General features: G+C 44.9%; 2 protein-coding genes across 4 annotated transcripts; one reads left to right on the forward strand and one right to left on the reverse strand.

The window, feature by feature from the left end:
* The first annotated feature begins 4,360 nt into the window (after nucleotides 1–4,360).
* On the forward strand, nucleotides 4,361–67,684 carry manba (mannosidase, beta A, lysosomal). 2 transcript variants are annotated; one of them, XM_073042323.1, is made up of 17 exons: nucleotides 4,361–4,642; nucleotides 7,956–8,050; nucleotides 11,091–11,196; nucleotides 11,714–11,884; nucleotides 20,748–20,871; nucleotides 23,103–23,281; nucleotides 24,573–24,683; nucleotides 26,855–27,006; nucleotides 35,346–35,463; nucleotides 37,498–37,584; nucleotides 42,492–42,659; nucleotides 53,479–53,697; nucleotides 56,894–57,058; nucleotides 59,278–59,422; nucleotides 64,305–64,447; nucleotides 65,638–65,892; nucleotides 66,827–67,684. In XM_073042323.1, the coding sequence occupies exons 1-17, from the start codon at nucleotides 4,448–4,450 to the stop codon at nucleotides 67,049–67,051; spliced, it is 2,658 nt and encodes an 885-aa protein (XP_072898424.1). In that variant the 5' UTR covers nucleotides 4,361–4,447; the 3' UTR covers nucleotides 67,052–67,684. The 2 variants fall into 2 exon arrangements, with proteins under 2 accessions (XP_072898424.1, XP_072898425.1); XM_073042324.1 differs by lacking the exons at nucleotides 24,573–24,683; nucleotides 26,855–27,006; nucleotides 35,346–35,463.
* Nucleotides 67,685–70,567: 2,883 nt separating this feature from the next.
* Nucleotides 70,568–195,817, reverse strand: LOC140726230 (nuclear factor NF-kappa-B p105 subunit-like). Of its 2 annotated transcripts, none has more exons than XM_073042321.1 (24): nucleotides 195,693–195,817; nucleotides 173,719–173,758; nucleotides 163,981–164,071; nucleotides 157,562–157,602; nucleotides 151,256–151,354; nucleotides 142,755–142,906; nucleotides 138,271–138,434; nucleotides 138,011–138,169; nucleotides 123,085–123,189; nucleotides 118,980–119,071; nucleotides 114,262–114,400; nucleotides 113,358–113,474; nucleotides 112,533–112,628; nucleotides 111,638–111,808; nucleotides 110,050–110,191; nucleotides 105,560–105,674; nucleotides 104,250–104,457; nucleotides 90,817–90,986; nucleotides 89,162–89,264; nucleotides 86,373–86,497; nucleotides 85,361–85,427; nucleotides 77,348–77,520; nucleotides 76,927–77,077; nucleotides 70,568–71,651 (listed from the first exon to the last, which is right to left on the reverse strand). In XM_073042321.1, the coding sequence occupies exons 2-24, from the start codon at nucleotides 173,749–173,751 to the stop codon at nucleotides 71,524–71,526; spliced, it is 2,841 nt and encodes a 946-aa protein (XP_072898422.1). In that variant the 5' UTR covers nucleotides 173,752–173,758; nucleotides 195,693–195,817; the 3' UTR covers nucleotides 70,568–71,523. The 2 variants fall into 2 exon arrangements, with proteins under 2 accessions (XP_072898422.1, XP_072898423.1); XM_073042322.1 differs by lacking the exon at nucleotides 195,693–195,817 and adding an exon at nucleotides 195,314–195,491.
* Nucleotides 195,818–229,791: the final 33,974 nt, after the last annotated feature.

A 229,791-nucleotide genomic window follows, 5' to 3' on the forward strand; every position in this document is an offset into this window, starting at 1 on the left:
AATGATTATTTTTAGTTGAAATTTTAAATTAAAATATAGTTCCAGAAATTAATCAGCTATAGGCTTAGTTTGAATTTGAGTATAGGTTGAATGATGTGTAACATGCAGACATCTGCAGCTATAAATTATTTTATATACTTAAAGCTATCTTGTGGGATTGTTGCTAATGTTTACAGTCAGTTTTGTTGAGAGACTAGCTGTTTGTTAAATAATTTTAAATATTGGAAGCCAGAAACTGTAAATTGAAATGAATATGTCCCCATCTTAAACATAGTTTCTCATTTTTTTGACATTTGTTTACAATCTTAAGACTTTTGTGATTTCACTATTTTAAGAGAAAGGAAGTTAATTATGAAAATCAATGTGCTTCAATTTTCAAACTTTTCAGTGTGTAGATGTAATTCGTAAGAATTTAGAATGATTTTTATATAAACTGTAAATCTCAAGGCAGTAATTAATGTTACCACAATAAAGTTACAGCAAGGGTTTAAAACTAGAAGGAATTCTGGACTACAGGAAAATTGGATTTCACTTTCAAACTTTTTAAATGATTAGCCTTAATTTTCTAGAGTTTTAACTTGCATTTCTGATTTTATTCTGTTCTAGCAGTTGAGTCTATTGTTTGATGTAAACTTAGCTCTTGTTTCAGACATTTAATCTTGCTGGAATATTTGTTGATTTTTAAATTTATGAACAACTCTGAAGGGGAGGTGGACTGTGAAAAGGTGACATGGTAGTTTACAGTAGCAATTGACAATTTCTCCCATGTGGTAAGTATCCCCAGTGCAAATCCGGAGAGCGCTCTACACATATAGTAAATTGTACTTTAGTATTCTACAATTCTATACAACATCAAGTACAATGAAATATTTTGGTGGCATCTTGGGCTTAAATTACTTGATTTGTTCTAATCAGGCTAAACTTGTCAAATGTATGGTATTTTAATTCCTTGCAGTCTGTGATTCTTGCAAGACTCAGCATCCTCTTTTCATTGTTTTACATGATGCCAACAATTTGCTTTGGGCTGAATTAATTTCCTCCCTACCCACCTCCACCCTCCTAAACTGACGATTGTCTATAACCCTATTTCATATCTACCTTATTCTGGTACCAAACCACCAGTGATGCAAGGCTGGCTTCTGATAATTTGAAAGCTGAATGATAGAGATTAGTGGCTCTGCTAATTTCAGGATGATGATTTGACCGATCAGTTGTTTGTTTTTCTATTTCACTTGACCACTTGCACTCACTTTTGGAAATCCAATTTTCCATCTTGTGTGGAGAAAAGGTTTTCAGATATACCCTCAATCAGAGAATTTGGTACTTAAAATTGTGTGTTTGCATGTGCGCACACAGGTGTTGTCCATAAAACAGTACAACACAGGAACAGGCCCCTTGGCCCACAATGTAGTGCCAAACCAGCTAAAAAGCAAATCAAAAATGCCCAATCCCTTGTACCTAAACAATGTCCATATTCCTCCATCTTCCTTGCATCTATGTGCCTATCCAAATGTATCTTTCTTTCCACATTTCCATCAGAACTAGTATGTTACAGACACCATAGTTGGATTGCGCGCTTGGAATGAGGTGGTGAAGTGAAAAGGGTTCTACACATTACTGAAGTTATGAACTGAAATACACAATTGGACTTGATGTATAAACAAAGAGAAGCTGAGCCATTTAAAGTTGAACTGTGTTAGGCATACTTTAAAATAAAACCTGTGTGTGAGTGAGTACTTTTGTTATTTGTAGAATAAAGTGGAAAATGTTGCTGAAGACCAGCAGGGGTTATCTTGTGGCAGAGTGTCCAGATTGAATCCAAGTATTCAAATCAGTTATTAAATGTTATTGTAACTCAGACCTGTGAAGAAATCGTATTATCAAGGTAGTCCAAAAACGAGCTCTCAGCTATCCATAACTCTATTAACCTAAGGTATAGAAAAACTAAATACTTGTGCGTGTACTTGTAATTTTTTCATAAACTATTTTCAAATTATTTGTTACTCTTGAATTTCTGGTATAAATCAGTTAAATCTATTTTAAGTCATGTGCCTTGAGTTTTAAATCTGCATCATTCAGGTGACCAAGAGTTTTAATTTTTAGGATTAGGAAGTGCTGGGATGGTCAGCATCTGTGCACATAAATGTAGTTATCATTTGAGGTGAAGGTCTCAGATCTGAAGCAGTCACTTTTCAGTGCCTCCAGTTCATTTTTAAATGTTTTGATGTGGGTTATTTTAACAGAATTTCAATGGAACATTATTCTGAAATGTTAACATAAATGCTATCCCTGTTTAATCTCACAGTTCCAGTATCTGCAGCATGTTTCCCTAATTTATTAGATTTGATACAGTAGACTGAAAGAGGAATACTCGATCCTGCTGGATTTTAATAAATACCTTGTATTTCAAGCTTTGTAACATGCTGGGATTTCTTGAACCATGGAAACTTTGGTTTTCAGTCCTTTCCTCTCCACCATTTGCTTTTGTCATATTGCCTATCTAATTTCAAGTAATCAACTTTTTCTTTAATCAAGGGATAGAAACAATCATCTTTCTTGCTTGCCATGTAATCTCCCAGCTCTAATCCAGGGATTACACCAGATTGTAATCGTTTGACCATAAAAAGTAAAATATGGCTGATGTTAGAAATTTGAAATAATTATGGAGGTGCATGCCAGTAGTAGTTAGATAAAACAGCATATATGGAAAGATTTCTCATCAATCTGAAACAGACACACCTGAAATGCTAACTGACCATTTGCTGTTTTGATTCTTACTTCACACACCCTTAATCCTATCTTTACAGCCATTAGTTGCTGAAATATACCTTCTATATTCCAATAATTCTTCTGGCTGCTAAATTTGTACTTATCCCAAACATTGAAGTTGACACTTTGCACCAGCCCCATTTGCCTATCTCCCTAAGTTTGCACTGTGTACCTGCTAGTCCACGTGATTAAAATTCTTGTCCGAATTTTCAGATCTCTACACCATCACACACTCTGGACCTAATGGTTCTCTTGCTCATTTCTTCCAGGCCTTGACTAACAACCATGCTTTCACCTGTATGAATCCTAAACATGAATAACATCATCATCTCTCCCCTCCAAAAAAAACTTCCCCTCTATAAATTCTGTTCATGTGAATATTGAATTGTTCAGTGATGTACTTTTTCCAGGCAATTTTAATAGGTAATGAATTGGACTGAACCCATTCAACAAAAACTGGTGTTAAAGCTGCATTAAATATGTGCTAATAAAAGATTAATGTGCAAATTATTCAAGTAGAACCATGATCACAAACTAAATTGTTTTGTGCTACTTGCTTCTGTTTTTGTGCCATTCATCCCTCATTTCCCATATGAAAGTAAAAATATTAAATCATGATGCTGAAAATCTATGATCCTTTCACTCTAAATTTTAAAACAGGCCTGCCCTTGATCTCTTTAAAGATTATGGAATTTTCTAGTAAAGGTGGTTATTGAATCCATTGACGCTGTGCTGTGTCTGAAAAGGAGCTATTGCATTTGACTGTTCCCTGTACTTGGTGTTTACTTATAGAAAATACCTATTTGGGAATTAATCTTTTCATGAGATCATAGCTTTCAACAGTATACTCATGTTGCTTGATTTTCTTTAAATATGACTCCACCATGGATATCCAATCTGAATTCCATGGAGCAAAGTCATATTTGAAAAGTATTGTAGTATTGATCTGTCAATATTTAAATAGTTTTAAATTTAATTTTAAAAGATGTGGGACAACTTTATGCAAGTAATACACCTACATGGGATCTGCTAACTCAGTTTTCAATGTATTTGGACTGGAGAATAGTAAACGATTATTAAACTTCATAAATTTAAGAAAGCAGGAGGGTATCTCATGTATGCTGAGTGATGTGTATTTGTTTTAAAGAAGTCAATACAGAAACTAATTTTGTAAATTTTTTTGCAAAGTTATTTTGTATCATAATAAAAACATGACAACCTGATTCATATCCATGTAGATTTCTATTCCATGTAGTTTATAACGGCTATTGTTTAATTTCAGTGAGTGATGCAGGAAACGTTCATTAAAGAGCTAAGATCATGGTTTGTGTCTATAGTTCATTGTATACAAAAAATACATCTGCAGGCACAGCTATCTCCTTTTGGTTCCTTACCTCGCGATCACGTACCATAGCATGATCACTAACAGACGGGTGAAGCTGCAATTGTGTTTTAGCGTTAAAGGAGTTAATGGCGTTCTCTCCCAGTGTTCACTCGCAAATCTACGCCGGTACCCCGATCGTCACGAGTTACAAGCGAATGTCCAAGGTCGGGGCAAGGCCTATTCCAGAATGATGGGCCGAGGGAGTGCCGCACGGTGGGAGGGCCGAGGGAGCGACCTCACGTCTGACGTTTCATTAGCCGCTCGGCCTTGGCACCAGGCCGAACGCTTACGGTGATGCCGGCACCGTGCCCAAGGGTGATCACTCTGCTGCTTGCTGCCGCTGCCGCCACCGCCACCGCCGTACACGCCCAGCTCTACAGCCTGAGTGGAAGCTTCTGGGAGGTCCGCAATGGTAACGGAAGCGTGCGCACGCCCGCCACGGTTCCCGGGAACGTCCACAGCGCGCTGCTTCATGGCGGCGTTATTCGGGTGAGGTCCCATCGTCTGATCCCGGTGTGGGGAGGATGGGAAGGTTTTTGGCATGTGTTCCCACTGGAGGGAACACAGTGGTGGAGGGCGACGGGGCAGGTCGGTGCAGGGAATGGCCGGTATTGAGGATGCGGGCAGTTGGGGGGGAGTTTCCAGTGTAGGTTGTTAAGGTGAGGTGGGGAGTGACCAGTGCTAGGGGTTAGAGCAGTTTCGGGAATGACCGGTGTTGAGGGTTAGAGTGATGCTTGTGTTAGTGTGGGAGTGTGAGGTGTCCAGTGCCGGTGGTTAGGATGGTAGTGGGGAGTGACCTATGCTCGGGAACAAATTTCATGTCACATGCCGATGATAATAAACCTGACTCTGATAGCAGTGTTGGGAGTGACCAGTGCTGAGGGTGAGGACGGTGGGGGGGGGGGGGGGGGAATGGTCACTGGTGCTGAGGGTAGGGTGGGGTGGGGAAGAGCATATGGGGTGGGGTATGTGCTTAGAAGGGGAACAAATCTCCACCAGGATTGAGTCAACTCTGGTTGGGCAGAGTAACAATAAGTGGTATCTGAGGTGCAGCCCTGTGGATAGCACTCATTTTTGAGTCACAAGTCTGCAAGTGGTTGCACAATCTGCAGAATGTGATTTAGCAAATGTTACTGTTCTGTGGGCCATATCGGTGGATTTCAGATCAAACTGCAAAAGCAAGCCTCATCTGAGTTTTTAAATATACTCCTGGTGCTCAGCCTCTGAGCAGGTTCAGACTCCATTCCTTATACCTCCCTAAAGCTATTCAGGCACAACTTTACAGAATATTCTCCTCTTACTGGGTGACTTTAGCTTTTGGTACTCTCAAGGAGGCGTGGGATCCAAGGGCACATTGCTTTGTGGATCCAGAACTGGCTTGCCCACAGAAGACAAAGAGTGGTTGTATTCTGCATGGAGATCTGTCACCAGTGGTGTGCCTCAGGGATCTGTTCTGGGACCCTTATGTTCGTGATTTTTATAAATGACCCAGATGAGGAAGTGGAGAGGTGGGTTAGTAAGTTTGCTGATGACGCAAAGTTTGGAGGTGTTGTGGATAGTGTGGAGGGCTGTCAGAGGTTATAGCGAGACATTGATAGGATGCAAAACTGGGCTGAGTAGTGGCAGATGGAGTTCAACCCAGATAAGTATGAAGTGGTTCATTTTGGTAGGTCAAATATGATGACAGAATATAGTATTAATGGTAAGACTCTTGGTAATGTGGAGGATCAGAGGGATCTTGGGGTCCGAGTCCATGGGACACTCAAAGCAGTTGCGCAGGTTGACTCTGTGGTTAAGAAGGCATACGGTGTATTGGCCTTCATCAATCATGAAATTGAATTTAGGAGCCGAGGGAATAAAGCTTAGCAGTTTAAGAAAGCAGCTCTGTTGCTTCTTCAGGGCAGTTAAAGATGGTGATAGATACTGACCTCAACTGTTAAAAACATAATGTGTCTCAGAGGGTAGCACTTTCACCATTGAGCTGGCACTTTTAAGGATATAGAAAACACAAGATACTATCTCGTTTTGTACTGTTGGGAGTGCTTAATTACCAACAACTGTATCTAACAGATTTTTGGGTGTACTCACTCCTCATCTTCCTGTAGAAGATCAAGAAAACATCTGACACCCACCTTCTCCGGGACATTTAGTGATGGGCAATTAAATTTGGGCTTGGACTGTAAAGTCCACATCCTATAATTAAAAGAAAAATTATTAAAGCCCTTGGCTTGCTCAAGGTAATTGCATTAAGCCAGGGGTTCCCAACCTGGGGTCCATGGACCCCTTAGTTAATGGTAAGAGTCCGTGGCATTAAAAAGGTTGGGAACCCCTGCATTAAGATCTTGTGACACTTTTTAGAAAATTTTTATCAATATGTCAGTAAGCTCTAAAGTACTTCACATTGAATCAAGCATTTCTGAAGTCTTGTCACAATCACAACTTGGTAGCTGATTTCAGGCAGTATGTAAGAGAATTAGAAGAAGGACAGCATGAAGTTGTTTTGATCATAAACAGGGAGTTAAACTTTTAGTAATGAAAATGGAACCGATTAAGTCTTGCACAATATTTGTCCTCCTTCTCTTCCTCCCTCCCCAACTCCAAAACAGAGACCATAAGATATAGGTTCCCATCCTTTTATTATGCCATGAACCTCCACCATTAACCGAGGGATGGGCGGACCCCAGACTGGGGCCCCTGCCATAAGACATAGGAGCAGAATAGTGTCTACTCCACAATTGCATCATGGCTGATTTATTAACCCCCTCAATCCCATTCTCCTGCCTTCTCTCTGTAATATTTGACACCCTTATTAATCAAGAACCTATCATCCTCCACTTTAGATATACTTCCACAACTGTTGGCAATAAATTCCACAGATTCACCACTCTCTGGCTAAAGAAATTCCTCATCACTTTCCTAAAGAGATGTCCTTGTATTCTGGTTCTCAAACAAACAATCTCTCCACACCCACTTTATCTTGGCCTTTCAATGGGGTTCAGTGTGATTCCCCCCTCATTCAGAGAATGTCAGTATTCTATTGTGTGTGTCAGGAAAAGTTTCAGGCCATAGCCCAATACATATAGAGTAACACATCACAGAAACAAGCCAATTTTGCCCATCTGCACTAATCCCATTTGCTCATTTTTAGGACTGATTTCTTCAATGCCTTGCCTATTTTAGTGCTTGTCTCTCACTCCCACAGAGAGTCAGTAATCAACTTGGGAATAGGTGGATTTAAGGGAAGGTTGGATAGGTGGCGGGAAATAAAGGGATGAAACCATTTGCTGAAATGAGTGAGATAAAGAAAACAGGAGTGGGGAGAGTTGCCTGGATTATGACCATTATCACAAACTTGTGTAGGCACTGTGGATTCTTTAAGTATTTAATTACCTTTCCTAAACAAGCAGTGTGCTAGAAGAACTCATCAGGTCAAGCAGCATGTGTGGAAGGAATAGAATTATTGACTTCTTGGGTCAAAACCATCAGGACTGAAATGATTTTCCCAGGAAGAAGGGACATAGGCAAACCTGACATTTATTAACCATTTTGAACTGAACTCAAGACGGTGGCTACCTTAAATTGCTGCCATCTTGATGACAGTGCTGCTGCAGTATTGCAGGGCAGGGAGATCTCAGCACCTGTACCCATTAAACTGCATGCTGTAGGCTCAGGAGATGATGTCCTGCATTTAGAGATAATCTTAAATACAACTGGCTTCAGTTCATTTTTGAAGAATAATCATTAGGTGCTATAAAAGAAAAGCTTTTTATGTATATAAATCTTACTCTTTTTTGAATTATAGGATCCCTACTATAGGTTTAATGATGTGGCCTACAGATGGATTGCTTTGGACAACTGGACCTACAGCCGGACTTTCACATTGCCTCCTGACGTGAGGTTGGTTGGTTTAGTGGGGTGAAAAATGCATTTCCGCAAAACTGAGTACCTTCTGAGAGTGGGTGATAAGATGTCCTAGAATCTGATATATAATGGCAAATACTGCAACTGAGATGTTGTAATACTTAACGAAAACCAGAAAATACTGGGAATACTGAACATTTCTAAATAGGGAAATACATTCAAAGCACTGAGCTATATACGTTAACTTCAAACAAGTGCAATTAAATCTAGAAATCAAGATGGTGGAAATTTGAGATAAAAGCTGAACTCTGAAAATGCTCAGCAGGTCAGGCCACATCTACGGAAGGGGATCTGTTAAGACCATAAGTCATAGGAGTAGAATTAGGCCATTTGGCCCTTCACGTCTGCTCCGCCATTCAATCATGGTTGATCCTTTATTTCCCCTCCTTAGCCTCACTCCCTGTAACCTTTGATGCCATGGTCAATCAAGAACCTATTAATCAAAATACACCCAACGACCTGGCCTCCAAAGCTGCCTGTGGTAAAAATTCCATGAATTCATCACCCTCTGGCTAAAGAAATTTTTCCACATCTCTGTTTTAAATGGATGCCCCTGAGGCTGTGCCCTCTTGTCCTAGACACGTCTCACCATGTTTAACATCTTTTCCACATCTACTCTGTTGAGGCCTTTCAACATTCGAAAGGTTTCAATGAGATCCCTCCTTGCCCATCTAAATTCCAGTGAGTAAAGGCCTGGAGCTATCACATGTTCCTCATATGATAACCCTTTCATTCCCGGAAACATCCTTGTGAACCTCCTCTGAACCTCTTTCCAGCACATCTTTTCTTAGATAAGGAACCCAAAACTGTTCACAATACTCAAGGTGAGTCCTCACCATTGCCTTATTAAGACTCAACATCACATTCCTGCTCGTATATTCTTGATCTCTTGAAATGAACGCTAACATTGCATTTGTGTTCCTCACCACTGACTCAACCTGCAAGTTAACCTTTAGACTTTTCTGCACAGGGACTTCCAAGCCCTCTTGCATCTTAGAATTTTGTATTTTCTCCCCATTTAGAAAATAGTCTGCACATTTATTTCTTCTCCAAAGTGCATGAATCTGCATTTTCCAACATTGTATTTCATTTGCTACTTTCTTGCCCATTTTACTAATCGGTTATCATCACTGGCGCACCTCAGGGGTGTATGCTTAGCCCGCTGCTCTACTCTCTATATACACACGACTGTGTGGCTAGGCATAACTCAAAGACCATTTATAAATTTGCTGATGATACAACCATTGTTGGTAGAATCTCAGGTGGTGACAAGAGGGCATACAAGAGTGAAATATGCCAACTAGTGGAGTGGTGCCGCAGCAACAAACTGGCACTCAACGTCATTAAGACAAAAGAGCTGATTGTGGACTTCAGGAAGGGTAAGACAAAGGAACAAATACCAATCCTCATAGAGGGAGCAGAAGTGCAGAGAGTGAGTAGTTTCAAGTTCCTGGGTGTCAAGATATGTAAGGATCTAACCGGGTCCCAACATATCGATGTAGTTATAAGGAAGACATGACAGTGGCTATACTTTATTAGGAGTTAAAAGAGATTTGGCATGTCAACAAATACACTCAAAAACTTCTATAGTTGTACTGTGGAGAGCATTCTGACAGGCTGCGTCACTGTCTGGTGTGGAGGGTGGGGGCTACTGCACAGCACCGAAAGAAGCTGCAGAGGGTTATAAATCTAGTCAGCTCCATCTTGGACACTAGCCTACAAAGTACCCAGGATATCTTCAGGGAGCAATGTCTCAGAAAGGCAGCATTAATTATTAAGGACCTCCTTAATGAAAAGGCATGCCCTTTTCTCACTGTTACCATCAGTTAGGAGGAACAGAATCCTGAAGGCACACACTCAGCGATTCAGGAACAGCTTCTTCCCCTCTGCCATCCGATTCCTAAATTGACAATGAACCCTTGGACACTACCTCACTTAATTTTTTTAATATACAGCATTTCTGTTTATTTTTGCATGTTTTTAAACCTATTCAATGTACGTATACTGTCATTGATTTACTTTTTTTTCAAACTTTTTTTTTCTCTACTATATTATGTATTGCATTGAACTGCTGCTGCTAAATTAACAGATTTCATGTCACATGCCGGTGATAATAAACCTGATTCTGATAACAAAGCTATCCATTTCATCATCTAAATCATTGACATACAGCATAAAAAGCAGCAGTCCCAACACCGACTGCAGCCAATAGTCACTGGCAGCCAACCAAAAGAGGATTATTTTATTCCCTCTTGCTGACTCCTACCTATAACCCAATGCTGTAACCATACTAGTAACTTTCTTGTAATACCATGGGCTCTTAACTTGGTCAGCAGCCTCATGTGTGGCACGTTGTCAAAGGCCTTCTGAAAATCCAAATATACAACATCCACTGCATCCCCTTTATCTATCCTAATTGTAATCTCCTCAAAGAGTTCCAAATGATTTGTCAGGCAAGATTTCCCCTTAAGGAAACCACGCTGACTTTGTCCTATCTTGTCTTGTGTCACCAAGTAAATGACTCCAACATCTTCCTAACCACGGAGGTCAGGCTAACTGGTCTATAATTTCCTTTCTGCTGCCTCTCTCCTTTCTGAAAGAGTGGAGTGACATTTACAATTTTCTAGTCCTCCGGAATCACGCCAGAGTCCAATGATTCTTGAAAGATCTTTACTAATGCCTTCACAATCTCTTATGGTCTTATCAGCCAACAAACAAAAATTGTCCTAGAAAATGTTCTGATTTTTGCTAAGCCATGATTCTTAAAAAAATTACACTTCCCTATTCTTAGACTCATCTCAGGTGTAGTTTTAACAGCAAGAATCCCATGACAGGAGATAGAAAGGAGGTCCCTTCAGTGCTTGGGGCTGATTCAAACACTCATCTCCCCCCCACATTGCTTATCCACCAGCCTCTCCTCACCGATTCTCATCTTCATTCTTCTTCCTCAGCCCACTCCCCACCCTCAGAACATTTAAGGTCTGTATAATGTCTTATCATTTCTTTGTTTTAACAGGAAGTGGAAGAGAATAAACCTAGTCTGTGATGGTCTTGACACTGCTGCTACAATCCTTATCAATAATGTTACAATTGGAACATCTAGTAACATGTTTCACAGATACGTGAGTGAACCCACACAAAACTTATTTAGCATCAACAGGCCATATTGAGAATTCTTAACTAGTAATAAAAATATTTTCTTTTGAGTTACACACACAAAATGCTGGAGGAATTCAGCAGGCCAGGCAGCATCTATGGATAAAAGTACAGTTGTTAATTCAGGCTGAAACCCTTCAGCAGGACTTTTGAGTTACAATTGTTTTGTTAATTAGTAAAATATTCAGGCAAATGCTTTATTCAAATCATGCCAGATTTTATTATTTTTATTTTATTATTATTTGAATTTGAATCGAGATGATGTCCTGCATTTATTTCCAGGATAAATGCTTACTATTTCCAACAAGCCATCAAGAAAAGAACTTAGTTTCTTTCTTCAAGTTTATTTGGCATCAGTAATTTGAAGGGAATTTTGTGTACAGTATTGTTAAAAGTACTCCAAAGACTGAACCGTTTGTAAATATTAAACCTTAATATTCATGCATTTTAACATCTTTGATTTTGGTTTATTCATCATTTTAGACTTTCGATTCTACTAACGTGATTAAGGAACAAAACTACATTGAGGTGCGCTTTTTATCAGCAATTTCTTATGCAGCACAGCAGAATGCTCAGCACAAGGCATACTCAGTGCCTCCTGACTGCCCTCCACCTCAGCAAAATGGAGAATGTCATGTCAACTTTGTGAGAAAGGTGATCATGAGGCTCTGAGAATTGGCAAAATTTTGTCTTTTGTTTTAGGATTCAAGCTTTTGATCTTTATAATGTGTTATCTGGAGAGTAAATATTTTCAGTCCATCTTTGTGTGATGAAATCTGTTTTCTAAGTCCGGAATCAGAATCACTGACTCATATGACTTGAAAGTTATTGTTTATCAGGAACGGTACAGTGCAAAGACATAAAATCACTATAAATTACAAAAATAAATAAATAATCCAAAAAAGGTAGAATGGAGAATCTGTGGAGGGAAGAAGCTGTTTTCAAACCATTGAGTGTGGTCTTCAGGCTCAAAGAAATAAATAGACGTATGTAGATTAACAAATTTCTTGTTTATGCAAATTAAACAATGAGGAAACATGAAGTTAAATTTAAGTTGAAAATGTGCAGATTATGTGTAAGGACAAAGGAAGCAGATGCTGCAGTTATCTCTCAGTGCTCACCTGCTCTGCATTGAATCTACTTTAAAATCCTACGCCTTTGTGTAGATTTTGTTAGTGAGATCAATATAATTCAGTCAAAAGGAAAAGTTGAGAATGCAAGAAATAAATTAGAAATACTGATAAAACTGTGACTGGTGAGTTAACTAAGCAAGGACAGACACAAGAGTCTGCAGATGCTGGTACTTGAAGCAGCCAACAGTCTACTGGAGGAGCAACACAATTTGTTGGAGGAACATCAACAATCAATATGAATGCATAAAGAGAGACTGAGAATAAGATTGGTTCCAGAGATGTGTTGCTCTTTGAGAAGAGATTGAGTAGAGTGGAACTGTATTTCCTTCTGTTTACACGAAAGAGAGTAGATCTCACTGATGTTTACAAAATTCTGATTGGCATGACAGGCTTCATGCAGGAAGGATGTTTGAGGAGTGCAGAACCAGGGGTCATAGTCTCACAGTAAGGGTGAGCCATTTGTATCCAAGGTGAGGAGAAATTTCTTCGCTTGAAAGGCAGTGAGACTTCTAAGTGTTCTGTGGAAGATCAGTTGTTGAGTTCATTCGAAACGATGATTATTTCTAGATGTTAGGGGATCATAGAGTATGGGCAACACACACAAAATACTGGAGAAACTCAGCAGGCCAGGCAGCATCTATGGAAAAAGTACAGTCGACATTTTGGGCTGAGACCCTTTGGCAGGACTGGAGAAAAAAAGATGAGTAAATTTAAAAGGTGGGAGAGAGAAGCACAAGGTGATCAGTGAAACTGTGAGGGGGAGGGGTGAAGTAAAGAGCTGGGAAGTTGATTGGTGAAAGAGATACAGGGCTGGAGAAGGGGGAGTCTGATAGGAGAAGACAGAAGCCCATGGAAGAAAGAAAAGGGAGGGAGGAGCACCAGAGAGAGGCGATGGGCAGGCAAGGAGATAAGGTGAGAGAGGGAAAAGGAGATGGGGTGGGGGTGGCAGCATTACCAGAAGTTCAAGAAGTTGATGCTCATATCATTGGGCTGGAGGCTACCCAGACGGAATATAAGATGTTGTTCCTCTAACTTGAGTGTGGCCTCATCTTGACAGTAGAGAAGTCCATGGATTCACATATTGGAATGGGAATAGGATGTGGAATTAAAATGAATGGTCACTGGGAGATCCCGCTTCTGGCGGACAGAGCGTAGGTACTTGGCAAAGCGGTCTCTCTATCTATGTGGGGTCTCACCGATATACAGGAGGCTACTGGTACCGGGAGCACCAGACACGGTATATGACCCCAACAGACTCACAGGTGAAGTGTCGCCTCACCTGGAAGGACTATTTGGGACTCTGAATGGTAGTGAGGGAGTAAGTGTAGGGGCAAGTGTAGTACTTATTCTGCTTGCAAGGATAAGTTCCAGGAGGGAGATCAGTGGCAGGGGATGAATGGACAAGGGAGTCACATAGGGAGCGATCCCTGTGGAAAGCAGAAAGGTAGGGGAGGGAAAGATGTGCTTGGTGGTGGGATCCCATTGGAGATGGCAGAAGTTCCGGAGAATTGTGTGCTGGACATGGAGGCTTGAGGGATTCTAGGTGAGGACAAGAGGAACCCTAACCCTGGTAGGGTGGCAGAAAGATAGGGTGAGAGCAGACGTGCATGAAGTGGAAGAAATGCGGTTGAGGGTAGCGTTGGTGGTGGAGGAAGGGAAGCCCCTTTCTTTGAAAAAGGAGGACATCTCCTTTGTTCTAGAATGAAAAGCCTCATCCTGAGAGCAGATACAGCGGAGATGGAGGAATTGAGAGAGGGGCATGGCGTTTTTACAAGTTGGAAGAGGTTTCATCCAGGTAGCTGTGAGAGCCTGTGGGTTTATAATAGACATCAGTAGATAAGCTGTCTCCAGAGATAGAGACAGTGAGATCAAGAAAGGGGAGGGAGGTGTCAGAAATAGACCAGGTAAAATTGAGGGCAGAGTGGAAGATGGAGGCAGAGTTGATACAGTCAACGAGCTCCACGTGGGTGCAGTAAGCAGCATCAATGCAGTCATCGATATAGCATAAGAAAAGTATGGGATGGACGCCTGTGTAGGCTTGAAACATAGACTGTTCCACGTAGCCGACAAAATGGCAGGGAAACTTGGGACCCATGCAAGTGTCCATGGCTACACCTTTTGTTTGAAGGAAGTGAGAGGAGCCAAAGGAGAAATTATTAAGAGTGAGGACAAGTTTCGCTAGATGGAGGAGAGTGGCTACGTGGAACAGTCTTTCTTTCAAGCCTACACTGGCTACTGTCCCCAATTTTCCTAATTCATCAGAACTTCTGCCATCTCCAATGGGATACCAGCACCAAGTACGTCTTTCTGGCCCCCCCCCCCCCCCCCCCCCCACTATCTGCTTTCCGCAGGGATCGCCTCCTACGTGACTCCCCTGTCCATTCGTCCTTCCCCACTGATCTCCCTTCTGGTACTTATCTTTGCAAGCGGAACAAGTGCTACACCTGCCCCTACGCTTCCTCCCTCAATACCATCCAGTGCTCCGGTGTGGCCCCCTGTAAATTGGTGATACCCGACGTTTCGCCAAGCATCTATGCTCTGTAAACCAGAAAAAGCAGGATCTCACAGTGGCCACCCATTTTAATTCCACTTCCTATTCCTATTCTGATATGTCAATCCATGGCTTCCTCTACTGTCGAAGTGAGTCCACACTCAGGTTGGAGCGACAACACCTTATGTTTTGTCTCGGTAGCCTCCAACCTGATGGTAGGAACACTGATTTCTCAAACTTATGGTAATTCCTCCCCACCACCCCTCTCCTTCACCATTCCCCATCCCCTTTTTCTCTCTCACCTTATCTCCTTCCCTACCCATCACCTTCCTCTGGTGCTCCTTCTCCCCCCCCCCCCCCCTCTTCCAGGGTCTTCTGTCTTCTCCTATTAGATACCTCCTTCTCCAGTCCAGTATCTCTTTCACCAATGAACTTCCCAGTTCTTTTACTTTATCCCTCCCCTCCCTGGTTTCACCTATCACCTTGTGTTTCTCCCTCTCCTCCCCCACCTTTTAAAATCTATTCCTCATTTTTTTCCCCAGTCCTGCTGAAGGGTTTTGGCCCAAAATGTTAACTGCACTTTTATCCATAGATACTGCCTGGCCTGCTTTTTCTGCAGCATTTTGTGCATGTTGCTTGGATTTCCAGCATCTGCATAAACAAGAGAAAATGGGTATAGTGCTGGAGAAACTCAGCTGCGATCTTGTTGAATGATGGACCAGCTGAAGGGCTGAAGTGGCTACTGCTCCTATGTTCTTATGGCTATCTCTTATGTTCTTACTGTAGGTAACTGAAATCTTTGTTCATAACATTAGTTGACTTCTATCTGCCTTTCATTTTTTACTGGGGCTTGGCTAAAATGAAATGGTAACAGTTTTAATAACCTAGAAATTATAGCCTATTCAAACACAGAATCAAAATTTCTACAGCAAGATTTCCACTCTTCAATGTTGGCTCAGGTATTTACATGTGGCACCTCAATACATCTTAAATATTTGCCATGTACCCTTCATTGTGCCTTAAGCAACAGAGCGTCCAAATTGTTACTCCACATTCTGGCGTCTGCATTCTCTTTTACTGTGCTGAAACTCCTTGGATGTGGAAGCTGACGATGGGGCTTGTCATTTTTCGCTAACATTTTGTAGATGTTTTGACAAACGAAAGAATACTTTTTAATAGGTATTGATGTGCTTGCCGTGAATCACGCTTATGCCGACCTGAAATTGTAAAGATATAAATTAAATGATTTTAAAGGGAAATAGCAAAGCAAGGGATTGGAACTGAGAAGATATCATGAAAGACAGCTGTCTAATTCTAAAGTTAGATCATCTATTTTAAACTATTTACAAAGGCTGTTTACTGTGCTGGAGATCTGCTGCCAAAATATTGTTTTAATCATTCGTGCAATGGAAGGTTTGCATTTAAGTGTCTGTGCAAAGACTGTGTAGGATATTAAAGTATTATAACATAGAATGTAGACATATAGAGCACATTACAGGTCCTTCATCCCACAATGTTGTGCTGACAATGTAACCTACCCTAGAATCTGCCTAGAATCTCTCTACCATATAGCCCTCTAAGAGGCTCTTAAAAGACCCTATTGTATCTGTCTCCACCACTGTTGCCAGCAGTGCATTCCACGTATCCACCACTCTGTGTGAAAAACTTACCCGTGACATCACCTCTGTACCTACTTCCAAGCACCTTAAAGCTATGCCCCCTCGTGTTAGCCATTTCAGCCCTGGAAAAAGCCTCTGGCTATCCACATGATCAATGCCTCTCATCATCTTATACACCTCTATCAAGGCACATCTCATCTTCCGTTATTCCGAGGAGAAAAGGCCAAGTTCACTCAACCTATTTTCATAAGGCATGCTCTCCAATCCAGGTAACATCCTTGTAAATCTCCTCTGCCCTCTTTCTATAATATCCACATCCTTCCTGTAGTGAGGTGACCAGAACGGAACACAGTATCCAAGTGGGGTCGAACCAACTTGTAGATAACTGTAACATTGCCTCACAACTCTTGAACTTTATCCCACAGTTGATGAATGCCAACACACCATATGCCTTCTTAACGACACAGTCATCCTGTGCAGCAGCTTTGAGTGTCCTGTGGAAACAGACCCCAAGATCTCTCTGATCCTCCACATTGCCAAGAGTCTTACCATTAATATTATATTCTGCCTTCAAATTTTTTCCTTCCAAAATGAACCACTTCACACTTATCAGGGTTGAACTACATCTGCCACTTCTCCGCCCAGTTCCGCATCCCAACGATGTCCTGCTGTAACCTCTGACAACCCTCCAGGCTATCCACAACACCCCTCAACCTTTCTGTCATCAGCAAACTTACTAAACCACCCTTGTACTTCTTCATCCAAGTCATTTATAAAAATCATAAAGAGGAGGGGTCCCAGAACAGATCTCTGCAGGACAGCACTGGTGGGCGATCTCCAGGCAGAATAAGATCAATCACCTTTTGCCTTCTGTGGGCAAGCAATTCTGCATCCACAAAGCCAGGTCTCCTTACATTCCTAACTTTCTTGATGAGCCTTGCATGGGGAACCTTATCAGGTGTCTTACTGAAATCTATATTCACTACATCCACTGCTCTACCTTCAGGAAAGTGTTTTTATAAATCCTCAAAGAATTCAATCAGGCTCCTAAGGCACAACCTGCCCTTGACAAAGCTATGCTGACTATATTGGCAGGGATTGATATTTACTGCTGAATTGATACTACTGAGTGGCTTCATGACAGTGTTAAGGGCCAATAGTCTTTAACTGCAGTATTGTGCAAAAGTCTTAGACATATATACTGTTGAAAGCTAGGGTGCTAGGCTTTTGAACAGTATTATCTTCGTCAATGTGGAGCAGAGAGCAAGTTTGTAAATTTGGCAGGAGTAAAAGATGTTGGGAATGGCAAGGGTGGAGTGCCTTGGAAGGGGTGTGGGATAGGTGGCAGAGAAGGAGTGTCAAGGTCGGTGGGTGGTGTGGGTACAGACACACCCAATTCTGAGACACCAGGCAAGGTAATTTGATTCCAAACAATTGGTTTATTTATCATTACAGAATGTCTCTCTGGTGCTTACTGTTCCCTCTCCCTTCCCCTTTTCCCAACCATGATTCCCCTCTCCCTGTTCCCTTTCCACTCTCAGCCCACAATAGAGACCCATATCAGAATCAGGTTTATCATTACTCACCTAGCTCATGATATTTTTTTTTAGTGGCTACGGTACTGTGCAAAAGTCGTTATTTATGATTTTGTTAAAATAAGTGAGGAATAGGCCCTTCCAGTCCTTTGAACTGCACTCCCCCAGCAATCTCCCGACTTAATCCTATGCTAATCACGGGACATTTTACAGTGAACAATTAACCTACCAGCAGGTACATCTTTGGACTGTGGGCGGAAACTGGAGCACCCAGAAGAAATTTGCATGGTCATGGGGAGAATGTACAGGCAGCAGAGGGAATTGAACCCGGGTCACCTGTATTGTAAAGTGTTTTGCTAACCACTACGCAACCAGGCCGCCACATATATATGTGCCCAAGACTTTTGCACAGTACTGTATGTTAAAGAAATCCAGTGAACTTCTCAATATAAGGTGCAGCATAAGCTAATGTGAGGAGCATTTTATTTGTGCCAGACAGTGGATTGGACCATTCGGAGCACTCCGAATGCTGCAGGCTCCTTGTGAACTGAGCTCTGAAATCAACAGAGTTTGCTTTACAACCTGAGCAATTCTTTCCCACTGTGGAGGTTTACTGGTCGGTGGTTCCTGAAGGCAGTAGTACTAATGATAGGCTTATTTATAGAGGCAGAGCTTGAAGTTCTTGTAGGGGGATGGGAAATTCTTTCTCAGCTACATATAAAAGCCCTTCTAGTTTCCTGGAAAATATCAGAAGTATTTCTGTGACAGGCAATATGATCTTGAATATATGGTCTGAGGTTATGTTTAGAATGATTCCGTGTCACTGGTTTAAAGTAGCTGTTAGAGCCACTCGGTGTGTCAAATACTTTCTATTTATATTGCACAAGAAATTCTGCAGATGCTAGAAATCTTGAGCAACACTCAAAATGCTCGAGGAACTCAGCTGGACAGGCTGGTCAGGAGTATAATACACAGGACCCAACGAAGAGTCTCCGCCCAAGATGTTGACTATTTATTCCACTCCATAGATGCTGCCTGAGTTGCTGAGTTCCTCCAGCATTTTGTGTGTGTTGCTATTTATATGGTGTCTTGTCACTTCCCTCAGAAGCATCCCAAAAAAATTCACACTTTGTTAGTTTCTGAAACATGGCCACTGTTATATCTTTGAAATCCAACTTTTTAACATTAATACAGCTCTTTTACTGTTTAGAAAATTTTTGAGGGTTGAGAAACATTTGACCAGACCACCTTTCAAATAGTACTTTAGGATCTTCATGTGAACATGGTTTCAAAGCAGCATCACTGAACTGAACTATCCACCTGAGTTATATATTCAGAACCAGTGGGGATAACTTCACTTGCCCCATCACTGAACTGTTCCCACAGCCTATGGACTCACTTTCAAGGACTTTTCATCTCATGTTCTCAATATTTAGTTTTTATTATTTTTTTTCCTTTTGTATTTGCACAGTTTTGCACATTGATTGTTTGTCCATCCTGGTAGGTCCAGTCTTTCATTGATTATAATATGTTTCTTGGATTTACTGAATATGTTTGCAAGAAAACGAATCTTAGGGTTGTATGTGGTGACATATATGTACTTCGATAATAAATTTACTTTGAATTTGTGCAGGTTTCCCTAAAGGTTAACTTGTAGGTTGACATTGGTAAGGAAGACAAATGCAATGTTAGCATTAATTTCAAGAGGACTAGATTATAAAAAGAAAGAATGTAATGCTGATTGGTCAGACAGTGTTTGGAGTATTGTGAACAGTTTTGGGCCTGTTATCTAAGAAAGGACTTAGTGGCATTGGAATGGGTCCAGAAGAGGTTCACAAGAATGATCCTGGGAATGAAAGGGTTAAAGTATGAGGAGCGTTTCATGGCTCTGGGCCTGTACTTGCTGGAGTTTAGAAGAATGAGGGGTATCCCATTGAAACCTATGGAATATTGACAGGCTTAGATAGAGTGGACGTGGAAAGGATGTTTCCTGTAGTTGGGGAGTGTAGGACCAAAGAGCACAGCCTCAGAATAGAGAGGTATCCATTTAGGACAGATGAGGAGGAACTTCTTTAGCTAGAGCTGAGGAATCTGTGGAATTCACAGCCACAGATGACTGTGGAGCCCAAGATATTGGGTGTATTTAAAGCCAGGTTGAAAGGTTCTTGATTAGTGAGGGCATCAAAGGTTACAGGGAGAATGGGATTGAGAGGAATAATAAATCAGCCATGATGTAATTGCTGAGCAGATTCGATGGATTCTGCTCCTCTGTCTTATGGTCGTATGCCAATAGTGTGCCTGCCGGTCAGCAGCCTGAGCTTGGACAATGTTTGGTATTGGAGTGACGGATTCAGTGTATTTACTGAGTCTTTGAAACAGGCCCAGACGAAGTCAGTACCACATCCTGTGAACTGTGATAATGTAGTGCTGCCCAGGAAAAATTGCTGAGCAGCTCAGAATACACTACAGCATTTTAACCACACAATCTGGTTTACGTATAAAGTAACTCATAAATATGTAAACACTTTCCTCCATTCTCTAACAAGTGACTAAAACATAGTCTGGTTTTTCCTTCTCATTTTAACCAACAAATGCGTAAGAAGTTTAAAGTTTGAATGGCCTGAGCCCGTGCTGTTGGCTGTGTAATGGATGTACACTGGATGAATATGAATGGAGCAAAAGGAAATGCAGTGAGTGAATGCTGATGATTTATGTTGCATCTTTCTGCATCATCCTCAGGAACAGTGCTCTTTCAGCTGGGACTGGGGCCCGTCCTTCCCTACACAAGGCATTTGGAAAGATATACGGATTGAGGCTTACGACATCTGCCACTTGACGTATCTCACGGCAACCTCTGTTTATGGTATGGGTATTGCCAGTTTCTCAATGAGGTTTGAAGCCAGTTTTTCTGTTTGAGTTTATTTAAGCTATTTAGTTGTTCCAAATTACTGAATAGCAAAAAATAATTAAGCCCGAGAGCCACCAAGGCCTTTGACTTACTATGGCAAAGATGGCATGCCCAGCTGGCCTTACAGAATCTAACCCATGAACATCTGGTGACTGGCATCTAAATTGGGAGAGCTGTTTGAGATCCTGGCCAACTAATGCCCTGATGTGTTGTTGGTAACCATGTTTTTTAGATTCATCTGCCTGTGTTCAACACTGTATTTTCTTCCTCTTTGCTGCTTAATTTTTCATCGCTATTCGCAACTGGATAGTGTAACCACTGTAGTTTGTCCTTTCCTCTTTTATTCTCCTTGTCTCACCAACTCCATCACTCTATCTCTATGCCCTCTCCCCCGCCTTCTCCCTCTCTTTACCACCCACACATTCCTACCACTGGTTCTCCTCTCCACCTTCCTCCCCTATCAGTTTCATCTTCTTCAGCTGCTTGCTATTTCCATCTATCCTCTCCCAGCATCTTATATCATTCCCACTATACCCCACCTGCCTATCACCACCCCCACCCCATGGATCCACCTGTCAGCTCTCGCCCCTCTTTGTTTTCAACCCTGATGAAGGTTCTTGACCAGTATACGAAACCCCTGCTGTCCATTTCCCTCCATAGATGCTGCCTGACCTGCTGTGTTCCTCTAGCACTTTGTCTGTTGCTCACAACTGAATGTGAAAGGTATGCAGATCTTTGAATCAATTCATTTGATAGTGTAATCTGTAACATGCTGCATGTGCTTAGCACAGATTGTAGAACTATGTTGTGTAGGCTAGCACTTATTGTGAGGTGTCAGGTCTGATACTGTAAGATCCTGAGGGGGCGTGACATGGATGGAGAGTCGATGGTTCTTATTATGACAGGTCTTAGAACAAAGGTTTATGGTTAAATGCCCATTTGTAGCTGGGCAAAATTATTTCCTTCACAAGTCTTTGAAACTCTTCCTTGTGGTAGTGGAAGCAGAAACTTTGACAGTCAAAGTCAAAGCTTATTGTCACGTGAATTCACAGACAGATAAGGAAGCATAATGTGACCAGTCAGCTCATGGAGTCTGCTCCACCATTCCATCATGGCTGATTTATTCTCCCTCTCAACCCCATTCTCCTGCCTTTTCCCCATGACCTTTGATGCCCTTACTAATCAAGAACCTATCAGCCTCTACTTTAAATATACTCAAGCGGCCTCCACAGCTATCTGTGGCAATGAATTCCACAATGCAGCACCACCTGGTTAAAGAAACTTTTCCTTATATTTGCTCTAAAGGGATGTCTTAGTATTTGTTGATATGCCCTCTGGTCCTAGACTCCCCCACTATAGGAAACATCCTCTCCACACCTATTCTATCTAGGTCAGGGGTGTCAAACTCATTTTAGGTCATGGGCCGGATTGAGCAAAATGCAGCTTCATGCGGGCCGGATCAGTCGGACGCGTGCGAACGCAGCTTTTGTTGCCTCCGTTTTTTCAGCCTGCTCTCATGTGTCTCAGTCTCTGCTATAACTACAAAGTGTTTCACTTTACAAATTCCGTTTCTTATGAAGAAGACTGCTGAGCAAGACTGCCGAATAAACACTAAAAACCCTGAAAACCTGGTACCTGGATAAACTCAGCATTAGCCATATCATACGCCATAGGCGCTTTGATTACTGAGGCCAGCTTTAATAGTAATTAGATATTATCTCGCGGGCCAAAGATAATTCCACCGCGGGCCGGATTTGGCCCGCGGGCCTTGAGTTTGACATATATGATCTAGGTCTTTTAATACAGTATTCAAGATTACAACATAGTTGCAATGAAAAATTTCCTTGCAGCAGCATCACCTAGCATGAGAAACACAGCATTCACAATAGAAATAAAAACTATATACAATTTTTGCAAGAAAGAAGAGAATTGGAACAAAAAATAAACTCCATTGTAGTGCAAAGTGGTGATATTGTTGCTATATTGACGTAGTGATTAGGGTTGTACAGATTGGTTCAAGAACTGGAAGTGCTCACTCCTGATTTTACCGGGTTTGGGCCTAGGTTCCAGTACAATGGAAAATGACTAATCACAAAATGAGCTTTTTCATGAATAAATATTGTTGAATTGTTACCAAAGTAGCCAAATTTGCCAGTATAAAGAAATGTATTTGTTTGCATCTACAGATAAGACAAAACAGAAGTGGTCTGTGGAAATAGAGAGCTTTTTTGATATTGTTTCCTCAATGCCGGTTGAAGGTGAATTGACTGCCAACATTCCCTCTCTACACACACATCAAATTTACAAAATACTGCTTGGGAAGGGAAAAGAGAGCAGCAGTAAAGTCAGACTGTACATTAATCAGGTAAGATGTTTATTATTGGATGCATGATTTGGGAAAATGAACCTTATTAGATCACAATATTAGCCTGTGAAGATTAGCAATAGTGAAATGGCAGTGGTATGCCGTCGGCTTCAACATTTCAGAATTTGCAACTGGTGCCCATCGTGGGAATCCATGTTCACTGTTCACTGGGGATCCTTTATTTAGAACTGAGGCTGGTGACTATCATATTGATCAGCTGCAGCACCTAGATGGCTTTAGGGTAGTAATGATTCTTTCTCTTTGTTCCTCTGTATCAGAATCAGATTTAATACCACTGACTCATACAATGTGAAATCTGTTGTTTTGCGGCAGCAGTACAGCTCAAAGCCATAAAAATTAATATAAATTATGTACAAAACAAACAGTGCAAAAATAAAGCAAGGTACTGTTTATGGATGCATGGGACAATCAGGAATATGATGGTTGAGGAGAAGAAACAGTCCCCTAACTGTTGAGTGTGTGTTTTCAAGCTTCTCTACTAGAAGAAGGGGCCATTTCCTGGGTGCTGAGGTTCCTTCATGATGGATGCTATCTTTTTGAGCCACCACCTCTTGAAAATGAATCTATGGCTACTTCTTGAGCTACAGGCTGATTTTCTGTCACAGTGCTGACTGTTTCAGTGATGATTGTATCTCATGTTTTCAAGTGCCAAGGCAATAGCTGTCATCCAGATTGTTGGAGGGGTGAAGTGTGTATATAGTCTATAGCATTGTTTGTAATGTCTGTACATCAGAATAACCAAAAGGTTCACGTTATGTTTTTACTGAATAAGGAAGAGAGACTTGCCAACATCACCAGCAGATCCTGTTCTACTGTGAATTACTTGTATGTCAACAATTCCTTATTTTCTTTCATAATGCTTACATTATCACACTGGCTGTAGCACTGTGGTCTCAGGCATGAAGCTGTTGGTAGGATCAATATGGCAAGAACCCGTCACTAGAAAGCTGGATAAACCATTGAGAGGGAAAGGGGACACTAGCAAGGGTAGAAAGAGGCATGTGTGGGGGCACAGAGGCTAGTTTGAGCAGATGGACTGAATACTGAGTTTCTTTGTCCTGATGAATTGAGCACAAACAAACACCCAGCATGAAATACCAGCTCATGGAACTTTGTGTCAGGAGTGGTCAAAGCAAACACAGACACTATTCCTTCTTGCTGAAGTCTGGTCACAATGTCAGATTTATTACTGTGGTTGGGCGCATCATTCTTGATTAGAACGCGTAGATGCATAAAGTTATAATCTCGCCACATTCACCTTTTTTTCCAGAATGCACCTATTCATCCTTGGTGGCCCCATGGATATGGCAATCAGACTGGTTACAACATGACTATAGCTGTCACTGTCGAAGGAGAGTATCACATTGAAAAGTCCATCATGGTCAGCTAATGTTATTTGAATATTTAAAAAAATTTTCATAGTCTGTTGGGTGAGGTTTTGTGAAAGCTTTTGATGAATATAATCTTTCTCTGAGTGAACACATTTTAAAGTACAATACTTTGGTCATCAATCAGTAAATCAGTTTTGACATTTTAATTTCATTTTCTGATATAGGAAAAGAAGTAATTCCCAAATCAAACTCTCGATTGTAACACTCTCAACAGTTAAAGTCTAGGACATAACCAAGGCAGAATCAGAATCAGGTTTAATATCACTGAGATATGTTGTGAACTTTGTTGTTTTGGGGCAGCATTACATTGCAATACAGTGGATTCCATTTAATTGTTTCACATCAGGACCAGTATATTTTTGCCCAGTTAAGCAGCTGCCCCAATTTGTTGAAGTTTCATGGAAATAGTTCAAAGGTATAAAAATCATAAACTACTGTTCAACTGAGTACAGTACAAATTTATGTATTTAAATGAAATACAAAGCAAGTTAGAACACTACTAATTCCTCTACAGTACCATAAAACTGTGTATTAGTTCCTAATAGTTTTTGATGCAGGAATTCATCTGCCATGTTCTTGTGATTGACTGTAAATGAATAAAATCAGCTCAGATACCTAGTGCAAATAATGGACTGCCTTCATACAGTTCTTTTGACAATTAGATCCTCCAAATCTTCATTTTCATTGCAACATTCAAGGTTATAGTTGATACCTTGAAATTCTTCATAATTCCTAACTTGTTGAAGTAGTGAAATTGTTTTGTTTTTATTTTCACTCCTGGCTGTTTCTGGCCTGAATGCTTGAAACTGTGGTGAATAAAACAGTTCCAAGTTGTCTGACTGCTTATTTCTCGCCAACTATCAGTGACAAAAAATCACTTCTTTTTGACACAACTGACGCTATTTTTAAAAAAACTGATTGCTCTAAGCACAGTGTATTGTCTAGGCAAGTACAACACAACTGGCGCTAATTAGAAACTGTACGGCAACAGTCTCCTGTCCCAGTTAAGTGGCATAGTGCCCTAAATAAACAAAGGGACCCGGGCTATTTTCTTGATGTAGATTTTGTTCTTTAAGAGTTGTCCCAAATATATTGGCTGCCCCAATTAACCAATGGTCCAATTACCTGGAATCCACTGTACATAATAAAAAACTATAAATTATAGTAAGAAATATGTACATCGATTAGGATCAGTGTACGTTCCCTAAACTTACCCTTCCTGAAGTCCACAATCAATTCCTTGGTCTTACTGACGTTGTGTATGAGGTTGTTATTGTGACACCACTCAACCAGCTGATGTATCTCGCTCCTGTACTCCTTGTCACCATCTGAAAATCTGCCAACAATAGTTCTGTCATCAGCAAATGTGTAGATGGCGCTTGGGCTGTGCCTAGCCATACCGTTGTGGGTGTAGAGGGAGTAGAGCTGTGGGCTAAGCAAACACCCTTGAGGTGTGCCAGTGTTGATGATCAGTGTCAATAATCATGTTTTATGTTTTGGACAAGTGAGTTTTGGTGACACAATTAGGAGTACCAAGTGTAGAAAGTGTGTACACCAATTAAATACTCAGCAATTTAGGTTTGTGCTTGGTAGTCCCAACTATAAGTCACCATAACTCACCAGTCCAAAACATAAATGAAGATTATTGACTATTGACACTACAGAACTAAAACAGGCCCTTCAGCTCATCTACTCCATGGCAAACTGTATTGCCATCTTGTCCCATTGATCCTCACCTGGATTCATTGTCCAACAGATCACAGCTCTTCAAGTTCTCCCAGGTAGCTTTGAAGTATAACGTGGGCTTTTACAGCACCATTTCAAGCTGTCAGTTCCACTGTTCTTTGATTGTAATATATTTTGCATTCTTCCTTCTCACTCTTCCACATCTTATTTCAAATTTGCTAATTGATCTTTCAACCAAATAATACATTAACCTGCCTGCTTTTAACATCTTTGTGTGAATCAGTAGAAGATAATCCTGTTGCAGCGACATGGTTGAGATTTGAACTTTAACTTGGCTGTGGGGGATTCATGAATCAGTCTTCTAAATCTTGTAAGGAACTAGTTTGAAATTATGTTATGTTCTATAACAGTTATCAAATTGATAATTGTATTCCATTTTTGAACCAGTTGAGACTTTTCAAATTGTTTTCTCCAGGTCTATTTTAGGACTGTAGAGCTGATTCAAGAACCTGTACCAGGATCTCCTGGTTTAAGCTTTTATTTTAAAATCAATGGGCTCCCTATATTCATCAAAGGTTCGAACTGGATTCCTCCAGATGCATTTTTGGACAGAGTGACATTTGATGTGTAAGTTTTAAAACAATTTCAAGGTGAATATTAACTGTAACATTGCTAATTTAAATAAATGTAGCAAGGTCAGCAGGTTGGGCAATGTGTGTGGAAAGAGAAACAATTAACATTTTAGGTTGAAGGCCCTTCATCAGAACTGGAATAGAGAAAATTAGTATCAAGCTGCATCAATGTACAGATGGGACAACAGGGGTATCTGATGGGTTTAGACCAGGGTTGTTCTGGGAATAAACTATAAATATGGCCATCTGGTTGATGGGTTAATGGAAGTAATTAAAGAAAGAAACCATGTCCTATGGTCATAAAAGCTGTAAAATTATGTTGATCCCTGAGGATGCAGCACGCACAGACTGAGGTAGGGTTCTGTTGGGTATGGCTCAGATAACTAGGCTCTGTGCGATTTAAAAATCAGGCCATGGGTCAAATAACCAGGCTCAATGCATTGTAAACATTAGGGCTTTGGCATTTCAGCAAAGGGATAGATTTCTAGAGGAGCCAATGATTTTAGTTTTTTAGTTGGATCAAATACATTTTTAAGTATTTGATTTTCAATATGTTCTACTCTACTTATTACTGCCAAAAGTTCAAAGTAAAATTTATTATCAGAGTACATGCATATCACCAGATACAACCCTGAGATTCTTTTTCCTGCAGGCATACTCAGCAAATCTATAGAACAGTAACTGTAAACATGATCAATGGACAATGAACTATACAAATGTGGATATAAATGAATAGCAATAAATAATGAGCATGAAATAAGATAAAAGAATCCTTACACAAGTGTAGTTATTTCCTTTTGTTCAAGAGCGTGATGGTTGAGGGGTGGTAATTGTTCTTGAACCAGATGGTTTGAGTCCTGAGAACCCTGTATGTAGAAACATAGAAAATCTACAGCACCATACAGGCCCTTTGGCCCGCAAAGTTGTGCCGAACACGTCCCTACCTTAGAAATTACTAGGCTTACCTATAGCCTTCTGTTTTTCTATGCTGCATTACCTATCCAAAAGTCTATTAAAAGACCCTCACATCATGCAGGATTAACTGCTCTCCCACCCCTGCTTAGTCTCTACGTGGGTTTGGTTTGTTTGAGTAGCAGCTACACTGCTCATAATCCTCCAAGTGTGATCTGACCAATACTTTATAAAGCCTCATTATCATTGAGATACTTGACATGAAGTTTGTTGTTTTGCAGCTGCACTACAGTACAAAAACAAAAATTACTGTGAATTATAAACTAAAATAGTGCAAATTAAAAGGAATAACAAAGTAGTGGTCAAGGGTTTATCAGTGGCTTAGAAATCTGATGCTTGAAGATTGTTCCTGAACTGTTGGGTGTGGATCTTCAGGCTCCTGCACCCCCTCTCCCTAATGATAGCAATGGAAAGAGTGCATGTCTGGGACAGTGAGGGATAGAAGAGTTGAATTCCAGCAGGCTTCACCCCTGTCATGGACGGCTCTGTAAGACATCTTGCTTCCTTTGAACCTGATGTCAACAAGCAGCTTGAGTAATTGTTCTGTAAAATCTCTGCCTTTGTCAATCATTGAGGATAAATCCAACTCTCTTATATTTTCTGTGACCTCTATTTTGTTGCATCAATTGTTGTATTTGCCTTCCTTGTTTCCACTCCAGACTTGTGAGTTCTGAGTGAGCTCATGAGAGCAGCTTGGGATCTGCAGACCGTACCACAGATGGGTCAGGAGGTGCTTGATAGGTGGATACCATGTAAGATGGTGCACTCCTTCCATAAATTAGATTGCAAAGAAAATTTATGAGTATGCTGTCAGGACTTGAGGGCTTGGATTATCAGGGGAAGTTGGGCAGGCTATGACATTATTCCCTGCAACGTAAGAGACTGAGAAAAGACCTTATAGATTTGTTTTAATTATGGGGTGTAGATCAGGTAAATGCACGCAGTATTTAAAATTTGAAGACATAGGTTTAACCTATGTTATAGGTTAAACCTAAAGACATAGGAACCTGAGGGGAAATTTCTTAATGCAAAGGGTGGTGAGTATTTTGAATAAGTGCCAGAGAAAGCAGTTGAGATGAGTTCAATATCAGCAATTACATGATATTTGAATAAGTAAGTGTATAAGAAAGGTTTAGAGGAATATGGGCTAAATTAGGCAGATGCAATTAGCTTGGGTAAATGGGGCAATTGGACTGAAGGGACTGTTCGTATGTTGTGTGTCTACAACTGGGAAACAACTGTTTTGGACCTCTCAGCAAAGGAGGACTAAAAGATTGATTAAGAAAGACAAGATAATACAAGGGGGTGACTGGCAAGAAACACAAAAAGGGACTTTAAGAGCTTCTTCGAAAGTGTAAAAAGAAGACTGGTAGGGGCAGATAGGGGTCCTAATGGGGACTAAATAAATGGCAGAGGAATAAAGCGACAACTTCATCTCTGTCTTTAAAGAATTAGATGCAACAAACTTGCCAGGAATATTAGAGAACCAGAGGTTTAACAGGGAATGAGGAAGGAAGTGTTCATGAAATTACACCAGAGAAGTTAGTGAGCTTAAAGACAGAAAAATCCAAAGGCTCTGTAACTCTACATCTCAGAGAAGGCTTTAGCAAACACTGGTTATCATCTTACAAAATTCTTTAGATTAAATACATCTTGGAAAAATATGAAATTATCATCTTTGCACAAGATAGAAAAGCAGTGTTTTTTTAATAGTGAGAGACTGGGTCCTATTAATGTTCAAAGGGATCTGATTGTACTGGTATTGAGAAGGCCAACATACAGGTGCAACATGTGATTAGAAGTCAATTTCCACAAGGAAGGAAGGAAGTCTCATTGCCATTACGTGGGATAATGATGAAATTGCATTGGAGTATTGTGGAAAGGATGAGAAATGTGTCTAGGAAAATTTCATGAGAGTCCTGCTCAGGAGGGCACAATACCAGACCTTCTCTTAGGGAATGGGGCAGGGCAGGTAACTAAAGAGGCAGTCAGGGAGCACTTTGGCTCAAGTGACCATAACTGTATTAGATTAAGAGTAATGGAAAAGGATAGGACAGGTCCACGGATTAGGATACTAAACTGGAACAGGGCTAATTTTGGGAGAACTAGGCAGGATCTAACACAGGTCAGTTTCTGTTTAGAGAGAAAGGAATAAATAGCAAGTGGTTGGCTTTTAAGAGTGTATTATCAAGAGTCCAGGAGCAGCGTGTTCTTGTTAAGAAGAAGGGTAAACCTGGTATATTAGGGAACTTTGGCTGACAAGATATTGAGACTCTGGTCAAGAAAAAGAAAGACGCGTACATTGAGTTTAGGAGGTTGGGGAGGATGAATTGCTTGACTGTGAAAAGATTAAGAACACTATTAAAAGAGAAACCAAAAGAGTAAAATGGGTATCTGATGGATCCAGCAGGGAAGATCAAAGAAAACCCCAAGAGCTACATGAAGAGTAAAAGGGTTGCAGGGAAGAGAATAGGTCCCCTTGGAGATCAGCAGGGCATTGAGGGCAGCCTATGTCTTGAGCTGTTGAATATGGATATGAGTGGGATTTTTAATGAATAGTTCTCCTTGGTGTATACTGAAGAGAAAATAGTGGTTGCTCAAGAAATAATGGAAACAAGTGGTGATGTTTCAGAGGACATTTATATTACCAGGGAGGATGTATTTGCAGCTATACAGCACATTAGGTGGATAAATCCCCAGGATATGAATAAATTTATCTTGCTTAACAAGATAAAATCCCATGGCATTACAGGAATGAGACTGGCATGAATAGAGAAATGGCTGACAGGCAGGAGGCAGTGAGTGGGAATAAAGGAGGCCTATTCATTTTGGTAAAAGGAACAAAAGTGAAGACTATTATCTAAATAGGGTGAACATTCAAACATCAAAGTGCAAAGAGACTTAAGGGGCCTTGTGCAAGACACCCAGAAGGTTAATTTACTGGTTGACTCTGTGGTAAAGAAGGAAATTATCTCAGAAAGAATGTGTTGTCATTGGAGAGAGTCCAGAGGAGCTTCACAAGAATGATTCCGGGAATGAAGGGGATGACATATGAGGAGCCTTTGACAGTTTTGGGCCTGTACTCACTGGAATTTAGAAGAATGTGTGGAGGAGGGGGTGGAATCTCATTGAAACCTACTGAATGTTGTAAGGACTAGATAAGGTAGATGTGGATAGAATGTTTCCTATGTAGGGGGTGTCCAGAATTAGCGGACACAGCCTGAAAATTGAAGGGTGACCCTTTAGAACAGAAGTAGGAGGATTTTTTTGGCCAGAGAGTTAGTGAATCTGTGGAATGATCTGCCATAGACAGCTGTGGAGGACAAGGCCGTGGGTATATTTAAAGTGAAAATTGATAGTTTCCTGATTGTTCAGGGCATCAAAGGATATGGTGAAAAGGCAGGTGTATGGGGTTGAGTGGGATCTGGGATCAGCCATGATGGAATGGTGGAGCAGACTCAGTGGGCTGAATGGCCTAATTCTGCTCTTATGTCTTGTATTATGGAGTGCATCCTCGCACTTTGCGAGTGACTAGAGGAGAAATTGCAGAGGCCTTTGCAGTGATATTTGCTTCATTGTTAGCCACTGTGAAATTCTCAAGGACTGGAAGGTAGTTAATGTTCCATTCTTTAAGAAGGTTAGCAAGGACAAGTTAAGGAATTGTAGGCCAGTCTGTCTCAATCATTAGTGTGGAAGTTACGGAAGAAATTCTGAAAGGACAGGATCTACTAACACCTTAATATCCGGAGTCTGATTGATAGATAGATAGATAGATAGATAGATACTTTATTCATCCCCAAGGGGAAATTATTGTGAGGAATCAGCTGGTTTTGTGAATGGATGCTGCCAGGACTAAAGGGCCTGAGTTATAGGGAAAGGTTGGCCAGGCTCTGTTTTTACTTCTTGAAGCATGGGAGAATGAGAGCTGACTTTATAGATGTTTATAAAATCATGAGGAGTATACATGAGGTGGATGGGAGCAGTCTTTATGCCAAGGTAGAGGCATTCAGAACTAGACGGCATAGGGTAAGAGGTGGAAGACTTGAGGAGAATGTTTCTCCTTGCAGAGGGTGGTAGGTATATAGAATGAGTTACCAGAGGAACTGGTTGAAGCAGATGCAGTTGTATTATTTAAGAAGCACAAGATAAGCACATGCAGGGGCGGAGCTTAGAGGGCTCTGGGCCAAATATAGGAAATTGGGATTAGATGGGTGGACATTTTGGTTGGCATGGACTCGTTAGGCTGAAGGGCCTATATCTGTGTTGTATTGATCTATGACTCTTCTTATAATTCAGGTCCTCCAATCCTTGCAACGTCCTTATGAATATTTTCTGCACCTTTCTAGCCTAATTGCATCCTTCCTGTCCTATGGTGGCCAGAACTCTTCACAATATAAGATTAATATTTAGGAAGCATAAATGTGAGTAACAGAATCATTATCATTTGCTTATAATACTGAAATGCAGGGAGGAACTCAGGAAACAATCACTGAGCACTTTGTTAGAATGTGGGCTGATAAGTCTAGAACTGAGTGGTCTAGTAAAACCTGAAATGTACATTGGTGAATCAGTACTCTTAATTTTTTGCAGCTTGATTATACTATTGACAACAGCTTGCATCATTTTGCTGATGATTAAGATAGGCTAATTGGATGATAATTGACTGGATTGAATTTACATACAGTACTTGTTGGATAGATTGACATGTTGTAACCGCACTGGAACTATTGAATAGAGGAGCAACTAGTTCTAGTGTGCTGGTCTTCTGTACCACAGCTGGGATGTTATCAAGTCCTTTAGCCTTCCTGCATCCAGTGCACTCAGCCATTTTATTGAAGTCATCTGGAATTGCCTGAAACTGGGCTTATGCATCCCTTGCTGCTGGGAGAATCAGTTCTTTTCCACTTGTATGGGACTTTACAGATTTAGCAATGAGCAATGAGATGCAGTGTGAAGCATGCAGATCATCAGTGTTTTGTTGTGAAGTGCTGGCAAACATGTTTTGAAGTGTTTTGTGTTTTTGTAAGTTTTCACAAAGTGATTGAAAATAAATCCAGTTCCTGTTTGCTTTTCCGACACCTCCCTACCCTTTCTTGATCTTTCTGTCTCCATCTCTGGAGATGGCTTATCTACTGATCTGTACTATAAGCCCACCAATTCTCACAATTGGTGTACCCGGAGTATTCCTCTTCCCACCCTGTCTCTTGCAAAAATGCCATCCCCTTCCCACAATTCCTCTGTCTCCACTGCATCTGCTCTCAGGATGAAGCTTTTTATTCCAGGACGAAGGAGATGTCTTCCTTTTTTAAACAAAGGGACTTTCCTTCTTCCACCATCAACTCTGTTCTCAAACGCATCTCTCCCATTTCCCACACATCTGCCCTCACCCCACTCGGGATAGGGTTACCCTTGTCTTCACCTACCACCCCATCAGCCTCCAGGTCCAACATATAATTCTCCATAACTTCCGCCACTTCCAATGGGATCCCACTACCAAGCACATCTTTCCCTCCCCCTCCCTGCTTTCTGCAAGGATCATTCAGGGCCCCAGACAGTCCTTCCAGGTGAGGCGACACTTCACCTGTGAGTCGGCTGGTGTGGTATACTGCGTCCGGTGCTCCTGGTGCGGCCTTTTATATATTGGTGAGACCCAACACAGACTGAGAGGCCGTTTCGCTGAACTCCTACACTCTGTCCACCAGAGAAAGCAGGATCTCCCAATGGCCACACATTTTAATTCCATGTCCCATTCCCATTCTGATATGTCTATCCATGGCCTCCTCTACGGTCAAGATGAAGCCACACTCGGGTTGGAGGAACAATGCCTTATATTCCGTCTGGGTAGCCTCCAACCTGAACATTGACTTCTCTAACTTCCTTTAATGCCCCTCCTCCCATTCTTACCTTAGCTCTGATTTATTTATTTTCCCCCCCTCCCCTTTTTGTTCTCTCTCTGTCCATCACTCTGCCTGTTCTCCATCTCCCTCTGGTGCTCCCCTCCCCCTTTCTTTCTCCCTAGGCCTCCCGTCCCATGATCCTTTTCCTTCTCCAGCTCTGTATCCCTTTTGCCAAACACCTTTCCAGTTCTTAGTTTCACCCCAACCCCTCCGGTCTTCTCCTATCATTTCACATTTCCCCCTCCTACTTTCAAATCTCTTACTATCTTTTCTTTCAGTTAGTCCTGACGAAGGGTCTCGGCCTGAAACGTCGACAGTGCTTCTTCCTATAGATGCTGCCTGGTCTGCTGTGTTCCACCAGCATTTTGTGTGTGTTTCCTGTTTGCTTTATCAAAGTATTCTCTTCAAATGTTCAAGGAGCTTGGATGGTTTTGTTGCCTTATTTGGTTGCTTGGTGCTAGTATCAATCCATATTTCAGATACTCCACACTATATTGTTTACACTTGATTTTCATTTGGTCTGTTTCTGCCGTTTTTGTTACGGAGTAATGACCACAGTCATTTGCTTATTGTTTAAGTCCTACTTCAAGCTCTGCAATCAATAAAGGGGAAACTTATGATGTCATCATAGCTTAGGCAAGTCAGATACGAGAGAAAATCTGCAGATGCTAAAAATCCAAGCAACACACACAAAATGCTGGAAGAACTCAGCAGGCCAGACAGCATCTATGGAAAAGAGTAAATTGTTGACATTTCAAACTGAAATCCGGATGAAGAGTCTTTGCTTGAAACATCGATTATTTACTCTTCCATAAATGCTGCCTGGCACGCTAAGTTCCTCCAACATTTTATGTGTGTTGCCTGCCTCAAGCAAGACCTGAATCTTTGCCTGAAAGTACATAAAGTAGGGCAGCAATATCTTGGTTGGGCCGTGGGCTAGAGAAATGTGGTGAAAACCATTCGAAAGGGCCAATTCTGAAATTTAACCATTGAATGCCATACCCTAATTCACAGGAATTGCATCATTGCGTTATTAGAGTATGGGAATGGTGCCAGCTAAGTAGTGAATAGCAATAATGTGTGGGCTAGGCCCTGGAATAACACTATTTCTTCAGTCCAGATTTCTCATGAATGTATATTACCAAAACGTTACATTGCTTTTCAATAAATATAATGCACTTCAAGCAAAGTCTAAGAGAACAAGGGATGAGGTGATCATACTGAAGATCAAATGCTTATAATAAGTAATTTATTTCTTAAGTTAGACCTGTAATCCTTCAAATGTCCCCCTTGCTACCAAGTTTTCCCCCCCCCCACTGCTACCCCCAGGGAGTGGGAGACAATATCGCCCATTTTGGGAGCGCCTGATTTAGAGTCTAATGTATTTTTGCAGATGTGCATCAGCGATCTATTTATGCTGAGTTATTAAATGTGTCCTAATACTTCCTTGTTGTGAAATTAACAGATTACAGAACTTGTTACAGTCTACAGTTGATGCCAATATGAACACTCTAAGGGTATGGGGAGGAGGCATTTATGAACAAGATGAATTTTATGAGCTGTGTGATAAATTGGGGATCATGGTAAGAAAATTACTGTTTTTCTTTATTTGAGTACCTGACCAAGGTGCTCAGAATCCTAGAATCAGATAAGATTAGCTTTAATGATCACATTTACATCAAAACACACAGTGAAATGCATTGTTTGCGTCAATGACTAACACAGTCCACACCACGCTCACAGCTTCCTAACCCTAACCTGTAAAGCTCTGGAGTATGGGAGAAAACCTGAGGACCTGGAGGAAACCCATGCAGTCACGGAGAGAACGTACAGAGAGCAATGGAAATTGAATCCCGAATGGTGAATACTGGCACTGTAAAGTGTTGTGCTAACCGCTACACCACCACTGCCAAGCAGCACACAGGGACAATGTCTGGCCATGCCTGTGCGAGCTCCTTGAGGGTAGCCTTCCTCCCACCTCTTCCTCAAGCTCTGTAGTTTCTCCCACTGAGAATCTGTTAATTTCCTTTTTTTGAATGACTGAATCTGCTTCAGCTCCCTTCCAGTGTAAATCACAGGTCATCTCTTTCACTGGTTCTTTTGCCAGTTCCTGTAAACATGTGTCTCAATCTTTCCAGCTGTGGAAATTCATTTTGTCCAAACCCTTAGTGATTTTTATCAAATCTGCTCTCAGTCTGTCGGCTGCAGGGCCAGCTTCTCCAATATATTACATCACTGGGCGCACTCTTCTACCCCCTAGGACTTTCTCATGTGCTGACCAGAAGTAGCTGCAGTACCCTGATTACAATCTCACTCATACTATGTGGAGGTTCAACAAAATTTCCTTCTTTTTGTACACTATCTTTATTATTAAGCTCTGAATTCTTTCTGACTTTTTGGAACATAGGATAGTACAGCACAGGAACAGACCCTTCGGTTTATAATATCTGTGCCAACCATTATGCCAATATAAACTAATTCCATTTGCCCGCACAGGGTTTCTATCCCTTCATTTCTCTCACTGTTTCATGTTTTGTCTAATGCTGCTTGAACACTGAAATTGTATCTGCTTCCACCACTTCTGGCTGCATGTTCCAGGCACCTACCACTCTCTATGTGAAGAAAAAAGCTTGTTTCATAAATCTATAAATCTGTTTCATAAATTCCCCCTTTTCAGCTTAAAACCATGCCCTCTAGTATTTGAATTTTCAATCCACTCTACTATCTACAAAACCTGGTGCACACCTGGATCTCTGTTCCACCATCCACTTTAGAAATGCCTCCCTTAGATACAGTTATCTTTATTGTTCTTCCAACCATAATGTATCACTGTGTGCGTTCTGCCCATTACATCAAGTTGTCCATGTCTGCCTGAAGTGTGTACTTGTCATTGTGCAATATGCTTACTGTGTTCTCGTAATCCGCAAATTTCGAAATGGTAATTGGTCTTGGTGTATTGTTGTCACGTGTGCTAAGACACAGTGAAAAACCTTTGTTTGCATGCCATCCAGACAGATCGTTCCACACATAATGGTGCTCTGTGCCCTCAATTACTCATTATTTATAAAAATCAAGAACCACACTGGTGCTTGTCCAGGTCCTTGGACATCAGTGAATAACTTAGTCCATCTGGAAACTGACTGTCCTCCAATAATTCTGCTGCTTCCAATGTAGGTTTCCTATCCCTGCTGTCACTACCTCACTGTATTCAAGTTTACTGACAAGTTTCCTTCGTGGCACATCCCAAAGCAGGCTTTCAGGTCAGATTGGGAATCAAATTCTATTTTCAAGTTTTGGGACATTGAAAGATGAGCAAATGTGGAAGGTTATTACTTGTTTTGACGAGAATGTTGTTGTTCTTGAATTAATGCTTATCATCTAACCTTGAGCAAGAGTCACTGAACTCTAGAAATTGTCTTTGTTCAGAGTGCTTTGAACCGAAATTGAAGATTGCAGCTCCTTATCAGCGAATAGCCTTTCACCCTTGTCCATTCTGTAATCATGGCCAGATATGCTTGAAGATCTGATTCTGAAATTTGTTACCGGAGCTGACCACAGGGGCTAATGAAAGTGAGCTTTAACCAGTACTCTGCCTTTTTCCTCCATGTCTTTTTTAGATCTGGCAGGATTTCATGTTTGCTTGTGCACTTTATCCAACCAACAAAAAGTTTGTTGATTCAGTCAGGGGAGAAATTGTTCACCAGGTAAGGGGAAGAAATTATTTACTGCTTCAATTTAAATATTCTTTTAAAATGTGATGTTATTTGTATTATTTACTGCTAACTATAATGTCTGAAGAGGAGTCAAGCCATTGCTTCTCTAATTTTGATAATACAACAAGCCCCTTACCATTTGCCTGGATGTAGTGATTACATTATTGCTGTTGCAGAGCTATTGATACCCAGTATCAGCAGGACACTGGAGCAACAAACAGTTAGATGGAGGAACACAGTGGGTTGAGCAGTATTTGTGGAAGGAAAGGAAACGTTGACACTTCGGGTCCAGTCCTAATGCAAGATTTTGACATGAAACACGATTCCTTTCCTCCCACAGATGCTGCTCGACCTGCTGATTTCCTCCAGCAGATTGTTTGTTGCTCCCCACCATCTGCAGTACCTTGTGGCTTCATCAGCAGAACAGTACTGGCCCATTGAAGTTGTACCAATTCTTTACAGAGCAGTTTCCATTCCAAATCAGGTTAAGCTCTATTCCACAGTTGTATGAAGAAGCTTGGGTTTGTGCTTCCGGTAGTAGCAAGAGGTACAAAAGTATTCCATAGACCATAAGATATATGAGCAGAATTAGGCCCTTTTGCCCATCAACTCTGCTCCGCTATTTCATCATGGCTGATCCATTTTTCCTCTCAGGCCCAATTTCCGGCCTTCTCCCGGTATCCTTCATGCCCTGACCAATCAAGAATCCATCAACCTCTGCCTTAAATATACATTAAGACTTGGCCTCCACAGCTGCCTGTGGCAAAGAATTCCACAGATTCACCACTCTCTGGCTAAAGAAATTTCTCCTGATCTCCATTCTAAAAGGATGATTCTCTATTCTGAGGCTATGTCCACTGGTCTTGGACACTCCCACCAGAGGAAACATCCTCTCCACATCTACTCTATCAAGGCCTTACGCCATTCAATAGAACTCAGTCAGGTAACACGTCTTTCTTCTGAATCGCAGAGCTATCAAGTGCTCTTCATATAACAACCCATTCAATGCTGGTATCATTTTTGTGAGCATCCTTCGAACCCTCTTCAGTTTCAGAACATCCGTTTCTAAGATCCGGTACCCAAAATTGCTCACCATACTCCAAGTGAGGCCTCACCAGTGCTTTATAAAGCCTCAACATTACATCCTTGCTTTTATATTCTAGTCCTCTTGAAATGAATGCTAATGTTGCATTTGCCTTCTTCACCACAGACTCGACCTGCAAATTAACTTTTAGGGAATCATGCACAAGAACTCCCAAATCCCTTTGTGGCTCAGAATTTTGTATTTTCTCTCCATTTAGAAAATAGTCAGCCCTTTCATTTCTTCTACCAAAGTGCATGACCATACACTTCCTGACACTGTATTCCATCCACCACTTCTTTGCCCATCCTCCCAATTTGTCTAAGTCCTTCTGTAGCCTCTCTGCTTCCTCAAAACTACCTACCCCTCCACCTATCTTCAGATATTGTCTTGGATTGGTTGTTGAACAAAAGTCCTACCTCTTCTGGTGGTTGTGAAATATCAGAAGTCATTATTTGTCGAAGAAGAGGAAATTCTGTTTAGCTTCCCTGCTTAGGAGTCCCCCAGAGACCCGTTCTTTTGGTCTTGAGCCTCTATATTTTGCCCGTTGGTGAGACCACCATCTTTTGCACATGAGCAAGCACACGAATGCACAATGATACTAATACACACGTGCACACAGTTGTGTAGACATGGACTCACATGCATACACACACACGGATTATCTCTGGAGGGGCAGTGACGGACTCTGGGTGAGCTACAGCAGCTTTCAAAGACAAGATCTACTGCTTCCATTTCACTGCCTCCTTCACTCTTTTTCACCTTCAGTTATTTGTTGCTCTTTTAATCATCTTCCTTTTCCTGCACCACCTTGCCTTCACCTCATTCTTTATCCCTTTAACCCTCCTTCCCACTGTTGTAAATTTAAAACTGTCATTATTGTTCTTAATCTCTATAATCCCATATAACCTTATAACAATTACAGCACGGAAACAGGCCATTTCGGCCCTTCTAGTCCGTGCCGACGTTTACACTCACCTAGTCCCACTGACCAGCACTCAGCCCATAACCCTCCATTCCTTTCCTGTCCATATACCTATCCAATTTTACTTTAAATGACAATATCGAACCTGCTTCTACCACTTCTACTGTAAGCTCATTCCACACTGCTACCACTCTCTGAGTAAAGAAATTCCCCCTCGTGCTACCCTTAAATTTTGCCCCCTAATTCTCAAATCATGTCCTCTTGTTTGAATCTCCCCTACTCTCAATGGAAAAAGCCTATCCACGTCAACTCAATCTATCCCCCTCATTATTTTAAATACCTCTATCAAGTCCTCCTTCAACCTTCTATGCTCCAAAGAATAAAGGCCTAACTTGTTCAGCCTTTCCCCGTAACTTAGGTGCTGAAACCCAGGTAACATTCTAGTAAATCTCCTCTGTACTCTCTCTATTTTGTTGACATCTTTCCTATAATTTGGTGACCAGAACTGTACGCAATACTCCAAATTCGGCCTTACCAATGCCTTGTACAATTTTGACATTACATCTGTTACGTTCCCCAGTAACCGGGTGACTTATCAGCAAAGATAGGTAGGTCCGCTGAAGCCTGATGCTACTATTTTCAAACGTTTTTATTTATAAAGGGGCACAAACGTATGGTTAATACAAAACATTCAGATCATATACGTCGTCACAACTCAATCTAAAGCACAGGTATAGTAATAATCAATCAGAAATAAGCTCTATCGTTGTCTAGGGGTAATGTAGATATATATTGTTTACTGGATATCTAAAAGTCTTTTGCGGTCACTGCAGTTCCACCAGCTGCCGTCGTTGTGGTGTCGCGTTGGTGCACTTTTGTTAGAAAGAGAGAGAGAGATGGGATGAAACAGTTACCCGACCGGTTTTCCAACCTGGAGGAGTTCGGTTTGTCGGAGCCTCGTTGGGGGAACGAACGCTCATCTGTGGCCTCCCCTGTAGCTAAGCCGTTCTTCCGTTGTGGGGTCGCCAATCCCAGGCAAGAAAAAGACGCACACGAACCCCACCACTGGCTGTCGCTATCAAAACGCTATCGCAGGATTTCTAGCGTGTCTTCTGGTGCGTCTGAAGGGGTCGTCCCCCCCAGACCCTCTTTTATACGTCCTCACGGGATCGCAGGTGTCAATCTCTCTTTCAACCAGCCCACGTTGCCCGAGGGCTTTACACGTGGTCTTCATGAGACAATAGTCAGAGTCACTTTATTCTGCTTCCCGGGGGAACGTGGTCTTCCGCACGTCTCCCTCTCTCTTAGGTCATTTGACCCCCCCTTGACTAGGGCTCTTGCGAATCTCACAAAGGAGGGGGCTGGGGTCATAACACATCCAACTCCTATACTCAATGCTCTGATTTATAAAGGCCAGCATACCAAAAGCTTTCTTCACCACCCCATCCACCTGAGATTCTACTTTCAGGGAACTATGCACCATTATTCCTAGATCACTCTGTTCTACTGCATTCTTCAATGCCCTACCATTTACGATGTATGTCCTATTTTGATTATTCCTACCAAAATGTAGCACCTCACATTTATCAGCATTAAACTCCATCTGCCATCGTTCAGCCCACTCTTCTAACTGGCCAAAATCTCTCTGCAAGCTTTGAAAATCTACTTCATTATCCACAACGCCACCTACCTTAGTATCATCTGCATACTTACTAATCCAATTTACCACCCCATCATCCAGATCATTAATGTATATGACAAACAACATTGGACCCAATACAGATCCCTGAGGCACACCACTAGTCACCGGCCTCCAACCTGACAAACAGTTATCCACCATTACTCTCTGGCATCTCCCATCCAGCCACTGTTGAATCCATTTTACTACTTCTGCTCCCCACCCCACATTCTTTGTTCCTCTGACTCTACGCTCTTATCCTTATTCCCAGTAATCCTGGCTACAGTCTGGGAATACTTCCCTTTGCCTTCCTGCCTGCTCTCCAAGCAGGGTTTGGGCTCATTCCTGACGCTGACTGAATTGAGATAGTAGCCAGTAATTCTCTGTTGCCTCAATGAAGTGCTGCTGTACTCTCCAAATGGAAGTTGTTTACTGAGCTTTATACGTGTGCTAGGGGAGTTCTAAAGGACCCAGTGTACTCTGTCAGCTGATGAGTAAAAATAAACCTGGCTCTGCTTCCCTGAGCAGATCCTATCCTTGAGGGTCACAGTTCTGGAAGTCACGGAGTGAGAGACTTTAAGTTCACCCCAATGATTATCCAGATTGAGAGGAGCTTCAACAGGAACAGGAATAATGGAAGTAGCACATTATAAAAGTGGCAGACAAATCCTAACCTGAAACAGCATACGGTATTGCAATACGGAATGATAATCATGTTGACTACTGACCACTTAAAGTTTGTGTTACTTTTTTGCACCCACAGTGTAGGACCAATGCTCGCATATTATAGAGCTTTACTTCAACATGAAGCTCCCTTTCTTTTCCCACTCTGCCTCCATCTGCCTTCCAGCCAAACATCTAAATGTACCAAGGGAAAGTCACCTGTTGGTTCAATATTGTTTTTTTTCCACTTTCACATATTCCTATCCACTACAGTTGCAGTCTTTAACTCTTTTTTCAGTTTCTAATTCTGTCTTTGACTACATTAAAATTTAAAACAAAAAGAAAATGTTGCAGCAGGTTAGGCAGCATTTGTAAAGAGAGAATAATGGAAGTATTGTCTCAAGTTGATGATCTATCATTAACTTCATAGACCTCAGTGTTAAAACTCTATTAATTCTTTTGTCACAGATACTGCTATTCTATTTTGTTTCAGATTTCCTACATTTCCACTTTTCTCTTTTGCATTTAAGATTGTTTGTTTTTGTCTTTAGATCCGGAGATTAAAATCCCATCCATCCATCATAATCTGGAGTGGAAACAATGAGAATGAGGCTGCACTTGCAGTTAACTGGTTCCATGTTTCACCATCAAACATGACATTGTACTTGGATGACTATGTACAACTCTATGTCAATACGATTAGAGAAATAGTACTTCAGGTAAGAAATATATTTAGACAGCTACTCGTTTACTTACTGGACACTGCCTGGCATCTAAGAACTGTTATCAAAAATTTAAATCTGTAAAAACATGTTTTAGGCTGCATAACCTGTTATGAATTTCTGAAAACATGAGGGACTAGTTTATCAGCATTTGTGTGTTTTCTAATTAAGGGACACTTTACTTCCTGGTTTATAGAATCTAAAGGCATGGGTATGAAGATAGATATATTGAATTGTAAATGAAAGCAGGAGGCGCAGTCAGTGTTTGGAAGAACAGGTACAAGAGGTTCTCCTCCAAACATCTTCCACCAATTGAGAACATACTGTAATCTATCCTCTAGTGTCTTTTTCCCCCAAACTTTGCAGTTTTCTATTTGATTCCTGGGCAACGTAAACTGTTGTAATGTAGAATATTGTAACTCCTCGGTGTCCTGTAGTCCCCTGGTTCCTCGGTGCTCTATTCAGTCACAAGGTGATCTACACCTGCTTCCCATTTCATTCACTGTTTTATCTGTATTCAACTATTAAATATAAGTTTTGAAATTTGATATTGTTCAAGTCTTTAAACATGCAAAAGTTGACAATGATTGTCGTAGGAGTAGGCTGTTAGAAAGAAGTTTACTTTCCTGATTATGTATTTTAAATCTCCAATATAACTTCCTGAATCAGTGTATGAAGCCAGGAAAGAGAGACTGAAAGCAGATACAAAGCAGCCTTGAAACTCAACGTCGACACAACCCTCCTCCTGAGTCCCCATTCTCCTCTCATCTGCTCAACTTCTCTTCCACTTGTCCTATTCTTCACTTTCCTTTCTTATCAGATTCCATAGTGAGACCAGCTTGGATGGCATGGACCAGCTGGGCCAAGGGGTATGCATGCATAATGTAGAATTATAAACTTACAAATTCACAAGTGAGCTTAGTAAATGCAGAAAAGTAGTAGTTTTTACAGATAGGTTTTAAACAGTTTGGGCTCAGTTCTTTGATTTTCCAATGTATGCAATTTTATTCAGCATTAAAAAGATTTTACCAGAATATGTTTCACCGCTCTTGTAGAACATAGAACATAGAATAGTACAGCACATTACAGGCCCTTCTGCCCACAATGTTGTGCCGACCCTCAAACCCTGCCTCCCATATAACACCCCACCTTAAATTCCTCCATATACCAGTCTAGTAGTCTCTTAAACTTCACTAGTGTATCTGCCTCCACCACTGACTCAGGCAGTGCATTTCTCGCACCAACCACTCTCTGAGTGAAAAACCTTCCTCTCATATCCCCCTTGAACTTCCCTCCCCTTACCTTAAAGGCATGCCCTCTTGTACTGAGCAGTGGTGCCCTGGGGAAAAGGCGCTGGCTATCCACTCTTATCTATTCCTCTTAATATCTTGTACACCTCTATCATGTCTCCTCTCATCCTCCTCCTCTCCAAAGAGTAAAGCCCTAGCTCCCTTAATGTCTGATCATAATCCATACTCTCTAAACCAGGCAGCATCCTGGTAAATCTCCTCCGTACCCTTTCCAATGCTTCCACATCCTTCCTATAGTGAGGCGACCAGAACTGGACACAGTACTCCAAGTGTAGTCTAACCAGAGTTTTATAGAGCTGCATCATTACATTGAGACTCTTAAACTCCGTCCCTCGACTTACGAAAGCTAACACCCCGTAGGCTTTCTTAACTACCCTATCTACCTGTGAGGCAACTTCCAGGGATCTGTGGACATGTACCTCCAGATCCCTCTGCTCCTCCACACTACCAAGTATCCTGCCATTTACTTTGTACTTGTGTAACAGTTTACAATTTATTACAACACCTACATCAGGATGCTGTTCATCAAATGCTGCTCAGCATTTAATACCATCATTCTCACAATCCTAATTGAGGAGTTGCAGAACCTGGGCCTTTGTACCCTCTGTAACTGGATCCTCGACTTCCTAACCAGAAGACCACAGTCTGTGCGGATTGGTGATAACTTATCCTTCTCGCTGATGATCAACACTGGCACACCCTAGGGGTTTGTGCTTAGCCCACTGCTCTACTCTCTATATACACATGACTGTGTGTCTAGGCATAACTCAACAACCATCTATAAATTTGCTGATGATACAACCATTGTTGGTGGAATCTCAGGTGGTGATGAGAGGGGGTACAGGAGTGAGATATGCCAACTAGTGGAGTGGTGCCACAGCAACAACCTGATACTCAATGTCTATAAGACAAAAGAGCTGATTGTGGACTTCAGGAAGGGTAAGATGAAGGAACACATACCAATCCTCATAGAGGGATCAGAAGTGGAGAGAGTGAGCAGCTTCAAATTCCTGGGTGTCAAGATCTCTGAGGATCTAACTGGGTCCCAACATATCAATGCAGTTATAAAGAAGGCAAGACAGTAGCTATACTTTATTAAGAGTTTGAAGAGATTTGGCATGTCAACAAATACACTCAAAAACTTCTATAGTTGTACCGTGGAGAGCATTCTGACAGGCTGCATCATTCTCTGGTATGGAAGGGCTACTGCACAGGACCAAAAGAAGCTGCAGATGGTTGTAAATCTAGTCAGCTCCATCTTGGGTACTAGCCTACAAAGTACCCAGGACACCTTTAGGGACACTCTCAGAAAGGCAGTGTCCATTATTAAGGACCTCCAGACCTAGGACATGCCCTTTTCTCAGGTAGGAGATACAGAAGTCTGAAGGTACACACTCAGCAATTCAGGAACAGCTCCTTCCCCTTTGCCATCCGATTCCTAAATGGACATTGAAGCTTTGGACACTACCTCACTTTTTAAAAAATATACATTATTTCTGTTTTTTGCACATTTAAAAAAATCTATTCAATATACATAATTGATTTACCTGTTTATTATGTTTTATTTTATTTATTATTATTTTCTCTCTCTCTCTGCTTGATTATGTATTGCATTGAACTGCTGCTGCTAAGTTAACAAATTTCACGTCACATAACCCTGATTATTAACCCATAACCCAAATTTCACGATAATAACCCTGATTCTGAAATGTAATTCTGACTGACTTTATTTATATTATGAATTTTACAGGGACTGGTTGTGTGCATCTGCAGTTTATTTAGCTCCTTTTATAAGACTCCACATCATTACTTTGCTGGGCATTTAAATCATAGGTAAATTAATTCCTGAGGGAAAATAAAGTTAAAGAACAGCATAAGCTGAATGGTAGAAATAAACACCAGCGGAGATTCAGTGCTCAGAGTCTTAGAGTTCTACAGCACAGAAATGTGCATGCCTGCCTTTTTGCCCATCTAGACTCATCACATTGACCTGTGTGAAGACCATGTTGTCAATAACTTGCCTATTTAAGTGTCTGTCTTAATGCTTCATAATCATAGTAATTGCATCTGATTTTATTATAATCTTGGACAGCACTTTCTAGGTACTAACTACTCTATCAACTACTTTCCCCTTAGTTTCTCTTTCAAAACTCCTTTCCCTCACTTTAGACCATAAGATATAGGAGCAGAATTAGGCCATGTAGCCCATCAAGACTACTGTGCTATTCAATCATGGCTAATCCTTTCCCCCCGTCCTCAGCCCCATTCCCCGGCCTTCACCCCATAACCTTTGATGCAGTGTCCAATCAAGGCCCTATCAAGCTCTGCCTTAAATACACCCAATGACCTGGTATTTAAGCGAAGTACACCCAACAAATCAACGACTTTAAATCTGGGTCCTCTTGTTTTTCCTACCACAGAAAAAAGATTCTGATTACGTACTTCTCTACCTTATATACTGTATGTTTCATTGCACTTCATTGCCAGGTCACCGACTGCCCCAAACGCTTAGCTTCCTATTGTCCAGGGAAAGCAAACCTAATCTCTTCCCATAGCTAAAACCTTCAAGTCCAGGCAACTTCCTGGTGAATGTCTTCTGCACTCTGTCCAGCAACTTAATCATATGCTTCCTTTTGCATGGAGTCTAGAAAATGCAGCTTAACCATGTTTTTGTAAAGTTGTAATGACACTTATCTTCTACGCTCCAACCTATGAAGGCAGTCATGTGCCCTCTTGACCACTCGTGTCTACCTGTGTGACCACTTTCAGGAAATTATGGAGTTAGACTTCCATTCATAAATATTCCTTAGCACCTTGCCGTTCCTTAGTGTCCTACCCTTATTTAGTTTCTCAAAATGTATCACCTCTCATTTGTTGTGATTAAATTCCATTTGCCAACTTTCCACCTGATCCATATGCTGCTGTGGCCTTAGACAACCTTTTTCGTATTCCACACCAATGTTCATGTCATTCCTAAACTTGGTGATCGCACATTCACATCTAGGTCATTAATATGGATCACAAACAGCAGGGGTTCGGTATTAAACCTGGTGATACACTGTTAGTCACACAGCAGTCCCGTCAGAAATGACCCCTGCTTCCTAACACCAAGCCAATTTTGGAGTGAACTAGCCAAGTCACCTTGGATCCCAAGTTCTATCAGTCCTAACAATAAGTAAAACAAGCTGCACAATTAGTTTGCAGAGACACAATGACAGGTGGAATTGTGGACTATGTAGAAGGTTATCAAAGGATACAGTGTGATTAGATAAGTTACGAATATGGGTAGAGAAATGGCAGATGAAGCTAAATCTGAGCAAGTGTGAGGTGTTGCACTTTGCTGTAAAATATCAGGGGAGAGTATACTATTAATGACAGGACTTTTAACAGCATTGATGTACAGAGAGAGCTCGTAGTTGAAGTCCAGCTATATAAAACTTTTGTTAGGACACACCTGGAATATTGTGTGCAATTCTGATCACCCCATTACAGACAGGCTGTGGAGGCTTTGGGAAGTGGACGGAAGGGTTTTAGTACAATGTTAACACATACAAACAAGCTGGAGGAACTCAGCAGGTCGGGCAGCATCCGTTGAAACGAGCAGTCAGCGGATGCTGCCCAACCTGCTGAGTTCATCCAGCTTGTTTGTATGTGTTGATTTGACCACAGCATCTGCAGTGTACTTTGTGTTTAGTACGATGGTGCCTGGTTTAGAAAGCATGGGCTGAAGGAGAGGTTGGACATACTGGGGTTGTTTTCTCTGGAGCGTCAAAGACTTGAGGGGAAAGAAGTATATAAAATAATACAAAGTATAGACAGAGTAAACATTCAGAATGTTTTTCTTCGAAATGCCTACTACTAAAGGGTATAGTTTTAAGGTGAGAGGAGAGAAAGATCAAAGGAGATGGGCAGGACAGGATTTTACAGAGAGATCGGTGGGTGCCTGGAACAGACTGCCATCGGTAGTGGTATAACTGGCTATGATATTGGTATTTAAGTGGCTCTTAGATGCATGAATATGCAGGATATGGATCATGTGCAGGCAGAAGAAATTTAGTTTAACTTGGTGCAGACATTGTGAGCAAAAAGATTTGTTCCTGCGCTTTACTGATATATGTTCAATTACCTTAATATACTTTGGTTACTTAGTAACAGTCTTTGGGAAGCAGTGAGTGATTCTATATATAAACTCATGTAATAAAGAATGTGAACATCTCTCACGCTAGTTTGATAGGTGGAAAACATCATATTAAATTGGAACGTGTACTGGGCTTGGGGCCAAAGCAACAAAATCAGGGTTCTTAATGAGGGAAATATCAGTAATTCAGTAACCTAATAGAATGCATAGAATACAGGCAAGCATATTTAAATTCCCTTGAGTGAGCTGCATGTCTCAGATAATATTCAGCTATATCAGCATGGAAGAAGGTTGCTTGATCTGAGCAATGTATACCTTGTGTTGTTTTCCAGTCATGAAAATTAGGTAATGTTCCAAAAATAGACGGTGTTTGCAACAGGCACAAACCTAAAACAAAACATGGTGTAATGTTTGGTGCTTTGTGTCATTGGTGAGTTGACTGCATGGATTTATAAATAGATTTATGGGAAGAAGTTAAATAGGAACTACATTTCAACGTACCTGTAACCTTTCTGAGAACTGAACAGTGTTCAAGTATTTGTAAATATCTTCCTTGTAGCCCTCGTGTCTGTAAAATCTTCATTCCATAGCTGATTAAGCCAGTGGCAGTAAAGACAGTTTAATCCACCATGCATAACTGGTTGCTCTCAGTCAGATTTCAAGTCATTATTGTTGCTTTTAAGCAATATGACTTACTATTTTTATTGTTAATTTAATCCCATGCTGGCTAATTATGAAGTGAGCATTGATCATTGTGTAAGGGTATAGTTTGGGTTCTGAGTCTGTCTGAGGCCTGTCAGTCAAGAGTTGACCATGGATATTGCATCCTAGCTGTCTAGATATGCACGCCTGGGCAGTACGACATGGAGAACAAGCTGTTGCCCCTGTAGCAAGCTCCCCCTCTCCACGCATCTGATGAACCCAAAGGAGTGGCAGAGACTGATACAGTTTGGTACCAGCAGCATCGCAGGGGTTGCCAGTCAGCACTGAACTCAATGTCGGATTGCCTTAGGGACTCCAGCTCTGGATTTTTCCCTTGGGGTTTACTCCTGAAGGCTTCTCCAAGCGCGTGTAGCTGCAAGGCAGGGGTGGTTTGAGATCAGAGTTTTCCTTCTCCTAGATGAGCTGCCAACAACAGCTGATGAGCCCCATCTGCCTGAATCTACTGGTTTTAAGGCACCAGTAACCTGCCTTTGTACCTTTTCCTGTCAGTAGAAGCAGTTCCACTGGGCTTAGTAGCTAAATCACACGTGAAGGCCAGGAGCTAGACTTAGTTGTCAGAGGCTATTTGAGGCACATGCCATTGTGAGCATTTAATAGGTAGTGGAAGCTTGTTCCCATTACCATCCCCAGCTATAACAACCTTAAGTTTGAGTTAGTATTAAGCTTAAACGAGTTTTTATAAATGGCAGATTACAGTCGGCCCTCCTTATCTACATGTTCTGTATGCGCGAATTCAACCAACTGCGAATCGAGAAAACCCGGAAGTGCTATTCCAGCATTCGTTGCTCGAGCATTGTTCGCCTCGCATCTCGTTCGTTCGCTACTTTGTTCCTGTGAAAAAATGGCTCCTAAAAAGCAATTACATGGTCAAAGCAAATCCTCAAAGGCTAAGAGGGAGCATAAAGTTTAAGGCTAGTAAGGGATGGCTGGCTGGCTATGTAAAGCACTACAGCCTCAAGAATGTAAAGATCACGGGAGAATCGGCATCTCATTCGTTCACTGCTTGTGTTGTGAGCGAGAGGAACGTGTACAGTTTTTTGTCTTGGCAATATTCCCTAAACATTACAGTATAACAACTATTTACATAGCATTTACGTTGTATTCGGTGTTATAAGTAATCTAGAGATGATTTAAAGTATGCTGGAGGATGTGTGTAGGTTACATGCAAATACTACGCCATTTTATATAAGGGCCTTGAGCATCCGCGTTTTTTGGGAGGTCCAGGAACCAATCCCTCGCGGATAAGGAGGGCCGACTGTATAAAGGTACACACTAGGCATAATCTTATTTTATTGAAAAATGGTGTAATCAATTCTCCTTTCAACCTCCACTACTGCTCTTGCAACCTTCCGTATGTCATTTTATGTGATCCCAAGGCTCAGGCCTGCTGTCCCTGTGGTGCCTGGCACCACATAGATATAAAAAGACTGCTGACTGGTTAATTGATGACCAGTCCTACTGGTCTTGGAAACACTGAGGTGAAGAAAATTCAGACAGTATGTAATTGGCCCTTGATTGGATCCAGTACATTGATGCCTGTGGTAATGGTGGATCGGACTGCCTACTAATGAAGTTGTGTCCAAAGATGAAATTCCCTCCTCTCATTCCAGACAGTAGATGTCTGGCAATTGGCAGCTACTTCATTGAAGGGCTGATGAAGCTTCCTGCTCCCCTCCACCACTCGTTGTATTAGCAAGCCTTGTAATGGAAGGCTGTGTGCTCACTACTTCTACAATAGTTCCTCTTTCAATGATATTTATTTCAACAACATAACGTCCATCAACCTGAGGTAAAGAGTGGTGTGGTAAGTCTATACACGGAAGTCTTTTGTACTGCGGCTCATAACATTCCTGAGCCATCTCACAGACTTCCAGAGAAACATGGTCCTCTGTTGAGGCTATGGATACAAACAGGGTTCTGCCAGTGTACGATTTACACATCTGCAAGAGATTTAAACACATGTAAAAACATGTAATAATGATATAGAAACATATAAAATTATGACAAAGATAAATAAGATAGTAGGAAAGTTGTTTCCACTGGTAGGTGAGACTAGAACTGGGGGACATGGCCTCAAGATTTGAGGGTGTAGATTTAGGATGGAGATGAGGAGGAACTGCTTTTCCCAGTGAGTGGTGAATCTGTGGAATTCTCTGCCCATTGAAGCAGTGGAGGCTACCTCAGTAAACATATTTAAGACAAGGTTGGATTGATTTTTGTATAGCGAGGGAATTAAGGGTTACAGGGAAAAGGCAGGTAGATGGAGATGAGCCCATGGCCAGATCAGCCATGATCTTATTGAATGGCGGAGCAGGCTCAGTTGGCCAGATGATCGACTCCTGCTCCTTTTTCTTGTGCTCTTATGTTAGGTACCTTTGGCAGCATGTGATGGTGAGACAGTATTTGCTGCTCTATTTCATTCAGATATTTTAATGTGATTTTTCCAGTTGAGTTGGAATGGGCTCAACAGGATAAACAAACCTCTGGGAGCAGGAGGAAGCCATTCAGCACTTTAAGCCACAAGGCTGTGTGCTTAGCCACTGCTCTACACTCATGACTGTGTGGCCAGACATAGCTCAAATGCCATCTATAAATTTGCTGATGATACAAGCATTGTTAGCAGAATTTCAGATGATGACAAAAGGGCGTTTAGGAACAAGATATAAAAGTTAGATGAGTGATGCCGCAGCAACAATCTTGCACTCAACATCAATGAGACTAAAGAGCTGATTGTGGACTTCAGAAAGGGTAAAACGAGGGAACACAAACCAATCCTCAAAGAGGGATCAGAAGTGGAGAGAGTCAGCAATTTTAAGCTCTGGATGTTAATATCTCTGATGAACCTAACTTGGACCCAACATATTGATGCACCTATAAAGCAGCTATATCTCATTAGGAGTTTGAGGAGATTTGGTTTGTCGACTAAAATACTTGAAAACTTCTTCAAGTGTATTGTGGAGAGTACTCTGACTGGCTGCATCACCGTCCGGTATGGTTGGGGGGGGGTGGGGGAGGTGGTGGTGGTGTTGCATAGCTACTGTGAAGATCAAAGTAAGTTGCAGAAACTTGTAACATTGGTCCGTTCTATCATGGGTACCAGCCTCCATAGTATCCAAGACATCTTCAAGGAGCGATAACTTAGGAAGGCAGCATCTGTCATTAAGGATCCCCACCACTCAGGACATGCTCTTTTCACACTGTTGCCATCACAAGGGAGCTATAGAAGCCTGAAAACACACATTCAGTGATTCAGGAACAGATTCTTCCCCTCCACCACCCGATTTCTAAATGGACATTGAATCTATGAACGCTATCTCACTACTTTTCTATTTCTATATTTTGCACTACTTTAAAAGACATATGTATACTTAATGTAACTCAGTTTCTTGTCTATATTTATGTCATTGTACTACTGCCGTAATGTAAACAAATTTCATGACATATGCCAGTGATATTAAACCTGATTTTGATTCTGATCACTGAAGTGGTATCCTCAGTTTATTTTCTTCCAAGCCCTTATCAGCCTTGCCTAACAAAACTCCAGAGTCTTGTTGTGATGTTTTCACTTGCCTGGCGGTCAAGGTCCTCACACTCTGTGTGACAAAGAGCTTCCTAATCTCCACTTCAATGTCCTGGCTCTAATTTAAAGGTTCAGCTTCTTCCTAGGCTCCCTGTATCTAGGCAAATTGTTTGTTTTCTCACTATGTCGGTTCCTTTGATCATCTTAAATATCTTCTGTAAATCATCTCACAACATTCTAACAGTCACTATATTCACTACACAATATGTTTGCTCTTTTAGGAAATTTTTAAACATTTTTCTCTGGCATCCAAATTTTATTTATGGTCGGATAATTTCAGCCCCACAGCTTTGTTGAAAGAGAAGAAGCAGCAAGGTTGACTGGGTGATCAAATCAGTCTCAGTGCTAGTTTGTGTGGGTTTCATTCAGATATACATGATGCATCTGGCTGTTTTGAGAAGGTTGAGCTAATACCTCACGTTAGCTAATACTAACGTGGTTGTCCTTGAAATGTGGTGCATCATGAGGTAGTACCCAGCATGTCAGGCAGCATCTGTGGGGGCCAAGGGATGCTAGACGTTTCAGGTATAGATCATACATCGGGACCGAGAGTGCAGAGTGGAGAGAGCCACCATAAAGAGTTCAGAGGGAAAGGTGAGGCAGGGGCTAGCAGGTTAGAGGTAGAATCAGGCGAGGAAGGAGATGATGGGCAGCTGGAATCAGGGAGAGGAGAGTGGAGGTGGAGCCAGGCTGGAAGATGAAACTCCACAAATTAACAGCATCTTCAGTCTCTTGTAGCTCAATTTCACATCAGGGCTTGTTTCTTGAAGAATCAAGGAATGATTTGCCATTTGAAGTTGTAGTAGGCCAATATAGTATTTTTAGAAAAGAAAAATATACTTGATGTGAAAATAAAACAGAAAATACAGGAAAACACAACAAATCAGGAAGCATTTGTCTGCGAATTTCAGACAAATGGCCATTTATTAGAACCACCAACTTTGATTTTCTCTGCACTGATGTCCCCAATCTCTGAATATCACCAATTTTCCTTTTGGTACCTTTATGATTGATAAGCACTTACTTAGAGTTATTGTTTGACTAACACTTGAAATCTGTTCTCAGGAGGATAGAAATCGCCCATATATTACCTCAAGTCCCACCAATGGAGAGGAATCGGTTCAGGAGCACTGGGTTGCCAATAACCCATATGATGACCACTATGGTGATGTTCATTATTATAATTACTGCAAAGATTGCTTGGACTGGACGTATTTTCCAAAGCCAAGATTTGCATCTGAATATGGCTTCCAGTCTTGGCCTTCCTTCTCAACACTGGAAAGGGTTTGTGATCTCACCTTTGTTGTTGCATGAATGAAGTCACTGGAGAGCTTGCTGTTTGCTATTGTTGTTAAAAGAACTTGCTGTTTAAAACAATTTTTAAGTCCCCAGGATGTATTGAAATCACTTCACTTATAAAACCTTTTCTTCAGAAATCTAAAATACCCTTTGAAGGCCAATGCCAGCAATTTAGTGGTATATCTATAGCTGCCTTTCTTCTGTTTCATACAAAAGTAGTTATTAATTTTAAACTAACATCAGTTTTTCTGTGCAGAAACAATGAATCCTGTTGCTATGTAATGAGAATCTTGTGAAACAGCTGGGTGATTCATTCATTTAGTATCACACATGGTGCAATTTATGATCAGAGTGATAGGGTCATACAGCACAGGAACAGACATAGAAACATAGAAAATAGGTGCAGGAGTAGGCCGTTCGGCCCTTCGAGCCTGCGCTGCCATTCAGTATGATCATGGCTGATCATCCAAAAACCAGAAACCTGTACCTGCTTTCTCTCCATACCCCCTGATCCCTTTAGCCACAAGGGCCATATCTAACTTCCTCTTAAATATAGCCAATGAACTGGCCTCAACTGTTTCCTGTGGCAGAGAATTCCACAGATTCACCACTCTCTGTGTGAAGAAGTTTTCCCTCATCTCGGTCCTAAAAGGTTTCCCCTTTATCCTTAAACTGTGACCCCTCGTTCTGGACTTCCTCAACATCGGAAACAATCTTCCTGCATCTAGCCTGTCCAATCCCTTTAGAATTTTATACGTTTCAATAAGATCCCCCCTCAATCTTCTAAATTCCACTGAGTATAAGCCTAGACGATCCAGTCTTTCTTCATATGAAAGTCCTGCCATCCCAGGAATCAATCTGGTGAACCTTCTCTGTACTCCCTCTATGGCAAGAATGTCTTTCCTCAGATTAGGGGACCAAAACTGCACACAATATTCTAGGTGCGGTCTCACCAAGGCCTTGTACAACTGCAGCAGAACCTCCCTGCTCCTGTACTCAAATCCTTTTGCTATGAATGCCAACGTACCATTTGCCTTTTTCACCGCCTGCTGTACCTGCATGCCCACCTTCAATGACTGGTGTACAATGACACCCAGGTCTCGTTGCATCTCCCCTTTTCCTAATCGGCCACCGTTCAGATAATAATCTGTTTTCCGGTTCTTGCAACCAAAGTGGATAACCTCACATTTATCCACATTAAATTGCATCTGCCATGAATTTGCCCACTCACCTAACCTATCCAAGTCACCCTGCATCCTCTTAACATCCTCCTCACAGCTAACACCGCCGCCCAGCTTCGTGTCATCCGCAAACTTGGAGATGCTGCATTTAATTCCCTCATCTAAATCATTAATATATATTGTAAACAACTGGGGTCCCAGCACTGAGCCTTGCGATACCCCACTAGTCACTGCCTGCCATTCTGAAAGGGTCCCGTTTACTCCCACTCTTTGCTTACTGTCTGCCAATCAATTCTCTATCCACATCAATACCGTGTGCTTTAAGTTTTCACACTAATCTCCTGTGTGGGACCTTGTCAAAAGCCTTTTGAAAATCTAAATATACCACATCCACTGGCTCTCCCCATCCACTCTACTAGTTACATCTTCAAAAAATTCTATAAGATCTGTCAGACATGATTTTCCTTTCACAAATCCATGCTGACTTTGTCCGATGATTTCACCTCTTTCCAAATGTGCTGTTATCACATCTTTGATAACCGACTCTAGCATTTTTTCCACCACCGATGTCAGACTAACCGGTCTATAATTCCCTGGTTTCTCTCTCCCTTTTTTAAAAAGTGGGGTTACATTAGCCACCCTCCAATCCTCAGGAACTAATCCAGAATCTAAGGAGTTTTGAAAAATTATCACTAATGCATCCACTATTTCTTGGGCTACTTCCTTAAGCACTCTGGGATGCAGACCATCTGGCCCTGGGGATTTATCTGCCTTTAATCCCTTCAATTTACCTAACACCACTTCCCTACTAACATGTATTTCCCTCAGTTCCTCCATCTCACTAGACCCTCGGTCCCTTACTATTTCCGGAAGATTATTTATGTCCTCCTTAGTGAAGACAGAACCAAAGTAGTTATTCAATTGGTCTGTCATGTCTTTGTTCCCTATGATCAATTCACCTATTTCTGACTGTAAAGGACCTACATTTGTCTTGACTCAGATGATCAATTTTCTATACTGATTGTAAGAGCCGGTGCTTTCTAATGTTTTAGCTGCTCTGACTCTGCTCAGACATGAAAATTAGAAATCTGTAGATAATGGAAATTTGAAAGGAAAACAGAAGATAAGAAAAGCATTTATCAGGTCAGGCAGCATCTGTAGAAAGTGAAAGAGTGTTAAAGTTTCAAGTCAAGATCTTCATCAGTATCTATAGTTGATGCTTCAGGTATGTAAATGCTAGTTAGTAACCAGATTTAGTAGTACATCTTTTTTCATGGGTTTGTAATAATTGGAATCATGGAAGTGGATGCTCATATTCACACAATGATCTGTTGTCTTGCTAAACATTTCTCCACCTCCTCTGTTGACAGCTGTGTCACCACTGCTCCTGATGTTAATCTGTACAAATGCTCACACACTTAAATATTCAGGCTCTCACATTCATACAATCTTGTGCATGTATACACAAGGTTAGAACATCTCCCATATTTATGCTAACGTATTTGCTTACACACAAAATGCTTGCACATGCACATTTTCCAAAACTTCAACATGCGCTCTTGGCTAATATATTCATCTGAATTATTGGGTGATAATAAAATAAATTGATAAGACATTATGTGTCATTAGTTGTACCACTAGGTTAGCTAAATCAGTGCAGGTTGAAGTCTGGAGGTGTGAATTTCTCACTGGTTCAAAGTTATGTTCATTAGTTGACCTCCTTTGGTGACTTAATCTTCAAAGTATGTGAAAAAACCAGGCCAATTCAGGTTTGTGCTGTTCCCAATGCATTTTTTAAAAAGCTAACTAGTTGGAAAACTACTGGAAATCTTCCCCATGTCCTTTTATTTAAAAGAGTTCTCATATTAAAGGAAAACAACAGTGTTGCCACAGATTACAATCCAAGATCTCCATGTTAACTTCATTGTTAGAGGAGCAGCTGTATGTTGCATCATTGAGGAAAAGCGAGTGTTCTTAAAATATCTTTTCTTGTTGACCAGGTTTCTTCAGCTGAAGACTGGAATTTCAACAGTTCTTTTGTTAATCACCGACAGCACCAAACTGCTGGCAATGCATTGTTACTGAAGCAAATCCAACTCCACTTTAAACTTCCTCAGGCAAAAGATCCCCTGCAAAACTTCAAAAATACGCTCTACCTTTCTCAGGTTAGACCAATCACTCCAGTGTATCAGGATAATAGTGTTTGGAATATTGCAATTACAAAAATAGATTTCATTTTTGTTAAATGTGATTCTGGAAATCTTGTGCAACACACACAAAATGCTGGACAGTCAATGTTATGGGCTGAGACCCTTCATCAGGACTGGAAGAGAAGGGGGGGAGGGAAGGCATACAAGCTGGCAAGTGAGACCAGGCAAGGTGGTGAGTGGGTGGGGGGAATGAAGGAAAAAGCAAGGTGATATGTGGAAGAGGTAAAGGGCTGAAGGAGGAATTTGATAGGAGAGACAGTGGACCTTAAAAGAAAGGGAGAGGGGCATCAGGGAGGTGATGGGCAGGTGAGGAGAAGAGAAGGGGTGGAAGGGGAACTAGAATGAGGAATGGAAAAGGAGGGGGGGGGGAGAAATTACTGCAAGTTAGAAAAATCTATCAGGTTGGAGACTACAGAGACGGAACAGGAGGTGTTGCTCTTCCAACCTGAGTACTGCCTCTTCACAGCAATAGGGGAGGTGACAGACTGATTTGTCAGAACGGGAAAGGGAAATCAAATTGAAATGGGGGCCACCGGGAAATCGCACGTTTTGTGCCGGATGGAGCAAAGGTGCTTGATGAAGCAGTCCCTTACTCTACATTGGGTCTTACTGATGTAGAGGAGTCTGCACTGTGAGCACAGGATACAGTAGATGACCCCAGTAGACTCACAGTTGAAGTGTTGCCTCACCCAGAAGGACTGTGAGGAAAGAAATATAGGGGTAGGTATAGCTCTTGTCCTGCTTACAGGGATAAATTAATGGGGACGGATAACTGATGAAGGGAGTCATGTCGAGAGAGATCTCTTAAGAAAAGCAGCGATTGGGCATATGGGAAAGATGTGCTTGGTGGTAGGATCCTGTTGGAGATGGCGTAAGTTACGAAGAATGATGTGTTGGATATGGAGGCTCATGGGATGGTAGGTAAGGACAAGGGGAACCCTATTCCTGTTGTGATGGCAGAAGGATGGAGTGAGGCCAGATGTGTGGGAAATGGAGGAGATGTGAGTGAGGGCAACATTGATGGTGGTGGAAGGGAAACCCTTTTCTTTGAAAGAAGAAAACATCTCAGTTGTTCTGAAATGGAAAGCCACATCCTGAGAACAGATGCAGTAGAGATGGAAGGACTGAGAAAAGGAATAGCATTTTTATAAGAGACAGGATGGGAAGGGATTTAGTCATGATAGCTGTGAGAGTTGGTGAGTTTGTAAACAAAAATCAGTAGATTGTCTGTCTCCAGAGGTGAAGATGAAAATTGAGAAAGGGGAGAGAGGTGTCAAGAGATGAACCAAGTAAATTTGAGGGCAGTGTGGAAGTTGATGAAATTGATGAGTTCATTTTGGGTGCAGGAAACAGCATCAATGCAGTTGTCAGTTTTATTATTTCTGTTATCAGGATTGTAAATTTATGATTGTAAGTTTATAATTGTAACTGCATAATACTGAAACTGGAATAGAAATGCAAGTTAAAGTGAAGAAGCAAAAGAAGGGTTATTGATGTTCAGTACAGCCACTGAGAACTCAGACACGGAGTTCAAGATCACATATTTGCATTTAATGGTTTGAGGAGCTAATCACATTAAGAAAGTAAATAGTAAAGCTGAGAATACCAGGAGTTACTGGCGCATTTCTGTGGTAGTTCTGTAAGAATTAGAATGGTCATTGCAACTTCTTTTCTAATTTGACCTCCTAAAGGAGGTCATAGTCTCAGCTTCTGGATGTCACTCATTCTTGGTAGGGCTTGATGCATAATACCAGGCCATAAGAGGAGTGCATAAGCACAGTCTTGGAAAGCTGATACAGTTCCTTGCACAGCTGCAAGTGCATGCCGATTAGCAAGTTATGAAATAGGACTGCCCGCGGTATGAAGGAGCACGGCAGTCAACTGAACACATACTGTGGACGGGCTTTGTAAGAATGTGAATTGTTTCCCTTTGATGGATTAAGCAGAACTAATAGTCAGAGGAAACTTAAATTTTAGTCGGTGTTGCTTTTCCGTGGGTTTCAATGGAAGTGATGTCTCTTGTTTTAATCCTTCAAAATCTGAAAAGCTTGGACTGAAGGGAGGAATTTGGGAGTTGAGATTAGGATAATTCGAACTAGTGACTAAGTCTTTTTTGATTTGATAACATTGATGTGATGTTTGCAGATTCTAAATCTGGCCTCATTTGCAAACAGGTGATGCAAGCACAGTGTATAAAAACACAGACCGAATTTTATCGGCGAAGTCAGAGTGAAGTCATTGATGGGAAAGGTTTTACAATGGGCGCATTGTACTGGCAGCTCAATGATATCTGGCAAGCCCCCTCCTGGGCCTCCATTGGTATGAACCCTCCAATAACAAATGTCATCTTTTCAGCCACTGTGAGCTGTTTTCATACAAAGAAATAAGAATGTTGAAATGTCAGCTTTGTACAGGTGGTCTGAAACATTAAATTGAGTGGATATCCCAAAGTTGGATTAGTGAATCCATTTTCACAGCACTTTTCATTGTCTTACACATCCAAACATGCTGTTCAGAGAGTGAGGTACATTTTAAAGTAGAGCTATATCGGCCACACACAGTAATGTGATAATGACCAGATAGATATTCCATTTCAGTGGTGTTACCTAGAGGTAAAGGACTGACATTGCAGCAGGGAGATCTCACAGTAGAGAAATGTGCAAGATCTTTATTCCCTATCTGTGATTAATAAGCCTCAGATTAACATTATATAAAAAATCTGCACTCTGCATTCAGGGTACTGTTTGTATTGCCAGTGTAGATTTTTAAGGAAAGCTTTCAAGTCTCTGGAGTAGGTTTGGAGTCACAGCTGTCCCTGGACTACTGGGAATGCCATCTAAAAATGCACAGGTATTTTGTTTTTCTCTTGTTCATGGGCTACTCTCTGAGATTCCTTCTTGCTAGCTAGTCTAGTTTAGGCTACTCTAAATATTCCTGAACAGAAACTACTGGAACTACACATTTATGGTGATGGAAACTTGTTAAAGATTAACAGGAACTGCATGTGATATATTATTTGCTTAAATGAATAAACTATAAGGTACAGTCTAAAATTAAACTTTGTACCACATGAATTTATGACACTTTAAAATATACATGCTATCTTAGAGCAAGTCTAAGTTTGAGAAGTGATTTCCCCTTTGGTTTCAGATTTGGAATTTAATTCTTGTAAGCTAATTGTCACTTCCTAATAAGGGAAATAATCCCATGCAATGAAATAGATATCTTTACTGTTTGAATATTTGAAATCAGTTCCTTGCTTTGGAATGTTGAGGTACCAGTTGTAAAAGGGCCTGTTGCACTACTTTCATCTTAACTCAGCTCATTAGTATGTGCCACTGGTGTCTGAGAGCAGCAAGGTACCAGGAAATTTCCCCTCCATCTGAGCCTAGAAAATTCTTAGCCTCAAAGTGACCTTTATGATCCAAGATAAAGAATCACTGAGCAGAGACAGACAGAAGTGTTGGGTGAAATGTGGTCTGATTGATCATGAGCAACCATTCCCATAGTCCTCAGTGAATTGATGTCTTGGCTTCCAAGTTCAAACCTCCCTGGAAGTAGTAATGCATATAAATGGAGGGCCGATGGTGAGTGGCGTACTAACCTTCGTCACCAGGGGCAGAGTGCAAGAATGAGGAAGTTATGTTGCAGCTGAGGCCACACTTAGACAATTGTGTGCAGTCCTGGTCACAACTCTGTTGGAAGGATGTAGAGACTTTGGAAAGGGTGCAGAAAAGCTTCATCAGCATGATGTCTGGATTAGAAGGTACGAGCTTTAAGAAGAGGTTGGATAAACTTGTGTTGTTGTTCCTCCCCTGGCCATTCATTGGCATCAGCTGGTCTGGGGCATTTTGGACCCCTCTCCCAAGTTATCTTTCCAAATACACAAAATTTAAAGTTTTACCTTTGACAGAATTTGACCACCATTAAAAACATAACTCATTCTGAAGGAACCCAGAGTGATGCTGGACAGTTCTGGGAATGTTGTACGTTGGAGCTGTTGTCTTTCCAATGGGACTTCATACCAAAGCCTGTCATATGTATGTAAAAGGTGTCATGTTACTCTGTTGAATTACTCCCAGTGTTATGGCGTGTCCATCACAGACCCATTCCCAGTGAGTCCACCACTGACCCAGACCCGAGGAGGGGAAGAAGATAAAATAGCAATAATTAAAGCCTTTAGACAGACACATGAAGAGTCAGGCAATGCAGGGATATAGACCCTGGGGGTAGATGGGATTAGTTTGAGTGGCATCATGGTCAGCACAGACAAGGTGCATCGAAGGGCTTGTTTGAGCACTGTACCTTTCTACATTCTTAATTGAGATGTGCAGTTATGAAAAGCTGGATAGACCATAAGACATAGGAGTAGAATTAGGCCATTTAGGCCATCGAGTCTGCTCCGCCATTTAATCGCGGCTGATCCTTTTTTACCTGTTCATCCCCATTCCCTGACCTTCTCCCTGTAACCTTTAATGCTGTGTCCAATCAAGAATCTATCAAGCTCTGCCTTAGATACACCCAACAACCTGGCTGTCACAGCTGCCTGTGGTAATTAATTCCACAAATTCACCACCCTCTGGCTGAACAAACTTCTCTGCATCTCTGTTTTAAATGGGTGCCCCTCTGTCCTGAGGCTGTACCCTCTTGCTGTAGACTCTCCCACCATGGGAAGCATCCTTTCCACATCTACTCTGCCTAGGCCTTTCAACATTCGAAAAGTTTCAATGAGATTCCCCCCCCCCCCCCCATCCTTCTAAATTCCAGCGAGTACAGGCGCAGAGCTATCAAATGTTCCTTGTATGATAACCCTTTCATTCCCAGAATCATCCTTGTGAACCTCCTCTGAACCCTCTCCTCTGCCAGCACATCCTTTCTTAGATGAGGAGCCCAGAACTGTTCACAATACTCAAGGTCAGGCCTCACCAGTGCCTTATAAAGCTTCAGCATCACATCCCTGCTCTTGTATTCTAAACCTCTTGAAATGAATGCTAACAGTGCATTTGCTTTCCTCATCACCAACTCTACCTGCAAGTTAACCTTTAGGGTGTTCTGCACAAAGACCCCTGAGTCCCTCTGATTCTCAGATTTTTGGATATTTTCCCCAGTTAGAAAATAATCTGCACATTTATTTCTTCTACCAAAGTGCATGACCTTGCATTTTCCAATGTTGTATTTCATTTGCCACTTTCTTGCCCATTCTCCTAATCTGTCTAAGTCCTTCTGCATCCTACCTGTTTCCTCAACGCTACCTGCTCCTCCACCAATCTTCGTATCATCTGCAAACTTGGCAACAAAGCCATCTATTCCATCATCTAAATCATTGACATACAGCATAAAAAGAAGCGGTCCCAACACCGACCCATGCAGAACACCAGTGGTCACTTTCAGTCAACCTGAAAAGGATTCTTTTATTCCCATTCACTACCTCCTACCAATCAGCCAATGTTCTAACAATGCTAGTAACTTTCCTGTAATGCCATGGGCTCTTAATTTAGTTTGCAGCCTTGTGTGGCACCTTGTCAATGGCCCTCTGAAAGTCCAAATATACAACATCCACTGCAACCCTTTTAACTCTCCTATGTGTAATCTCCTCAAAGAATTCCAACAGGTTCATCAGGCAAGATTTTCCCTTAAGGAAACTATGTTGACTATGTCCTATCTTGTCCTGTGTCACCAATTACTCCATCCTTAACAATTGACTCCAACATCTTCCCAACCACTGAGGTCAGTCAAACTGGTCTATAAATTCCTTTCTGCTGCCTTCCTCCTTTCTTAAAGAGTGGTGTGACATTTTCAATTTTACAGTCCTCTGGCACCACTGCCAGAATTTAATGATCTTGAATTCTGGCATGGTGCAGTTCATCTGGTGTGGGTGACTTATGCACCCTTATGTCTTTCAGCTTTTGAGCACCTTCTCCCTTGTAATAGTAACTGCACTCACTTCTCTTCCCTCACATCTTTCAACATCTGGTACACTGCTAGTGTCTTCCACGGTGAAAACTGATGAAAAATATTCATTTAGTTAATCTACCCCGTTATTATTTCTCTGGCCTCATTTTCTAGTGGCCCTATAACAACTCTCATTTCTCTTTTATTTTTTACATACTTGAAAAAGCTTTTACTATCTACTTTGATATTGTTTGCTAGCTTGCTTTCACATTCGTCAGTACTGACGAAGGGTCTCGGCCCGAAACGTTGACATTACTTCTTCCTATAGATGCTGCCTGGTCTGCTGTGTTTCACCAGCATTCTGTGTGTGGTGCTTGCTTTCATATTTAATCTTTTCCTTCCTAATAATTCTTTTAGTTGCTCTCTGTAGGGTTTTAAAAGCTTCCCAATTCTCTGTCTTCCCATTAATTTTTGCTTTGTTGGATGCTCTCTCTTTGACTTCCCTTGTCTGGCACTGTTGTAGGCATTCAACAAACCCACTCTCTTGTTGAAGTCTGCTATGACTACCATAACGTTGCCCTTTTGATATGTCTTTTCTACTTCCTGTAGTAATCTGTGATCCACATCCCAGCTACTGTTGGGAGGCCTGTATATAACTGCCAACAGGGTTCTTTCACCCTTGCAGTTTCTTAACTCAACCCACGAGGTTTCAACATCTTTCAATCCTGTTTCACATCGTTCTACTGATTTGATGCCATTCTTTCCTAGCAGAGCCATGCCAACCCCTCTGCCGACCTTCCTATTCCTTCGATAACAACGTGTAACCTTGGACATTCAGCTTCCAACTTCAACCATCCTTCAGCCATGATTCAGTGATGGCAACAATATCATACCTGACTTGAGCAGAGGGGTCAGTAATTTGGAGGAAATGTTTAAGTTCATAGGACTGGAGGTGTTGAGGAAAATCTTTTTCTCTCAGCTTATGATGGGAGTCTAATGAAAGGGTGTAAGACAGAAACCCTCAAGCCAGCTAAAGCAAGTCATGTGAAAAGAATTTGAAGAGCTGTGAGTGAGAGTAAGCCTTAACGGCTCCATTTTTAAACAACGTGGACACAGTGGACTGAATGGCCCTGTGCTTCATAAATCTCCTTAATCTCACTATTATATTGGTAAAAATTGTTTTAATGGCAATTTAAAAAATCTTTGTTCTTTCAAATCATGATTTCAAAGCAAACTAATGTATATCAAGTTCCAGTTATAGATAATCATTAGACTGATTTGTGGGAATGTTTGTTCTTTTCCTTCCCAGAGTACGGTGGTAAATGGAAGATGCTTCATTACTTTGCACAGAATTTCTTTGCTCCTGTTCTCCCAGTAGCTTTTGAAGACCAAGGTACACTGATAATCTATGGAATTTCTGATCTATCCAGAGACCTCCAACTTGTTCTTCAGGTATGTTTAGACTAGAAAGCTATTGGTTCAGGTTAAGCTACTACTGGCCACCACTTTGTACATTAATCCCAGTAGAGATTTCTGACTACTTTGGTTTCTGGTTTCCTGATGTAAGATTGCTTTTCTGACTGGAAATCTATGACCAGAGTGTACTGCAGGGATAGATGGTGGATTGTTGTTTGTCATAGATAAAAAGAAAACTTGGATGAAATGGATTCTGATTTTGATCAGGAAGTCTGTTGATGTCACAAAGTTTTTGGAGTTGTAGATAACAAAGATAGCTGTCTAAGAATATAGAGGTCAACTGGAAAATTGGACAGTGTGATGTGAAATAGAATTTAATCCAAACAAATCTAAGGTAATGCACTTCGGGAGGTTAGATGTCAGGATGGCACAGAGTAAATTTCAGGGATTTCAGGAGTGTTAAACTTTATGCTAGAAGAACTCAGCTGGTTATGCAACATCTGTGGGAGGAAAGAAATTGTCAACTTTTATGTAGAGAGAGACCTTGCTTGCTGAAAGTGGTGACATAGGTGGAGCACCGAATTTAAAAGTTGGGTCATGACAGTTGTACAGAATATTGGGTAGACCACTCGTAAGAGTATTGTATACAGTTCTGGTCACATACTACAGACAGGATGTGGTAACAAGAGAGAGCAAAGGAGGTTAATCAGGACTGTAGTTTTAAGCAGGGATTGGATAAACTAGGTTTATGCTGAGTATCCCCCCACTGGGGATAACTGTGTCTTGCCCCCCACACTTTGGTAACTGTCTCTCTTCCTCACACATGAGGACCTGCCAGTGCTCCTATTACTGATGGGTAGTATGCTGTTAATGCAGCTCCTGTGTGCTGAGGTCCTTTGGTGTTGTTTCACATCTCTGTAATCGGAAATTGACAGGAAGCATTCTAGTCCTGTTACAGCCTCAGGTGGAATCACTTTGCTTATTCAGTCTCAACCGTAACAACGTGCACTGCCTTGGAATTGAATAAGTGGAATTCATAGACAGAAGTAAGCTATTGACTCAGCCAGTGGGTGATTCTTAGCAAAGTATACTTTTCTTCATGAAGGTCACTTGAGAGATTGCCTACTGCGTCTCTGAGATGAGGAGACTTGCCAATATAATGCTCCTAAAACAGAATACGTTGCAGTGATGGTTTTGTTTAATTCTGAACATGTTTTGTTGTGTAGGTTCGGCTTTACCAGTGGAGTCTCATGGAACCAGCATGTGTTTTCCACACCGAACCCTTCACATTAAAGGCAAGCAGTGCAGCCCCTGTGTACAAGGAACTGACGGATGATTTGCTGAAGCGTTGTAGCTGCAGCCGATCTCACTGTGTTGTCACCTTTTACCTTGAGGCTAACAGCCAGCAGCTGGGACCAGCTAATTATTACCTGCTGACATCTTTCAAGGATGCTCAGACACTGAGAAAGCCACAAATTAATGTAAGTAACTACAACGTACCTCATCACTCACTCGTACCTCACAGACAGGTAAATTATCCATTTTGTTGATGAATTACATTCAGTGGCCATTTTATTTGGTACCACCTGTGCCTAATAAATTGGCCACTGAGTGAATGTTTGTAGTCTTCTGCAGATGCAGCCCATCCACTTCAAGGTTCATTCAGAGATGTTATTCACACCAGTATTGTGATGCATGGTTATCTGGTTACTATTGCCTTCCTGTCGCATTCCCATCAGCTTGAACCAGTCTGGCCATTCTCCTTTGACCTTTCTCATTAACAAGGCATTTTCGCATTCTGTCTCATTTCTTCCCCATTCTGATGTTTAGTCTGACAACAACTAAACCTCTTGACCATGTCTTTGTGCTTTTATGCATTGAGTTGCTGCTGCTATGTGATTGGCTGATTAGATATTTGCATGTGTACATTTGTACGTAATAAAGTGGACACTAGGTATATGAGTGTGGGGGACATCTCAGTCAAGACTTGTCTCTATGGATTAGGACAACACTATATACTAGCAAGGATTTAGAAAGTTTATCACTCGTTAAGTCCTTCCCTGGTCTAAAAACACAACAGATCACACTCATCTGAATTAAATTCCAGTTGCCTTTCCTTGGCCCACTTTCTGCCTGCTTGTAGCTGCACCCTGGCACTGTACTATAGCTGGGAGTAGTGGGGTATATTGGAGGGTTGTACAGGGTTTACAGGATTATGGGAATGGGGCAGTGGGTTACATGGGGAATTGTGGAGTTATAGCCAGATGTGGTAAGGCATATGTGGGTGGTGAAGTATACATGGGGCATTTTGTGCAAACACAGATCAGAGTTTCCCATAAATACACTAAGAGATTATTATATCAGTGTATTTGTCCCATGAGCAAGTTTTACATCTTGAGTTCCATTGTTTCCTAGGTCACCATCAGCCAGCAAGGGGACATATACATGATTAATCTACAGACCAACAGTATCGCTCCTTACCTCTGGTTGGACGTAGGGAACATCTCAGGGAGGTTCAGTGACAATGGCTTCCTGATGTGGGAGAAGAACAAGCAGCTATCCTTCATCCCGTGGAGTTCCACCAGCATGTCCAAACTGAGGAAGTCTCTGACCATCCACACCCTCCAAGATGTATACTAACCGTTCACATCTTCAGGTTGTTCTCCCAATAACTGAATGAACATCTGTCTGTGTGAGTAATGGTCACCACACTCAGGACACTGTTGTTAATGTCAGTTGAAATCAATGAATATTGGACTGTGATGTACATTCATTATGGTGGGCCATTCATCTAGTTTCATTCAAGAAAGGGTGCATTTAAACCAAAGACAAATCAGGAAGTCAGGATTGAAACTTTCAACTCAGGATCTTTTGATAACTTTTAATAATTTGGATTTGACTTCTGCCAGAATAACAAACATTGCTGTGGTCTCTCTGGTTTTGACAATATTGCAACATTCCTTTATCGATACAACTTCTATGCTGCAGAATTTGTGCTCACTTCTGTATTACAAGCCCATCTCAGAAATATTATTATACTTTTTATAAATCTGTGCTTCAATTTTGTTCATATGTGGCCTCTCTGAATGGGTGAACTAAGGCAACATCATCGCCAGAATTCATGAATTTTCGGATCAAACTAATTGTTTAAAAAGACAATATTTAATTTGAAAATATTGAAGAAGAATTTGTTTTCTCATGTTAACAGTTCTGCAAATCTGATTTCATTTCAAGGATGCAATGATTAAATTTATATGTACATATTCATATTGAGCATCATGGTGTATAGAAATCTTCCTTATTAAAATATACCTAATGAATTGGAGGGTTTGAGGAGAGAGTGGATAGTCTGGGACTGCTTTCACTGGAGTGAAGGAGGCTGAGGGATGACCTTATAGAAGTTTATAAAATCATGAGGTGGATTATCAGTCATTAGTCTGAAATGTGTGTCAGGGCCCAGAGTATAGCAAGGGTAAGGGGCCAGGATCTGGAACAGCACCTGGAATTTGATGCCTTAAAACAGGCATCTAGAATATGCCAGGGTGGGTGGGGTGGGGGGGGGGGTGATGCATGTGGTGACAACCAGAGTTGGGATCCTGAGATCATAGATTCCTGCCCCCTTTAAACTCACCAAGTTCACTGGAAAATTTATTAATGAAATGTAAAGAACATGAAATAAACTGTGTATTAATAGAATAAGGTCAATTTGTCTGGAAATCTACCGGCAATCCCAGGCATTCTGAATTATTTTAATTTTTATCCCCTGTAGTAGTTTCCTCTAGTGTAGTGTTAACTTCATTCATCACAATGCCAAGTCAGGACTTTACTACCTGGTATGATTCTGAATACTTCACTCCCAAAAGAACACAGTTTATTTGAATTATAGGTTATACAGCATGGAAACAGTTCCTTTGGCCCAACCTGTTTATTCCAACCAAGATTCCATTCTAAACTAATCCCATTTGCCTGCGTTTGACCTATGGCTTTCTAAACCGTTCCAGTACGTTATGAAAGTTGTTAATGTATTTATCTCAACCACTTCCTCTAACATCTCATTCCAAATACTCAGTGAAAATGTTGCCTCTCAAATTAATTTTAAATCTTTCCTCTCTCACCTTAAATATTTCCATTTTTTGTTCCCATATCTTGGGAAAAAGATTGTGTGCATTCATCCCATCAATGCCCCTCATGATTTTATACACCTTTATAAGGTCACCCCTCAGTTTCCTATGCTCCAGTGAAAGAAGTTCTAACCTGCTCAGCTGCCCTTTATAACTTAGTCCGTCTAGACCCGGCAACATCCTCATGGAGCCCCTCTGTATTCTTTCCAGCTGAACACAGTATTGAAATGCAGCCTCACCAATGTCTTGTGCAGCTGCAACATAACATCCCAACTTCTATACTCAGACTGATGAAGGCCAACGTGCCAAAAGTTTTCCTTCATCATGTGACACCACATTCAGAGAACCAGGTACTTTTAACTGCCTGGTCTCTTTGTTCTTCAACCTTCCCCAAGGCTTGACTGTTCTTTGCGAAAGTCCAACATTGATACAGGCATTCCCCGGGTTACGAACGAGTTCCGTTCCTGAGTCCGTCTTTAAGTTGGATTTGTATGTAAGTCGGAACAGGTACATCCGGTATTATTTAGCATCAGTTAGTCAAACGTTTGTCTTAGTATATAGTATATATTTGACCTTTCTATGCATATAAAACACTTAAGAAACATATGTATTTCAATAATTAAACCACTGCATTGCTAGTAATAATTGTAGCTTTCATCAGGGCAGGGCCTTTCACATGCTGTATTATTCACTTTATCCTTTACCTGTATCCTTTAACGTTGTTCTGATCGTTGACCGACTGTAGCCTAACGCGTTTCCAATGACTGATGGCATTTCACCTCTTTCCAATCGCTTTATTATTTCCAGTTCATTTTCAATCATGATCGTTTTCCGTCAACGGAACAGTAAAATGCAGATTCAGCAGCAGCCACAGATCCTCTGCTGCCCCGGGTCCTAAAGTCCACCCACACTGAGACAGGTTAAATGGGACAAGTGGGGGCAGTGCTGACTGGAAAAGGGGGGTGTCAGGGTGAATCTTGCTAAGAAATATTTAAGCCAAATGCAAAGTTATCTCTCAACACAGTGTTAACGGCAACGACTTAAAATGGCGGACGGCGTCGTGATCCGACTTAAAACGGTGGACAGCGTTCTCCTCCCTATGTTCGTAAGTACGAGTTGTTTATAAATCAGACGTTTGTAACTCGGGGACTGCCTGTATGTCATTCCAAAATGCAACATGTCATACTTTGCTGAATGAAACCCCATTTAACATTCCTCAGCTCACTTGCCCAGCTAATCAGGATCCCACTGTAAATCCTGATGCCAAACATTTGTCTGTTCTGCTTAAAATATATGAAATAGTAGGAATAGCCAAATCAGTAGCTTGTGTCTGCTCCACCATTCAAAAATACCATGATCGCCATTTTCCTGAACTAACTATATTTTTTGATTCCATTAATATGTATAATCTGCTTTGGATACACTCAATGCCTATGCCTCCATGGCTCTCTCAGCTTGAGAATTCCATGATTCACCACCATCAGGTAAAGAAATTTGTTCCTATCTTAGTCCTGAATCTTGAATGGCTGACCACGTCTTTCTGAGACAGTGACCCTGTTTCTAGACTCCCCACCAAAGCAACGACAGCACCAGCTCCAAACCCTGTAAGAAATTAATACGTTTCAATAAAATCATCTTTTACTCTTCTTAAACTCATAGCGCCTGGTTCCAATCTGTTAAATTGTCCTCACAATACCAGGAGCCAATTTGATGACCTTTACTGCACACACGTCTGCTATGCTTTAGAGGAGACCAGTCTTGTCAAGCCAGAGCAGTGTACCTGCAGCAAAGGCCAACACAGCAATTACTTTACTGCTGGTTAACTGTCAATGATCAATCTACAAGGATGTTAATCACTGAGAGGGGTTCTGAAGTGGCTTGGACCTTAAACATTAACTCGATTTCTCTCCACAGGTGCTGCTTGAACTGCTGGACATTTCCAGCATTTTATTTTGCTTTAAAGATTTAAACAATCCTGAGACTTGTGCAGATCCTCAAACCCAAGTTCAGAAATGAAGATTGCTATAGTCATTGATTGGTTTTAATTGTTTATTTAAAAAAAGCTTATAATTTCAAAGTACCTATTTCAAGCAAAAATATAAATTTTGGAACTCCTGCTGCTGGCAGTATTTACAGGATCAGTTTGGAATGTGTAAACGATTAATGGTGAGCTGCTCCTGTATGAAAACTCCAGTTCTTTATAAAGACAATCTGCAGTTTGGCTCATCAAGAATCCAGAACCCTCAATACACACTAGTTCTTAGCAGAAATAAACAGCTCCAAGGAAGGTGAGGGAGGAGAGACCCAAAGGCGAGACTTTGTTTAGCAGATCTGTGTACAGTGCTCTCACAAAATCAGAACAGTGTAAGTAAGCTCCAGAGCAGAGGTTCCCAACCCAGGGTCCACGGACCCCTCAGTTAATGGTAGGGGCCTATGGCAAAAAAAGAGAGGTTGCCAACCCCGGCTCTAGAGCCAATGACTTTTCTGAAACAGACACTGTTGTAATACAGGAACTACTGTGGTCAAAGCATGCACAGCAAGATCCCAGAAACAGTGCTGTGATAGCAACCACATTATCTGTTTTAGATCTCGGCAGGAGACTGAGAAAGTCTCCTCTGATCTCTGCAACAGTACCCCAGAAACTTGTGCATCTGCCAACACGTTGGTAAACCCTCAGTACTGCACTGGGAATGACAGACTGCCTTCTGCACCCAGGTTGTAGGATGGAAATATTGGCAGCCTCAGTAATATGTTGGCCTGAACATATTTTAAAATAAAAATAATAATAAAGCTGAGTGTGCCGGGTATATTCCATAGGTTTGAGAACTTAATTAATTTGAAGCACTGACTTTCAGATATTTAAAATAATTATGCCTTATGGCAATTATCAAACTGAAACCACAGTGACAGGCTGGGTTTGAATAGAATTTCTCTCATTCCAATAAGTTCAGGTAATCGGTGGAGATTAGCTTGTTGGCCACTTGTCAGGGCTCACATTTTCAAAGAAGTTTCGTTGTTGAAAGACTCCGATGTCAGATGGCTGAGTTTCCTAAATGAGGTTTCCACACCGCTGTCGTACACGCTGTCACAGTCCTGGGACTTGGCGTCAACCTGTAGAGCTGGGTGAGAGCAGTGAGAGGTTTCAATTCTTTACTTGAAAGCCTGTGCAAAAACTCAACACCTTTAATTGTTCTGCTTTAGTAGAATACGATTAACATTTCGACTCATCTTGAATCAGAAACCAGTGATTATTTTAAACACGCTGTTCTCAATTTGATGCAGAATCAGAATCAGGTTTATTATCACTGTTGTGACATGCGTTGTTTGTGGCAGCAGAACAGGGCAATATATAAATATGCTTTAAAATATAAGAAAAAATATACACATTAAATAAGTAGTACAAAAAGAGAACAAAAACGGTGAGGTAGTGTTCATGGGTTCATTGTCTGTTAAATTTGATAATGAAGGGGAAGAAGCTGTTCCTAAAATGTTGAGTGTGTGCATTCTTCTTTTAGGATGCAAGTATTCCTACTAATGATGATCTGAGACAAGTGTTAGGGATGATAAACTATTCACTGTTAAGAGTGGTCAGCACTTGATGGAATGCTGCACACAAGATTTATACAGCCTGTGATTAAAACCTGATCACTGAAGATCCCTTCCTTTCCTGTGATATCAGCTGTCCAAGGCACAGAAAAATCAGTATTAACCCTGCTGCAGGAAAGTTTTAGTTCTTTTCACAAACTTACTTAAAGTCAAAGTAAATTTATTATCAAAGCATGTATATGACTATACTACTCTGAGATTCATTTACTTGCAGGAATTCACATGAGCAAAGACTGAGAAGCAACCGATGTGCAAAAGACAAACTGCAAATACACACACAATAAATAAATAAATACTGAGAACATGAGTTGATAAAATCACAGACAGGAATTTGTATACTTTGGAAAGAAAACAACAGATCTTGCTTTTTCCTAAAAAACATAGCGTTGGGGAAGGAGTAGTGCTTGATAATTGTTCCTTTACTGCCAGGAACTGGGTTTGTATCGATTACAACCTGAGAGAATAAAATGCCCTCTTCCTGGATCCAACCCCAGCCAGGAGATCTCTTACCAGGAGAACTGATAAGAGAAGTTCAGCAGAATGACTGTAATGAGAGGGATTGCCATTGACAAAGGCGTGGTTGCAGCACAGGAAAGGAAGATTTATTTTGTATCAAAGCCAGTGATTATACATCACTGATTTGATAAACATTTCAATGAATCAGCTGTGGAGGTTTCACTGTTCGTCCCTGAACATGTTATGATTGAACTGTAAAAATGGAGGGAGTGAAGGGGATAGGGTAGTTAACAGGAGGAATTCAGAGTGATTCAGGTTAAACAAGTGAATTTTTGGAAAAGCAGAAATGTTTAATGAATTGTAGGAAAACACTTCAGCCCAGCAGTCTCTATTCTTCAGCAGGGATAATTCCCAGTAGATTTCTGTAATAATTTACCAAGTGTTTGGTGGGGTGGGGTTGGTCAGACAGCTTAAAATACAGTAGCCAATTAAACCCTAGTATTGTCAGCAAACCCGCTGAGAAAGCAAAAACCTACAGATACTAAAGTTCTGAGATAAAACAGAATCCACTGGAAATGCTCAGCAGAGAGAAGGGCAGTGTTGATGCTTCAGGTCAGTGCCTTTGGTGTTTGGTGGACTATAACCCCCACCTGAATTTCCCCTTAAAGATATGTGGCCTCCGGTCTCCAGGTCCCTCAACTCCACACAGTCCTCCCCAAGAACCACAGGCAGGACTATACCAGGAAACTGTTGTTTTCACCTGAACCTGTCATACACAGCAGCTTTCTTCTCTCCCTAATGCCATAAATTCTCAACCAGCCCCATCCCACTTCTGTTGGATGCCTCTGATACTCTCCCCGCCCTTTGACAGCCCAACCATGTTACCTCCATCATGGAGACCCACCATCACCTGCACTTCCATCCCACATCAGGAGGCTGTGATAGCCTCCATTTCTTCCTTGAACAGAGTTCTGGCTACTACCCCCAGCTCCCTCAAAAAAAACACGCTTAGCTGACATCAGTGAATGATTCCTATGTCTCTAGATCAAGGTGTTGATGGGAGAAATTGTATGGGCTCAAGCCAAAGCCATCTCTTAGCAACATGCACAAAATGAGCTCAGTCCCTACCCTCACCTATCAGAAACACAGAAAACCTATAGCACAATACAGGCCCTTTGGCCCACAAAGCTGTGCCAAACATGTCCTTACCTTAAAACTACCTATGCTTACCCATAGCCCTCTATTTTTCTAAGCTCCAAGTAGCCATCCAGGAGTCTCTTAAAAGACCCTATGTTTCCTCCTCCACCACCGCTGCTGGCAGCCCATTCCACGTACTCACCACTCTCTGCGTAAAAAAAACTTACCCCTGACATCTCCTCTGTACCTACTTGCAAGCACCTTAAAACTATACCCTCTCGTGCTAGCCATTTCAGCCCTGGGAAAAAGCCTCTGACTATCCACATGATCAATGCCTCTCATTATCTTGTACACCTCTATCAGGTCACCTCTCATCCTCCGTTGTTCCAAGGAGAAAAGGCCGAGTTCACTCAACCTATTCTCATAAGGTGTGCTCCCCAATCCAGGCAACATCCTTGTAAATCTCCTCTGCACCTTTTCTATGGTTTCCACATCCTTCCTGTAGTGAGGTGACCAGAACTGAGCACAGTACTCCAAGTGGGGTCTGACCAGGGTCCTATATAGCTGCAACATTACCTCTCGGCTCTTGCACCATATGCCTTCTTAACCACAGAGTCAACCTGAACAGCAGCTTCGAGTGTCTTATGGACTCGGACACCAAGATCCCTCTGATCCTCCACACTGCTAAGAGTCCTGCCATTAATGCTATATTCTGCCATCATACTTGACCTACCAAAATGAACCCCCTCACACTTATCTGGGTTGAACTCCATCTGCCACTTCTCAGCCCAGTTTTGCATCCCACCAATGTCCCGCTGTAACCTCTGACAGCCCTCCACACTATCCACAACACCCCCACCCTTTGTGTCATCAGCAAACTTGCTCACCTCCTCATCCAGGTCATTTATAAAAATCACAGAGAGTAGGCATCCCAGAACAGATCCCTGAGGCAAACCATTGGTCCTGGCCTCCATGCAGAATATGACCTGTTTACAACCACCTTCCGTGGGCAAGCCAGTTCTGGATCCACACAGCAGTGTCCCCTTGGATTCCATGCCTCCTTACTTTCTCAATAAGCCTTGCATGGGATATCTTATCAAATGCCTTGCTGAAATCCATATACACTACATCTACAGCTCTACCTTCATCAATGTGTTTAGGCACATCCTCAAAAAATTCAATCAGGCTCGTAAGGCATGACCTGCCTTTGACAAAGCCATGCTGACTATTCCTAATTATATTATGCCTCTCCAAATGTTCATAATTCCTGCTCTCAGGATCTTCTCTATCAACTTACCAACCACTGAAGTAAGACTCAATGGACGATAATTTCCTGGGCTATCCCCACTCCCTTTCTTGAATAAGAGAACAACATCCGCAACCCTCCAATCTTCCAGAACTTCTCCTGTCCTCATTGATGATGCAAAGATCATCGCCAGAGGCTCAGCAATCTCCTTCCTTGCTTCCCACAGTAGCCTGGGGTACATCTTGTCTGGTCCCGGTGACCTATCCAACTTGATGCTTTCCAAAAGCTCCAGCACATCCTCTTCTTTAATATCTATATGCTAAAGCTTTTCAGTCCGCTGCAAGTCATCCCTACAATCACTAAGGTCCTTTTCCATAGTGAATACTGAAGCAAAGTATTCATTAAGTACCTCTGCCTTCTCCTCCGGTTCCATACACACTTTTCCATTGTCACACTTGATTGATCCTATTCTCTCACATCTTATCATCTTGCTCTTCGCATACTTTTAAAATGCCTTGGGGTTTTCCTTAATCCTGTCCACCAAGGGCTTCTCATGACCCCTTCTGGCTCTCTTAATTTCATTCTTAAGCTCCTTCCTGTTAGTTTTATAATTTTCTAGATCTCTATCATTACCTAGTTTTTTTGAACCTTTCCTTCTTGATTAGATTTACAACAGCCTTTGTACACCACGGTTCCTGTATCCTACCATCCTTTCCCTGTCTCATTGGAATGTACCTATGCAGAACACCACGCAAATATCCCCTGAACATTTGCCACATTTCTTCTGTACATTTCCCTGAGAAAATGTTTCCAATTTATGCTTCCAAGTTCCTGCCTGATAGCCTCATATTTCCCCTTACTCCGGTTAAACCTTTCCCTAACTTGTCTGTTCCTATCCTTCTCCAATGCTATGGTTAAGGAGATATTCTTGATACAGCAGTGACTGCATCGGTATGGCTTCCTGCACTTATACGGAACTTCAAAATTATATCACTTTGTAGCCAATTTCCACCCTGCTTTCCCCATTGTACAGGCTATCTCCCTGTCTCCCCTTGCCTTATCTTTTTCCTACTCCCCTCTTCCACCTTCACATACTACTTTCCCAGAGGTCCCACACCTGTCCTTTCACCTCTTTTCTTCCACTAAAACATTAACTCTGTCTTTATCTCCACAGATGCTGCCTGACCTGCTGTGTGTTTCCAGCATTTACTGTTTTTATTTCAGATATCCAGAAGTTTTCTAGATTTTTAAATCACATTAGAGGCTACTGTTAAAACACATCCATAAGGATGCCAGGCATAACAAAGATGCAGTTAATAATGGGTTGCACTGAACAGTTGAGCTGTTTCTGTTGAGCCAATAAAATCTTCCATCAAGCTACATTAAAGGAATCTGGGCAGGGAGGCAGTCCCGATCACAGAGCTGGGTTTAGAGGAGGAAAGAGAGGTGGTTTCTGGAGGGAGTCCAAGCAGCTCAAAACACAGTATCAATGGAAACAGAACGTTGGGGATGATGACTGAAGGATAGATGAAGAATGAGGAAATGAAGAGATGGAATCTCTGAGCAGAGGGGTTCAACTGGATTACAGAATTAGGATAGGGGTGTGATTTCTGATCCCCCTTTCCCCACTGAAGTTAACTTTGGAAATATTCAGTGGTCTTTTCAATCATAAACCAGTTTAATAGAACATAAAGCATTAAGCACAGTACAGGCCCTTCAAGCCCATGATGCTATGCCAACCTTTTAACCTACTCCAAAATCAATGTAACCCTTCCCTCACACATGCCCCCCCCTCTATTTTTCTTTCATTCATGTGCCTAAGGGTCTCTTAAGCAGTGTTAGTGCTTAAAGGAGGTGAGGGGCTGAAGGGGAAAGGTTTGATCTGGTGTTCAGTAATTAAAGGGGATCATTCAGAATACTCAATACACAAGTGAAGGTGGTTTGCTTACTGTTCTGCTCAGCAAGGGATGATGAATTCAACTCTTCATTCACTTTTGTGGTTGCTGATTTGGCCATTGCTTTAGCAAGTACTGCCACTGCTTCTCTGTAACCCATGGTCTTCAGTGATTCCAGAATCTCCATCTGTGTACCACCAGATACCTGCATTGTGCAAGGAGATTAACAAGGGTTAACACCATTTGCAAGGCAGTAACTTCAATAACAGTGGGAAGTGAGGAGTGGGAACACAGACAACTGGGAATCTTCTTGCTGCTGAGAAGTGTGACCAGTGAACAGCATGTGTCAGGATGGTAATACAACTTTATTCTAATGTTGCCCAGCCCAACAACCCATCAATCATATCGTGCCAGTCCTAAGAGTTCTCCACAACACTGCAGATATCAGTGTTTGTGGAGGGCAGATTCAGCTCACCTCGTAGTTATCCAGCAGGGATTTTGCAGGAGAATGGCTGAGTTTAAAGACATTAATCAAGATACCAAGACCCAGTTTCTGTGCTAGAGTCATCCAGTTCAGGCCTGGTTCAGTCACTTCCAGTAGTTTGCACAACTCCAGCCTCGTTTCTATGTCCAGTTGTCCTAGGTCACCTGTTAGACAGAAACATGCCAGAAGTCAGTGCAATGTCAGCATCACGTCACCCTGCAGAATGTTCCAAAGGATGCATTAGAGATACAAACACTTCGACCTTTTTCTCCTCACTGGAGCACTGATGAAAGAAATTTCATGGGTGTCCCTGCCCAAAATGTTCCAAAATGTTCCCCTCCTCCAGCACCAGTGTGGTGAGTGGGAGTGAATGGTGTGACTGGATCAGCTTTTGGAGACAAACTCTACTCTTCCAGTGTGCAGATGGTCAAAGTAAGTCAAGTTAAGTTTATTGTCATATGCACAGGTATAATGAAATACCTACTTGCAGCTAGATCACAGATAACATCAGATATGCATTCAAAAGAAAAAATACAAATTATGCATGAGTTTTACAAGAAGGAACTCAAAACAAAAATGTTCATTTCAGTACAAAGTGATCAAGATAGTCGTAACATGGCTAGACTAGTGATTCTAATTCTGCCGCTGATTCAAGAACAGAACGGTTGAAGGATAGTAACTGTTCTCAAACGTGTGGAAATAAGATCAGATCTTGAGAATTGCAACATTTTGATTTTCCTTCACCAGAGATATATGAGCATGAACTGAGAGAAGCACAGAAATCAGGAATGAGTGATTGGCTGACCAAGATGGCAGAGACTTACATAAGGGAGAAAAAATAATTGTTACTCCAGATCCAGTGCAGCAGAAAAAATAAAACTCAATAAGATAGAGAATGCAATAATAATAAAATTTGAAATTTGATAGGGAGGAAGTAAAGTCTGACCTAGCAGTATTTCAGTGGAGTAAAGGAAATTGCAGTGGTAAGAGAGAGGAGTTGGCCAAAGTAAACTGGAAGGAGATGCTGGCAGGGATGACAGCAGAGCAGCAATGACGTGAGTTTCTGGGAAAAATGAGGAAGATTCAGGATAGATGTAAACAAAGTAATACTCAAATTGCAAAAGAGGAAAACTGGCTGACAAGTGAAGTCAAAGCTAATGTAAAAGCAAAAAGGAGGGCATACAACAGAAAAAAAATTGGACTCTGGCATGGTGTGTCAGAGTACTGGAAAACTGCAAATGTCACTCCACTCTTTAAAAAAGAAGGAAGGCAGCAGAAAGGGAATTATAGACCAGTTAGCCTGACCTCAGTGGTTGGGAAGATGTTGGACGACAAAGTCAGCATGGTTCCCCTAAGGGAAAATCCTGCATGACGAATGTGTTGGAATTCTTTGAGGAGATTACATGTAGAACAGATAAAGGGGATGCAGTGGATATTGTATATTTGGATTTTCAGAAGGCTTTTGACTAGGTGCCACACATGAGGCTGCTTAACAAGAGCCCATGGCATGATAGGAAAGTTACTGGCATGATTAGAGCATTGTCCTATTCGCAGGAGGCAGCGAGTGGGAATAAAAGGATCCATTTCTGGTTGGTTGAATGTGACTGGTGGTATTCTGCAGGGGTCGATGTTGGGATCACTTCCGTTCATGCTGTATATCAATGATTTAGATGATAGGTGGCTTTGTTGGAATAGGTGGCTTTGTTGCCAAATTTGCAGATGATATGAAGATTAGTGGACGGGCAGGTAGTGTTGAGGAAACAGGTAGGATGTAGGAGGTCTTAGGAGAATGGGCAAGAAAGTGGCAAATGAAATACAATTTTGGAAAATGCATGGTCTTGCACTTTGGTAGAAGAAAAAAATGTACAGACTATTTTCTGAACGGGGAGAAATTCCAAAAATCTGAGTTTCAAAGGGAGTCCTTGTGTAAAACACCCTAAAGGTTAACTTGCATGTAGAGTTGGTGGTGAGGAAGGCAAATGCAATGTTAGCATTCATTTCGAAAGGGATGTGATACTGAGGATTTACAAGTCACTGGTGAGGCCCCACCTTGATTACTGTGAACAGTTCTGGGCTCCTCATCTTAGAAAAGATGTACTAGCATTGGAGAGGGTCCAGCAGAGCTTCACAAGGATAATTCTGGGAAAGAAAAGGTATTCATACGAGAATGTTTGATAGTTCTGGGTCTGTACTCACTAGAATTTAGAAGGATGAGGGGGGATATCATTGAAACCTTTTGAATGTTAAAAGGCCTAGACAGAGTAGATGTGGAAAGGATGGTGAGGGAGTCAGGGGGTCTTGGACAAGAGGGCACAGCCCCAGAATTGAGGGGTGTCCATTTAAAACAGAGATGCAGAGAAACCAATTTAGCCAGAGGGTGGTGAATTTCTGGAACTTATTACCACAGGCAGCTGTGGAAACCAGGTTGCTGGATGTATTTAAGGCAGACCTTGATAGGTTCTTGATTGCACACGGCATCAAAGGTTGCAGGGAGAAGACGGGAGTGGGGCTGAGGAGGGGTAAAAAAGATCAGCTATGATTGAATGGTGGAGCAAATTCAATGGGCCAGATGCCCTAATTCTGCTCCTATGTCTTACGGTCTAAAAACACAATAAATATAAATTCATAGATAGATTATATACATACGGTAAATTGATTGTACTGTATGTACATAAAGTGACACTCAGCACAGGGGTGTCTGTACATAAACTGACCGACAGGAAATGATAAACAATGGTGGTTTGGGATGAGGCGAGATGGGCGATTGGGTGGAGGTGTTGATTAGCCTTATTACTTTGGGAAAGTAACTTTTTGAGACTGGTGGTACTGGCATGGATGTTATAGCCTCCTCACTCATGGGAGTGGGACAAACAGGCCATGAACAGGGTGGGTGGGATCCTTCATGATATTATTGGCCCTCTTCCAGCACCTTTTGGTATACATGTGTCCTTGATAGCGGGTAAGCTGATGCTGGTGATGCACTGGGCAGCTGTAGACCCTTTGTGTCTGCCAGAGTGCAGCTTCCATACCTCTATCACCTCTCAGAAAGAGGTGACGGGGTCAGAGAATGTTGAATCTTTGTGGGTGGAGTTAAGAAACTGCAAGGGTAAAAATAATATTATGGGAATCAGATATAGGCCTCCAAATAGTAGCCAAGATGTGGGGTTGAGATTGCAAAGGGAGCTGGAAAAGGCATGTAATAAGGATAATGAGATAATTGTAATGGGGGACTTCAACAGGCAAGGGGATTGGGAAAATCAGGTTGGTATCGGATCGCAAGAGAGGGAATTTGTTGAATGCCTACGAGATGGCTTTTAAGAACAGTTTGTGCTTGAGCCTACTTGGGGAAAGGTTATCTTAGATTGGGTGTTGTGCAATAACCCTGCTCTTATTAGGGAGCTTAATGTAAAGGAACTCTTAGGAGACAGTGATCATAATATGATTGAATTTATCCTGCAATTTGAGAGGGAGAAGCACAAGTCCCATATATCGGTATCACAATTGAATAAAGGGAATTACAGAGGTATGAGAGAGGAGCTTGCCCAGGTGGACTGGAGGAGGATACTGGTGGGGATGACGGCAGGACAAAGATGGCTAAAGTTTCTGGGAATAGTTCACAAGGTGTGGGATAGCTATGTCCCATAGAAGAAGTTGTTTTCAAATGGCAGAGATAGGCCACTGTGGCTGACAAGGGATATTAAGGACTGCATAAAAGCCAGGGAAAGGACATACAATGTAGCAAAAGTAACTGGGAAGTTAGATGATTGGGAAGCTTTTAAAATCCAGCAAAAGCTATAAGAAAGGAAAAGATGAAATATGAGGGCAATCTAGGCAATAATATAAAGCAGGATACCAAAAGTGTTTTCAGATATATAAAGAGTAAAAAGGAGGTGAGATTTGATTTTGGAGCACTGGAAAATGATGCTGGTGAGATAGTAATAGGGGACAAAGAAACGGCAGATAAAAATTAATGGGTACTTTGCAACTGTCTTCACCGTGGAGGATACTAACAGTGTGCCAGAGGTCTGTGAGTGTCGGGGAGCAGGAGTGAGTGCCATTGCTATCACAAAGGAAAAGGTGTGGGGCAAACTCAAAAGCTCTTAAGGTGGATAAGCCACTTGGACCAGATGGACTACATCCCAGAATCCTGAGAGAGGTTGCTGGAGAGATAACTGATGCATTGGTGATGATCTTTCAAGAATCACTCGATTCTGGCATGGTCCCGGAGAACTGGAAGATTGCAAATGTCACTCCACTCTTTAAAAAGGGAGGAAGGCAAAGGAAAGGAAATTATAAGTCAGTTAGCCTAACCTCAGTGGTTTGGAAAGCATGGAGTCTATTATTAAGGATGAGGTTTTTGGGTACTTGAAGACTAATGATAAAGTCAGTTGAAGTCAGCATGACTTCTGTAAAGGGAAATCTTTTCACATTGTTTGTCAATGATTTAATTAATGGAATTGATGGCTTTGTGGCAAAGTTTGCAGATAATATGAAGATAGGTGGAGGGGTAGGTAATGCTGAGAAACCAAATGGATTGTAGCAGGACTTAGACAAATTGGAAGAACGGGCAAAAAAGTGGCAGATGGAATTCAGTGTTGAGAAATGTATGATAATGCATTTTCGTAAAAGGAACAATAGTGCGGACTATTATCTAAATGGGGAGAAGGTTCAAACATCAGAGGTGCAGAGGGACTTAGGAGTCCTCGTGCAAGACTCCCAGAAATTAATTTACAAGTTGAGTCTTGTGGTAAAGAAGGCAAATGAAATGTTGGCATTTATTTCAGGGGAATAGAATATAAAAGCAAGAAGATAATGCTGAGCCTTTATAAGGCACTAGTCAAGTTGCACTTAAGAGTATTATTTAAGAGTAGTATAGTTTAGGGCCCTATATCTCAGGAAGGACATGTTGTTACTGAGAGAGAATCCAGAGGAGGGAAGGAAGGGGTTGACATATGAGCAGTATTTGGCAGCTTTGTGCCTGTGCTACTGGAATTTAGAAGAATGTGTGGAGGTCTCATTGAAACCTACTGAATGTTGAAAGGACTAGATAGGGTAGATGTAGAGAGGATATTTCCTGTGGAGGGGGGAGGGTATCTGGACCTAAAGGGCACTGCCTCAAAATCGAGGGGTGACCTTTTAGTACAGAGTTAAGGAGGTATCCTTTTAGCCAGAGAGTGGTGAATCTGTGGAATGCTCTACCACAGACTGCAGTGGAGGCCAAGTCTGTGGATATACTTAAGGTGGAAGTTGATCATTTCCTGATTGGTCAGGGCATCAAAGGATATGGCGAGATTGCAGGTGTATGATGTTGAGTGGGATCCAGAATCAGCCATGATGGAATGGCAGAGCAGACTCGATGGGCTGAATGGCCTAATTCTGCTCTTATGTCTTACAGTCTTATGCAATATTGCAGCTTGTTAGGATGCTCTTTACTGTGCATTTATAGAATGACACAAGTACAGATTTGCATAATCTATCTCTCCTCAGAAAGTAGAGATATGATCTACTGATGACCAATAGAGGAACAAAACAGAATGCTGTTGTAAAACTGGGAGGCAAGTGCATGACAGGGTTAAAGAGAGAGTAGGAACTGATTGATAGAGTAGAAGATAAGACAATGTGGAATTATTCACTGGGTAAGGAGAACAGAGAAACAATAATGATATTTACTGATGTTTGGGGTCCCAGTGAAATAAAATCACAGGAGCAGGAAGCATTTGTCAAGGTCAGTGCCTGAAGTCCAACTTTTGGTTATGCAATGAAGACCAGCAGTTAGTGAGAGTTGGGCTAGAACCTTTCTCACCTGTTCACTGAGGTCATTTTACCTCCCAGGTCTTTCCTGCACTAACCCCGTACTTCTCGATTCCTTTAAGATCCAAAAAACCTGTCCACCTCCTCAGGGACCAAGTCCCCACAGCCTCTGAACATCTACTGAAGAGATTTTTTTTCTCAGTTAAGTCTTGAGCTGCTGGTCCCTGGCTCTGAGACTGCTACTCTTAGTTCTAGACAGCCCAGCTAGGGAAGCATCAACCTGGACTCTACTGTCAAGACCCTTTAATATTTCCATACACACTCAGTGGCCACTTTATTAGGTACAGCTGCTCAATAATTTAAATATCTAATCAGTCAGTCATATAGTTGCAACTCAATGCACAAAAGCATGCAGACATGGTCAAGAGGTTCAGTAGTTGTTCAGACCGAACACTAGAATGGGATGAAATTTGATCTAAGTGATTTTGACTATGGAATGATTGTCGGTGCCTGAAAGGGTGGATTGAGTACCTCAGAAACTGCTGATCTCTTGGTGTTTTCACACACACGTCTCTAAAGTTTACAGAGAATGGTGTGAAAAATGAAAAACATCCTGTGAGTGGCAGTTCTATGATTAGAAAATGCCTTGTTAATGAGGGGTCAGAGGAGAATGGCAACTTGGTTTATGCTGACGGGAAGGCGACAGTGACTAAATTAACCGCACGATACAAAGTGGTGAGTAGAAGAGGTTCTCTGAACACGCAACATGTCGAACCTTGAAGTGCATGGGCTACGGCAGCAGACGACTGTGAGCATGTACTCAGTGGCCACTTGATTAGGTACATGGGGTAGCTAATAAGGTGTCTACTGAGTGTATTTCAATGTGATCCTCTCATTCATCAGAGCAAGTACTACCTTGTCTTCCTAATGAGAAGGCCAACATGAACAACTCTACTGAATAGGTCACATTATTCGGATGCCCAACTTGCATCTTCCCAGAAAGTTTAGAAAGGAAATGTTTCAAAGGTAACATCAAAATCAGCCTGAAGAAATCCAGCATTACATCTAAAAGCTGGGAAGACATTGCACTCAATAGATACACCTGGAGGAAATCTGATCAAGAGGGAGCTGTGCTGCAGAGAACAAGCAGCAGCAGCAGCTAAAGAAGAGACTAAACAACCAAAAGACCCAACCACTGACCACAGCCATCACTTACTCGTCCCCACACTACAACAGATCGGCCACTACAGCCACCTGAGGACCCACTCATGGACAACCCCTCAGGAGAACATCAAACTCAACTCGAATGATTGCACTACTACTCCTAGGATACATCCCAAACTTTCCAGGTCAGGAACAATCTGACCCTTTATTATACCCTCTCTATTCAAGGAGGTCTCAAAGCCTTCTTCAATTGCACTCAAATCCTCTTGTAACAATGGCCAAAACTCTGCTCCCCTTCCTGATGTCTGCTGAACATCATGCTAACTTGCAGTAACTTGTGTACAGTCCTGGCAATCTATCAGCATTAATTTCTCCGGTACTGATGCACCTCAACCACCCAATTCTCCACTATTTCCAGAGGAGTTCTCTCTTCTATGAAGACAGACAAAATATTGGCTAAATTTCCTGGCTAATTCTTTACCCCATGTAATTCCTCTGGCATCAGTGGGCAAGGGACCCACCTGTGTTGTTTTTTTATGTAGCTCAGTCTAGTTTTTGTACTGTGTCATGTAACACCATGGTCCTGAAAAAACATTGTCTCATTTTTACTATGTACTGTACCAGCAGTTATGGTCGAAATGACAATAAAAAGTGACTTGACTTGACGAACTTCGTCCGAACTTTTCCTTCCACAGGTTGAAGAGACAGATCGGAAGAAACTCTACTTCTGCACAACTTGCCTTAGGGAGGAGGCACAATGAAGGTCTGCTGGGTTTGATTCCTGGGACCAGGAGCTCCAGGACAACCAGCTTGCACTCTTGCGAGCTCAGAGCGAGAGCCAAACTTGCCTCTCATTAGGAAAGGGATTGACAGGGTGTGTGTCTCCAGAAACAGACAACGGATGTGATCCCTCTTACTAAGCAGACATTCAGCACTCAGAGTTAGATTGGACCAAGTGCAGGGGTCACTTCCTCTGAGAGGAAGGTGGTGAGCTACGGTTAATCCTGATGGACTCTGTTCCTCATCCTGTTGACCAGAACTTTGGATGGAGTCAGAAAATATTGAAGGATTGCAGAAATAAAGGATTACCTTGTGGGAAAGGAGCAACAGACTCAGCTTTGGATTGGTACGGTTTGCCTGTTAGGATGTCATAAACCTGGAACAAAAGGTAAATCGATAAATTAGTTAATGAGACCGAATTCCCGACTCCCTGAAGTTACACCAGGCAAAGGAACCAGAGCGAGGATGAGGGAATTATTTTTTCAAATGTAGCGAGTGGCTCTCATCTGGGATCCAGGCTGTTGGGAACATTCAGAGGGAAAATCTATGCCTTGTTGAAAGAGAAAAGGTGCAGGGTTATAAGGGGGAGCAGTGAAGGGGGTGAGAGGAGGGAGGAGAGGGAACAAGGAGTGAGGAGAACAGGGGGAGCTGGGAGTGGGGAGGGAGGTTGAATTGGTTCTGACCATTTTGAGGTGACCTGAGATTGTCAGATTGTGCTACGTGCTTTAGATATACACGCAGTGGTCACTTTATTAGGTACATCTGTGCAGCCGGTCGTTAATGCAAATATCTTATTAGACAATAATGTGGCAGCAACTCAAAATATAAAAGCATGCAGGCCTGATCAAGAGGTTCAGTTGTTTTTCACACCGAACATCAGAATGGGGAAGAAATGTGACCTAGGTGACTTTGACCGTTTGGTGCCAGACGGGGTGGTTTGAGTATCTCAGAAACTGCTGATCTTCTGGGATTTTCATACACAACAGTCTCTAGAGTTTACTGAGAGTGGTGTGAAAAACACAGAAACATCCAGTAAGCAGCTGTTCTGTGGACGAAAATGCCTTGTGAATGAGAGAGGTCAGAGGAGAATGGCCAGACTGGTTCAAGCTGACAGAATGGCAACAGTAACTCAAATAACCACATTTTACAACAGTGATGTGCAGAAAAGCATCTGAATGCATAATACATGAAACCTGGAAGTGGGTGGCCTACAGCAGAAGACAATGGCCATACACTCAATGATCACTTTATTAAGTGCAGGAGGCCATTGAGTATACGCTAAAACCATCCGATTCTTTCCTCCAGTCACCCAAGTTCTCACCTCCTCTGTGGCCGACATGTCCAGAGGTGTGGTTCCACGGAAGATTCCTTCGTCATCGGTATCTTCGAGGTGTTCATCGCTTCTGTCATCCAGCGGTTCATGGTTCTCGATTAGTGGGTCTGCACCTGGACATTGCAGAGCATTTTACAAGAAACTTACTACACTGACAACAACAAAGACATTTAAAATGAACAACATCATGAGGATCCCTGGATACTCAGCCTGGTGGCCCTCGGCTACTGACCCCTCGGGCTGACCACAAAGGAAAAACTTCTTCTCCCAGAGAGTTGAGGGGGTCTGGAATGCACTGCCTTGGAAGGCAGTGGAGGCCAATTCTCTGGATGCTTTCAAGAAGGAGCTAGATAGGTATCTTATGGATAGGGGAATCAAGGGATATGGGGACAAGGCAGGAACCGGGTATTGATAGTAGATGTTCAGCCATGATCTCAGAATGGCGGTGCAGGCTCAAAGGGCCGAATGGTCTACTTCTGCACCTATTGTCTAAATCTTTTTCTCTCAGCAATATTTTTATTGTTTTTTTTAAAATCAAGAAAGCATAGTACAAAGGAGATTTGTGCAGTACATAAGAAATGTACAATTCACATCTATGAAAGAAATGCACTCATAGTACAAACATGCTTTGGTTGCCTCCCTGCCCTGACCTACCCCTCCCAATTCCCATCTCCAAGCCATCATTACATTCGCAAAAAGGGTTAAACAGAACCTATATCCCCACAGAGCTGCACTGGTATAGAGAAGGTGTGTTTTCCTAACATATGTTTACACATCTGAGTTCGGAGAATTTTACCAGAGAATGCTGAAAGTCAGGGAGTTATGTGCAGAGGAAAGGAAGAAGGGATGAACCTTTAGTTTGGCTGGGAATTCTGAAAATATTCAAGAAAGGGCCCCCACACCTTTTGGAACTTTATGTCCGAATTGAGGATTGAGTAGTGGATCTTCTCAAGGTGTAGACTGGACATGATGTCCCTGAGCCACTGAGTGTGGGTGGGCGGGGCAGCATCCCTCCACCTGAGCAAGACTGTGTGCCTGGCCAGCAGAGAGGCAAAAGACAGTGTGTGACATTTGGTCGGACTTAGGTGCGTGTTCCCCTCTCTGGAGGTGCCGAAAAGAGCAATCAAAGGGTTGGGTTCCACATTGTAATTAAGTATTTGGGATAGAGTTTGGAAAACATCTCTCCAGTATTTTTCCAAGCTAGGGCATGTCCAGTACACGTGAATAAGGGAAGCTTCGCCCCTTTTGTATTTGTCACAGCAGGGATTAACATCTGAGTAAATGCAAGATAATTTAGTTTTAAACATATGGGCCCTGTGTACGACCTTGAATTGTAATAGGCAGTGGCGGGCACATAGAGGTTGAGTTAACTAACTTGAGAATTGAATCCCATACATCGTCTGACAGTGAAAAACTTAAATCTTGCTCCCAGGCAGTTTAAATTTTGTTGGGGTGGGGGGGAGCTCGCCTCAGAACTGCTAGCTTGTCACAAATAGTAGATATTTGACCTTAACACAATGGATTCATGCAGAGGAACATATCAACGACATTTATATCGGATGCCTCAGGGAAGTTTGACAACAAAGAGCTGATAAAATGTCTAATTTGCAAATATCTGAAGAAATGAGTGTTGGGTAAGCTAAACTTTGCAGATAATTGTTCAAATGATGCAAAGCAGTTGTTTATAAAAAAAATCTTTAAAACACCTGATGCACTTTCTATACCAGTCTTGAAATGTTGGATCATGTACAGAAGGCTGGAAGAGGTGATTATGTAGAATAGGACTTGAAAGAGAGTAGCCATAGAGACCACTATACTTACTGAACTGAACCAAACCCATACTCTCAGGGTGTGCCTGATAACAGAATTAGCAATTGGTTTAGGCGTAAGAAGAGGGAGTGCGGATCCGAGAAGGGCAGAAATAGAGACATTCTTAATAGAGTTCAGCTCCATTGCCACCCATATTGGGCAGACACATTGGTTGTGGAAATGAGACCAAAAGATGAGAGCGTATGTTAGCTGCTCAGTATTATAAGCAGAAATTGGGCAGAGTCAGGCCCTCAACACGTCTAGATTTTTGAAGATGGACGTTATTCAGTCGGGGACACTTGCCCTTCCATATGTAGGATGATATGACTGAGTCTAGCAAGTCAAAGAAGACTTTAGGAATGAAAATTGGTATGGATTGAAGAGATATAAGATTTAGGAAGGATGTTCATTTTGACAACATTAATTTGGCCCATCAGGGACATGGACAGGCTCTATTTTGTATGATTTAACAAATTAGTGAAATTTTCTCCAAAAAGACGCTGAAAATTCCTTGTTACTGTGACGTCAAGGTAAGTAAATTGGTTATTCACTACCTTAAAAGGGAGGTTATGGAACTCTGAGGCTTGTGCTTCTCCATTTATTGGAAAAAGTTCACTCTTGTGTAAGTTAAGTTTATATCCTGAAAGCAGGCTAAATTTGTTAAGGAGTGAGACCGTGGGGGGTAAGGAAGTGATCGGGTTTGATATAAAAAGTAAAAGATCGTCAGCATAAAGGGAAACTTTGTGCTCAACTCCCTCCCTCCAAATCCCCGTCAAATCCGCACAACTGCGGAATGCAGTCGCCAGTGGCTCTATGGCCAGATTGAAAAGTAACGGGCTTAAGGGGCACCCTTGGCGGGTTCCACGTTTGAGATTGAGAGGTTGAGATTGCCGAGAGTTGGTGAAAACAGAGGTCGTGGGACACGAATATAACAGTTTAATTAATGACACAAATCTTTGCCTACTTACCCGCTGCCATCAATAAGGCACAAAGTTTGGTTGAGCCTCTTCCCGCAGCTATGTGAAGAGCGGTCGATCCATCAAATGTGGTTGCATCAACATCTGTACTCGCCTGAAGACCAAAGCACACACGCGATGTCAGCACACTGGCTGTTCACAGATTGGTCACTGTAGTGTCATACCAGGGCTGTGCTAGTCACTGTGAAGTGTTTTTGGGAATCTTGAAATTGTGAATGGATCAGAGAAATGCAATTCCTTCTATATGCCCCAGTACAGCTCCACAGAAGATACATCTTTTGTGATGTTCTGGGGAGGGCATGGTCAACAGTCCTCCCCTGAATTTCTAATGACCAGCACTGTTTATTGTTAAGATGCTTTTGTGGGATTATGGTGGGAAGTTCCACTTCATTTACTGTTACATTTTAGTTTGGGTTATACAGTTATTCACTCATGTATTTGTGGGTCACCTAACTGTAACCAGGGTGTGTGATGGTCACCTCCCCTGTCTGTATGAGACTGGTTGGGTTCACTCTCCGGATCATGGTGTCTATCACAATAAAATGGTTGTTGAGTTAACAAGCTTCCTCATCTGTTATTATGGACCAAATGTTCGCCTATATTATATATACATACACACACACACTGTACCACTGTGTATATATTCACACATATACAGACCACAGGATAGAACTTGTGGTCACACCGTAAATGGCAGGGCACTGGAGAGTATTGTGGAACAGAGTGACCTAGGTACATTGTTCCTGAAAGTGGTGATGCAGGTAGACAGGTACTGACCCCCACCTGTTGACTCATGGCTGCTGAGACCCCTCACAGTGACCCTTCAGTGACCCTCAGCTACTGACCCCTCACAGTGACCCTCGGCTACTGACCCCTCAGTGACCTTCAACTACTGACCTCGAACATGGTGACCCTCAGCAACTGACCCTTCAGTGACCCTCAGCTACTGACCCCTCACTGACCCCTGGCTACTGACCTCGAACATGGTGACCCTTGGCTACTGACCCTTCACAGTGACCATCGGCTACTGACTCCCTTCACAGTAACCTCGACTACTGACCTCTCATGGTCATCCTCGACTACTCAATCCAAATGTTGACCCTCGACTACTTAATCCTCACAGAGACCTAAGCTAGTAACCCCTCACGCTGACTCTCACTGTGACCCTCAGCTACTGGCCCCTCACGATGCACCTCAGCCACCGTGCCCTTATGTTAACTCTCGGCTACTGACCCACTCACACTGACCCCTCACGGTGGATGCCTGACAGGTGCAAGTTCAGCTGTCACTGGTTCGTGCCACAGAGCAGCAGAAGGCTGGATGTGGCAGACATCAGGAGGGGTCCTGGAGTAGGGCTTCCAGGAGTGATGTAGAGGGGACCGATGGCTGTTTGCCTGCACTGCTCTAGATCTTTCAGTGGCCCCTGTAAACCACAGCACAAGCCAACACACATGCCCACAGTACTCTCAGAGTTAAATTTATCCACAGACTGGCTGAGGTACAGTAACTGACCCTGGTTATCAGGTCATTATAACGTAGCTGTCTGTGGGAGTTTGCTGTGCGTGAGGTGACTGTGACGTTGGCTGGCGAGCACCATGATGCTATGAGGCGCTATACAAATGCGTTGTTTGTCCTGCTGCACTGACCTCAAGGAGAAGGTTTCCGACCAGCGAGATGCTCTCCTGTTCGACGGAAAGGTGCAGTGCGGTGCGCCCTGAGCGTTGTTCCGGGGTGTTCACATCCGCTCCAGCTGCCAGCAGCTGCCTCAGGGCAGACAGGCTGTTGGCCAACACTGCCAGGTGGATGGCACTGAACCCTATGGATAACACAGCAGGCCGTTACATCCTGGCCACTCCACCCTCGATCCTACAGCAAACTTTCAAGGCATTACAGACACCACAAGCCCTTGGAATGAGCCCACTAACAGCACCTCTACAAAATCTCCCCACCAGCCTCTGTCCCAACCCTCCCTCTTATGTTCTTAATGTACAAAGTTTAATCAATGACTACAATATTACAACATAAACATTTATACCACTGCAGCAAACTGTCAGGCCAGCAGAAAAGGTCTGTGGCCATCACTCCAGGACTTGTATGTGTCCAGGACAAAGGTGAGGACAGAAAAATATCATTGTGAATGTTATCCATCCTGCAAACTGCCTTTTCCAAAAGCTTCCTTCTGAAAAGCACTATAGGGCTATTGAAACAAAAACTTCACGCCAGCTTAAAAGTTTCTACCTCCAGGCAGTTAATCTGATCAACCATTCGAGTTAGCCCCCCACCATCTATAACCATTGCCACTGCTCTGTAAACACTTTATTACAATGCTGTTTATACGTTGTAAATGCAGTACGTGCTGGTTTTATGTAATATGCACATTTTATTCCATATCCATCATTTCACTTCTAACTTTATTTTTACATGCAGTGGATTCTCGTTAAATGGGACACATCAGGACTAGTACATTTTGGCCTAATTAAGTGGCTGCCCCAATTAGCAGAATTTTCATAGTTAAAATAGTTAAAAGGTATAAAAAGCCAAACTGAGTAACAAATTAAATATCTAAAGGAAATACATAACAAATTAGAAAACTACCAATATGATGTTCGCTCACCACTGAGATAGGATAAAGCCAAAACTTGAAATACTCCATTATTCAATAAAACCAAGCAAATACAAATGTCAAACTCAAAAACTCAACTGTATATCCCAAAGCACAACTATTTTAATGGTTTACCCAAAGAACATTCAAGATGGTGTTGGGAACAATAATCAATTAATGGAAGTCAGGCTGAGATTAGTTGTCAGTTGACCAATATGCGTTGGTTGTTTCAGCTCATTGTAACACAATAATTACTGCAGTATTACAAATCTGTATTAGTTCCTAATAGTTATTGGTGGAGGAATTCATCCAATGGCTGCAACGAACAAAATCAGTGCAGATAATGGACTACCTTCATACAATGCTCTCGATGATTGAATACTCCAAATCTTCATTTTCATTGTAACATTCAAGATGATTGTTGATACCTTCAAATTCTTCGTGGTTCCTAACTTGTTGGAGTAGTGAAATTGTATCGTTTCTGTTTCTGGCATCTTCAAGCCAGAATGCTTTGAAACCACACTGAGCAAAACAGTTCTGAATTGTCTTACTTCTCATTTCTCGGCAAATATCAGGGACAAAAATCACTGCTTTTTGAACACAAACACACACAACTGATGCTGTTTAAAAACTGTTGACTCGAAGCATGGTGTAGCGTCTAGCGGCCACACAAGTCCATGCTAATGATGCTAGTTAGATCCTGTTCGGCAACAGTCTCCTGTGCCAATTAAGTTACATGGTGTCCCAAATAAATAAAGGGAATCCTGGCTACTTTCTTGATTAGTTTTTGTTTTTTTTAAACAGTTGTCCCAATTAACCAGAATCCCATGTAGTTCTTATTCTTTATAGCTGCTGAGTATTCTTTTTTGTTGCGCCAATACACCATGACAAGTTCCTAATACATATAAATGTATATGGCGAATAAAACTGTTCCTTGACATACACTGTACAAAGTCTTTGACACATTTAGATAAATAAGACTTTAGTATATTGTTGCCACTCATATGCAAAAAACAAATTTCATGACATAGGTGAGTGATGATAAACCTGATTCTGATATGGGTCTCTATCGTAAACTGAAATGGGGAGGGGGCAGAGAGAGGGAATCGTGGTTGGGAAAAGGGGAGGGAGCGGGAAGCACCAGAGAGACATTCTGTAATGATCAATAAACCCATTCTTTGGTATCAAATGACTGCCTGGTTTCTCATGGCTGGGTGTATTTGCATCAATGCCAACACCCCCCTACCCCTGGCGCTCCTCCTTTGCCACATAACCCACACCCCTCCCAGGGGCACTCCACCCTCACCAGTCCCAACATCCTTTGCTCCCGTCAGATTTAGATGCTCGCCCTCCACTCCACTTTGACAGTATTGTGCAAAAGTCTTGGGCACCCTAGCTTAGGTGTGTGTGTATTATATATATCTCTAAGACTTTTGGACAGTAGTGTACAGTATTTCAGTCTACATAAAATATACTATTTACAGTTTCAAATTAAAATACTGCTCTTACTACCAACAACACGTTTGAGCTCCATTGGGACTCGCCATTCCCATAATTCCCCTTTTGTACCCGCAGATACCACCAGATGCACCTTCTCCAGGGACACCTGGACATCCCTCCCTCTTACTGCTACACACTGGGAAACATCCCTCTTTCCTTTCAGGGGCTTCACCTGAAATGTCAGCATAGGTCTTCTGCCCCACTAGACAAAGCTCAAGCCACAGAGTTCTTCACACAGAGGGTGATGGGTCCATGAATCAAGTTGCCAGAGGAAATAAGACCATAAGACCTAGGAGCAGAATTAGGCCATTTGACCCATTGAGTCTGCTCCACCATTCAACAAAGGCTGATCCTTATTTCCCCTCCTCAGCCCCACTCCTCGGCTTCTACCCGTAACTTTGGATACCATGGGCAAACAAGAACATATCAATCTCCGTCTTAAACACACCCAACAACCTGGACTCCACAGCTGCCTGTGGTAACAAATCCCGCACATTCACCATCCTCTGACTAAAGAAATTTCTCTGCATCACTATTTTAAATGGACATCCCTCTATCCTGCGGCTATACCCCCCTGTCCTGGACTCACCCACCATAGGAAACATCCTTTCCACATCTACTCTAGGCCTAGATGTCTAAGCCTTTCAACATTCAAAAGGTTTCAATGAGATCCCACCTCATCCTTCTAAATCCCAGAGGGTACAGGCCCAAAGCCATCAAATATTCCTCATATGATAACCCTTTCATTCCTGGAATCATCCTTGTGAACATACTCTGAATCCCCTCCAATGCCTGCTCATCTTTTCTTGTTCACAATTCTCATGGTGAGATCTTGCCAGTGCCTTCTAAAGCCTCAGCATCACATCCCTGCTCTTATATTCTATACCTTTTGAATCAAATGCTAACATTGCATTTGCCTTCCTCACCACTGACTCTTAACCTTCAGGGTGTTCTGCACAAGGACTCCCAAGTCGTTTTGCATCTGAAATTTTTGGATTTTCTCCCTGTTCAGAAAATAATCTGTGCATTTATTTCTTCTACCAAAGTGCTTGACCATGCATGTTCCAACACTGTATTTCATTTGCCACTTTCTTGCCCATACTCCTAATCTAAGTCCTTCTGCAGTCTTCCTATTTCCTCAACACTACCTGCTCCTCCACCAATCTTCGTATCATCTGCAAACTTGGCAACAAAGCCATCTATTCCATCATCTAAGTCATTGATATATGTACAGGAGAAAAAGAAGCAGTTCCAACACTGACCACTGTGGTCACTTTCAGCCAACCAGAAAAGGATCCTTTTATTCACACTTGCTCCCTCCTACTAATCAGCCAATGATCTCTCCATGCTAGTAACTTTTCTGTAGTACCATGGGTTCTTAACTTGCTAAGCAGCCTCATTTGTGGCACCTTGTCAAAGGCCTTCTGAAAATCCAAATATACAACATTCATTACATCCCCTTTATCTATCCTACTTGTAATCTCCTCAAAGAATTCCAACAGGTTCATCAGGCAGAATTTTCCCTGAAGGAAACCATGCTGACTTTGTACTATCTTGTCCTGTGTCACCAAGTACTCCATCACCTCATCCTTAACAATTGACTCTAACATCTTCCCAACCACTGAGGTCAGGCTAACTGGTCTGTAATTTCCTTTCTGCTGCCTTCCTCCTTTCTTAAAGTGAAGTGACATTCAATTTTCCAGTCCTCTGGCACCATGCCAGAGTCCAATGATCTTGAAAGATCATTACTAATGCCTCCACAATCTCTACTAGTACTTCTTTCAGAAGCCTAGGGTGCAGTTCATCTGGTCCAGGTGATGTATACACCCTTATGTCTTTCAGCTTTTTGAGCACCTTCTACCTTGTAATAGTAACTGCACTCACTTCTCTTCCGTCACACCCTTCAGCAGTGTCTTCCACAGTGAAGACAGTTGCAAAATACTCATCTAGTTCATCTGCCATCTCCTTGTCCCCTGTTATTATTTCTCTGGCCTTGTTTTCTAGTCGTTCTATATCCACTCTCATCTCTCTTCCACTTTTTATACACTTGAAAAAACATTTTCTATCTACCTTGATATTGTTTGCTAGCTTGCTTTCATATTTCATCTTTTCCCTCCTAATGATTCTTTTAGTTGCTTTCTATAGGTTTTTAAAAGCTTCCCAATCCTCTGTCTTTCCACTAATTTTTGCTTTGTTGTATGCCCTCTCTTTTGCTTTTACATTAGTTTTGTCTTCCCTTGTCAGCCATGATTGTACTATTTTGCCATTTGAGTATTCCTTTGTTTTTGGAATACATCTATCCTGCACCTTCGTCTTTTCTCCCAGAAACTCAAGCCATTGCTACTTTGCTGTCATCCCTGCCAGCATCCTCTTCCAATTTACTTTGGCCAACTCCTCTCTCATACCATGGTACTTTCCTTTAAGCCACTGAAATACTACTGGATCAGTCTTTACTTTCTCCCTATCAAATTTCATGTTGAACTCTATATTGTGATAACTGCCTCCTAAGGTTTCCTTTACTTTAAGCTCCCTAATCACCTCTGATTCATTACATAATACTCAATCCAGTATTGCTGATCCCCTAGTAGGTTCAACAAGCTGCTCTAAAAAGCTATCTTGTAGGCATTCAACAAACTCACTCTCTTGAGATTCATTACCAACCTGATTTTCCCAACTGACCTGCATGTTAAAATCTGCCATGACTATCATTCCATTGCCCTTTGACACACCTTTTCTATTTCCCATTGTGATCTGTGGTCCACATCCCTGCTACTGTTGGGAGGCCTGTATATAACTACCATTGGGGTCCTCTTACCCTTGCAGTTTCTTAACCCAACCCACAAGGATACAACATCTCCCGATCCCATGTCACATCTTTCTAATGATTTGATGCCATTCTTTACCAGCAGAGTCACGACACTCCCTCTACCTACCTTCCTATCCCTCAAATACAACATGTAACCTTGGACATTCAGCTCCCAACTACAACCATCCTTCAGCCACGATTCAGTGATGGCCACGACATCATACCTGGTAATCTGTAATAGTGCAACAAGATCGTCCACCTTAATTCTTACACAGTGCTCTGTGTACTGAGATATAACACTTTGAGTACAGTATTTGCTACCCTTTTTGATTCTGCATCCCTAATGCCCTGCTGGCTGCAATTTGTCCCATCACCTGCCTCCCTTCCCTGACCGACTGACTGCCTGCTATTTTTGCTTTTCTTTAAACTATCTGTCCTATCCTGAGTCCTTTCACTCTGGTTCCCATCCCCCTGCCAAATTAGCTTAAACCCTCCCCAACAGCTTTAACAAACCTGCCGGCAAGAATATCGGTCTGAGAAATGGTAGAGCTGGGTGTGATTACATTGCTTAAAGACATTCGGAGAAGTACATGGATAGAAAAGGAGCAACACACACAGTTCTGGAGAAACTCAGCAAGTCAGGCAGCATCTAGTTTGAGGAATATATTCAATGTTTCAGGCTGAGACCCTCCTCAAGGTTTAAGGGAATGTGGGTCAAGCCCAGGGAAATGGGACTAGTTCAAGCAGGCAACTTGGTCAGCACGGACAAGTTGGGCCGAAGGGTCTGTTTCTCTGCTGTACAACTCTACTGGGATCACCAGCCACCCGAGGCAGAGGACCGGATAAATCAATGCAGAACCATTCCTGCCAAAGTGTCCACATCAGGAAAACCCATAACAATCCTGTTGAACTGTAGGTCCTTTGTCCCAGATGAGAAAGTCCAGCAGGTTTGCTCTGACCGTGCTGTCAGCTTAAGTGCAACCACTTGATAAACAGGGTTGCCTCTTCCTTCAGCCACGTGCTTGCCTTTAAATCGTAAGTGCCCCTATATGTCACACACTATAACTGCCTTCTCTGTGGGTGGCTACAGCTGCAGGGGCTGAATTAATTCTTTAATTTTCCCTGTTTTACACTGGCTGTACATTGGGCAACAGTGTTTGTAGTAGCACAGGCTCTGGGGGCTGGAGTTCGACCCAGGTAACTGTGAAGTGGTTCATTTTGGTTGGTCAAATATGATGCCAGAATATAGTATTAATGGTAAGATTCTTGGCAGTGTGGAGGATCAGAGGGATCTTGGGATCTGAGTCCATAGGACACTCAAAGCTGCTGCACAGGTTGACTCTATGGTTAAGAAGGCATACGGTGTATTGGCCTTTATTTATCGTGGAATTGAGTTTAGGAGCCGAGAGGTAATGTTGCAGCTATATAGGACCCTAGTCAGACCCCACTTGGAATGTTGCCTGGATTGGGGAGCATGACTTGAGAGAATAGGTTGTGTGAACTCGGCCTTTTCTCCTTGGAGTGACGGAGGATGAGAGGTGACCTGATAGAGGTGTATCAGATGATGAGAGGCATGGATCGTGTGGATAGTCAGAGGCTTTTTCCCAGGGCTGAAATGGCTGCCACAAGAGGACACACGTTTAAGGTGCTTGGAAGAAGGTACAGAGATGTCAGGGGTAAGTTTTTTACTCAGAGAGTGGTGAGTGCATGGAATGGGCTGCTGGTAATGGTGGTAGAGGCAGATACGATAGGGTCTTTTAAGAGACTTTTGGATAGGTCCATGGAGCTTAGAAAAATAGAGGGCTATGGGTAAGCTAGTAATTTCTAAGATAGGGACATGTTCAGCAGAGCTTTGTGGACCGATGGGCCTGTATTGTGCTGTAGGTTTTCTATGTTTCTATGTTTCTCCCCAGAGGCTTGAACTTCACCAGTAATTTGTGGCTTTAAGTTTTAATGTGGCACAACAAATTCACTGGAAGGAAAGTACCAAGCTGCGGTGGATAAACATTGGAGAAGTACTGCCACGGTGTATGAAATTTCAGCAAGGAGAATGAAATGACAGCGATCAGCCATGACCACACATGCACAGCCAGCGCTCATGAGCTCAGATCTTAAGACCATAAGACGCAGGAGCAGAATTAGGCCATTCAGCCCATCCAGTCTGGTCCATCATTCGATCATCACTATCCCTCTCCACCCCACTCTCCTGCCTTCTCATCAGGAGCCTCGCAAGGGTGTTGGTGAGGGCCTAGTTTGGAGTATTCTGTGCAGCTTTGCTCACTTACCTACAGGAAAGATATGAATAAGATTGAAAGAGTACAGAGAACATTAGTAATGTCTAGCCTCGTTCTAGGAGAACCTCTTTGACTTGACTTGAACGGCCTTGAAACTTTATCCAAGTGAAGAAACACCACAAAGCATTTTACTTTCATGGTTATTATATTATGTAGTGTAAAGTTTATAAAGAACACAAATAAATATAGAAACCTTGCCACTCATTTGGCCTCCTGAGGGGATGTTGGTCCAGGGGCTTCCCAACACTGTCCCTCTATGAGCAGCTGGCAGAAGGAGCCTCGTCTGTGGTCCTTTCACAGACCCTTAGCACAGCTGCACTGAGTTTAACTGTGTGTCCCTGGGAACGGCCCAGAGATCAGATGCTGGGGAGGAACTGGGGCAGAGACCCTTGCACCCGTCTCTACGTACTCCTTGCAAAAATGTAGGTGACGTTGCCTTTCCAACCACAGCCAGCCTGAGGGCAGCGAGTATTGAGGATGATACGTCATCTGGACGGGAACAATCCGACTGTGAGGCTCCTGTTCACTGCCAGCCTTAGTGCTTGTTGGTGAGATCTTGTGATGAGGCACTCTGCCAAACGGTTTGGGTTCATCACATCCCACTGAGATGACCACTACCTGATGGACTTGCAGCCAAAGGTATTTAGTAAGTACCTTCCACAAAGGATGGGCAGTGCAGCAACATCCAACCGGCTGGGACACTGCAGAGTAACAGGAGCCAGGCCTACCTTCTGCAACAGCAGGGACAGCTAGAACCTCAGTAATGCTTCTGCAGTCTGACTCAAGCTGGCTTCAATTATACTGGTGCCCAAGAAGAATATGGTAACATGCCTCAAAGAACCTTCGTCCAGTAATATTTATATCCACCCTGATGAAAAGCTCTGAGAGGCAACTCCTGCCTGAGGAGCGACTCAGATCCCCACAACAGGTCAACAGCAGATGCCATTTCATTAACTCTTCACTTAATCCCAGAACAACGGGGCAGCGAAGATTCCTATATCATTAACAACTGTTCTGCATTCAATACTACCATCCCCTCAAAACTAATCAAAAAACTTCAAGGCCTTGGCCTCAACACTCACATGCAGGCCCCAGTCAGTTCAGATTAGCAACAACATCTCTTCCACAACCATCGTCGGAACAGGGGCACCACAAGGCTGTGCATTTTGCCCCCAGCTCTACTCGCCTTACACTTACGACTGTGAGGCTAAGAACAACTTCGATGCCATGTTCAAGTTTACTGATGACACCACTGTCGTGGGCTGATCAAAGGTGGTGACAAATCAGCATATAGGAGGAAGACTGAAAATCTGGCTGAGTGGTTCCACAGCAACGGAGTGCTGATTATTGACTTCAGGAGGAGGAAACGGAGGTCCGTGAGCCAGTCCTCATCGGGGAGTCAGAGGTGGAGAGGGTCAGCAACTTCAAATTCCTCAGTGTTATCACTACAGAGGACCTGTCCTAAGACCAGCATTTAAGTGCCATTACAAAGAAGGCAGGGCCATTTCTCTATTTTATTAAAAGATTGCATGGATTTGGCTTGTCATCAAACTTCTATAGACACGCAGCGGAGAGTACACTGAATTGATCGCATTGTGGCTTGGTATGGGAACACCGATAAGCTTGAATGGAAAAGCCTACAAGAAGTAGTGGATACGGCCCAGTCCATCAAAGGTAAAGGCCTCCCCACCATTGAGCATGTTTACAAGGAGTGCTGTCGCAGGGAAGCAGCGTCCATCAGCAAGGACACCCCACCCCCACCATCATCCAGACCATGCTCTCTTCTCGCTGCTGCCATCAGGAACCTCAGGACCCACACCACCAAGTTCAGGAACAGTTATTACCCCTCAACCATCAGACTCGAATCAGAGAGGATAACCTCACTCATCCCAACACTGAACTGATCCCACAATCTATGGACTCACTCTTAAAGACTCTACAACTTGTGTCCTGAATATTTATTGCTCGCTTGTTAGTTTTTTGTTTATTTCTTATTTGAATTTTTTCTTGTAATTGCCACTTGTTGTCTTTTGCACATTGGTCGTTTGTCCATCTTTGTCGCATGTAGTTTTCATTGATTCTATCGTGTTTCCTTTTACTTACTGTGAATGTCACCAGAAAAGTGTTGTATATGGTGGCATATATGTACTTTGATAATAAATTTACGTTGAACTTTGATGCAGTGCCCATGTCCACTCACCACCTGATACGAGGTATTTCTATTCCTTCTTACAAAGCTATAGGCTTTTGATTTTCTAGTACAAGCTCTCCCCCTACAAAATACATTTGTATTGCATAAGCCAAGCTTTAATGTTACTTCCTGACCACAAGGTGATGCAGCATTTTTAAGGTCCATCTCCTTTAAGTTCCTACTATCATCTCTGGAAAGCAGATAATCCATGTTTACTTTCCATGTTGTTTGTCTGCAGCTTTGATTTTGGGGATATCCTCTGCCCCGAAGTCTTATTTGAACACATTAAAAAAAAGGAAACCGTGCTGCTCTTCACCATCTAGCCAAGAGGCCATTTCTGAAACTAACCACAAGGTGTCGCTATGGAGGTGGCTGGGCGCTTTGGGAAAGGTCCCAGAGGCTGAACAGAACAAGGCCCCACCTCACCCCATTCCTGGCATGGGAAGATGTGATTGGAGAGGATGCACTAGGATACTCCTGTGATATTTCAGTTAAGGCAGGATACTCTGGGTTTGGTTTCCCTGGAAAGGAGGCTGAGTAGTTCTTGATAGAGATGTACAGAATTATGAAAGATATAAATGGGTAGATAGCAGAAAATGTTTCCCCATGGCAAAGCTCTAGACCCTGTAGCAGAGCAACACCATGATCACTTTGCACTAAAATAGACCTTCCCTTACTAATTGTGTTCTTTCTCGTAAAACTGTGTATAATTTATGTTTTTCTTCTTCATTTCTAGGTTATGTGAATGGGCCTTACGTTTTAGGTGCTGCAATTCATTGCACCTGTGCGTACGTGTGATTGCACATTTGACAGTAAACTTGACATTGAACTCCAGAGGGCAGAGGTTGAGGGTAAACTTTTAGAGGCAATCTGAGGGGCAAACTTTTCTCCCAAATGGGAGCTGGATTCTCATACACACTAGCTAAGAGGGTGCTGGGGACAGAGATTTGGAAATGAGTTAGTTACAATGGTCAGCATGAACATGGTGGGACAAACGGCCATTTCCTATATCCAAGAATCCTTTAATGGTGCCTCAGACTTACTTAATACCAGGGGTCCTTTCAATCTAGTCTGTCAGCACAGTAGTTTTCTGTTCTAACTATCACCATGTGAGACACTCTCCCTCTGGGTCCTCACACAACTCCTGCAAACATTTGGGGCAAAGTTCATGGAGTTATTGGTGCTGGTGCTGTCACAGAGATTCAGCTTTCCGATTCTTTTATTTATCACATGTACATCAAAACATGCATCATTTGCGTTAACGACCAACACACCCAAGGATGTGCTGGAGGCAGTTCGCAAGCATTGTCATGCAGACTGGCACCAATGTAGCATTCCCGGAGCAGGACTCCTGTCCCAGGTGTGGTGCAAGGTACACTGGGCAACTCCGAAAGCAGCCACTCCTACACGGCACACACCCCCAAACCCACAGCCTAGAGTGGTGATGCTTTCCAATTACAGGGAACTCAGGCAGGGGGAGAAAGTGAACTAAGCACTCCAAAAATTCCAATGGGAATCCCAAATGACCTTCCTTTCCTGGACAAAGTCCTCAAACCCACCTTACTGCACAACGGTGTGGTCAGATTCTGCCCTTAACCCCACCGTAGTGGGTCGTGTCTCAAAGAACGATAGGTAGGACATAGTCTAGTGACAACAACTTTTCCCTTGATGTCAGCAGAACAAAAGAGCTGGTTATTGACTTCAGGGAAGGGAGTGTTGTACCCCTGTAAGTATCAATGGTGATTGACAATTTCAAGTCTCATTTATTTCTTCTCCCCCCTTCTGATGGGGCAGAAACTTCAGAACACGTACTGCCAGGCTGAAGGACTGATTGTGTCCCTTTGTTCTAAGAGCACCGGACAGACCTCCTAGACAATAAAAAGGAACTCTTGACCTTACAATCTACATTGCACTTTATCGCCTTTCTCTGTAACATGGAACCTTTGGCCCAATTCCTGGGATGTCCAAATCGCCAAAACCAGAAGATGCCCGAATTTTCCATTGTGGTCAGTGGTCAGCACTCCAGGTTTTACCTTACCCCTTGTCTAAGCCAAGTTGCCATGTCTAAACCTCACCCTCCTGGTCTGATATGGACCCCATTCCACCTCCCCCTCCCTCCCACACTGTGATATCTCCACATACTGGACCAGGAGCTTTGTTGAAGCTAGGATACACAGGTTAACATCTTCCCACCAACACCTGTACTGTCACCTGCTTCTCTGAAGTGGTGAAGCATCCTGGTCTGTTCTGGCCACCCTTTTAACCCTACTTTGCACTGCACAGTGCAGACACATCTGGGCCAAGTGCAGCACTGAAACTGAGAGATGTCCCAGGCTGGGAACCGGGTGTGTGTCAACATCCCCACCGTCCAAAATTCAAAGTAAATTTATTATCCAAATACACATATGTCACCATATACAACCCTGAGATTTATTTTCTTGCGGGCATACTCATAAATCGTCAAATGGAAGAACACACCAAACTAGTGTGCAAAAGACAATAAGCCATCCAAGTACAAAAAGAAAGATATATTCATAATAAATAAATAAGCAATAAGCATCAAGAACGTGAGATGAACAGTCCTTGAAAGTGAGGTCCATTGCTTGTGGGAACATTTCAATGACGGGGCAAGTGAAGTTGAGGGAAGTTATCCCCTTTGGTTCAAGAGCCTGAAGTTGAGGGGAAACTGTTCCTGAACCTGTGAGTCCCGAGGCTCCTGTACCACCTTCCTGAGAGTAGCAGCAAGGAGACAGCATGTCCTAAGTGGTGGGGGTCCCTGATGGTGGATGCTGCTTTCCTGCAACAATGCTCCATGTAGATGTGCTCAACGGTGGAGAGGGTTTTACCCTTGATGTACTGGGCTGTATCCACTACTTTTTGTAGGATTTTCCATTCAAGGGCACTGGTGTTTCCATACCAGACTGTGATGCAACCAGTCAATATACTCTCCACCACACATCTATAGAGGCTTGTCAAAGTTTTAGATGTCATGCCGAACCTTCGCAATCCCTGAACCCCAAGCGGAGTTATCTTCCTCTACACTCAGACTCGCTCCTTCCCCCTTTGGCTTCACAGCTTAATCCAGTGTGAGTGAAAACCGCTCTCACCCGGGACCAGGTGGTTTCATCTCCCTTCTCTGGATCCGACCCCCTCTCTTCCCCCAGCTTTCCCTTCCTTCGCCCTGTATCCAAGGCCCCTCTTTTCCCCATTTCCCGCGAGCCAGCTACCCTCTCCTACTTCTGCCCTCCCGGAATCCATCCTCCCCTCTGAGATCCAGCAACCACCTTTTCTCCCATGCCCGCCTGCTGTCCAGCCATCTCTTCATGTCCCAACCAATTCCAGCAGATATTTTCAATGTTTCTGAGCCTTTCCGTTACTGAAGCCTTGCGAAGCCGTCAAAACTTTAAATGCAGTTAACTTACAGACCGTTAAGCACAATTAAAACCATGCCTAGGGTCAAGCCTGAGAGCGTCAGTGGAGAATTGTAGAAAATAGAACACTTTCACAGTCACACTATACCCTGCATTCCGTTCTCCCACCTACGACCTCGATGTACTGACGTGATGACGCGATCCTTATGGATGGTATGCAAAACAAAGTTTTTACAGAACCTGCAATAAACAAGTTTCTGATTGTCAGAGACCAGCTGCCCCACACCCAGCCCAGCGCTCAGTGCCCGTACACACCTGCGTTGTTTGGAAGGGGTAGAAGATCCATCACAGCCTTGTTCTTTCCTCTCAGCAGCACACTGAGCACCTTGACATCCCCCTGCTCTGCGGCCAGGTGAAGAACGGAGTTGCTGTGGCAGTCCAGCAGGGTGGGATCAGCCCCGGCCTGCAGCAACAGCTCCACCACCTCCGCCTGCCCAGTTATAACAGCCAGGTGCAGCGGAGTCTGAAAAGAGAAACAGCCGTCAGGCAGAGTTACGGTACGCCGGCAGTCTGCACTGCAGGAGGAGATCTCCCCTGCCTGTGGTCGGGGTGGGAATGGTGGAGTCCAGCTTTAGCTCTGGACTAGGAGCAGCACATTCCTGAGAACTGAGCTGAACCCTCTCTGGCCACGGGCTGACCTCAAGCAAAGGGAGAAGGTTGTGATCAACCATCCTGGCCTCAGGACCACCCCAGGACAGTGTCCTCCACCCGGCCACCTTCAGCTGCTTCATCAATGACCCTCCTCCCGTCATGAGGTCAAACTGGGATCATTCATGGATGTTGGCACAATGTTAATTCCATTCCCAACACCTCAGTATATGAAGCAGCCCACTCCTGCGTCCAGCAAGTCTCGGGTGACATTCAGGGGAGTGTTCCCGCAAACAAGGTGCCAGGCAATGGTCGTCTCAAACGAAAGATAATCCACCCACTCGCCCCTGGCTCTCCAGGACATGCCCATCACTGAATCCAGTGTTTGGCGGTCACCACCGGCCAGTCACGGAAACCCTGTAAGAGCAGGCCAGGGGATGGACATCTGAGTAACTCAGCTCCTGATACCACGAGGCAGTTCAGCCCTCTGCAAAGCACAAGGCAAGAGTGTGGTGGAACACTCTTCTTGCCTGGGCGAATGCTGCACCACTGACACTGACCGAGAAGCTCGACACCTCCCAGGACAAATGAGCTGGCTTGACTGATGTCTCACCCCCACCTCCCCAAACACTTATTCCTGAACGAAAGAAATGCAGACAGCTGAAATGAAACAGAAAGTGCTGGAAACACTCAGCAGGTCAGTTAGCTTCTGTGGAGAGAGAAACCGTTCATGTTTCAGGCTGAAAACCCAGCAGAGCTCATGCTGGTTGAACATTTTCTGTGCAGGGGGTACGTTTGAAGGAGATGTCCTGGGCAGGCTTTTACTGTGTCGGGGTGCTGGAGGAGGCAGGCACGACTCAGACAATTAGAAAGGATCATGCACGGACGGAAGAGATTATTTTAGTGACACATTGGTTACCAAGTTAATTAGTTTGGCACAAGATGGTTCTCAGAGTTGGACAGAGACAAACATGTACCTGATAGAGATCGTTTCTCATGTTGATGATGTCCTGGCCAGGGAGGCTGACGATTACATGCAGAAGATGTTGCACCACAGATGGCTGGAGGTGAATGATTGCTAGATGTAGTGCCCTGATATTTCAGAAGAGAAAACAAGGTTCAACAACACGGCCCTTCTGACAAAGGATTTATGCCTCTCAGTAACTAGCACGCGCTGTTTCCGCAGTACTGGTCTTCCCATGTCCGGCTTCATGTTTCCTGACACATTCCATCCTTTCTTATTGTGGTTAGAAAATCCATGTAACAGTGAAGTTGAACAAACAGTTGCTATGTCCCACTAACCATCAGAAACCATGTGTTTGCTGACACAGGATCCACACACCCTCCTTATTTCCTCCTGTTCCTGTGAGATATGACTGAGCCTGAGCAAGGACAGGCATCTGTCTAACATGGTCACACTGACCGGACGTCTGTCCCATCACACTGACTAGACGTCTGTCCCACCACAATGACTGGACATCTGTCCCATTACACTGACCGGGCATCTGTCTAACATGGTCACACTGACGGGACATCTGTCCCATCACACTGACCGGGCATCTGTCTAACGTGGTCACACTGACCAGATGTCTGTCCCATCACACTGACCGGACGTCTGTCCCATCACACTGACAGGACGTCTGTCCCATTACACTGACAGGACGTCTGTCCCATTACACTGACCGGGCATCTGTCTAACGTGGTCACACTGACTAGACGTCTGTCCCATTACAATGACCGGACGTCTGTCCATTACACTGACTGGGCATCTGTCTAATGTGGTCACACTGACCAGACGTCTATCCCATCACACTGACAGGACGTCTGTCCATTACACTGACTGGGCATCTGTCTAATGTGGTCACACTGACCAGACGTCTATCCCATCACACTGACAGGATGTCTGTCCCATCACACTGACCGGACGTCTGGCCCATCACACTGACCGGACATCTGTCCCATCACACTGACTGGATGTCTGTCCCATCACACTGACCGGGCATCTGTCTAACATGGTCACACTGACTGGACGTCTGTCCCATCACAATGACCGGATGTCTGTCCATTACACTGACTGGACGTCTGTCCCATCACAATGACCAGACGTCTGTCCATCACACTGACAGGACATCTGTCCCATCACACTGACCAGACGTCTGTCCCATCACACTGACCGGACGTCTGTCCCATCACACTGACCGGACGTCTGTCTAACGTGGTCACACTGACTGGATGTCTGTCCCATCACACTGACCAGACGTCTGTCCCATCACACTGACAGGACATCTGTCCCATCACACTGACCAGACGTCTGTCCCATCACACTGACCGGACGTCTGTCCCATCACACTGACCGGACGTCTGTCCCGTCACAATGACCGGACATCTGTCTAACGTGGTCACACTGACTGGATGTCTGTCCCATCAAAATGACCGGATGTCTGTCCATTACACTGACTGGGCATCTGTTTAACATGGTCACACTGACCAGACGTCTGTCCCGTCACAATGACCGGACATCTGTCCCATCACACTGACCAGACGTCTGTCCCATCACACTGACTGGACGTCTGTCCCATTACACTGACCGGGCATCTGTCTAACGTCGTCACACTGACCGGACGTCTGTCCCGTCACACTGACCGGGAATCTGTCTGATGTGGTCTCACTGGCCGGGAATTTGTCAAATAAGGTCTCACAACCAGGCATCTGCCCCTTTCACACTGACAGAGCACCTGTCCTATCACACTGGCCGGGCGTCTGTTTCTCACTGCACAGATACTGTCTGACCTGCTCTCTCCTTTTACCCCCTCTCCTTTGAACATCGTTTAGCCCATCCCAAATCTGAATCAGACCTTCCTTTGCCGAAATGACAGCAGTTTCTTTGTCCTTGGTAGACTGAGCTTTCATTTCTACCTTGGCTCTGCTCTCTGGTGTATTCCACCCTCTTCCTCTTCACATGTGCAGAGAATATTTTTGGCCCTTCGAACACTTGCTGCCGTCCTTTCTCGAGCACTCTCATTACCTTTCATTTCCTTTTTTGTTGTCCTATTGATCTTCCTGTTACCACCCCAGTTCTCACTTGTGCAAACACCCTGACATCTGTCAGCGAGCTTTACTGTGTGTGACTCAGGAGGGTGGCAGGGTTGGGGGGGGTACAGAACCAGGGCAGTCAGACAGTCAGTGGAGGGGTTGGGGGACATGTAAGGCTGAATGAAAGGACAGACGGGGCCAGGTTAACGAACGTGAGTGGACTTAAGTGTAGTTGTTTCAGTGCGAGGAGTATTTTGGAGAAGGCAGAGGAACTCAGAGGCTGGATCAGTATAGGGAACTACGACGTAGCCATTACAGGACTTGGCTGAGAGTACGGCAGACTGGTAGCTCAGTGTTCCAGGATTCAGATGTTTCTGACACAATAGAGAGAGGTGTGGCACTTAGGAATAACATCCTGGAGGGCGCATTCCATGAGGCAGGGTGATACAGTTGAGGAAGGGTGCAATCTCATTAATTTTTATACTGGTGGCCCCCCCCCCCCCATAACCAGACAGAGACAGAAGACCAGGTAAGCGGCTGACAGAGGGTTGTGAAACCCAGATGCTGTGCCTGACCATGTCTTTAGACCCTGTAGGAAAGCGTTGGCAGGGGTATTTCACGTCTCCCTGCTTCAGGCTGTGGTACCCTCCTGCTTTAAGAACACCTCTATCATCTTGGTACTCAAGAATGAACAAGATAACATGCCCTAATGTTGAACATTTGGACTATAATAAGACATCTGGCCAGGCCCCTCACGTAGGCTGATTTAGAACATGAAGGCATGTGGAATCCGTGGTGACTTGGCCGACTGGATTCAAAACTGGCTCGGCCGGAGAAGACAGAATGTTATCCTAACTAGAGAATTCTGACCAGCTGTGACTTCTGTACATATACATACATAAATAAATATAAAAGTTTGCTGATGACATTAAATAGTGAGGCAGGTTCAGCAGGATAGAGACCATTTGGAAATAAGGACAGAAGAGGGACAGGTGGACAGGTTTAATGCAGACAAGTGTGAGAAGTTGTATGTTGGGAGATCAAATACAAGAGGGAACTGTACAGAAAATGGCAGGATCTTTAGGAGCATTGACATACAGTGGGATCTAGGGGTTTAAATTCAAATATTCCAGAAAGTGACAACACCAGACAGAGACAGGGTGATAATGAAGGTGTTGGGGAAACTTGGCTTCAGGGTTGAGGTATCTAGTGTAAAATGGTGAGAAGGCAGGTGCATGGGGTTGAGTGGGATCCAGGATCTGCCATGATGGAATGGCGGAGCAGACTCGATGGGCTGAATGGCCTAATTTGCTCCTACGTCTTCTGGTAAAAGTTGGTGAGGAATGTTGTAGCTGTACAGAACAAGCCACATTTGGAGTACCGTATGCAGTTCTGGTCACCACGCTACAGGAAGGACGTGGAGGATTTGGAAGGGTGCAGAAGCTCATCAAGATACTGCCTGGATTAGAGATTATTAGCCAGAAGAAAAGGTTGGACAAGTTTTCCGAGAGTGCCAGAGGCTGAGGGGTCTCCTGTTACAAGAGTATAGAATTCTGAGAGGTGGAGAAAGGGTAGTCAGCCTTTCTCCCAGGACGAAATGTCAAACACTAGAGGCATATAGCTTCAAGGAAAGCTGGGGGACATTTAAAGGAGACTTTGGATGCAAGTATTCAGTAGATAGTGCTGGGTGCCTGGAACATGCTGACAAGGGCTGGTGGTAGAAACAGATACAATCACAACATTTAGATAGACTCGTGAACAGGCAGGGAATGGAGGAATATATGACTGTGTAGGCAGATAGGATTAGTTTAATTTGACATCATGGTCAGTATAGACACTGTGGGCTGAAGGGCCAGTTCCTGTGCTGTATTGTTCTCTGTTCTTTCTGCAGCCTGATGCAGTAGATTTATAATGCAATAACTAATTTCAAAAATTACCCATGAAGTGCTGACTGAATCAAAACTCCAAATAATCATTGAGCTTTCTGGAGCAGCAGGGACATAAAGATGATACCGCCCAGCATATTAAAAGACAGCCTTGACTCCTGTATCTGAATTAGAGAAACATTGCTAGTTTGTGTCTTGGTAGTGCCCAGAAGAGTGACTAGACTGGTGATGAGCTCATGTTGGTAACAAGGACTACCAGCAATTGATGCCATGCTCTGTGGGAGGGGCCTCCCAGATTCATTCAGATTTTCCCTGAGGGCACTTTCTCTGGGGCTCTCATCACCCCGATGTAAAATGGAGAATTTTAGATATGCAAGAAATCGTGAGTTACATGCAGGAGGTGATTTGGCCATGATCAGATGAGATCAAGGGGCGGCGTTAAGATCCGGGGCAAAGGCAAAGGTCATGGGGTGATGGGGAATGTCGAGGTGGTGGAATGACTCTCCTCCCAGCTCCCGCCTCTCCTTTCTGGTCCTCAAACGACTTACGCGTCTCCGTTCTGGTCCTGGGCAGCAGTGAGGTGACGCTGCACCGCCAGCAACATCCTGGCGTCTCCCGACATCGAGTAGTCCAGTAGGGCTCTCGCGTGCCTCTCCGCCAAGTCCAGAGCTTTCTCCAGGAACAACAAATCTGGAAGCAAAAAGCAAACAGCCGGGGGGGTCAGCATCTGCAACGTTGACACGGCTCATCGCCCACCGACTTTCACAGAAAGTCAGCCTCTGACAGAGAGGGAGCATCAGTCATAAAGCGGGTGGGCAAAAAGGGGTTAGACGCAGAACTACTTCTTTCATAGAGTACTACAGCAGAGAAACAGGCCTTTTGGCCCATCTAACCTAAGCTGACTGGATCTTCTGCCAAGTCCCACCTACCTGCATCCAGACCATATCCCTCCATACCCCTCCCACCCAAGCTTCTCTTCAACATTATGACTGAACCCACCATCTATCACCTCGAGCATGATCGACACGAGCAACACCTCCTGAATGGAGAAGATTGCCGTCGAGTATTCCACTTCTCACCCTACACCTACGGCCTCTGGGTCTAGAGGCCTTTCGTTACAGGACTGCCAGTAGCAGCAACAGTGAAAGGCAGGAAGTAGGATGGTGGAGTTCACTGCTCTTTGCAACTCTGTGATGTTTGTTTTTCATTCATTGACAGGAAGTGGGTTTGCTGGTGAAGTGGGGGGGGGGCAGCTCACTGCTCAACCTGAAATACTCTGGAGAAGCGAGGGGAGGGCCACCTTCAGCCCGTGCAGTCTACGAGGGGAAGGTGCTCCGACAGTAATGTCCAGGGGCACGTCCCAGGATTTGGACCCACTGACAGTGAAGGGCCAGCGTTACCTCACCAAGTCAGGGTGCTACACAGCTTGAGCAGGAGCCTGCAGGCGCAGGTGCTCTGCTACCCCCTGCCCTCGCCTACGGAGGTCACGAGTTGGGTGGCACGGTTGCATCGCGGCTAGCGCAGCGCTGTCCTTGCAGTGCCTGCAGACGGGGGTCAGTTCCCACTGCTGTCTCTACTTCCTCCCCGTGACTGTGCGGGCTTCCTCTGCCATCCTCCCACAGCCCAAAGTACGGGTTCGGACTAGAGAGCTGCGGCACATCAGAAGCGTGGCGAGTGACACTTGCCAACCGTCCCCAACACATCCTCGGACCACGTCGGTCGTTGACGCAGAACAAAAATATTTTGCTGTATGTTTCAATGTACGTGGGGTAAAGGAAGTGAGTCTTTAACTCAGGACAGAGCGGGCTGCTGTGCTCCGACTGGTGTCAAGCTTATCGAGGGTCTTTGGAGCCGCGCTCACCCAGGCAAGCGGAGGGGGTTCTGTCACACTCCGCACTATGCCTCGCAGACGCTGGAAGGACATTGGGATGTCAGGAGGGAAGTTACTCACTAATGGATTCCCAGTTCCTGACTGTCTGGTCGTGGTCAGTGATGAGCCTAGGCCGTTGATAGTGGGACTCAGGAACACCAGAGAACGTGACCAAACTCTCCCTCGTTCCTTCAGTGAGCAAGTTAAGCCAAGCACAAAATTCTAAATGAGACCCCGAGTATCGTTACCCAGACAGAAGAACCTACTTGGGTCCTGAGGCTGCTGGTTCAGTCTGGGGGAGGTGACGTCGGCCTCTGTCGAGGTGTCTCCAGGCTGTGTGGTGGGCTGGTGGGAAGACGTGGAGCTCTCCTCTGGAGGCTGTCCAACACGGGGAGACGGAGAGCTCTCTGATAGGGACTGTCCAGGCTCCACTGCAGCTACAGATAACACAAGTTCTTCAATGGCTGCACCAGAAGGATAGAGTGGCCCACCCAAAGCCCACTGTATACCCACCCATATACCCCATGCACCAGCTGCTCACCCACTCTACACCCACCCAACGCCTGTCCAACCCCAGACTGCCCCTCCCCTTCCACAGCTTCATCCTCCACCACAGACTGGCCCAATCCTCCATCCCCTTCTCGACTGGGACCTCAGTAACCGGTGAGAAGGTCCAGGACATACACTCCACACAGGTCCAGGTACAGGACCAGGATGTTTGGATGCACTGAGGCCCAACACCCAGAACAGGACCCAGTCAAATCTCCCAGCAGAGTGACCCTTGCAGTCCCAGCCATTGACTGGCCCCAGCGCAAGGAGTGGTCCAAATCACCTCGGAAAACAGGCCAGAGTTTGGACAGCTCCACTCTTTCCAACAGTCTTCCCTGTAGTCAGCTCCAGAACCGAGACAATTGTAGTAAACTTCCACATTCTCCACCACCGTGACATCCCTCCTGAACTGAGGGGCCCCGTGCTGGCCAGAACTCTCTGTGGAGCTCTCCAGTACTCCATTGTCCCATTGTACTCCACACACTTCCTCTGCACCATTGTCCCATTGCACTCCACACACTTCCTCTGCACCATTGTCCCACCAAATCCACATGTCCTGCCCCCTGCAGCAAAGACCCGGCCAATCAGTCTCCCTTGGTTATCAGTGATTACCATGTTTCATGCCCGGACTGGAGTTGGTGGTTCCTGGAGGGTAAGCATAATTTCCAAAGTTGGCGTATCCTTGAAATCCTGTGAAGTAATTGGAACCTATATATATAGATTGGAAAAAAACGACATGATTGTAGAAAGTTGTGTCTATCCCCTCTCACAATCGACATATTCTTGTGAAATGTGGTCACTAGCAGTGGACAACGTCACAGCAAAACCTTAGAAACAACACGTTCAGACTTCCACATACAACCATTAACATCCCGACAGCCATTGGACCCTGGGCTTCCTACGTTCTGGATGTGGGAGCACAAAGCAATCTGGCCCTCACGCCAAACGTTAAACAGTCACACTGAAGGGAAACAGGCCCTTCGGCCCAACGGCTCCATGCAATCCTGTGGTGATGCTCACCGAGGGGTAATGGGAAGTTGAGCACACCTTTCACCAGCTGGCTGTCTTGATCAAAGAGTCAACTCTTTAGAACAAAAGCACACAAGGAATATTCTTCTCCGGATGTTAGTACCAGCGTTTCCATTCATTGAAATGGACTGACAGTAGTTCTAGGTACTCTAGTCACTGAGTTAATCAAAATGGAAACAGATCCTTCGGCCCATCTCGTCCATGCCTACCAAGATTGCCATCTACTTAAATGGAACAATCTGGGGTTAACAGAGGATAAATCACAAGGACAGATTCTCTCTCCCACATTGAAAGGTTTCTGAACTTTGCGTGACTTGTTCCCCATGTACAAATCCACCCAGGACCTACACATGAAAATGCATCTCTTCACATTTCTCTGAAGTACATTAATCTGCACCATGTACTCACCCCCACCGGCTCCACCCCCTCCTCCGTAAAGTCCTCCACCTGACCCTGCTCCACCTCCAAAGTGATCTGAGAAATTTGGCAAAAGCTTCAGTCGTTTCCTCTGTACTTCCTCCTTATCTGTGGGGCAGGAAGTGCACACGTTGTAGATTAACTGGCCTCCTGTGCTGAGGCAAGGCCTCCACACATAAATCACTGAAGACAAGCAATTCATAACGGCAAAGGTGTTTCCACTCAGCTAGGCCACAATGGGGAGGAATTAGGAGAGGGGTGAAAGGGAAAGAGAGGGGAGAACGGGAGAAGAGGGGAAAAGGGGGAGAAATTGGAACGGGGAGAGGGATGGAAGACAGAGAGACTGTGAAGGGAGCAGGTAAGAGGGGGAGGGAGTAGTGGGAGGGGGTAAGAAAAAGGGGTGTTGGGATAGGGGATATGGTGGAGGGGAGGGGAGGGAAGGGGGACCAGAGAATGGGTGAGAGGGGTGTGAGAAGAGTGAAGGGGGGAAGAGGAGGAGGGAAGAGGCACTGGAGAATGGGTGAGAGGGGTGTGAGAAGGGTGAGGGGGGAGAGAAGGGGGGGAAGGGGAACCAGAGAATGGGTGAGAGGGGTGTGAGAAGGGTGAGGGGGGAGAGAAGGGGGGGAAGGGGAACCAGAGAATGGGTGAGAGAGGTGTGAGAAGGGTGAAGGGGGGGAGAAGGGGGGGAAGGGGAACCAGAGAATGGGTGAGAGAGGTGTGAGAAGGGTGAAGGGGGGGAGAAGGGAGAGGGGGAGACTGAAATGTTTTATTTTTGTTTAAGTTTTTCTTTCCTAAAAGTATTGCACTATTTTTATCATGTCAGCAAGGAAGATGTGGATCGAACATCCTGAGGGAGGTGTGTCTGACAGCAGCGGTGAGAATGGACGAGAGTCACCTTTAATTAGCGGGTAGTACGTGAAGGGCTTTGGTTCACTTGTCTCGTTGTCGGATTTCCTGCGAAGTTGGACAAACACACTGGCAGGCTTGGAAATGTCCACATCCCGGTACTTTGGAGTTTTAAAGACGATAGCGAACTGGGAGAGAGAGGAATGTAGTACGTTTTACTTTCATCGCGTTAAAGGTCCCCCGGAACCCAGACAATATTTATTTATTGAGATACAGAGCAGAAAGGCTTTTCTGGCCTTTCGAGCCGCACCGCCAGCAACCCCCCAATTCAACCCGAGCCTAATCACGGGACTATTTACAATGACCAATTAACCTACCAACCGGTATGACTTTGGAGTGCGGGAAGAAACCGGAGCAACAGGAGCACTCACTGCCAGCCCTGATCTCCTTTAGGTTTGTGTACTGAAGAATGACATAAACAATCCTGAACCTCAAATTCTGATCTTGTTTTCCCTTGTACTCACTAAATGCACCACTGTAATGAAATGCCCTGTATGGAAGGCACGCAAACCAAAGGTATTCACTGCACCTCAGTACGTGTGACAATCATAACCCACTTCAACTATTTACCCAGCCAGCTTCTCTGTACATTGGATGGAGAAGCAGGGGGCAGCACATACCACTGGAGTGATAGTCACACCACTCCTCTCTTCTGACAGCTGTGATGAAAGCGAGACCACTGCCAGCCCCTCTGCCTCTCTGAGAAGGTGCAGGGGTGTCTGTGAGATTTCTCCTGACTGTAGCACATATCAGACTCTGCTGTGCAGGCTGTCCTGAGGGACACACACTGAGACAAGTACCAACGGCTACTGGACAACCATCAACTCGGGGAAAGACAGTCCTGGCCGGAAGCTCACAGGTCTTCCTGAGCAAGGTGTTGTCCACAACTGAAGCTACACATTGGCTAGTCTCTGGGCCAAGGTCACCTGCTGTGGGAGGTTCTGAAGTAGGGTGCAGTTGGGTTGCAAATAACTGCCAACTCCCAATGCACTAACTTTTAATAAATGCATTATAAATAATGACATTTAAGAGAGCCTTGGACATGTGGATGACAGTGAAATGGAGGGACGGCTTAGGTTGATCTGGGAGTATGATAAAAGCTCAGGACAACATTGTGGTCCAAAGGACCTGTTCTACGTTTTAGGTAGAATAATGTAACTTGTAATGAAAATCTTACCATGAATGTTCCGTATTAATTAATTTGAAATTCAAACTATAAATAAAGTATATTTTGAAATAATGTAAAACCTGGACCCCCATTCATTAAGACCACTGTCGATCCTCAATCTCAACACCACTTCCCTGCCTATTTCTTGAAAGCTGGAGATCTATGGTTCTCTACTTTGAGCAAATTCAGATCAAGCATTCACAGTTACAGAACAAAGAACATTACAAGCACAGTACAGGCCCTTCAGCCCACAATGTTGTGCCAACCTTTTAACCTATTCTAAAATCAATTTAACCCTTCCCTCCAACAAAGCCCGCCATTTTTTCATCATCAATGCATCTATCTAAGAGTCTCTTTAAAGCCCCTGAAGTATCTGGCTCTACCACCACCACCCCTCCCCCCCACTGGCAGGCATTCCAAATGCCCTCCACTGACCTCTGACATCCCCCTATACTTTCCTCCAATCACCTTAAAATATGCCCTCTTGTATTAGCCACTTCTGCCTCGGTGAAAAGTCTCTGGCTGTCCACTTGATCTATGCCTACTATCATTTTGTATACTTCTATCAAGTCACCTCTCATCCTCCTTCACTCCAAAGCTCACGCAACCCTTTGTAGGGGAGAGAATTCCAAAACGGCATTGCCCTCTGAGTGATGAAATTTCTCCACACCTCAGTTCTACACGGTCTGCCCCTTATTCTGAGACTGTGTCCTTTCCTCAGACAGAGAAACATCCTCCCATCCTTTCGAAAGAGCCTTATTAAAATGTTGTAAGTTTAACTGAGATTGCTAGAGGATCCTGTCCCCTCTCTCTCTCTCACACACACACAGCAAATGTCACTGGGATGGTTCTGATGAAACTGTACCGCAATCCTTCTGCTGCAACTTAAATAGGGAAGCCAAAACTGAACACAGTTCTCCTGGTGTAGTCAAACCAAGGTCCTACATAATTACAATAATCCTTCCTTCTCTAATGAAGATTAATATATCACTGGCTAATTACTTATTTGTGTTTTCAGTGCCTTGTGTTTGCACCCTACATCAATGTTAACCAGTGTGCCTCAGTGTGGAGGAGCCCCCATTTCTCCACATTTTATCCTACCCTCTATGTTCTCGGCCACACGTCAGCTCTTTTACACAGGTCCAACTGGAACTTGGACTTTAATCGGGGGGTAACAAGGTAACTTGACCAGAGATAGCTCAGAGAATGGTGGAAGAGGTTCTTGACCACTGTGAGATGCTAGGAGTTACTGTGTGAAGACTAGAGTGGTTGGAAAGATGCTGAAGTCCATTATTAAGGATAAGGTCTGGGGTACTTGGAGGAACATGATAAAACAGGGTGCAGTCAGCACAGCTTTCTTAAGGGAAATCTTGCCTGACAAATCTTATGGAATTCTTTGAGGAAATAACAGACAGAATAGATATTAAAAAAAAGTCACTGGATGTTGTTTCGTTGGACTTCCAGAAGGCCTTTGACAAGATGCCGCACATGAAACTGCTCGACATGATAAGAGCCCATGGTATTACAGGAATTACTAGCATGGATAGAACGTTTGTTGACTGGCAGGAAGCAAAGAGTGGAAATAAAGAAGACTATTCTGATTGGCTACTGGTGACTTGTGGTGTTCCACAGGGGTCAGTATTGTGACAGCTTCTTTTTACATTATATGTCAACAATTTGAATGACTGAATTGAGGCTTTGTGGCCAAGTTTGCAGACGACATAAAGCTAGGTGGAAGGGCCAGCAGTGTTGAGGAAGAAAGCAGTCTGCAGAAGGACAGATTGGGAGAATGGGCAAGTAACTGGCAGATAGAAGTGTATGGTCATGCATTTTGGTAGAAGGCATAAAGGAATGGTCTGCTTTCTGAATGGAGAGAAAATTCAGAAATCAGAGGTGCGAAGGGACTTGTGCAGGATTCCCTAAAGTTTAATTTTCAGGTTGAGTCTGTCGTGGAGACAATGTAAAAGCAAGGACGTAATGTGAGGTTTTATAAGGCATTGCTCAAACCACAGTTGGAATATTGTAAGCAATTTTGGGCCCCTTATCAAAGAAAAGATGTGTTGGCATTAGAGAGGGTCCAGAGGAGGTTCGTGAGGTTTACTTATGAGGAGCATTTGATGGTTCTGGGCCTGTACTCACTGGAGTTCAGAATATGGGAAGGGGAGGGAATCTCTTTGAAACCTATTGAATACTGAAAAGTCTTGATAGACTGGATGTGGAGGAATCTAAGACCAAAGGGCACAGCCTCATTATAGAGAGATGTCCATTTAGAACGGAGATGAGGAGGGTGTGAGTCTGTGGAATTCATTGCCATAGGCAGCTGTGAGGTCATACCTCTTGTTACATACCCGTGACATGTGACAGTGGTGTACTTGTCACGTGACTGGGGTTGAAGCTATACTGGACCTGAGGTAATGGTCTTGTTGTGATGGTGGAGTGACATCATTTTCCCGCCAGTAGAGGTCATGTGACAGGTTTTTTTTACAGGGTATAAAAGGAGGACCCCTCCCTGTGAGGAGGGGCAGTTCGTGGCTGGATTTGCCATGTTGACTTCATGCCACTGCGTGATTTAATGTTATGACGCAATTTAGTTGAAAGATGAAGTTTTATTTAATGCCTGAAGTTTAAAAGGTCATTGCCAGCAGTTTCTTTATAATACTGCTAGTTGAGAATTAGTGGAGAGTGAAGATCGGAGTTCAGGAGTTAAAAGATCGAGGAAAGTCGATTTCGACAGTGAAACAGGTTCGACCTTGTTTGATCCTCATTCGGAAGGAATTTGTTGACTGTGCTCATGTTAATCCCTGTGAATAGCAGAAAGGATTGAGTACAGTGTTGTAAAGGAAAGGTCAGTGCCTTTAAGCCGTTTCATTTTTCCATCTCCGTAAATTCTTCGTGGGAAGTAGTTCGACTGGGAATCGCAACAACACGACGTGAAAGAGAATTTAAATCGTCTTAAAAAGTCTCTCCCTTAAATGGACTGTAAGCATTTTGAACTTTTGGCAATACTACTTTGAAGAACTGTTTTTGCAACATCGCTTTAAGAACTGTTTAAGCTGCCGCACAGCAGCTGATTTCCGGTTACGTTAATGATTTGTTTACTTTTGGGGGTTTGTTTTTCAGTGTTTAATAAACGTTTTGTTTGTTATCAAAACCCTGCCTCACTCATATATTTATTGTTGCTGAATCCGTAACACTCTGAGTATATTTAAAGCGGAGGTTGACAGTTTCTTGATTAGTCAGGGTGTTAAGGATTACGGGAGAAGGCAGGAGAATGGGGTTGAGAGGGATAATAAATCGGCCACAGTGGAATGGCAGAGCAGACTCGATTGGTCCTACTCTGCTCATAAATCTTATGGTCCAATGATTGACACTGTTAATGCACTCTGGCTTCAGCAGTTGTGTGACAGACCAGTTAACACTGGTTAACTCTGCTCAAAGTTAGAGCTGGGACTCGTTCACAGACCAGCAGCACTGGACCACCGTTGAGGTTAAAGCCCAGAAAGCTCTCAGGGGTCAGGAGAAATCAAAATGTCACTCACCTGTCGATGAACATCTGTTGGACCAAAGTTCCCAAATGCTTCCCAAATCCCTCCATTTTCATCCTCTTCATAGAAGCGAACTTGGATGTCATCTGGATAGAGAGATGGTACAGCAGAAGACTAGGACTGAGAATATCGTTCGTCAGTTGTTCAACAGCAGGAACACAGCCAATCAGTGGCCCTTCAGCCCATCGTCTGGCAGTTCCTGGGACAGCATGCCCATCAGCCCATCCACCTCCCCCATTTCCCTACAGCTCTGCAGCCTACTCTCTCACATTTTTCCACCAACACCCCCCACCTTCCTCATGCCACCCACCTACCCTCTCAGAGCTATTTACAGCAAACAGTTGATCTTACGATGTGGGAGGGACTGGGAAACCCCACGCAGCCATGAGGAAATTCCTGCAAACTCCACAGGAACAGCACACAAGGGCCGGAGGCAGCAGAACTACCTGCTGATTAGAACCTGGTGCTAACCACAGTGGCGTAGTAGTTAGCAGAATACTATTACAGTGTCAGCTGCAAGATCGATTCCTGCCGCCGTCAATAAGGCGTTGGTACATAGTCCCTCCGTGTGTTCCGGTTTCCGCCCACATTCCAAAGGTGCACGGGTTAGACTTAGTGAGTTGTGGCCATGCTACATTGGGGCCAAGAGCACAGTGACACCTGCAGACTGCCCAGCGTAATCATCGCTGATTTCATTTGACGCAAACGACGCGTTTCACTGTTTTGACGTGTGGACAAATAAAGCTCATCTTTAATCTATTGACAAAGTGGCAACACGTTATGGGACATTCCAAGCCAATAACATGCAGCATAACTCCTTTTAAATATTGCGGGAGCTGAAGTGACTCTGGTGTTGGGGTGGAGAAATTGATCCTTTAGAGCTACAGAACTTCGAGCCTGCCGTGGATGTCAGGGGCTGGTGATGAACAGGGGATTTTGTTCTACTTCAGGGGATTTATTGGTTCACATCTTCCCTTTCAGAAACTTTAGGCAAATGTATTACTTTTGGATTCCACTATTGAATCATAACAAAATGGCAGGAAAACAAAATAATGCAGATGTTGAAAATGCTGGGACTCGTCGTCAATGGAGCAAGAACAGGAAACAATGTCATTGGAGATATATTCAGAATCAGAATCAGGCTTATTGACACTGATATACCGTAGGTCAGATGGGGCGGACGGGGCTCGTCAGCCGACCTTGGCAGCTCATCTAGGAGAAGGAAAACTCTGGTCTCAATCCTCTGCTGCCTTGTTGCTATACCCACTCACAGGGAAGGCTTTGGGAGTAAACCCTGAGGGAAAAATCTGGAGCTGGAGTCCCAAAGGCGGTCCTACATTGAGCTCAACACTGACTGACAATTCCTGTGACGCTGCTGGTGTTAAACTGTATTGGTTTCCGCCGTTCCTCTGGGTTCACCAGTTGTGTGGAGAGGAAGAGCTTGCTACACGGGCAACAGCTTGCTCTCCATATTGTACTGCCCGTGCCTGTGTATCTAGACAACTAGGACACAATATCCATGGTCAACTCTGACCAGTGGAGGCCTCACACTCAGATAGTGTAGGTGATGAGATTTGCTGGATGGTGACAGCAGGACAGGGCAGGACATAAAACATTACCAGTGGCAAACGAGGAATAGTGAGGTAGAGTTCACGGGCTCACATACCGCTCAGAAATCCGGCGGCCGAGCAGTAGAAGCTGTTCCCGAGGTGGAGAGTGTTCAGAGTCCCGGCTTGCAGCTTGTAGATGGTGGATGCAGTGAAAGGACTGCACTTGTGGCTCACTCAATCCTGGAGCCCATCCAGACCCGCGGGTCCCCTGGTTTGACAGCATGGCAGAGTGAGGACACACCGGGCCGCGAGGTGACAGACTGAGGGATGAACTGATGGTCCACAGCACCTCACGGAGTTGCCAGGTCTGTCCTTAGTCTGTGTCACCCTTCCCCTCCTCAGGATCGAGGGACAGTTGCTTCCACTCCAGTTTTAAGAGGCCAGGGGTAATTGGCCACCTCCTGCCCAACGTCTGAGCTCCCGAGCTCTGATCACAGTGTCCACCACTGTCAGGAGTGTCCACAAGGGTCCGGAATTCCAGGTCCCAGTTATCACGAGTGTAGTCCACACGTTATGACGGAGGGTGCTCTCAGTGTGAAGACAGGACTGTGGCACCACAATGGTCCCCTCTACCAGTACTCCCAGGGACAGAAGTATCTACCACAGGGAGACGGGTGAGGACAGGGCCCAGTGTGTTTGTCCCTGTTGCTGCAAACCCAGTTGGGTCTCTCATTCTCCTGGGTCAGTGGTGGCATCATCGCCCTACTCAGTGATGGATACTGAGGTCCCCACCCAGGGGACACTATGTGTCGCTGCTGCTCTCAGTGTGCCGTCCAAGAGGGGGCTTATTGCCTTGCCACGAGTGCCATGGACTTTGATCCAGTTCAGCCAGCAGGCCCCAGGCGTTGTGAGAAGGACTTTGCCAAGCGTGAACTTGGTCCTGAGGTCCTCTCCCAGCCTTATTCAGTATCTGTCTCTGTTTACCTGGGCTATTTCAGAGAAGCTGCTCACAATCCCAGGTCCTCATTAAAGTTGGAACTTCCAAGGATTTGTCCTTCCAGGGTCACAGAGCATGCTATGAGTTCCGTTATGGACAATGTGCACATAGTTCCTGTAAGCTGCCAAAATTGCCTGATGTCATTACTGGGGAAACCCACAATAGTCAGGGTCAGTTCCTCAAATCCGCCAGCCCTGACCAATCAGGAGCAAGGCTGTCCTTTCGGTTGGAGAATAAACTCACCACTCAGATTTCAAACAAGGAACTGCACAAGATAGTCAGGCCCTCACATCAAATCCATAGTGCTGGCAACAGCAAGTATCTGTGTGTAGCAGCACCTTCCTCAGAGTAAAAGTCCCCGAGGTATTTCAAGAGAGAAATCTCAGACAAAATGGGCCAGTGAGCTGCAGAGGAAACTGACAGGAAGCAGGAAGTCAAAGAGCCAACAAAAACTGTGATAAAAAAATATGAGCGAGTTTGAGGGAGGGAATTCTGGAGCACGGCACCCACGAAAGGCATATCTGCTGAGGGAATGATTGCACTGGGGGGGGGGGGGGGGGGGGAAGCCAAGAGATAGAACTTAAGGTATACCGAGCCTGGGATAGGGAGGGGTGTAGGGGATGGAGGGGGTTACAGAGATAGGGAGGGGTGTAGGGGATGGAGGGGGTTACAGAGATAGGGAGGGGTGTAGGGGATGGAGGGGGTTACAGAGACAAGGAGGGGTGTAGGGGCTGGAGGGATTACAGAGACAAGGAGGGGTGTAGGGGATGGAGGGGGTTTCAGAGACAAGGAGGGGTGTAGAGGATGGAAGGGGTTTCAGAGACAAGGAGGGGTGTAGGGGCTGGAGGGATTACAGAGACAAGGAGGGGTGTAGGGGATGGAGGGGGTTTCAGAGACAAGGAGGGGTGTAGGGGATGGAGGGGGTTTCAGAGACAAGGAGGGGTGTAGGGGCTGGAGGGATTACAGAGACAAGGAGGGGTGTAGGGGATGGAGGGGGTTACAGAGACAAGGAGGGGTGTAGGGGCTGGAGGGATTACAGAGACAAGGAGGGGTGTAGGGGATGGAGGGGTTACAGAAACAAGGAGGGTCGTAGGGGATGGAGGGGGTTTCAGAGACAAGGAGGGGTGTAGAGGATGGAAGGGGTTACAGAGAGAGGGAGGAGTGTGGGGACTGGAGGGGGTTACAGAGATAGGGAGGTGTAGGGGCCAGAGGGTGTTAAATGATAGGGCAGGCTGGTAGGGCTGGAGGGAGCAATAGAGACAGGGTATAGGAGCCTGAGGGGATTACAGAGATAGGGAGGAATGAGGAAGTGTAGACATCTGAAAGCCAGGATGATCATTCTAATACTGAGCATTCATATTTCCACCTAGTCAGGGGTTGATGAATGCAGAGAGGTAGGTAAGGTGTGAGACCCTGTGCCCCTGATGTTAACCACACTTTCATGATACTGACCTGTCTCCTGTTGTCTCCCAGCATATGGTGTCTCTGTAACCAATCAGTTCACCAGTATTGAATGTTTACCACTGCATGCCCAGCGCTAAATGAAACTCACCTTTCTGGACTTTATCACAAAGCAGGTAGACCTCATCGCCCCCGCTAACACACCCAGCCGTTCGATCCATCCGTACTATCCTCAGGTTCGATGCGTTCGGTGCCTCTGAAACATTTGAACAGAAGGTCAGTACTTTGAGATCTCAAGGCAAATTTGCCTGTGTCTGGGGGAATGCGTCTTGTCATGACCGATACGCTGGGTAAAGTTCACACAGTAAAACACCTGCACTGTACTCCTATAGCACCCACAGTTTCAGGACAGCCATGAAACAGAGTCACTCTGAAATGCAGCAAAATGGCCGCCAGTCTGTGCGCAGCAAGCTCCCACTAACAGGATCATAGCACTGACTATAGGGATGTGTTCTGGTGAGGGTGACTGGGGTATAATCGTTATTAGGAATGTTGATAGCCCAGAGGAGCCGACTAGTGAAAGCCTTCACATCCCTGAGACAGCAGGAAAATGTTTAACATTCAGCAGAATGACTGTATTCCCGGGGCAGCACCCTCCCTCAGCACTACCATGGGCACACCAGCACTGTTCTGTGCCTTGCTCTCTAGCGGGAATGTATTTTACCCAGCACTGTGGGTCGATGTGGAGGCTGGTTACTGACAGCAGTCTTGGCCCTTAAAACATAGGAGCAGAATTCGGCCATCTTGCCCAGCGGCTGCTCCACCATTTCATCATGATGGGTTTATTTTCCCTCTCAGTCCCATTTTCCTGACTTCTCCCCATAACCTTTGACACTCTTACTAATTCAGCTCTGCGTTAAATATACCCAATGACTTGGCCTCTACAGATATCTGTGGCAATGAATTCCAGTTCAAGTTCAATTTCAATTTTATTGCATCTGTTTGCACAGATACATACTAAACACATACACACACACACACACAATAATATTTTATATATAAAAATTTAAAAAAACAAATGAAACAATGCAACAACACAAAATGCTGATGGAACACAGCAGGCCAGGCAGCATCTATAGGAAGAAGCACTGTTGACGTTTCGGGCTGAGACCCTTTGTCAGGACAAACTGAAAGAAGAGATAGTAAGGAATTTAAAAGTGGGAGGGGGAGGGGGAGATCCGAAATGATAGGAGAGGACAGGAGGGGGAGCAATGAAGCTAAGAGCTGGAAAGGTGATTGGCAAAAGGGATACAGAGCTGGAGAAGGGAGAGGATCATGGGACAGGAGGCCTAGGGAGGGGAGCACCAGAGGGAGATGGAGAGCAGGCAAGGAGTGATTGTGAGAGGGACAGAGAGAGAAAAAAGGGGAAAATAATAAATGAACAAACAAACAAACAAATAAATAAATAAATAAGGGATGGGGTAAGAAGGGGAGGAGGGGCAATAACAGAAGTGAGAGAAATAAATGTTTAAGCCATCAGGTTGGAGGCTACCCAGACGGAATATAAGGTGTTGTTCCTCCAACCTGAGTGTGGCTTCATCTTGACAGTAGAGGAGGCCATGGATAGACATGTCAGAATGGGAATGGGACGTGGAATTAAAATGTGTGGCCACTGGGAATTTATTTATTCGTTCGTTCATTTATTATTTTCCCCTTTTTTCTCTCTCTGTCCCTCTCACAATCACTCCTTGCCTGCTCTCCATCTCCCTCTGGTGCTCCCCTCCCTAGGCCTCCTGTCCCATGATCCTCTCCCTTCTCCAGCTCTGTATCCCTTTTGCCAATCACCTTTCCAGCTCTTAGCTTCATCGCTCCCCCTCCTGTCCTCTCCTATCATTTCGGATCTCCCCCTCCCCCTCCCACTTTCAAATCGCTTACTATCTCTTCTTTCAGTTAGTCCTGACGAAGGGTCTCGGCCCAAAACATCGACTGTACTTCTTCCTATAGATGCTGCCTGGCCTGCTGCGTTCCACCGGCATTTTGTGTGTGTTGCTTGAATTTCCAGCATCCGCAGTTTTCCTCATGTTTGTGAAATGGAACAATGCTTCTCCAGACCCTGGTGTACCCACAATACATATATCACACTGAGTGTTATGTTTTGTAACTGCAAAATATAAAACTGATTGAAAGGGCAACACTGAGCTGGGGATAAATTATGTACATTTTGTTTTTACTGTTGTGAAGCACGCACTTATGATGTCAAGGCATAATGACGTATGCCATTCACGTGCTTTTATATATAACCTGTAATGAATTATGTAAGCAACAAAGGAAGCTTAATCAAACAATATTATTCAATTATTACTGAAATATTAAATACACAACACTCCTTCCTGCTTGGCTATAAACTCCAACACTATATAGCATGCAGCTCAACTCAAACGTGTAACCGTATTGCTCTCTAGTATACTGTATATACTTAACCACTTGACAGGAGAGACTTGTGGCTATGAAAGAATCTCAGGCTCTGAGGCCTCCTCCGTCTGTGGTGGCTGTAGCGGTTGTCTCTTAGACTACAAGAAGAGGGTGTGACAGCTCTGGACATCTTTCTTTATTAACAATTGACTGTGCTCCTCAACTGATAGATATGTGGTTTCCAGATAACATCAGATGCAACCTCCAAGGTATAGGAGAGTGATCCAGTTCTGTCCTTAATCTTTCCAGGTGCCCACTTTTGGCCAACTTTCCTCAGCTGATCTCTGTAGTCTCTCACCAGGTCTGCTTGTCCAGGAGTGAAGCTCCTGGTTAAGATGATTTTCCCGTTTTAAGACGGTGCTGGGGACCCTCAGCAACTTCTGGCTGGTGGCTCACGAAACAAAGAAAGCAACTAAATACTTTGTTGCCCACACTTTTTCTGGCAAATGATCATCGCAAGTAATAGTCTGTAACTTCCTTTTTGACTTGGAGGCAATTTGATGTGGCAGAACCGAGGCAAGGTGAGGTGGCAGGTCCATTGCTGAGAGCATGGAAGAGCGTGAAAGGTCGGGCACAGGTCGAATCATAACTGTGGGGTCCAGGCTCAACAGTGCTACTGAACACGATGTTCAGACAGAGATTTATAGGCCGAATTGAGGTGGCAAAGTCCTGCCTATCCAAGCGGCAGAGTCTGTTGTTTGGACAGAGCTTTACAGGCCGAATCGAGGCAGCGAAGTCCAGCGTTTCCAAGTGGCAGAACCTGTTGTTCAGACAGAGATTTACCGGCCAAGTCAAGGCGGCAAAGTCCTGCACATCCAACCGGTAGAACCTGTTGTTCAGATGGAGACTTAAGCACTGGGCCAGATGGAAAAGGTCAGGGTGGCGAGGAGCAAGCCGGTTCAGATCACTGTTCCAAGCGGTCAAACCCGATGTTTGGACAGAGATTTAAGTGCCAGACCAGATTGAAAAGGTCTGGGTGTAGGGGCCCAAGGCGAGGGGGGACTGGTTCAGATCGCTGCTCCATGACGTTTATTCAGCTCTGTGCTGAACTATGGGACTGTCTCGCAGACTTCGGTTCAGAAACACTGTTTGCTTACGGTTACTATTTGCATGGTTTTTTTGTCATTGCACATTGGGTGTTTGACAGTCTTTTTATGGGTTATTTTATTCTTTCTTTTATGGGTTCTTTTTTATGGTGTAATGCCCTGGTTCATATTTTTACTGTTATGCTGTATGTATTTCATTTAGCAGTTCTGTACAAGCAGTCTGTTCTGTTTTCAGCTTGCCTGGATTATTGTTGAAGATAAGGGATGAGGAGAAATGTGTGCCATCCAATTAGGATGGTTGAATTAAGGGGGGGGGGGGTTCTCTGGTGAGGGACAGTAAGGTTGGGCTTGGGGCTTTGCTCGAGAAGAGATGAAGAGGGTAGACGCAGGAGAGAAGAGGTATAGGATTTAACCCGGAGAGGGAACATGATTTGACGAAGCCAGGGGCGAAATTGATTGAGGATTGGTGACTACAGAGAAACTTTGAGCTCCAACTTGTGTACATTTGACTGTTCAATTAAAATGGGCCCTTTTATTTATTTTTTGTTCTTTTCTTTACTAACCCTTTAGTCAAAATAAGATTTATAAATATAATCTTTAATCATATGCGGTGTATTGTCTGTTATTTCGTGGCACTAATCTGTAAAGGGGTAGCAAATTACACAGCAAACCGGGGTTTGGGGTGGGATTACAACTCAATCTCACAAGTTTATACTGTTTTTATTGAAGAAATTATTCAGTGTGCACATATTGTTGTCACTGGGCAAAAAATTGCACAAGATTTTTGCACACACTGGTCATTACAAATTAGAGGGAACACTGTGGTTGATGATCGGTAGTGAGGGTAAAGTTTCTCCTATATAAGTACTGGTTGAAATGTTTTAGACCCTAAACCAGACTCAAGGCCTCACTGAGCAATTTTTCTTTGCGGCAGTAAGAGAACGTGATGCAAAGGCTATGGAGCGTTCACTTCCATCACTAATAACATGTGACATGACTACACCTTTACTGTTGGGCAAGGCATCACAGACAAGCTTCACTGGACAATGTGGATCATATCTGTCAGTACGGTGTCTGACGTCACCATTTCCTTTACCTTTTAGAAAGCCACCCCACACTGCTTTGTCCATTGTCATTTCGTCCCAATCTGTAGTAATGAGTTCAAGGGGTGCAGCACAGTAGCCAGGCTTGGCAGGAACCTGTTAGAGTAATTGACAGATCCTAAAAAGGACCACAACTGTGACAGATCCTTCGGTCTTGGGGGATCCATAATTGCTTGAATTTTCTCAGCATACTTGTGTAATGCTTGTGCGTCAATGGTGTGACCACAGTGAGTGATGCTTGGTTTAAAGAAACGTTGTGTCGTACTCTGAGCCCATAATCTTTTTAACACAGTCTTTAGATTTTGGAGATGTTCTTTGTCATCCTCACTGGTATCAGTGATGTCATCCCTGCGCAGTCCATTTATTTCTGTCTGCCCGACATGCTCTTTGTACATGTCCTACTTTGTTGGATTTTCCGCAAGTTTCACCTTTAAACCTGCAGCGGTCTGGTGTATGTGAGCCCGTCAAAATGGTAATGCAATTTGTTCAGCAAGGCAGGTTTCTGTTTTGACGTTGCAATTTTGTACATGCTTACTTTCATTCCCGATTGCAACTCCATTGAGTCACTAGCTGCTATTTCCATTGATACAGCAACTTCAGCTGCTCTTTTCAAATGTAAGCTGTGCTTCAGTTAAGAGTCAACTTTAAATGCTTTCTTCTAAGATACACAATCTAAATGATCTCTCAGTGCATCATTAAGCCCATTACTGATCCGACAATGCTCAGACAATCTCTTCAATTCAGCCACGTAAGCTGAAATAGACTCCCCTTCCTTTAGATTCCATTTATGAAACTTAAAGCGTTCTGCAATCAACAATGGTTTTGGTTCTAAATGTTTCTGATTATTTCCACGATATCAGCAAAGCTCATTCCAGCTGGTTTGGTTGGAGCAGTCAAACTTCTAAGTAAACTGTAAGATTTTCCAACCATTACACTCAGCAAAACTGGCACTCAGTTCTCATTTGCTCCAAAACACTGCATAATTCATTGAATGTACATGACTCAGTTATCTCCTATGCTGTCAAACGCGTCTATCTTTCCAATGTAGCCAACCATTTCTGCTTTTAAAAACCTTATTATTTTATCATCATCTCGCAGTTTATGAACCCATGAATTTCCTCCATTTTCTGCCTTTTTAAAAATTTGATCGTTTCTCTCTCCCTCTTCTGAAAAAAAGTGTGCTGTGCCTTTTTTATACTCAGTGTTTCTCTCCTCTTGTGAAGAGAGTGTGCTGTGCTTTTTTAAAAACTCAGATGTCACAAACAGAGGCGGCAGTGCCCAGTGATCCACTCAGTGCCTTTTCCTATTTTCTGTAGGGTCTTGTGGCCTGAAGCCCTGCAGACTCCGTACCACACAATGGCACAGCCAGACAGAACACCCTTGATGGTGCTCCTACAGGAAGTTATTAGGATGGGGCCAGGGAGCCTTGCACACCATAATCTCTGCTGCAAGTGTAGACACTGCTGTGCCTTCTTGACTAACAAGGAGCTGTTGTGGGTCCAGGTTAGACTGTCCGTTTTGCGCTCACCAAGAAACTTGATACTCTTCACTCTCTCCAGTGACGTTCAGTGGAGAGTGGTTGACATGTGCCTTCCTGAATTTCACAATCATCTTTTTTGTCCTGTTCATGTTGAGACTCAGGCTGTTGTTCACGCACCATTTGACAAACCTCTCTAACTCCTCTCTGTATGCTTACTTATTATTGTTGCTGATGAGGCCAAGCACTGTCGTATCGTCAGCGAACTTGATGACGTAGTTTCAGCTGGTTCTGGCAATGCAGTTGTGAGTCAGCGTCATGAACAGCAGCAGGCTGGATCCACGGATTCACCACTCTCTAAAGAAATCACTCCTCATCTCTGTTCTAAAGGAATGTTTTCTACCCAGGCTGTGCCTTCTGGTCCGAGACTCTTCCACTATAACATCCTCTCCACATCCACTCTGTCCAACCCTTTCAATATTCGGTAGGCTTCAATGAGATTCCCCCCCCCATTCTTCTAAACTCCAGTAAGTACAGACCCAGAGCCGTCAAATGCTCCTCACATGTTAACCCCTCAGTGTTACAATGAAAGACCAGTCACTTCTGAGTTGGGACTCTAATTTCCAGGGTTGATTCTGGCCTGACCCCAGGAGTTCCTTCTGTCTGAGAACTGAGACTGGAACAGAAACAAACCACTGCAGCCCACTGTCAGTCAGGCCCTTCGGCCCAACTCATCCATGCTGACCAAGATGCCAATCTAAGCTCGTCCCAGTTGCCTACACTTGGCCCATATCCCTGTAAACCTTTCCTGTCCTTGGACCTATACACACGGAATGCTGAGGAGCTCAGTGGGTCAGACAGCTTCGATGGAGGCAAGTGAATTGTGGACACCTTAGGATAAGACTCCTCATCAGGACCGGAAAGGAAGAGACGAGGGGAGGGAGAGGTGCTTGAGGTTGCAGTGATAGATGAATTCAGGTAAGGAGGGGAAGGCAAGAGGGTTGGGGAAGGGGTTGGAAGGGGAATGATGTGATTGGTGGGAGGTAATAGATGGAAGAGGCAAAGAGCTGAAAACAAGAAATCTGATAGGAGAAGACCACAGACCACGGAGGACAGAGGGTAGGGATCGAAGGGAACGATTGTAGCTGGAGTTCTGTGATCAGTGGTGTTCCACAGGGATCTGTACTGGGACCTCTGCTGCTTGTGATGTATATAAATGACCTGGATGAAAATGTAGATGGGTGGGTTAGCAAGTTTGCAGATGATACGAAAAGTGGTGGTGTAGAGAGCACAGAAGACTGGCAAAGAATACAGCGGGATATAGATCAGTTGTACATATGGGTGGAGAAATGGCAGATGGAGTTTAACCCACACGTGGAGTGATGCACAATGTAAAGAGATGTGATGGGTAGAGGGATCCTGTGGTCCAACTTCATAGCTCCCTGAAAATAGCTACACGGGTTGATAGAATGGTTAAGACGGCATAGGGCATGTTTGACTTTATTAGTCAAGGCATTAAGTTCGAAAGTCAGGATGTTATGTTGCAGCTTTATAAAACTCTAATTAGATTGCATCTGGAGTATTACATATAGTTCCTGCCACTCTGTTATAAGAAGGATGTTCAGGCTTTGGAGATGATGCAGAAAAGATTTACTAGGAAGGTGCCTGGATTAGAGGGCATGTGCTATAACGAGAGCTCAGACGAACGCAGTTGTTTTCTCTGGAGTGGTAGAGGCTGACAGGAGATCTGATAGAAACTTATAAGATTATGAGAAGCACAGACTAGAAAGACATCATCTTTTCCCCAGGATTGAAATGTCTTAATACCAGAGGGCATGCATTTGTGGTGAGGGGGGAAAGTTCAAAGGAGATGTGAGCGGCAGGTTTATTTACACAGAGAGCAGTGGGTGTCTGGGGTGCATTGCCTGGGATGGTGGAAGAGGCATATACATTAGCAAGCAACACACACAAGATGCTGGGAGGAACTCAGCAGGCCAGGCAGCATCAGTGGAAAAAAAGTACAGTCGACATTTCGGGCCGAGACCCTTCGGCAGGACTGGAGAGAAAAAGCTGAGGAGTAGATTTAAAAGGTGGGGGGAGGGGAGAGAGAAACGCTATAGGTGAAACTTGGAGGGGGAGCGATGGAGTAAACAGATAGGAAGTTGATTGGTGAGATGAGGTGAGAGAGGGAAAAGGGGATGGGAAATGGAGGTTGGGGGGCATTACCAGAAGTTTGAGAAATTGATATTCATGCTGTCAGGTTGGAAGATACCCAGATGGAATATAAGGTGTTGCTCCTCCAACCTGAGTGTGGCCTCATCACAACCGTGGAGGAGGCCTTGGATGGACATATCCGGAATGGGAATGGGAAATGGGTGGCCACTGGGAGATCCCGCTTCTTCTGGCAGATGGAACATAGATACTCGGTGAAGCAGTCTCCCAATCGATGTTGGGTCTCACTGATATACAGGAAGCCACACCAGGAGCACCAGACACAGTAAATGACCCCAACAGACTCTGAGGTGAAGTGTCAGCTCACCTGGAAGGACGGTTTGGGACCCTGAATGGTAGTGAGGGAGGAGGTGTAGGGGCAGGTGTAGCACTTGTTCCGCTTGCAAAGGTAAGTTCCAGGAGGGAGATCAGTGGGGGGGGGGGAACGAATGGACAAGGGAGTCGCGTAAGGAGCGATCCCTGCGGAAAGTAGAAAGTGGGGGGGGGGGGAGGGAAAGATGTGCTCGGTGGTGAGATCCCGTTAGAGGTGGTGGAAGTTACGGAGAATTACATGCTGGATGCGAAAGCTGGTGGGGTGGTAGCTGAGGACATGAGGAACCCTGGTAAGGTGACAGGAGGATAGGGTAAGAGCAGATGTGCATGAAATGGAAGAAATGCAGTTAAGGGCAGCATTGATGGTGGAGGAAAGGAAGCCCTTTTCTTTGAAAAAGGAGGACATTTCCTTATTTCTAGAATGAAAAGCTTCATCCTGAGAGCAGATGCAGTGGAGATGGAGGAATTGACAAAAGGGGACGGTGTTTTTACAAGTATTATGGTGGGATGAGGTCTATACTAGGTAGTTGTGAGAGTCTGTGGGTTTGTAATAGAAATCGGTGGATAAGCTGCCTCCGGAGATAGAGACAGTGAGATTGAGAAAGGGAAGGGAGGTGTCTGAAATGGACCAAGTGAATTTGAGGGCGGAGTGGAAGTTGGAGGCAAAGTGGATGAAGTTGACAAGTTCAGCATGGGTGCAGGAAGCAGTGCCAATGCAGTCGTCAATGTAGCGTAGGAAAAGTGCGGGACGGTCACCAGTGTAAGTTTGGAACATGGACTGTAGCCGACAAGCAGGCAGGCATATCTGGGACCCATGCGAGTGCCCATGGCTACCCCTTTTGTTTGAAGGAAGTGGGAGAAATAATTCAAAGGTGAGGACAAGTTCTGCTCTGTGGAGGAGAGTGGTGATGGAGGTGAACTGGTTAGGTCTGGCGCCCAGAAAATAACAAGAGAGCTTCCTGGTGGGGGTGGAGGTCCATAGTAAAAATAGGGCCAGGGAACTTGAAATCCTTGAAAAGATCAAGAGTGTGTGATGTGTCACGGATGTAGGTGGGAAGGGACTGAACCAGGGGGATAAAACAGAGTCGAGGTATGCCGATATGAGCTAAAACAATGGGTCTACCTGGACAAGCGGGTTTGTAAGTGTTGGGTAGGAGGTAGAAACGGGGGCTGCAGGAACTATGAGATTGGTGGCAGTGGATAGGAGATCCCCAGAGTCTATAAGGTCGGTGATGGTGTGGGAGATGATGGCCTGGTGTTCCTTTGTGGGGTCCTGTTCAAGGGGTAAGTAAGAGGAAGTGTCTGAGAGTTGGTGCTGGGCCTCGGCAAGTTGGAGCTCAGTACGCCAGGCTACTTACACCAGGCACACCTCCCTTATCTGCGGGTTTGATGGTGAAGAGTGTGTGTGTGTGTGTGTGTGTGTGTGTGTGTGTGTGTGTGTGTGTGTGTGTGTGTGTGTGTGTGTGTGTGTGTGTGTGTGTGTGTGTGTGTGTGTGTGTGTGTGTGTGCGTGTGTGTGTGTGTGTGTGCGCGTGCGCGCCCTTAACTCCTGGTGGAGTCGTCGGGGCACCTTCATGACGAGCTTTTTTCACCAATCTTTTTGGTGATTGCTCATTGTACGGCGTGTCTTTGCCCATCCCTCTCCAGGATTTTTTTTTAAAACGAGGTTGAGTTGCTAGTTCAACACTCAACCCAAGCACGGATGGAGAGCGAGCAAGGGAGGCGGCCGGATTCAAACCGCAAAGTCCAGCGCTGATGCCACTACGCCACCAGCCGGGGTGTGTGTTGCTTGGATTTACAGCATCTGCAGATCTTCTCGTTTGTGGTTTGATATACATGAGCGATTTTTGAGGGATGTTTAGATAGGCATGTGAACGTGAGGGAGATGGAAGGACATGAACGTTGTGTAGGCAGAAGGGATGAGTTTAGTTGGCCGTTTGGTTACTAATTTAATTAGTTTAGTACAACATTGTGGCCTACTCCTGTGCTGTACTGTTGTATGTGCCACCTGAACAATTTCCTCTCATCGTTGTTACATATAGCCACTGCCCTCTGTGTAAAGTTATGGCCCCTCTAGTCCCCTTTAAATCTTTTTGCTCTCGTATTAATCCTGTGCCCTTGAGGTTTTGATTCTCTCTGGCTAGCAAACTGCCCATTCACCATACCTAGGCCACTTGTGCTTTTATGCACCTCTAAGAGGTCACTTCTCAGTCCCTTACGTTTGAAGAATAAAGTCCTAACCTGCCCATCCTCTCCAAATAACTCAGTCCCTCGAGTCTAGGCAACATTCTCAGAAATCTGCAATTTTCCAGCTTTATTATATCTATCTTATAATGGGTAACCAAAGCTCAATAAAATACTCCAAGTGCAGCCACAAAATGTCTTGTGCAACAGCAGCATAACGTGCCAAATTCCATGCTTACTGCCCTGACTGATATAGGCTAACATACCAAAAGTCCCTTTCACCACCCTGTCTACCTTTAACGTTGCTGTCAGGGGACCATTCATCTGCATTCCTGTCTGTTCTGCAGCACTCCCCAGGGCTCCACCACTCCTCCTGAAAGTCCAAGCCTCATTTGTATCCACACAATGCAACGCCTCACACATCTTCAATAAAATCGTTTGGCGTTTTACTGCCTACTGACTCAGCTGATCAGGAACACCCTGCGATTTTGGCAACCCTCTCACTGTCAACAATAGCATCTATTTCATATTGGTCCAGTCTGGTTTCAGTCCGCGGCGAGGAACCATGAAACGAAAGCCCTTTAATTTTCATGATACCCTTTCATTTACACTCTCTCTCCTCAGTACTGTACTGTCCTTGCTCCTTGTTGTTACTGCAATGTTCTCTCAGCCCCTCCCAGAACTATGACCCTCTTTCCCTCCCCCACACTGTAACGTTCTCTCTCCCTAGGGGTCTCTCCATCTCTGGCACACTCCTCTCACATTCCAATCTAATGTCGGGGAGACTTTTGTGTTTCCAGCACTTTGACTAAACTGTGCTGTTAACCCAGTGACTGCAATACTTGAGGTGACTGGGAGTTACAAGTGAGTAATAAAGGCTTCAGTTAAAAAGTGACAGTAAGTTTCCATTACTGAGGAAAGAACGGCGATGACTTTCAGTTTTGGTGAACTACCAGTCCACAGGTTGCTCATCCTGCACAAAGACTCCCCCATGGAGACACGTGGAAAACCCCAGCTGGTAATTAATGTCCATGGGCTTCCAGCTGCAGGTTTGTCCCCGTTTCCAGCTGGCACCAACAAACATATCCCGCCAGGAGGCTGTAACACAACTGGCTTTACACTACACTAAGACTGAGAGTGTTTTGTGTCTGGCCCTCACATCCTCCCTGTCTCTGTTGGCCCTCTGTCTTCAAGCAGATTTTGGCACTGGTTAGTAGTGGGCAGCTGACCACCAACTTCGCAAGGGACACGCACGTACGCACGCACGCACACACACACTCTCTCTCTCACACACACACACACACACACACTCTCTCACACACACACACTCTCTCACACACACACACGCACACACAATTGTACTGCATCTGGGTAGCTCACCGCCACCCCTGCAGACCACCAGTAACAGAATGTACTGCTGAAACTACCCTGACTGGTCACATCATGCGTTGGTATGGCAATCTGGATTTGCAGGAACTGAAGAAGCTTCAGAGAGTAGTGGACATCACAGGCACACCCCTCCCCACCATCGGTGGTATCTAGTGGCCTCACCAAGACAACAGCCATCATCAAAGGTCCCCAGTGCCCGGGCCACGCCATCTTCCTGCAGCTACCATCAGGTCAAGTAGCTTGAGGTCTCACAACTCCAGGTTCAAGAACAGCTACTTCCCTTCAACCATTCAGATCCTAAACCAAACGGCAAAGCTCCAACCCTGAGCTCAGTGTAGCAGCTCTTTGATCTTTTGCACTAAAATGGACTTTGTTTTTCTTCTGTTCTTTGGTGTATACTTTATGTTTGATTTACGTTTTCCTGGTGAACGTTCTGTATCTGACGCCCTATGCCTGTGATTTTGCTGCAAATAAATTTTTCATTGCACTTCCCCCACTAACTCACAGCCTCCACTGACCATCACTACATAAAGCCCCACTGACCATCACTACATAAAGCCCCACTGACCATCACTACATAAAGCCCCACTGACCATCACCGCCCCTGCCCCACTGACCATCACTACATAAAGCCCCACTGACCATCACTACATAAAGCCCCACTGACCATCACCGCCCCTGCCCCACTGACCATCACTACATAAAGCCCCACTGACCATCACCGCCCCTGCCCCACTGACCATCACTACATAAAGCCCCACTGACCATCACCGCCCCTGCCCCACTGACCATCACTACATAAAGCCCCACTGACCATCACTACATAAAGCCTCACTGACCATCACCGCCCCTGCCCCACTGACCATCACCGCTCCTGCTCCACTGACCATCACCGCCCCTGCCCCACTGACCATCACCGCTCCTGCCCCACTGACCATCACTACATAAAGCCCCACTGACCATCACTACATAAAGCCTCACTGACCATCACCGCCCCTGCCCCACTGACCATCACCGCCCCTGCCCCACTGACCATCACCGCCCCTGCCCCACTGACCATCACCGCTCCTGCTCCACTGACCATCACTACATAAAGCCCCACTGACCATCACTACATAAAGCCCCACTGACCATCACTACATAAAGCCCCACTGACCATCACTACATAAAGCCCCACTGACCATCACCGCCCCTGCCCCACTGACCATCACCGCCCCTGCCCCACTGACCATCACTACATAAAGCCCCACTGACCATCACCGCCCCTGCCCCACTGACCATCACTACATAAAGCCCCACTGACCATCACCGCCCCTGCCCCACTGACCATCACTACATAAAGCCCCACTGACCATCACCGCCCCTGCCCCACTGACCATCACTACATAAAGCCCCACTGACCATCACTACATAAAGCCTCACTGACCATCACCGCCCCTGCCCCACTGACCATCACCGCTCCTGCTCCACTGACCATCACCGCCCCTGCCCCACTGACCATCACCGCTCCTGCCCCACTGACCATCACTACATAAAGCCCCACTGACCATCACTACATAAAGCCTCACTGACCATCACCGCCCCTGCCCCACTGACCATCACCGCCCCTGCCCCACTGACCATCACCGCCCCTGCCCCACTGACCATCACCGCTCCTGCTCCACTGACCATCACTACATAAAGCCCCACTGACCATCACTACATAAAGCCCCACTGACCATCACTACATAAAGCCCCACTGACCATCACTACATAAAGCCCCACTGACCATCACTACATAAAGCCCCACTGACCATCACTACATAAAGCCTCACTGACCATCACTACATAAAGCCTCACTGACCATCACCGCCCCTGCCCCACTGACCATCACCGCCCCTGCCCCACTGACCATCACTACATAAAGCCCCACTGACCATCACTACATAAAGCCTCACTGACCATCACTACATAAAGCCTCACTGACCATCACCGCCCCTGCCCCACTGACCATCACTGCCCCTGCCCCACTGACCATCACTACATAAAGCCCCACTGACCATCACTACATAAAGCCTCACTGACCATCACTACATAAAGCCTCACTGACCATCACCGCCCCTGCCCCACTGACCATCACCGCCCCTGCCCCACTGACCATCACTACATAAAGCCCCACTGACCATCACCGCCCCTGCCCCACTGACCATCACTACATAAAGCCCCACTGACCATCACCGCCCCTGCCCCACTGACCATCACTACATAAAGCCCCACTGACCATCACCGCCCCTGCTCCTCACTAACCCTGCCCCAATGACTATCACTGGCCTCTGCCCCTCTGACCATCACTGCCCCTGCCCCACTGACCATCACCGCCCCTGCCCCACTGACCATCACTGCCCCTGCCCCCCTGACCATCACTGCCTCTGCCCCACTGACCTTCACTGGTCCCAATGACCATCACCGCTCCTGCCCCTTCTTACCATCACTGCCTCCAGCCCCGCTGACCACCACTGCCCCTGCCCCACTAACCATAACTGGACCCAGTAACCACAATTGCCTCCACCATCCATCATTGCTCAGAGCCCCACGAACCATCACTGCCCCCACTGACCTTCACAGCCCAGTGCCCCCTGTGGGACCACACGTGGAGCCAGCGTTAAGGATGGACCCCAGACCCAGAGTCTCCGCCTTCTGCTAAACTGCGGTGATACTGGACACACCCACTCTGCTCTTGTGCAGCAGTCTGGGCCTGGGGCAGTGCCCGGCTCCAGCGGGACGTTCTCCCGGTTCCGGGAGGCGGGAGTTCAGCAGCTCACCTTCACCCCCATGCACCGAGCGACCAGCACACCCCCCCTCCCCACTCTGGCCTGTAACTCACTGCTGTCATAGATGGGGTCGGAGATGACAGGCTCCAGCTTGCGGGTGAACCGGCAACTGCTGTCGGGCAGGAGGGCGGTGAACATGAGGCGGACCACACTCAGATCCATTTCCTTCGCCTGCTGGATAGACGCACTGTGAATCAGCTCCTTCTCCCGCTCTGCAGACAGTAAAACAGGCCCAGTCACCGCAGACCGCTCAGAAACAACCCCCGTCCCCAACGTTGGGCCCATCAGGACGGTGCTGTCCCCCGTAACTGACCTGTCAGCTCTATCTGGCCGTAGCCATCGGTGTGACGGTGGTTGAGCTCGGGGTGAATCACCACACCGTTGTTGTAACCCATCAGGTAGGCCTGCATCATTCTCTGCTCCAGAGTGCTGGCCACGTTCTTCTTGGTCACGTGGAGGATGCCAAGGTTTGGGAACCTGCAGAGGTGACAGCCGTCAGGGGTGGGGGGATGGTGGGGAGGTAGATTGCCTTCAACACCCTCCCCCGGACCACCCGCTCACCATTCCCGGGGCCACCTACACCCCTCCCAGGAATACCCCCACCCTCCCCGCTCCGAGACCACTCACACCCTCCCCTCCTCGAGACCACCCCCACCCTCCCCAGGAATACTCACACCCTCCCCTCCTCGAGACCACCCCCACCCTCCCCAGGAATACTCACACCCTCCCCTCCCCGAGACCACCCCCACCCTCCCCAGGAATACTCACACCCTCCCCTCCCCGAGACCACCCCCACCCTCCCCTCCCCAAGAATACTCACACCATCCCCTCCCCGAGACCACCCCCCAACCTCCCCTCTCCAGGAATACTCACACCCTCCCCTCCCCGAGACCACCCCCACCCTCCCCTCCCCAGGAATACTCACACCCTCCCCCCCCGAGACCACCCCCACCCTCCCCAGGAATACTCACACCCTCCCCCCCTGAGACCACCCCCACCCTCCCCAGGAATACTCACACCCTCTCCTCCCCGAGACCACCCGCACCCTCCCCTCTCCGAGACCACCCCCACCCTCCCCTCCCCAGGAATACTCACACCCTCTCCTCCCCGAGACCACCCCCACCCTCCCCTCTCCGAGACCACTCACACCCTCCCCTCCCCAGGAATACTCACACCCTCCCCTCCCCGAGACCACCCCCACCCTCCCCTCTCCGAGACCACTCACACCCTCCCCTCCCCAGGAATACTCACACCCTCCCCTCCCCGAGACCACCCCCACCCTCCCCTCTCCGAGACCACCCCCACCCTCCCCTCCCCAGGAATACTCACACCCTCCCCTCCCCGAGACCACCCCCACCCTCCCCTCCCCAGGAATACTCACACCCTCCCCTCTCCGATACAACCCACACCCTCCTCTCCCCGAGACCACCCCCCAACCTCCCCTCCCCAGGAATACTCACACCCTCCCCCCCCCGAGACCACCCCCACCCTCCCCTCTCCGAGACCACTCACACCCTCCCCTCCCCAGGAATACTCACACCCTCCCCTCTCCGAGACCACCCCCACCCTCCCCTCCCCAAGAATACTCACACCCTCCCCTCCCCGAGACCACCCCCCACCTTCCCCTCCCCAGGAATACTCACACCCTCCCCCCCCCCAAGACCACCCCCACCCTCCCCTCTCCGAGTCCACCCGCACCCTCCCCTCTCCGAGACCACCCCCACCCTCCCCTCCCCAGGAATACTCACACCCTCCCCTCCCCGAGACCACCCCCACCCTCCCCTCTCCGAGTCCACCCGCACCCTCCCCTCTCCGAGACCACCCCCACCCTCCCCTCCCCAGGAATACTCACACCCTCCCCTCCCCGAGACCACCCCCACCCTCCCCTCCCCAGGAATACTCACACCCTCCCCTCCTCGAAACCACCCCAACCCTCCCCTCCCCGAGACCACCCCCCAACCTCCCCAGGAATACTCACACCCTCCCCTCCCCGAGACCACCCCCACCCTCCCCAGGAATACTCACACCCTCCCCTCCCCGAGACCACCCCCACCCTCCCCAGGAATACTCACACCCTCCCCTCCCCGAGACCACCCCCACCCTCCCCTCCCCAGGAATACTCACACCCTCCCCTCCCCGAGACCACCCCCCACCTTCCCCTCCCCAGGAATACTCACACCCTCCCCCCCCCCAAGACCACCCCCCAACCTCCCCAGGAATACTCACACCCTCCCCTCCCCGAGACTACCCACACCCTCCCCTCCCCAGGAATACTCACACCCTCCCCTCCCCGAGACCACTCACATCCTCCCCTCCCCAGGAATACTCACACCCTCCCCTCCCCGAGACCATCCCCAACCTCCCCTCCCCAGGAATACTCACACCCTCCCCTCTCCGAGACCACTCACACCCTCCACTCCCCGAGACCACCCGCACCCTCCCCAGGAATACTCACACCCTCCCCTCTCCGAGACCACTCACACCCTCCACTCCCCGAGACCACCCGCACCCTCCCCAGAAATACTCACACCCTCCCCTCCCCGAGACCACCTGCATTCTCCCCTCCACAGGAATACTCACACCCTCCCCTCCCTGAGACCACCCACACCCTCCCCTCCCCAGGAATACTCACACCCTCCCCTCCACAAGACCACTCACACCCTCCCCTCCCCAGGAATACTCACACCCTCCCCTCCACAAGACCACTCACACCCTCCCCTCTCCGAGACCACCTGCATCCTCCCCTCCCCAGGAATACTCACACCCTCCCCTCCCCAGACCACTCACACCATCTTCTTTCTGGGACCACCTTTACTTTCTCTGAAACCCCCACACCACCCGTCCCGAGACCACCCAAACTGTCCTCTTTCCTGGACCACCCACACACTCCCCAGGGCCCCAACACACCATTCCTAAGACCACTCAAACCTTTCTCTTTCCAGGACCACCCGCACTCTCCCTGGGACCACTCACACTCTTCCTCCTCACCCTCCCTCTCCCCAAGAACACCTACGTCTTTCCCCTCCCCAGGATGCCCACACCTTTTCCCTGGGAAACCCCAGGGAACCCCCTGCACCCCTTCCCTCCGCAGGAACAGTCTGACTGGCAGGAGTCAAAGAGGAAATAAAAGGAGCCTTTTCTGGTTGGCCGCTGGTGGACTGGTGGCATTCTGCAGGGGTTGGAACCACTTCTTTTCACGTTAAATGTCAATAATTTGGATGATGGAATTGATGGCTTTCTGGCCAAGTTTTCGAATGACAGGTGGAGGGGCAGGTCATGTTGCGGTGTCGGGAAGTGTATCTTCATGCACTTTAGTAGAAGGAATAAAGGCAAAGGGGTGAGCAAATTGAGAAATCAGAGGTGCAAAGGGACTTGGGAGTCCTCATGCAGGATTCCCTGAAGGTTAACTCACACGTTGAGTTGGTGGTAAGGAAGGCAAATTTAATGTTAGCATGCATTTCAAGAGGACTAGAATATAAAAGCAAGGACATAATGCTGAGGCTTTATAAGGCGTTGGTCAGGCTGCATTTGAGCAGTTTTGAGCCCCCTACCAAAGAAAGGGCATTCTGGCGTTGGAGAGGGTCGAGAGGAAGTTTACGAGAATCATCCCAGGAATGAAAGGGTCAACGTATGTGGTGCTTTTGATGGCTCTGGGCTCATACTCGCTGGAGCTTAGAAGAATAAAGGGAGATCTCACTGAAACCTATTGAATATTGGAAGGCCTAGATAGAGCAGATATGATGTTTCCTATAGTGTGGAAGTCTTGGACCAGAGGCCACAGCCTCAGAAGAGAAGGACGTCCCTTTGGAACAGAGATGAGGAGGAATTTCTTTAGCCAGAGAGTGGTGAATCTGTGGAATTCATTGCTGCGTACGGCTGTGGAGGCCAAATCATTGGGTATATTTAAAGTGGAAGTTGATAGGTTCTTGATTAGTAAGGGCATCAAAGGTTACTGGGAGAAGGCAGGGAGAATGGGGTAGAGGGGTCTAATAAATCAGCCATGATAGAATGGTGGGGCAGAGTAGCTGTGGGAGAGTGGGTGAGGCTGACAAGGGTTGAGGAATAGGGGTTTGAGGAAGATCAGATGTGAGGGATTGAGGAAGAGGACATGCAAGAAACTAGGTAACTGAGTATGGGAGGGATGGGGCAAGGGAGATTGGCAAGAGAGTGGGGAAGGCTGCAGCAGGAGTGGGGACAAGGGAGATTGGGTACGTGGGGCAAGAGGTGTGGGGTTAGCTGGAAAATGTTTTGTAAGAGTCAGCAGAGGCATGATAGGCCGAAAGTCTCTTCCACACCGTCATCTTCAATGAGAAACAGGTCCAATTGCCCAGGCGGCGGAAGGTACTGAGGGAGGAGCACATTACGATTTCACTCACTGGTGAGGGGATGGAAGGTGGAAGTGGAGGGTTGAGAGGATGGAGGGGTTTTGATGGGGGAAAGGGAAAGTATGAAGGAAGGTGGGCAGGAGCAGGGTTTTGGTGGGGAAAGAAAGAGCTGAAAGGGGTAAGGGGGTATGTGGGGAAGAGGGAATGGGGTAAAGAGGAGGGAATGTGGCAGGGGTAAAGAGGGGGGAAAGTGGGAGGGGTAAGGAGGGGCTTGGTACTGAGGGGTAATTGGGACAGGGTAAGGATGGGGAAGTGGGGTTTGCTACTGGGGTTAATGTACTGAGGTTGGGGGATTGGATTGAAGAGTTTGTATCATATAGGATGATCCTTGTAACAGAGGAACCTCGAATCTGTGACATTCCCATGGCAACCATCCCTAGGGTCAGAGGGGGCCCACCAGCAGAGGACTCACGTTGTCGTCATCTCCTTGGGGCCAACCTGCACCACACAGATCCCCTTCTCGCACTGCTTGCCCACCAGGCTGTGTGCGTGGAGGTGAACCGTGTCCCGACCAGAGGTCACCAGCTGAACCACTATCTTGGCGTGCCCGACGTAGTTACAGATCTGAACAGGAGAAGAGTGAATGAATGAATGAAGGCACAGAGTGCCGGCGTTATCTCGAGTGTGGAGCATCGACAGGGAACAGAATCCATGTCACTTCTGAGAGCTGGTCTCATTATCCCAATCACTTAATGAGTAAGTGTCGTCTGGTTCTTGAACCTTACCCTCTGACACAAGTTAAGATCTGTGTTAAGATTTCCCACTTGTTATAGGAGACAGTGAGTAGTGTTGGAGGGCTGATATTCTGGATGGAGGTGACTGGAAGTGTTCCACAAGGATTTTGTTGGGTCTACTACTTGTGTTATGCATCAATGATTTGGAGAAGATATCAAGACTGAAAGTGCTGTAAAGGATTATTAAAGAATACAGTAGGAATAGATCAGTTACAGATAGGGGCTGAGAAATGGCAGATAGAGTTTAATCTGATGAGGGTGAGATGTTGCACTTTGGGAATGTCAAATGGAAGGGGAAAGTATACCATTCAGGGAAGGTCCTTTAGTAGCACTGAGGTACAGAAGGATCTTGGGGTCCAGGACCATAGTTCACTGGAAGTAACTACACAAATGAACAAGATAGCAACGAAAGCCTACGAGGGGTGACTGATAGGTTTGTGGCCTAAGGTAGAAGGAGTCAATTTTAGAAAACCTAGCACATTCAGTTTAACATAGTTCCCTCCTACATGTACACACTTAGTCCAGCGGTCGTGGAGCATACAGATCCCTTCTTTGTAGAAGTGGTCCACAGCAGGGGTGATTGATAAGTTCGTGGCCTAAGGTAGAAGGAGACGAGTTATACAGCTCTCGTTACATGCACATGCAGTTCAACTCTTTGACTGAAAATGCAGAAAGTTTGAAGTTAATAACTCATCTCCTTCTACCTTAGGCCACAAACTTATCAATCACCCCTGCTGTGGACCACTTCTGGAGGTCTAAGACGCCGACTTCTACAAAGAAGGGATCCGTATGCTTCACGACCGCTGGACTAAGTGTGTAAATGTAGGAAAAACAAATGTGCTAGATTTTCTAAAATTGACTCCTTCTACCTTAGGCCACAAACTTATCAATCACCCCTCATATGGCATTCTTGTCTCCATTGGGAGGAGTATTTAGCAGAAGTGTAAGAAAGTCATGCAAAGCTTTGTTCACACCACATGGCATACTCTGTGCACTTCTGGTCACCCCGTTGTAGGAAGGATGTGGAGAGAGTGGCCAGGGTGCAGGAGAGCTTTTCCAGGCTGCCTGGATTAGAGAGAAGGAACTAGAAGGAAAGATCGGACAAACTCGAACATTACAGGCTGAGGGGAAACCCTGTAGTTTTTTTTAAATTATGAGAGGCATACCTGGGGTAGAAAATGTCAAACACCAGAGAACATGCTTTTAGTTTAGAAAGGGTGATGTTGAAAGATGACGTGAGGGACAAGTTATTTTTTATGCTTAAAGTGGTCGATGCCTGGAATGGGTTACCCAGGACAGTAGTGGAAGCAGACAGCCTAGAGGAGTGCAAGAGGCTTTTAGACAGACACATGAATATGAAGGGACTAGAGGATATAGATGAGATATTTAGGATAAATAGGCATCAAGACCAACACAGTATCATGGGCCAAATGCCTGACCAATGCTGTACTTTTCTCTATTCCAATAGGCTGATCTACAATCAGTGAATCACACATTGTACACATTGTCTTATAACCATTAAAAACTTACAAACCAAATGCTATTCGGCCCACCGTGGCTGTGCAGGTTCAGAAGAATTCCTCGGTCTAATCCCACCTTCCAGCCCTGAAGGTCACAACTCTTCAAGTACAAGAGTGAGGGTTTCTGCCTCTCCATCCTCTCAGCAATGAGCTCCAAAACCGCACTCCCCCCGGACTGAAACAATGCCCCCCCACCCTCCCCTCTAATTTTCAACCCCACCCCTGCCTGGACTCTCTGTAAGTGAGAGGTCGAGGAAAGCTGCTCCAACACAAAGACCATGGGCAGCACACACAGAATGGAGGAACTCAGCAGGCCAGGCAGCATCTAGGGGGAAAAAAAGTACAGTCGGCGTTTCAGGCCCAAACCCTTCGGCAGCACTGGAGAAAAAAAGCTGAGGAGTAGATTTGAAAGGTGGGGGGAGGAACGCCAGGCGACAGGTGAAACTTGGAGGGAGAGGGACGAAACAAAGAGCTGGGAAATTGGTGAAAGAGACAGAAGGCCATGGAAGAAAGAAAAGGGGGGGGGGAGGAGCACCAGAGGGAGGCGATGGACGGGCAGTGAGATAACATGAGAGAGGGACAAGAACATGGGAAATGATGAAGGGGGTAGGGTGGAGGCATTACTGGAAGTTTGAGAAATCAATGTTCACGCCATCAGGTTGGAGGCTACCCAAACGGAATATAAGGTGTTGCTCTTCCAACCTAAGTGTGGCCTCATCCTGATGGCCATGGATGGGCATAGCAGAATGGGAATGGGAAGTAGAATTAAAATGGGTGGCCACCCTGCTACTTGTACCAGACTTTGTCCCACCCTGTTACTTGTAAAAAATGCCATCCCCTTCTCTCAATTCCTCCATCTCCACCGCATCTGCTCTCAGGATGAGGCTTTTCATTCTAGAACAAAGGAGATGTCCACTTTTTTCAAAGAAAGAGGCTTCCCTTCCTCCACCATCAACACTGCCCTCAACTGACCCTCTTCTACTTCACGCATGTGTGCTTACTCCATCCTCCCGCCACACTACCATGTCCTCACCTACCACCCCACCAGCCTCCGCAACCAGCACACAATTCTCCGAAACTTCTGTCACCTCCCACTGGATCCCACCACCAAACACATCTTTCCCTCCCCCACTTTCTGCTTTCCACAGGGATCGCTCCCTACGCGACTCCCTTGTCCATTCGTCCCTCCCCGCTTATCTCCCGCCCAGCACTTAACCTTGCAAGTGGAACAAGTGCTACACCTGCTCCTACACCTCCTCCATCACTACCATTCAGGGTCCCAAATATTCCTTCCAGGTGAGGCGACACTTCACCTGTGAGTCTGTTGGGGTGATGTACTGTGTTCAGTGCTCCCGGTGTAGCCTCTCGTATATCAGTGTGACCCGACATAGATTGGGAGGATCGCTTCGCCGAGCATCCATGTTCCATCCACTAAACAAGCGTGATCTCCCAGTGGCCACCCATTTTAATTCCACTTCCCATTCCCATTCCAATATGTCCATCCATGGCCTCCTCCACTGTCGGGAAAAGGCCACACTTAGGTTGGAAGAACAACACCTTATATTCCGTTTGGGTAGCCTCCAACCTGATGGCATGAACATCGATTTCTCAAACTTCCAGTAATGCCTCCACCCTACCCCCTTCATCATTTCCCGTCCCCTTGTCCCTCACTGTTATCTCACTGCCCGCCCATCGCCTCCCTCTGGTGCTCCTCCCCCTTCTCTTTCTTCCATGGCCTTCTGTCTCTTTCATCAATCAACTTCCCAGCTCTTAACTTCATCCGTCCCTCCCAAATTTCAACTATCCCCTGGCGTTTCTCTCTCCCCTCTTTCCACCTTACAAATCTACTCCTCGGCTTTTTTTCTCCACACCTACCGAAGGGTTTCGGACCGGAACGTCAATTGTACTTTTTTCCACAGATGCTCCCTGGCCTGCTGAGTTCCTCCAGCATTTTGTGTGTGTGTGTTGCTCGGATTTCCAGTATCCGCAGACTCTTTCTTGTTTGTGACAAAGATTATGGGTGTAAACAGGAGAGGGTGGCATGAGTTCAAGTGTAGTGTCTCTCCACAATGGACTACTAAGTACTTGTCCACAGTAGATATTGCACATCAGTGAAAGAATTGAATCTGTAGTACCTTCCACACCTGGAATTTTCACCTTAGGAAAAGTGGGATGGGGCCTGTCTGAACAGGAAAACCACAAGGACCTGATTTAGGGGGTCTCATCTGGTGTGCACTCACTGTTGCTAGGCAGAACCCCCTCCCCCCCAATATACACACACACACACACACACACACACACACACACACACACACACACACACACACACACACACACACACACACACACACACACACACACACACACACACACACACACACACACACACACACACACACACACTCACTCACTCACTCCAGGGAATGAGGAAGAATCATTCTGCTATTTATGGTGTTGTTTCAGAGAGCAGGACTCGCTGTTGTCCAAACATGTTCACATGATATTTAACTTTCTGCTTGCATCTCCACCAAAAATTATGGGAGTAGATTAATTATCAGGTCTAATACTACCCACAGATGTTTAACAATTGTCTCCCACCCCTCCCCCCATTTAAAAGTAACATCAGGGTAATTACAGACCCATTCAGAAACCTTTCATAAAATGTAATTCAATGAAGCCCCACTCACAGACGGGGAACTTCCACATTTCATCAGAAAGCACCCTCCCAGCCTGGCAGAACGTCCCTAGCTTTGAAAACACTGCATTTGTTTGCAGTTCTGTGAAGACTCAGACTGACTGCCTTCAGTCACGTGGCCACATTACGTATCTTGGAAATAACAGGGAATTCCCCACACTAACTGCGTCCATTGCTCGTGAAAATAGGGCAGAAATGAAGAGCAGTAAAAATTTTGTTTTCAGCCAGCTTCAACCACAAGCCCATGGAAAAAAGTTTTTAGGAGCTGTGCCATTAAGTACAGGAAGGGAATATTGCATTCAGCAAGAGTCAGTGATTGCAAACTAGAACACTTTCAGCTTCAACTCAACCTAGCTACAATCAACGACTTCTGTGAATTGACAAAAATAAAATACAGGATAGATATCAACAAGACTGAAAGAATACAGAGAAAATTTACAAGGACGAAGCTGGATCTTGAGGGAAAGGTTGAATAGGTTAAGACTTTATTCCCTGGAGTACAGGAGAATAAGGGGAGATTTGATAGAGGTATACAAAGGTAAATGCAAGCAGACTTTTTCCACTGAGACAAGAATTACAGTCATGGGTTCAGAGTAAAAGGGGAAATGTTTCAGGGGAACATGAGGGCGAACTTCTTCACCAGAGGGAGGTGAGAGTGTGGAACGAGCTGTCAGCACCAGTGGTGGATCCAGATCTGATTTCAACATTTAAAAGAAATTTAGATAAACACTTGGATGGTAGGGGTACAGAGAGATGTGATCCGGTTGCAGGTTAATGGGACTGGGCAGAATTATAGTTTGACAGACTAGATGGGCTGAAGGGCCTATTTCTGTGCTGTAGTGTTCTATGACTCCAGCAGGAACTGGTGTTCAAGAGCAACACACACACACACACACACACACACACACACACACACACACACACACACACACACACACACACACACACACACACACACACACACACACACACACACACACACACACACACACACACACAATGCAGGAGGAACTCAGCAGGCCAGGCTGCTTCTACGGAAAGGAATAAACAGTCGACATTTCAAGCTGAGAACCGTCATCAGTACTGGAAAAGAAGGGGGAACCGTGCCACCCTCCCCTCCCCCATAATCTCTACTCCTTTAACTACATGCCAGCTTCTACTTCATCCCCTTCTCCCAACCTTCTTACTCGGGCATCTTTCCCCTCCCTTTCCAGTCCTGATGAAGGGTCTTGGCCTGAAATGTCATCTGTTTATTCCTCTCCCTGCATGCCGCCTGACCTGCTGAATTCCTCCAGCATCTTGTGAGTGTGTTGTACAGGTGTTCAGCTCATCCTGCCAATGAAGGAGACCTGAGATCAAATCTCCCAGCAGCTGGGAGCTAATTGACAATGATAGTGACTATAAAGCTGCCAGAACGTTATATAAACCCACCATCCACCTTGTTTCCCCACTGTGGCCTACACACGACTCCGCTCCATTGCCGCCTGCTCTTGCGTGAGGTCCCACCGAGACCAGGGGCAGTGAGTATGACACTCTGCCACATCAAATGAACAAGCAAGTGAAAAAAACAGACAAGGAAAAAATCTTTCAAGCACTTTCCATTGATTATGCCGAGTCCCTCCTCTTCACTACCCAACCGCAGCCGATCCTTCGGCCCACCATGTGTATGCTGGTCCACAGTACCCACCTCCACTGAAACCATTTCCCAGCACTCGACCCTTGGGAGCAGCTGGCGGTGATCACAAGTCCTGGTTATGTGACCACTGACAACAGGCAGACAATCTCTGAAGAATATTGCTAATGACTGGGGTCACCCATCTTGTAAAGACACTGCCCAGAAGGCAATGGCAACTCACCCCAGTAGAAGTAGTCATGGTCATGGAAAGACCACGATTGCCCACATACAACATGGCACATCACGAACGAGAGTCTTTGGCTGGCCGCCCATGTTGGGAGACTCAGGGTTGACCCATGGACTGCAGTGACCCCCACACAAATATCACAAAATCCCACCTCTGTCTACAGCTATAAACACCAGAGTCTCGTTTCCTGGCCTCACCGACGACACACCGGCCAGCCAGCGGCAAATCATCAACTCATGTACTTGTTAAAACCTGATGCAGAAAAGCAGCAGGAACTCGAAAATCGATTCAAATGTTTTTAAAAATTAAACCAGGCTCAGCATAGGATTGGCACAGATCCCTGTAGCTTTGCTCATCATTTCCCCTGATCACTTGGAGGAAGAGCGAAGAATTTTTAAAAATTTATTTACAGATACTGCATGGAACAAACCCTTTGGGTTGCGCTGCTCAGCGACCCATCGATTTAACCCTAGCCTGATCACGGGAAAATTTACAATGAGCAACTAACCTGCTAACAGGTAGGTCTTTGGACTGTGGGAGGAAATCAGAGCACCCGGAGGAAAGCCACGTGCACACATGAAGGAACGTACAACCCTACTTACAGAGGGTGCCAGAATTGAACTCTGACCTCTGACTGTCGTTACGCTAACTGCTATGCTACCGTGTCGTCCCCAACACAATCTGGACATCAGTCTCTAGAATCCAGAGTTATACAGTGCAGGAACTTTAATACAAGCCAACTTTACTAGACTGCCCATTAGCCGATCCCATTTACCAGTATTTGGTGTGTAGCCCTCTGTCCATTAATAATTCCAGACTGATCACCCTTTCTTGAACTAGTAATTGTTTTGACATCCCTCCCCCACTCTCTCTCATTCTTGAGGCAATTTCACTGACAAAGGGTACTTTATTTATAAAATGGAATTATATTGTGCAAAGCAGCATCTCCTACATGGCTCTTCTGCATTCAGCTTTGGTAACTAACACTGCGGGTAAGGGAGAACACATCGATATGATGCATTTCAACTTCCAGAAGGCCTTCAAGTAAGACACTGCACATAGGATGTTATTAAATAAAATTAGAGTGGATGATATTAGTATGGAGTGATGACTGTTTAACAGACAGAAAAGTAGAAGTAGGAATGAACGGGTCATTTCCAGTTGAGAAGCTGTGTGCTGCCCTGGAGATGGGGTTAACAATCTGTATCACTGAATTGAATAGAGGGACCAAGTGCAACACGTCCACAGCTCCTGACATTACTAAACTGGGTGCCAGCATGGATTGTTAGGAAGATGCAGAGGAGCATCAGGGGGGGATATTGATAGGTAAAGTGAATGGGTAAGGTTGCAACACTTAATCACACACTGGCTACAGTACTAATGTGGGCAAATGGAATTAGTGTTGATGGGCAAGATCAGCATCCACCACCGATACCATCCAAACCTCTTCCTGTCAGAGATCACTTTGTTGAGAAAACTGAAGAAGAAGTAGTGACCATGACTGTCTCAGCTTCCTGGCATAGCAATGTGGTGTCTGAACCTCACCGTGGGAAGAAGAGATGCAGATTCATTCTTCTAAATAATAAAACTAACACAAGCAAAACTCTACTGCCTGGAAACCTGAACTATCCAAACATCACCTTATACCCAAGGTCACAATGCTCAACCATATGCTTCCTGGTTTAAACTTCCTAGCATCATTCTTAAGCTCCGACTAATTTCCTCTTTCACACTTGTTGAGAAACATCCCAGCCTCAAAGATCACATTTGCATCTGTGCTAAATTTAATTCTATCATCAGAGTAATCCACCCACCAGCTACCAACTCACTCTCTCAGTTGAGAAATATCCAAAGAAATAGTCTGAAAAGGTCTTTACATTTTGAGATAATATCTTTGAGACAAATTTTAAAAACTATTAACAAATTCTGTTTGCCTTGGTGATTTTTCCACTTGTAAACTAATGAATGTGAAATGCTGATTTTAATTCTTTTGTACTAATGGACCAGGTCACTGGAACTAATCAGATGAGTTTCACATGCCACATAAGTTTAACGTACAAGGATTAAGAACACTTTGCTGGTTTTAACATTCAAATAATGACCTTAACAGCAGGATAGGTCTTCTTGTTTTTCTCACTGGAAGCCCCAGGTAGTCCTCCGTGTGATGGACCTTCACACCCATAGCGGAAACGAAATCCTCTCTAGAGAAATTATCAATGACAACATTAGCACAATTGTGAAAGTCATATCTCAAAACGACTTTTTAACATCACCGGAAAAAAATTCCAAGGGACAGAATTAATCTTTGAACGAGGAGCAGAACTGACCAGGGATCGTTGGCATGACTTTGCTGAGGGGATGTCCAGTCTACATGGACTTTGGTAGCCCTTTGACATGGTCAAAGGTTAACATGGTCAAACATGGTAGCCCTTTGACATGGTCAAACATGATAGGTTGGTCCAAAGGTTGCATCTAAGGTTAGTTGGCAAACTGGAGCCAAACATTGTCTTGGTAAAAGGAGGAAATGGGCATTGACCGAAGGTCGGGTTTGTGATTAGATACCTATGACCAGTTATTTAATCAGAGCTGGGACTCTGTGACAGTTTGTTGTACAAATAAATGATCTAATTGTGAATTAGGCAGTACGATTACTAATGACACAAAGACTGGTGATATTGTAGATAGCGAAGAAGTAAGACTTTGGCTACAGGTGAAATGGCCGGAGGACTGGCACAGAGAATTTAAATGTGAACAAAGTAAGGTGTTACACTTGATAAGACAAGAATACATAGTGGATGGTAAGAGCCACAGAAGTACTGAGGTACAGAGGGGCCTTTATTTACACATCCAAGGACCCCCCCCCCACCCAAAGGCAGCAACATAGATAGGTATAGAGGATTTTTGCCTTCATGGGAGAGGGATTATAGTACAACATGATCAAACATTATTTAGGCCATGGCTAGAGTTCTGTGTGCAGTTCTATTCATCACACTATAGCAAGGATGAGAGAGTGTAATGGAAATTTACCAACAGTGTCCCCTAGGATGGAGCCTTTCAGCTAGGAATGACAGGAGTGGCTAGGTTTTGCTCCACCTGGAGTAGAGGAGGGACCCGATGAAGGCATACAGAACTATGAATAGAATAGACAATAAGGAACTTCCCAGCTCAGCGGAGGTGAGGGGGAGATTTAAGTTAAGAGGTACAGTGTAAGTTTTTTTTTTTTACACAATTTCAGATGGTGGGCTCTCCAGAGCCCTGATCTCAACATCATAGAGGACGTCTGCGATTACCTGGAGAGACAGAAGCAAGCAAGACAGCCACAGTCTGCAGAACTGTGGCAAGTTCTCCAAGATGCTTGGAACAACCTACCAGCTGATTTTCTTACAAAATTGCACAACAATGTACCTAAGAGAATTGATGTGGTTTTCAAGGTGAAGGATGGTCACACCAAATATTGATTTGATTCCATTTTTTAAATATTTACTGCTCTTTCTAGTATTTTTTTTATATTTTGAAACTTAACATTTCATTATTTTTAGCAGAGAAAGAGGGCTTGAGAGACTGAGTGAGGGGAGATGGAGGAGAGGTGGGGGAATGGAGAGATAAGGGCAATGGGGAGGGAGGGGGATGGGGATTGAGGAGGGAGGGAGGGATCCAGTGGGAGCGTAAAGTATTAATCTGGGCTGCATTAACAAGAAGTAGTAAAAGCTGAAAAGAAATGAGATAACATCTGGAGATGCAAACATCGACATTACACTGCTGACATTTGTCACACACATTAACTTCCTTCCTACTGTGGATATTTGCCAGCACTATAAACCCAATGTTTCGAAAAGACTGTCATTTACTGACACTGCTAAGCTAATATCAAGGACTTGTGGTTACCCTGTGGTTGTAAATGATCAAATAGGACTGGCTGATCTTAAAAAACGTGAGCAATTAAAAAAAAAGTTACCAAGAAGTTTGTGAATAACAACTGGTTCTATTTGTCACTCTCTCTTTCCCAGAGTGGTTCCAGTGTGGTAGTCGCTGACAAGGCAGTGAGAGCTCAGCAAATATCTCAGAGACACCTTCCCCCAGCAGGCGGGCATCAGTCAGGACACTCTCAATGGCAGCGAGGTCTGAGAAAGACCAGGAAGGAGTCAGCAACTTGCCCTCTTTATGGAAAGGAAGAGGGCTTGTTAAATTCCTGCTGATTCTCAGAACCTGGATTCAAGTCAGGGCTTTTCCAGCCGTATTAACCTAGAAATATCCTTCAAAGCTTCAGCACATTCCTGTGGGTACAGTTCCTCAGTGCTGGATATCGAACAGGTGAGGGTAAAAGCAAGGTTCAGCTTATCAACTCAATAATCCTGTTGTGCTCCTGATCCCAGTCTCCCTTCAGCCAGATGTGATGGACTTTACTCCTTGCTCAATTCCCAATCCAGAAAGAGTGGGACAGCTGTTTCCAGCAACTTGGGGCTTGTCACACAACCTGAAATGCCTCTCCTTAGTCCTTATACACCTCAACACTTTTCCTCAAGGGAACATTTAAGGTCCCCGTAAGAAAGTTCATAGCTTAGAAAGCAGGGTCACAGAACACTAGAAGAGACCAGTCAGCCGGTCGAGCGTGTGCAGACCCTCCAATCAGTCCCACTGCCTTGCTCTCTCCCCAGTTCCCTTTTGCTTCCACCACCTCTGCCAGCGGCTCTCAGCTCCCAGCCGTTCACTGAATAATTCCTTCAAAATGTTATACCTTCTCCCAGGAAATCGTGTCCTCTGGGTCACTGTTCCTCCTGGAGTGGTGTCCACAAAAACATTTCATGACTGCAGCTCTTCCTCTCAGCGGGGGCTATTTACCCATTGAGTCTGCACCTGCTCTCTACCAGACAACTCACTACTTCCACTCCCTCCCTTTCTCTCCAGACATTTCTCCAACATACACTTATCCAACTCCCTCGGGTAGGTCACAGTGGAGCTTGACCCTATCACATCTGCAACTTTTCCTCACGTCTGTCTTCATTTTCATCTCCTCCTTTGTATACCCATGACCTCTAATTCTTCATTACTCCGCCACTGGGAACAGCCTCCCAAATGGCGTAACAAACAATCTGCTGTAGTTCCTTTCCTCCTACAGATGCTGCTCGACCTACTGAGTTCCTCACTATCCAGGATATGCCCCTTCTCATTACTACCATCAGGGAGGAGGTACAGGAACTCGAAGATATACACTCAATGTTTCAAGAACAGCTTCTTCCCCTCCACCATCAGATTTCTGAATGGTCTGTGAACACTGCCTCCCTACTCCTCTTTTGCACTATTTGATTTAACTTACTTCCTGCTGTAACTTATTGTATTTTTTATGTCTTGCACTGTACTTCCACCACAAGAACAACAAATTTCATGGCACACATCAGTAAGAAACCTGATTCTGAAACTAATTCCTCCAGCAGAATGTTTATTGCTCCAGATTCCAGCATCTGCAGTCTCTGTGTCTGTATCAAATCAACATGGTTGGCATAGACATAGTGGGCCAAAGGGCCTATATCCCTATGTGTTACATTTTGTGTACTAGGTTTCATGTTGTGTTCTATCCACTCTCTCCAGTCCATTCAACGTTTAATATATTTCTATCAATTCGCCCACAACCTACTCTTCCCAAAGGAAAAAAGTTTATGCTGCCCTGTACCCTCCTTGTACCCGCAGCCCCTGATCCCGGGAACCATTCCTGTAACTGTTTTCTGGACTCCCTTGAAAATCTTCACATCGTTCCCCAAATGACGCACAAGAACTGAAGATGACACTCGAGTTATAGATCCTAGAGCAACTGTAGCATGGATACAAGCCCAATAAGTTCATGCCAACTCCAGCTAGTTCCAATTCCCTGAATTAGGCCCATATCCCTCTAAGTCCCACCCCTCCATGTACCTATCCAAGTATTTTTTTTAAATAATACTATTGCACCTGCCTCAACCACTTCTTCTGGCGCTTTTTCCATCACTCACTGGGTGAAAAAAGTTGTCCCTCAGGTCCCTTTTAAAACCTTCTCCTCTCTCCTTAAACCTATGCCCCCTTGTTTTGGACTCCCTACCCTGGGGAAGGGACCAGAGTAAGAATCAGGTTTAATATCATTGACATGTGTCATGAAATTTGTTGTTTGTTGGCAACAGCACAGCGCAATATATAAAAACACAAATTACAGGAAGAAATATACAGACAGTATGAAATATATTAAATAAGTGGTGCATGAAGAGAGCAAAGATAAGTGAAGTAGTGTTCATGGGTTCAATGTCCGTTCGGACATCTGACGGTGGAGGAGAAGAAGCTGCTCCTAAGTCATTCAGTGTGTTCTCCAGATTACTGTACCTCCTCCCTGATGGTAGCGCTGAGCAGAGGGCATGCCCTACGTAATGAGGGTCCTTAATGATGGATGCCGCCTTTTTGAGGCATCACCTGCTCTGTGGCCCTTCCCTATCAGACGGTGATGTAACCAGTTAGAATGCTCTCCACAGTACATCTGTAGAAATTTGCTACAGTCTTTGGTGACATACCAGATCTCCTCAAACTCCTAATGAAATATAACTGTTGACATGCCTTCTTTGTAACTGCATCAATACCCTGGGCCCAGAGGAGATCTTCAGAGATGTTGACACCCAGGAACTTGAAACTGCTCACTCCACTGCTGATCCCTCAATGAGAACTGGTGTGTGTTCCCCTGTCTAACCCTTTCTGAAGTCCACAATCAGTTCCTTGGTCTTACTGACATTGAGTGTGAGGTTGTTGGTACAGCAACACTCAACCAGCTGACCTACTGTATCTCTCTCTAGTACTATCTACCTTATATATGCCTCCTATAACATTAAACATTTCTATGCAATCGACCCTATGTTCCAAGGAATAAAGACCTAATCTGGCCAACTTCTCTCTTTAACCCAGACCTTCTAGTCTAGACAGTATCCTCACAAATCTTTTCTGCAGACTTGCCAGTGGAACCACTACTACAGGGTAGCAAAAACAGTACACAGTGCTCTAAGTGCAGCCTTACCAACAACATATATAATCGTGACATAATGTGCCAACTTCCTATAGTTGATTCCTTGACTGACGAAGACCAGCATGCTAAATACATTTTTTAAACCACTCTGTGGCACTCCTATCAATGAACAACACACTTGTATGCTTTGGTCTCTCTGTTCTATTACACTCTCTCTGGCCTACCATTCACACTGTAAACCCTACACTTCCCAAACTGCAGCATCTCACTCTAATCTGTATTGAAATCCATTTGCTTGGCCCACTCCCCTAAATGATCAAGAACCCCCTATAATCTATGATAACCTTCACTGTCAACAACACCTCCTAATTAACCAGTGTTTCATAAGGTTCAGCTTATTTCTCTGTTTTAACACACTATGCCTCTACTGATAAAGCCCAGAATTGTCCCTGCCTTACTGATCATTTTCTCAATCTGCCCTGGCACTATTCATTAATTATGTACCTATGTCACCAGCACCCCCTTCCATATCATTTTTGAACAGTACCTTTTATTCTACATTGACATTCCTTATTATTTTTACCAAAGTGCATCACTTCATATTTCCCTGCACTAAACTTCATTTGCCATGTGTCCGCCCATTCCACCAACTCAATTCATCACAATGCTCCTAGATTGTTCCAGTAAATCTATTCCCCACCCTCCCCAAGGCTCAACGTCCCTTCCTAATGGGAAGACCCTGAAGTGAACGTGACTGCTGCTGGAACCCTTCACAGACTTCTTGGGCACGATTTTTTAAAAGTTGGCCCACGTTTTTAAAGAAAAGTCAGTCCTCATTCAGACATCCTGGGATTGCGCGAGGGGGGGAAGGGATATGTTGAGGCAGGAGACATGCTGGGGAGGAGGGAGGCACTAAGGGAAGGACTGTGCTGAGGAAAGGGGACCATGTCAGGGGAAGGGCTCTGTGCTTGAATAGGGAATGCCATAGGGGGAGAAATACAACTTGAGGAGATGAGTGGACTGGGGCAGGGATTGCACTGGGGTGGAGGGGTGCTTGGTGGAGGAACAGGCATGTTGGGAAAGGGGAGGGGACACCCTGGGGGAGATGGGGGGGATGCATTGGGAGACTTGAGGCGAAAGGGAGTGAACATGCTAGGGGACTGGAGGGGTTTGCAATGGAGGGAAAGGAGGGGATGGACTGGAGGAGTAGAGAGGAGATGCTGGGAGAGGGTAGGATATGTACTGAAGGGAGGGGAATAGTCTCACTGGGGGGGGCGGTGGGAATGGAGTTCCCACAGAGGGTGTGGAGAGGGACAGATGAGGACTCTGTCTTGGACAGTGAAAGCTCCTTCACGTGTTGTCTGGTAATTAAGGAAGCAACATGCATTGCCAGCAGAGAGAAAGGAGACTGTGTACCCAGAGAGATCTCCCGTACCTGTTTGGGCTGCTCGAGAATCTGAAGATAAGGTCCATCAGCTGGAAGGAAAGAGAAATCAAGTGATTACCACAGGCAGAAAACATACTTACTGGATGCACATCTCGTGCACCAGACAGACTGGAATCTAATTACAGAACACCAGTGGAAAGTCCCATGCCAACAGGGGAAAGCACTCAAAAAGCTAAACACCAAATACTGGAAATCCATACTGAAGAAAATGCAGGAGACACGCAGCATGTCCACCCTTGCAACAGTGGGGAAAGAGGCAATGGAAAGACCAACACTGTCCCTCCCTCCAGGAAAAGGAGGCTGACGGGTTGACTGGGAGGTAGTTATACCTATGGTACAGGACACAGGTGACTGTCCGGAGAGGGGAAGGGGACAGACAGCCATCAACCCGTGTCCTGCACCTTAGATGTAACTACCGCCCTGTATTACCTGTCAATCAATAGGCAGGGTGCTCCTGCGGCTGTTCCCCTCAGTAACAAGTATATTGTTTTGGATACTATTGTGGTGGGGTGGGGTGGGAGACAACCGAGGAGAGGAAAGCCACAGCAGTCAGAGTCTTTGGCACTGAATCTGGCTCTGTGACTCAGGAGGGAAGGGGGGAGAAGAGGCGAGCTGTAGTGATCATGGGTTCATTAGTCAGGGGAACAGACAGCAGGTTCTGCGGACAAGAATGAGGTTCCTCTTGGATGCCAGGTCAGAGACATCTCAGATCGAATCCACAGTATTCTTAAGTGGGAGGGTGAGCAGCCAGAGATCGTGGTTCACGTTGGTACCAGTGACATGGGCGGGAGAGGTGACCAGGTCCTGCAAAGTGAGTTCAGGGAGTTAGGTGCTAAGTTAAAGGACAGGATCTCCAGGATGCTGATCTCAGTATTGCTACCTATGCCACATGCTAGTGTGGCTAGAATTAGGAAGATTATAGAGTTTAGACGGCTTCAGATATTTGGATTATTGGGCTCTCTTTCAGGGAAGGTAGGACCTGTACAAAAGGGACTGTTTACAGCTGAACTGGAAGGGGACTAATATCCTTACAGGAAGGTTTGCTAGTGCTGCACTGGAGGGTTTAAACTAGAGCTGAAGGGGAACAGGAACCAGAGTGCTGGGGCAGCTAGTGGAGCAGTTGTAGGCAAAGAGGATTTTAAGTCTACTTACTAAGTCAGGAATACAAAGGTTGAGCGTGGTGGCACAACTGTTCCGAGTTGCGTCTATTTCAATGTGAGGAGTTTTCTAGGTAAGGCAGATGAGTTTGGAGCATGGGTCAGCATGTAGAATTATATTATTGCCATTAGTGAGCTGCTGATTACAGGAGGGGCAGGACTGACAACGTTCCAAGGTTCTATTGTTAGACATGACAGTGGGAGAGATATTAAAAAGGGGAGGGATGGCATTACTAGTCAGGGAAAATGTCTTGGCAATGCTCAGACAGTACTGTCTGAAGGGTTAGTCCAGACTACTGAGGCTGTATTAGTGGAACTAATGAATTAGAAAGGGATTACATTATGGACTACCCAATAGGCAATGGGATTTAGAGAAGCAAATTTGTAGAGAAATAGCCAACAGTTGCAAGAAAAATAAGGTTGTGATAGTAGGTGATTTCCACATAGTGGCTGGAATTCCCATACTATCAAAAGGACTAGATGGGATAGAGTTCATCAAATAAAGTTTCTAATTAGTGAGATCTTAATTCGAGAGTATGACACTGGATCTCCTATTGGGGAACAAGACACGGCAGGTGTCTAAAGTGTACTGCTTGTAGTGGAACATTTTGGATCCAGTGATTATAATTCCATTAGTTTCAAGATAATTATGAAGAAAGATAGGACTGGTCCTCGGGTTGAGATTCTAAATTGAAGAAAGGGTAATCTTGATGATACCAGAAAGGATCTGGCAGGTGTGGAATGGGATAGGCAGCTTTCTGGCAAATCAATGGGACCCTTCAGAAGTGAAATACTGAGAGTAGAGAGATTGGATGTTCCTATTAGAATAATAGGCTAGGCTGACAGGTTCAGGGAACCTTGGTTTTCAAGTGTACTGAGGTTAAGAAGGAGGTGGCAAATATAGCCAGCAAGGACAAATGGTTTACTTGTGGAGTATAAGAAATGCAAGAGAACACATAAGAGGGAAATAAGGAGGGCTGTAAGAATGTATTAGGTTCTTCAGAGAGACAAGGTGAAGGAGAATACCAAGGGCTTCTACAGATATATCAAGAGCAAAAGGATGGCAAAAGCCAAAGAGTGGGCATATAACAGAGCACAAATTAATGGAAAGTTAGAGGATTGGAAAGCTTTTAAATACCAATAGAAGGCTACTACTGAAAAGTAATCAAGGTAAAGATAGAGTACGAAAGTAAGCTATCCAATTATATTAAAGAGGACACAAAAAGTTTCTTCAGATACATAAAGCATAAGAGAGGTGAGAGTGGATATTGGACCACTGGAAACAATGCTGGAGAGGTAGTAATGGGGGACAAGGAAATGGCACACGAACTGAATAAATATTTTGCATCAGTCTTCACTGTGGAAGACACTAGCAGTATGGTGGAAATTCCAGATGTCAAGGGTCATAAAGTGTGTGGAGTTATCATTACTAGGGAGAACTAAAAGATCTGAAGATAGTCAAGTCACCTGGACCAGATGGAGTACCGCCCAGCGTTCTGAAAGAGGTGGCTGAAGAGATTGTGGATGCAACAGTAATGATCTTTCAAGAATCAATTGATTCTGGAATGGCTCCGGAGGAATGAAAAATTGTAAATGCCACTCCACTCTTCAAGAAGGGAGAGAGGCAGAAGAAAGAAAATAATAGGCCAAACACGAGGAAATCTGCAGATGCTGGAAATTCAAACAACACACACAAAATGCTGGTGGAACACAGCAGGCCCGACAGCATCTACAGGAAGAAGCACTGTCGACATTTCGGGCCGAGACCCTCCGTCAGGACTAACTGAAAGGAAAGATACTAAGAGATTTGAAAGTAGTGGGGGGAGGGGGAAATGTGAAATGATAGGAGAAGACCGGAGGGGGTGGGATGAAGCTAAGAGCTGGAAAGGTGATTGGCAAAAGGGATACAGAGCTGGAGAAGGGAAAGGATCATGGGACGGGAGGCCTAGGGAGAAAGAAAGGGGGAGGGAGGAGCACCAGAGGGAGATGGAAAACAGGCAGAGTGATGGGCAGAGAGAGAGAAAAAAAACAAACAACAAACAACTAAATATGTCAGGGATGGGGCCAGTTGGTCTGACCTCAGAGGTTGGGAAGATATTGGAGTCGATTGTTAAGGATGTGGTTTCAGGATACTTGTTGGCACATGATAAAATAGGCTGTAGTCTGCATAGTTTCCTCAAGGGAAAATCTTGCCTGATAAATCTGTTGGAATTCTTTGAAGAAATAACAAACAAGATAGACAAAGGAGAATCAGTTGATGTTGTGTATTTGGATTTTCAGAAGGCCTTTGACAAGGTGTCCACATGTGAGGCTGCTTTACAAGCTACGAGCCCATGGTATTACAGGAAAGATTCCAGCATGGATAAAGCAGTGGCTGATTGGCAGGAGGCAAAGAGTGGGAATAAAGGATGCCTTTTCTGGTTGGCTGCCTCGGACTGGTGGTGTTCCACAAGGGTCTGTGTAGGGATCGATTCTTTACAAAAACCTGATAACAAAGGGAGTTGGGAATCTTTGTGCAGGATTCCCTAAAGGTTAATTTACAGGTTGAGTTTGTGGTGAGGAAGGCAAATGCAATGTTCACATTCATTTCAAGAGGACTAGAATATAAAATCAAGGACATAATGTTGAGGCTTTATAAAGCACTGGTGAGGCCTCACTTTGTGTATTGTGAGCAGTTTTGGGCCCCTTATCTTTGAAAGGATGTGCTGAAACTGGAGAGGGTTTAATGAGAATGATTCCTAGTTTGAACTATTTGTCATATGAAGAGCATTTAATGGCTCTAGGCCTGTATTCACTAGAATTCAGAAGAATGAAGGGTGACCTCATTGAAACCTATCAAAAGGTAAAAGGCCTTGACAGAATGGGAGAGGATGTTTCCTATAGTGGGAGAGTCAAAGACCCGAGGACACAGCCTCAGAATGGAGGGGTGTTCTTTTAGAACGGAGATGAGGAGGAATTTCTTTAGCCAGACAGTGGTGAATCTGTGGAATTCTTTGCCACTGGTAGCTGTGGAGGCCAAATCTTTATGTATATTTAAGGCAGAGGTTGGTACATTCTTGATTGGTCCGGGCATGAAGGGATACAGGTAGAATGCAGGAGATTGGGGCTGAGAGGAAAAATGGATCAACCATGATGAAATGGTGGAGCAGACTCAATGGGCCAAATGGCCCAATTCTGCTCTTAAGTCTTATGGTCTTATGGACAAAATTGGTCCCTCTGGAGATCAGCGTGGTCATCTATGCATACAGCTGAAAGAAATGGGGGAGATTTTAAACTTATTTTTTTGTATCTGTATTTACTTGGGAGATGGACGAGGGTCTATAGAAGTGAGGCAAAGCAGTAGTGAGGTTATGGACCATATACGGATTACAGAGGAGGAGGTGCTTGCTGCTTTGAGGCAAGTTAGGGTGAATAAATCCCCAGGGCCTGACAAGATGTTCCCTTGGACCTTGTAGAGGCAAGTTCAGAAATTGCAGGGATCCTGGCCGAGGTATTTAAAATGTCCTTAGCCACAGGTGAGGTGCTGGAAGACTGGAGGATTGTCAATGTTGTTCCAGAAAGGCTCTACAAATAAGCTGGGAAATTTTAGGCCAGTGAGCCTGATATCAGTAGTGGGTAAATTACTGGGAGGTATTCTAAGGGACCAGATATACAGTACAAGTATTTTGAATGGACAAGACTTGATTAGGGATGGTCAACATTGCTTTGTTTGTGGAGGTCTTGCCCAACCAATCTCATAGCTTTTCAAGGAGGTTACCAGGAAGGTTGAAGGAAAGACAGTGGACTTTAGTAAGGCACTTGACAAGGTCCCATGTCTCAGGTTGGACTAAAAGGTTTAGTCGCTCAGCATTCAGAATAAAAGTAGTAAACTGGATTAAACATTGGTTTTATGGGAGAAGCCAGAGAATGGTAGTAGATGGTTGTATCTGATTGGAAACCTGTGACTCATGGTGTGCTGTCCCATCGCTGACCCATCCGTCACTGACCTAATGACCTCCCGTACCTCCTGTCACTGGTCCATGGACCCACCCAGCACTGACCCACTCCATCATTGTCTCACTGTCTGTAACCTACCCGTCGCTGATCCATTGACCCACTTCGTCACTGACCTATCCATCACTCATCACTGACCCATCACCAATACTGACCCACTCCATCATTTGCACCTTGTCCCTGACCTACCCTTCACTGACCCATTGACCCACCTTGTCACCAACTCTCGCTTCAATGACACCCTAGTTACTAACTTCTGACCCTCCCTGCAATTGTCTCACCTCATCCCTGACCTACCCTGTCACCGACCTCCCCTTCCCACCCCGGTTACCAACCCATTCTGTAAAATTCTGGCCGCTCACTGGTTTTGGAGGTTCATCGCTCAACCCAAGCCCCGATCAGCCTGATCTCACTGAGCTCAGATCACCCTAAACCACCCAGCACAGGGACTGGACCTTCAGCCTGACATCCATGGCTGCCCTCAATGCTCATCCTTTTCCCCTTGCTTGGTCCATAACTTTCCAGGTGTTGCCAGTTCAAGTGCTTATCCTGACACTCTGCAAACGTGAGAGTCTCTGCTTCAGGTTCCAGACAGCTACCAGGAGCACCCAGCTAAACCTCATACAATAGACAGCACCAGCAGTCCGATGTGTCTCCGAGCTTTGAGAACTGAGTCACCATTCTCTGAATCTCAGTCTATTTTCCCACAGTGGAAATACTTAGTGAAATTTCACCGAAAGCTGAGATAAGAAACAGCTAGGTGTCTGTGAACAAAACCAGCTCTTCAACCTGTCTGAAGCAGAAGATAAGAATGTGAAAATCTCAAAAGATTCTGTAGTCTCGTCATCAAATGAAGCAGAATCCAGATATGTCAGGATGTTATGGCGTTCCGAAATCTGCTGCAAAGAAAGGAAAGTATGGGGAGGAGTAGGCGGGGGGGGGGGGGGGGGGGGGGGAGGGAAGCGGATTTGTGTGAGAGAGAGAGATGGAGTAAATGAGAGACGCGCAGAGGAAGGGCGAGTGAGAGAAAGAGGGACAAGGGGGCAGAGGTAGAAGCCATGCTCATTGAAGGATCTGAATGCTCAGAGACGAAAGACAGACGACCTGTAAGGCTTCCACTGGGGAGTCAGCCCACTAGAGGGGTTGTGGGAGGTGGAGGGAGATTGACATTCTTTAGCACAAACAGCTGCACCCTGTTAACTTCTGACATTTCATAGTATCGCTGCGTTGGACAGTGCTGAAATGGCGTGTACTCACGTGTGTGTAGAGGCGTGTCTGCAGCACCACTGGCAGGGTTGAACATGACTCCGGAGATGTCCAGTGCTGCTGTGTAGTCGTCAATGTAGATCTACACAAGGTAACGAGGACAAAGGGAGTTAACACAGGAGAACAGGAGCCGCTGAGCAGAGCTCACTGCCACCACTTCACCTTCAGTCAAGAGCGCAGGAGAGAAATCCTGGGATTACAGGCGAGGATAAGGTCAAACGCTGCCCAAATACTGAGCAAAGTAATGGTCAAACAGCTGGATCCCACCACCACAACTTCCCACATCTGGATCCACACCTGGATCCCACTGAGCATTCCTGTCATCAATCCTACTGACCAATCCCCATCCACCACATCTGCATCCGCACAGACTTTTTCTCATCTGGATCCCACCCACCGCACTTCACCTCTGGATCCCCAAATTGGTTATTCCTCACGTCTGAATCCCACCCAACACCCCCGCATCAGGATCCCACCATTCCTTACACCTGGATCCCACCTGCCATTGCCAAAGCCACTCTCTTGCTGTTTGCCACATGTGAAATCCGTACACCACTCTCCCCGTCTGGATCCCCACCGACTATTCCACACACCCGGTTCTTGGTTCTCACATAGAGGAAAACTCCTTTCCCTTAACATCTTAATATTTTTCAATCAAATCCCTTCTCCCTCCTCTAAACCCCACCAGATACAAGCCCAGCCTGTCTAACCTCTGCCCTGGAGAACCTGCCCACTCCAAGTATCGGCCTAATAAATGGAATTGCTTCCAACTAATTAATGCCTTTCTTTTAAAACAACCAATCCCTATGACACCGAAACACCACCTTATTACTTCTGTATTCAATTTCCCAGCAAGAAACTTTTGCTTTTGAATTACTCCCTGTCCCCTAGGTTCATGAATCACGGGTACCCAGACCCCTCCACACTTACAGCAGTTCAACCTCTCTCTGTTCTAGCTCTCCAGCCACATTGGGAAAGCTCTCTCTGCCCACTCCCCACCCTATCAATGTTCCCTACCCACACCATCAATGTTCCTCACCCACAGCCTCACCCCATCAATACCTTCTCTATAACCTCTTTACGACTCACTTTCTTGAGCTTGCTTCTCTTCCTCGGTTTAGATGACAGTTAATGTCTTGTAACACTAACTGTTTGCTTTCCACACGCACTGTCTGCCCTGTTAACGGTTTCCAGCTTTTCTTACTTTTGATGAGTCACCAGCAAACTGTACCTGTGGTGTGCACTGTCTGTTATACACATCATAAATGATCAAGCGGTTCAGTCATTGTTCAGACCAAACAACAAAATGAGGAAGAAATGTGATCAAAGTGATTTTGACCGTGGAATGATTGTTGACATCAGACAGGGTGGTTTGAGTATCTCAGAAACTGCTGATCTCCTGGAGTTTTCACTCCCATCAGTCTCTACAGCAGGCACTCCCAAACTTTTTGTATGCTATGGACCAATACCATTAAGCACGGGGTCTGTGACCCCAGGTTGGAAACCCTGCTCTAGATTTTACAGGGAAATGAGGCGAGAAACAAAAGAAAACTTTCAATAAGTGGTCTGAACAACAACTGAACTTCTTGGCCATGTCTGCATGCTTTGATGCATTGAGTTGCTGCCACATGATTGGCTGATTAGATAGTTACATTAATGAGTAAGTGTACAGGTGTACCCAATAAAGTTTGCGACTGAGTGTAGACAGACTGAATGTGTTGAAAACCGGCAAATGGAGTTTAACGGGAGAAGGTGGGTATTCGTAAGAGATACTTATTGTCTGAGTGGAGACAGTTTGAAACTGAGTGAAATCCAGTGGGATCGTGGTGTTCTTATTACAAGAATCACAAAAAAAAAGTCCACTCTAACACCTAGTTATTAGAAGACAAACAGCATTTTGTGCTTTATTGTGAAGGGGTTGGTGTTTACAATTGGGGAGGTGTTTGTTGCAATGATATTAGTGAGACCTCAGCTGGTATGAAGTTTTGATCTCCTTACCCATAAAAAGGTAGCATGGCACTGCAGCTAGTCTCAAGGAGATTCAGCAGGATGGTTCCTGGGATCAGATGGTTGTCCTATTGAGAGAGGCTGGACAGTTTGAGTCTGTATTCCATGCAGTTTAGAAGAATGAGGGGTGACTGAATTCAAACATACAAGCTCCTAAGGGGGCTTGACAGGGGAGACATTAGGATATCTTCACCAGTGGGAGAGTTACAAACAAGGAGCCATGAGGGGCTGATTCTTCTAAACTGTGTGAAATTTTCTATTCTCATAGAGGGCAACAAACTTTTGGAATTCTCCACCCCTGAGGTGGAGGAAGCAGGATCCTATAACCACTAAAGTGGAGGGGGCTAAAGATTTGACAGGTTGAAGAATAGAAGGGATGTGGTGAAATGGCACAGAAGAGGAACATACAGAAACTGCACTGCAGTGGATCGGAGGTGCTACAAGGGTTAGTTAAAACTGCCAACGCATCACTGGCACCCACCTACCTGCCATCAGGACATATATACAGAAGGGTGCCAGAAAATGGCCAGTAACTTCATGAAGGATCGCACCCACCCTGCTCATGGACTGCTTGTACCACTCCCATCAGGGAAGAGGCTATGCAGCATCCACGCCAGGACCAACAGACTCAGAAACTATTAATTCCCCCAAGCAACATGGCTATTCAACACCTCAAGCCATGAACCCACCCCACACCCCCCCCATCAACACTATGTACATTCACCATGCCTCACTTTATGTACAGACATTCAGTCTGTGTATATCACAGTTACTTGTTACCTATTTATTGAGACACCACACAGAACAGACCCTTCTGGCCTACGAGCCATGCCACCCAGCAATCTCTCGACTTGATCCCAGCCTAATCACGAGACAACTTGCAATGACCAAATAAGCTACCAACCGGTACGTCTTTGGAATGTGGGAGGAAACCAGAGCACCCAGAAGAAATCCCTGTGGTCACGGGGAGAACGTACAAACTCCTAACAGACAGCGGCGGTTATTACACCCGAATTGTTGGCACTGTAATAGCATTACGCTAACCGCCTCGCTACCATACCGTCCTGTTTAATAGGGTTTCTTTTATACTTATTGTGTTTTTTATGCTGCATTGGATCCGGGGTAACAATCATTTCATTCTCCTCTATACTCGAGTACTGAAGAATAACAATAAATAATCTTGAATCTTGAGGTCAGCATAGATCAGCCATGATCGTATTGAATGGTGGGATAGGCTTGAGGGGCCAAGTGGTCTCTCTGCTCCCATTTTCTTGTGATTCTATGTGTTATCTCAAATATTTCTCAGAGCTCTGTCTTGACGTCATTAATTAATCATTTCTGATGTTCAGCTCACCGGCCTGTAGTTTCCTGCTTTTTCTCTCCCTCTCTTCTGAACAATGGAATTATATTTATCATTTTCCAACTTCTCCAAAACCTGAGAACTTTGAGAATTAAAACCAGTGCAACAACTTCCTCAAACACAAGGAAATCTGCAGATGCTGGAAATTCAAGAGACACAGAGCTGGAGAAGGGAGAGGATCATGGGACGGGAGGCCTAGGGAGAAAGAAAGAGGAAGGGGAGCACCAGAGGGAGATGGAGAACAGGCAAGGAGTGATTGTGAGAAGGGCAGAGAGAGGAAAAAAAGGGGGGAAAATAGATAAATAAATAAGGAATGGGGTAAGAAGGGGAGGAGGGGCATTAACGGAAGTTAGAGAAATCAATGTTCATGCCATCAGGTTGGAGGCTACCCAGACGGAATATCAGGTGTTGTTCCTCCAACCTGAGTGTGGCTTCATCTTGACAGTAGAGGAGGCCATGGATAGACATATCAGAATGGGAATGGGATGTGGAATTAAAATGTGTGGCCACTGGGAGATCCTGCTTTCTCTGGTGGACAGACCTCCAACATGATGGCATGATTTCTTTAACTTCCGTTAATGCCCCTCCTCCCCTTCTTACCCCATCCCTTATCTATTTCCCCCCCTTTTTTCTCTCTCTGTCCCTCTCACAATCACTCCTTGCCTGTTCTCCATCTCCCTCTGGTGCTCCCCTTCCCCTTTCTTTCTCCCGAGGCCTCCCGTCCCATGATCCTCCCCCTTCTCCAGCTCTGTGTATCTTGAATTTCCAGCATCTGCAGATTTCCTTGTGTTTGAGGAAGTTGTTGCACTGGTTTTAATTCTCAAAGTTCCTGGATTTTGGAGAAGTTGGAGAATGATAAATGTAATTCCATTGTTCAAAAGAGAGGGAGAGAAAAAGCAGGAAACTACAGGCCAGTGAGCTCTGTATCCCTTTTGCCAACCACCTTTCTAGCTCTTAGCTTCATCCCTCCCCCTCCTGTCTTCTCCTATCATTTTGGATTTCCTCTTCCCCCTCCCCCTCCCACTTTCAAATCTCTTACTATCTTTTCTTTCAGTTAGTCCTGACGAAGTGTCTCGGCTCGAAACGTCAACAGTGCTTCTCCCTATAGATGCTGCCTGGCCTGCTGTATTCCACCAGCATTTTGTGTGTGTTGCATTAACTCCCTCACTCACCACTTTTGTCAGCCACAGCTCCAACAATTCACACTGGGCTATTGTCCTCAGGATTGTCCCTCCCGCCAATTTTGGAGCAATTGGGGAAAATCTAGTAAAAGTTGTTTGGGTGAGCTTGTTTGAAAAAGGAACAAATGGCAAGGGGTGGAAGGGGCAAGGCTTTTTGGAGAGTCTAGGAGCAGTGTGTTACTGTTAGAGTGAACCCTAAACCCTGGCAAGTGTAGGGAACCTTGGCTGATGAGATATTGAGGCTCTAGTCAAGAAAATGAAAGCATACATTGGGTTTAGGAGGTTTTGGAATCAAGTGAACCCCTTTGAGTATAAAAAAGCATTAAGAACACTAAGTGGGAAATCAGGAGGGCAAAGAGGGTATGAGATGGTTCTGGCAGGTAAGGTTAAGGAAAATACCATACAGGTTCTATAGCCATATTAAAAGAATGTCTAGAGAGAGGTCTAGAAAGAATGTCTAGGACCAGCAGTACTGCCTATATCTTGAACTGCAGGATGTTTAAAGGATATTTGTTTACTGAAGAGGAAATCATGGTTGCTCAAGACAGTAAAGGGAACCAAGTACAAATATTTTGGAGGGCATTTGTATTATCTAGGAGGATGTACTTGCAGCCTTACAGTGCATTAAGGTGAATAGATTCCCAAGGCTTGACCAGGTGCATCCTTAGACTGTGTGAGAGACCAGAAAGGAGAGTGCAGTGACCTTTGTGGAGATATTTGTTTCATTATTAGCCACTGGTAAAGTTCCTGAAATTACTGTTCTGTTGCTTAAAGGTAGCAAGAAGCCAAAGAATTACAGGCTAGTCAGCCCGACACCAGTAGTGGGAAAGATACTGAAAAGAATTCTGGGGGACAAGATCTACCAGTCTGCTTAGAAAGAATTGTTTTGTGCATGAGAAGTCAACCTTAAAGTACTTTTTAAGGGTTTTTGAAGCAGTAATCAAGAAGGTACATGAGGATGGGGCAGTGATTGTTGTATGTTTGGACTTTAGTAAGGCCTTCGAGGATCTGATGGTAGGGTTGTCTGGAAGGTTGGGTCCCATGGAATCCAGAAAGAGCTAATTAGGTGGATTCAATATTTGTCTCAAATGTGGAAAGCAGAGGGTGGTTGAAAGCTTTCTCAGAATGGGGGCTGGTGACTAGAGTGTAGCAAGGGCCAGTGTCGGGACCTTTATTCATTATTTATAAATGAATAGCATGCAAATGTATTAAGGGTCAATCAGTAAACTTGCAAATAACATGAAATAAGGAGGATAGGGATAAAGAAGCTTATCACAGACTACTGGGGAATCTTCAGTCTGGGAAGTGTACAGGGGGTGGAAAATAAATGTCAGTACAGATGAGAGTGAAGTAATGCATGTTGGAAAGTTAAACCAGTGTAGGATTTGTACAATGAATGGTTGAGCATTGGGGATTGTAGTGGAATGGAGGGCTTAGAAGCACAAGTACATAGTTCACTGAAAGCAGGTAAACGGGATGGTGAAAAGTGACTACACACTGGCCTTCATCAGTCAGGGAATTCAGTTTAAGAGTTGGGATATCATGGTGCAGTCGTATAAGTTATTGGTGAGGCCACACTTGGAGAACTGGAAAGCTTTGGTCACTTTCTTATAGGAAAGACACGGTTAAACTAGAAGGAGTGCGGAAAAGATTTACAAGCGTGTTGCCAGGACTAGGGGGCTTGAGTTATATGGAGGGAATGCTGGACTAGGTCGCTTCTCCTAGGAATATAGGAGAATGAAGGGTGACCTTACGGAAATTTGAGGCACTGATACTGTGGATGTTTACCATCTTCTCCCCAGTGAAAACTGGCATGGATTTAGGGTGAGAGGGGAAAGATTTAAAAAGGGGACCGATGAGCAACCTTTTCTCATGGAGGTTGGTGAGTATACGGAACGAGCTGCCAGAGGAAGTGGTTGAAGCAGGTATTGAAGCACTTGGATAGGTTCATGGAGGGGCAGGACATAGAGGGGTATGGACTGAATGCAGAGTTAGGATTAGCTCAGTGGGCACTGTGGTTGGCATGGATCACTGGGCCAAAAGGGCCTGTATTTGTACTAAACTGTTCTGTGACTCTACGAACAACCCTTAACCTACTTCCCCCAGTTCAGTTCATTGCCCACGTAGCTTAAGGTTAAAATACTCACCCTGACTATTGTTCTCTTCGTCAAAATTCAGTCACAATATGATTAACTACTCCCTGGGAAGTCCTTCACTCTGAAGTCACCTTTTGCTCTGAGAACATCACAAAATCCTGCCCCACGTATGGGATTTCCCTCATTTAATCACTGCTCCTTTCTGAGAAGGTCCTGTTATCTCTTCCTTTAAACTTGATCATGCGGTGTAGTTACTATAGGAGCCTGCGCCCGACTCTCACCAGTCTTTCCCCACTATCTCACCCACCCAACCACTTCCACATTAGGTTTCCTGGCTGTGGACACCTTTCTCTACTGCTCAAAGGCCAGCCTGGGTTCCAGTTGGTTAATTACATTTATTGCATTTCTGACTTGGGGACCATCTCTCAATCTGCTGAGGGAGATCAGATGAACCCAGCAGGACAGTGAGGGGGGGATGGGGGTAGCAAGAGGATTTGTCAGTTTTGGGTCCATTCCTCATGCAGGGCTTTTGATCTAAAATTTCATATGCCACCACCCCTCTCCCCCAAGATGCTGCTTGACCTGCTAAGCTCCTCCAGTACATTGCTCCAGGTTCCATTTTTGCAGTCTCCTGTGATCATCACAGACCGGGTTTGACCCATCAGGAAAGCACAGCCTGCTTTGGCTCAGTCCTGATTTCCCACGTCAGCTGATGCTGACAAGTTGGCCAACCAGTAATGGAACACACAAAATTCTGGAGGAATTCAGCAGGTCAGGCAGTATCCATGCAAGGTCAATGATCTGGGCTGATACCTTTCATCATGACTGAAAAGGAAGGGGGAAGAAGCCAGAATAAGGTGGTGTGGGGGGAGGGGGAGGAGTACAAGCTGGCAGCTGATAGGTGAAGCCAGGTGAGGGTCAAGGTGAGTGGGGGGATGAAGTGAGAAGTTGGGAGGTGACAGCTGGAAAAGGTGAAGGGCTGAAGAAGGAATTTGATAGGAGAGGCAAGTGGACGATGCAAAAAAGGGAAGAGGAGCACTAGGGGGATGTGACAGGCAGGTGAGGAGAAGAGGTAAGAAGCTAGACTTGGGGAATGGAGAAAGAAAAGAGGGAGGGGGAAAGGAATTGCCAGAAGTTAGAGAAATTGATGTTATGCCATCAGGTCGGAGGCAACCTAGAAAGATATGAGATGTTGCTCCTTCAGAATCTCTTGCATTGGTGATGGAAGAGTTATTACTTTGTTGTACTCTCCAAATCCACCAGAAATTGTACTCCGTGGGTCATTTTCCTGATGCAGTCAACATTCAGAGTGTGGTCTAACCAGTTAACTGGGAAAATGTAAATATCACACCCCAACCACACGCTTTTATAATCCACGTGGACATGCAAACTCCTCACAATTACATCTCTTCAACTTGGCATGGCAGAAGACCAAACTTCTTGGCACGGGACATTTGACCCATCACCCATGCTGCCTCTAAAGGAGCTCCAAATCACCCCCATCTCCCACTCCTTCCCATAGGCTCCTCTTCATTCATTTCCCAACTCCTGTTGTTAAAGCTGCTCCCACAACTCTCCCAGTCAGCATGTCCCAGATCAGAACAGGTACAGCCACAGATGTAGTGTATATGGATTTTAGCAAGGCATTTGATAAGATACCCCATGTAAGGCTTATTGAGAAAGTAAGGAGGCATGGGATCCAAAGGAACACTGCTTTGTGGATCCAAAACTGGCTTGCCCACAGAGGGCAAAGAGTGGTTGTAGACAGGTCATATTCTGCATGGAGGTCAGTCACCAGTGGAGTGCCTCAGGGATCTGTTCTGGGACCCCTACTCTTTGTGATTTTTATAAATGACCTGGATGAAGAAGTAGAGGGATGGGTTAGTAAATTTGCTAATGACACAAAGGTTAGGGGTGTTGTGGATAGCTTGGAGGGCTGTCAGAGGTTACAGTGGGACATTGATAGGATGAAAAACTGGGCTGAGAAGTGGCATATGGAGTTCAACCCAGATAAGTGTGAGGTGGTTCATTTTGGTAGGTCAAATATGATGGCATTAATGGTAAGACTCTTGGCAGTGTTGAGGATCAGAGGGATCTTGTGGTCCGAGTCCATAGAACACTCAAAGCTGCTGTGCAGGTCAACTCTGTGGCATACGGTGCATCGGCCTTCATCAATCATGGGATTGAGTTTAAGAGCCGAGAGGTAATGTTGCAGCTATGTAGGACACTGGTCAGACCCCACTTGGAGTACTGTGCTCAGTTCTGGTTGCCTCACTATAGGAAGAATGTGGAAACCATAGAAAGGGTGCAGAGGAGGTTTACAAGGATGTTGCCTGGATTGGGGAGCATGTCTTATGAGAATAGGTTGAGTGAACTCGGCCTTTTCTCCATGGAGCGACGGAGGATGAGGGGTGACCTGATAGAGCTGTATAAGATGATGAGAGGCATTGATTGTGTGGATAGTCAGAGGCTTTTTCCCAGGGCTGAGATGACTAGCACGAGAGGGCACAGTTTTAAGGTGCTTGGAAGTAGGTACAGAGGAGATGTCAGGGGTAAGTTTTCTTACACAGAGAGTGGTAAGTGCATGGAATGGTCTGTCGGTGGCAGTGGTGGAGGCGGATATGATAGGGTCTTTTAAGAGACTCCTGGATGGCTACATGGAGCTTAGAAGAATAGAGGGCTATGGGTAAAGCCTAGGTAGTTCTAAGCTAGGGACATGTTCAGCACAGCTTTGTTGGCCAAAGGGCCTGTATTGTGCTGTATGTTTTCTATGTTTCTACATCCTCACCTGTGGACAAATGATCTCCCTTCCCCTCTCCTTCCTAAGCTGATTCCCTTCTCTCTCCCCCCTCTGGAGCAGCCCCCATTACTTTGCTCTGTAAAATTTATCAGTAGATCTCTACTGGGATGAAAGATGATGGAAATCCTGAAGCTTGTTTCATTCTTAAACCTCAGACTGCACAGTTTTCAAAGCTCCACTTAAGGATGGATGAACTAGCTGAAGGAAGATAAATCATATAAGACCCCAATTCATATTGTCAACACAATCAATTGCTATTATAAGCTTGAAATCTCCAGTACTTACATTGTTCATACGGTAGTTGCCCTCTTCTGCCATGATGAGCCTAAAAACAGAAGCAAAATAAATCGATTAATACAAATAGAACCTGAGCAATCAGGCCATAGTCAACATTCAGGCAGAAGTTTAGAACTAAGAGCACCACTCCTCACATAGCTAGAGAGCCAACTACAAAACTCAATGGGAACTAGCTGCATTCTCACAGCAGCTTTCTACCTTGAGACATCCCGAGGATCGTTCTGCCAATGAAGGACAGCGATTTGCCGTAGTGACAAGGTGGGATGTGCAATAGTGCACAGCAAGATCCCACTGACAGTGGTCGGTGAACTGACCATTGTGACGTTAGTTGGCTGATTGATACTGGCCCAGACACCGGGGAGAACTGCCCTGCCCTGGCCCTGGACTGCAACATAGGACCAGAAACAAGTGAGGGAGCTGAGACTTGGGTAACATCTCAGGAAGCTTCCCCCCCCCCCACCCCCACATTGGCTCCTGCCGTGCGAGGCACTGCCCAGATCCCGTACTCAAACTAATGCACTGAGTGATTCTGAGAATCAACAAGGTCTCCCAGTCACAGCCCCCAACCCATCCACCATCCTCAGATTCTGAAAATGAATAAAGAGAAACAAAGGAGGGGAGTATCACTGTAGCAACGTTAGCACTGGAAAAGTCACAGGCTAATTTAATTTAGTTTTCTGACTGATGGGCTAGAACTGGCGAAGATTTGTAGTGGTTACACTTGCTGACCTGTTGTGGAGCTGGTGGGTTTGGGAGATGGTACACACTGTGGCCACTGTGCACTGGTGATGGAGGGAGGGAGGGTGTGTCTGACTTTTGGGTAGGGTGCTGATCAAACCATTCTTTTGCCCTGCTCTTGTCCAGGTAAATGGAGAGTAATCCATCTGGCTCCCAATGCACCCTGCTAGTTGGTTAAATGGAAGCTGGAAGCAGAACTCCAAGTCAGGTTCACAGACCCACAGAGTATATGTGTAACTTCTTGACTTCCCACAATGGACATCACTGAATCCCTTACTCACCCCCTCCCCTCCAACAACAGCAGGCGTGGGGACATAACATTGGGGAGATCACCTCTTCAACTGTAACAGTGGCCCACAGATGTGCCTCAATACCCCAACTTGAAAGTTGACATGGGTGCTTTACAGTGATTACCACCAGAGGAGCGGGGAACTGAGTGAGGGCTATACACTGTGGGAGGGGTAATCTGTAGTTTGGTCTCAATCCCATTGTCCTCAACTGCACCTCCCAGCCCCGCTGTCCAAACTATCTTAGTCTTATTCAATGATTCAGCATCCACATCTCTCTAGAGGAGAGGGACAACTGAGAGAGAAGGAATTTCTCATCTGGATATTTTGAAGATGTGTTGTGTCCCCCAGCATTAGTCACCATTCACTCGCCCTGCAGAACAGGATTGGAGAGATGGATGGGACTGAAGCTAAGAAGTCACTTTCAAACCTCTACAACTCATGTTCTCAGTGTTATTTATTGATTTTCTATTGCACAATTTGACTTCTTTTCAACACATTGGTTGTTTGTCAGAGTTTATGTACAGTTTTCATGATTTCTTTAATTTTCTGTAATTGCCTGAAAGAAAATCAATCTCAAGGTAACATACCATAAATGTACTTTGATAATGAATTTCCTTTGACTTTGAAACAGAAGGGATCCCCAAAGCAACTTGGTTGAAATGTTCAGCATCATTGTCCTGCCTTTGCTCTACCTCAACAGCAAGGCATCTCATCATCGCCTTCCTGAGTGTAGTAGACTTGCCTCAACAACAATGGGAAAATCCCCAAGAATGGAAAATGAATTGGAAATAAAAGTCGTTGTGGATAAAGCATGAAAAGGTTTTGCCTGAAGGAATACATCATGCAACAAGTGTATGGGACATTGGAAAAAAAAGTTGAATTTCCCCATGGGGATGAATAAAGTATCTATCTATCTATCTATCTATATATGTCAAACTCAAGGCCCGCAGGCCAAATCCGGCCCGTGGTGGAATTATCTTTGGCCCGCGAGATAATATCTAATTACTATTAAAGCTGGCCCCAGTAATCGAAGCGCCTATGGCGTATGATATGGCTAATGCTGAGTTTATTCAGGTACCAGGTTTTCAGGGTTTTTAGTGTTTATTCGGCAGTCGTGCTCGGCAGTCTTCTTCATAAGAAATGGAATTTGTAAAGTGAAACACTTTGTAGTTATAGCAGAGACTGAGACACATGAGAGCAGGCTGAAAAAACAGAGGCAACGAAAGCTGCATTCGCACGCGTCCGACTGATCCGGCCCGCATGAAGCTGCATTTTGCTCAATCCGGCCCGTGACCTAAAATGAGTTTGACACCCCTGATGTAGACCCTCAGTGAGGGAGGGCGTTCTGAGTGTTTTGTCAGAAGTTAATGATGTGGCAACACTGACAGAAGACGCATTAAACACTGGAAAGTTCAAAGTTCAAAGAATGTATATTTTATACAACCACGAGATTTGTCTCCTTATGGGCAACCACAAAACAAAGGAACCCAACTAAACTCATTTTTAAAAAAAGACCGTCTCACAGCCAGTGTGCAGAAAAATAAAAGTAGGCAAATAACATTCAGAAACTGAGGTCACAAAAGTGAACCCACCGCCACAAAACCAGTCACACTGATCCAGGAGCCTGTTAGATGCAGACCACAACCTCAGGTCAGTGCAGAGATGAGTAAACCTCGCCAAGCAGTGAGCTAAATACCGCCCTGTCCCTCTCCTGCGGCCCCGACACAATGACCTTTTCAATCTGGCCCAGCACTCGCAGGCCATCCCACGCTCTCGGACCAGGCCCCGTCGCTTTGATATGCTCTCAGGCCCAGCATCCACCACTTCAATTTGACCCACACCCCACCTTTCCAATACGGCCCAGTGCTTAAATCGGTCAAAACATCGGCATATTCCTCGCTCTCAGGCCTGGGTCTCACCGCCTCAACTCTGCCTCGCCTTGGTTCTGCCACTCTGAAATGCCTCCATGTCCACCCCAGCAACGGCCAGGCACCGGCTTGTTCCCTGCTCTTGGAGCCAGGCCACAACACCTCGATTCGGCTCGTACACACAACGCCCCAACCCCAACCAGAAATGAGTGTTCAAAGTAAATTTATTAACAAAGTATGTACATGTTATTTATTTTTATTTAGAGATGCAGAGCGGAACGGGCTCTCCCAGCCCAATGAGCTGTGACAGCCAGCGACCCACCTATGTAGTTAACCCTAGCCTGATCACAAAACAATTTACAATGACTAATTAATCTACTAACCGGTACACCTTTGGAATGTGGGAGGATTTGGAGCATCTGGAGAAAACCCATACTGTCACGGGAAGAACATACACACTCCTTAAAGACAGTGCCAGAATTGAACACTGAACTTGGATGCCGAGCTGTAAGAGCATCACGCTAACTGCCACGCTACCGTGGCACCATATACTACCTTAAAATTAATTTCCTTGCAGGCATTTACAGGAAAATGAACAAACACAGCAGAATTTATGAAAAACTATACACAATGACTGACAAACAACCAATGGGGTAAAAGAAGTCAAATTGTACAAATAAATAAATAGTACTGAAAGCAAGAGTTTTCAGTCCTCAAGTAGAGTCCTTGAAAGTGAGTCAGTGGGGAGTGGAATCAGTTCAGGGTTAAGTGAGTGTAGTTAATCATGCCATTTCAAGTGCCTGATGGTTGAAGGGAAACAACTGTTCCTGAACCTGGTGATGTTAGGACGAGCTCCCGCACCTACTGCCTGATGACAATAAAGAAGAGAACATGGCCTGGATGGTGGGGGTCGATGACGACGGATGCTGCTTTCCTGTGGCAGCGCACCTTGTATACGAGCTCGGTGGTAGGGTGGCCAATAACAACAATAATAAATAAACAATAAATAAATATTGAGAACATAAGATGAAGATTCCTTGAAAGTGAGCCTGTAGGTTGTGGGGACAGTTCCGTGTTAGGTGAGTAAAGTTATCCTCTCTGGTTCAAGAGACTGATGGTTGAGGGTTAATAACTATTCCTGAACCTGGTGGTGTGGGTCCTGAGTCTCCTGTATCTCCTTCCTGATGCCAGCAGCTAGATGAGAGCATGGCTTGGATAGTGGGGGTCCTTGATGATGGATGCTACTTTCTTGGGACTGCGCTCCATATAGATGTGCTCAATGGTCGGAATGGCTTTACCTGTGGTGGACTGGGCTGTATCAACTACTCTTGAAGGTATTTTTCATTGAAGGGATTTGGTGTTTCCATAGTAGGCCGTGATGCAACCAAGTCAATACACATCCAGAGAAGGTTGTCAAAGTTTTTGATGACATGCCAAATCTTCGCAGAAGTCTAAGAAAATAGATGTTACTGTGCTTTCTTCATAACGTCACCTAAGTGTTGGACCCTGGACAGATTCTCAGAAATTATAACAATAAGGAATTTAAAGTTGCTGACCCTCTCCACCTCTAATTCCCCGATGAGGACTGGCTCATCGACCTCCAGCTACCTCCTCCTGTACTCAATAATCATCTCCTTGGTCTTGATGACATTGAGTGAGAGGTTGTTGTTGCGGCACCACTCAGCCAGATTTTCAATCTCCCTCCCGTATGTTGATTCGTCACCAACTTTGATTCAGCCAATGGCAGTGGTGTCATCAGCAAACTTAAATATGGCGTTAGAGCTGTGCGTAGCTTCACGGTCATAAGTATAAAGTGAGTAGAACAGGGGGCTAAGCTCCCAGCCTTGTGGTGAACCTGTGCTAATGATGATTGTGGAGCTGTTGTTGCCAAGCCAAACTAACCGAAATCTGCAAGTGAGAAAATCAAGAATTCAGTTGCATAAGGACGTATTGAGGCCAAGGTCTTGGAGCTTATTGATTAGTTTTGAGGGGTTGATGGTATTGAATGCCGAGCTGCACTTAGTGAAGAACATCCTGATATACGCACTTTCATTGTCCAGAAGTTCCAGAGTTGAGTGAGGAGCCAATGAACTGGCATCTACTGTGGACCTGATGTGGCGGTAGGCAAACCGGAGTGGGTCCCAGTCACTCCTCAGGCAAGAATTGATATGTTTCATTGCCAACCTCTCAAGGCACTTCATCACAGTGGATGTACTATAAGTGCTACTGGATGCTAGTCATTGAGGCGGGTTACTACGTTTTTCATAGGCACCAGTATAATTGAAGCCCGCTTGAAGCAAATGGGGACCTCAGATGGCCAAAGAGATCAAGAGATGGTTAAAGATCTCAGTGAACACTCCAGCCAGTTGATCAGCACAGGTTTTTAGAATTTGGCCAGTTACCCCATCCGTGCCAGACGCTTTCTGTGCGTTCATCCTCCTGAAGGATGCCCTCACATCAGGCTCAGAGACTGAAATCACAGGGTCGTCGAGGGCTGTAGAAGTTGTGAAGTTGCCTCCATGTTTTGACTGTCAAAGGGACATCCCTCTCAACCAGAGGGCAGACTCAGAATAGAGGGACATCCCTTTACAACAGAGAGGAGAAGTAATTTCTTTCGCCAGAGGGTGCTGAATCTGTGGAATTCCTTGCCACAGACAACTGTGAAGGCCAAGTCATTGGCAACATTTAAAGAGGAGATTGGAAGTTTCTTGATTAGTAAAGGTTTTGGGGAGAAGGCAGGAGAATGGGGTTGAGAAGGATAATATATCAGCCATGGAGGAATGGTGCAGCAGACTCAATGGGTGTAATGACCTAATTCTGCTCCTATGATCTTAAAAAAGGAGCAAGACTTCAAATTCAATGTGAACATGGCTGATCTATGCTGGCCTCGTCACCTCTTGTTCCAGTTCCCCACAACACTCAGTTCCTCAATCTTTTAAACCTCGAAATTTAAATATAATCCAAAAATCTGTCCTCTTCCACCCTCAGAGATTCACCACCCTGAGAAAAAATTACTGCAGGCCTCAGCTTTCAATGACCAGCTCCTTATCTTGTAGTTATGTCCCTCAGATAACCCTTTATCATCTAAACTCCTGTAAGTACCGATCCTGGCCCTGCAGGGTGTTCCAACATGGTCTGATTGTGATGATGAAGCTGTGGGGTGGGATCTGGTTGTACTGGAGTAATGTGTTGTTAGTGTGGGATGAAGGGTGAAAGAGCTTCTGCTGGAGACTTACTTCAGACAGCCTGAGATAAATAGAAACATAGAAAATAGGTACAGGAGTAGGCCATTCGGCCCTTTGAGCCTGCACCGCCATTCAATATGATCATGGCTGATCATCCAACTCAAAACCCTGTACCTGCTTTCTCTCCATACCCCCGTTCCCTTTAGCCACAAGGGCCATATCTAACTTCCTCTTAAATATAGCCAATGAACCGGTCTCAATTGTTTCCTGTGGCAGAGAATTCCACAGATTCACCACTCTCTGTGTGAAGAAGTTTTTCCTCATCTCAGTCCTAAAAGGCTTCCTCTTTATCCTTAAACTGTGACCCCTCGTTCTGGACTTCCCCAACATCGGAAACAATCTTCCTGTATCTAACCTGTCCAATCCCTTTAGAATTTTATACGTTTCAATAAGATCCCTTCTCAATCTTCTAAATTCCAGTGAGTATAAGCCTAGTTGATCCAGTCTTTCTTCATATGAAAGTCCTGCCATCCCAAGAATCAATCTGGTGAACCTTCTTTGTATGGCAAGAATGTCTTTCCTCAGATTAGGGGACCAAAACTGCACGCAATACTCTAGGTGCGGTCTCACCAAGGCCTTGTACAACTGCAGTAGAACCTCCCTGCTCCTGTACTCAAATCCTTTTGCTATGAATGCCAACATACCATTTGCCTTTTTCACCGCCTGCTGTACCTGCATGCCCACCTTCAATGACTGGTGTACAATGACACCCAGGTCTCGTTGCACCTCCCCTTTTCCTAATCGGCCACCATTCAGATAATAATCTGTTTTCCTGTTCTTGCAACCAAAGTGGATAACCTCACATTTATCCACATTAAATTGCATCTGCCATGAATTTGCCCACTCACCTAACCTATCCAAGTCACCCTGCATCCTCTTAGCATCTTCCTCACAGCTAATACTGCCGCCCAGCTTTGTGTCATCCGCAAACTTGGAGATGCCGCATTTAATTCCCTCGTCTAAATCATTAATATATATTGTAAACAACTGGGGTCCCAGCACTGAGCCTTGCGGTACCCCACTAGTCACTGCCTGCCATTCTGAAAAGGTCCCGTTTACTCCCACTCTTTGCTTCCTATCTGCCAACCAATTCTCTATCCACATCAATACCATACCCCCAATACCATGTGCTTTAAGTTTGCACACTAATCTCCTGTGTGGGATCTTGTCAAAAGCCTTTTGAAAATCTAAATATACCACATCCACTGGCTCTCCCCTATCCACTCTACTAGTTACATCTTCAAAAAATTCTATAAGATTCGTCAGACATGATTTTCCTTTCACAAATCCATACTGACTTTTACTTTTCACCTTACTACTTTTTGCTTCTACCCTCATTTTACACCCCTCTGTCTCTCTGCACTTGTTCCCATCCCCCTGCCACATTGTCAAATGAATAAATGTCAAAAAAAGCCCTGCATTTCCAAACTGCTTTCACAGCTTCGGATATCCCAGGCACCCTTACAACCAATGAGGTCCCCGTGATGTGTAACCACAGTTGTAATAAACTCATAGCATAACAGAACCTGCAGAAACCAGTCACCCCATTGTGTATGCTTAGGTAGCAGTGTAGCAGGAGTTAAACTTCCACTGCTGACTGTAAAGAGTTTGTATGTTCTCCCCAGGTGCTCCAGTTTCATTCCAAAGACGTGCTGGTTAGTAAGTTGTGGGCATGCCATGTTGGCGCCAGAAGCTAGTGACACTTGCAGGCTGCCCCCAGCACATCCATGGCCTGTTTCGGTTGTGATGCAAATTATGCTTTTCACTGTATATTTCATTGTTTCTGTAATGAATAAAGTTAATCTAATCTAATTAAATTCATCCCTGTTCATTAGGTCTGACAGAAGCAGGCTAGTCAGCCTAACAATAACCTTGAGGTTGTTTTCAGAGGTGGCTAGTGTATGCCCTTCTTGTAATACTCAATCTTCCTCCATGGGGGATCGGAAAGACTTGGACTCCAAGTCTCCAATCCCCAAGCTTGTCCAATCAGCTGCACTGTGCAAATCAGCACTGCTGTGGGAGGAGAGTCCCTTGGGAAAGGAATAGATTCAAGGACATGCTCAAAGTCTGCTTGTGGAAATGCACCCTCTCCAATGACACCTAGGAATATCTGCTCTGTGTCCATTCAACGCAGAGAAGCAGCAGTGGGATTGAGAACCTTGTATCTGTGCAGTGGGTACACACAGAGACAGTGAACATGGTGGGAAAGAGCTGTTACCCTCGGCACATCCTGCTATACTGTGGCAGAGTCTGTGATTCCCACATGGGCTCCATCACACTCAGAAGCCACAGAAGCAGAGAGGAAGCAATTCACTTTCAGTTCCAAACGAGTCCGAGGAACAGTTGTCTTCGGGCCCTGGATCAACTCCTGATGAATCCACAGGATCTAAATCTACAAATAAACTAAACTTGGTGCCCTCTCATCCCATAAGGTCCCACAGAACTGGAGAGTGTGCGATATTGTCCCTTTATTTAAAGGCAAAAAGGACAAATCTGTAAAACATAGGCTGGTGAAGATTCTTAAAGACAAGATCTATTTGCATTTGGAAAAGCATGGACTTATTAGGGATAGTTATCACAGCTTTGTGTGGAGTGAGTCCTGTCTCACAGATTTAATTTGGTATTTTGCAGAGGTGTTAAGCTGATTGATGAGGGTAGGGCAACCAACATTGTCCACAAAAACCACAGTAAATTATTTGACAGGATGGTCCAGATGATTAAGATATATGGGATTCACTGAATTCGTAGCTAGATACATAATTGAATTGAATTGACTTTATTACTTACATCCTTCACTTACATGAGTAAAAATCTTTACGTTACATCTCCATCTAAATGTGCAATGTGCAATTTATAGTAATTTGTAATAAATAGTATGTACAACAGGACAGTTAGTATAGCATAGAAATACAATTGTATCAGCACGAGTCTGATGGCCTGTTGGAAGAAGCTGTCCCAGAGCCTGTGGTCTTGGCTTTTATGCCGCGGTACTGCTTCCCGGATGGTAGCAGCTGGAACAGTTTGTGGTTGGGGTGACTCAGGTCCCTAGTGATCCTTTGGGCCCTTTTTACGCACCTGTCTCTGTATTGACTTGTTTATAGTGATGGAGGAGTGTTTCTCTGACTGGAGAAACCTGTTGTTCCTCAAGGATCAGAGCTGAGACCTCAGTTTGTGATTATAAATGGTCTGGAAGAAAATGTCCGTGGCCTGTTCAGTAAGTGTGTAGATGACAGGAAAATTGGTGGAAAGCAGAACAGTACAGCACAAGAGTGAACCCTTCGGAAAACCATGTCTGCCCTGAATACAATAGAATTCTCTTCTGCCTGTATAAGATCCATATCTCTCCATTCCCTGCGTACTCGTGATTCTATCCAAAAATCTTGTAAATGCAACTACCTGCTTCCTATCCAGGCATCCGCCACTCTTTACGTGTATATATTATAAAACAACTTTTCTCCTTTAAGCTGATCTGCAATGGCACTCAAACTGCATTTTGTTTTATAAAAAACAGCAGATGAGTTCCCATTCCTGGAGCAGCCAGGAATTCACCGGGCACTGCTTGGAAGATGGCACCTCGGGGTGCAGCCCAGTGGACAACCGATTCCAGGTGGGCATTGCCGACTGAGGTGCTGCGGGAGAAGGACCATCAGGATGATGGAAGGAGGTCTCTGTAGTCAAGTGGTCACACTCTCTCTCTCGATGGGGGGGGGGGGGGGGGGGAGTTTGCTGCCGATTCTCGAGTCGGAGAATCTCGGAATAAAAACCTATGCGGCAGACCGTAACACTATAACAGCGATGGTCAGCCCCCCTTTTGCTGTGAACTGGGTGATACGTCTCTGTCCCTTGACAGAGAGAGAGAGAAAGAGAGATAGGGAGCCCGTGGCATGTCGCACTGTTGGGTAAACAATAGTTTTTGTCGACATCGGTCTCTCTTTGGGTGCTTGGCTGTTGTTTGCAGGGCGGTGGATGCTGAGGGGCAGAGGGAAGGGGGTTGGTTGTTGCCTCGATGCTTGCAGCTGCTTGTGTGGGGAAAGGGGGAAAGGGGGGGAACGAGGGCCTTGGAGTTCTGACAATTTTGTCATTCATTCTTTTGGGGTTCTCTGTTTTCCACGGATGTCTGTGACAGGTATCTCAGGTAGTATCCTGTATACATACTCCGATAATAAACGGAACCATTTGATATGAACATCCTCTTTTACTTGACATTTTTACTCTGTGAAAAGTTCCTGGATTATCTGCCCTATCTTTGCCTCTCGTAATCTATTAAGTCTCCCCTCAGCCTCCAGAGAATATAAACCAAGTTTGTCCAAGCTTTCCTTACAGCTCACAGTCTCTAACACAGGAAGCATCCTCTCCAAAGTCTTCACATTCTTCCTGTCATAAGGCTGCCAGAACTGAATGCATTACTCTGAGTGCGAACCAACCAAAATTTAATACAGCTGCAACATGAATCCCTGACATTTATACTGCCCCAAATCAATGGCTAATACAAGAAGACATATTTTCAAGATGATTGGAGGAAAGTATAGGGTGATGTCTGTCAGAGGTAAATTGTTTACACAGAGTGGTGGGTGCATGGAACGTTCTGTCAGGCGTAGAGGCAGGTACATCAGGGCATTTGGGAAGCTCTTAGATACACACATGGATGATGGAAAAAAGGAGGGTCATGTAAACGGAGAGGTTAGATTGATCTTAGAGTAGGTTAAAAGGAGGCACAGCATCCTGGGCCGAAGGGCCTGTACTGTACTGTGTGAAATGTTCTATGTTCTCTGTTCAACAAAGGCAAGCATGCCGTACTTTTCTTTACCTTCTCCACCACCCTATCTACTGACGTGGCCACATTCAGTGAGTTATTGCTAATTTCTCTACCCTGAATTCCTGAACTATCTATATCCTGCTGTATCATCTGACCACCCCCACTATGCACAATCTCCATTTGAGAATTCAGAATTGACTTTTCAATAGAAGACAGAGAGTATGGTGGAGGGGTGTTATTCTAGCAGGGGGACCATGACCAGTAATGTTCCACAGGGGCCAGTTCTGTATCCATAATATATATTTGGATGAAAATGAAGGTGTGTGGGTTCGTAAGATTGCAGGTGACATAAAGATTGGTGTAGTTGTGGACAGCGTACAGGACTATCAAAAGATTCAGCGGGATATAGATCAGTTACAAATACAGGCAGAGAAATGGCAGATGGAGTTTAATTTGAACAAGTGTGAGGTGTTGCACTTTGGGAGGTCAAATGTAAGGGGTAGGTATACAGTTAATGGCCGTGCGCCAGGGAGCCTTGACGTATGATGGATCTTGGGTTTCAAGTCCATAGCTCCTAAAAATGTCCATGCAAGTAGACAGCGAGTAAAGGCAGCTTATGGTGTACTGTACTTGCCTTCATTCGTCAGGACACTGAGTAAACGAGTTGGGGTGTTATGTTACTGCTATACAAAACTTTGGTTTGCCCCATGTGGAGCACTGTCTGCAGTTCTGGTTGTTTCATTACAAGGAAGACGTGGAGGTTTAGCAGAGAGACATGAACAGGCAGGGCTTGGAGGGATGTAGATCACGTACTGGTAGGCAGGCCATGTTCAGTAGACATAGCGGGCTGAATGGCCTGTAGCTATGCAGTGTTATAAGATTCTGAGCCTTTTAACAAATCGATATTACGTAGGAAGAAAGCAACACCAACCTTTAGAAAACTGTCACTAATTCCAAGGAAACTGAATGGAGTCAGTGTGACTTTACCTGCACTCGACCAAGCAATGAAGGATTTATGGCAAATTAGTGTACATTGGTGGTGTGCAGGAATTCAGCGCCATGACTACAGCATCAGCACAGGTATCATGGCGGTTGCTTAAGAGATCATGGGCTCATCTTTATCGTATTAGAGACCTACTCAACTGCATTGTCATTAATATAGATGACAAACACTAGGGAGTCAGCATCGACCCCTATGGCACATCACTGGTCACAGGCCTCCAATCTGAGGAACAGCCCAGCTCCAGCACCATCTGCTTCCCTCTGTCACACTCATTCTGGTGTCCAAATGTCGAGCTCCCATGTTATCTGACCAGCCTACCATTTAGGGGTCGTCAAAGACCTTGTTAAAGTCAACGTAGATGTCTACCGCACTGCCCTCATCAATCCTCCTGTTCACCTGTTTCATGAGACATGACTTCCCACTCACAAAGCCAAGATGACTATCTCTATTCGGTTCTTGCAAATAGATCATGTCCCTCAAAATTTCCACCAGTAACTTTCACACCTCTGATGTTTGACTCACAGACATTTTCCCTGGCTTGTCCCCACAGACCTTATTAAATAAAAACACTGCATTATTCACCCTCCAGTCATCCTGCACCCGCCTGAGGCTAACGATGATACAAATCTCTCTCCCAGGGTTCCAGCAACATCTTCCCTGGCTTCTCACAACGTCCTAGGATACACTCGGCTGCACCCTTTCTGTGTAATGGACCTCCTCTTTATATTGTAGATGTGTTTCAGGACATTGCTGTTCCCTTCCCCAACTCACTGGCTTCAAAGTCATTTTTCACTGTAAATACAGACCAGATGCATTTAAGATCTCACCTATCCCCTGTAGCTTCACACACAGATAACCACACTTATCACCTGTTCCCTCTCGAGTTACCCTGTCCTGCTTATACTTGTTAATCTGTTAGCTCCTTTGTCACAAATTCAGAATCTCAAAGCCTTCCTCCAAGACTCACAAAGTGAGGCATCTGACCAGGGGCTACAGAGAGGTCACCCAGATCTCATGGTGAGGAACGTTGCCATTAAGGACCTCCTCACTGCCCTCCTCCTACGCCGAAATAACGTCAGTTGTGTGTGTTTGTGTTCAAACAGCAGTGACTTTTGTCACTGATAGTTGGGGACAAATAAGCAGCAAGACAATTCAGAACTATTTTACTCACTGCAGTTTCAAGCATTCAGGCCTGGAGATGCCAGAGAGGGCCGGGTGTGAAAATGAAGCAACTTCACTATTTCAACAAGTTAAGAACTACGAAGAGTTTGAAGGTATGGACCATCATCTTAAAAGACGCACCAACAGCGATGCCCTGCAGAAAGTTCATGAAGCTATTTCTTCTTTCAGATATGATTCTACTGCTATACTGGAAGCTGTGATTTATATTCCGATGATGTGTCTTGTGCCGTCTGAGCGATCTGGTGCTTTGCTGTCTCCGAGGGAGTTTGGTAAGGTTTGGAGTGAAATGTGCAGCCTAGAGGCCTGGAAGGATGGAGACGGGTCACGAGCCCATGACTGACTCCACCGCTTCTCTCTGACTGAGGCGTTGAGCGAGGTTGAAATTGACGAGGACAACAGCAGAAGACGGGTGGGTGTTCAGCACCATCTGCCTGTATTTGACTGGTCTCACTCTCACTTGCTGCTGTCAGATGAAAGTGCAGGAGTCTTGGGTCTACATTTCAGGGATCCATCAGCGAGGCTGTGGATACAGTTTGGAGGACTTTCGGGTTTATGTTACTCATGTTGCCGGATTGCTGGTTTTGAGTGGTTTGAATGGGACGATCAATAGACAATAGGTGAAGGAGTAGGCCTTTCGGCCCTTTGAGCCAGCACCACCATTCATTGTGATCATGGCTGATCATCCACAATCAGTACCCCGTTCCGGCCTTCTCCCCATATCCCTTGACTCCGCTATCTTTAAGGGCTCTATCTAACTTTCTTGAAAGCATCCAGAGAATTAGCCTCCACTGCCCTCTGAGGAGGCATTCCACAGATCCACAACTCTCTGGGTGAAAAAGTTTTTCCTCAACTCCGTTCTAAATGGCCTACCCCTTATTCTTAAACTGTGGCCTCTGATTCTGGACTCCCAACATCGGGAACATGTTTCCTGCCTCTAGCGTGTCCAATCCCTTAATAATCTTATATGTTCAATCAGATCCCTTCTCATCCTTCTAAATTCCAGTGTATACAAGCCCAGTAGCTCCAATCTTTCAAATTATGACAGTCCCACCATCCCGGGAATTAACCTCGTGAACCTACACTGCACTCCCTCAGTAGCAAGAATGTCCTTCCTCAAATTTGGAGACCAAAACTGCACACAATACTCCAGATGTGGTCTCACCAGGGCCCTGTACAACTGCAGAAGGACCTCTTTGTTCCTGTACTCAACTCCCCTTGTTATGAAGGCCAACACGCCATTAGCTTTCTTCACAGCCTGCTGTACTTGCATGCTTACTTTCAGTGACTGATGAACAAGGACACCTAGATCTTGTTGTACTTCCCCTTTTCCTAACTTGACACCATTCAGATAGTAATCTGCCTTCCTGTTCTTGCCACCAAAGTGGATAATCTCACATTTATCCGCATTAAACTGCATCTGCCATGCATCTGCCCACTCACTCAACCTGTGCAAGTCACCCTGCATTCTTATAACATCCTCCTCACATTTCACACTGCCACCCAGCTTTGTGTCATCTGTAAATCTGCTAATGTTACTTTTAATCGCTTCATCTAAATCATTACTGTATATTGTAAATAGCTGTGGTCCCAGCACCGAGCCTTGTGGTACTCCACTAGTCACCAGATCAATGTAGACTGGGGCATTTGATAATAAATGTACTTTGTATGTTTGAAAATGAAGAATTGGAGTATGCAATTGTAAGAGGGCAGTCCATTAGCTGCAATAGGTCTCTGACTGTAAATGAACAAAATCAACACAATCAAAAGAACACAACTCTGCCACAGGCGGTCCCAAGCCTGGGGGCGAAAGGAGGAGGGTTGGGCATGGGGCTAGCAACCCCATCCTGTAAAAACCCAGTGCTACAGACAGGTCAAAACCTCAATCCTGGGAGAGAAATTATCTTCAAAGATGGGCTACACCTGGGGACAACTTGAAAGTCTGGTCCAGGACAAAGTCCTCAGGTGAGCAGCTGTCGGGGCCCAGGAGGGATGATGGGCTTAAGATGAAGAAAAGAAGATGGCAAGAACACTGGATAAATTCCTCTATTGATAACTATTAGGAACTACAGTTTTACAGCACTGTGTAGTACTGTTAGTGTTCTAACTTGTCCGCACATTTAAATAACATAACTTACTACTCAGTTAAATGGCAGTTTGTCTTTTTCATATCTTTTTAACCATTTTCATAAAACCAGCTAATTGGGGCAGCCATTTAATTGGCCACAATGTACAGATGTGTCCCAAATAACTAGAATCCACTACATATAGGTTTGAAGAGATTTACCGTAGTATGTCACCAAAGGCTCGAGGACATTTCTACAGATGTACCATGGAGAGCATTCAAATCGGTCTGATACGGAGGTGGTGACACACAGCAACAGAAAAGGCTGCAGAGGGTTGTAAAACTCAGCCAGTTCCATCATGGGCACTGGTCTCCCCAGCACTGAGGCCATCTAACAAAGGTGGTGCCTTACATCCATCACGAAGGACCCCCAAAACCCAGGATATGCCCTCTTCTCATTGACATCCTCAGGGAGGAGGTACAGAAAAAAAGCCTAAAGTCACACACACATTTTCGAAACAGCTTCTTTCCTTCTGCCATCGGATTTCTAAACAGTCCATGAACCCTACTTCACTATATCGCTCTCCTTTTGCGCTGTTTATAGTTTATTGTAACTGTTGTAATTTTTAATGTATTGCACCATACTGCTGCCACAAAACAAACTTCATTAACTATATCAGTGATAATAAATCTCACCACTGACTTCCCCCATCAAGGATTGCCACACTTCTGTCTCAAATCTGATTTCCCGCAGAAATTCCTTTGCACCTTAAAGCTGTAATCCTGGCCAAGGGTCCACAGCAGACCCACTCTCAGTGCAGCCCCCACGTCTATAGTGGCTACTTCACTGCCCGGCACAACGCTGCCACACCTCCAGCAGGCTTCCTGTGGGAGTACGGCTGATCCACAGAGCTAAAAGGAAACTCTCCCACCCACATCACCTCGCTCCAGAACCAGGTCACCCAACGTTTGCTGAGCCGCAACTCGCAGATGATGCCTGTTCAGAGGCCGAGCTCCAGGCCCTTGTTGGAAGCCGCTCGCTGAGGCAGACAGGAGAGTGGCCTTGCAGCTGTCAGCTCCAAAGCAAAGGTCTTCTGATGCCATGATCCTGATGCACAGTGTCACTGTGTGCTGCAGTGGAGAATGCCACAACCACTCAGCAAACATGTCTCTACATTACGATGGAGTCATAACACAAAGAATTATACTCCCCCGCGTTGTGGGATGGATGTAAGACTTAAATAAATTCTAAATAAAGTGCTAACCTATTCAATCTTCCCTACAATTCCGGTCCTCAATTCCTGGCAACATCCTTGTAAATTTTCACTGTGGTCCTTCAATCTTACTGAAATCTTTAATTGTTGTTTCTTGTGAATGCTGCTTATCTGATGCTGCGTGCTTCTGATGCTGCTGTAAGCAAGTTTCTCACTGCACCTGTGAATTCACTTACTTGTGCAAATGACCCAAATTACACAGCAAGTTTGCAAATTCTCCCACATCCACTGGGAGCAATGTCTCCCTGGCCAACATCCCAGGCACCAGGTTAGACACAGCTCGCTGCGGTGGGCAGTTCAATGCACGGCCAGCACTGTCTCCATAACAAGCACATGGGGAGAGATTAGACAATAGTCAATAGATGCAGGAGTAGGCCATTTGGCCCTTCGAGCCAGCACCGCCATTCAATGTGATCGTGGATGATCATCCACAATCAGTACCCTGTTTCTGCCTTCTCCCCATATCCCTTGACTCCACTATCTTTAAGAGCTCTAACTCTTTCTTGAAAGCATCCAGAGAATTGGCCTCCACTGCCTTCTAAGGCACAGCATTCCATAGATCCACAACTCTCTGGGTGAAAAAGTTTTTCCTCAACTCTATTCTAAATGACCTTCCCCTTATTCTTAAACTGTGGCCTCTGGTTCTGGACTCCCCCAACATCAGGAACATGTTTCCTGTCTCTAGTGTGTCCAATCCCTTAATAATCTTATATGTTTCAATCAGATCCCCTCTCATCCTTCTAAATTCCAGTGTATACAAGCCCAGTCGCTCCAATCTTTCAACATATGACCATCCCGCCATCTCAGGAATCAACCTCGTGAACCTACGCTGCACTCCCTCAATAGCAAGAATGTCCTTCCTCAAATTTGGAGACCAAAACTGAACACAATACTCCAGATTATTGGTCAGACGGAGGAAAAGTTTTAGTGACGTGCTCAGAATCTACTTCAAAAATGCAACATTCCCATGGTCTCCTGGAAATCCATGGTCCATGATCACTTAAACTGGAGAAGAATTTGAGAACTCAGAGAGCACAGAGACAGTCAGGAGGAGTGAACCACCCCATGGACTACTGCCTGCCCCATCAGGCTTCTCCAGACCCTGGGGGCGAGTCTGTGGTTCCCACATTCACCTCAGGGGACAGAGGACCGGAGTGGAGGGGAGTAAAATTCCATCCCAAGGGACTGCCCATGAAGAACAGGAGCCAGTTACATATGTGGGGATGGGATCTGAAAACACCAGTGGATAGAGCCTTCTTCACACAGGGTATGCAAGCGGTTAGTTCCAGTCTGTCACTAGATGCCCCTCAGTATCAGAGGGCGAGTGTAACTGAAGTGTCAGTTTGAAGTTACTTTGTATAATACGGATAGGATCACTTCATATCATCAACAGTGTAACTGATTCCAGCAACAATGCAACTGGCTGAGCTCCCAGCGTGGGAGGAGACTCACAAATGGTCCCTTGTTCACCAGTACAAGAACCCAGAAGGAAAACCTCGCATTTGTATAGCAGTCCTTCAACACATCCAAAGTGTGTGTTCAGTAGAAGTGAAGTATAGTTGCATCTGCACTATAGGAAACATAGCAGATAGTCTATGCACAGCAAGATCCCCCAACATGATAAGTGACTGGATAAGATTATTCAGTGGTATGAATAGGAGTGTGACTTCTGCCCCTAATCCTAAAGGGGTAAGCACCCTGTTAATATAAACATAAGATTCAGTTTCAGAATCTGGCCGTTTTTGGTCAGACAGAGTTTATTGTCCATCTCCAATTGCCCCCGAGAAGGTGGGGGGGGGGGGGGGTGGGAAGGAGCTGCATTCTTGAGCCAGCGCAGTCCGTGTCAGAAGGTCGTAACAGGGGTTAGACACAGTGATAGTGAAGGACCGGCGACGTTTTCCAGTCTCTCTCACACACACACACAATGCTGGAGGAACTCAGCAGGTCCACAGAGGGGAATTCAGTCCGAGACCCTTCATCAGTACTTCCATTTCCAAGTCAGGATGGTGTGTGAGCTGCAGGGGAGCCTGCAGGTGGAAATGCTCCTCGATCCCACTGCCCTCATGCGTCTGTCAGAGTACCCTGTGTGAGTAACATCAGTTCATTTTGTAGGCAGCACGCAGAGCAGCTAAGTGCAGCGGTCGGTGGTGGAGGTAGACAGGGAGTGCTTAAGGGGTGGATGGTGTATTGACTGAGCAGACAGGACCCCAACCACCCCTTAAGCACACCCTCCCTCCCTCCACTACTTTTCTCTGGAAGGAGTTAAACTTCTTGAGAGTTATTGATGCTGCACTTGTTCAAGCCAGCGGAGAATATTCCACTACTCCTGTGCCATGTAGATGGTGGGACAGCCTTACGGTGTCAGGAGGTGAGTCTCTTATTGTGAGATCCCCGGCCTTGACCTACTCGTATAGCCATGGGATTTGTCTATCTGATCAATGCAACCCCAATGTGTTGAGGCAGGGAGAAGTAGGCGATGATACGGTCACTAAAATGTCATGGGTAGGTGATTATAGTCTCTGGTGTAGATGCCCATTGCCTGGTACCTTTGTGGTGAGAATTTTACCTGCCTGGATGTTGTCCAGGCTTTGTAGGTATGGGCTGCTTCATTAACTGAGTTACAAAGGGTATGGAACATTGAACAATCAGTTAACATCTTATGTTGGAAGGAAGGTCATCGATGAAGAAGCTGAAGATGATCTTGGACATCATGGTCTGTGGCAATGAGGTCAAAACACTGGACCTCTTCCCTGTGAGTGGTATAAGCCCAACCAGGACAGAATATTCACTTTGATGTCCATTGACTTCTTTATCACCAGGGTTCCCAGAAGCTGCACTCAAACTCTGCTATAATGTCAGGGAAGTCACTATGTCCTGCCAAAGGGTCTTGGCCCGAAATGTCAATTGTACTCTTTTCCATAGATGAAGGCTGGCCTGCTGAGTTCCTCCAGCATTTTGTGTGTGTTGCTTGGATTTCCAGCATCTGCAGATTTTCTCATTTGTGGTCAGTGCACTGGATCAACTTCGGACTTGGGCTGTGCTGAGGATTTCTCACTGGGGAGGTTGTTGTTGAGTGAAGTGCCACTGACAACACTGTCGATGACACCCTCCATCACTTACTAACAACACACCTGGACAATCTGCACACCACTGGGAGCTCTCAGCTGTTTTGATATCACAGGGGGTGAATGGGATCGTCAGGAGACAATCAGGGCGAGCCGCTTCTGTTCTGGCGGTATCTCGGGAGGGAAGCTGAGATGGATCATTCCACTTCTGACTGAACATGGTTACGAGTGCTTCAGCCTCGAGTCCAGCTCACACATGTTGGGTCCTGTGTCACTGAGGATGGGGATGTCCTTGGAGCCTCATCCTCCTGTCCACCACCATTCACAACCAGATGGCTGTCTACAGAGCTACAACCTGAGCCATTACTGTGGGATACCTCACTCCGTCTATCTGTGTCATACACCACATTCACACAGTCCCATGTACCCACCTCACCTCACAAGGGTCCAGAATTCCAGGTCCCAGTTAGCATGAGTGTAGTCCACACGTTATGACGGAGGGTGCTCTCAGTGTGAAGACAGGACTGTGGCACCACAGGGACAGCACAATGGTCACCTCAACCACAGGGAGACGGGTGAGGACAGGGCCCAGTGTGTTTGTCCCTGTTGCTGCAAACCCAGTTGGGTCTCTCATTCTCCTGGACCATGACACATGGGTCAGTGGTGGCATCATCGCCCTACTCAGTGATGGATACCGAGGTCCCCACCCAGGGGACACTATGTGCCGGGCTGCACTCAGTGTTCCTGAAGGAGGAGGAGCCCCAGTTCAGTAGCTTTGGGTGGATGGTGATCAGGAGGGGGTCTCCTTGCCATGGGTAACCTGAAACCAAATGACTTTGTGGCATCAGGAGTCAATGTGGACGACTCCATGGGCTACTCCCTCCCACCCGTATATAACTAAGCCACCGTACCGGTGGGTGTGACGGGACAGACCCAGGGATATGCTGGTGGAATCTGACACGTTGACTGTAAGGTCTGATTCCGAGAGGTCGACTGTGTCCGGTGGTTGCTTGGTGAACCAACACTAGGGATAAACTCCACGCCGTCTGTGGGAAGGCTCTGCCGAGTTGGAAATCGGCCTGCAGATGTTCTGAGAGCACGATAAAGCTGGGAGTGACCGTAGTGACTCTGCATCCGTTGCCCCTCTGTTTGAATGTAACAACACCACTGAGTGGTTTACAGGACCACCCCAGGAGGCGCTGCGTGCTCAACCAGATGAGGAGAGTCTGGAGCCTCAGTTAGGTCAGACTGGGAGAGGACAGCACAGTCCCCTGTAGGACACAAAACAGTGCTGGGACAGACCCTTTGACCCACAGTGTCTGCACTGATCATGATACCAATCAACTTACACTAGTCCCAGTGCTTTGCGCCCCTGTGCCTCACCTTGCCCTGCCTCAGTGAAGGCCTTGGGTCATGGGTCAGGTTGTTTCCATAGTGACCAGCTTGTCTCTTCCAAATCACATTTAAGTTCCAGTGTCACTGCTGGATTGTTATCCCCTGGGTCAGTAACCGAACCCTATCCACCACCGTATCTGCATACCAGATAGCAACAGGAAGCCATTCTTCCCTTTCAGCCGGGTCCCTCCCCGTAATCCCACACAACGAACGTCCCCTGGCTGAGTATGTTCAGCGACTCTACAGGTAAAGAATTACTACAAACAGCCCCTCAGCTGCACCCCACTCAGTAATCGGCCCTCTTCCCCACAAGAGAAAGCACCACCTCAGCATTCCCCACTGAAACTTCAGTGGTTTAATATGGTCACTACTTGCTCCAGTTCGGGCTCAGCCAGCTCAACAGTTGTCTCCCTCCCTGGAATCCACAGAATCCAGTCCGACTCGATGGGCCGAATGTCTTATGGATCAGTGAAACTCCCCCTCTCTGTTTGACCAGAAAGGATAGCGTGGTGCTGGCCTGGGCAGCACAGCTCCCAGAATCTCCACTCATTTGTTGAAATTACTCTTACAGCCGAGCCTCAAGTGGGACAAAGCAGTCTACAGTTGACAGAAGGGGAGCCCAACACAGAAACATGAAATCAATTCTGCCTCAGCACCAGTTCTGTTCTTCCAGGCAAGAGGTACCATTAACGTGGTAGTACTCACGTTCGCCCGACCTCCCGGAGGAAAACACCGCGTTATCCCACTTCGTCAATTATCGTAAAGTTCCCTCAACCATCACAGGACAGGACAGCACAGCCCGACATCAAACAAGCTCCAGATCGGCAGATCGCCCATCGCCTCAACTCCCACCAGCGAGACTTCCCTTCTCTGTCACAGCGGCTGCCCCGGCAGCCCCCACCCCTCCGCCGGCAGTCCCGCGGGTTTAACTCCTCCCTCTCCGAGGCACCGTCCCTCCGCGCCTGACACCAACACCGAGCATCGGAGACTCGGCCCTTTCCCGATGCCCGGAGCGCCCCAACTCGCCTCGGCCCCGGGCGAAAGAGTGGCGGCGGCGGTTGTCCCCCTCCCACCCCTTCCTTACCGCGGGCTCTCCGGCGCTCGGGCTCGGGGAGCAGATGGGACGTTCTCCGGCCTGGGCTGAGCGGGGCGGCCGCTGTCTCAGCGCTCCATGCGCGGCCGCTCAGCGCTTCCTCCCGGCCGGGAAATTCCCCGCCCCGCCCCCACGACGCACCGCCCCAGTCCGGGCAGGAAGCGCGGCTTTGGCCCAGATCCTCTCTGCCCTCCTTCCTCCCATGCCCGCTCCCGCTCTGCCCCCAGACCCTTCCTCATCGGGATATCACTCTCCCCCACCACCCCCCACCGGTTGCCTGGATCCCCCGTCTCGGCCTCAAACCTCACCGGGAAGTCCTGCAAACGGATCAGAAATGAGACCGGACGAGCTTCTGCGAATGCGAGGTGTCTACGCGCTCAAAATGCTGCATCTGGGGAGAGATAAAGCAGTCAACCTTTCGGGCCGAGACCCTCCAGCATTTTGTGTATATTCCTATCAGAAGTTTGTGGTTAAAGTCAAATCCCTTTTCGTTCTCCTCAACTCGGTGAACACGGGCCAAGTTATCCCAATCTCAGATCACAGTTGGTGAATCTTTGCTTCCCTCCCAACAAGGCAAGTCTGGAGCAAGGGGACCAGAACTCCACCTGTGGTTTCACCTCCTCTGCTCTTGTTCCTGTGGTCAAACCTCATGCAATGGGGCCCAATCCTCTGTGAGCCTTCTCTCCTTACTACGCCTAACGTTTCCCTTCAGAGGTCCCTGTGTAAAGACATCAAGTTTCTTTGTAAGTCAATTCCATCAAACATCATTTAATAGTCCTAAACACAAGAGATTAATTTATTGAGAAAAATAAGATGGTAAGACATAAGAGCAGAATTAGGCCACTCAGCCCATCGAGTCTGCTCTCCATTCCATCATGGCTGATCCCAGATCCCACTCAACCCCATACACCTGCCTTCTCGTCACATCCTTTGATGTCCTGACCGATCAGGAAATGATCAACTTCCGCCTTAAATATACCCATGGACTTGGCCTCCACTGCAGTCTGTGGCAGGGTATTCCACAGATTCACTACTCTATGGCTAAGAAAAAATTCCTCCTTACCTCTGTTCTAAAAGATCACCCCTCAATTTTAGAGTCCCTGCTACCCCCACTATAGGAAACATCCTCTCCACATCCACCTTATCTAATCCTTTCAACATTCGGTAGGTTTCAATGAGATCCCACCACATTCTTCTAAATTCCAGTGAGCATAGGCCCAAAGCTGCCAAATGCTCCTCATCTGTTAACCTCTTCATTCCCGGAATCATCCTCATGAACCTCCTCTAGACTCTCTCCAATGACAACACATCCTTTCTGCGATATGGGGCCTAAAACAGTCGACAAGACTCCAAGTGCTGCCTGACTAGTGTCTTATAAAGCCTCAGCATTACCTCATTGCTTGTATATTCTATTCCCCTTGAAATAAATGCCAACATTGCATTTGCCTTCTTTACCACAGACTCAACCTGTAAATTAACTTTCTGGGAGTCTTGCACGAGGACTCCTAAGTCCCTCTGCACATCTGACGTTTGAATTTTCTCCCTGTTGAGATAATAGTACACAATATTATTCCTTTTACCAAAACACATTATTGTATGTTTTCCAAAACTGTATTCCATCATTTCCCAACATCTGCATTCCAGATTCTGCAGATGCTGGAAATCTTGAGCAACACACAAAACGTTCTAATGGAATTCCATGGAGAGGAATAAACAGACAACATTTCAGGATGCTTGTGACTATCTGATTTCTCTCTGAAAGTGGGTAACTTCAATGTATCCACTTTACACTGTATTTGCTACATATTTGCCTCCTCGTTCACTTGTCTAAGCTATGTGAAAGGTTCTTTACACCTTCTCCTAATTCACAATTTCACCTAATTTCACGTATTCCACTTGTTTCCCATTTCGAGGTTGTTGATGCACTGATCCTCTGCTCCCCCATTCATTGCTGCCTCTCACTTGGGTTCCTACTCTCTGTCCATGCTCAATCCCACAGCTTTCAATTTTGCACTAACCTTTAATGTGGGACATAGAATCACAGTCATGGAGTCATAGAGCATGGAAATGAGGCCTTTGCTTAACTTGTCCATGCCAACCAAGAGGCCCTGTCAAAGCTACTCCAGTTGACCAAACTTTTCCAACCTTTTCCACTGCCTATTAAAGTTGTTTTTGTACCCACCTCAACCACTTCCTCTGGCAGCTGATACAACGCAGATAACACACTTTGTATGAAAAAGTTGCCCCACATGTTCCTCGTAAGTCTTTCCCACTCTCACCTTAAATCTAGGCCCTGTTCTTGATTCCATAACGTTGGGGAAAAAAGACTGGGTGCATTCACCCTGCCTCTGCCCCTCATGATATTACAAACCTCTTTAAGAACACACCTCTGTCTCTTTCGTTCTAAGGAATGAAGTCCTAGCCTGATATTCCTCTCTCATTAACTCAGTCTATTAAGTCCTGGCAGCATCCTTGTAAATCTTTCCTGCACTTCACAAAAACAATATCTTTCTGAAAATCCAGACCCTCCACACCCTCAGTTCCTTTGTCTACTCCACCAGCCACATCCTCAACACAGCTTCCCTTCCAGGAACCCACGCTGACTTGTCTAATTCCACTGATGATTTCCCAGTGCCTGTGACATTCTTTGTACTAGCCTCCAGTGGTTTCGCTAATACCGATGTCAGGATAACCTGCCCTCGATCCCAACTTTCTCCTTCCTTTCTGAAATGGTGGGGTTACATTTGCTGTTCCTCCAATCCACCTGCCACTCCCTTGGTCCAGTAATGTTCATCACACTGCTGTGCTGCTGACTGTCTCTCCCTTCCCCCCTCCCTCAAAAGCACCCTCAGTTGCTTCTCCCTCACAATATCCCACATGCTCGATCCGTTCCACCTGCCTCTGCATTTCTGGTGTTGGTAATTGAGTCTGTGGTGCCCCCTGCTGCCAAGAATCTGTAATGCAGAGGCTACTGAGGTGACAGCCCCTCCTACACCCGTCCCTCTCTGGCCATCCCTCACTCCTCTTGCTCTTACCCCCTTCACCCCGCCACCAACTTTCTCTGCCCCTCCACAAATTCTCCAACCAACCTGCTTCCTCATTCCCCTTCACGAACCTCAGCTCCCTCAACTCCATCCCCTGCTTTCTTCTCCCTACCCTGCACCTCCAGCCCATCACCACCAACAGCCACCTCCCTTCCCCACCATAACCCTAACCCACAGCCCTGGCCTCTCAAGCCCCACCCCATCTCTTCCCTACACCTTTCATTCCACACCCTCTTGTACCGCCTATCTCCCACCTCAGTCAATCCCTCCCTCTCACTCTCCCACCTGACCAACCCTAACTACATAAATCCCGCTCTTGTCGGCCTGGGTTACAAACTGCACATGGCTCCCTCCGCTCAGCTCCAAGGCTTATTATTTGCGAGACAAAGAGTAACACAAATTACCCTGAGTTTTTAACTGTGGTAGTGAACTCTGGACCAAGATAAGCGGAGATCCAAGTCGGAGACAGCCAATACTTTTCTCTCGCACTTACTCTCCTTCACATTCTCATTTGTTCAGATTTGCACTTGACCCTCTCACACACTCACCCCCAGCCCTCATTTGACAAGGCCCCTCGCAGCAAGCCAGTCCAGAAGGTTAAGTCTGAGTTGGTTTGATGGATCCAGAATTGGCTTGGCCATCAAAAGCAAAGGGCAATGGTGGAGGGGCGTTCTCTGTCTGGACATCTGTGATGATCCACAAAGATCCATCCATAAATGATTCAGTTGGAAATGTAGGTAATTGAATGGTTAATTTGTAGACGACACAAACATTGAAGTTATGGATAGTGAAGGAAAGTTGTCAAAGGGTGTAGCAGGAAATAGATCAGTTAGAAATGTAGGTGGAGAAATGGGAGACTGAGTTTAACTTGGAGAAGTACTCTGTACACACAGTGGCCACTTTATTTGATACACCTATAAACCTGCTGCTACTTAATGCAAATATGTAATCAGCCGATCATGTGGCACTGACTCAATACATATAAGCATGCAGTCATGGTCAAGAGGCTCAGTTGTTGTTCAGACCCAAACATCAGAACAGGAAAGAAATGCGATCTGAGTGACTTTGACTGTGGAACGATTGATGGGATGGTTTGAGTATCTCAGAAACTGTTGATCTCTGGGAATTTTCACAAACAACAGTCTCCAGAGATTAGAGAATGGTGTGACAATAAACGAAAATCCAGTAAGTCACAGTTCAGTGGGTGAAAACACTTTGTAAATTAGAGGTCAGAGGAGAATGGCCAGGCCAGTTCAGGCTGACAGGAAGGCAACAGTAACTCAAATAACTGTGTTACAACAGTGATGTGCAGAAGAGCATCTTTGAAAGCACAACACATCGAAGCTTCGAGTGGATGGGCTATGGCAGCAGAAGACTGGAGATAGCTGATAAAGTGGCCACTGAGTGTATTTTGGAGATGAGATGCAAGAGGAAGGTATACAGTAAAAGAATCTTGGGAGTTTTGATGCACAGGAGGATCTTGGGGTGCAAGCCCTGAAAGACACAACACATGGCTAGGGAGGAACAGAGGGTGTCTGTCATCAGTCAGGGAATTAAGTATAGATGTTGGGAAGTCACCCGGCAAGCATGGCGTGCAGCTTGGGCCACCACATTACAAGAAGAATGGTGAGGCTTCACAGATGGTGTGGACAGGAAGGTAGTACAATGGATAGTCCAAATTATCCAATGCAAAATTGCACCAGTCTACCCACCATCAAGGAAATAAACACAGAAAGGTGCCAGCAATATCATGAAGGATCCCACCCATCTTGCTCATGGACTGGTTGTCCCACTCCCATCATAGAACATAGAAAAGAACAGACCCTTCGGCCTGCAATATTGTGCTGAACCAATTATATTAGTAACTGTTCAGCATTTAATATTTGAATAATATTGTAAATATATTGTTTGATTAAGCATTCTTTGTTGTTTACATAATTCATTACAGGTTATATATAAAAAATAAGTCAGTGGCATACGTCATTATACCACCACATCATACGTGAGCACCTCACGAAAGTAAAGCAAAGTACTGTAGTCCCATTTCCCAGCTCCTGTGTTTTTCTTTCAGTCAGTTTTGGAGTTGCTGGAACAGGACCACAACCTTATCGGAGGGTTTGGAGGCTTGCATACCTCAATGACTCCGAGAGCTATGTTGGCTGGAGTCAGAGCCTTGTGCTTTGTCTCCTGGTAGGGTCACCCATGCCAAACGGGTCAAAGGGTTTAGGCCAGACTAAGAGTGGTCCACCTGTCTCCCAGCTTCGAGAATTCAGCTCGGGGCTAATAACCCTGACTGGTAAAAAAAAAGGGTTGTTACAGAAACAACAATGAAGAATCTTTCTATATCTGTGTGCAACTGCATAGACAGACAGAGATGGAGGACCATCCTTGCTCCCCTAAATGCCAGCGGCAAGACAACATTAAATTTTGAAGTTACAAAACTAAACAGTGATAACAAGAAAGTTTTTAAACAAACCCAAGACGACTATCTACCCATTGAAGCACAGCTTCGGAAGGGGGAGAAAGAGACTATTGAGTTTAAAAAAAAGGCAGGAAATGGACAAAATTCATGTGTTCATAAACAGTGAGTACCAGGTGATAATAATAAACACATAAATAAACAAACAGAAATGGCTGGCTATATTGGAAGGATAGGTGCATTCAATTCCGCAGCAGATAACAGGATCATGTATACAGAACAAATTGAGCAATATGTTGAAGCAAATGAAATAGCCATGAAAAGCAAGTGCAGGGTTGCTGAGTGCATAGTGCATTTGGTGGAAAACATACACTTTGCTTAGAAGTTTGACTGCTCCAACCAAACCAACTAAAACGAGATTTGCTAATGTTGTAAACATAATGCAGGAACATTTAGACCCAAAGCTATTGTTTGCAGAATGCTTTAGGTTTCATAAGCAGAATCAAAAGGCAAGTGAGTTCATTTCAGCTTATGTATTGAAGAAATTGTCTGAGCATTGCAAGTTCAGTAATAGACTTAATTATGTACTGAGAGATCATTTAGTTTGTGGACTCTTACAAGAAAACATTCAAAAATGGCTCCTTACTGAAACACAATACAGATTTAAAAGAGCAGTTGAAATCACTGTGTCAATGAAAACAGCAGACAGAGACGCAATTGAGTTGCAGTCAGGAATGAAAGTGTGAACAAAATAGCGATGTCTAGACATAAATCTGCTTGGCTGAACAAATTGTGTCACCATTGTGGCAGGGGCTCACATACGTCAGAGCAATGCAGTTTTAAATGCAAAACTTGCAGAAATGCAACCAAGTAAAGTACGTACAAAGAGCATGCTGGGCAGACAAAAATAAATGGACTGTACAGGAAAGAGAAAAGGATAAAAAGTCAAGTTGCAATTTCAAAAAGAGCATTAATCTGCAAGCTGTTGATGAAATATCTGATAACAATGCGTGTCACAGAACTGCATAGCCTTAAGATTTACAATGTGAAAACTAACAACAGACAAGCAATACAGTTTCCACCAGAAGTGAACGGCAAATTATTTAAAATGGAATTGGACACTGGCTTGGCTGTTTCATTCATTCCATAAAATTAGTTTGAAAGGCATTTCAAAGATACAGAACTGAAGTCTGCAGGTATCCAACTAAGAACTCATACTAGAGAAAAGATAACTCCTGTGGTATTGACATTTGTAAGAGTGAAGTACAACAACCAACAAGCCACATTGAGCTTGTATGTGGTAAAAACAGGGAGGGCCAGCGTTGTGGGGCTGTGATTGGCTGAGACAACTACAATGTATTTGCATGCCACATCCCCTGCAATAAGAACTGAATTAAGAAAGTTAATGGATGATGCCACAGCAGTGTTCGAGGATGGCTTTGGAAAACTCAAACATTCAAGGGTAAAATAATGTTAAATAAAAATGGCACACTTAAGTTTTACAAAGCCCGTCCAGGTTATTAAACCATCCTCGATAAAGTAGCCAGCGAGCTAGATCGCATGGAGGCTGAAGGAATTCTTTCTACGTTTGAATGGGGTCAATGAGCAATGCTACTTGTCTCAGATGCCAAGAAGGACGTTACCTGGATGTTATCATTGTTACCAATGTGAATGATAAGGAATATCTCCAAAATCTCAAGACAGCTTGGGGTGTAGTTCATCTAGTCCTGGTGATTTATCTACCTGTAAACCTTTCAGCTTCCCAGCACCTTCTCTTTAGAAAATGTAACAACACTCATTTCTGCTCCCTGACACTCCCAGATTTCTGGCACATTGCTAGTGTCTTCCAGAGTGACGACTGATAGAAAGTGCTTATTAAGTTTGTGCACCATGTCTTCATTCCCTATTACTACTCTCCAGCTCATTTTCCAGTGGTCCACCTATTTTACTCATTATTCAGTCTATCTTAAAAATACATTTGACATCATCTCTGATATTACTGGCTAGCTTCATCTATTCTCTCCTTATGGTGTTTTAGTTGCCTTCTGTTTGGTAGTTAAAAGCTTCCCAATCCTCTAACTTCCCACTAATTTTGCCATATTATATGCTCTCTTTTGCTTTTATGCTGTCTTTAACATAAAGGGGTGGGCAGCCTTGAAAAATATCGATCCACAACAACCAAAATGGTGGTATTTCCATTAGATGGGGGCAGACCAGTGATGAAATCTACCGAGGGGTGGGACCGGGGCAGCGGGACACAGGCAGTGGACATAACAGACCCACAGGACGCTGGCGTGTTGCCTTGTTCCAAGCTCAGATAGGACAGACAGATACAAAGTCTTGGACATCCTGGGACATAGATGGCCACCAAAATTATCTCTTTACAAACCCCTGAGTCCATTGAATTCCCGGATGTCCAGCCAGACGGGAAGAGTGACCCCATTCCAAGACATAGGAACGCACTGCAGAAGGGACAAACAGCTGGTTGGGAGGACTCCCATCCAGACCTGGAGCTGGTTGGTGGGCAGCCCTCCCTCACCTGTCCCTCTGTTCCCCAGATCACCGGAGCAGCGATACACGAGCGAAGAAGAATGGGCTCTGGATCGGCGTTGTCCTCAGATCCGTCGAACCGCCGGGTGAGGGCTTCGGCCTTTGTATTCTTGCTGCCAGGATAATAAGTGAGGATGAAATTGAACCGTGTGAAGAAGAGAGTCCACCGGGCTTGCTGAGAGTCGAGTCTCTTAGCATACTGAATGTAGGAGAGGTTCTTGTGATCTGTCCAGACCAAGAATGGCTCTGCCCCCTCCAGCCAGTGTCACCATTCCTCCAGGGTCTCCTTGACAGCCAGAAGCTCCCAGATCCCAATGTCATAATTCCTCTTGGCCGGGGTCAAGCGACGGGAAATTAAAGCACAAGGGTGCAGCCGGCTGTCCGCAGACGAGCGCCGAGAGAGGACGGCTCCAATGCCGACATCGGATGCACCCACCTCGGCAATGAATGGCTGAGATGGGTCGGGGTGTTGCAGCCGTGGGGCAGTGGTGAAACGTCGCTTCAGCTCGGAAAATGCTTGGTCAGCATCGTCCGTCCAATGGAATCCTGCCGAGGTCTTCTTGGCGAGTGCATTAACTGGAGCCGCGATAGAGCTGAAATTCTGGATAAAGTGGCAATAAAAGTTTGCAAACCCCATGAAGCGCAGTACCTGTTTGACTGTAGACGGTTTGGGCCACTCTGCAACTGCCTGGACTTTACGAGGGTCCGTTTGAACACTGGATGGGGTGAGTATAGAGCCCAATAACGACACCTGGTCTTTATGGAATTCACATTCTTCAGGCTTGGCGTACTGTTGCTTTCAAGAAGGCGTCTGAGTCCTCTCCGGACACGCTGGACGTGCTCCTGATGAGAGCAGGAATAGACAGGGATGCCATCTAAATGCACAAACACAAACTGGTTCAACCTGTCCCTGAGCACATCATTAACCAAGGCCTGGAATACAGTCAGACCAAAAGGCATCAGCAGGCATTCACAGAGGTCATTAGAGGTGTTGAAAGCCATTTTCCACTCATCCCCTTCTCTTATGTGAATCAGATTGTAAGCATTGCACACATCGATCTTGGAAAACGTGGCTGCCATCTGGAGGTGTTCAGACGCAGACGCCAGCAAGGGAAGAGGGTAGCGGTTCTTCACCGTGATGTTGTTCGGGGGCTGATAATCGATGCAGGGATGGAGCTTGCCATCTTTCTTGCTCACAAAAAAGAAGCCCGCTCCTGCTGGCAAGGTTGACGGATGGATAAACTCCATGCTCAAAGCCTCCTTGATGTTTTCTTCCTTGGCTACCGTTTCAGGACAAGAGAAGGAAAAGAGCCAGCCCCCGGGTGGACTAGTGCCGGGTATTACTCTTAATAATTTCCCCTTTGGCTCCTCCCACTTCCTCCAAACTAAAGGTGTAGCCATGGGCACCCATATGGGTCCCAGTTATGCCTGCCTTTTTGTTGGCTTTGTGGAACAGTCCATGTTCCAAGCCTATATGGGTATCCGTCCCCCACTTTTCCTTTGCTACGTCGATGACTGCATTGGCGCTGCCTCCTGCACGCATGCTGAGCTCATTGACTTCACTAACTTTGCCTCTAACTTTCACCCTGCCCTCAAATTTACCTGGTCCATTTCCGACACCTCCCTCCCCTTTCTTGATCTTTATGTCCCTATATCTGGAGATGGCTTATCTATTGATATCTACTATAAGCCTACAGACTCTCATAGCTACCTGGACTATTCCTCTTCTCACCCTGTCTCTTGCAAAAATGCCATCCCCTCCTCGCAATTCCTCCATCTCTGCCGCATCTGCTCTCAGGATGAGGCTTTTCATTCCAGGACGAAGGAGATGTCTTCCTTTTCCAAAGAAAGGGGTTTCCCTTCCTCCACTATCAACTCTGCTCTCAAACGCATCTCTCCCATTTCACGCACATCTGCTCTCACCCCATCCTCTCGCCACCCCACTCGGGATAGGGTTCCCCTTGTCCTCACCTACCACCCCACTAGCATCCGGGTCCAACATAGAATTCTCTGTAACTTCCGCCACCTCCAATGGGATCCCACCACCAAGCACATCTTTCCCTCCCCCCCCTTTCTGCTTTCCACAAGGATCGCTCCCTACGTGACTCCCTTGTCCACTCGTCCCCCCCATCCCTTCCCACCGATCTCCCTCCTGGCACTTATCCTTGCAAGCGGAACAAGTGCTACACCTGCCCTTACACTTCCTCCCTCACCACCATTCAGGGCCCCAGACAGTCCTTCCAGGTGAGGCAACACTTCACCTGTGAGTCGGCTGGTGTGGTATACTGCATCCGGTGCTCCCGGTGTGGCCTTTTATATATTGGTGAGACCTGATGTAGACTGGGAGACCATTTTGCTGAATGCCTACGCTCGGTCCGCCAGAGAAAGCAGGATCTCCCAGTGGCCACACATTTTAATTCCACGTCCCATTCCCATTCTGATATGTCTATCCCTAGGCTCCTCTACTGTCAAGATGAAGCCACACTCAGGTTGGAGGAACAACACCTTATATTCCATCTGGGTAGCCTCCAACCTGATGGCATGAACATTGATTTCTCTAACTTACGTTAGTGCCCCTCCTCCCCTTCTTACCCAACCCTTTATTTATTTATTTATTTATTCATTCATTCATCTATTTATCTATCTATCTATTTATTTATTTATTCCCTTTTCTTTTTTTTCCTCTCTCTGTCCTTCTCACAATCACTCTTTGCCTGTTCTTCATCTCCCTCTGGTGCTCCCCTCCCCCTTTTTTTCTCCAAAAGGCCTCCCATCCCATGATCCCCTCCCTTCTCCAGGTCTGTATCCCTTTTGCCAATCAACTCTCCAGCTCTTAGCTTCACCCCTCGCCCTCCTGTCTTCTCCTTTCATTTCGGATCTCCCCCTCCCCCTCCCACTTTCAAATCTTTTACTATCTCTTCTTTCAGTTAGTCCTGACGAAGGGTCTCGGCCCGAAACATCGACACTGCTTCTCCCTATAGATGCTGCCTGGCCTGCTGCGTTCCACCAGCATTTTGCACGTGTTGCTTGAATTTCCAGCATCTGCAGATTTCCTCGTGTTTGGTAGGAGGTCTATGGTACAGTGAATGGCCGGTGTGGGGGCAGGGTGGGGGCCTTTTACTGAAAACCTCGAGCAAATCCGCATATTCAGCCGGAATCTCAGACAGGTCCACATCCTTAGCTGACACAGGAGGGGATTCATGGAATGGAGCTCGAGCTGGACCCAGACAGGTAGACAGGCATGCCGGTACCCACTCTAGGAGTACCTTCAGAGACCAATCAGTCCGTGGGTTATGTTGGGATAACCAGGGGAGACCAAGTATCAGTGGCAGTTCCGGTGAATTAACCGGATAGAAATATATTCCTTCATGGTGGTTGTCTTCGAACACCAGTTGGAGGGGTTGGGTGGAAAGGTGGATCTGGCCGGTTCCCAGAGGTCGACCATCCAGTGCCTTGACATTGATCCTTTCTCTTAATTCCTGAGTTGGAACTCCCCATTTTTGAGTGAGAGAAATGTCCATGAGATCCCCGGCTGCACCAAAGTCGATAAACACCTTGGATCTGAGTTCATGGGTCTGAGACCTCCAGGACAAGGAAGATGCGAGCAATACGGAATTAGGGGCAGCTGCCTGAAGAGAGAACCGACCCGTCAGGATTCCCCTCCCAGCTGACGGGTATTCTCTTTCACTGGACGCTTGGAACGTGCTGCCCGGGAGTGTCCTGGATCACCATAATAGAGGCAGGAACCTGTCCTCTGGTGCCACTCTCGTTCCTCCTGAGACAGGCGCATGCGCCCCACTTGCACAGGCTCCTCCGTGGGCTGGGTGCTGGGTGGTGAGGGAGGGGGAGAGGGCGAGGAAAGATGGTGATCTGGCGGTGCCTAGGAAATTTGAAGCATTCTTTCCCTGCGCCGCTCAGTTACCAGGTCATCAACTCGAATAGCCAGATTAATCAGGTGATCGAGACTATCCTGGTCATCCCGGACAGCGATCTCATGCCGGACCCCTGCGTTCAGTCCACGCTGGAAGGCAGTGATGAGGGATCTCTCATTCCATCCCATCTCTACTGCAAGGGTACGGAACTTAACTGCATAGGCTCTCACCGTTACTCTGTCTTGGCGCAGGTCCAAGAGTCGGTGGGCAGCATCCTGACATCGTACTGGAAGATCAAAACCCACCTGAACTCCGCCACAAAATGTCAGAATGACTGGGCTGCGGGGTATCCTTGCTCCCGTAAAGCATTGAGCAGGCTGTGTGGAGGTCCGTCAAGAAAATTGACCATGTACGCCAATTTTCACGCATCATTACCAAAACGACCAGGCTGGGCTTGGAATGTCAGCTGGCAATGGGTAATAAACTTCCTGCAGCCATCGGGATCCCCAGAATATCTACCTGGAGGTGGAATACTCGGTTCCTGAACAGTCATGGGAGTTGGCTCTGGTCTGGGCGTGGGAGTGGGAGCATTAGTAGCAGAGATTGTCGGGCAGCAGAAAAGGAGGACCTGCGAGATGATGGGAGTGAGACTGAGGCAGCCTGAAGCTGTTGAATTGAGCTGGCAAGAATGTTAATGGCTGTCAGCTGATGCTGGCTGTTCGCAGTAAGTTCGTGAAAGGCGGCCGAGGGTGCGGAAATCGCAGACACCTGTGTCTGTTTGTCTGTGAGAATGGGTTTGTCGGCATGAGGTTATCTACCTTATTGCCTCCGTAACTTCACCGAGAACAGATTCCATTGCCTCTGGCTTGTCTCCTACCTGACCAATAAATCTCACGGCCAAGGTCAGCTGCTTTCTCTCTGCTGGGTCCACCTTTGTCGGTCAAGACTTCTGTTACCATGTTCGGGTATGGCCCAAGTGTTTGGAGTGAGAGACACTGAAGCAGGTCGATAGTTCACAAACTTTAATGTGAACAGCGTTAAAGGGAAAGTAAAACAATAAACACTCGGCCAAACAGGGCCGTTAACTAAAACTCTCAAACCGGAAACGAAGCCTACACTGCGGCTGGAAAGAAAATCTAAACATTAAATAAACACTGCCAGTCTTCAGAATCAGTTGGCTCAGAAGTCCAATTTTTCAGAAGAAAGCAAACAGGCAGCGAAGCTTTGCTGTTCTCTGTCCAAGTCTTGACAAGCACTACAATGACAAGTATGGAGTTAAATACTATCACGATTAAATAATTATTAGCTGACACATGCAGATTGACAAGCACAATTGCCGTATCTACTGTGCGGCCGAATCAGTGGTTATGACAACACCGCTAACCCCAGATGCATTCTCACTGCACTAGCTGTATACGAAGAAAAGAGAAGAAAATTACTAGAAACTTACTCGGCCTTTCCTTGCCTAAGCCTGATTACTCTAACACTGACCACTCCAACGATGGCTGCTTCGCCTACTTCCCTTTGCTGAGTGTCTAACCGATCACTGTGATCACAGCCGCTAAAAAGGTGAGAGATGGTGGATGGGGTTTAATCCAGACAGATGTGAGGTGATATATTTTGGGAGCACTTATCTGGTAGTACATATCCATGAATGACTGGGCCCTAGGGATGAACAGAGGGACCTCAGTATCAAGTCCATAGTGTTATTCAAAAATATAAAACTAATTGTTAAGAGAAACAAGGAAGCCGAAGAGATGCATACCTTAGTCCCATATTTACTTTAAGCGAGGCATGCTTAAATGGCATGGTGGCGTGAAGCGCGTAAGCCATTCACAGCCTAAAATCAATTATTTAAATAAACACAAATGCTTAATCAAAAAAGGCAGTGTATTTACAAAAATACTCAAATATTACTGATATTTTAAATACACAATACACTTCCCACCTTAGCTATAAACTCCAACACCCTCTCTCTCTGTATTTATAACAGTAAATTTTAAATTGTCCCATTCAGGCCTAAAGATTTAATCACTGTGGAGGCTTTCTAACTTTGGGGTAATGTTTTTCGGTCACTGGGCTTGGCAGGTGAGACTTTTGGCAGTGAAACAATATCATGTTCTGGGGCTTCCTCTGTGGTGGCTGCAGGAGTTGACTCTGGAACTGCAGGAAGTGGTTCTGACAGCTCTGAATACCTTTCTCCTGAATGTCAAACACTAGGAAATCTGCAGATGCTGGAAATTCAAACAACAACACACACAAAATGCTGGTGGAACACAGCAGGCCAGGCAGCATCTATAAGGAGAAGCACTGTCGACGCTTCGGGCCGAGACGCTTTGTCAGCAGGCTGCTCGATCTGCTGGTCTTTTCCAGACCACCAGGCAAAACTTTGAGCCAACACTTTCATTTTGACCACACCTGGAAGACCAGCATGTAGCTTCTCCAATACTTTAGCTCTCAGCTTGAATGGTACAATAACTCTCAAGCCCCACATAAGGCAGACTCCATCAAGGGCAGGTTCATTCCGGCGCTGGTAAAAACGAGGGAACTGGGTTTCTGCTGCACATTCCAGCCATTCTGGGTGGCCATGTGGACCTGAGACAGTGTGGGGTCCTTTTCTGATTTTCCTTTGGATCACCCCTGCTACAATAGAGAGACTTCTGATTTGCATTAGGGAGAATATGTCAAGAGGACTGTCCTCTTTTGTAAATTTTTCAGATATTTTCATTTCCAAGGGCAAACAGGACAATCCATCAGTATTTCCATGATTAAACATTCTCTTGAAATCAGTCTTGTAATTGTGTCCTCCAAGAAACAGAGCCCATCTCTGCGTTGGTGCTGCTGTCAGTGGAACACCCGTCCGTAGGCTGAAAATGGACACTAGTGGTTGATGATCAGTAACGTGAGTAAATTCTCTCCCATCAAAGTATGGGTTGAGCTGTTTTACACCCCAAACCAGACTCAAGACCTCTCTGTCAATCTGTGCATAATTTTTCTCTACAGTGGCAAAGTCTATGGAGTATTCACTTCCATCACTCGTAACATCTGATATAACGGCACCTATACTATAAGGTGAGGTATCACACTGCCCTGTCCATTGCCATTTCTTCCTGATTCCTGTTCTTAGTTGGATACCTGCAGGCTTCAGTTCTGTATCTTTGAAATACCATTCAAACTCATTTAGTGGAATGAATGAAACAGCCAAGCCAGTGTCCGATTCCATTTTAATTCAATTGCTGTTCACTTTTGGTGTAAACCATATTACTTGTCTCCTGTTAGATTTCACATTGTACATCTCAAGGCTACCCAGTCCTTTATCAGTCTCATTGTCGGATTTTTCATCATCAGCGTGCATATCAGCTCCTTTTGAAACTGCAACTTGGCTTTTTATCTTTTTTGCTTCCCTGTGCAGTCCATTTATTTTTATCTACAGTCCGTTTATTTTTCCCTACTTTGTTACAATTTCTTCATATTTCACCTTTACGCCTGCATTGGTCGAGTGTATATCAGCCCTTGTTACAATGGTAACACAATGTGTTTGCAGCGGCAGGATTCTGTTGATATGTTGGAATTTTGTTCGTGCTCATTTTCATTCCTGACTGCAACTCATTTGCGTCGCTGTCCACAGTTTCCATTGATAAAGTAATTTCAATTGCTCTTTTAAATATGAGTTATGCTTCAGTCAGGCTCTGTTTTTGGATGCTTCCTTGTAAGATTCCACAAACTATACAATCTCCCAGTGCATCATTAAGCCCATCACAGAACTGACAATGCTCAGGCAATCTCTTCAATTCAGCCACGAAAGCTGAAATAGACTCCCCTTCCTTTAGATTCTGCTTAAGAAATCTAAAGCATTCTGCAACCAACAATGGTTTTGGTTCTAAATGTTCCTGCATCATTGAGGCTTGGTTGGAGCAGTTAAAATTCTTAGCAAACTGTATGCTTTTAAATGCAATGCACTCAGCAAACTGGAACTCACTTTTCATTGGCTTCAAAATACAGCTTAGTTCACTCAGTATACAATATCCAGTTATCTCCTGTGCAATTGAACACATCTATCTTTCCAGTGTAGCCAGCCATTTCTTCTCTTTTTTTAATTTATGATTATTATCACTTGGTACTCACTGTTTATGAACTCATAAATTCATCCATTTTCTATCTTCTTTTAAAAAAACTCAGAAGTCTCCATTCCTTTCTGTCTTTTTCTTTTTAAATCTTTTTATTAATTTTAAGAAAAACATTAGTGAAATATGACTACAAAACGTTTGAGAGTACATAAATAATAGATTAAATAGACAATCAGATACGTAATAATCAATATATAAGGCCTCCCAAACTCATAGTATTAATGTAAAAGAATCGAAAAAGAGAAAAAAAAACCCCAACAAAAACTAAAAGAAAACTTTAAAAAAAAAACTAACCAACATGGGCAATTGCATAATGTTAAATACATACAGTAGTGCCGATAACTCCGAACCTCCATCCAAATAATTAAGGATAATAACAGTAAGGTTTAGGATCAGACCATTTAACTCATATGAAAATGTTGAATAAATGGTCTCCAAGTTTCCTCAAATTTAACTGAAGAATCAAAAACCACACTTCTAATTTTTTCTAAACTCAGACAAGAAATAATTTGAGAAAACCACTGAAATACAGTTGGAGGGTTAATTTCTTTCCAATTCAGTAAAATAGATCTTCTAGCCATTAATGTAACAAATGCAATCATTCGTTGAGATGAAGCAGATAGACGATTATTATCTATCATTGGTAAACCAAAAATTGCAGTAAAAGGATGCGGTTGGAGATTGATATTTAAAACTCTTGAAATAATATTAAAAATATCTTTCCAATAATTTTGTAAACAAGGACAAGACCAAAACATATGAGTCAATGAAGCAACATCAGAATGACATCTGTCACAGGTTGAATTAACATAAGAATAAAATCGAGCAAGTTTATCTTTAGACATGTGAGCTCTATGTACAACCTTAAATTGTATTAGGGCATGTTTAGCACAAATAGAGGATGAATTTACCAATGATAAAAATTTTTCCCATTCCTCAATAGATATAGGACAATGCAATTCTTCTTGCCATTCCTTCTTAATTTTTCCTGATACATCTGGCTGTACACTCATAATCATATTATAAATGATAGCTACTAAACCCTTTTGACAAGGATTGAGGGCTAAAATTCTTTCTGTAATGTCCAATGGAAAAAGACTTTAATTCATTATACAGAAAATTTCTGACTTGCAATTCCTTTCAGAAGAAGTATGTGCTGTGCTGCTATTTTTACTCAACAATTTCTCAATGTGTTTTTTTATAACTCAAAGGTCTCACTGTGCTTCAGCAGGTAGATAGTCACCTTGGGTTCATTTAATACTTCCTCATTGGTACTGTTATGCTTTGTAACTCCAAAACATAAAACTAATTGAAAGGAAAACACGGAGTCCAGAATGTGAGTCTAGCTTCGTTTTTACTTTGAGACAGGAACACACGTAATGCGTGGTGGCGTGACAACGTGTGCTGTTCACATACTTTTACACAACCTGTAATTAATTATTTAAATGAACAAGAATGCTTAATATTTACAATATTATTCAAATATTACTAAAATATTAAGTACACAACACATAGATACTTGAAGGTGGTAATGCAGGGAGCTAATGTGGTTGGGAAGACAAATGGGATACTGGTCTTCATTATTCTGGGCTCCAAATACAGAAGTAGGGAGGCTATCCACCAAGTTGATAAAATCTTGGTCAGATCTCAGATAGAGTACTGCATGAGGTTCTGGTTACCAAGGCATAGAAGGAATGTAGCTACACTGGATAGTTACTTGTCACCAGCACATTGCCTAGCTTGGAGAGGCTGGCAAACCTGTGTCTGCCTTCCCTGTAGTGGAAGAGGTTAAGATTGAGTGATATGATATGAGGGTGAGAGGGTAGACTGCTTGAAACATTTCTTCATATCAATTGTTGTTAAAACTAGAGGATATAGTTTTAAGACCAAGCAGGAGAGATTTATAGGGTATATAAGGGGCGACTTGCTTCACCCACTAGACAGTGAGTGCCTAGGATGCACTCTGTGAGCAAGAATAGTGGAAGTTAGGTTGCTGAGAGTCTGGGTGAGATCTTGGATCAACAAGGGATAGAAACCTATGGACCAAGTGTTGGGAGATGGATTTACTATGGAAGAGTGTCCACCAGTCAACATATGGATATTGGGCAGAATGTTGAGACTCATTTAATAGTAAAGAAGGACTGAGAGTTTAGTGAGACCAACCCTACTCCCTCGGCACACCATAGACAATTGCACGGGCAGGTGAGCAACAGTCATGGATACAGAACTCAAACTGGTGGATAAACAACTTTTGTAAACTTTGTACCGGCCACATAAATTCTAGATTTGATGAATAATTTAGCAATGGGCTAATAATCCAAAGGCGTTTTAACTGGGCTTTGGCTTAACGCAGACTGATGATGGATTGATAAAGGAATGAGATAACACGGCAGGTATTAGGTCGTATGCTGGATTTTTTCACCACCTGTCTTTGTTAGGCCCTATCTCATTGCCATCTTTGAATTAATTTCTTACTCTAATTAACATTTTATTATAACCATTTATTGGTATTCTATTACTTAAAGACCACATTTCAGTTAGATACTTTAAAGGAACTTGTACAGATATATGGGTAGGAAAGATGAAAGGGCTATGGAACAGACTGAGGCAGATGGGACTAACTCCGGTACAGTAGGTACCTTGGTTGATACGGACAAGTTTCCATGCTGCATAGTTTTAGGTCACCTCATTTTCTATCTGCTGCAGCCCTCTGGGCATAATATTGAACTTACCGATTTCAGGTACCTCACTCTTATTCATCTCCAAGTCCTTGTCTTTGTGTTGCTTTGTTTTTTTCTCTTCTATCATTATTTTCCAGTTTTTAAAGTAGCTTTTTACTTTGACAACGTTGATATGACCGCTGTTTTCTCCACCCCTATCCCCCACCCCCCAGGCAACTTAAACACACTTGCCTTCTCGTTTTTCCACTTCTGTTTCTTTCCCTACGGACGCTGCCCAAACTGTTGAGTGTTCCAGCAGTTCAAGTTTAGCTATCATTCAACCATACTGGAATATTCATAAATACAGCCAAGTGAAACCGCATCCCTGTTTCTGTTTATGTGTTTGATTTTCAACATTTGCAGTTTTTTGCCCTTTATCTTCTGTTGCCCCTCCTCCCTCCTCACCACATGGGCAGTACCCATATAACCATATAACAATTTCAGCATGGAAACAGGCCATCTTGGCCCTTCTAGTCTGTGCTGAACGCTTACTCTCACCTAGTCCCACCGACCTGCACTCAGCCCATAACTCTCCATTCCTTTCCTGTCCATATACCTATCCAATTTTATTTTAAATGACAATATCGAACCTGCCTCTACCACTTCTAATGGAAGCTCATTCCACACAGCTACCACTCTCTGAGTAAAGAAATGCCCCCTCGTGTTACCCTTAAACTTTTGCTCCCTAACTCTCAACTCATGTCCTCTTGTTTGAATCTCCCCTACCCTGGCCCTCCCACTCCCCATTATTAGTGTAGGCACCAGCAGTTACACAGAGACCTGACCTGAAAGCTTCCATCACAGGGAGAGTTCAAGTTCACATGTTTCTTACATGTACAACCAATCCTAATGTCTAGAGGGAAATGTCTGATCATCGGGAGCTCAGTGAAGATGCTCCTTCATCACTCCCCTCCCCTGCTCTCTGCCTATGGCCTGAACATTTGCTCAAGGCAGATAGTTCTTGATTCCCTGAGGAGACTTCTCTAACTTCCCTAAGGAGTTATTACCCTTTAACCATCAGACTCCTGAACCAGTGTGGATAACTTCACTCACCTCACCACTGAACTGATTCCTCAACCTGTGGAAGACACACAAAATGCTGGAGGAACTCAGCAGGCCAAGCAGCATCTATGGAAAAGAGTACAGTTGATGTTTCTGGTTAAGATCCTCAATCAGTACTGGAGAAAAAAACAAGGTATTCAAGGTGATGAGTAAAAATGGGAGGGGGAGGGGTGAAGTGAAGAGTTGGGAAGGGCTGGAGAAGGGGGAATCAGATAGGAGAGGAGAGAAGGCCATGGAAGAAAGAAAAGAGGGAGGAGCACCAGTGGGAGGTGATGGGCAGGAAAGGTGATAAAGGGAGAAAGGGTTATAGGAAAGGGCGATGCATTACTGGAAGTTTGAGAAATCAATGTTCATGCCATCAGATTGGAGGCTACCCAGAAGGAATATAATGTGTTGTTCCTCCAACCTGAGTGTGGCTTCATCGTGACAGTAGAGCAGGCCATGGAATGGCATGTTGAAATGAGAATGGGAAATGGAATTTAAAATGGGTGACCACTGAGAAATCTTGCTATTTCTGACAGATGGAGCGTAGGTGCTTGTTGAAGCAGTCTCTCGATCTACATTGGGTCTCACCGATATACAGGAGGCCACACCAGGAGAACTAGATACAGTAGATGATCCCAACAGACACACAAGTGAGGTTCACCTCACCTGGAAGGACTGTTTAGGGCCCTGAATGGTAGTGAGGGAGGAGGTGTAGGGGCAAGTGTAGCGCCTGTTCCACTTGCAAGGATAAGTGCCAGGAGGGAGATCAGTAGGGAGGGACGAATGGACAACTTTTGCACGTTGATTGTTTGTCCATCTTTTTTGTGTATAGTTTTTCATTGGTTCTAATGTATTTCTTTTTTCTACTGTAAATAACTGCAAGAAAATGGATCTTAGGTTCTAATGGTAACATATATGTACTTTGATAATAAATTTACTTTGAACTTTGAATCTGCTCCTACCTGCCCTACAGGGTGTCTGTCCCAGAGCACAGCTCTCTGCATAAGAAAAACATCTCTCTTCATCTCCTTTGATTTCCCCTAACCATCTTGACCGTGTTCGCTGAACAAACATGCTACCCTCCCACTCTTCCTGTCCGTAGATTCAGCCAGTCCATTTTGCAATCTCATTCAATTTCAGAAATCCCTTGACTGTTACATACTCGTGACACGTGACAGTGGTACCCTTGTCACTTGACTGGGGTTGAAGCTATACTGGACTTGAGGTAATGGTCTTGTGATGGTGGAGTGACGTCATTTTCCCGCCAGTAGAGATCATGTGACAGGTTTTTTTTACAGGGTATAAAAGGAGGACCCCTCCCTGTGGGGAGGGGCAGTTCGTGGCTGGATTTGCCATGTTGACTTCATGCCACTGCGTGATTTAATGTGATGACGCAGTTTAGTTGAAAGATGAAGTTTTATCTAATGCCTAAAGTTTAAAAGGTCATTGCCAGCAGTTTCTTTACAATACTGCTAGTTGAGAATCAGTGGAGAGTGAAGATCAGAGTTCGGGAGTTAAAGATCGAGGAGAATCGATTTTCGACAGTGAAATGGGTTCAACCTTGTTTGATCCTTATCCGGAAGGATTTCGTTGACTATTCTCGTGTTAATCCCTGGGATGACCAGAAAGGATTGAGAATGGTGATAATGGAAAGGTCAGTACCTTTAAGCCGTTACGTTTCATAAAATTCTTCGTGGGAAGAGTTTGACTTTGGAAACTGAAGAAAAACGATGTGAAAGAGAATTTAAATCGTCTTGAAAAGTCTCTCCTTTTTTAAATGGACTGAGCATTGTGAACTTTTGGCAATACCACTTTGAAGAACTGTTTTTTGCAACATTGCTTTAAGAACTGTTCAAGCTGCCGCACAGCAGCTGATTTCCGGTTGCATTAGTGTTTGTTTACTTTTGGGGGGTTTGTTTTCAGTGTTTAATAAACGTGTTATTTGTTATGAAAACCCTTGCCTAACTCACATATATTTATTGTTGCCTGAATACGTAACATGACACAGAAATTATGCTTCTATGCTTGCTTTGACCATCAGAACATGGAGGCAACTTCACCAACTCTCACAGCCCCTGGTAACCCTGTGATTTCAGTTTCTGAGGCCGATGTGAGGGCAAACCCACGGAATGCATCTGGCTCAGACCGGTACCTGGCTGAGTCCTGAAGACCTGTGCTGATCAACTGGCTGGAAAGTTCAGTGATATCTTTAACCTCTCACTTTGGCAGTCTGAGGTACCCACAAGCTGCAAGCAGGCTTCAATTATACCAGTGCCTATGAAGAACCTGCCTTAATGACGATCTTCCTGCAGCACTTACATCCACAGTGATGAAGTGCTTTGAGAGGTTTGTGATGAAACATATTAGCTCCCGCCTGAGGAACGACTTGAATCCACTCTAATCTGTCTACACTCAGTCAATAGTAGATACCATTTAATTGTCTCTTCACCCAACCCTGGAACATCTGGACAGAAAGATGTATACATCAGGGTGTTCTTCATTGACTACAGCTCAGCATTCAATACTATCATCCCCTCAGATCTAAACAATAAGCTCCAGGATCTTGGCCTCATTACCTCTTTGTGCAACTGGATCCTGGATCTCCTCACTTGCAGACCCCAGTCAGTTCGGATTGGCAACAACTTCTCCTCCACAATCACAAGGCTGTGTGCTTAGCCTCCTGGTCTACTCACTTCATACTGTGAGGGTAAGCGTAGCTCCATTGCCACATTCAAGTTGGCTGATGACAGCACTCTCGTTGGCCGAATCAAAAGTGGTAACAAATGATCGGGACACTGAAAATCTGACTGAATGTTGCCACAACAACAACCTCTCACTTGATGTTGGCAGGACCAAGGAGCTGATTATTGGCTACAAGAGGAGGTCCATGAGCCAGTCCTCATCAATGGATCAATACACAATAGACAATAGGTGCAGAATTAGACCATTCGGCCCTTCGAGCCTGCACCACCATTTTGAGATCATGGCTGATCATCTACTCTCAATACCCGGTTCCTGCCTTGTCCCCATATCCCTTGATTCCCCTATCCATAAGATACCTATCTAGTTCCTTCTTGAAAGCATCCAGAGAATTGGCCTCCACTGCCTTCTGAGGCAGTGCATTCCAGACCCCCACAACTCTCTGGGAGAAGAAGTTTTTCTTTAACTCTGTCCTAAATGACCTACCCCTTATTCTCAAACCATGCCCTCTGGTACTGGACTCTCCCAGCATCTGGAACATATTTCCTGCCTCTATCTTGTCCAATCCCTTAATAATCTTATATGTTGCAATCAGATCCCCTCTCAATCTCCTTAATTCCAGCGTGTACAAGCCCAGTCTCTCTAACTTCTCTGCGTAAGACAGTCCTGACATCCCAGGAATTAACCTTGTGAATCTACGCTGCACTTCCTCTACAGCCAGGATGTCCTTCCTTAACCCTGGAGACCAAAACTGTACACAATACTCCAGGTGTGGTCTCACCAGGGCCCTGTACAAATACAAAAGGATTTCCTTGCTCTTGTACTCAATTCCCTTTGTAATAAAGGCCAACATTCCATTAGCCTTCTTCACTGCCTGCTGCACTTGCTCATTCACCTTCAGTGACTGATGAACAAGGACTCCTAGATCTCTTTGTATTTCTCCCTTACCTAACTTTACACCGTTCAGATAATAATCTGCCTTCCTGTTTTTACTCCCGAAGTGGATAACCTCACACTTATTCACATTAAACGTCATCTGCCAAGTATCTTCCCACTCACCCAGCCTATCCAAGTCACCCTGAATTCTCCTAACATCCTCATCACATGTCACACTGCCACCCAGTGTAGTATCATCAGCAAACTTGCTGATGGTATTCTCAATGCCTTCATCTAAATCGTTGACGTAACTCGTAAACAGCTGTGGTCCCAATACTGAGCCCTGTGGCACCCCACTAGTCACCACCTGCCATTCCGAGAAAAACCCATTCACCGCTACCCTTTGCTTTCTATCTGCCAACCAGTTTTCTATCCATGTCAATGTCCTCCCCCCAATGCCATGAGCTTTGATTTTACCCACCAATCTCCTATGTGGGACCTTATCAAATGCCTTCTGAAAATCGAGGTACACTACATCCACTGGATCTCCCTTGTCTAACTTCCTGGTTACATCCTTGAAAAACTCCAATAGATTAGTCAAGCATGATTTACCCTTGGTAAATCCATGCTGGCTTGGCCCAATCCTATCTCTGCTATCTAGATATGCCACTATTTCATCTTTAATAATGGACTCTAGCATCTTCCCCACTACTGATGTTAGGCTGACAGGTCGATAGTTCTCTGTTTTCTCCTTCCCTCCTTTCTTAAAAAGTGGCATAACATTAGCCATTCTCCAATCCTCAGGAACTGATCCTGAATCTAAGGAACATTGGAAAATGATTACCAATGCATCCGCAATTTCCAGGGCCACCTCCTTTAGTACCCTAGGATGCAGACCATCTGGACCTGGGGATTTGTCAGCCTTCAGTCCCATCAGTCTACTCATCACCGTTTCCTTCCTAATGTCAATCTGTTTCATTTCCTCTGTTACCCTATGTCCTTGGCCCATCCATACATCTGGGAGATTGCTTGTGTCTTCCTTAGTGAAGACAGATCTAAAGTACTTATTAAATTCTTCTGCCATTTCTCTGTTTCCCATAACAATTTCACCCAATTCATTCTTCAAGGGCCCAACTATCTTCTTAACTATCTTCTTTCTCTTCACATACCTAAAAAAGCTTTTGCTATCCTCCTTTATATTCCTGGCTAGCTTGCGTTCATACCTCATTTTTTCTCCCCATATTGCCTTTTTAGTTAAGTTCTGTTGTTCCTTAAAAATTTCCCAATCATCTGTCCTCCCACTCACCTTAGCTCTGTCATACTTCCTTTTTTTTAATGCTATGCAATCTCTGACTTCCTTTGTCAACCACTGTGGCCCCTTTGCCCCCTTTGAATCCTTCCTTCTCCGGGGGATGAACTGATTTTGCACCTTGTGCATTATTCCCAAGAATACCTGCCATTGCTGTTCCACTGTCTTTTCTGCTAGGATATCCATCCAGTTAACTTTGGCCAGCTCCTCCCTCATGGCTCCATAGTTTCCTTTGTTCAACTGCAACACTGTCACCTCCGAGCTGCCCTTATCCTTCTCAAATTGCAGATAAAAACTTATCATATTATGATCACTACCTCCTAATGGCTCCTTTACTTCAAGATCGCTTATCAAATCCTGTTCATTACAGAACACTAAATCTAGAATAGCCTTGTCCCTGGTCGGTTCTTGTACAAGCTGTTCCAAGAATGCATCCCTTAGGCACTCTACAAACTCCCTATCCTGGGGTCCAGCACCAACCTGATTCTCCCAGTTCACCTGCATGTTGAAATCCCCCATAACTACTGCAACATTACCTTTGCCACATGCCAATGTTAACTCCCTATTCAACTTGCACCCAATATCCATGCTACTGTTTGGTGGCCTGTAGACAACATCCATTAGGGTCCTTTTGCCCTTACTGTTCCTCAATTCTATCCACACAGACTCCACTTCTCCTGATCCTATGTCCCCCCTTGCAAAGGACTGAATCTCATTCCTCACCAACAGGGCCACCCCACCCCCTCTGCCCACATTTCTGTCCCTACGATAGCACGTATACCCTTGTACATTCATTTCCCAGGTCTGATCTCCCTGCAGCCATGTCTCCGTTATCCCAACAACATCATAGTTACCCATTTGCACCTGAGCTTCAAGCTCATCTGCCTTATTTCTGACACTTTGTGCATTCAGATATAGAATTTTTAGCCCATTTCTCCTCTCTCTGTTTGAATCTCTGCCTATTGTGCTTAACCCAGCTCCCCGAACTCCCATTGGACTATACGCCCCTAGAATTTTGTTGTCCTTCCTAAATTTACTTATTCTTTCTGCACATTTAACTTCATGTTCCATCAGACCATCCCTCTGTACATGTGTCCTCCTTATCACTTGTTCCGCCTCACCTTTCTCTACTACACACTTAATATTCCGGAACCGTGTAGTCCCCACCTGTCCTTTATTCTTCATCTTGCTATCCTCTCTCACATTCTGGATCCCCGCCCCCTGCAAATTTAGTTTAACCCCCCCCCGAGCAGCACTAGCAAACTTTCCTGCGAGAATGTTAGTATCACTCCAGTTCAGGTGTAAACCGTCCCATCAGAACAGATCCCACCTTCCCTGGAACAAAGCCCAATTATCTAAAAACCTGAAGCCCTCCCTCCTGCACCATCCTCTCAGCCACGTATTAATCTGTATAATCTTTCTGTTCCTTGCCTCACTCACACGTGGCATAGGTAGCAATCCTGAGATTGTTACCCTGGAGGTCCTGCTCTTCAGCTTCGCACCTAACTCCCTGAACTCCCTACGCAGGACCCCCTCACTCATCCTACCCACGTCGTTGGTCCCTACATGGACCACAACATCTGGATTCTTGTCCTCCCTCTCGAGAATAACCTGCACCCGATCTGAGATATCTCGGACCCCGGCACCAGGGAAGCAACATACCATCCGAGACTCCCGATCTTCCCCACAAAATCTCCTATCCGCCCCCCTGACTATAGAATCCCCTATCACTACCGCTCTCTTCTCTTTCTTCCTCCCCTTCCTAGTCGAGGGTCCAACCTCAGTGCCAGAGACAGGACCACCGCAACTTGTATCCCCACCAACAGTATCCAAAACAGTATACTTATTGTTGATGGGAACGGCCACAGGGGTGCTCTGCTCTTCTCTGTCTGCTCCCCCTGCCTCTCTTGACTGTCACCTCCTTTTCGGTGTGACTGCCTCCCGATAACTCTCATCTATCTCTGGCTCTGCCTCCCGAATGATCCGTAGTTCATCCAGCTCCTGCTCCAATTCCCTAACTTGGTCTGATAGGAGCTGCAGCTGGATGCACCTTTTGCAGGTGTGGTCATCAGGGACATACTGCATACGGAGCACACCACTGCTCTAACTGTCTCCCCCATTACCTGATCCCAGATTAGTCAGAGGCAGAGAGGGTCAGCAACTTTAAATTCCTCAGTGTTATCATTTCGGAGGATCTCTCCCGGGTCCAGCATGTAAGTGCCATTACAAAGAAAGCAAGGCAGCACTTCACTTCCTTAAAAGTTTGTGAGGATCTGGCATGACATCTAAAACCTTGACAAACTTCTATAGACGTGTAATGGAGAGTATATTGGCTGGTTGCATCACAGCCTGGCATGGAAACACCAATGCCCTTGAATGGACAACCTACAAAAAGTAGTGGACTATGGGTAAAGTCCTCGTCACCACTGAGCACATTAACGAGGAGTGCTGTCCCAGGAAAGCAGCATCCAATATCAAGAACTCTCACCACCCAGGCCATGCTCGCTTCTTGCTGCTGCCATCAGGAAAGAGATACAGGAGCCTCAGGACCCACATCACCAGGTCCAGGAACAGGTATTACCCCTCATCCATCAGGATCTTCAGCCAGAGGAGATATCCTAACTAAATTTTACTCATCCCATCACTGAACTATTCCCACCACCTGTAGACTCACCTTCAAGGACTCTTCATCTCATGTTCTTGATATTTTTGTAAATTTATTATTACAATTTTGCTTGTCTTTTCTTCTTTTTGTATTTGCACGGTTTGTTCGTTTTTGCATTGTTTGTTTGTCCGTATTGTTAGGTGTGGTCCTTCACTGACTTTATTGTGCTTCTTTATATTTGATGTGAATGTCTGCAAGGGAATGAATCTCAGGGTTGTATATGATAGTTTGGTAATAAATTTACTGTGACTTTACCTTGGGTAAACTGTTGGAATTGTCCAGGTTGTCACATTAATCTCTCTCTGTCATTACCTATCTTTGAACAGCTGTTGGGAGCCCCACCACCCAGAAGCAGGAGTGATTACAGAGCATCCTCTGTGTTGTGTTCCAGTGTAACAGGTTAAAGACTTCTCAGAAGGATAGGAGTGGACAAATACTGTTGGGTTATGGGGGATACAAATCACATATATAAAGCTGTCAGAAACTATGAAACAATCATGAGGGTTCAATCTAGAGGATAATATTGAAACTTGGAGAGGTTACCTTCACCTTATCCACATCCTTGTGACGATTATTTTGCTCTCCTTTCCACTTGTGAACTGGAAATGACATTAAACGATATTGAATCCTGTGCAATGATACTGCACACAGCTCCCTCTAGTGGCTGGTTCCTGGTGTTCATGGCACACTTCAGACTGAGGTACTGTTAGTCCGCTCTGTTGGTTGATTAAACTCACAAAGAAGACCTTCAGGCAACAATCAACGCTGTTTATTTGTTTATTTTTATTTATTTGGAGATACAATGCAGACCAGACTCTTTCAGGCCAACGAGCCGCACGGTGAATCAGTCCACCTATTTGCACTAGCCTAATCACAGGCCAATGTACTATGACCAATTAACCCACTAACTGCTATATATTTGGACCGTGAGCGGAACAAGAGCACCTTGCAGAAACCCACATGCTCATGGGAAGAATGCACAAACGTCTTACAGAGGATGACAGAATGGAACTCTGAAGCTCTGAGCTGTAATAGCATTGTGCCAACCACTGACCCAGTATGGTACTGTGGCAAATATGTAGTCAGTGTGCTGAAAAACAATAGATCCTTACTTATGAACTCCAGACAACAATCTGCCTTTTATTATCACCTATTAACACAGTCTAACACTCCCAGGGTATTGAGGTTCATGACTGCACATAGGGACTCTAGCTGGGGACTGAACAGACCAGCAGCTTCACCCTCCACCATTCTCCTCTGTCCCTCCTCCTTCCCTCCATTCCTCTATCCCCCCTCTCTTTCACTCCATTCATCTGACACTTCTCCTTCCCTCCATTCCCCTGTCCCTCCTCCTCCACTCCATTCCTCTGACCCTCCTCTTTCTCTTCATTCCTCTGTCCTCTTTCCTTCCATTCCTATGACCCTCCTCCTTCCCTCCATTCCTCTATTCCCGTCCTTCCCTCCATTCTGTCCCTCCTCCTCCTCCCCTCAATCCCCTGACCCTCCTCCTTCCCTCCATTCCTCTGTCTCTCCTCTTTCTCTTTCTCCCTCTCTGTGCTCCAGACCCTACACGTGTACACCACACTCCCCACCCTCCTTCCTACTCCAGGTTTAGTGATTTGGTTTCCTTCACCTCCCTGTCTGGTATTTTCAGCATCATGGCATTGATCTTCTTTTATTACATCTGATGCTTCGTGGTCCATTTCAGTCATTGCCTCTAAGGTTGCTCCTGGTTCATGGATTGAATGATCTCCTTTTCAATCAACTATTCCTTCCATGTTTTTTTTTCAAATCTTCTTCTCATGTGTCATTTATAAAGCCACAAATTAAGACCTCTTCCTTTCCTCAATAACAGGCTCCTTGGTTTATTACATTCCAATCCAAACCCATTTCACTTTTGCTTAAACTTTACTGCAGTGTCCTCACTATTGATGAGCTGCTCCCCTCACTCGGCCCACCAGCCTGAGATGGTAAGGCCATCAGATTAAAGACATAAGAGCAGAATTACGCCCATTGAATCTGCTTCACCTTTCAATTGGGGCTTTCAATATTTGATAGGTTTCAATGAGATCCCTCCCCAACTCGCCCCCCCCCCCCCCCCCCCGTACCGCAGTGTGCGCACTATTCCCAAATTCAGCCCTCATTCTGTTCACTTACCCGATTTATTGATGGGGTGGATTGCTGCTGCCTTTCCTCCTGTGGTCTTGGGATGTTTATTCCCGAAGGAAACCTTGCACACATTTTAGAAATTCACTCCATCCTTTCCCCTCACTCCTGCTCATTCAACACTGGTGGATCAAACTTTCAGAACTACTTTTCTTTCCTCTGTCCAGCTACATTCAGAGTCACTTCCTGTGAATGATTTGTCTGATTCAACACTTGTTGTCCCTCCTTCCATACATATTGGTTTTGTCACACTCTACTTCAGAATCTTTCTTTTTCACTGTCAGTGAATCCTTTGAGCTCCCACTTTCTCTTTGCTTGCAGTTCACTTCTTTTCCTGGTGCCCTGTCCTCACTGTGCCACCTCTCCCTGCCACACTGCCTCAATTTGTACATTGCTTCACTTAAATTCTCTCTCTTCTCCCAGTCCAGAAGTCACCTCCTTGACTTTAAATGTTTGCTCCTGAGATTTTTATCAGGATCAATCCCACTCTTGCCTGAGCTTCGGAAGAAGCCCCCTTCCCCCAGCATCCAATCCTCCCCCACCAATCCCCAACCCCTTCTTCCTCCACCCTTAACTGTTAATGCCTCCACCTCGAAACCTTTCCTCTCCACCTCTGAACAATTCATCTTCCAACCCAACCCTCTCCTCCTCTGTCATAAAAACATAGGAAATAGGAGCAGACGAGGCCATCTGGTCCACTGAACCTGCTCCGCCATTCAATGAGATCATGGCTGATCTGACCATGGACTCATCTCCACCTACCTGCCTTTTCCCCATAATCCTTAATTCCCCTACTATGCAAAAATCTAACCAACCTTGTCTTAAACATATTTACTGAGGTAGCCTCCACTGCTTCATTGGGCAGAGAATTCCACAGATTCATCACTCTTTGGGAAAAGCAGAACCACCACATCTCCATCTTAAATTTACTCCCCTGAATCTTGAGGCTATGTCCCCTAGTTCTAGTCTCACTTACTAGTAGAAACAACTTTCCTGCTTCTAATTTATCTATCCCTTTCATAATTTTATATGTTTCTATAAGATCTCCTCTCATCTTTCTGAATTCCAGCAAGTACAGTCACAGGCGCCTCAATCTCTCCTCATAGTTTAACCCCCTCATTTCTGGAATCAGCCTGGTGAACCTCCTCTGCACCACCTCCAAAGCCAGCATATCCTTCCTCAAGTAAGGAGACCAGAAATGCACTGCACTCCAGATGTGCCCTCACCAGTACCCTATACAGTTGCAGCATAAGCTCCCAACTCTTAAATTCAGTCCCTCTAGCAACGAAGGCCAACGTTCCATTTCCCTTCTTGATAGCCTGCTGCACCTGCAGATCAACCTTTTGTGATTCATGCACAAGCACTCCCTAGTCCCTCTGCACAGCAGCATGCTGCAATTTTTACCATTTAACAAATCATCTGATCTTCCATTTTCCCTTCCAAAGTGGATGACCTCGCATTTACCAACATTATACTCCATCTGCCAGACCCTGGCCCACTCGATTAACCTATCTATGTCCCTCTGCAGACTCCCTGTATCCTCTGCACAATTTGCTTTTCCACTCAATTTAGTGTCATCAGCAAACATTACACTCAGTCTCTTTCTCCAGAGCGTTAATGTGTATTGTGAACAGTTGCAGGCCCAGCAACAACCCCTGGGGCACACCGCTCACCACTGATTGCCAACCAGAGAAACATCCCAGTATCCCAACTCTCTGCTTTCTATTAGTTAACCAATACTCTATCCACACTAATACATCACCCCCAACACAATACATCCCTATCTTATGGATAAGTCTTTTATGTGGCACCTTATCAAACACCTTCTGGAAATCCAAATAAATAATATCCATCTTCTCCCCTCCATCCACTGCATTCATTAAATCCTCGAAGAACTCCAGTAAGGTTGTCAAACAGGACCTGCCTTTGATAACTCCATGCTGCATCTGCCTGATGGATCCATTTCCTTCCAAGTGCATCACTATTTCTCTTTAATGATAGCTTCAGGCAATTTCCCAACTACAGATGTTAAACTAACTGGCCGATAGCTACCTGCCTTTTGCCAACATCATTTTTGAATAGTGGCGTGACATTTGCCTTCTTTCAATCCGCCGGGAACTGCCCAGAGTCCAGAAAATTTTGGTAAATTATCACCAAAGCCTCGACTATAACTTCTGTCATTTCTTTCAGCACTCTGGAATGCATTCCATCAGGACCAGGGGACTTGTCTGTCTTCAGGCCCACAAGTTGCTCAGCACTACTTCTTTAGTGATAGCTATTGTATCAAGGTCCTCACCTCCCATTACATCCATAACATCTCCCTTTGACATATTAGATGAGTCTCCCACTGTGAAGACCGACACAAAATAGTCATTCAAAGTCTCTGCCATTTCCTTATTACCCAATATCAATTTCCCCTTCTCATTCACTTTTGCCACTCTTTTCTGCTTTATTAATTACAAAAACTTTTACTATATGTTTTCATATTTTGTGGTAGTTTATTTCCATATTCCATCTTCCCTTTCTTTATTGCTCTCTTAGTGGTACTTTGTTGGTTTTTTAAGTTTTCCCGATCTCCCAGTTCCCCACCCTTACTGTCCCTGCTTTTAACTGGAATATACTTTTGTTGAGCACCATGAAAAAATCTCTTTGAGAGTCTTCCACTGTTCTTCAACCACTCCACCATATAGCCTGTGTTCCCAGTCTACAATAGCCAAATCCTCCTTATCCCATTGTAGTCCCCATTGTTTAGGCATAATACACTGTTTCAACACTTTCCTCCACGTAACAACCCTTCTCCCTCTGCCTCTCAACCCTCTGTCCTTTACCTCTCAACCCTTCCCCCACTTCCCAGTTCTTTTCCCTTCACCTCCCAACCCCGCCACCCTCACAGGGGAGGGAACGGCCCTCTGGTCTCATTCTGTAGCCATTTCCCCAGATCAGTATCGAGGATCAAGATACTTGACCACAGCACCAAGAGTCACCGATATACGGAAAAAGCTGCAAACGAGGATCTTTCCTGCGAGATGGGTTTGTACTACTATGAAGGCTTTCAAATACGCCAAAACAAATGGTGAAGTGAGTTACTGTGACTCATGTCACTGTGGCAGTGTCTATCACATACATCTCCTCTACCCTCACTGGCCTTGGTGTGGTTTCCTCTGCACAAGTGACTGCTTTGCTAAGCATCTGCACTCCATCCTGCATGGCCATTTGGGGCTCCCTTCTGGATTTTCATAGGAGTCCCTTCAACCCATTGAGTCTGAGCCAGTCCTCTGAATATTACCATCAATCACTCTCTCTACTTCCCTTCCCCGTAGCTCATTCTCCCCACATTTCCCATACCTAGGGGCAATTTATAGTGGGTGATTCACCCACTGACTCACATGTGTTTGAGACGTGTAAGGAATCCAGACCATCTCGGGAAAACCCATGAGAGATTGTACAAATTCGGTGCAGACAGCTGCCAAGATCGGAATGGAGCTCACATTGTTGAGGTAGTATCTGTGTCTGCTCCACTACCCGTTTGAAGACTCTGACAGTCCCTTATGTTGCAATGTTCCAGCGTCTGCAATCTACTTCCTCATCTGTTCCCTCCGTGCTCTGTGCTGATGGAAACCCATTCCAAACATACACCCTTCCTGATTTCAGTTCCTTTTGCCGCGGGTCACAAGAGCCACAAGACCCAGGCATTGTGGGCAGTGGGGGCAGAGCTCGCACAACGGGAGGGTTATTGCCCAAATCTACTGAGTTTGAGTGTGGGAGTCAGCTGGCAAACTGTGGTGAGCAAAGGTCACTACACCTTCCCACTCTGAATTAAAACTCACACTATTGCAGATCCATTACATTAACAGCCCACTAAGCCCATCAGGGAAGGTGATGCTTATGAGAATGTTTCCATGGTTGGGCAGGCTAGGATTTTATTCCTTGGTATGTAGAAAAATGAGGGGTGATTGTATAGAGGTGACCATAACCATAAGTAGCATGGATCGGGTGAAGGCACACAATCTTTTTCCCAGGGAAAGGGAATCAAAAACTAGAGGGCTTAGGTTTGTAAATGTGATGGAGCTTAGGTGGGCATGGATCAGTTGTCCAAATGCCTGTTTCTATGTGCTGTATGTTGTTTCCAATGACTGTGCGACAGAAAGTCAGGGCAAAGGCTTTCTCAATGTTGCTGCAATGTCAGAGAACCTCTGGCCAGAGACGTGACCAGTAAAACAATGATGCATCATTTGGCTGGCCCCAGAGATGTTAGTATCTGTCATTCTGTTTTTCTTTCTTTGCTTTCCTAAACCATCCCTTCATTTCTTTACTCTTATTTCCTCTCTATACCTGATTTCCTCCACCCCTCAGTGCCCCATTGAGGAGGAGTTGCCCTACTGAGGAGGAGATGTCCTATTGTGGAGGAGTTATCTAATTGCAGAGGAGTTGTCACACTGAGGAGATTGGCTCATTGTGGAGGGGTTGCCCCACTGAGGAGGAGTTGCCCCATTGCTTTGCTGCCGCGTTCTCAATGTGCACTCCCAGTCACAATGGGAAATAAGGTGCAGGAAGTCTCATGGTCCAAGGTCACCCATGGAGAGGGGTGCGTTTGC

Source organism: Hemitrygon akajei, chromosome 4 (genome assembly GCF_048418815.1).
Source record: "Hemitrygon akajei chromosome 4, sHemAka1.3, whole genome shotgun sequence".
NCBI lineage: Eukaryota > Metazoa > Chordata > Chondrichthyes > Myliobatiformes > Dasyatidae > Hemitrygon > Hemitrygon akajei.

Bases quoted from the DNA above. Each gene is read 5' to 3' on its own strand.
- manba (XM_073042323.1), top strand. From the start codon at position 4,448: ATGCCGGCACCGTGCCCAAGGGTGATCACTCTGCTGCTTGCTGCCGCT. The intron at 20,872-23,102 runs GTATGGGTATTG...TTGCATCTACAG, and splicing joins CACGGCAACCTCTGTTTATG to ATAAGACAAAACAGAAGTGG. The intron at 64,448-65,637 runs GTATGTTTAGAC...TTTGTTGTGTAG, and splicing joins ACCTCCAACTTGTTCTTCAG to GTTCGGCTTTACCAGTGGAG.
- LOC140726230 (XM_073042321.1), bottom strand. From the start codon at position 173,751: ATGGCAGAAGAGGGCAACTACCGTATGAACAAT. The intron at 104,458-105,559 runs GTACATGTTTGT...TTCTCTTTTCAG, and splicing joins TGAGAAACGATCTCTATCAG to ACTCCGCTGCACCTGGCTGT. The intron at 85,428-86,372 runs GTGAGAACTTGG...CTTTTGTTCCAG, and splicing joins ACATGTCGGCCACAGAGGAG to GTTTATGACATCCTAACAGG.